This window comes from Cyclopterus lumpus, chromosome 18, assembly GCF_009769545.1.
Source record: "Cyclopterus lumpus isolate fCycLum1 chromosome 18, fCycLum1.pri, whole genome shotgun sequence".
NCBI classification, from domain to species: domain Eukaryota; kingdom Metazoa; phylum Chordata; class Actinopteri; order Perciformes; family Cyclopteridae; genus Cyclopterus; species Cyclopterus lumpus.
In genome coordinates, this window is record NC_046983.1 from 11,677,666 (window position 1) to 11,966,023 (window position 288,358).

The window sequence follows — 288,358 nt, forward strand, 5'->3', positions numbered from 1 at the left end:
CCACTGAAAAGATTAATTCAATATCCTGGTAAATAAATTAAAAAAAACAAAGTATAGTTGTGGCTTAAGGGGGTTTGCAGTAGCTAGTTGTAGCTAGCTGTTTCCCCATGGTTCCAGTATGTATGCTAAGCTATAAGCTATCCATCACATATAAGCGAATAAGCACATTTCCCAAAAAAAGACGTATTTTTTTACTTAACTAATATCTTGAGATACCCAAGGGGCAAGACATTTCACATGAGCCCAGCTCTTTCAAAGAAGAACTTTAGTCTTTGTGAAGGAACACTCAAGACATCAGACAACAGCCTGCGTCTGTTTGCAAAGTTGTAGTAGAAGAGAGCTCTGGGAATAAAAGAGGCCTGTCTAAAAAATGCACTAGTTCTAAATAGTACTCTCAGCTCTGTGTATTCCCACACAAATTTGCATAAATTTCATAGTCTAAGTCATGGACTGTGGCTGGAGCGTGTTATTAGTCTATCTTTACGTGGTAGTACAGCCCGATCACACTGAGGGTTGTTGTTATCTCATTGAAAGCACCCCGGTATTACACCCAGCGGATTGAGAGTGGGTCTTAAGATCGTGGGATTTGTTCACATATTAAAGCATGTCTGTTTGGATGCGCGGAAAAGAAACAGGTGTTCAGTGCTTGTGTGTGTGTGAGAGAGAGAGAGAGGAAGCGAACTCATGTGTGCGTCTTTGTGTTGCCCCCCCCCCCCCCCCCCCCCCCCCCCCCCCCCCCCCCCCCCCCCCCCCAACCCCCCATCCCCCCACCCCCCTGCGATGTTTGTTCGTGAGCATACACGCACATAGGATGAGAACGTGCCGTTCATGTGTGTGTGTGTGTGTGTGTGTGTGTGTGTGTGTGTGTGTGTGTGTGTGTGTGTGTGTGTGTGTGTGTGTGTGTATGACTTGACAGAGGGGTGGGGGTGCTTTATTGAAAAGTGCTCCTCTCCTCCCCTGTTCAACATGCTGGATTAGCACCAGCAGTTTCCCATGGAGCCGTCCCTCCCAGCCCCCTGGCCATTTGCATAAGGCGCAGACAGGCGGAGATGTGACAAACAAACCTGGCACACACAGCGCCGGCTGCCTCCTTTACATGAACTCTTCCCCTCGCGGCGAGAAAAGAGACACAAGATAGAGCTCAAGCAAACACACCTGCGTACACTTTGCACCACACATGTCCTGGTTCTTGAGTTCAGACTGTACGGCTGCGGTAAATGCAATCAAACTGGGGTTTGAGGCCTGTGTTCCTGCCGGTGATCAAAGTGATTCACACATGAAGTAAAGCAAAGGGTAAAAGGAGGTGAGAAAGGGGCTTTCATTGCTCTGTCGTTTGGACAAAAACTCCCCTGAATCAAAGTATCCTCCCCCCTCTTCCTCCTAGATGGTAATGTTCACCTTAAAACATCTTTACAGTACTGTAGCTACATAACACAGCTCTCTGCACTGCTGTCCGGCCGCCAAGTTCCCATCAAGCCCCTGATTTATGGCGCTTGATGCATTCCTTGGCCCTGGCGAGGAGGCAGTTTAGCTGAAATATGAGAAGAGATGCAGAGAGCACACTCAAAGTGTGTTTCAGTTTAGCCTGCCTGTGCACTACGAATTTTTGTCCATGCGAAACCTGAGAGAGAGAGCTTGGGAGATATATATATATATATATATATATATATATATATCTGTAGATGGTAAAATATTTCAGCAATGTGGCACGGTCTGTCCGCCTCATCAGCATGTCGTGTTGTGTGATAACAACAACAAGAAGAACTGTAACCCAGCTGTCATGAAGCCCACAAGAGCCATTTTGTCGGTTGTGACGCGCAGCATTTAGCCTCCGAAAATTACTTTGGGATTAAAAATGTTGACTGCAACTCTGTGCCTTTTCCTGCCCACTTACGAGGGAGAAAATCACATGCAGGTGTATGGAAGATCAACGTTAATGTCGTAAATGGCTTTCTTGCTTGCTTAAAGACCTGCAATCAATCATAAAGGCTTCAAGTAGCTGTTTGTCTCCATTTGGGTTCGCAATGTAGAATCGCTGATCAATCTGATAAACAGAGGCAGACATTTCTGAAAAAACTGAAAAGTCAGTATATGAAGCGTTCACTGAGCATTGCATTGTCCACTCCTACGTTACAACAGTTTGATTACATGCTTTATTAAGTGCTGAAGTGCTCTCCCTGAGTAAAAGCAGATGTCACCGCGAGGTCTGTCACTGAGTCTGGATGGAGCTGCCTGTGGTCAGTGTCTCAGCCCGCTCGGCGCTCCCTGTGGTTTCCCCATCAATTGAGCACACAAAATCATCACCAAGCAGTGTTTTCTAAAACACTCCGCGTTCATACTACCCTGAACATATACAACATCAGCATGCGGTGTGCTAGAAATGTTTGAATAAAAACAGACACCGCCTTGCACCATACAAGAAGTGTCATAAGGGGAGGAGGCTAACTGTAGAACTACCGCTCTATGACACGCACACACACTACATCCCTACAAGCGACCACGGCTGCTGTTCTGGAGATCAGTGTGACCTTTGACCTCTATGTTAAGGAGAGCAAATGAATGGTTTCCATATTATTACACCACATTGTACATCTTTGTGCGATCAGCCCTCTTCGGGATAAGAACAGTCACCTGACTGGCATTTATACCAACCAGACATTTATATAAATGTTCAGACTTTGTCTATTTTGACTTGCGCCCTGCTTCTTTCTGGTTTCTGGCTCTGTCCTCGTTAGTGTAGATGTCAGGTGACTGTTGTTCTCATCCGGATTAAAGCAGTTTGCTGTACCGTTTGTGTCTCCGTGATTTATTGCATGTGGGACTTTCCGCTCTCTCTTTTTCAATGTCAGCCAGCGAGCCAGCGCCTCACTAGAATAGGCAAGTTCTTTCCCCCTCGGTTTTCTATGACATCACTTCACACTGTACCCTATTAGCATACATCACATTAAACCACATCGCATCGGTCAGTAGTGTGCACCAACACCCCCGTGATCAACAGAGGCAAGGAGCGGAGCCTTTTTTTAAATGCTTTGTCTAAATGTTACGGTATTCCTTCTTAGGACAACATGCGAGTACAAAAAGCTTCATTTGCTTTTGGAAAAGCCCCTTTGCACCAAAAAAACAACAACTAATATGCATATGAAAACAACATGGGAACCGTACATTTTATATAGCACACTAGAGCATCATGTCAGAGAAAGAAATCTAGGAAGTTTGGTATCAGAATAATTTATAATTTATTTCTGATATGTAAATTGGTGAGCTCCCTGTGTTTCCCAACACTGGGAGAGAACAATGGTTAGGATGTACCTAGCATATCATAGTATTAATTAATCACTGCACATCTGCAAGTGTGTATGCCCATTTTGGTGCCTGTTAATGTTTGTTGACTATGTGTGTGTGTGTGTGTGTGTGTGTGTGTGTGTGTGTGTGTGTGTGTGTGCGTGTTACAATGGTGCCGTGGCACTTTAGCACCTGTGCTACATTACAAACCTAAAGGCTTGGATAATAAGCTGCAGGTGCACTCCTGGCAAAGAGAGTGGAGATACAGGGGGTGGCAATGTGTGTGTGTGTGTGTGTGTGTGTGTGTGTGTGTGTGTACGTATGTTGGATGGGGGTGGTCACCTGCTGTTGCTAGTGGCACTCTACATTAGCAAGTATATGACATCACTCTGGCTCCGATACCTCGCTCTAAACAGCGCGTTGACGGACTTTTTAGCAGCGGAAACAACACTTCTTCCAGGAAATTGGCTTCAAAGCACTCAACAAAGAAACCGACTCTTTTGTCCACCGTTCCCTACGGTCTGTGGCACTGTCAATAATTATTGATGTTAATTACCGTGATGATTAGGGTAATTTCTTCATGTTGGCAGGTATGCAAAGTAAAGATGGGCTGACGGGACGGACCGCAGAAGGGGCTTCTCTCATTGACAGCATAGAGTTGAAGTGACAACCAATAAGGAGGCAATCTACTTCACGAAAATCTAATTATGTGATGAATGGTGCAATGTATAGAGTGTGGCAGATTAATATTGCACTCCCACCTGTGAAAACACTGGAAGGAATAATTGTTTATGTTGCGGGGGAAGAAGCTACTTTATGTATATAATGCAGGCAGCTCAGGATTGTGTTGGTATCTTAAGCATGTCATCTATAAACATCCGCCTCATGTGACCCTGCTATATGTATTCCAGAAAGATGTGGTCTCCGGCAGCACATTTCCGTTTGCATTTTTAAAAAGCGACATTAAGAGAATTTCCAGAGTGAGAGATAAAAGAAAAGCTTGAAAAATAACGGCCTTGGAAAAAAACGGCCTTTCTTTTCTGTGGAAGATTGATGAGTAAAATTCACATCATTATAGCATTAAAATCCTTCACCTGCTTAACATTTACTGTACTTTCTGCTGAAGCACTGCTATACTCTCTGTTAATAGCTTCCAGACTTCATCTTGGCTGAAGCACATCGATGTGATTGAGTGAGAATTCTCCTCTGAAGCTGGAAACTGTGACGGACTTCGACCAAGATGTTTGAATTGGGAGACCGATACAAAACGAGCGTTCTTTGTTTCAACCTTTTCGTTTGGCTTTTACCTCCATGGTTAAGGTTGTAACTCCAAAGGGTTTAAATACATACATGAAGGGGGTTTGCAGCTTAACATTGACAAAAGACCACCAGTCCACCTGAAACACGCTGTGTGGTTGTGAAGCGTATCAAAATGACATTTAAAATCCTTGGTTTAGAAGCAAGGTAGCGCCGCAGCGTACGACATATGGCGCCGTATGTTCAAACCTTGGCAACGGGCAACGGATGAACAATGAAGATTTCCCTTTAAATGAAACAAAACCCATCAAAAAAAAAGGACCGTCATTAAAAGGGCCGCGAGTGTAACCTTCACTTTCATGTGCCGATGGGAGTGAGCGCGACAAGAGTGGGAGACGTTTTGATTCTTTCAGCGGCGTTTTGGAGGGAGACCGAACATGAACTGAGCTCTTGGATCTTCTCATCCACACTTTCCCATATGGCATATGGATCTGGGTGTAGATGGAAGGATAAGACATGAAAAACAAGGGTGGGGGGGGGAAAGAGACCCATATGTGTGTCTGTTTCTCTTCATTAGCTCCCAGCCAAACAGAAGTACCTCCTCAGCAGCTTGATTGAAATAAACGTTGTTAAAAAATGTCAAGACGGACGCAGTTCATTAACACAAGGACTTGACATCACAAACACAAATGTTCCCGGAGATTTTAACATTGCCACTCAAAAAGGCTTCAATTTATGAAATATATTTATGTTCAAGTTGCGCGCACAACGTTCACCTTTGATGTCCCCCCCTCCGTCTGATTCTGGCTGTCGGAAAACGAAGGAGGAAGGACGGAGTGTTGAGACCAGTCAAACAAACATGGCTTCCACTTGGAAGTTCCAGTTATAGTGGAGGTGAGCAACACCCTGCCATGATTTATACTGCAAGTTAGAACTTAGTATCGATTGTTCCCGGACTCTATTTCCATTTTGAACAGTTTGAATTGAGACATTCCATTTTCTTTTAATGCAATCTTAAACCTGGAAAGATTTGTTGTTTTTTTTACATTTTTTGGGGGAAGGGCAATAAACTCTAAACCCAAAATAGTGAGCTGAAAGAGGCTAACATGCTCTTTGGAACTGTGTGAGTGGTACTTAGGAAACATTAGGGGCAGCTATTTTGATAATCAAATAAATCCTATCCTTTTTCAAGAATAGTGAAACAATTGTAATATACTAAATGCTAAATATTATTAAGTATTTGGACTTCTGGTCAAACAAATCAACACATCTGAACATCTCTAGTTTGGCTCTGGGGAGTTGTGATTGCCTTTTTTAAAGTTTCATAGGCTAAACAATTATCGATTAATTAAAAAAGTATTGTCAGTTTAATAAATAATCAAATGTAATAAGCTTCAGCTGATTATGTTCCACATAATTACTGATCTATTGTTTATATAAAAGTATTGATGAGAGCCGCTTCGAGGCACAATTCTATCATACAAGAGCCATTCGCTGTGTTACAAGGAATAAATAGCCCGCTGTGGTTTGGACGGCAGAATCCCCAAAACTTGAACATTCCAGACAACTACTTCAGTTCAATCCATTAATGCCGCAGCTCCATTCCCACCGCGGATACCCCTCCCTCCCTCCTTCCCTCCCTCCCTCCCTCCGCTAGCTACCAAGTCTAGACAAAGTACCCATTGTGACACTGTCCTCATTCTTCCTGCAACACCATCAACACCCTTTTAAGAATTTCACTATCCCCACCTCTGTAAACCTAAACCAAAATTGTATAATAAAAGGCAGACATCTACATTTTGAGAATGTAGATTGTTGTATTTATTATACATTATGACTGGCAAAAAAAAAACAACACTTATCTGAGTCATAACTTGGGGCCGACTATTTTATTTGGAATAATCACTTATAAGTTACCTGTGATGTTGATGCACCGTGCTTTTCCAATAGATGTTCAGTCCTGTGACTTCTTTCTCCTTGAAATGATGCCTTTTTTTTTTCTTTGACCAGTTTCATCTTACTCGATGGTTAGACTGGGTCGCTGTCTGTCAAGTGGGCATCTTTCTTCCCGGGTGATTCACTGAATTCGACCCACGGCACCTTCAGGGGCTCAACCGTAAATTCCGGCATCCTAAATCCTTCCAGAGACCTTTTCTCTGTGGGGGAAAAGCACTATTTCTTGTCGCACAGACGCAATCGATTTGCACGTGGCCTCCCCGTGACACTTTTTGCCCATGTCCCTGATAGGATGGGCATATATCCGCTGTTACCTTGAAGAAGGTGTTGACACTGGGCCCTGCACCAATGAATTGCACCGTCGCCTCAATTAGCTGCTCAGGATTATGTGTCAGTGCCACGAGGACAAGAGGGTGATACGATACTCTGCGCTCGAGGCTCTGTCGCTTACCTGGTGGCCCCATAGTGTGTTTTAGCATATCATATGCCTGCGCACGCATACCATATCCCAGCTCTTTTTACATAGATTCGGCAGAAAGGCAGCCACGGGGGCCTCTGCAGGTCCATGACTCCTCCCCGGGCCAGGAATGCACCTCTCTAACCAGGGCCAGGCCTGACGGGGAATAAGTTACACCTGATCTGATGTAAGATATTCTCTGGACACTGGTTGTTGCCAACAGGATTAAGGTTAAGAAGCATTCCGGTGCTAGATCAGCGCTTCGGGGGCATCTTGTAGCTCGGCGGAAGTTGCGCCAGTGGAAGGGGGCAAGTGTACCTCCCTGTTACCCCCTAGCCACCCTCCTCCAACTGCCATCTGATGTGAGGTAACATGTGAGGGCGAGCTTCCATCTGTCCACGGTATACGCTAGCAGAAGGTGCAGCTAATGAGGCTTGATTTGCTGCTGCACCTGCCGCCAATCTGGGGGGGGGGGGGGAGGGGGGGGGATTGTGTGTATGTGTGTGAGTGTACTGGGGATGGTCTCTCACCAGTCTCTCTTCCTCCTCCTCATCCACCCGCCCCCTCTCCCCCTCAAGGTGTAATCATTGGTTAGCTTGTATGGGAGCGCCTGCAGGTTGATGGACCCTGGGAATTCATTAGGAAGTAGGTGAGGACTCTGGTTGAAAGGGCCCTTTTGACCTGCCTCCAAACACCCTCACATTACAAAGCAGAGGACGATTCAAAGGGAGAGAGGAGTCAGCCAACTTGTCGATGCATCGGTAGTCTGCCTGTTGTTTAAAAAAAGAACATTTCAATGCTTATATTCGAGGTCCGGCACCTTACTGTGCAACAATTCCTTAAGGAATGGATTTTATTCAGAATCAGTGGTTGCATCCGAATCTGTGACTGGTTCAAGTTTATGAAATGCAACCGAAACGAGATATTTTTGGTTGAAGATGAGGTTGTTTTCCTCCAGATGGTGTGAGGGGGAGGTGTTATGTCCACATGTTAAATGCAGCATGTTTATCCCCCTTCTCTGTTCCCTGTCACAGATACCATTTGACACAAGAGCTCTTCAGGGGCCAGTTATTCCAGGCCATTGAATCCAGATCAAAACCAGCCCTGTGTATTTGTGACTCAGTGTTCGGTACTGCTTCTGGATCTGAGAGTGGAGGCATATTCCTCACCGCAACTTATGGACTACAAACCACAAATATGACCAGCTCTCTGGAGGGAGACATCCCAACAGTGTGCGTTCAGGGTCTTTTGTCGCACACGGTCTTGGAAAAATGTTGCATTTGAGAGCTTAAAGAAAAAACCCCGCACAATGTGTTTTTCGGCGTAAGAATTTGGGTGAAAAAAAAGGCCCGAAAAGAAAACAAAAGAGGAAGGACTGCCCCGGGGCAGCTCTTATAACTAGTAGTGGACCTATCGATGGGAACCCTCTTTGCGAGCTGCGTAAATAATGCACAGGGTGATGTCATTGTCGACAAAAGCTGTGTGCCACTCTAGATTATTTTCAAATTAGCTGCTCCATTCAGAAAAGACTCTGAAATGTTTAGGCCTAAATTAGAGCTTAAATATTAATGAGTGACCTAGGCGGACTGGTATTAATTAACATTCACTTTGGATTTGGAGAATATAGTTCAAACTGAGCTGGACGTCTTTCCATCAACGGGTATAATCACCGAACTCGGTGGACGTCGACTTGATGACAAATAGCGTCTTGAGTTTAATCTCACATCAGATTGCTACAGAGTCACTGAACATACTGTACGCTTGACCATGTTATTCATCAGCATCTGGAAGGAAAACCATATCCTTCATGAATACGTTATGGCTCACATTTCAAACGAGTTGATCTTACTACAGTATCTGACATAAAAGTAAAGAGATATCGCTGAGCATCTATATATAATGTGAGCCATTGTGGCTCCTCAGCCTCGCAGAACCTCCCAACATTGCATTTAACTCTCATCCTGTTTCCCCTTGGATTGTCTTTCATTTGTATTTTATTTTTTTTTTTTATAAGGTCTTGTAAATCAGAGCTTCGTCACCAATTGAATCAACTGCTGAGAGATAAATACAAGGCCTGTGTTGTAATTATGAGCCCGCTCCATGGGAAAAGAGTTTATGCTGCAAATCTGGGAATGCTGATCATCTCATCGGGCTCATTTGTTTACTTTCAAATTCCCTCTTTTGTGTGGTTTGGAGCTGGAGCAATATTTGTGCTTGCTTTGGCAAAGAGGGGACTCACTTGAGATGTTGATTAAGAAAATGGATACTGCCCTCTTCTGGCAGAAACAATAATCGCTTCTCGTTGAATCTTTACCAATTACAAAATGACCACAGCAATCAGAGCAATGCGAAACCACAATTGTACACATTTGAGCATGTTTCAGATTTTCCATAGGACTACACTTTACGGAGAACAGCCCTTTCCTACTATTCTATCTGTAATATTTCCCCTTAGATCCATAGTTCTAATTATGCATACGTGTGCACGTGTGACAACGGAGCTGATCAGCGGATGCCACGTTCCTCCTTCCAGCATGTGAGAGAAGGGAAATGCTTCAATTGCAGATCCTGAAATAAAATGCAGAATTCACAATTTTCAGACAATTTACCAGGCACGCCATCGTGCTCTAACCTGGTAATTGTCCACAGCTTTTAATGACCACTGCAAATCATTCTTTAAAGCGATGTATAAATCCCATATGCTTTCCCGCGCCTCTCTCTTGTGTATAATGGTGCTCCATCCTCGCGGCTGACGTGGGTCAGATCTTCAGGCAGGTGGCTGGGAAATGAAGGCAGATGGGCCGAGCACGCCGCCACTGAATCTGTGAAGTTCTCTCTTCAGTTTCAAGCTGCACCGATGGGCCCTTAAATTATTACCGGGCCCCCCATTCATAATTAGCCCAGGCCTGGTGGGGACCAAAGCCCCACTAATGATGCCTTTGTTGACGCTGATCCACGCTGCACAATCAACAAGAGGGGACGTATGACTGGGAGAAGCAGTCCCACATTGAGCGATAACGTGCCTTTAGGGCAGCCTCTCTAAAACAATCACGCACGGTTGCAGCTCTCCCCTCGTTAAAGATGAGTGTTCACATGGGGCGTGAGACTGAGTGTGTGCGCGCGTGTGTGTGTGTGTGTGTGTGTGTGCGCGTGTGCATGTGTGAGAAAGAGAAGCTTGTAGGTCTTCAGATATGCCAGTTCCCATAGGCAGTATTTGATTTCATAAGCTCTCCAACCGCAGTCATTCTGAAGATGTCTCCATCCATCCATTAATATTATGTCTAGTGTGATGCATATTATATATTTGTATTTATTTAATGGAATTAATTCAATTTAAATCTACATTTCTAACATGCCTTATCCATGTTCTTCCAATATTGATTGATTTGTTATAACTTTTTTGATAACAATGATAATCCCCGTGATACAGGTTTGAGTTGTTTTTATTGGTAATCAAATGTCTTTTTACTTTGCCATTTGACCATTAAAACTGGAAATTAGATTTAATTTCAGCATTGTCCCTAATCTTGCAATAGTACACGATAAGGAAATACTTTTATATGACAGTCTGAGGGTATTTAAAAACAACTAATAATTATGGAAAAATTGCCAAAGGTAACCTCTATGTGTCCCCTGCCTGAAATACCTGCATACTTTTTGAGTTTCTCATCAGCAGTGTTGGAAGAAATATTGAAATATTGTCCTATTAATAAAAGTATCAATATCAAAATGTAAAAATACAAAATTAAAACTTAAAGCCCAGCAAAAGTATTTGACTTAAATACAGAGTTAAATGTGCCACTATCATAAATGTACTCATTAGACAAATCATGCATTACAATATTGGATACATCAACATGTAAGGAGCACATATGTCAAATAAATGTGGTGGGTTCAAAAGTTCGACATTTCCCTTTGAACACAGCAGCGTATATGTATCATGTAACATAAAATGGAAATACATGTAGTCATAAGGTTATTTTACTCCCACATATGGTTTGCATGAATGTATGAGAGACAATAAGTGATTTTGGACACTATAGTGGAGTTAAATGTGCCGGGGTCTCAAAGTACCAAAAACATGCACATTTTTAGACCCTTCTGACTGATTTCATAATACCTATCAGAAATCAATTTTGTACATTTCAAGAGAACAAAAAAAAAAGTCATCCCACTGCCTCCCTCTGCCAGCTCTCCTTCACTGGACCATTTCACCTTTCCAGTTCAGAAACACTCCTACGTACAAGTAGGCCTACAGATGGGAGAAAAGGTCTCGTGGCTCACGAACTGCGTGAATGTTCTTCCTCTTCTGACATTAAGTTGAAGTAAAGTGAGAATGGAAACAGGACAGGAAATGAATCACATGCACATTTTATATATATCATGTAATATTTCAGGTATTTCACCTCTTAAATATCTAATTGTTTCCTTGAGAGCATGCACTTGGACCTCCATTGCTGAAGGAGACTTGACTTTTTTTGGCAGCCCCTGTCATCTTCTCTGCCATCGGGAGGGCTGGCAGCATGGTGGCACCAGCATCTGGTAGGAGCTGGAGGAGGGAAAGGATTTATTTTTGCACTTTTGGGATAAACCAACAAAATATGAGTCAAATATGCAGCTTCTATTGGACCCCGATGTACTTTGGAGATGACGTAAAGATAGCTGTTTGGTACCACAATGCAAATCCAGGGTGAGATTTATGTACGTTGTGTTATTTGTAGCAGATGATGCGTGTCAGAAGAGTGGGGGGAGGGTCCACAAAGTCCAGAAACTTGGCCCTTTTTCAAATGAAAGTGTATTTGTGCATTTATTAGTGTGCATTGACAGAGTGCACTCCACCCACCAGTTAAGTCCAGCTTTGAAGTTACGCGTGAAAAGGACTACCAGAAGGAAAAAAAATAGGAAATGCACTTTGAACGATTGCATTCACTTTCATTCTTTCTTTGAGTCAAACTTGAGTGATGTTGGCTTCTACAAGGAATTAGTTTTAGATATGTATACAGAGTACATTTGGCAGTTCAAACTTCTTGAATTTAGATGAACGTCTGGCGGTATCTATCATCAACATTCTATTTTGATGATAAAAATTAAAAAAAAAACATTTTATTACCTTAGCATATTGACTTTCCTGCTGAGAGTTAGGCGAGAAGATCAATATCACTTTTATGTCCATTAAATACATATGAAGTTACCTGCAGCAGCAGGATAACTTAGCTGAGCATAAAGACTGTAGAGTGGAAACGGACTCTGTGTGTACGGAGGAAACTAAATTGCCCATAAGCAGTAGTTTTGTTGTTTGAATCATCCAGTCAAAAAACGGAAGTGTAATTTCCTTCAAGAAAGCTTCAAGAAATGTCAAACTATTGATTTAAGTATTATAAAAAAGTGTGCGAACAGCAGGGAATTGTCTTGGGGCACATATTATTTAAAGGATGCATCCCATAATGCTAATGGTCTTTTCCAGCCTTAATACTCCCCAGGGTTCACTGTACTGTGAGTTAAGCCCAGAAATGTAAGATGGTTTATTAACCGCTTTCTCTCAACCGAGGCCGGTTTCACAAGAGTCTTGTTAATGTCAGCCTGGCATGTTTTCCAAGATCTAATAATTCAGCCCTTTGGCACACGACTCTTTGGAAATATGATTGTTAAGATGTTGTTGTGTGAACCCTGTGATTAACAATGTCTGAGCAGCGCGACTCACTGATTCCATTGAAACGAAGATGTAGGAAGTCGGCTGTGGAGAAGCCCGTTATGGTTTTTTGGCGTGTTGGAGAGACTGTTTGCAGCCAATGGTTGAAAAACCCAGTTGTTTCTCAGATCTGAGCGAAGAGCATTTAGTTATGCAATGAACTGATGAAAAGAGGACTCGATCATAGTTGCGGTGTAAAGTAAGATAAGTGAAAGCTTAAAAAGCAGCCGCATTATGACTCCGTGGAGAAAACCGGACTGCTGTAGATTTGTGTTATCACAAGGTTCCTCCAAGTTCCTCTGGACCGCATATGTTTCTGTTTATCACATGGCTCAGTTAAAACACCTCGTGGGCACCATTTTAGAAAAGTGCTTGCAATCAGACCAGAAGCTAACAGTTTCCAGATAAAACCCCATTTCCCCCCAATCCAATACTTTCGGTACCCCGCTGACCTTGACAAAAACCCGACATTTACTTGGTCAATCGTGCACGGCTTCTTATAAAACAAATATGAAAATCTATAATGTGAAATGTCATTTCCATCCTATTTCTGGACATATTTTCGGGACATACGCAGGGCAGACAGCCACAACTGTACCTCGCAGATTAGACGTCTCCACTTCTTCCTGTTTCATTCCATCCAGGTGCATACTGGGAACGCTGCCACGTACATCCCTCGGTGCACAACAGTACAGCGCAGCTGTGGAAGCCACCTAAATTTGATTCCTCTTGTTGTAGCCTAGCAACGGCGGGTATTAGCGCATGCAAGCTGGATGGATGCAGTTCTGGTGCCAGAGGCAGGATGGGCGCCTGGTTGCAGCTCATTGGCAGATGACATTGAGTGAAAGCTGGCATTCTGAGATTAGGGGATCAGATGCTCACAGTGCTCCATGCAGGAAGTAGTATGAAATGTAAAATCAATACTGGGGGGGGGGGGGGGCTTGACAGGTTCTTTACACGCCACGTACAGATGTACATAGATACACCATGCATTATGTTGTTATCCACACATAAACCCGCATTACATCAATTCTGATTTTAACTTGTTGGGATACTGTGGCTTTTTTCGAAAAATATTTGCAGAGGACCATTTAAAAATCTGCTATCAGATCTTGGCTCCCGCTGCAGATAAGAGAAGTGGCCCAGGATTGGAGCAGATGCACTGGCGTCTTTCCAGCAAGCGCAAATTCCTAATGTCACCTTTGCTATTAATTTACTTTGAATAAATAAGCTACTGTTTATAGACTTGTGGTGTTAGGAACTTAGCACAGGGCGGCGTCCTGGCAGCCCGGTGGCCTGCGTGTACAACGTAAACATGAATTCCAGGTTTTAAAACCGGCCCAGGATTTTTTGTCACAAGCCTGTCTTGTGTCTCCACTACCAGCAACCCTTTCCACTCCCCCCCCCCCCCCCCCCCCCAAAAAAACCTGAGGACAACACAGCCAAACAATACACCTCTTGTGGATTTAAAACACAAGCCAGTAGCATTTGCACTGGCTTGAGGCCGCTGAGCGGGGCAGGCTCCTCTCCCCCGAAAGCGTTGGCAGCGACGCTGGTTTCTGTTTGCTGGAATACCAGATGCCTCACGCCACATGCTTCAACCACTTTGATTTCATCTCTGTGCAGTTGTTGATCAGATCTGTCTCTGTTTGACGCAACCTGCCTCCCGTCTTCCTCATAACTTTCATCTTTTTTTCAAGCCGGGCCGGCGGGCGGCTGCGGCTGTCTTGAGATGTCACCCGGTGACGTGGCGTGTCCATCTGGTATATGTTGTAATGGGGCTGGATGAATGAATGGCCAGCCACTCCACTGCTTCCTTTATGAATCTCAGCAGTGGCGCTGTCCAACTTTGATTCCCCAGTTATTAGGGAATCGAAGTCCCCACTGAGGCGACGCCCGGAGGAGAGGAAGAGAGAGACAAACAAAAAGAGTGTGAAATCTGTGGCAGTGCCAAAGAACATATTGTACAGCCCACCAACACTCTCTTCCTGCAGCCTCTTCTTTCTTAGTTTCTCTGTAAACATGTTAACACCACAATCAGCACATCAACACGGGAAGGATGGCAAAAAGATGTCGCAGCAAACCAATTGTGTAGCGTGGGATTCTTAAACCGAGGCGTTTATACATTTTGGCTTTGTGGCTGAGAGAGTGACATTTTTAGGGTTGTTTAAAGAGCAGCAGGTCAGGAGAAGAAAAAAAAGCAGTCTGAAGGTCATGTGATGAACCAAGCACCCTACGTCAGAGACAGACTACATTTTGTGGAGAACCCACCGGGGATTTTCCTTCATCTTAAAAAATATCGACCGTTTTCCCTCTGAATTTAAAGGGCTCCTACTGGATCCCATCACAAGGGGATTAAAGAGGAAAAGGGCAACTGGGATCACTTGGAGAGCAGACCCCTTCCACTTGAGCCAACACTCAAGCAGGGATGAAGTGGAGGCGCAGAGACAACCCAGAGGGAGAGAGCGCAGAGGGTAGGGAGAGACGGGGAGGTGGCATAGTTTGGATTCCCAATATGTGTCCGGGGAATCCGAAGTGAGGCCAGATGGCACAGGCCTGCCGGTCTTTGGGAATCACAGCATACGGCGGCGGGACGCATGGCAGAAGGTAGCGGGAAACAGTGCCGGGGTCATCTCTTGATGTTGGACGCTCCCCGGAGCGGTTCCTTTCCATCCCTTTGAACAAGAGAGCATCTCCACACAACTGTGCCGCTCCTCTGCTTAATGCGGCAGTTGACTTCAAACGCCGCGCTATTCCCCTCCTGCCCCAAAAGCCTCCTGAGTTCTAAACATATGTTGTCAGACCTGATGAAAACTCTGTGCCAATAACATGCCACTGAGCGCCACACATGGACATATGTGTTCTGTTTTTTTTTTTTACGCCTCAACTTTCATCCCGTACGATTTTTCATCTGACTCACTCCGACCGATACACGCCGGAGGCCCCGCGTCACCGAGTGGCGGCGTCGCTTTCCGAACGCCTGTCATGCCCGGCGTGCTTCGCCATTGGAATGAAGCGCGATGTGATGGCGTCAGTCAGCTCTCCGAGACAGATGTCCAATATAACCTGGTTAGCGCTAATCGTCCGTTTTTTAAACAAGAGTAATTATTCGTCTCTCGCAGACCAGTAAAAGAGACGGATGCTAATATCTGATGCTGAATGTGTGTGACAGGTGTTACCAACAATTTCCCTCAGTCTCCTGTGGCAGCGGCTTCTATGAAAACATCCTAAAACATGTCTACATCTCACACATTTTTAACACATACTCTTTGACTTTGGGAAAGAAGCTACTCTGCATATGCATACTGATTATCTTCTTCTATTTCTGTCTAAATAACAGTTTTTTGGAAGCCAAGTGTGGTGTTATGATTGTTGTTGCATCTCCATATCCGTGTATAGACTAAGATCCTCTCGTTATTCTCATTAATGGTCCATCTGTCATCTTGGCAGAAACCCACTGCTATAGAGTTAGCTATGATTAACATTTAATCTATATGATTTTCTAATGAGAGCTGGGTGCCACACTCAGTAATGATTGATTTGTTCGCCTTTTTAATAATGGCTCTGGTTGTTGAGGGAGATGTTTAACTGTGTGCTGATTATGATGCCATTGTTTTCTCAATTTCACACAGTGCTACTTCTTAGTATTAATTTCTGTTGTTGAGCGTCGTGGCTATTATTGTAGTCGTCGGGAGGATAAAAACACTGTCACTCAACCGTAAGCGATGCAACCTTTTGTAATTTGGCTTTTGATAATCCATATTTCAACCATGAAGTTTGCTGGTTTGGTGTGCGTAGGATTCCTTCAGGTGGTGCGGACAGTCAAAGCTTGTTTGGATGAATATATATATATATATATTCTGTGCATTGCAATAGATTGGTGAACTGTGTTTTCTCTTCCTGGCACGCTATGCATGCTGGGATGCATTCAAACTCATGTCACCCTGAACAGGGATAAGCAAAGATTCAAAGATTCACACTTTTCCTTTTTTTCTAACATAAAAAAAAGCTTTAAAAAAAGAAAACATTTCATTAAGTTTGCAGCGAATTAGTATTTACGATATTAGTTAAGTTTTTTGTGATTAGTTAATTACCTTTTTAGCCAAAAAAAGTACAGATAATATTGAAACATAGGCAAGTTAAAGCAATTACATTGTTCAAACTTGCCTCGATCTGTGGAGCGCATGATGACCTCTATTCTTACACCTGATTCTTTGACGGGGCGGAGGAGGAAACCTCGGGAGGGCAAAAGAGGAGGAATCTCTTTTCCAGGATGCAACAGATGTTGTATGTGCTGCATTGAGTAGACAGAAATTACAATAATTACAGCACGGAAAAACAGACTGACAATATTGAGGTAAGAAAACATGTGAAGAACCTCGTAAACTAGGTGTTGCCAAAACAGACAGGACCTCGGTCAAATAACTTCCTCTCTGCCACCCACCCAAAAATCCCCATCCCAATTTGTTGGAGACCATAATGACAAATTATATGTTATGTCTGGCCAACTATTCAAAATCGAAAGATATTACATTTAAAGCAATATAAAAATATTTGAGTAGCTGTAGCCAGCAAATATGTGGTCTTATAATCTATCTTTGACCACAGAGTGACCAGATAAAGTGCTCAGTAAGTCAATGGGATGTTTTAAAAAAAAGGATAATTAATGATGAGTGTAGGCTACCGGTTCGCAGGTGTTTATTGTCTTTAACTCGCTTTTCTTACCCCAAACTCAACAACTATATTTGTTGATGAAATGGTCAAAACACTGCCACATCGATACGACAAAATAAAATACCTCCACTTCTCATTATACTGCAGATGCCTAAAGACGGCAACTTGCGTTGCAGTTGTCCGTCTGTATGAGCAACATAGATCTGAAACCTTCCATAGGGCTCACCGAGACATCTGCCATACATGGCAACATGAATGGAGCTGTTGGCTTGAGTTCAAGCTTTTGAGAGTGCCTTTTGTCTGCGAACGGCCCATTGTGGAAGGATAGGAGGATGGTGTTTATGGTCGCCGCTGCCACCGTGGCCCCCACAAGGCGGATAATGAGACACAGTCGTTATCAGTGACAGCCGAGGGCCGAGACGAGTTGTATCGGCCCGGTCTCTCTGCTCTGATCCTCCCAGGGCGAGAGAGGAGATTGGGATGACACTGATGTGAAACCACACCACGTCAAATGTTTCTGAGCTGGAGATATGACATGAATTTCAGATTGTTAATTGATCAGTTGGTCCAGGAAGAAGTGATGAGGTGCTTTGCAAATTTGAAGGGGCCTCGAGTAATACTCATAGGATCTGTGAAAAGTAAATAAAAAAGTAATTGCACCACTTACTTACCAATTATTTAATTGCAAAAGTAATTAGTTTATTACTTTCATTATTTGGACAGCTCCGTCAAACGTGCCTTTAAACAACCTCAAATCCATTTAACAAGTGTGGAGATAGAATTAGAACCATTAAAATCTACCGTTAGCTTGGCACTGGTGAACAAAAGCAGGTGACTGCAGGCTCACTCACCAAATGTACAGCCTGGTCTCGCTCCCAGGCCATCATATCCCAATGCTTAGGTAGTGGCCATTGGCGTCTTGACACTAAAGCACAATTCCCCCTAAAGCGTCTACGAGATACACTGTGATCTCAAATAACTCATTTAAACCCATCCACGTCATTACTAGACACCCAGCACAATGTAGCTTAAGTTACGTAACACGTGTACTTATTTTAACCCAACCCATGATGTTTTTTCTAAACCTACCAGGTAGTTTTGTTGTCTTATTTGTAAAAAAGACAACTTGTGAGTAATCGGGAGGTGTATTTACCTTCTCTTTGGCTTCCTCAGACCTCCAGTCCTGGTGCCCAGCTAACGCGTCAACTCTCCTTCAAACTCCTGGCTAGACAACAAACAATGCAAGCCAGAAAATGTTAAGAGTATGGAAGCTTTATTAAGGTAAGTACCTGTAGTTTCTAAATGTTATCCCTTTCATTACGCTCATACAACACTGAGAGGTTTTGATCTGAAATATAGCCAACGTTTGTTTGAACTTTGACATTTCTGTTCCCAAACCAACCTCCCCCTACACCCCTACGCCATTCATTCTTATCTCGCAGCTCAGGCCAAACATAAAAGTGAATCAGTGGTGACGCACTTCGTCCTATATCCATGCTGGATGTGGCACAGCATCTTAATCGATTTGTTCCAAAACCAGATGAAGTGACTCACAAAAATCTGCGCTATATGCCCCTAGATAAGTGCAAAGAAACATGATTTTGGCTTTGAAGAGCATCCAGCAATTATTTGTGGTATTTGCGGACAAACACCATTGTTCATGGAATTTAGGGTCGAAGCTGAGGCCCTTACAGATGATTTATGTATTCAGCTGGGGATGGGGGTGGATAAAATGGGCAAATTTCATCCGGCTGTAGAAAGCTCCAGCCCAGCGGGCCCGGAGAAGGCTTAAACATAAGCAGGACGGGTGCCAGGTCCTCTCCTCGGCCATTGTGCTTTAATTAACCTACATAGGAGCTGACTGCTTAAATGTGCAGTGATAGATAAGGCCCCTTGGATGATTGATTTATTTACTGCACATGCAAGTGATTTCCATAACATTACTACACCAATTACTAGCCATATGAGGCACAAACACCATTAACAGCCAGCCTCAATGTATGTATGGGCATGAATGAACCAAAACGCAGTAAAACATCCATTTTCGTGGATATTAGCTCCCGAAAACATTACAACGCTTCATGAAACTGGAATCAGGAAGAAACATCTCTGTGCATTAAGATCAGCCAAGGTCAGGGATGTCTCAGTGAGGGACGGTGAGGAGCAATTACACTAAATGAATAAGAGATGCACTGTGCATCAAGTCTCTAGACTCTTGGAGACTTTTGTTTTATAAAAAGCACACCAGCTCTGGCTTTGTCAAGTGAAAGTCTGGCATGGGCCCAGCAGCAGTCTGAGGCTGTGATTGCAGCAGAACGTCTCCATCAGAGAGCACTAGAAGGTAACGGTGGGATTAAAATGGGCACTGCTGGCACATACAGGCGGGCAGAGTGTTTCATTTTTTTTTTTTCTTCTTCTTTTTTTTTTTCTTTCCGCTAGGCCATTGTTCCATATGTGCTCCACCTGCGCCTCTCAGAGCCTCGCGCCAAACACACGGCCGGCAGGCTCCACCATCCTTGCTGATTGGAAGTTGCCATGGTGACGCTGGAAGCCGGCGCTGAAAATGGGGGGTTGCGCTGTAAATCACAACATGGTATTTTTTTAATTTAGGAAATTGGCAAAGGAAGTGTAGTAAATGAATCGTCGTTAATAATAATTCACATATGGGACAAAACACAATTAGGCTGTTTTTGGCTACAGGCAGAGAGCAGGCAGCTCCCTCTAAAATGTGATCTCATCTCATCAAAGGCACTTCAGCTCTCCCAGTAGTCCTGAGTGAGGACATAGTACGTCTCAATCTGATAATGATGTTTATGGAAATAATATCAGTGAAGATTATCATTGGACACAGTGAGCAGCGAGATGTAGACATCAATCATGTACTGATGACCCGTAAATTGATTCCTTATAAGTGCATGCAAATGGATGGCAAGAGTGATTCAGTGCATTGGCTTATTGGACACAAAACTCACATTTCATATTTTGTTCCCCTCTGGGAAGCTTACCCACTACTCAACGCTGTTTTGTTTCATACGTTTTTTTTTTTTCATAAAGTGTTTGGAGTGCAGAGGAGAGGCGAGCAGCAAAGCTCACCCGTAGTTTTTAATAACACCATGGCCACCATCCAGCCTCAGACGAGTGCTGGGATTGGCTGATCCCTTCACACCCTGGCACCTGGAGAAGCCAGAAGTGTGTGTTTGTGTGTGTGCGTGCGTGCGTGTGTGGGATGAAGGCGAGGGAGACTGTTATTGGTGGCTGCGCTATTGGAGGCGTGACAAGGCCCTCACCTGCAACCAAGTGAGAAGAAAAATCATTAAAATGGTTTCAGGCCAAAAGCCTTTGCATAAAATCCAGAAAACTTTTAGCTTAAAAAAGAAATCTCCTTAAATTCAAAGTTCAAAGTACATTGAAGGAAATTCTTGGCTTTGGTTTTGGTATTTGCACCAGGTGTGTGAGGTAATATGTGAGAAGGAAAACCTCCCCGTCTAAAATTCGCAGGGCTTGAGTTTGTATGAGACCCACAAAGCTGCTCATCCCTCGCCATGGTGACCCACGTATTTGCCTCTGATTAGCAGCCTCTGCTGAAAACGGCTGTGCAAATATGATATGTACCTTTGCATGTTTGTTGTCATTCATTTGACCATTAATCCATAATCCAAATTAAACTGCTGGTAAACAGCATTGTGTGGACGTGCGCTTGATTGTTCAGCTGTGGTCTTCAGGATCATCCAGTGCGGTTGAAATGTGCAAAAAGGAGCATCGATAAAGCAGCGATCGATGGGGACAAATCCAAGAAGTCCGACCATTTCCTGGCACGAGCGCCCGATGGGGAGAGAGAGAGAGAGAGAGAGAGAGAGAGAGAAAGTTAAAAAAACGTGAACCGTTTCCGATCTCAAGATGTCCGTTTAAGTCGGTGCTGTCCAGCGGGGGGCTCTTGCACTAGCTTATGCAGTGCGGATGTGACCTTTCTGAGTCATTGAAAAGCCAGAGTAGTTACAGACAAACTGACCTGCAGAGGAATTAGCCGCTGCTCCTTTCGTCTCCTGCAAACCCAACAGCTTGAACACGCCTGGGCGCTGCCTCACAAAGGCGCTCCACAGAGGAGGCCTATTAATCTTCCCAAAGCCTCAAAAAGCAGAGAGGAGCCAGCGTGGGCCCCTGAGTCGGGTGCCACAGAAAGGGGCCCTTGGCAGGCTCGGCGGGGTCACTCTTGGCCCTCGATCAAATAGGCGGGGGGCGGGGCAAGGGCACAGGACGGTGTACCTGTGCCCTTTGGCAGATGCCAGGCTGAGGCGTGCTCCGGGGGAGAGGTGAGAGGATCAGGCCTGGTGCTGCTGGCCTTCACCAACATCAATCAGGACGTGGCTGCTGTTTCTCCGTCATTAAAGAGGAGATAGATGGAATATAATCTGAAAGCGATGCAGCTTCTCTCTCTGGCGTTCAAGGAGCCGGCGTTGAATAAGCACTCGAGTGAATAAGCAACACCTGTGGCACCACTTTCGCCTCGACTGTTTTCTTTGTTGTTCAAATTATCATCTGGAGACATCATTTTGACGACCAGTTTGATCTCTTGATACATGAAGTGGCAACACCTGACAGCACAACAAATACACTGTGGGTGTTTCCTCGTTAATGAGAAAAATATTGAAGCACAATAGGTTTGTATAGTATTTTTCAGTCTTTTGTCGGATCTCAATAGGACAAAATGATCTTTTCCCAACAGGGAAGAGTGTGTATCACATACTTTAATTAAAAAAACAACCCAAGTGCCTTATAGAGTAGCAGTGGTACTATTAGGTGTATATCACCATTTTAAGGATAATTGTGATTTATATAATGGGATAGTATGTCTGCTTATCTGCTACACATTGGCAGACTTTCATTGAAATGTGTTTATGTATTGAAAAGCTAATATCTTATTTCTCTGAAACATAGCGCTCTATTCATGAGTGTAAATTGTCCCTTAGTGGCGTAGTGGTTGGTCAGACAAAAAAAAAATGTCTCCACCGCTGTGTGTTCCAAAAACTATTAAAAACACATCAATGAGCCACACTGTTGCACTGAGTGACACACTCCTTCACTATAATGAACGAGGGCACTGCTTTTTATTTGTCAAACCAACATACGCCAGCCTGCTGCTGGAGATACCCACACGTGTATTCATCCACAGCGGAAAATAGTCCCCAAACAAATGTCTTTTACTTTCTGTTTGTGTGAGGTTTGCTAAACACTTTAGTGCCCAGCTGTCTTAAGATAGGAGTCTAGGATAGGAGTCTTTAATAAATGAAACTGTACATTTGTGAGCTTTAAATATAGATATATAAATACAATAAAAATAAAAAGGAATTACTTAATTAATCGGAAAATATATATGTCGATATATTTAAAATATATAGAATGGCACCAACCTTATTCATTACACATGCATATATTATGAATACCATTTTAAGCCTTTATGGAACTCATATTTAATAAAAACACAAACAGGAGCAGGTAGAATGAGACTAGAGCTGTCGCGTGGACACAATAGACTTTGTGTTAACATTAGTCAGCAATAAATGACACTGTCAATATATATATGACGAAGAAAAAAAATTCAGCGACACCACCCGGACGCAATTCACACAGAATCTCAAAAACCTTGGAGGCTCCAGGAAAACGAGGCTCTAATACAGCTTAATAATTCATTTAAATAATGCAATGATAATAAGGCATATGCATGGTTCAAAAGGTTTATTTTGAAATGTAATTCATCCCATAAACATATCACACACTCTTTAATACACGCCACTACCATACTAACATAATAGTAATGTAATCTGATTATTTCAAAGCCCTCTATACTGACACGCATTCTTTTATGGAGAAATACCAGTGTTCTACCAGTCCCAAGGGTGCAGCTCTACACAGACCTTTGACCTTTGTGGAGGAGGTTACTGGAAACCAGGGTTTCACCTCGGGAGCTCAAAAAAAGAATCACATTGTCAATTTGACCATTTCAAAGCGTTTGCGTGTACATAAAGGAGTCACTCTCGGAAATATAGGCAAGGTGCTGCCCTCTTTGAAAAAGATTTCCAAACCCTCTGAATAAATCTGAATTTAAGAAGCGAGGAGACGGCAACTCCGTGCACTCAAGTCGTTTATCAACGGAAAACAACTGAGATTTTAAAAAAATAATCTTGTGTTTTAACATTTCACTCTCAGGACATGAAAAGAGGTTTGCTCCTATAGCTCTCCAGTTTACTCGAGAGCTCATTCACATCTGATAAATGAAGTTTGTTCCAGTCGTATCGTCTTGAAAAAAAAAGTTTGTTTTTCGCATGTTTCGCACGTTTTCTTTCTTTGACACGAGCCAATGTTTTTTTTTTAATTCAAAAACAATAATTACGTTTCCTGAACTGGTAACGCTCAAGCAGCAGCAGCAGCAAACTCGGTTACCTTCACACCGTCCAAAAGCCAAACCATAAAAAATGATCCTGTTATGGTGTTAAAGCTTCAGCATCCTTCCGCTGGGTCTATTTTCCCTTAAACAAATAGACCTCGCTCTGGCTTTTGGCTGTGCGTAAGGATATGGATGGATACACCCTGCTGAGGCTGCTGCTCTTTTCACCCCCGCAGCCTGCGAGGACCGAACAGAGCTCCACTGTGCCTCAGCGGACATTGCAATTCCCCCGACAATTTGTACATTGAATTCCATTTCCGAGCCTTTTGATTCATACTTCTTTTTTTTCTTCTTCCCCCTTCATTTCTTTTTTTTTTTTTTTTTTGCTGTTGAAGTACCTTTTTTTTTGTCCCCGGTTTGAACTTTCGGTGAATGGCAAATGGAGGTTTGGGGTCAGACCAGATGGGTGAAGGGAATGACTTGAGAGGGGAGGGGGGGGGGGAGGGGGGATGAAGAATAATGGCCTCCAATGATTAAGGAAACACATTAAAGAAGGTCTCTACCAGCGAGAGGCAGGTTTTACGAGGAGTGGGCTGTTTGCACGAGTGCAAATAGATAGTCACACTTCTGGTTTACGTTGATTAGAATCCATTTTTTTTTTTAAATCCAGCCTATCAGTATTAATCGAGTCTCAGAAACCCTCATTCGCTCAACCCTTATTTTTGCTTTATTTTACGTCTGCATTAGCAGTAATCCTCGCTTGTTGTCGGTCCACGCATAATGAATCTAATTAGTGGCACAACAAAAAAAAGGAAGTGAAGGTCAAGATGCCGCATTGGACCGGACTCTTCGTTCTCGCTCCAGCTCCCTTACAGCCTGGCCGCTCAGTGTCTCGATAGCCAATCGAAGGTGTCCACATTGACCGAGGTGGGGGGGGGGGGGGGGGGGAGCAGCTCAGAACAGCTTGTTCTCATCGCAGTGAGGCTCATCTGTACTGTATGCGGGTTGTGGATTAGTGGATGAAAGAATGCCACTGACTGTGAAATTGCCTGATTTTTATCGGGGATGTTGGGGAGCAGCTGTGCACAATCCTCTGCCCTAATCCTGGGGTCGGAGAAAGGGCCGAGCAGGAAGGGGAGGTGTGTGTGTGTGTGTGTGTGTGTGTGTGTGTGTGTGTGTGTGTGTTGCATGCATGCTAAGGTGTAGAATGGAGAAGTTCTGAATGGTTGTGTTAATGCATGCTCCTTCAGTACACTAGTTATCCCCGATAGGTTATCCCAGTGTTTGCACCCTCATGAGTGTTTTTTTTCCAGCAGCGATGCAGGAAGGATTCAGGGGCTTCAAGGCTTTTCATGTTTCAACTGGTAGAGGCCATCCGTAGTTAAGAACTGTGTCATAACAGCATTATTGATGCGTTGACTGTATAATCCGGTCTCTCCACTATCTGACCGAGCCTGCTGCTGGAATAGAGAGCAGGAAGAAATCCAACGGGAGACGTTTGTAAAGGGTTTTAAACTGAATTTGCAAATTCTTCCATTCAGAATTGAAGGGAAACTAAAAGCTGCAGTTCTTTTTAAATTGTTTGTATATGGTTCAAATGTGTGATATGAAAGGGTGACCAACCCACAGACAATTACCACCCTACTCTGCACTTCCCCTCAGGTTTTAGCATCTCTCAGCTAATTGTTTTGGGTATCGTGGACTTCACTGTTTGGGTTGAGGCTCACCAGCTCTCATCAGCACCGTTTCCAGACGCAGCAGGCGACGAACGAGGTGAGCGACCAGCTCGTTGACATCGGTGAGCGTTTAACTGCGAGAGAGACAGATATTTGTCTCAGGAGTTAGTGGAGGCCGAGAAACTGAAGCTAAATGGAGAGTGAAGATTGGATTTACTTAAAATGACTCGACACCACTTCAAATGAAAGCTAATGCAGGCTATTTCCGGATGTGTAAATAGGAAACTCCTTTCTAAAATGTACATTATAAGGTGATTTGATGTGTCAATATTTCGCTCTACAGCTTGGTCTTCTGCCTTTCAAGTGGCAAAAACTCTGTTAATGTGTTTTATGCTGAGCTTCGAACAAAAGTTGAATTAATTCAGCACTAAACTGAGTCAACACTGATTCGCACTGAAGACTTTGGAAGGTCTTCAAATGTCTCGCTTAATTATCAACTCATTAAAAGTAAAAGTCCAGCATTCAACATCATTTTTTTAAATTATTTTTTTAAATACATCCTTCACATTGCTTATTACCATAACCATTAAGATGCATCTGTTGCAGAATGTTACTAAATATATATATATATATATATATATATTTTTCTCAGTCTGGTCAACCAAATGATATCTCAATTATAGTTTGGATGTGGATATCTATACACCGTGCGGCGTTTTGAAGAACAGTGAATCTTTGATCCCTCGTCTTTGATGTGGTCGCTGCCCACATATATAGAAGCATGTTCTGTGTGGGGCGACACATGCCCGTGAAAGAGCTCCATCTATCTGCTCGTCTCTCTGCGACTGGGGGGGGGGGAAATCATTCCTCGTGGCGGACGCTCAGATGTTCGCGTGCAGGATGAATCGAGGCCTATCTCGGTGGCCACGCCTGACGCACGGGCTGAAATGTACTCAGCAGGTGACAGGCAAACATATGCCTCAAATGCCATGGGGTCCTGAAGCCGGATCATCTCCAAAGGCTAACTGGCAGGTCTAAGTAGGGACGGCATTAATACATATTATTCACAAAGAGCATGATTGAACAGAAAAATGTGCCCGGCGTGTACCCAGCTGCTTTGTTGGCACATCCTATGCCCTGGCTTCAAGACTGAGCTTGGATTTAGCCATGCATTCACTGAATTCCCCATGCAGCTCTTATTCATTCATTCAGGCACAGGCACAGGCTGGGCTGCACCAACACACTGGTGTGTGTGAGTGAGAGACAGACTGTGTGCATGTGTGCCAATGGCTGAATACTTTGGTAAATCACACCAAATACAGACTTTTGACAAGTATATACAGGAAGTGGTTATTATTCAGTAATTCAATGAATGCGATTAAAAAAAAAAAGGCCTCTTTATTATTTATTAGATTATTCTAAAGCCGCTTGTCACACACAGATGCCTGCGCTATGGCAGCTGAGCAGAATGAGTTCTCCCAGGAAAATTAAGCCTTTGACCTTTAGTTTGACAGTCACTTGCCGTCACAGCACCCCTCTGTGGATATTTCTATTCATCCCAGCGAGCTGCGTTAGAACAGTTTTACAGTTTATTTTTATTTCAATTATACGTGATGAGCAGATTAGATTCGACACGTCTTGGCTGATGCAAACCAACATTAAACATGAGTTACCTGTTTGCAACCAGGCTCAGCGAGAAGCACCGATTGGTGTTCTCACCTGCTACATGAGTATCTTTATGATCCGTTTACATTCATATACATGTATGGATTTTTTTTAAACATTTTTTCTTTTTTTTTAACCATAGCTTGTCTCGAAGCCATCAGGAGGTCAGCAGGTGCTTCTGGACTTGACAGATGTCTTTGCTTCACACGGTGAGCGTGATGGATATATGTAGAGGTACAGCGCCCTCTAGAGGCAAAGGTGCGAAGGCCATGTCAGGCCAACGCTTGCTGGTGATATTGATCCACAGACCCATGAAAACATATCACACCTTACGGTATTTTTTTAACCTTTTTTTATTTATTTGTTCACTGTGTGACGAAGGCATTAACAAAATGTACTACAATTTTAGCCGCTGCATCATTGCGAATATGGTGACATCGAGTTCAATGAGTCAGAAATAGTCTTCAATTGAGAAGCGTGACTTTCAAAGTTAACAACATTTTTGTGGACATTCTACAAAAAGAGTGACACCGAAGACGTACATTTGCTTACAAAGGTAATGTCACACATATTGTACATTGCTCTATGTATGTGAGTTTGTAATTTTCTTAACTCAGGCCAGAATTTGTCAACTTTGTGAGATACAATAAAAGCTGGAATATAGTAGGAATATATATACCTACTATATATATATATATATATATATATATATATATATATATGTAAACCTTATGAGATAATAAACCTTGTGAGACAATAAACCTTGTGAGAGACAATACAACTGAAATATAGTAAGAATATATATATACAAATAATTGTCATTAGTCTTATTACTTTGAAATACAGTTAAAAGATAGATCATGTATTCAAACAGATTAAAATGGTGACACAACCGGTGGGAGAATAGAGTCACTGTAGAGTGATGGAACCTGCAATTATAGAAAAAGTGACACAATTCATAAGCTCGAATAAATCTGAAGATGACGTTTAGTGGAAACTAGACAACTAGATTCATTGATTTCAGTCTTACCTTCACCGTTTGTCACCTTTTGAGAAGAAACCCGACTGCGAAACAATTCAGATAGACACTTGTTAGACATTAATGTTAATTTACAGTAACTTCATTTTTCAACTCCAACGGCGTACAGTGACGTACGCTTAGTTCTGCCAAGCTAAAGCAAACTCACATGCTGTCCTTTAAGTGGCTTGCTGTAAAAGCCAGACTCCTCCTCTTGGCTTCCCCTTCGACTTTCACTCCCTGCAACACCAGGAGGGAAATTATCCAGCATGCACAGCTGAACAGACAAGTGTTCAGTAAAAGAAAAATAAGAGACTCCCATTTAGTGAAAGTGAAAATCACTCCATCAAAACTAGGGCGCTGGAGACTCGATTAAATATAACTTCCCCGAGGATTAATTCCCCACCACTGCAACTGGGACTGGAGAGACTACAAAAGGCCTGCGAGCACATGCACACCGTGCACACCGAGATACGTATTCAAAAAGGACTCACTTGGCGTGTGATGAACGATGTTGATTTTATCTGGTGGAGAGAGAAGAGATTCTGAGCCATTTACAGTATACAGTTTAATACTGTAAGGGGGGGGGGGGTGGGGGGTGGGGGGGGGTTACTTGTCCCGGCTTTTTAACGGCACTGCGTATTATTTATTTTGAAGGTGAAGTTCCTGGAGAGCTGCGGCCCGGTGGAGCCTCACTGTGATGACAGCGCAGCTTAAGCCTCACATCCAGGATGGAGAGGCATATTTACCGTAGACGCCGTCGTTTCTGCTTTTGACGATTCTGTCTCTCAGATGACTAAACTTCTCCTGCGGAGACAAAGCTCGGGGCTTTAGTTTTAGACCAACACACCGAAGACATGCACTTATTTAAAAAGATTTCCATATATATATATATATATATATATATATATATATATATATATATATATATATATATATATATATATATATATATATATATATGTGTGTTGTCATGTTTCCACGGGCTGAGCAGAGGAATGAATCAAAGTTTTAGTTTGCGCATAAATCTTGTGGTACCTTCATGGAGGTCTGCTGGAAAACTGTAATTAATATCTAAAATATGCACCAACCACAGAAGCATGAGTGCACAAATATTTACATATTATTCATATACAGTTGACCAATAGATCTGGTGACTTATCAGACTCGGATTTTACATCATTTCAATACCAAAGAGACATTTACCCTTGAAACTTCCCACATTCGTTTTCTTTATCATAAAAAGAGGTACAATTATCAATATTGCACAAAGCATGCAATGACAAAAGTTACAAGTCCTAAATATCAATAACAATTCTGGTGGAAAAATTATGTATTTTTCTTTCCTCTCCCGTTAACCATCTTGTGACTCTTAGGAAGGGTTCCATCCCTAGATTTGGGAACCACTGCTCTCTCAACTGTTACAGTACATAAAGTAGAGAACATTATTTTTGGATGAGTATAATAATAATAAGTAAAACTCAAGAAATAGATATGAATACTTATCCACCACTAATCTCACATTACATGTGTGCCAATAATGCAATCATTCATATCGTAGGGGAAAAAAAACACATTAGACGTCATTGTTTCACAACCTTTAACCATTAACGATATTTCTAATAAGTCATTTTGACTTAAATATCGAAACGAATGATGGCTACATTTCCCACTGCTTTTTCCTACAGTGATGTTGCAAGATGTGTTCCATGAAGAACGGTCTGTCACGACAGCTGGAGGTCGAGGACTTCACTGTAATTTAACATTAATTTCAGTCTGTTGTCATGGCGACAATTATTTTTTGGGGTGTACTTTTTGTACCTTCTGTCCACTTGCCATGACTAACAACTCCTGTCGTTCCTTGTCCACCCAGCAGGTGTCCTCAGCTCATTCCCCAACCACCTGATCACCTGCCTGCACACCTGACTCTCATTCCCCCAATCAGCCACTTGGTGTACGTACTGGCCCGCCTCCAGTTTTCTTTTAACTTGAGTCATTGTCTGACAGACAGATACGTTGACCAATCACTGGTCAGTTGAGTTTTTTTTGGCCTTCAAACAGAAGCTTAAAACAAAACAAAAAACAACCATCTCTTCACCACCATCTCTCCTCTCTGTGGAGCCATCGCTGTGGTTTCATGAGCAGCCATTTTCTTTCCTCTGAGGTACATTTGCACGCTCTCCTGTGAGTGGAGTGCTTTGCAGCTTGGCATGGCACGAGCAACAGATGCTTCTAGATTCATTTGGTTTCGGCATGCTCACTCCACTCCCCAAGTCCAGTGTGAGTGCGATCGCAGTGTGCGACGGTCCCCATACCTGCTGGACGGCGTCCATGCCCTTCTGAGCCCGCTGCCATGCGCTGAAGCGCTCCAGGGCCCCGTCCACAGTGAGTGAACCCGCCTTCACCCTCTGCTGGAGCTCAATGAGCTGCAGCATGCCATTTGTCTGGTTTGGCACAAAGGTATCATAGGCGGAGGGGACGCTGTCCTCCCGCCCGCATGCTGCAATGAGCAACAACAACAACTCAATGAAAACATCAAAAAGAAATATGACAAAAAGACAAAGAAAAAATCTAACCAAAAAGGTGTAAAACACAGAGTGATCACCACACGACTGAGGACGAGTTGTAAAGCAGGATCTCATTATGTAACATCATAAATGTGACGGTTGATGTGACAGAAATAAGACAAGGGGCATAGAGCCTCTCCAGATGGCATTCGTAGCCGGGGACATGGCTGATAATGTGATCGTGCTCTCCACATCTGGAATGTCAGGGAGCCGTGACGATGGAAGGTAATGTTCTGGGTGACTGTGGTGACCTTTGGACCCGTCGCTCAGTGCCACCGACATTACAGCACAGCAGAACAATGGCTTTGTATCTCTGTGGGCGCTCAATAGCAGAAGCAGCTCTTTTTACATTTAGAGACCCACATGTATTGGATAATATGTCGTGCTTTGCTAGTTGAATTATTCAAAGAACCCAGCAGGTAATTCCACCAGGTTGTCAATCACAAGAGAGAAGTCAGCTAGACTCATTGGCACGGTAGAAGTCCTGCTGTTGGGAGTCCGACATTCACAAAGTCGCCACACAAATTCTGCCCAGAAAAGGAGAAATCAAGATTCATCACATTTTGGAGACGGTGCAAACAGAAATACATGGCAACTGCCTACTGTGCTGCCAGTACTTGTGCTCCAAAATCATGGTTAAAACTGTCTTTTTGGGTGTGAATGACAAAGCCAGACACCCCCGAGTGGTGATTGAAGCGTCTGTGCATTAATATGCAGATTAAAACCCCTCGTGGTTAAATCGCATACTGTAATGTCCACCATTGTTGCCGTAAGTTGAGAGGTTGCTCTATTTCCAGCAACCTCTCAACTTACCCTGTCGTATAAAAAAGGTATTATATATATAAAAAGTCAGAACTTCAAAATACAGATTATATTGTTTGTTTTTTAAGGCTTTCGTCTTTTTAGAGACTAAAAGTGTCTCTGCTGCTGTGATATTGACGATTGATGTCGTAATCTGTCTCTTGTGAGGTGCATAGCAAGAGTGACTTTTTAATTGATCCGTTCCCCGTACCACCTGAATCTCACCTTTAGTGGGAAATTAATACGGATCAGCATAGCCCTGTGGGCTCGTCTTCTTCTGGAACACTGTAAAACACAGAGAAGCTTGCAATAACATATTGAATAGCATTTACTGTATTTAGTAAGCATGTGACTTGTTTTTAACTTTAAAACAATACATTTTCTCGCTGAAAACATTGCAAGGCTCAAGCCAAAGCAGATTTTTTTTTACAAATTTCTACAAAAGATTGATGCTCCTGCATTTCAACAATTTTTCCACAAGATGGAGCCATAAACCTACAAACAACCCATTGAGTGGCCTGCCAACTGTGAACAGCCGGCAGAAAAACAAACATCCTGTCAATCTCAATGTTTGAGAGAAATAGCAATTTAAACGAATCCAAACGCCTGTGAAATGACATTAATCCGGGGTTTTCATTCCTGGAGCTTCAATTGGTTTCTCTCGGAGAAAGACGCACACATCGGGCTCTGGATTGAATTAGACGCCCTGAACGATGCTTTCGGTTTGCTTGTGAGCTCTCAGAATGAAAGGCTACACTGTTTAGCTGTCAGGGGGCGGAGGATCTGCGGCTGTGTGACCGACACTGGATTAAAATTCAACATCCACACCCTGAAAGATAATCCCACCTCTGACCATTTCCTCCATGACTGCGTCTCTCCTTTCCACTTCATGTTCAAACACAGCTTGCTCACAACACAGGCCGGGCTTTGTGGCTCAATTCAAAATGAAACCGCGAGTGGAGCACAGCTCGAGGGGCACGTCGACATGACTGTAGCGTGTGCCCGACTCTCTGTAGCGTACATGTCACATTTCAGCATTTTAGTCTCATTGAGCTCAAACCTCATTATTTCCACTTGTGCAGTGGTCTCCAATAACTGGCTCCTCCCCTAATCCTCCACCGAGCCTCATCTCGACTCTCACATCTTTCACCAGCGGGCGTGAGGAGCAAGATGTGATCCTTGTGCAGTGAGTTTTAATTTATTTTTTTAAGCTCCACTGTCTCAAGAGATGGAAACCTCAAAATCCCTCTCCTCTCTCGCGTGCACTCTGGGGACAAGGACGATGGAAAACATGTGTAATGACTTATTCTGGCGGCCTTGGCCTTGGTCTGGCTCAGATTGGTTGCAGATGGCAGTACGGTAGTTCCCTCTCGGTTACTGAGGGGATGCTGGGAGTTCAGGGGCGCACGCCGCCGCGTCTTCTCCGCTTTGTAGGCCCCCAATCGGGAAGAATAAGCTGCATTATGGAGATAGGGCGCCTGTTGCGTCATTAAAAAAAACAAAAACACGTTTGTGCGTTTTGAATATGCAAGTGATGGCTATGGGGGACAAGTTTAATACTATCTGTTGGAATAACAATTAATTGTGGAAGCATGCGTGCACGTTTGTATTTGCAAGATGCAAAAGGTGGGAAGTCGCAGCTGTTTTAATGATTCATAAGCCTTCTTAATACCAGTCTCTTTTGGATGTTTCATCTTCATGAAATATTCACGCAGCTGAAATTGAACAGTTAGAGACTGTGGGATTTGTTTGTTTGTTTGGGGGTGGGTAGGGGGAGAGGGGGGTGCATGTTCTTGTGTTTTATGGGATAATAAAAAAAAGCATCTCTACTGACTGGCAATGCACAGTCTAGGCACTTCCCCTCTCCCACATGCTCTCCCAAACTCCCCCCTTCATATACTGTGCATGACTCAGGTTGTTTTTTTTACTCCAAATCAGCTCCACCGCGTCTGTGATCTGGAAGAAAACAGGGGGCAAGGGATGCAACAGAAGACTCCCGAGTTACCTTTGGTGATGTAAGGGGTGCTGTCCTCCTTCACGTGGGTGATCTCAGGCCGCGGCGTGGGCGCCGGTGGGCGACTGGCTATGTCCACGGCTTTTGTGGAGTTCAGGACGGTGTCATATTCATCATTCTCCTCCAGCGGCACGTAGAGATCCTCATCCTCCCCCTCCTCGTGCCCTCCTCGCTGCTCCTGTTGTAGGCTTGTGGCGGACGGAGTCCCTAACGCACAAAGTGTTTACTGCACTGTTGCACCGAGCGTGATGATGGAGTGCTGCATGCTGCTTTCGCTACTGTTCACAGCTAATCGGAAGCAAGGCTCCACGCTGTGCCCATCAGCAAGAAGGGAACATATTCAGTGCTCGGAAATGACCGGCAACCCAGCATACAGAAAGAAATAATAACGCCATTACCGGCTTTCCTTTGTCCTCCTTCCACTTCCCATCAGTCCTTCACTCACCTGCGGCGCACATCATTTCGTACACACCGGCATCCCCATCGTCTCCGCCCGAGCTGAACATATTCTGAAATAACAGGGCATGAAGAGATGCGTGTTATGCCTCATTCCAAAATCACAAAAGAAGCAGCTCAATGGAGGCAATTCAGAATTCAAGGAAAGACACATCTCATCTGTTATGCTGAAGCTGGGCATTTGCTGCGTACGGTTGGATGTATTTTTGTTTTTCGTTTGTGCATGTTTGACCAATCTTGATACAAGGACAGGTTGATTTTGTGTGTAAATCTCACTAAATCCAGCTCATTCTCTCCCCGTGTCCTCCTCCACGACGTACGATAATAAAACAATTAAGCTCCGTCACACCATAGGCCGATATCCGTCTCCATGCCACGCTTTATTTAATACGCAGCGTTTTTTGATGTCAGATGTGACAAACGTCGGAGACTACTAATTGAGGTTTCTCGCCCTCATCTGTTCGGACATGACTCGCGCAAAAAAGCAATTTCAGGGCTGTATCAGGAATTGGAGAGCTTGCTGTAAGTTAGCCCTGCCTGCTGCTGGATGACAGAGCGTTTTTTCCCCCTCTGACAGCGAAGTCGGCCTATTTGCTAATAGCATGCTGAGGGACAGACAGAGCTATGATCAGGGTAATTATGAAATCAGACAATCTTCCCCTTTTCAGTCCAAACATATCATTTAGTGTGCAATTCAAGACCCGTGGCTCCATATTTAGACTGCTTCCGTAATTAGATTGAGATAGGGCTATCAATTAACTGCTGCATTTCAACTTCTGATGTGAGTTGCATCATTTGTTTTGAAATGACTCATATAGTGAACGCTGCCTTTAACCATTAAGGAAATGCAATAACACAAAAAAAAGCTATTTTACAATGAAGACAACACTTTCTGCACTAATCGCTAAAGGGTACGATGTATGTATTTTAAATCAAGTTAACTATAATTACAATGTAATGGGGACGTATTGTGAAAAACTCATTTTTTCACTCATACATATACAGTACATTTGGGTATATGGAGTTCCGATACCAACCCACAAACCGAAATAAGACAACGCATTACATTACATGTCATTTTAATGCATTCAATTTTTTAGGGACTGCCTTCATCAGACACATGATTCAACAAGCCATTCAGATTTGGCTCTCCTTCCTGTCACATGCAGAATATGCCACTGTGATATATATTCAATTAAATGCAGTTTATTTTGTATAGCCCAATATCACAAATTACAAATTTGCCTCAGAGGGCTTTACAATCTGTACACATACGACATCCCTGTCCCAGGACCTCAATAAATAAATATATATATATATATATATATATATATATATATATATATATATATATATATATATATGGTTGTCATTTTTTAATAACAATCTCAGTCAGTAATATAAATAACATACAGTATGAGATACAGCTCACTTTGATCAAGACATCCTCCATATAAGCCGCCACCTCTGTGTGCAGTTTCCAAGCAACACAGCCACTCATGACTCAATTACAATGTTACACCATTCCTACTACTGCAAACTACTGATGGGTTGCCATGAATGCATTACTTAACAGTGGAGGTTCATATCAAGCCCAACAGATAGAAAAGGACGGGTTTATTACCACCGCAGCTTGAACATTGAATTATAATAGTTGGATGCTGTGAGCACAATGTGCTATTTTCAGAAGTAATTTCTGGACAGGGGAGAGAGGAATTTATTTACTAACCACGAACGCTGAATCATTTTACAGATGTCTGAAACTGCAGGAGCCCCCGGGCATTCCAGACAAAATTCACTTGCACCGCCGCAATCCAAGCAACAGCGTCTCAGACTAAACAGCCAGGCAGGGGTTTTTTTTGTTCGAGAGGGAGCACATCTCAAGTGAATCTAGTGCAAGATAAGGAGCGTAAATGTGTTTGCAGCAGCTGAAACGGTCAATTCAGAAGCCGGGCGAGTCTCGGCTGGTTGTCTTTTGACATCGTGGTTGCAGGATAGGAAATGTTGTCTTCGTGGCAGATTGCAGAGTATTGACACCTAGCTTCAGTGACGTGCAGACAAAATGTGTGCAATTTATGCTTTTGGCAAGGAAAAAAACCACAAGTTGTCTGCTCGGGGACACTTTAATCTAGGTTTACTTTGTAAAGTGTTATCTTTCATAGTCTTCTTCCGTGTCTCTTAGTGGGCTATTATAACACGCCATGCTAGCAGCTCCTTGAGGCTGTACGAGTGATGCTATGAGCAAAATGCTAATGCGAATATGCTCACAATGCTAATGCTAACATGCTAACTATTTAGCATAACATTTGCCAATTAGCACTGAGCACAAAGAAACGGCCGAACCACAAATGTAACGTCAACCTCGTGGTTGCACTAAAGGGAAAAATTCAGAGGGCCGACAAACTTTTGTAGGATTCCATCCTCTAAGGGAACCCTGGAGAATATGTCGAGGCAATGCATTGACGAGATATTTAAGGACCCAAAGCCATGGGCCGACGTGGCCATTCGTAAAGCAACTCTGCTGTCAAAGCTTAAGACTGACTCAAAGTGGTTAGATAAATGTCCTGTGATTAATTTGCAACACATAGCTTTTTTTGAGGGATGAAAACTGTCTCTTTTTTTAGAAGGAGGGTGACTGTATAATTCAAATGATAAACAAATCTGCAAAGTTTGCCTGTAATGACGCGTCGTCGCTGACAGAACAAACATACACATGCAAAATTGGTTCAGTGGACTCAAGACAATCCCGGGATTAGCGTGTGCAGTCACCTCATCCGTGTGCCTGCAGAGGACCATACAGTTGCAAGCTCGTTTGTGTTCATCGAGCCCCGAGCCGCTACGCGTGAGCGCACACAGTGGAATCTTGGTAGGGATCGCGGCAGTCCATCTAAATGCCAAGTGACCCAGTATTAAAAATATTAAATGAGGACAATGTGTGTTTGTGTTAGTAATTACGATGAGCAGGCACATTGCAATCTGCGGACATAAACATTGAAGAGAATAGCGTTTTCTATATTTATAGTCTAGTTATGCTCCTGAATAATTCAGCTTTCCCCTCTGGAGCGGTTCACAGCTAATTAACAAAGAAGCGTGGTGCCAGGGCAACTCGGGGATCGGAGGCCCGGCCTGTGAGTGATTCAGCCCGTGTGTGAGGCAGGGGACCGATCCGTCTCGGATTTATTGACAGAGTTCTGCTGCACTGACGCACAAATCACTGATGCATCGTGTCTTGATTAATTGGAGGTGGGGGAAACACTGCAGATGAGTTCATGAAACTGCCGTGCAAAAAATGAAAAAAAAAAACCACGCCACATACCTCTCGTACTTCCTCCAACATACCACACAAGCGCGGTATGATTGTAGTTTTTGCCGTTAAGATGCATTTTAATTACTCTCCAAGGAGATCCGCAAATGTCAGTTGCTTGTGCATGTCTAATCTGTCTGTTGTGTTACATCGATGGGCTTGTTGAAGTCCCCGTGGGGAGACCTCTGTTTGACTCCCACCACTCCCTTGTCAGCTCAGCCGACTCACAGCGAGCACTTTGACTCGCTGGAGCAATCTGATCAAACCTCGCACCATCTGCAGTCACTCTCAATTAGCAGCGTTGCAAAAGGGGATAAATACATTTGCAACAGCTGTTGGAGTGTCTAAATGTCCCTCGAGGGGCTGTACTCTAGGTGGATCCAAGCCGTGAGAGAAAGTTAAAAGTTGTCAGTATTATTAGGGAAGACGGTAGCAGAGATTTCCATATGAATGAGCATAGTGTCTGTTCCCAGTTGACAAGGAGCAGATGCAACGTACTGCTGATTCACGCTTTCAAGGCAAGCATTTTTTTTTCTCAGAGGACTGCAGTTTGAGTTATTTGTTCTTGAAATATTTGAAGTGGAGTATTTAAAATCCACTACGTTCTTTATGACCGGTGCAGTATAGCTACTGAGAGGAATATGATTGCATGTACAACACGTGAGGCGGCGCTTTAGATGAAAACTAAGCAAACAGCATGTGAAGTAGTCCAAAATAGCTGCACATTGACCTTTCATGTTAGTAAGCTTGCACCTGCAGCCACTTAGCTTAGCTTTGCAAAAAGAATGGAAACGGGTGGGATGGTGGGGGTGGGGGACAGCCTGTTTCTGTACAAAGATAACAAAAATCGTATTTTTCAAGATTTGCATTTGTTTCACATCAAGGGGGGGGGGGGGCAGCCTATTTGGCCTATTTGCTGGCCAGGAACATTGACTTCATTGAGTCTACCCTGATTGCCTGGCAACCTCACGACAATAACGACACTCAAGGAAGTTACTGCGCCTGCATGGCGAAGAAATAGTCCGGCACATAACCTCCCCATAACAAATGACGTCATCAAGTCGTTTACATTTCAGTTTTTGTGCGGATTTAAAAAAATGAGATGTGAACAAATGTAAGTTTAATGGGGATCAATCGAGGTGACCTTCGGACAGTTCCAGGCTAGCTGTTTTAGCTATATTCAAATACATACAGGCAGTATTTTCTTCCCCATAAAAAGGGATCATGCACATTTCCATCGAGTGTTGTATTTGCACACCCGAATCGATGTGCTGTTTTCAGACTGCCATCTTTGCTCACGTTACGCCACTGGGCACATCATGTCTTTCCTTTAATGATAATGTCCTCACTGCCTAATGAAATTAGCATTGGCAAAAAAAAAAACATGATTCTAGTGTCCTTCAGATTGATCAAACAAAACAATGTGTGTGCATGCATGCATGCAAAGGATCTATTACATTTGGATTGCTGCTTTTATGTTTCTCCCCACACAATGAAATGGGAGGTTGAAAAGGATTAGGCTCATCATATTAACATGGGAAAATGGCAGCCATTACGCAAGAAAATCAACATTAGTGGCTGCAATAATTGTCTGAATGTATGCAGACGACCTGCGCTCTGAACCACTGGTGCATGCATAACCAAACGCAGCCTTTCGATTATCTGTGTGTGGGGGGGGGGGCGTTCCATTAGCCAAACATATTCAGGATGAGATGGAGGGGGGTTACCATCAATCCACCAACTGTGCCATGAGCTGGATGTAAACACACAAGCTAGGGAGCGACGCGCCTACCCTGCTTTCCACCTCTCTATCCTCTCCATTCTGTGTAATTATTGATAACCACTCACTCATAGTCCCAACGCTGTGTGTTTGTGTTCGTAAGAGCGTTCCTGGGCCCTTGCTTTCAGATCTCAAGGTGCATCTGATGTTTTCCTCGGCTGTCAGCAGGTATCTGAAAACTATGGAATTCCACTTAGGCAACATTACATCCAGCCAGCTCCGGATGAGGAAGAATGTCATCGGGTGGATTTCATCAGCTCACAAAGCACTGAACATGTGAAGCCGTCATCGGGTATTGGCATTTTGAGAAATGCGTTCATTGTATGGGGGGTGGGGGGGGGTCAATAAAGCTAATATATTTACCAGCATGCTGCAAGGATGCATTACATTACTGGAGCAATGTGAAAATGAAAGAATAATACCCTATTTAACAGTAAATATGGAAGTAGTTACCAGTGTTTCCTTCAGTAAGACGTGAAGCTCTGTGTGGCCTCGACTCTTGGCGATCTCCGTGGGCGTCTGTCCATGGCGGTTGGCCGTGTGCAGCGCTCGCTCAGCACCTGGACACTGCAGGAGCAGGCTGGAGACACCCTTGAATCCATACTGGGCAGCAAAGTGGAGGAGCGATGGTGCGTCTGCATGGTGGAGCTCTGATATGGATATGTGCCAGTTTTGATGATTAATAAGGAAATCCTCACCACTGACTTCTAGAACTTGAAGTTGTCCCGATGTGTGCAATCTAACACGATCAGGAGAGTCGAAGAAAGGCCGCTCGGAGGCACGTATTGACTTGTTTGTCACGGGGAACATTTCACTGTGCCTTTTTTTAGGGATCAATCTTAGAAGCTGATGAAGCCATCAATCTGCCACATAATGAGCCGAGAAATAATGGAAGGCTTCCTTTTCATGGTGGATAATGTGCATCTTGCAACAGGAACACTTTCTTACTGTGAAACTTATGCTCAGCCCACATTTGTTGCATAAACAGATGGTGGGAAAGGAGCGAATCCAATTGACATTGTGATTTTCATAAACGCTGCGAATGTCTTCTATCGCGCGGTTGAACATCTCTTGTTAAAAAATAGACATGTGGGGAAAAAGGGTTTTCCACACAATTATGGAATGCGTAGGGTTTTGGGGGTAGATCTTGCATCACTGCAACAAAATATTTTACAGAATACAAAGAGTACAAATAATGTGTGATAAACTATGCCGTCAGCAGATGGATTGAGATCGTTGCATCCCTGAACATCGAAATACAACTTAATGAATATTATCCCTTGTTGTTTTTATTCCCTCAGTGATGCTGAGCAGCAGATGTTATTCAATATAAAGTTCTGACTAAGCAATCCCACAGTGTCGTACCTCTTCCAGGTGTGTTTTCACACTGCAGTCCCTGAAATCCTCTGCTAGGCATGCCCACCACCAACATGGAGGACAACCTCTGGTCCAGCTTCTCCACAGAGGACTCCTGAAGAGCCTAAAATCCAGAGAGACAGATGGTTCACAAGCTGGACACATCTTGAAATCATTTATTGTGGCCAAGGAAAGTCGGCACAAGCTAATTACTTACCAAAAGTCCAACAAAAGAAGCATTTAAAACAATGGATTTTCATGTACAGTCAATAGAGGCACAATAAAGATGCCAAGTTGAACATAACTAAATGCATCGGAGTCCATTTGTGTCACTCCAGATTTTGTTTGAAAATTCTTTTGGCAAATTCTTCCATTGGCACTGCTCAAGTTTGCCTCTTCAGCAAAAGAGACCTAAACGAATCAAGTTTTCATGGCAGTGGGACGGCTGAAACCTGCTGTCGCTTCATTTTTTTCAGAGCGGAGACGGGAAACAGTGGCACACACACACACACACACACACAAGCAGAAATATGGAGATTCAATTTATCTTCTGTTTTTCTGCGTCTTTCTAATGAAGTGGATCAATTATCAGCAGTGTTTTGGGGCGGCGATTGACTGATTTTCTATTACTGTGTTGCATAACGATGAGTCACTAGGTAGCATTCATAGTGCCTTGGAAGAGTCCCTTTTATTGAGGGGGGAGAGAACAGAACAGCATTCAAATGCACTTCCTAAATCAATGATTGATGGAGTTATTTTAATATATTTGCAAGTGTTGGAGTTTTAAAGTTTGAGGTATGCCCACTGCGTGCAGCAGCAACTGAATAGTGTACTATTAAGTTGACTTTCTTTTTAGAGAAAGTAACTTGATAAACAAGGTTTGGGAATAGTAATGTGCATCTTTATTACAGCGTTGCCATTGAACGGTTTGTGTTGCCAACTGCAGTCGGCTGTTCTCCAGACTATGATTTCATACACAGAAAAAAAATGTATTAATAAACCCCTTCTACCATCTATTAAAGTGCTACTCCATTTAGTATTGCACATAAAGTAGTGGGACTGACAATAGCACTAAAGAATGGTCACAACCAAAAGAGCTGATGCCCGGATTTTTTTTGTCCTACATCCTACATTTCCTATAATGCAACACCATGCCTGGGAAGTACCCGCATTGGAAAACAGCCCTTTATTGACTTTACCTGACACATGAAATCTACGGGGTCTGCTGCCCTCGCTAGCAGGGAGGCTATTTCCTCCATGTTGCTGTAGTACTGCAGCTGTGCCTTGCTCAGTGGCACCCCTCCGCTGTACACGGTCACTCGTACATTTCCTGCTGGAAAATCTGCAATAGAAAATACAGAAACTCTACACGTGCCGGACAGAATAACTCAATATGTCATTGAATGGCATTCTAATCAGTTCTTTTGTTCACCTGGCGCGTCGACGCAGAGGATCCGCTCATTCCAGCACGCGGGCCTCACTCTCAGCATCCGATTCTCGCCGGTGAACTCCACCTCGGCGTCGCTGCCAGCCGACTCATTTCTCAACAGGATGAACACTTCCGTAGAGCTCTGCCAAAGAGACACTACAGTGAACTGCAATGCAGTAAACGTTAGGCACTCTATGAAAAAAAGAAAGAAAGAAAAGAAACCCTGCTCCTACCCCGCATGGAACTCTGGCCGGAACGACCACAATGCTGGAGTTGACACGTGTCGGCTTTTGTCGCGCTGATCCCCACAGTTGACGTGTCAAGGGCTTGACATTTGCTGCTGCTAACACACCTACAAAAAGACGGGACATTTACTGTAACATCATACTGAATTGTTAAATGGGTTCCCAGATATCCAGGAGGGGTTTTAGCCGTGATAGTGACGCGGCTATTGATGTTGGCCAGGCTCAGCTTTGGGCCTAAGTGAACCATCTCGCCAACTAAAAGACGTGCTGCAAAAGAAATTTGGCATTTAGGATCCTCAGAGGATGAATCCTATACCAACTTTAATGATCCTCCGACGTTCCTTTTAGCACCACCGTGAGGTTAACGATTTAGAGTGCTACTACAAAATTGCTATGAAATTTGAATGCGCGCATTCAAGTCCCTCAGTATGTTATCAAGTCAAAATTGTAATCGTTTGTGACCAAAATAGCTGCAAAACCAATGACATTCCCATCAGCCTCCATTGTGCTTTGTTAGCAGCAACAGAGCCACCAACATGGCTGTGTAGAATATGTGTCTTGTTATTTACAACAGAATTAGGTTAAATAACAATAAATCAAAAACTCTGCTATATAACTGACATTTTAAGTCATGCAAATAGAAAAGGTCCCCATCCCTGTTGATTTCGCTTTTTTCGGGCTGTGATCAGAGAAACCAGTCATGAAGTGCCCTTTATTTACCAGTTTACACTGGAACTTGTCAAAACACCCACACGTCTGTTGCATGTGCCAACACACAAACAGCATCATCCCGTACGAGTAGGGAAGGTACTTTTGGGTTAAAATATAAACGTTTGTGGGATCCTGGACCTGAAGCACTTCGCTGTATCAGTGCAATGAAGTGATGCAGAGTGCACTTGAATTTGCAGGGCTCACGAAGAGTGGTAGGAAAAGACTGGCCATTTGCATCAGATGTTCCTCCTGCACACACACACACACACACACACACACACACACACACACACACACACACACACACACACACACACACACACACACACACACACACACACACACACACACACACACACACTAATACAAATACAAGCCCCCTACTCTGCTTCATGATTTTATACAAATAGTGCAATTAGGAAAAACAGGGAAGGAGGCAAAGGATAATGGACAAGGCAGATGAGGATACACAGAGTGTCACAAAAGAAGTCTCTGCTGCTGGTGCCTAAAAAAATATTGGATGTTATTCAGCACACACAATTCACAGGAAGAAAAAACAAAAACAGTCCGTAAACTGGTTTTCGAGCTGCTGCTCAGCCAGTCTCACAAATAATGAGCATTCTTTTCACCTCGCATTCACGGGATGGGGGACGGCGAGGCTGTGTGAATTTCATGCTAAAGAGGGCGTTCGTGTTCTGGGTACGTGGACTGGGATGCACACTGACCCTCACGCATTTGGATATGTTCGGCTCACTCTTCTCATTATTCTAATGATCATTGTATTAGAGTTTCAGTGGGTAAAATAATTATGTTGGAAACTGCAGCGTTCAAATTGGAGTGACACATGGAGCTCAAGAGAAAATGTTAACAGGTGGTCAGTGATATTTTATGTTATACACCACAATAAAAATCTAAAATCACAATCTTTTTGGTGCCAATTCCCTACCTTTTCCCACAATATCGTTCACAGTGGCCAGGTACTCATGAACGTCTTGTTCACTGGAGACCTGCAGGCACTCGTCGGCGTTCAGGGGCACCAGCTCCAGCAGTGGGGTCAGACTCTCCACCCCACACAGCAGCACCACCACATGGGCTGCCGGACGCAATACGCGGGCCAGGAAGAAGCGCCGCTTATGGCACAGACCCTCCAGCATGCCTTTGGAAAGGATCAGGAGCTTGCAGGTATACTGGACCAGCCTGAGGAAGTCTTCCTGCCGACTAGACACTGCGGCGATGTCATAGCAGCAGATCCCGGCCTCTGAGATTGGACCAGTGAAGACTGAACGCAGATAGGTTGCCCATTGTTCGGCCTCCCTCTCATAGATGATTAACAGCTCAGCTACAAGAGAAAGTATTTAAGTATTCTATGAGGAAGAAAAAACATAATATACCCCCGCATGAGATATAACTACAATAAGTGTCTCCAAAACTTTGTGCAAGAATACAATTTATTTTACAATATAAAAAAAATACCCCATCTGTGCCGTTGCTCTCAGTGGAGCATTTTTCATATGTAACGTACACATTTGTAGAGGAAGCTGTGAAATAAACTGTACGGTCATCACAAAATCGTGCTTCTTTTTTTAAATTAGTTTTTTTACATTGTCATACACTAATCAACACTTTTTAATATTGTTTCAGGAATATTTTGCGCCAATGTGAATTGCTCTGAGCATGGCAAATAATCACGAATGGTCAGGACTCGTAGATTAAAGCGACGAATTGTTTTCGTTACCCCAGTAAAAAAATTTAACAAAATTTAACGACTGAATAAAATAATCGACGCAAAAGGGGACAGCTTACCTGTCTGGCTCATGGCTACAGGTCTGTTTGTCAGCAGGTCTCACTTCACAGTGACATGGAAAACAGCCCTGCTATTGTCAGGAGGAGCTCAGATAAGAGTTTCCGGCTACACAACAGACAAAGAAATGAGACCGTTTTTTTTTTTTCCAGTGAACATGGAGGCTGTTCTCTGGTCTGGTGACAAGGAGTTTGCTCCATGTGATTTACTACAGCACTAAGTAACGGTTAAGTCTCGGTGGGGCAAATAGAAGAACAGGGGATGGACCACAAATGTAGAGAGACAGTGTGAATGTCAATCAAAAAAATGATGTCCAACACAAAACTAACAGCAGGGGAGTCCAAAAATGAGTAATTGAAAATAAATCCAAATACCATGAATAGGCAAAATGACACATAGCAGAGAACAAAGCAGAAAGCATATCAGACAAACCAACACCGAGAAAGGGGGAACACGGGGTTCAAATGTGGAGGTGCAGGTGATTAGACACAAGAGGATTCAATCACACAGGCAGGAAGTGAATTAAACGTGGGACACAAGAGGAAGGCAAATTCAAAATCTAACAGGATGCAAATTAAATCAAAACCAATATCTTGACAGTAATTTAATTAGTGGAATTAAATGTACGTCATCCACGTGATAGAAAAATCCCCAAACTGATTATGTGGTTTGGACATCAAAGGTCTGTTTTGCTGTCAACATGTAACTGACACCGGCACAACCAAACCCCATCATATACACACAGTGGGATGCCAAAAGAAGTCACGGTTTAGATAATGTTTATTCCCTGAAGTAACATTAAGAAGGTCACTGTTTGTACAATCAGCATGTTTTTCACTTTGAAAAATGGAATTTCCTCATTATATAACTTTATATATATCGTCCTGGAATAAAAACTACCCAAACACAAACAGGAAGTGATCGAAGCTGAAACTGAAATACAAAAAAAAAAAAAATCTAAAACACCACAAACTAAAGAAAACCATAACTTTCTATTCTATGACACGCCATTAAAACCACAGAGCACGACTATGAGCCGAAAAGAGCAAATAATAAACACAAAGGTCGCTGTCAAGCAGACAACAGGTAATCAGTAAGAGAAAAGAGTATCCGACCTGACCAGCATTTAATTAAGTCTACAGAGCCACGAGGTGCAAAGCAGAGCACGAGAGCCACGAGGCATCTTAAAACTAATGATCTGCTGTGAATGTCTCCACTACTGGCAGACAGGAAAAAAGGCAGTGTGCACACACACACACACACACACACACACACACACACACACACACACGCACACACACACACACACACACACACATACACACACTCCATCCTAGAGAGAAATGTTAAACTCGGGGCTTCATTAACTGCCTCCACCTGTCAAACAACTGACTCATACCACACCGGTGTCTCACTAATAGCAGTTTGCCACCATTTATTCTCTCCGGGCAGCGGTGGGGTGACCGAAATTCACAACTGCAGAGGGAATGAGCAGGTGAGCTCTGAGGTCTCCTTCAGGCAGGTCGCCGGTGCCGTGTTGCTGATGACTCACCGATGAAAGATCCTTCTGCTCCATGCACATCCACACAGTAATAACTCACTCACATTGCATGTGTTCCTACTATGGTGTAACCACAAAGACAGCATCCGCAGTGAGTTGAACTGATCAGATCACGTCCATTATAGCGGACATTAAATACAGCTACTTTTTCTATACACACATGTAGACAAATACAATGTCCACAAAGAGATATGTTGTTATCACTGTCAACAAACAAGACTGAAGCTGCAACTCTTATCCTGAGGGGGGCACTGGAGGAAAAGTATTCAAGCATCCAATATAGAAAGATCAGCATTTCAGTAAAACTATCAGGGTTCATCCTCAGGGAACTATGACAGTCCAGAGTACATTTAAATCGAATTGAGTGTTTCCGGATGTCTTTATATCTTTATTATTTTTGAGTGGCCCTGAGCTACGGAAGCCCATTTCGGATAGTATACAAAAAGAAGAAAAAAAAGATAAAATGTTAGTTGTGACGGAAATAAATACAACTTTTCTTACAATGTCATAATTTGGACCGTTTATCTCAAAACCTTTACTTACCAACTCATAATGTTTGACAAACCTCATCATTTTAACTTTTTGTCTTACTATCTTAATTAATAAGATAGTAATAATAATGGTGTCTTTATAACATATTAACTTGACTTAGCAAGTCAAGACTATCAAACTTCAAAGAACCGCAGTAGAAAAGTAGCCAGTGGGTTAACACCAGCACATTTACAGACATGTTGATTTGATTAATCTATGTTACCTTTACACATAAATAAATAAAATAAAGAAACATGCACAGTTTTACCTTTTTTTATTATTTTTTTCAGGTGGAAATAAGCTTCTGTACCGAGAATGTATTTCTACGGTCCAAATATGTATTTGTAACTTTTTTAAAAATCTGTTCATTCAAGCATTTATTGTGCACAACCCGGCCACAAATGTATCATAAGTTATTCATACGACTTATCCATACCAGTTACTCATACCAGACCAGATTGACACAGAAACAGTCCTTTAATAAAAGTGAATGGACGCGAAGAGTGGCAGCCTGCCGCTCTCCGCCAATAGGCGCAGTCGGTGTGAGTCGGGGGGGCGGGTCCTGTGGGTGAGCACTTTAGACTGCGCACTGCGCTCAGACAACTTGATACAGAGTAACAGTAAATCACACGGAGCAGCTCCTACGGCACCAGCAGTGAAATTGTAACCCTGTTGCGAGTATTTTTGGCCGCCGATAGCGCCGAGTGAGATCACCGCGGATCTCTTTCCTCGGCTAGACTCAAGAGTTGTTCGGCCGGGAGCAACGCAGGGACCTCTCGTCTCTCATTTCTGCTCTAATCTCAATTATTATTATCACACTGGAAATGTCCGAAAACAAGCCGAGTGATGAGCCGAAGTTATCTACGACGGACAGGGTGGTGAAATGTAAGTGTGTTTTGATTATTTGTGTCTTTACTCTGTTGTTGTCACGCCACGCTGAAACGAGAACGGCTTCCCACAGCTCTCTCTCTTGCCTCGGACCTTGGAAGAATTCACGGCAACGGCAACAGCAACAACAGCAACAGCAGCAGCAGCAGCAACAGCAACGTTGCTGGCTGTGGGGGAAGAAGGGTGTTAGCCGAGCAATGACAGCAGCAGTAAACTAGGAAGTGAGGGCAACTCCACTTTGCAGACCCAAGAGCGTGGATCTTTCTAGAGAACGTGTCACATCTGTCCGTATACGTGCACTGTTTTCATTAGCAACGACGACAGCCAGATGCATGATCCTTTGGCTCGCGCACACAGTGCACAGCTTTACAGTATATGCATGCACATATTGCACAACCAGTGCATTCTACCCCGAGGGCGATTTCCTCTCATTCTGCATGCTTCACCAAGCATAGTTTCACCATTGCATAATACCCACTTGATGTCGCCTGTGTTTTTTGTTGTTGTTGTTGTTGTTGTTGTTGTAATCTCCCATTTGAGGGTGTGCATCGCGTGTGCCTTTAGTGTTCCTGACATATGGGGAGGTGCTTTCCTGCCTTCTGTGCATTTTTTTTTTTTTTTTAACAGGTCTGACATTCCACCATTGCAGTCTAGCATGAGAATGCAATAAAGATCACTATCAAGTCGACCTACACCCCCCCCCCCCCCCACACACACACACACACACACACATTTGGAACAAGCAGCAGGAGCAATGCAGCCTTCCCAGTTTCATGTCAGTTGGCATTGTGTGTCGCCTCACAGGCGTGTGCACTCCACCTAAGTTGCAGTTTTAAAAGCCAATTTTTCTGTGAGACTGTGAGCGCCCCTAAAGTCGTTGGAAGTGAAATCCCTCTTGCTTGGAGGACACACACACAAACACACACACACACACACGTGCGCACAAAGCCTTTTTTCCTCAGAAGCGATGATGACAGAATGTGTTTATTTGTGCTGGCTGGTTGGTGCTCCAGCACTAGTTGCAACCATTATCCTCTCCAGCTCTCCCCGTCCATCACAAACAGGCGTGTGCACAAGCACAGGAGGGGGACGCGTTGAGTCATTTATATTCATTTCAAGGGTTCAACCGCTTGAAATGATTGGATCATCGGTGAGCATTAATAAACGCTAATATATTTTTCTTTGCTGAGGATGGAGGGAAAGGCAATGCAATGCTACAGTGTTCAAAAGACCATGACTGGAGTCATTGACTATATTAAAGACAAGCCCGAGCTCTGGCTCGCTGAGCTCTCCGGCAAATATAGTTCCACTTGATTGCTTTCTTCGGCTTAGCCTTGTGCCATTTTGAAAAGGGCCAGGAAAAAAAAAGAAAAAGAGAAAAGTTGAACAAAATGATAACAGCTGCAACAAGGTCTTTTCGGTAAAGCGCTAACCCGTTGTGGTTTGGGCTACATTCCGCTCAGAAAACGGGGTTCAACGTTAAAAGCGTGTCACACCGCTTTGGGGATGAATATTTCAAGAGATCGTTCCCCTTCAGTCTCCACCAATTTGAAGGGTGATGAAAAATAGATACAAGTATGGCTTTTTGAAGAGATATGACATGATCGGTGGGATACTTGGTCGGTCGCGTTACACAGACGTGAATGCCAATGCATTTATACTTGGCTGAGGTCGGTTTTGGTCCAAAATGCATCGCTTGGTCTTTTTGGAGAGGCCCAGTTCCTCGGGCTCCCTCTTCAACCAGATGATCGGCAAAGTAATATACCTCATCATTCATCCACGTTTGGAGAAGTCAGTGTTTTGGTAATGCATCAGTATTATGACAACACTGATGCTGGCTGTGTACAAAGCACCTCTCCAACATAACTGCAGGCTATAGGTGTGAAGCAATTTGTTTTCAGCTGCCTAGTTTGCCCTGCTACAAGGTGTCAGTCCAACTTATCATAAGTGCTCTGCATCCACCTGTTTCCAAAAGGTATTACCATAATGCTCCTGAAAGCCACTGCCGCATGCACAGCAATTACTCATAAGAGTTTAATCAGCTGAGGCAGAAGAAGTTGCATAATTTCCCAGACCCGGACCGAAAGTACCGGAATTATATGAGCAATCATCCCACCATTACATTAGATGAGCTCCATTACTTCCACGTTTGTCGGATGTAGTGTAGAATTCGTGCTCGTCGGTCGAATCAACCTTTTCCCACAACCCAAGTTTAAATACTCAAATCATAGGTCCGTGCAATATATGACACTTATATCAATTTGGTCATATTAGGCTAAATGTCATTTTGGATATTGCATAAGACATGGCATTCAAGTGTTGGTTATTTTCCTGCTTTTTAAAGGCTGCATTACAGTGTAATTATTTAATCTTCTGATCTTACCAGACTGTTCTTTCTTCACCCACTTAGTCATTATACCCTCGCTCCTGATGATTAGTTATCGAAAATCTCAGTGCAAACATTTTGTGAACACACCAATGGTCAACCCCACAATATCGGCGCAATATCAATATATGAGCTTTCCTCCATATTGCCCGGCTTTATCAAATTGCTTGTTTTTGTCTGACCTGCAACATTCCCAAATCCAAAGATGCTTAGTTTAATATCATAGAGTAGAAAATTAAATATTCACATTAGCGAACCTGAAACCAGTGAATTTCTAGCACTTTTACTTAAAAAATGAAATAAACATTTGAACCAAAAATAAACGTGCACCATTCATTTGACTTTTTTAATCAGCATTTGCAGCTACTCCTGTTGAATGTATAGTGTGACAATAGTTATTACCAATGAACTATGACTGAATGCGGAGACAAAATTGTGCTCTACGTTCGTGTGCTGAATGAAAGTTTGTACCAGAGCTACCCTCGGTTAGATCTAAAATACATAAACTGTTTGCGATCGCGACAACCACCACGCGCTCCAAAAGCGAAACGAGCTCGGTCATGGTGTTTTTCCGTCACCAGCTCAGGAGCAGGGTCCTCCGAGCCCCCGATGGTGGGTCCTTCTCTGAGTGGGGATGGATAACATCTGACATTTGACTTTTGAGGAGAGGCCCCCATGCTCAGACATGCGTGGGTTGGAGAAATGGCGGTGGTGACAGCGGCGCAATGCCAGTTACTGATCCCAGCTGGATGGCCGAGTCATTTATAGAACAGAACATTAAGTAATGCCACATACTTGATCCTTGCCTTACATGTGAACACCTGCACACGATTCTGCTTCATTAATCGTAATCTGGCGTGTGCGCCATCATTCTGTATTGTTTGTTTGTTTCCACACGGGTACAAACGCAGTGTTATACAGAGAAAGTCATTCATCATTTGTCTGGATTCTCCCTCTGGGTGTCGCCATTCTCAGTAATATGTCCTCATTAGCATTCATGAACCTCGTCATTAGCTTTATTTGCATGGCAATACGTTCGCTGTGGGAAAGCTAAGCGATATGTCATCACTTCCTGTGCCAGTCTGCTCGGTCTGTAATTTGAAAAGTAAATGTTTCAGTAGAAAAGGTTGGCAATGTTTTGGTGGAGTCCGAAGTTCTTTGGCGTTACCGATGGAATACAATTGTCAGTCACCACATCCTTTTTTTAAAAAGTTTTTTCTGAAGAGTTAATAATGATGTTCGTGTGCTGCGCTGTTATTGGACTGGCTGCCCAAAAATGTAGCGTTTATTGCACTGATTCCAAGACGGTAACGCTATATATTAATTATCTTAGTCTGCGGTTCCTCTAATGAATTAAATTGATCTCCTCTGCGAGAGTTTCCTCAGAATTTGATTCATTCATGGTCGTTGCTCAGCATTTCTTGCCTCACTAGAAAGTGTGAATGGGGGAAGAAAGAAGCACAGATCAAGCCTCATGTGTTTAATGTGATTATGGAACACATATACATATAGGGAGGATGATTATTTTAGTCACCATTTATATTCCAATTATTAATCCAACTTTGGGAGCAAAAGTGTGAACCAGATTGTGAAAAAAATATGAATATTATTATACTACCATAGCATGCGGCTAAATCCTTTGTAGTTAGTCCTCCACACAGCACACACAGGTGAAACAATCTGTCTGGCAGCCACTTCTGTGTGTAAGAAGCAGAGTGGTTAATTGGAGCCTGTGATTGGACAGTTGACCTGTGAACAGGGAGCGCTTTACCTGCTGCACGAGAGCTGGAGCTCAAAGAGCAAACCGTCAATATCACACGGTTTTCAATATTTGGACACAAATCCTGATCACAATTATTATTATTATTATTTATGCTACATAGTTTGCCAATTGTTCCAGCTTTCAGCTGCTGGCCTCGACTGAGTTTTTGTGTTTTCTCTCTCGGGGCGTGAACCTTGTCGCGAACAATAGGCCGGGCAAAAAAGTTAGTCAGAGTAAGTCGGTATCATAGTCTTCAGGGGCCCCTCCCCCCGTGCTTGCTGTCATGTGTCCTCGGCATGTGAAGAAGCCTGGGTCCTGGTGGCTCCTCCTCCTCCTCCTCCTCCTCCTCCTCCTCCTCAGCATCTTTTCACGGCAAACAGCTCGACCTGGAAATGTTTCATACAGCAAAAACTGTGTGACAAGAAGATAACCAAACCTGTCATGTATCTGCTTGCCTCGTTTGCTGTGAATTACAAGATAATAATCATAACTATTGTTATTTATTAATTTGTCGGTAACAGTGTGTTGCGTCACGGCTGAGTTGGGAAGACTTGAACTACCTCTGTTGTGATGGGATGCTCAGATACGCAGTCTGTGGCATCCTGAACCTGAGTAAGTGCACCTTTACCGCTCAGATTAAAGAGGAATTAGGCTCTGTTGTGGATTTAGGGCACAGCAAAGCGGAGGATTTGGACAGATTAAGCTCCATATAGGGGGATAAAGGCGGCTCCGCTCAGAGGTTGTAATCTGACTCCGTGCATTAAAGCTGCTGCTCTTGCTAATTCATGTGAACAAATGGATGTTGGGTCTCAATAAAGCAATAAGGGGAGAAAAATTGTTTACCTACCGTGGCATTTTCAGATTGTTGCTAAGCCTGTGAGTACAGTTCGGGGCATCTGCAACTCTTTGAACTCCCCCTGTTGATGCCTTTTTGAAGCGGTACCGGTTCTAATAAGCGGTTTTCTAGCTTATGTGGAGGAGGGCCGTGTTTTTCTGCAGCATTCTACCATCGCAGCTCATCACACGGTGCCTTACACGTGCCGCATTCTCCTCCTCGACCACCAGAGTGCCAATTTCGCGCAGAGGAGCAAACAAAACAAATATTCCACTCTTGATTGCTCGTCACCACATTGGCGTCCGTGAGCCATGCATCACATCATTTAAAAAAAAAAAAAAAAAAACAACAACAAAAAACACGGCCTCCGGATAAACAAACACTCAGCATTTCCCATCTCATGGCTGGCAGACACGAGCACGCGGCCCTTTTGTCGGCTGCAGCGGCTCACAAAAGCCATTTGGAACGGGGACAGGAGTCGTGTGTCATGAAATCCCTCCCCGGAGCAGTCACAAATCAAATCAACGTTTGGGCGTTCAGTACAGTGAGTATTGGGAAGGATGGGCCAAATCGGTGAACTGGGAGCAACTGGGTTGCTGGGTGTTATTAGAGGCTGGTAGAGTAGTAAATCGGCTTTCTCACCTCAAGTCCAAAAGCTATTAGATTTTTGAGGGAGGGGGGGAGTGGAGTGTACACACTCATGTATACATGCTTGCATGCACATGAGCCACAAGACGGGTCACTTTTAGTTGATTTGGGATTCAGATATTGAAAAGCCATCTGTCACGGGACTGTTGCCAAATGCTGTTAAAAAAATTGAGAGCAAATGCTTTGTCAAGGGGCTGTGACTCATTAGCTTCACAGAGACTCAGTCAATTAACAACTCAGTGGTTGTTTATTTTGGTTCAGGAGCAATTTTATGTGCGTGTGTTTTTTGTGTGTGTGTGTGTGCCTAATTTCATTTGGTTAATTACGGTCGGATTTGGTAACTGTCGGCCAAAAATGAAACGTGTGGTAAAACCAGTGAGGCTGTTATATTGTTTTTTGCATGGTGGATCGGAACAAGGCAGCGGGATCACATTTAACAACGCTGTTAAATGGAACGATAAATGATTTGAGCTGAAACTTTTAAACTATCCAATATCTAAAGGCTTGCTCTTTATTTACTTAAAGTAGACGAACAAAGTTTCCAGGGTTTAAAAAAAAGAAGAAGAAAAAAAAAGCTTTGTGAAATGAGCATTTGACAGTATTTTGTGGAGGGATCTCTAATTTTAAGGATGTCTTGTTTGTCTGCGGCGCTTGTTTGTGAATCAGTTCTTAACAATCTCGGTCATGCAGTGGTAGCAGCGGATCCAAAGAGACAGTAAAGGTATTGTTGCTGAAGCCACGTTGATTTATAATATTTTCTTCTGTTCCCATATTGATGCTGTTACATCGGCGGTAAATCAATGCATCAGTGTAATGAATCAACCCTTACACCCCCGAGCTGCATCATTAGCAGAGAACTACAGCCTGTCTACACGTTGAAAATGCCTGAATATTTATTTAACTCCAGCCCACAGGTATGCAAACACACACAGCCACCGCATGTCAAATGTGAAACCCTTTTTTTTTTTCGCACCTCCAGAATAAAACACGGTTATGTGCTCCTTTTTTAAATTTATTTAATTTGAGGACAAACCTCTTCAGTTTGAACACGCAGACACGCATTTTTGGCCTCGTTTCCCCTGCTGCACTTGTCTCCATTAGCAGGAGGAGGTGCCTCGTGGTGAATGCATACCTGCGTGCTAAATGCGGAGTCTTGTCGTCTTGGATCGGGACGAGCCCTGGCATGCTGCTGTGTGACAGATGCACAACATGGACGCACACTTCCTGTCTTGTGGCAGCCGCTGGTTTGAAGTTAAATACGGGTAAAAAAAAAAAGAAGGAGTTAAGACATCTTACTAGATTAGTAAGCAGAGAGTGCAGAGGATTGTTTTAACTCTTGTGTTGGCTCATCGACTCAGATGCAAGTATTGAGGGGGCGGGGAGGGTTGAGGACATGGGAAGGGTGTGCAGTATCTCATGGTAACTGTCGATGCGAGATTGCCCCCCACACACACACACACACACACACACACACACACATTGAAGCTGATATAAGTGCGACGTGTTCCTTTGAAGAACTGATGAATATGCAAGATGTCTTTCATTTTCAGTACGTGGGCATGTGCGTGAGGTGACATACAAGACACGCAGCAGGCGATATACATAACACCTTTGTCCGGTGTTATGGCTGGACAGGTGAAGCTTGGCTATGAGGGACTTTGTTTATGATGACCTGACTGTGTTTTTAAAATTAAAAAAAAAAAGAAAGTAAAACATGTTCCCTGACAGTGACGCACATCAGCACATCCCGATCTCTTCTCCTTTCATGTCGGAGCTGCTGCAGTCGAGTGCTGCTTTATTTGTTTGTTTCGGCGCTATCACGTGCAGTTTGACATTTTTAAAGGCATTTTCAAGCACCGGCGGCTTTTGACTATTAACCTTGGGGGGGGGGGGGGGGGGAGTGCATGTGAGGATTTCGAGGGTCATGTGTGCCGGCTCTTTTGCTGGCACTGTGTAAATGCAGCGCCAGGGGTTAATTAATCCCCCTTCCTCACCACTTCATTTCCCACACTTTTCATCATCATCATTTTAACTGCGGCTCGAGAAATTAATCCTTTGCCGGGCAGATTGTATCAGGCAAGGAGATCATGTTGGGTGTACACCTTTTTTAATTATCAGACCAATCAATACTTTCAATCACGTATTATGGATACATTTTCTTAAAGCCTCGATTTAACAGTGGTTACAAGATTTGAGAGCAATATAACCACTTTTACTTTGAAAGGATTTTATTCTTTTTGTTTTTATTTCCTAGCTCCATTGAAGCAAATTAACAACAATTAGCTTAATTGAGGAAAATCATCATTACATTATATGTTTTTTTTTTCTCTTCATTTACGGTTGATCTGTGGAAAGATGTTCCTTTCTTTCAGGTGTTGTTAGCCAACCGGCTAAAGCACCCAGTGTGTGAACGAGAGAGAAACTCCAGCTATACAAATACAGCTGGAGGTGAGTCGAGGACCCAAGGTTTATTTACACTCATTGACACGCGTTAATTATAGGACCACCTGGCTGAAAATGAACCCCCTATTCCGTGTGCTGGTGAATTTGGTTGATGTCTGCTTGCCTCAGTCACCGTAGGAAAAGGAAAATCTTTTCATTGGATGTGGGTTTTGTGGAACTAGATCAACAAACGTATCATCTACATATTTATGGTCACACCGTGCCACCTTTTCTGTATGTTGAATCAGGCCCAAGGGTCAATTAAAAAAAGGACCACCAGCGTGACATTTCATTACTGGAAGTTGTCACCCCCCCCCCCCCCCCCCCTCCCCCCCCCCCCCCCCCCCCACCCCCCCCCCCCCCCCCCCCCCCCCCCCCCCCCCCCCCCCAGCAATCCCTCTTCTTCTGGAATAGTCTGCCAGTAATTGCAGGGTAAATGTATCTTGGTTAAAGTTAGATTTAACTTATGTTGGTTTGTCCTCGACGGACTGTATCTCAGCAACAAAAGGCCGGTCGCAGATGACCCCCCCCCCCCTCCAAACCTGACTCTGAGTTGGATAGTGCAAACTGATATCTCATCAGTCTGAGCTCACAGTGGGCCTCTGCTAGCCTGATTGCAGAGAGGTTAGTGTGTCCCAGGGCTCTGATTGATTTTGTGCCTGTCCAAACCGCGCCGGGGAGCCATGCATTACAATGACCAATCATTTGAGCCTTAATGCCGTCCCGCTCCCCATCGGACCATTAGGGTGTGGAGGGAGGGCCTCGTGGACTCGCACTCGTGGATCTCATAGCGTGGCCTGCCGCTTATGAGCTGCAGCATTGTTTTGCTTTATTGACTGCACGCAGAGAGTTCCTGCTCATGATGGGATGCACTCGTAAGCTGTCACTGTCGAATCATGTCCAAACATGCACCCGTGTGTTTTCATATGTGTGCCGGTGACTCTGAAGCATGTCAAAATCAAGGTAGTAGGATTCCACAGTTTAACTTTTTCACTTGTGAAAATCGTATCGCGGAACCGTGGAAGACATGTTGTTTCAACAAGCTAATCTTGACTCTGCATTAACTCCCGAGCCCTGAGATGTGGGTCTACTGTTGGTAATTAATGTAATTGTCACACACACATGCACTCACACGCGAACGCTAACTGTATTTTTTTTCCCCCTTTTTTTTCTTTTGGCAGCTTGTTTGTTGCTTCGCCATATCATGCAGGCCTTTTTAATAGTGGCCCAGCCCCCACAGAAACTGTTGAGGTTGAGGAGTGACACATAAGCTCACTGGCGGTCGCACAAGTACGGGTATGTCAGTGACACACAGTCTCAAGAAGACTAAAGAGTACAACGTCTTTGACAGCTTTTCTACCGGGGCCTCGGCAGTTACTTACAGTCAGCACTGTCTTCTTTTTTTTTTCTTCTTCTTTCTATCCTGTAAACATTTTGAGACATACTGTACGGCGGCAGATTGTAATATTTTTTTTCACAGGCTCAACTGTTTCCTGTCTCTCTTGTCATATATCCCAGCTACCCTCCAACCGCGTGTATTTCTTGTCTTTTCCTTCCATTTAGTTGTCGCTGCGGTTACGCCATCCCCGCCGCTTTCATCCACGACTACAATGCTTCCTCTCCATGCCGCCGTCGTGCCATTCATTCGGCGTTTTCCCTTCGTTCCTTTTATTTTCCTCCTTTTCTTTTTTGTTGTTGTTGCATACTCTGCCAGACCCATGTTGTACGACCAAAACGCCCAGAATGCTTCAGGCCCGTCTCCCTGTATAGAATGTAATCCGATCCCCCTGGAGGAATGTGGCGAGCCTCGGGGACGGCCAAATCGAGCCGGCAGATAGGGTATCTCCGAGTGATTTCTAGGCCAGCTCTTCGGCAGCAATTGGCAATAAGGCGATTTGGCATTCGCCCTTCAACCAGCAAAAAAAATCACGTGTTTAAAAAAACATTGTTTTTTTTTCATCAATCTCAAACACTTCACGAGAATAACAATTAGCAGTCAGTAGTTGAAAGCAGCATTAAACGGTTGTTGAGTGCGGTCTGTTTTGTAGACGGCAGAGACTTCTTTTCAGTCCAACAGATGGTGTACAGAGCTATGCACTCGAGCAGTATCAACCTGCAGCCCTGCACGGGATGTCTTTATGACGTCTATTTGCTTCTGATAAAAGTGAATCTAGTGTGTCTTAAGCACCTGCTAACTGTCAGGATGCATGGCAGCATATGCTTTTGTGTCTGAAAGTGGTTAGAAAACCGCAAACGCCAGGGATAGCTGTTGTTCCAGGGGGAGTCAGTGGTAGTTGATAATAATGTGAATCCCCCTTCATATGAAAAAGGTTCATCTGCAATTTTGTTCTGGTCCCAGTAATATTGTATCCTGGAGTGTACTGAAGTAGCATATCGCATGACATGGTTTAGCAAATACTGATACACCACATGTGGTAAAACCATTTGATTCCACTGGCAACCTATTAATTCCACGAAGGTAGATCACCTCCTTGATTTGGAACATTTGTAAATGAGTTGTATTTGAAGTCATCCCCTCTGACATAGTTTTACAAGACACTTATAAGACAGCCTTACTCTGATGATTTGCTTTTATCCGTGGTACTTGTAGCAGTCATGCTCTCAAATGCATTGTAATTGACTAATACCATGCTCTACAGATGTCTAGTTTGAACTCGCTAAAGTGAGAACAACGTGATTCTTAAACATATCATAATTCTACTTAATGTCCTTACATTTCACCTGTGTGACAGCATTTCTTGACAGTTGTGTGTTATGAATAGCTTTGCTCAATCAACACACCTGCACATATTCCAGCTTGTTCCAGGCTTTATTATGCACTTGACCACATTTTGATGCCGAGTTTCCAGGTTGACGATTTCTTCTATTTCTATTCAACTGTTGCTCAGTGGGATCTTTGTCTCTTTTTGCCCTTTCAATTATCCGTCTGGTTGAACCTCTGTACAAAACATAATTTACCTTTTCTTTTTGTCCCCTGCATTATACAAAATACCATCTATTTGTAAAGACTTTCTTCAACCTAAAAGCACGAAAGACAATTCAGAAATATTGAGTAGTCCTCTGACTGTAACGAATCAAGCTTTTGTGGCAGGCGATCCCAAATGTAATGGTGACTCTGATGTCGTGTTCATAAATGAGAAGCACCTGAGAAGCAACTGAACCTAAGCATAGCCCTGGAGATACCAACTAGGAATGTCTTTGAAAGTTTACAGAAGTGAAAAAGAAATAAAAAATCATCTGTGTCTGTAAATGTGAAAAGATGTACAAGCGAAGGCAATGCAGCAGCTTTGACCACAGCAGAGAAGAGTCTGGGAGTCGAGACTCCCTTCAGGCAGTCAAGCTGTCAAGTGTCTCTTCTTAAGTCCTGAACTTACTCGCTGACCGGATCCTCAAGGTCACATGACCCTCGCAGCAGGCCCCGCTTGCCCCGAAGGGATCGGGGCCATGACCTCGGCAGCCCACTACTGCTTGACCCGCGCCACCCGGCAGCACCTAGAGTTTTATAGAGGCCCCGTCCCTCACTTACACATCTTTTCTTCGGTTGGACGCTGACTGTAGAGATGGATTTTGAATGTGTTGCTTTAACTGCCTTTTAATCTCGCGGCTCCTAGTAAAGCCTGCACAGATGGTGCCTTCAGCGTAATACTCTGCTAGTGAATTTTGAAAGTGCTTTCCCTGCAGTATAGAGGTCAGACGGACGGCAGAGAAGGATGATTTACTTCACAGTCACTTTAAGCCCAGAAGGGTTGCATAATAGTGGCTACTTCAGGGGCTCCGTCACAGCTTTGTGTGTGTGTGTGTGTTTATATCCCATTTGCTGACTCAGAATTCCTTTTATAGGGAAGTCATTCTTTTGTTTCCCTCCCTATATGTCGTTTTTGGATATTCTTTCTTGGCAGTCAGGTGGAGAACCACACCCGCACAGTCATGGCCTAGATTCAGAGATGGGCTTGAGAGGTGGGTGTGGGCTTTGGGGAGGGGGGGTGGGGCAGGAGAAAAGGGGCTCTTAGAGGCCTTGTTGTCTTGGCAAGAGGTGGGAGGAGGTGGCTGGCGCCATCCCATTGCCTCGCCACCTGTTCATCAGAAAAACCCACAGTCAGTCTGCCAGAGAATAAAAACTCAACCGTGGATCTCTTGGACACAAACGTTTCATGCCACAAAGATGCTCGTTACAATATTAGATGTGTGTCAAATTAAAATGTGGTATTATAGCTTTTATTTATGTCCATTTATTAGATCTGTGCTTGCCATTTCTGACCCTCCCTTGTCCCCTTGGACACATCATGGAGGAATGCCGTTTCACATGCGTGACGGGGCTATTCTCGTACGGTTGGGAGGGTTTGCCCCAGTTCACAGATCATTGCGATAGGGTCAGGGAGGTATTACATTTCAAGTCGAGCAGGTAACCTCCCCAGCTGAGAGGAGTACCGCAAGGTGAGTTAATTAATGATGAGGAACGTTATCTACAGTTCAGGCTGTGTTTTTTTCATTTGGGCCTCAAGGTTCATATGCTCCTTTTACCAAGTGTGGGTGCAAATATAGACTGGCCTCATCCCCTCTGTATGCGTCTAGTAATTGCATTCTGGAAATGCCAACATCTCGGCTGCCAACGAGCCCTCCTTGGGAGGTGCGATCGCGCCTGTTGAGGCATATTATCTCAGAGGCAAGCTGCGAATGAGTGCAGAAAACACTGAACTCAGTTGGAGTTTCTGCAACGTAGCCACATTTTTCCATTCATTTGCACGCCATATTGTTGTATTCGATAACATAGGGTAGAATCCGATTGTGTCGTTATCGCCAGTCTCGCATTTCTCATTTGCGAGTTGAGGTAGCACAACTTGGGTCAGTGTTTGACCTTCCACAGGCAGGTGCCGGACAGATATTCAAAATGTTCAAAGCATCGTGTGTGTGTGTGTGTGTGTGTGTGTGTGGATGCCGGCTTGATTTCATTTAATGTTCTTCTACTCCAAAAAACAAGATGTGATATGCCGTGATGCTTGCGGCAAATGTCTTCTGCCAGCTGCAATTCCTTTTCTGTGTTCTCTCCAGAGGGTTTACATGTGTGATTGAAATATTTAAAAGGGGCTTGAAAAGAAGGAGCTTTATGGCTCCTGACAATTGACTGCAGCAGGCAGTGAAAAGGATAAAACAAATAATACATATATCCCTAACAACATTTAATAAGGAATCTGCAGGTGTGAAATGTTGAACTAATTCACTTACTGTGCTAACAATTTTATGATCGAGCAACGCTCCGAAACTGTCTGATTTAAATATGTTAGCATACTGCAATATATCTTGACATCTCTGTCATGGTATCATTATAATAGATGTTTAACGTAGCGATGAAGCTTTTTTTTTTTTTTGGGGATAACCCCTGGCTGAGCGGATGGATCCGTATCGTGTCCAGCCACTCGTCTGCATGTCACCACACACTCCTGGAACCAACGAGGACGCTTTGTAAAGCGGCCGCCTGTGCTCTGGGGTTAGTAGGGGACGCTCGATTGACCTGTGTCATCAGTCCTTCCCAATACAAGCGCCAGTCGGCAGCATGATGGAGAGCGGCGAAGGACTCGCACAAACGTGGTTCTGTGCACGTGTGGGGCCAGGTTTTTTTTTTTGGTCCAGACTGGAGTCCAAACACGCCAACCGATCCCTCCTTCACTGCCTGACCTTTCTGTTTACCATCTGAAGAAAAGCTTGAAATTGTAGCCTCGAAGCCATGCAGCAACCTGCCGTCAGTTGAGACCAAGACCAGACACATGATAGCACAGACCGCATGAGAGCCGGATTGACTTTCGTTTGATCTGCGAATGGCAATTTGGAGTTGTGATCAGTTGGCAGAGATCTCACTTTTGTGCAATTTCAACGGGACAAAAACTAAAGCCGACAGCCATTTGATCCAGTGAGCACGAGTTGTGCACATTGCTTCGCTTTTGCGTCGGTGTTGGCTCATGGTCTTGCTTGAACGATAGCAAATTAAAGATAAACCAGACTAAATGGGTCTTTCTCTCAATGTCTGCCGTAAGATAATATTCATGCTAATACAGCATGGCTGCAAAAACTTTGTGTAGCTTATAGCCGAATGTCTGCTTGTTGTTTCAGCGGACCTGAAATGACAAATGAAGCATGTTGCATTCATGCCGTGTTTGTCACGATGGCAGTCTTTTAAGCGCAGTACATAACACTGAGGAATATGCAGATAAGTGTGGCAAACCGTCTGGTTTTTATGTGCCACAGGTTCCATTTGTGGGAATAGCGTGCACACAGCCGAGCATGCACCCAAAGCACCCCGTCTTCCACATCCTTTCAGCCTCCTCCATTGTTCCGTCTCTGCTATGCTCCAAAGCTGATTACAGCGCCTTCTCTAATGAAAGCTAATCCTGTGTCACGGCATTGTGGAGGAAGTGGTGGTGGTGGTTGGGGGGGGGGGAGCAGGCCTCAGCACAGCAAAGCAAGCAGGGAATGTCTTCTTCAGGGCCTGTCAGAGTGGCTTTTAGAGGAAATGCCAGAGAGCGTTAACGTCTCCGCAAACCTGCAAATCTGCCGTGTTTTACATTGAGATTGAGCTGCTTCTTTTTTCTTCTTCATTTTTTGCTGGTCTTTTGGACCTGCAACAATTCACACACAGCACTGACCAAAGTCAGAGCTTTTTAGTCGTTGGAATTGACACGTCTGATACTTCAATGGTGGTACTGAGAGTTTTTCTCCGCGTAGTTCGTCATCCAGAGCTCAAGTTTTGTTTCAATGCATGTGGCAGTTTAGTAGCTTTTAAGGATACATTAATCCAACTTTCTCTCCCAACATCAATGCAATACCTCAACTCGGGTTATCTGAAAAATACCAGGTACTTAGCTGACACCAGTACTCTCTTTTCCCTCAAATATGACATTTGTGCAACAGAAATGAATTTGAATGTTTGGTAAGAATGCCAGTATCAACATCAACACATATCTGAACATGGCTTTTGATTATGTCAATTGAAAAAGCACTGAGGCAGAAAGAATCACTGAGGCAACATGATAAAATGCTCCAATATTTCAATAGTTTTCCTACATTTTGCCGTATTTACCCGTTGAAACTTGCATCGCTGAATACAAACAAAAGCCACCCATGTTGCAGAGTGCCATGGTCGGTTGAAAGGTAGACCAAACAGATTGCATCCAAGGAGTGTAAAAGCTGTTGTACCTTTGAATTGCCCCCCTTTCTTTTGGGTTTAGAGAATAGATGATAGGTCCTTACTGGTTTTGATGTTTAAAATGGATTCCTGGAAAGTGGACTGACTTGACTATCTGTCATCATGACACGGCTAATAATTTGCTGGAGACTGTAAGTTGTGTGTAAATAATAAATCGGTCGAGACATCCCATCGGTGGACTGTGAGTAAGAGCGCTTTTTGAGAGATTGACGGGTGCTCTCGCCCCCTGTACACTCTTGTGTTTTTTTTGCACGTTTTCATCTTGACCCCTGATGCACTTTTATTTCACCGGCCGATCTTTTCGCTCTCCCTGACTCATGCACCACCCCCACTCCAGCTCCAAATAACCGTAGTCCTTTGCCAGGTCCCGGCCGACCTTTCACTGTGTCATTGATCGGCTGCTACATTCATGGCTCGCCACGTGCCCCCACCACCCCCAGAAAAAAAACAGTGCAGGGACATCCCTTAGAAAAAAAATCCCCCCCTCCCCTCACCACAGCACTCACCGCCTACTCTCATCCCTCCATACATTTACCCATCCCTCCGTTCACCCACGCCTGCCTCCCACGCTTCAGCCCTAACCTCACTAATTAATCAGGGACTTAGTCAGAGTGCTGTCTGAGCAGCGGTGCATTTTGATCACCTGCCGCTGCTAACGCTTTCTACATCTCTCATCTAAAGTCTGTTGAGCCAGCAGCAGGATTAACGTTTACCGGTCTCTAAAACTCTATTTTTCCGTCAGAGCTTGATGGTCTTTGATAACCCCTGACAGCCGTGGCAGGATGGACGCCGGTCTTGGCCGCGTTGTTGGTTCGTTTTGCGTACGACCCGTCGATCTTAATAATGAGGCTCCCTTGTTAAATGTCATTCATGGCTACCACTGTGGAGAACGGACACACATGTCAAATGCACCGTTGCATTCTGCTAATATCTCCATATCTATTAAGCATGTAACAGTGGAATCTTGCTGATATGGCTCCAGCTCAGATTTTGGATCACGTTGGTGCAGTATCTAACATGCTGCCGGCGATTTTTTTATTTTTTTCAGCCAATATTTTGATGGATGAAAGATTAAGACTGAGACTGTACGGCGCTGTTTCCCTGGCAACCCCTTTTACTCACTTGTATCTAATACCTCTCCTGTTTGTTGATGCGATGTAAAAGCTTTCACCGCTGCAGCAGATGATGGCCAGCAACTCTTTCAAGTACAGTTCACTGGTAGCGTTAAATGAAAGCCATGGTCTTTAGAGCTGCAATTAGTTGTACTGACCACAGGCATTGCCTAAAGTCGGGAAAATGAGCAGTTAGAGAAACTTAATATACCTTTTTCAAAGCTTGCAATGTGTACATGCCTGTACAAACAAATATTTGTAGTGTTTCTTATTTGTGAAATCATTTCGGTTAATGTGAATTGAAAATGTATATAATATCGTTATAATTGTTTTTTGGCGATAACATTTGGATGATTTGCACTTTACAAGTAGCTTCAAATGGAGAATTTACAGATCGGAAATAAATAGAGGCGTGACGAATGTCACTGTGTTGTGCCAAAATCGGAATAATACTATTCAACCCGATTGGCCTATTTAGGTTGTTTATGTATGTATCTGACAACAGTTTATTTTTGATGCAGTACTCGGCAGCTCCGTGTAACCGAAGCTGACCAGCACGCAGTGCTGAAACAACATCCAGAGTAGCTCCACGGTCGTAGAAGTAGAATTGTTGAATTGAAGCAAATACATTGAGTAATTTGAAGGCTCGATTTTGTAATTTTAGGGCATGAATTAATAATTACAGGAGGCAAATGAAATAGTGCAAGATTACATTATTAATTCAAGGGAATGATTGATAATTTGTGTGCACAAATGATTACTACCTGCTGGTTTCTGTAGCATTACATCTCTGAGACAAGCCCCCGGAGTCTTTGCTGGCTGCTCAGTCCCTTTTTTTTTTTGCATTTTTATTTCCTCTGAGGCAGCCATGGGGTTCTTTTCAGTGCCTTTTCCCTTTTCTCGCTTTCCGTCTGTCTGTCCTTGGGAGGGTGAGTGCCACTGGCTCGGCTCTCCTTCCTGCCTCAACCACAGAGGTAACAACTCCAATCCCACACTGCACAGATACATTCGGCAGACTCAAAAGCACTGAGCTTCAAAGCTGCGCTCCGTTAAGCGTTTCGTTCAGGGCCGGCTTCTATCCCTACTAATGCATGGTAAAGAGGTTTGCGCCAATTCATAGGTGACCTTTTCTCCGTTAGGCCTAATTCCTCCGGGTCTTTTTTTTTTTTTTAAATCTCTGGACTGTCATCGGTGGCCAGATGGGAGGCTTATATGTTTTATAGGTTGACTTCTATTTGAATACATCTTCATATAACATAATATGTCTTTGCTGTACTGGGTCACATTGCGAACACTAGTTGTTTGGATTCAGCTCTGCTGCATCAGCGCGGTGATGGAATCCAGTCCGTTTCCTCCAGACAACTGCTCACCCAGTTTAGGATAAACATTAAAGGGGCACCTGGAACACCAACATGCATTGTCGTCTTAAAGTGGAATTCTTTTTTCATCCATTAGGGCGCTCAATATTGCTTTAATGAATTCTACTATATGTGTAGAATGATGTAGTTTATGCTAACTAGGAGCAGTTTTGTTCATGGTAGACTAGTAGAAGCAGGTTGTTTCTGTTGCATGATTTATTTGCTCCACCATTTCTACTGTGGACTGTGGGTGTCATTCTGCAACTGGAATGTATACTGTGTTAATTTCATTGAAGGAATGCATTCATTCTATGGGCTTGTGAATTATTGATTGGCCGTGCGTTCTCAATGGGTTGTTAGAGGGAGGGCGGAGTTATATACAAACCGAGGTGCCAATTTCAGACCTGACGTAGAGACGCTGGTCCATCCGGTTTGTGAGGTAGACTATATTGCAAATAATTTATCATCTTGTGTTCTGTAGTTCAGCTCCTGCAGGTCTTTGTCATCGGCAATGATATCGCTATCTTTTGCATCATGCATGTCAGATAATCAGCTTCTGAATGGACTCTGTGGGGGTGTAATAATGAAGCAGTACAACTGCTGCCAGATGACATTTGAAGTTGAAGTGCTTCCTGATGTACAGCATGTCCTTTTGTTTCCTACCGCCTACAGAAGCTCGTGCATTCTTTGCATCCTGGACTCCTAAACATATCTCGCTCTAATTGAATGCTGTTGTGTAATTTAATGAACAAACCCCGGCTATGGGTGGAGAGTGACTTGCACACTCTCGGTGCCCCATTCAACACTTGGCAGTCGTCCTCTGTTCTTCCACCGCGAGCAGTGAAGGTTTCGTCACTAAACGGCTTCCAACTTGCAAAGTCTGAGATCTGAGATTTTCATTACTGCTCTGGCAATAACAAATTCATCTCATCCATGTAGTAGAGACCCTTTATACTCTTATTCTGAAGCATAATCTCCCATTTATCCATGTGCTGCTGGGTGTGTTGCCTATTGTAAACAAATACTACCGCATGCCACTGCCTTGTGGTTGTGCTGTCTCGCCTATGGTTGAAATACTGAAAGAGCCTACCAGACATGGGCTCGGGGGCCCCTAGTCGTCACCTGAAAACATCCCACAAAGAGACACAAAACGACCACAAAGAGACACCGAATGACCAAATGGATGCGCAGAACGACCCCATGGAGGTGCAGAACGACCACATGGAGGTGCAGAACGACCACATGGAGACACAGAGCGACCACAAACAACACACCCATGTGGTTTCATCGTTGCTTTGTGACTCTCCCGCTGGGTGTCATGTGTGAAATGCGGGGCAGCCTTTGACGTGTCTGTGCCACGGGGCCCGTTGTGGCAGGATCCGTCTTACCCGGCACCGGTATTTGCGTACTGTTTGAGTTTCCACCTGATTTATTGCACATAGATCCCGCCTGAAGAGCAGAGCACCATCGTTCAAAAAGGCAAATGGATCAGTTGAACAGTGACTTTGTGCAAGTAAGGAAGTTAGGTTCTAGATCAGTATCACAATTTAGATCTGACATCTGATCTGCACTGCCTTTGCATAATAACATTTGTTCATGCAGTCAAATTACTTCTGGTATTCTATGCTTTGTGTGAACTGACCTTTGTTGCACTCGCACATAGTTCTGGAGTCTTTGTTCTGCCTCAGCTCCCTGTTGGTCCTGCTGAGATTTCCACTGGTCATGCTGAGTCTTAGGGGAGGAAAATTGCTGGTGTGGTGGCTTGTCTGGTGGAAGGGGGCGGCTGGCTTGACGTGGGCAGTGACAACCCGGGTCTCACCCAGGCTACGCGAGGGCTACCGCTGCATCACGCACCGTCAGCAATTACTTGGGTTCAGGGGGTAATTCGGCATCTGACGGAAAGATGCTGCACATCGGAGTATTTAGGTTTCTGGCCCTGGAATTGTAAGAATGTATCATAAGTTGTTAGCTTTCTCACCTAGCAGTCTGCTCTATCTGTACGATGTTTAAAAATAATAATACAGCGGCAGATAGCTTGCTCTTCATGACCGTCTGGGGCACAGTCAATGTTTGCTAAAGGTATTGCGGTGCAGTCGATGAAAATAAACTGGCATATGGCTGCCGGTAGTGGCACTAGTTAGATATTGATCAGCAGACTATATTGTGTCAGCGGTACTGTATTATATCAATAATAGGCACTTCTTAAACGATTTTGGATGCCATATAGCACAAAGTACAGGCATGTTGCATTGTTAGGAAGTCATTTTTTTGCTCGGTAGTTCTCTTGAAATCTCCTGTCAAGTTCTGTACAGTTTATTCTGTACTCGTAATGCAAGGTGTAGTAGCACGCTGACAAGGCCGAGGAGGAAGATGAGGTCCAGGTATTGTAGACATCTGGGCTGCCAGCTCAGGCAATCACGGTTGCACTCCATGTTCTTCACTAAATGAAGCCAGGCGCTGCTTGGTGAGCTCTGCAACATTCTGTCTCACTTTCTCCAATTAAGCTGATCTGTCCAGCACCATACGACTGCTCACCTCCCGCCGTTTCATTCCTCTGAGGGATCGCATCAGCTCTGAACTACACCAACCTGAACATTTCAAGCTGCCGTCTCCCCACTGCTTCACAGCGGTCTCGAGGCGATTCAGATTGCTCAAGAATCACACCCGAATGTCTGCCATGCTCGGGGATGATTATTCTACTCACCGATGTCGCATGAACAAGGTGATGATCTGAAGCTTTTGTTAGTTCAAGACCTCACCCTCGGAACTAAACCGCTGTAAAAGAAAAGCATTAGATGTTGCTGTGAAACGTTGCTGGCCAACACAAGATGGTATACTTTTATTAGATCAACTTTCATGTTGGTTTATCACACCCTCAAGCCATTCAGAGGTTTAGTGGTCTTGTAGTCTTTACACCTGATGGCTGATGGATGGTTTTCATTTTCATCTTGGCAAATTACAATGCTAATCCGAGACAAATCACCAGAAAAAGTTAAGTCAGACTGCAGATTTGTTTTTTTAGATTTTTTCTCCTTCCTCGCTGACCCTCGCTCACTCAATCGCTTTCACTCTCTTTTTTTCTTTTTTTTCTTTTAGCTTGAAGGCTGCAGTACAATTTCCCCGGTTACATAACAGAAAGGAACTGGGAAATGGCAAAATTAATGAAGGCAAAAGGGACCGGCTAATGGAGACCATTTTTGAGTCATCCCCTACTTCATAGCGACTTCAGTCAGTTTATGCTCTCTCAGCTATTAAGCTCTGTCTGACAAGATTAATGCAACAATTGCTGTGTTCGGAGACTGTTGTTTGGGACAGACCATTTGTTTCGATTTTGACGCGTCATTAGCTCATATTTGAATGGTTAACGACTGCAATGAGAAGTTTTTGGCTCACCATTTGCTGATTATTATTTTGTGCCTTGCTTGAATGGTTTTGTTAATCCACATAGTGCCTCTTTAGCTCTGTGCTTTTGACTTTTGCCATGAGGGTAACGCCTTTTACTTTGGAGCGTAGAACCCACCATTTCAATGTCGCATGCAATGCTTTGGCAGAGGTATTGCTCCTTGTAATAAGAGGGCTGTTAGAAATTCCACAGGGGGAAAGTTCACAGTGTTTCCATTGTCACGAGGGTGGGAAATGGAAGGGTGATGTGTTGAAAGGACGCCAGTGCGCCAACAACCACAGCTTTCAGGTGGGTTATTTTTATTAGAGAATTATGTTATGTTTGAATTTTCAGGACGTGTTATGTTTTGCCACTTCAATCAGTGGGAGCAGGTGTGGTCGATATCCACAGCTACGCTGACCGTCTCGACTCAAAGGCTGACATTGTCTCGCATCGCCTACGAATGTGCATTTCCAGCATAGCGGTTTTGAGTGATGGTGATTGTTTATTTCTTCGGAAACCAAATCAAATAACCGCTACAACCATTGGATATGTGGCGTAAAACTCAATGTTGTGTTTGCAGAGAGAGTTGAAAATAACTTGGTTTCATCTCATAAAGTTTGGGTTTCGTCTCATAAAGTTCAGGTTCAAGAACAGAGTGGTTGCGGTACACTGCCTCGGGAGTTTACCTGTCACGCAGTAATTCCTAATTGGCTAACAATGTGGGCTCAGGAAAATACAGTAAAATCCGTACCCTCTGCCCCTATCTGACAGTTATCCCGTTCATACGAGATCTCTTAATCATCCAAGGGATATCTGTGCCACATAACGTTGCAGATTCTTGAACTTACTTGTCATGTAATTCTCTTCAGGAAAGAAAATACCTCCAAACAGGTCCAATACAGTTCACACCAATGTTCACGCTGTACGTCCCCAACATCTCAGGGACCGATCTGGTGTTGTCTTTTAAGTCAAAAGCCCCAAGGCCCTGGCCTCGGAGTCGAGACTAGAGTTGCACAGCTGTCACTCAATAGAGGCCAACCTGGGGTTTTTGGGTAATTAGATCTCTCTATTTCTGAATGCTCCAGATAAACTACTGGAGACAACAAGATTGTTTTATTTTAGTATTTATTTGGCTCGATTAACGTTTGTGTTTAGAACATTTTGGTCTTAAGTATGCAGATGGTGGTAGCTGGAAAGAAGAACAATAGCATCCCACCATTTTAATGTAGACTCTCAGATTTCTGAAATAGATTCTCACTTGGCTTTAGGCAATGTTAGTTTTAACAAGTTGATCCAGTTTTATATCGGCAGAGAAATGTACAAGTGATCTTCAGCGAGATAGTCTGCCTCTTGTACTTTGGTGATTTAGACTGTTTAAGGCATAGTAAGGCTGAAACTATTCACAGTACCCATTTCAACACACACCTGTTAGCCCACTTTAAATACTGTAGTCTAGAGACCAAGTATGGTTTGTTACTAAGCACAGAGTGACACGGATACAATGCAGGTCTGATTACCACTGATGTCACCTTTGGGAAGGATGAACGTTAACACAGGAACTCACGCACACACACACAACCACCAACTCCACAGCATTTGCCACTGGCTTAGTGCATTCGTCCTGCCTGTAAGCTATGTGCAAAGTCGGCAAGTGGACGTTAATTAAGAGCATTATTGTGTCGCTGCTGAGTTTGAAAGTCCACAGGATGCGGTCTTTCATTTTGCCCTTTTTGTACCTGTCAGTGAGTAATATGCTCATTATCGGGGGGGTTGTAATAAAGAGAATATTAACAGACTGGGCTTTTGTGTTGGCGGAGGCCACTTAAAGCATGTTTAAATAATAGTTTTGTTAAAGAGACCGTAAGTTCCTTTTTACCTGTTTTGAATCAACGACTGAAATGGCACTGACATGAGGTCCATTTTAAGGAATTGTGGGCTTTCCGTTGAAAGTCTGTCTTAAAGACTCATTGGGCTGTTTGCATAGAAATTGTGCATTTGTTTATTTTTTTTGTGCTGTGATAAGATTGGAAGGTTCACTTTTAAATTAAAATGCATGCAAACAGGACTCTGGCTTTTGAATCAGTCTGGTATATGCAAAATAGCTAGAGCAAATTGAAATGGTGTGAAAAGCTATCCTTTTATGAGCCACTAATTAAAGGAAGGATCAGGAGGATTTGTCTGTGGTGTGTTGTAAACACAGCATTCAAAGTTGGCCCCTCCTCCCCTGGCTCATCACTCTAGCCAATAGGGATGCACCAATACCGATAATGGTATTGGGGCCAATACTGACTATTGAGTATCAAGGACTATGGGGCCTATTAAATTCAATCATGTGTGTATATATATATATATATATATATATATATATATATATATATATATATATATATATTCCGTACACTAATAGATCGTGAGGCATATAGCTTATGAATTAAACACTGATAATCCCATTGGGTTCTCTGCATTGGCCAATACGAGAAGCTCCGGTATTGCTTTCGGCATCGGCACTGAAAAGATGGGATCTGTGCATCCTTAGCAGCAGGTTTAGCGATATTCCGTCTGGCAAGCTAAAGGGCATAGTATTTGGACTCAGTCGACACCGGTTACGGTGTCAGCCGGGGCAGAACAGAGCCCACGGGGGAGAAGAGGCCGAGGATTGACAGCTGGAAAGGCAGCAAAATGGAAAGAAAGGAGAAAATGCAGGCACAGAACAGGACCTCTGCAGAGATGCAGACACCGCCACACACTTCTAGCGGGTCATACACGATGACTGAAAGGGATTTTTATGTCTCTACATTGTTGTTTAGTTTTTTTTCAAAACCCTATTCATCTTGCCTCTACATTGACAGGAGATGCGTTGTGGATTTGGTTAGTCTAAATGTTCAGGATGCTTTCAAGACTCATAATTAAGCAGAACTTTACTCTTTTAAATAATTTGTGACTGACAAATGAGTAAAATGCACATCAGCCAGAAGATCATATCTCTCCTCACATACAACTGAGCATGTTAAAATATAGAAATGCAACGCTTATAAGATAATACTCGCACGGAAGGCTAAAAACATTTTTATTCTATGCTTCCTCTTCAAAGTGTCATTTCTTCTGCTGTGAATATTGCCAAGCGAATGACAAACTGTCTAGGTCTGTTACAAATATTGGAAATTGAATGACTCGCAGATCATAGCAGTGATCTGGTAAATTGTCTCAGAGGGTGGGCTGGGAGCATGGGAGTGAACACTAACTCCCTCTCCTGTAGGGACAAGATCCCCTGGAAGGTACAAAGCACCTGCTAATCAAACAGCTAAAATGCCTTGTGCTCGGTGATGTGGAATTAACTGCATATCCTCATAAGCCTTTAGTCAATGAAAAATATATTAAAGCACTGTAAATATGTTATGAAAGCAGCCGTAGTGATGCTTTTTCTTTTTCTTTCTTTTTTTTTTTTTTTGAACCCTCGCAGCTGTCCCGTTCCCCCCCAGTCACCGGCTGACGGCTAAAGAGGTGTTTGACAGCGATGGGAAGCCCAAAGTGGACGTGCTGAAAGCCCACCTAACCAAGGAAGGCCGCGTGGAGGAATCGGTGGCCCTGAGACTCATCGCAGAGGGTGCCTCAATCTTGCGTGCGGAGCATAACCTGCTGGACATCGAAGCCCCTGTGACAGGTCAGTGGTCAGATTCAGCACATCGTGTCCAGGAGTGAGCTTAAATATTTAATGGATTTTTGACAATCGGCAGAAAATGTGTAATATTTTTGATGGTCAATTATTAATTTTAGTCATTATTTTGAGTCAAATAATAATAATAATAATAATCCATTTAATTTATATAGTGCTTTTCAAGATACTCAAAGACACTTTACATTATACACCGTAGGACAGCTACGGGGAGCAATGCAGGATTAAGTGTCTTGCTCAAGGACACATCGACTAGGGCGGGGATTGAACTGCCAACCCCTTGATTGAAAGACGGGCATGCTAACCACTGACCCATAGTCGCCCCACAAATGACTGATTATATACTGAATCCACCCTCCACATTGAGAGTATTCACTGTTTTTTTGCAACTGAACTGCATATGATCTGGTTGTATACTCTTTTTATAGTTGGACATTTGAAGACGTCGCCTTGTGTTTGCCAAAACATTAGAATGAACAGATAATGAAAATAATTGTCAAATTTCAGGACCGCTTCGCAGCTCCAAGGGAAACAACTTGACCTGCATTTGTGCTCGTTTTTTTTTCCTGAGATGAAAGATGAAAATAGTGTTTGCAAGCAGACGTGGCAGAATTATTATTTTTCCAACTACGCTGCCGTTTCCTTCCTTGTCTGTCACTGTGTTTTTGTCACCGTCATCATTAGGTTCTGCCATGACGACAATGCATGACTCCAAATCCCATTCAAAATTACCCAATATATTAACCTGAAGTAACTCGTGCAGCCAGAACGAGACACGTGTGTTTTCGATTTGAAACGCACACTCTGGTATATTTAAAGAGAGCACTGTGTGCTTCCAGTCGTATGAAAACTTCATTTAGTTAATTAAGTGAGTCATTGGGCCTCCGGGCCACACGTGGGCCATGTGGCCAGCCGTAGCAGTGTGTTTTATTTTAGGAAACGGTTTGGGTCATCCGATTTTTCCAAAACTAACATGCTTGGTAACGCTCACTCAGTCGACTGCTTCATGCAATGAAACACAGCTTCCACACAGAAAAGCTAAACATCCTGTTTTAGATGCTCAACGTGGCAAAAATATGGAAACGGCACGAGATGCTGAATGTTTTCTGCCGTTTGTGGCTACTAATTTCTCCATAATATTCATTTATTTTTCCAGTTGAGCTCTTATTCAGTCTGAAAAGCGCCCTGGAGCTGAAGTCCAACTCATTTGTGCTGAAAGAACATACTGGAGAAGGAGGCTCGCTGATGCATATGCACAGAATCAGTGCATCTATTGTTGTCTTTCTTCCTGGTCAAGTGCCCTGTTCCTCCATTAGACTTTCTGATGAGGCGTCTTTGATGTTGTTGTAATCAGAGGCACAGACCTACTCAAAGGATCTATGGCAACCCATCATCATTTCCAAATACAAGATTGTTCTCAAAATACGGTCCAGAGTGGCCTATGCTCATATTTGGCAGGCATCTTACTTACTTAAATTCATGAATGCACAGCCCTTTATGAACAAAAGTGTGGCTCTCATATGCTTACTGATCCCATTATAATAATAGAATATTTTATCCGGCCTTTTAAAGAGAATGAAGCTTAACAAAAAAGAAACAAACAGGTTGGACAAAAGCCTTATTTGCTGCCGCGGTCGTCGTATTTGCAGGCACACAAGCAAGGGATTAGGAGAAATCCTGTTAAACATAACTAGAGTTCCGATTTTTTTTATTTTTTTTTTTGCCATGTATTAGGTGGCTTTCATTAAAAAAAAACATTTGCGTGATTTATGTGCATGACAAAGCAACACTGTGGACCGATTGTGTGGCTGGGTGAAAGTAAAAAAAAACAAAAAACTGCTCTTATAGCCGCACAGGAGTGTCTCCAAATGAATTATAATCTAACTCGGACTGAACCAAATTGCATTGACCTTCCAGTTTAAAGTAAACACTACGAAGTAAGTCCATTCCCACAGTGAAACTGTGCTATTTATCGAGCTTAAACACATGTGCACAATAAGCCGAAGCTGTGATCTTTCTTAGAGCCTGTCCTCTCACTGGGCTCGGAGCAAATAGAGACGTCCCTTAAAGTGACAGTGTTTATTACATAAGACGTTAATTTGAATACACGTCAAATGTGTTCGCACTGGATACGGGTACGAAATACGGCGGTCAGTACGACGTACGCGAGGGCAGCTCATCCGACTTTTCTGCCTCGGCCTGATTACAATCTGGTTCCTTATGTGTGTAAACAGAAACTCTCACTCTGACCTTCCAAGTGCGGTGAGGTCGTCGTTTGAATTCTCAGAAGCTCGGTCACAAGCCTAACGTGTTGATTTTAGATTCCAGAACTGTTCAAACGATGTTTGTTTTTTTTTCAGGCCAGCAAACCTCCTTTTCTTTTTGTTGTGTTACATAGAAACGGTGGACAGCTCCTGTTCAGTGTGCGAGCCGTGGAGCCTGAGGAGCTCGCTGAGTGTGTGTGTGTGTGTGTGTGTGTGTGTGTGTGTGTGCACGCACTTGTGTACGCGAGAGCGGCAGTGAAGCACTTCTTTCCCTCCCACTCAACACCCCTGTCTCAACCCTTCTCCCACGCATGAGTCCTTTTCAACAAGGATTTTCTCTGCTGCGCGTGCTCGTGATCCTGCTGTGTTTCCCCCTCATGCCCCCCCCCCCCCCCCCCCCCCCCCCCCCCCCCCCCCCCCCCCCCCCCCCCCCCCCCCCCTGAACTCTCACATCGCTCTATAAACATGTCTTTGTTGCTCTCCTGTTCTCTCTTGTCTGCCATGTTTTCATCCCTCTGAGTATTCTCCCCCCCCACCCCCCACCCCCCACCCCCCCGATCACACCTGCAATTCCAACGTGACAGCAAATTAGCGAGTCAATATTTATCATCGATGTGAAGCCCCGTGACAATATCGGCTCTCTCTTCCCCCTCGCCGCTTCTCACATTCACACAGTCACTTCCTGGTCGGGCCAGATGGCAGGTGGGGTTTTTCGTGGAGGGGGGGGGGGGGCGGGGGCGGGTGCGTGTGTGACGACTGAGCTGGCTTAGGCCACCGAGTACAAGCTGCTCCCATGGCCTTCGCACAGCCCTCGATCGACTCGACCTCCCCCCCCCCCCCCCACATCACCGGGCAACAGCGAGCTTTTACACTGTTCATACACCTGTTTGCAGTGCGGACGCTCGAGTCTGTTCGAGTCTCTCACGTACTTAAACACTGTGAAACATGTTTTACTCAAGCTAAAAGGGATTATTTTTTAACCAGTAGCTGTTTGCATTTAGGATATTTCTTATGAAATTGTGATTAATTCGAAGTGAAGAAATGTTCAGCACTTGGTTGTGGAATTCCCCTAAGCCCTTGATTAGCATGGACATTGTGTGAGTTTAATGTGAATAGTTCTCGCTGTGTGCAGCATTTCAAGGCCATTAGACCTTTTCCTTTGGTTTTGTATCAACAGCTTTTCAATGAGAAGTACCCTAATGTGTAATGTGGATATTAGAGCGAGATGGATGAATCGACTGGGGTGATGTAAGCTTATTGCACATTTTATATAAAAAAAAAATGTACACTCAAATATCGAATGAATATTCCCAACATGGTTTACACCACTAGTTTTCGAACCTGATGGTCAAAACCCCTTTGGAGAGCTCGCGGGATAAATCGCTATCGTTTGCAAAAAGATAGATGAGAATAAACATATCTGTTCTGTCTGTTCTCAAACTGTTTGACATACTGGAATACTGGAAGTGTTGCCTCTTCACGCCTCTCAGAATGAAATAACCAGTGGCTCACACCAACACAGTAATTTGAAGTCCGTGGAGCTCTTCAAAGTCCGACTCTAAATCAGACATCGTTACATCTGTTGCCGCCGTGCCGGAGATGGCGGCTTGTTAAAAACCGCGTACAGTTTGATGTTCCTAACGGATCGCAAGCCTCCCTCCTTTTGCATACATGCATGCTCTGAATGATGTAAGCTCTCAGAGAGTGCCATCATAAAACCGGTGGGGTATTGTTTTCGCCCAGTCTCAATCAAAACATGATCTGGCACAGTCTGCCTCGCCGTGGATTTCTCTCGCTCAATGAGCCCGGCCTTGCGGAGTGGCCTGTGTAGGTTCTGAAGCCAGGTTGTGTAATACCTACCGCCCCCTCAATAGCTGCTGCCCGCTGATATGCTGCTACTCGGGGAGATCACTTCAGTGCACAAGCAGGAGATGGCCAGAACAAATTGTTTTTCACTCCAGATAATGTACTCCCACCTGCTCTTCTTATGTGGGCTCTGGTTCCCACCTCGCTTTTGTGCGTTTGTGTGACAAGGCGGGAGGGAGGCAAAGCACGTCTGTAGGTGTGCTGGAGCACAGCGATGGACGGATGGATTGTGTGCGCTCTTCCTGTGATAAAGCCGGGCCCTGAGCTGGAGGAGTGAGCTTTTGTGGCGTTTTTTTGTTGTTTTTGTTTCAACAACATCTGTCCACGCGCACACACACACAGACACAGACACACACACACACAGACACACACACGCGCGCGGGCGTGCTCGCGCACAGATGAGGTGACCGCAATTCCCGGTGGCCGTCGCGTTCGGTCTTTTTTGGCCAGTGATTACACTCTCGCCAATCGCCGCGTCTCCTCGCGGTTTATGCAAGTGACGGCTCTCCAAAAGGTCAGCTGGAGGTGCAGTCCTCCCACACACAGTGTGTGTTTGCCGTGTGCTTCAGGTGAAATTGAACCTCACCAACCCTCCCGCAGAGCTGACTTCTGAAAACATGGATATGTTGTTAATTTCCATGCGAGCACCTACATTTTCACAATAATTGCTCTCTCGGTGGTCATCCCTTTAGACAGAATTGTACTCTCGAGCGCAGTTTTTTTTTTAGAAAAAGTGAATTTGCAGAGGGGGTGGCTCATGGCTGCCTGTTGCATCCATCTCTGTGTTTCTATGCAGTGGACGCGTTGCATTGTTTCCATCGGCGGTCCTTTTTATCAGGTCAGCAGCAGCTTAGGGTTGTTTGAGGATTCGTTTCCATAGCGATAACTAGCCATAGCATCACACACTTTCTGGATGAAACCGGATGAATCAAGTCGATGGCTTAGTTTTATTTCATCTTGACGTTAAGTAGTACATTAGCCCTTAAAGTGAAGCCTTAATGGTGGCCAGGATGCAAACAAATTATTTTGAATTTGTTCAGGAATTAAGAAAATGTCTCTCTTGCTTTAATTGCTGTTTGCTTTTATAGTTATGCAGGTTTTGATGTCCTTCCAGTGTCAGACAAATACATGGTTGACCCCAATTAAAACAAAAGTGTTGCTCATAACTTAATACATGGCCACATTAAAGTAATAAGATGATGCGTAATACTTGTGCACAAATTGAAGTCTTTTCTGAATAAAGATAAATGGAAGACTTGTACCACTAAAAAACAAATATAAAAAGAGCTCCACAGATCTTTTGAGTTAAATCTTACTGATTTTAATTGAATAATATGAACTGCATTTGCAGTCTGTTCACTTCCACCTACTGCATTGTTGACCAAAGAGTAGGGGGATGGTTAATTAAAAACTAATATGGTAGCCTATGGGATGAATGGAAAAATGGAAAGCAGGTTAACAAACCTTAACAAACCTCAAACACATGAAGGTATGCTGTATTTATTAAATTGTGTTGTACATTCTGGCCTAGTCCACCGACCAGTATTTTCATATTCTTTTTTTTCTTTCTTAAAATCAATATAAGCCCCAAAACACTCGAAAAAGCCAGACGTAAATGCCTGTATGCGTGTGGACAAGTTAATGAAATGATTAATAAAAAAAAAGAAGCTACAACTGAAGTTCCTTTCATTCAAGCATCGTTTCGGCCATTGAATCAATCTTCCAGGTACCGAGCAACCGATCTAAAAACAAACTGCAACAAGGCTCCCTTTTTTTCTTTTTTTTTGAAGGCGGTCCCCACCGTGGATTTAAACCGTTACACAGTGTGGGTTTAATAAAAGACGAATGGTTAAGCAGAGGTTTACGATACAGTCAAGGAGAGCTGATCCTGAGAGCCGTCTCGCGAGGCTCGTAACTTGAGATAATTGTTCTCCAACGTTGTCCTCCAGCGCCCACTAATTGGGTATCTCTCTGAAAGACTGTTTCACCGACTCTTATTGTAATTCTCCCTGCGAGATGCAGTTCATAAAGCGATAAACAGCCCGCACGAAAAAAAGAAAAGAGAAGAGGGCCAGAGTCCTTTTTTTCGAGGTTAGATCTAAGTCTATTCACCCTCTCGTTAATAACTTGACGAGCTGGAAGAATGGACGGATTGCGGCACTTTGGCATCGGCCGCGGATGCCGAACTGACATCGCCGTGTCATTCGTCTTATCGCCGCGCTCAGGTGACTTTTCCCAACTGAAGTGGAACGGCTTTAGGGTTGTGTTATTACGATGGTTTAGTCTGTGATTTTAAATGTCATGGCACCCGCTGCCCACAGTGCCAGTGGATATGACATCACCGAGGTCATAGGTGAGCCGGCATTAGACACCACTTGATAGCCGTTATATTACATGCAAAGCACCGCATCGAGGAAATAACAACGCAATAAAAGCATCTTCAAGTTCCAACTAATTTGGTAAATTGGCCCGATGAACAGAGCGGGCAATAAAAGAGCCGTAGAGCTGAAAATGATTAAAGAGAATACAAGTTGTTTTAAACTGGGCTAGTACTTCACAGAATACTACTTTTTTTTTTTTTTCTTGTTCAGTGTCGGTAAAAATCGATTTGACAATATCCCGTGTCAATTGTGTTCTCGGGGGAACGACCTCTCGACAGTACGGTCGAATGACAGAAAATTTACCTCACATCTGCTGCCGTTTCCCGGGAAAAATACCTGCGCATATAATGGCCGTGAATCCTAGCATGCGTGTTCTTGTACCGGAGACGATGTACTGAAACAAAGACGCCTTCTACAAGCCTCATTAAAGCTACCACGTATTTATGGAGAGTTTAACTGGATCTACTTTCCAGCTGCAGGTTTCAGCTGGCAGCTTACGGACCTTAAATACTGTTCAGGATCCACGGCTGAGCTTTCAGGTACTGTTTCGTGTTTGCCAAACAAAGCGCAATGCCAAATAAGAGAAAGCCACTTGAGGAAAACGAGTGCAGGTTTTAATACGCTCGGCTAGAGCTCCGTCAAAGTTCATCAGCCTTTCTCTTGTAGCAGAACATCTGACAACCAGATAGAGTAAATGTTATTATAATGCTCATTTTATAGTATTTATCATTTTTCACATCCTGTGGTTAAATACTCAAATTGTATTTGTGTATTTATTACCAGCGGTCCAAAAGTGGACGGTGGACCACATGGGAACCAACGGAAGAAATGTATCAATAATAAATAATAAGTTCCGGTCTAACGACCCTTTTTGAAATCAACCTTTTTAGAGTGGCTCAGAAATTGACCCACGGCCCTTTTTAAATCAGATGACCTCACATGCACCCTTGTCAGTCAATGGCTGGCTCAGCAGCACATCTTGTGTGGCCTCCGCTGCCCTCTTCTCCCTGGAGAGTAATGGAGTATAGGGCCACACATACCAATCCAGGTTGAGTGATTTGATGTCCCCGAGTTGTGACGCGGATGGGCATGTCCCAGAACACTCCCCTGGCGCTGTTTAGCAACTGCTGCTCGTAGCTGTGCAGAAAGGGACGTGACACTAGCGATGCTGAATATACCGGCGTTCCTGGTAATACCGCTGACTGTCGGCGCTGTTCGGATGAAGCGAAGGTTATCCGTTTTGTAACGTCTGAGACGAGCCAGATTTTGTAATCGCGGTCAACGATACGCGTTAAGAAATGGAGACCACCTGAAAGCTTTTCCACAGCAGTTTCAGCCAGTGGACTTTCAGTGCATTTGGCAAAGGATGCGTTCAAATTGCGATTTTCAGTTTGAAATACCTCAAGGTTTACGAAGAGGCCGAAAGAGGATGTGGTGGGAAAAGCGGGCCGCAGCCAGTTCGTGTGATTCCGTTCCATATTGTGCACACTATTTTATTGTATAAAATAGTGTGCACTGAAGTATTGACTCCTTTGTGAGAGCGGAGCTTGTAGGACGATGGCAATAACACTGTAATAACAAGTTTTATGGCTCTTGTTTGTGATGGGAATCGAACCGTACAGAAATTCTAACGCGTATCTACCCGACCGTAGATGGTCGAGTCTAAAATTCCTGGTCCAGACTGTGATTTTTGCAATTATGCTCGTGTTTTTTTTTCCTTCTTCGGATGACACGCCTCATTTTAGTGAACGTTGAGTTTGGAAACGCTCCCGTTATTTGTGGTACTTGGTGCCGGCCCAGTATTGTTTTCATGTCGTTTTCTTCTTCTGCATAATTTCCCGCAGTAAAAGCGTGGGCCGCGGAGCTCGTTATGCATGTCCATGCATAACGAGCTCTTTTTCCGTTACAAATGAGCGGTTTATGTTAATAAAAAAATGTCACATTGTTTAACGAAACAAACTGATTAAAAAAAAAGAAGAGAATAAAAGAAAAAAAAAAGGATATAGTGAACTCCCAGATAGGATGTTCCAACGTCGCTATAATTATGAAAAGACACGGAAGAAGAATCATACATCGCCTTAGTGCTTCACAGCTGTCAGAGAATATGGAAATAAGCAAATAGCCTCGCGCGGTGTTATCGAAGCTTTCATCTGTTGTTCCTCAGCTGTAAAAATAGCAGTTATCCTGATGTGCCTTTGTTCCTCTTTCTGCCTTATTCCAGTGTGTGGAGACATCCATGGGCAGTTCTTTGACCTGATGAAGCTGTTTGAAGTGGGAGGATCTCCAGCATCCACGCGCTACCTTTTCCTGGGGGACTACGTTGACAGAGGGTATTTCAGTATTGAAGTAAGTCTGTGGATTTGTTTGTGTCCTCGCGGGGGCCTAATCAACTGTGACACGCTGTGTTTATTAATAGCTTTCTTTGAGCGTAGATCAAATCAGGCTGCAGATATTGGAGCGGTGATAGGCCTTTTGTAATAACTTCAAATATGTAGCCTGGATAGCAAATGCCACTGTGTATCTCAGGGTTATGTAGAGCGAGAGTTTTAATATGAAGCAAAATACACACATTTAATCTGCGACTGCGGATTGGAATTAACTTGCGTCTGTATTTCCGTCCATCTCATCGCCTGAAACATTGTACTTTTATTAATAAAATATATTGTAATGCCTGTCCTCTGATGGTTCCTCTGAAGGATTGTCATCTCCTCAAGCGAGCCTGAACTATGCCACAACATGGACTGCATGAATGTTTCATTATAAATGGAATTGCTTATATTATGCCTCTCTGTGATAATGACAAAGTCTGACTTGACGGTTCATGTTTCATGTTATTTAAAGATGGCAATCTAACCGATCCCCAAACCTTTTTTTGTGCTTCTTTGTTTCAGTGTGTGCTGTACTTGTGGGCCTTAAAGATCCTTTACCCAAAAACACTGTTTTTGCTGCGTGGGAATCATGAATGTAGACATTTAACAGAGTATTTCACATTTAAGCAGGAATGTAAGTAATCACTTCATTTTTATTTATTTTTTTCTACCTTTTTGATGTAGATTGAGTCCAAGCAGTCTGGTCTGTGACTCTCTGTACAGAGTGGAAGGAGGACAGAGTTAGTCTTTCTAATAAGCTGTTTATTATGCATCCAGTTCAGCCATCGACCTCAAACGCTCACTTAAAAAGTGCCTTCTAGCCTGGAGCAGGACTCACTCCAAATGGGTTGCCCTTCTTGATATTTACACAAGTCCGAACTGTTTCTGTTGGACTGTTAAGAGAGAAGAAAAATAAAAAAAAAAGTCCAAAAATACAAAAGAGCTGTGAAACTGTGCTGTTTTTAAAAACGTGTTTGGGAAGTTTTATGGCACTTTGGAGAGCCTTTCCGCCTCAGTCTAGCACACTGTGAGCCCCAGTGTATGAGAGCTGTGTTTTGTTTGACTTGGCATGCTTACCTTTCCCTGCCCTCTCTCCCCCTCCCCCCCACCCCCCCCATGACAGGTAGAATTAAGTATTCAGAGAGGGTGTATGACGCATGTATGGACGCCTTCGACTGCCTTCCCCTGGCTGCACTTATGAACCAGCAGTTCCTGTGTGTACACGGAGGACTGTCTCCAGAAATCACAAATCTTGACGACATCAGGAAAGTATGTGTCTGATTCGAGACCATTTTTCTCGATCATTTCATAAAGCTACAGTTTGTGCGTGTGTGTGTGTGTTTTAACAGCATGTGGCTGTTAATGGCTTACAAAAATACAATTGAAGCTTCCTTGTACGCCTCATGTGCTTTCTGCATTCATTCAAAGTTAATGAGGAGATAAGTGTATTTGTTTTAGATGGGTGAAAATAACAAGCATAGTAGCAATGCATGAAGTGATTCTGATTCCCCCAGATGTGTCTCAGGACTTGAACACGAGGGAATGTAAGCGTCACGTCTCGTCCTTAGTCTGATTTAACAAATGTTGAAGAGTCGGATCCTGCTTTCAAACTAATTCAATAATTCCAAATGGATTTTATGGCTGCAATCAGAGGACATGCATAATAATAATTTCCACTATTGAAGTGTCCATCATGCTACCCATCCAGTAATCCACAAGCTTTTTGTTCGAGAAAAAGAGAAATCCTTGGCTGAAAGCAAAGTCCTTTTATGTTAGTTCCTACAAAAGAATGCCTGCCATTGAGTTTGTTCACGTCTTTTTTTGAAATAAATGAAAAGGCGTGAAAGGTGAGCGCCGTCTTTGAATATGTCGTCCACGCCGTGTATTCCAAAATATTCCACTCCTTTCTACCCCAGAGTGTAATTGTGATCACGGCAGCAGCAGCCACCCCTCCCAGAGACGGCAACAGTGTTTTTCCTCTGCAGCAGAGTGCACACACCGTGTGCGTTTGTCCAGTCAAACACGGCTGACACAAGTCCCATTTTTTTTCTTTCTTCCACAGTTAGACAGATTCAAAGAGCCCCCAGCATACGGACCAATGTGCGATCTGCTGTGGTCCGACCCCCTGGAGGACTTTGGGAATGAGAAGAGCCAAGAGCATTTCACACACAACACAGTGCGAGGCTGTTCCTACTTCTACAGGTGAGCGTTCTGTCTCTTACACAACGGGAGGAATTTGATTTGTTTTATTACATTTCTGTTGTTGGTGGGAGTTTTTTTTCTTTCCTTTTCTTTACTACTTTGGAACATTTCAGAAAGGATTCCAGCCAACAGCCAGATAGAAAGCAGCTTTGATTCTCTACTAGCATTAAATAGCGTCTGCATTGTTCAGTCTATAAGACTCATAATGAGCCAACACTTTGTTTTATAGTGGATTGTGGAATTAAAAACATGATCTGAGGAACCGTAATCAAAAGCATCAAAATTGGTCTTCTGACTACTTTTTGGCAAAAAAATAAATAATCTACTGATTAGTTGGCTGTGCCATCTGTGGCCAAAGACAATACAATGAACATGTTCCAAGACCGACTACTTGAACTTTAGTAATCATCAACAAATGTTTTACATCAAAAATGGAAAATAAACATTGATGAATCAAGAAAGCCCGGCTTCCAGATTTCCATTTCTCATCCGTTCATTTTCTTCGCCCTACAATTCCTCAACCGCGAGTAGGAGGCCAACATTTGTGAGAACACAGCGTGCATCAGAGTGGCCCCAAAGTCTCCTCAGACAGTCGCCAGTGTTTATGTAACTCGCATAACCTTCAATTGAGCAGAGTGACTGAACAAACAGAGGAAATGCACAGAGCGGTCCGCTCTCGCTGTCACAAAATGTAATGAACTGGCACATTACCACGAGGCACAGGGCTGTTTCTAAATGCGTGCGGCGCTCCCTCCACTCATTATGGCCTCGGCAATGCTTACTTGGCCCCGGCGCGCCTGGGGCACGCTGGCAGAAGTACTCAGAAATGTCCCGAGGCTCCTGATTTTGAAATTTTCTTTTTTCTTAATAACAGGTGTTTCATAACCAGGGACTTAATAGTATTTTAATGTCCACGCTCAGAAATGAACTCCCGGTGCTGCTCTTGTTGTGGATTAGTGAGGACATATTTATCCGGATGGTCTTAACGTCTTTATGTGAGCCGTTACCGCTGCAGATCCACTGCAGGTGCTTTGACCACTAATGTCATCCCTTTTACTGAAGAGAGACCCGACAGAAAAGGTTATACAAGATTTACGCGGGGTGTTGCACCACTACCATGGTTAGGTATTTGGTCAAAATTCCTCTGCAGTCTTTGTTTTCATCAGTGTCGCGCTCACGTTATCGGCCGAGGGGCACGGTCGCTAATTGGCATCACGCCGGCATGCAGGATTTATGAGCCACACGGAGAGAGAGCCATTCCTCGGCACCCCTTCCCAAAAAACATTCAGCTTCTGTTGCAAGTCGGGCATGAAATTTGCACATGTTTTTGAATGCGGTCGCTTTTTAAAAATTTTCGACACCACTCGGAAGCACAACTGTATCAGCCTGATGTGCTAAAAAAAAAAAGATTGGTGTTAATCCAAGCTATTGATATTAAAACAAAATTAAAACGGAGAGAACCTGCCGAGCGATACTAATGTCGCACGCTTTGAAGACGGGGTCCAAGGAGCTCCTTAACATCTGTGCCCTGTTGTTGGACAGATGGGAGACGCTCGAATAAAAAAAAAGAAAAAAAGAAGCAAACTGGAGGAGAAGAAGAACAAAAAAAAAGTAGGCCAAAATGTATCTTGTCTGGTGAACGGCGCCGTATGGCATGTATCTACATCTGTTGCAGGAAATCAAGTGAGAAATAAAACATTTATTCCTAATCCCCCTCCCCCCGCCACCAAAACTCATTACGTTTTTGAATTCCCTCTCGGCAACTGCTCCATTCTTTTCCCATCCCTCCCGGCAGATGTGTGTCTGTGACTGTGAGGAATGCACGTGTTCTCATGTCGACATGAACCAAGATTAGTAATGAACTCCTTCAATTTCAGTCTCCCATAATGGGTTTTTTTCCACACAATTTGAATTTAGAATATTTTTTTACCGAGCATGGTATCTGAGCATGCAATAAAAAATAAAAAAACCCAAGCCAGTCAAATTTAAAGTTAATTTACTTACATAACACGTTTTACAGCCCTGCCTCAAAGGACTTTACATTAAGAGATGCAATAAAGCTGCCATCATAGCCCGTCAGTCAAACTGGACTAAAACTCCACACTGGATCTGTTGCTAAAAATACAATCTCCCGAAAGGTCGGAAGCTAAAATGTATAGTTTGGTTTTAATTACTTTGTGTGGGCCTTGTTCTTTGCCGTGCTCTGCTTTATTACTTTATTACAGAACTTAATACAAAGTCATCCCCTAGTTTTTAACAAACACAATATTCTTCATTGACAAAACACAAGTTTGCATATCTTGGAGATTGTTCTGTTTATTTCTGGGCTTCATTTAGCGATGTAATTACTACCGCACCAAGTAATCGCAATGGTAGTTTCGAAGGGACGTTTGTGTTAATCAGCCACAAAGGTATCGAGATGAAACCGTGAAAAAACAAGTTTTAATTTAGCCCGTATTATTTTATAGTGGTTCGGATCACTCACTTGGTTCAAATCCCGGTCGTCCAATGTTGTTTTTGATCATGTTTGTTAGAAGCAACGCTCCAAAGGTATTGTAGTAGTGCGGTTTTACTTAACTTACCTTTTTTAACTTATTTTCACTTCAAGAGGTTTGACATATGAAATGCCGACCTGCCAGTGACTTGTCTTCTGCCTTTCTCGTTGCGAGTGTAGGACATTTCCAGTGGAAGCTGGTGCGGAGAAATGAAAGGTTGTGGCATGGAAAGCCCTGAAACCACACTGTAGTTTGATAGTTGGCAGTCAGCTTTTTGGTCTCCCTGCTTACGGACTGAATCGATCAGCATGAGCATAAAACAGGCTTAAACATAAACATGCTTAAACATAAAACATGCCTAAACATAAAACATGCTTAAACATAAAAAATGCTTAAACATAAAACATGCTTAAACATAAAACATGCCTAAACATAAAACATGCTTAAACATAAAACATGCTTAAACATAAAACATGCCTAAACATAAAACATGCTTAAACTAAAACATGCTTAAACATAAAAAATGCTTAAACATAAAACATGCCTAAACATAAAACATGCCTAAACATAAAACATGCTTAAACATAAAACATGCTTAAACATAAAACATGCCTAAACATAAAACATGCTTAAACATAAAACATGCCTACACATAAAACATGCTTAAACATAAAACATGCCTAAACATAAAACATGCTTAAACATAAAACATGCTTAAACATAAAACATGCCTAAACATAAAACATGCTTAAACATAAAACATGCTTAAACATAAAACATGCTTAAACATAAAACATGCCTAAACATAAAACATGCTTAAACATAAACATGCCTAAACATAAAACATGCCTAAACATAAAACATGCTTAAACATAAAACATGCTTAAACATAAAACATGCCTAAACATAAAACATGCTTAAACATAAAACATGCCTAAGAATAAAACATGCTTAAACATAAAACATGCTTAAACATAAACATGCTTAAACATAAAACATGCTTAAACATAAAACATGCCTAAACATAAAACATGCCTAAACATAAAACATGCCTAAACATAAAACATGCTCAAACATAAAACATGCTTAAACATAAAACATGCTTAAACATAAAACATGCTTAAACATAAACATGCTTAAACATAAAACATGCCTAAACATAAAACATGCTTAAACATAAAACATGCTTAAACATAAAACATGCTTAAACATAAACATGCTTAAACATAAACATGCTTAAACATAAAACATGCCTAAACATAAAACATGCCTAAACATAAAACATGCTTAAACATAAAACATGCTTAAACATAAACATGCTTAAACATAAAACATGCCTAAACATAAAACATGCTTAAACATAAACATGCGCAAACATGCTTAAACATAAAACATGCTTAAACATAAACATGCTCAAACATAAAACATGCTTAAACATAAAACATGCCTAAACATAAAACATGCCTAAACATAAACATGCTTAAACCATAAAACATGCTTAAACATAAAACATGCTTAAACATAAAACATGCTTAAACATAAAACATGCTCAAACATAAACATGCTCAAACATAAACATGCTCAAACATAAAACATGCTTAAACATAAAACATGCCTAAACATAAAACATGCCTAAACATAAACATGCTTAAACCATAAAACATGCTTAAACATAAACATGCTCAAACATAAAACATGCTTAAACATAAAACATGCTTAAACATAAAACATGCTTAAACATAAACATGCTTAAACATAAAACATGCTCAAACATAAACATGCTCAAACATAAACATGCTCAAACATAAAACATGCTTAAACATAAAACATGCTTAAACATAAACATGCTTAAACATAAAACATGCTCAAACATAAAACATGCTCAAACATAAAACATGCTTAAACATAAACATGCTCAAACATAAAACATGCTTAAACATAAAACATGCTCAAACATAAAACATGCTTAAACATAAACATGCTCAAACATAAACATGCTCAAACATAAAACATGCCTAAACATAAAACATGCTTAAACATAAACATGCTTAAACATAAACATGCTTAAACATAAAACATGCTCAAACACCCCAGCGATCGCCTTTTTTCTTGAATAAACGGTCTGCTATGAATCACGTGTCACACATTTTCATTCATTTCATTCGAAAACAAAATCCACACAAGATCACACCTACTCCGCTTACGCTATGAAAGCTTGTTTAGTTGTTCAGCATATTATGGGGTTATTATGTAGATTATGATACCTTTGCCAGCAAACGGGTTTTCAGACATATTAAAAGGGCCTGCTTTGAATTCAAGGCACTTTAAAAAAAAAAATTGGATATGAAAGCAATATACCGCTTTCTAATCCACATGGTTTGAGAACAAATTCCGCTTAAACCCAGTGTTGCATTTCCACAGTTTCTCCGAGCACAATCAATAACACCTGGGACTTATGTCATTATTTCTATTGATTTGTTTTTCTTGATCTTACTGAGATTTTTTCTTGAGTGAACCAAATGTGTGTCTCTTTTATTCAACAGCTACCCTGCAGTCTGTGACTTTCTACAACACAATAACTTATTATCTGTCATCCGGGCCCATGAAGCGCAGGATGCTGGGTGAGTGCATTTTGTCGTCTCCCTTCACACTGTCACACAGCAGAGTGAGTCAGACCAGGGTATTCAATGAAAAGCTTCCCGGGTGCTCTGTTTTTTTTTTGTTTTTTTTTTTTACTCCAGCCCGTCTGGAGAGCCGGTTTTCGGTGCAGTCTGAACTTTGAGAGAAGTCGCGTTAATCCAAGAAAATGAAAATGAAGCCAAGGGGAGGAAGTACGTCGGCCAGATGTGATGGGACATGTGGTTTAAAAAAAAAAAGAAGAAAAAGTTGCGTTTTGTTTGTGGGCTTATGTCCCCGCGTGTTGTTTACTTCACTTACAGACACACAGAGATTTCATTTCTAACGACGCACTGGAAACACCTCTTTGAAAAGGAGGGTTTTTATTATTATTCTTTTAAACGGGTGGGTGCGTCTAGCTGATCTCAAGCTGATCTCCCTTTTAGGCGAGGTTAAGCCGGTGGGATGCGCAGCACACAGTTGTTTACCATTCCCTTCCCGCGGCGTGACCACGTGGGAACGCCTGGACACTTCTCAGATGAGGTTGCGTCCCCCCTTCCCCCCAGGCCAATTTAGACCACACATGTAAATACCGTTATTGAGTTTGTTGTTATTTTTAATCTCCGTAAATAGTTGCTGCAAGGTGTGGAGCAGCAAACACATCCTCTGAGTTAGTGCTCTGTTTACCTAAAGCTCGCTTCCAATGCCAAGTATCCAAACCACCAAACACAGCACAGACGTTCCTGGGAGGTCAGAGTAGGTGGGTTTGAATGCCGAGTCGGTTCAGTGTGATGATGACTACTTAAGGGCATGTTTAACCTGTAACGCAGGGCTTTACTCTCCTAAGGCTACCCCGGGTTGCCCCCTGATGCATCAGCTTACAGGACAAACACACGGCCGCGGTGAAAACAAGAGGCCGTGAAAACTGTCGCCGCTAATCATATCCCGAGGGGTTGAACACCAGCGATTTAATCCATGAGTACGAGGTTGCAATGTTTACTAATGCTTTACCTCTCCTTTCGGATGCTTCACCAGATACCGCATGTACAGAAAGAGTCAGACCACTGGCTTCCCATCCCTTATCACCATCTTCTCTGCACCCAACTACCTAGATGTCTACAACAACAAAGGTAAGGAGTATGTCAATATCAATGTCCAGTGGCTCACAGCATTAAGAGTGGTGCATTTAATGGCAGCATTGGGAGCTTTCTAAATGCTTTTTATCATGCCATTTGAACATCACAACATGAACTAATTACAAATATTATGAGTGTTTTTGTTGTTGTTTTTTTTCATCTAAGAGTATCAGAGTAGTACATGCTGGCTGACATTGCTTACTGGGGACTCCCAAGCCCACCTGTTTGTACCTCTGGTTTAGGCGTCTGACGCCTGAGAAAAAAAAATGTGTTTAGCATCGGCCCATTTACAGTAATGTTGATAAATGCATTCCACCCTAGAACATAAATAAATAATGTGTCTTGCTGTCCTTTTGAGAAATGTTAATTAACGCCATACCTTTGAGGATTTCCTTTTTCTTTCCAGTATCAAAAGGGTCTTGATGAGTCTGAAGTTCCACCTCTACATGTGTGTGCGGTTGTGCACAACATTTTGGTTACGACATTGCACTTGTTCAGTGACAACACAAATCTCTGCGACCGTTGATTTTGATCGCGTCGGTTCAGGGACGAAGCCGGTGAGAAATGAAGTGGCCTGGTGCCGGTTGACTCGGCGCCCGGTGGCACCCTACGCTGTGCTACGGTGCCGACGCAGCAAGATAGGCTTGCCTCTGTGCTGTGAGTCAGCACTCCCCCCCCCCCCCCCCCCCCCCTAGAACAGACAGTATATTGCTTTGGCTGTGGGGGCATGTTTGGATGGGGGCAGTGATGGGCGAACCACAGGAAATGGAAATGGGAAGGAAGGAGTGATGGTGCACGCTGTTTTGCAATTGCTCTCGTGATGAAATGCCATAACAGAGCTTTATAGGGCAATGCTTTTGGTTTTGAATAAATCACACGGGGGGGGAGTGAGGGCTGCCCTTTTTCTATTTTTGTCTTTCTCCCCATTCGCAGGTGTATATGGTTAGGTTTTGAGATTTTAGGTCACATTTTTGCCCATCTGTTTTGTTGTTTATTATCGGGATCCCATTTGTGTGCCAACTAATCTTCGAGGGCTCGTGATCAACACGCAACACAATATGAACAAACGTGTGTTTTCCCCCCCCCGGTTTGGCAGCCAATTGCACGGCAAATCATTTACACCTCTCGAGCTCAATATGGAAAATGATTTGGTCTGCTGTCCTTTTCTAAGCTGCAGCTGGCTGACCTTCAGTTGATAAAAGGTCTGCCAGAGCAAGAGTGCTTATCAGAAAGAAAAAGATTACTCTGTGTTTGATTTTAGAACTGACTTCAATCCGGCACACGGATACATCCCTCCCGGCAGGACGACATGTTCTTTATTTCTCTGCTTAAGTGTGAGACACACTTCTCCCCTTTGGCTGAATCTGTCATAAAGCTGCAATACCTCTGGCTTAATAGTCAAATACAGGAGCAAGAGCAAATAAACATCCCTTAAGCCAAATGTCTAGCCAGAGATGTCATGTCACATCTCTTAAAACTTCAACAAGTTGTGGTTATGTAATTACTTGGTTTCAAATCCCCTTTATCAACCGTCTGCTTGATGCATTTCCCCCCCCCACACAGCTGCACAACTAGCACAACTAGCACATCTAGCCGATACAGTCCTATCAGTCCTGTTGATGCTCTTCTAATCAGTCATGTGGGCGGGGTTCACTGGTGGAGCCTCTGTAATGAATCGGTCTACTCTTAGTGTCTTGGCAGAGCTGGAAGCCCACTGAGCATGTACCGTGATTGATGGCCAATCGAGTGGGCACATAAATCTTAAAGGGGAGGGAGGGGGCATCAGCAGGCACCATCAATATAGTGCAGGGAGATGGCCAGATTAACCAATGAGACGTCTCCACGAAGTGCGGGGCGCCTCCTCCAAGGTAGGGGGGGGGGGGGGGTTATCTATGAGGCACCACAACAACTCTTCCACAAGAGGTAAAGTGGACTTGTGGCTGAGTCGGGTCGATCGACACATGAAGGATGCTCAGGATGTGATTCTATAAAGATAAAGTCCAGCTTCGGGGATGCCACCCATCAATCCGTCGTCATTTAAGTCAAACTGTTGGCTTTGCAGTAAGTGTCAGGCGGTGACCGGCTGTCCATCGCTGACCCCTGCACACGGCACCCCTGCACTCCAGCGCTGGCCGGGGAGCCGTGTTAAATGAAAACACAGCAGCAGTGATTTAGCAGTTTTCACTGTTTGAGCTTCGAGTTCTGAAGGGACTGCAGTGGAGAGCGGTGGGGGGGAGGGTGGTGGTGGTGGTGGTGGTGGTGGTGGGGGGGGGGGGGGGGGGGGGGGAGGGAGGGGAGGAGGAGGGGGTGTCGTTGGCAGTTGCACAATTTGAAGATTGCTTGCGGTTTTGTATTAATGGAATGTTTTGTGCTGCATCATTATTGACTGGCCCCCGAAAGCCAACAACTGAATCCTAATGGACGTGGTGCTTTGATGGAATAAAAGCTAAATGACAGTGGTGTTGGCAACGCTGTTGACGCTCATTTAGTATTTTTCTTTCACCGCTGAGACACTAAAGGATTGATTGGGTTAGAGTCATCCCACACCTGTTAAACCTTGTATAACCAAATAAATGTCTCGCTCCTCTCTCGTGTTGTTGTTTAACGAGGAGGTGGAAACCGGAATGGACCGATGATTTTATTTGATCTTTTAAAGAGGATTGAGCGGTCTCCAAGAGAAGGGGGTCAGGACATCCCTCTGGTTCACTCGCGGGTCAAACAGAGTTGGCCTCTTTGCGCCGCTTCCTTCCTGCGGTCACGTGCTGATTGGGATTTAAAGAGAAAGGAAATGGAGTGACGTGATTGGCTCTTGGCCCCTGCCGCTGGAATAAATCGCAGGATGGAAGCAGTGATGACGCCAGCGCAGCGGGGAATTCACTCCCCCCCCACACACACACACACACACACACACACACACACACACACACACACACACACACACACACACACACACTTGTCACGGGTGACAGCGAGAAGAGTATCGTTGGCACAGATGCCCACCCATCTGTTATCGCTCTGGTCATTACTGGGCTTCCCTTCAGTTTCCTGTAAACATGCAGCATCAAACAAGAAATAATAACAACTTAATGCAGGACAGGCTCGACTTGGTCCTTAAAGTAATTACAGTCTAATATATGCCCAGTTGTGGGTCATTGGTGAGCGCCGTGTGTCGGATTGGGTGTTGTCGAGGTTCCCTCAATTCTGTTACTACACTCATTTTTCTCAACGTATTTATGAGTCGGAAGACTTTCTTTATCTGGAACTATGGTATATTCCAAATGGACTCTTCATTCTTCACTTCAGATGCTATTTTCACACCGTCATCATCTTGAAATCGTCATCCACGTGTTGTCGGCCAGTCATTTGTCAGACACGACGAGGTGTTTTGTCCCGACGCCGTGCGGCTACAACTGGTCCCATTGATTTATTAACTGAGAATGAATTGGAAACCATGCATGCATCGTTCAACTGTACACAGACTACAGTCAGTCCCCACCATCCATGTGTGGAGAGCGCTGAATGTAATGCACCGAGAAGGTCTAAAACGGTCGGCCTGGAATACTAATCCAGTGGAACTTGATCCAAGAGGCCTCAGAGACAGATATGCAGTCAGCATTAAGCGTCAGGACAGTGGGAATCTCCCCCTCTCCTCAAAGCAGACTTAACAGTCCTCGTTACCGGGGAAACCGGCTCAAGGCACTCCCTTTTGAATAATTTATGAGCGGGCGGCGCCTCGCAATATCTGTGTTACCGTGGCAGCAGGCTTGGCCTCGGCTACCCCGCCAGCCGCCACCGGAGCAGCAGAGACATCTAGTGGCGGAGGCGCAGTGCTGAACACGCAGCTCACAGCTGGTCACCGCTAAGGCAGAGCCCTCCTGCTGGATGAGCGTATCATCTTTATGAAATGGGTTGTATGGCATGTATGGATAGTGGGGAGGCAGCGACGTGTTGTTCTTGTCCCCATTATATCCGCATGTTAAATGGAATATATATATATAATAATAAAAAATGTTACAAAAAACATGGGCCTTGACCTCCTCTCACCCAGAGCTCGACGACCATGTTTGTGTTGCACGTGGGAGGTTGTCGGGTGTGTCTGTTCCTTTTTTTTCATTTTTTATAAAGGGAATCCGATTTGACGGAGCGACGGCGGGGGAGCTGACCTTCTCCCCCACGCGGGCTTTTTCCCTCCGGGCTTTTGTGGCTGCATTCAATCAAGTGCTTCGACCATGTTTATGCAGTATGTGATGTTTATTCAAGGCCTGCCCACGCGGGCAACTGCTTGCCTCCACGCACGCGCATAAATACCCTGTGTGTGTGTGTGTGTGTGTGTGTGTGTGTGTGTGTCTCAGGGTAATGCGATGCTTTTTTGAGTGGATTGAGTCATTGTGTTTTGCTGCTGTCGATAATAACGGCACAGTGATTATACAGTACGTGGATGTTCCCCTACAGGAGATTTTTTTTTCTTCTGTATGGTGTGTGTTCATCTGTGCAGCCTGCGATAAAGAGGTGACGGCAGGGGAATGTAATGCTTTGGAATACTTAAGGGACCACTTTGATTGCATAGTTACTGCACTATATGCATTACCATGCCTCATCGATTCCACACATACACACGCACACACACACACACACACACACACACACACACACACACACACACACACTGGGGCAAACTCCGGCCTAGCAGGATGTTTCCTGACCCCATTTGTGTTTTAGCTGCTTGGGATGCCAGGTTTGATGAGCTATTCCCGACCGGAGAGGGAGAGAGAGGCCGAGGCAGGAAAGTCCCCCACGGTGACCCAGCCGTGGTGTCCGCTTTCCCCATATCTGGGCCACCAGACTGGCCTTGCGTATGCAAGAGGCTGGGCCTTCTATATACAGCATGGGTATATTTATGACTGGTGGCTCTCATGTTTTGCTCGGCACCCGCGTTCGCACCGTGCCTTAATCATGCGTGAGGTCACACGGGGCATTCTGTGGTCAGTATTTGGGAGGTGGTTTCTATGTCAGCGGGGCACAGCGACCATGTGATTATGAGAGGGCAGTCTCGAAATATATGCTGAATATGGCACACGGAGAAACACTCAATATGCACCCTGTCTCATTTAAAGGCAGCAGGCGAACAGCTTAATTTTGTTTTTGCTGCTTTATATTCTGCAAACCCTTCCTTCCCGCACCCTTACTGTGGACACCAACCTAACCCACATCCACTGGAGTTTTTTTTACATTAGTATTTTTAATTGTTCCAAAGAGATACATTTGAGTATATTTTTTTAAAACATAATTTCAGGAGAATAAATCCATTTGTTGGACTTCCTTCAAGCAAACTTAGTCATGTACATTCTAGAAGTGATGTAGCACATATATTTGTACATGTTTTAGCATTTGAAGCAATGTCCAAAGGAACACTTTCATGATGGCAAAAGCAGGCCGGTGGAAGTGAGCAGTAGCAGCTCATGGTTCCATATCAATCGTCCGACGGCCATACAAGTGTGCATAACTAATATCCCTGCTGTCTCTGGCCATTCTCTCCTTCCCCCCTCCTCCTCCTCGCCAGGAATTGATGGTTTTCTGTTAACTAATGAAAAGTGCTACAGAGCCTAAATGCTGAGCTGTGGGTTTCCGTGATGTTATTCACGAATCCAATCCTGGGAATGACAGACACGCTTCACCGACTGGGGGCGGTAATCAATACACAGAGGAAATGTTCCAAAGCAGAGAAAAACGGGGATTGATTCTCCTCCCCCCCGCCCCCACACCCAACCCTGGTTACCTTCATTTTGATGCATGTGCAATTTGAGAGCCTCAATTTACACATCTCTCAGTTTGCAATTATGCAGATGCGTTAGTTCTTCTCTCAGTGAGGCTATTCACCTTAAAATGTTTGTTTTTATGTGTTGGTAGTTCTACGCCGGATCCTTTTATTCACCGTCATCACCCAGAGGTTGACTGACGTTTTGGCCGCTTTACACTATTTCTCATTTGTTATTTTGCCAATTGGATCTCTGTAGCGAGTGTTGATTTTCTTCAGTCACAGAACATGCAGCTAATGACTCCTTAACCAGGAGAGGTAAACAACAAAAACAGCCAAGATCCTTTCACATTAACACTCAACGTAAAGTAGCAATGTGGAATTTTGTAATAAATAAAGAAGAAATGCTTCAGTGTCCTCTGGCAATAGCTCAACAAACCACATAAATCAACAAAATGACCATGTGTGACATGTCAATTAACAAATAAGTGAGGAATATTTTTGCTCCAAAATTGTGTCCAAAACAATCCGTCTAACCATTCTTTGGATATGTTTAGCGCGCGTCCCGTTAGCTCCTCAGATGCTGGTATTTACCGTCTTGTTTCTCGGCAGAGTGCTTTGTGGGTAACTCTCTCCGGGCTAATGACATGTTGGACGGTCCGTCGGTGGGATATGCACCTTGATATGTGAAGCTGCCGAGACCACGCAGTGTTTTTAAGTGGTGGTTGGGAGCAGGATGGCGGCTGGTAATGGACCTGGACCATAATCGGATCTGATGCTTTCTCTTGGTCTGTTGAAATGTGGACTGCAGTATGGATTTAAACTACAGAAGACGAAAGGGGAGATGAGCTCCAACATCTATACGCACATGTTAAAATAACCAGACCATGGGACATGTTGACGAACACATCATAGCTCTCGTGGTTATTATTAATCTTGTGTGTCCACGAAATGTTTTCATACTTGCCCGTACACATTTGGACATTATGTTAACAAGCACCTTTCACCGTCTTTTCTTGCCCTCCCACAGCGGCAGTGCTGAAGTACGAGAACAACGTAATGAACATCCGACAGTTCAACTGCTCACCTCACCCTTACTGGCTGCCCAACTTCATGGACGTTTTCACCTGGTCCCTGCCCTTCGTCGGGGAGAAGGGTGAGCACACACACACACACACACATTCTCGGTGCGCTTTTGATGTAATATACATCCAATGAGAACATTGAGTACAAGCCGTGTTTAACCAAATGCACCGTCGAAGTTGTAAATCACATTTAGTTTCCTCAGTCGGTAATGAAAATGGCCCGGGAATGTCACACTCTATGGTTCATGAATACAATATTTACTACACAAGATGTATGAACCAGAGACACACAAAGCCAAATCCTGCAAATCAGCAATAAGTGCGAGTCAGTGAAAATCAAAAAAAATTAAAAAATGTCTATAAACATGAGCAGAGTGTTGCGTTCCCTCGCGGCCTTGAAGATTGTTCCAGGCTTATTTAATTTCATTTGACCACCCCACTGTCAAGCCGGTGACACATCTGTGTCAGTGAATCACACATAACTATGGCTGACACACTTCACTCCAGGAAGCCTATTTTGGGTGTGACCCTTCCACACAGGGCCACTCCTAGCCATGTTTGCAAAGTCACAGATGGACACTGCTCACCGGGGGGGGGGGGGGGGCTAACTAGCGCCGCTTGACCCGTCGTGGCTAGACACCTCCCCCCCAGACACACTTTACCGGGTGGAAAGCATGCACAGATTTGACGATTACTCATGTGTATAAGACATTTTTTTTTAAAAACATGGGTCATGTTGTAAAATATCTGTTTTCCTGATTTCTTGACAGTGACTGAGATGCTTGTGAACGTATTGAGCATCTGCTCCAATGATGAGCTGACGACTGACGAGGAGATGGACGGTAAGCGCGGCAGACAAATGGCATCCGCGACAGTTCCCTGCTGCAGTTTGCCTTCTTTCCACTAGAGGGAGTTCTCTGCTAGCGGGAGCGCCGGACACACACTCATTCAAAACGTCCTAGGGTTGGTTTTTTTCTTTCCGACCTACCACGGCTGCTCTGCCCAGTTTTCAGAGCATTCGGTTTCAACATATTACATTTGTCTCAACGTTCTTCACCATCTCACCAACAGAGAGACCATCCAGAAACAGTTTGACACGTGACGCTCAGTCGAATCAACAAACCGTTCTTGCAAAAATACTTCTTTTTAAATACCCAGCGACTCCTTAGAAAGTCTGGGTCGAAGAATCCAAATGTAAGGCCTTGAAAGTGTGGACATGCCTGAAATACGATTTGTTGGAGGGGTTTAGTTCTACTGGATCCGTCTGTGGTGCAAGTGGTGTTGGGTTCAAACAGCTCAGTTAGTCAGACAGTAATCGTGCTTCTTATCATCACATAATGGAGGCAGGTTTGGGAAATCTGTTTGGTCACAGCTTATCTACAGTGACATGAGCAGTTTCCCTCTGCCTGCCACACCCCTTACTGCCAAACAGGAAATGATCTCACCAGTCCTTCCACCTCCTCCCTCTCTCTCTCTCTCTCTCTCTCTCTCTCTCTCTTTGTGTTTACTGATGTAAACAGCACCCAGGGGTGCAGCGTACTCACGTTTGGAAAACGCAAATGCTTCCTGTTCCTTCAGCTGATTTGAAATCAAGCTCATATGATTGAATAATCAGGGAATATAAATAGGTTCCATATGAAAAGGTATAATTAATCAATTAATATTTGTACGTCTGCGAATGCCGGATCAGCGTCACGTTGCAACATGAAAAAAGTTCAATTTCCTCACATTATGAGGAGATACTGATCCATTTCTCTTTTCCTGGCATGGCAGCGATACGCTTCCGTAGATTTTTTTTTTTTTTGGACTGCGTCACAATTCCTTCCAATAATTAGCTGTCCCTGAACGTCTCATCATATTCGTCCGACTCGTTCGTTGAGTTTCCTCACCCTCACTTTCACCTTTCTGTTCCGTCTTGAGCTCATTTCTTTTTTTTCAGATCTCTCATGTATTTCCACTGCGTTGCCATTTGGATCTTTCTTTCCTTTGTCTTTTCACTCATGATCTTGTTTTCTGTGCCAGTATAATCCCTTTGTTGCACTGCTATGTATCGACTATTGTTTCCATGGTTTCCAATTGCCATTTATGTTGATATTTTTCACACATTTCCTTTGCATTCTCCTCCTGTCTCTCTCTCTCTCTCTCTCTCTCTCTCATGCTGTGATGTGGTCACTACCTTGGTTTGCCTCATCTAATCTCTCTTTTCTATGTTTTCCAGAGTTTTTATGTTCACGGCATCGCTTTACTTTACACTTGTTGTGCTTTCTTGCCTCTTATTTCGCCGCCTGCGCCCTCTCCACCACCTCATCTTTCATTCTACGGCCATCCACTGATCTCTCTGTCCTTTCTCTTGTCTTCTCTTCTGGGGGTGTTTCATGAGAAGGACAGCTAATATATCCGCCCAAAAAAGGTACAAACGTTAGCCGCGGTGGTGTGTGCAGAGGTACATAGATAGACAACTAACAGCACTGTTTAAAACACCTATTAACACGACTACTGAGGCTTTCTGTTGATCTCTAATTGTTTACCACAAAGACGTGTCGGTAAGAAAAAAGATTCACAGGAAGATTAGCTTCACTAATAGATGTGCTGAACTACGCGGTGTTACTGCAGGTCATCGATCCTGTGGAGAAACATATTTCGACGTAATAATGGTTTGATGGTTTATATAACAGTGGAAGAGAGGTTTCAACTAGGCATCCGACGGCCAGCTCTTTCCTTTACGCAGCCTTTCAACCACACATCAGCTTCATTTCCATCCTTCATACTTCATGCATTTTCCAAGCTGGCTCCCTGAGGCCTTGAAACTTGTTATTCTTCAACAAAAGAAAAAGGTCTCTTTAAACAACGTTTTGTTTTCCAATTCAGGAGAATTCCTGTTAGAGTCTCCGAAACCAAAACACAACACAGGAAAATATATATATATATATATATATATATATATATATATATATATATATATATATATATACATATATATCATCTGACATGGACCCGGCCATTTACAGACGAGTTAAGGTTTGGTGGTGCTCAGTACTATTTGGCGAAAAAATAGTGTGTAGGAGTTGAAGGGACTTCAACTGACCACCAATGGTACAATACAGACAGGCAGCATGAGTGCACTGTAATGCTGAGAATTACTCAGTTGTTGTGATGTGTGGACGGATCCATGCGACTTCACATGAGCTGAACTTCAGTAACCTCACTATGTTTGCATCGCGTTCATCTGACACACTTCCAGGTCAAATTAATCGTCCAAAATACTCCATCCTACCACATTTACTAAACGTTATGGGACACACGGAACAGCAGACAATGAAGTCTGTGTTGCACTTCCACAGGACGTGTTTTAGTATGCGCGAGTCACGGCTTGTATGACGGTGTCTGACCTCTGACCCCTCCAGGTGCCACAGCTTCTGCCCGTAAGGAGGTCATCCGCAACAAGATTCGCGCCATTGGCAAGATGGCCAGGGTGTTTTCTGTGCTCAGGTATGCAAACATGACCACACTCCCTTGCGTCCTGTTGATTCTGCCACCACTTACCCTGTGTCATCTGAAAGGTGTCCTTTTGTTGGGACGAACCCACAGAGATGTATCAACCGGCTCTGCAGTTCGCCTTCAGCTCGACGGATTGTTTTGGCGTCTTTCAGCTCGTTGTTTTGGTGTTTCCCAGCCCTGACTTTACTGAATTGGTTCAGTCTCAATGCTCTCAGGCTCTGACGAACCCCCTTCACACCAAACAACACACAGACTAAGTTAGCAACTAGCCAGGGAACATAGTGGAGCCCTGTAGCGGCTAACAGAGCCACGTTGGTGGGCTTGCTTCGGTGGCTGAAAACACGACTTTAAATGAACGTTAATGTATTCAATTCAATTTAAATTCAGATTATTTTGTATAGCCCAATATCACAAATTACAAATTTGCCTCAGAGGGCTTTACAATCTGTACACATACGACATCCCTGTCCCAGGACCTCACATCCGATCAGGAAAAACTCCCCAAAAAATAACCTTTGACAGGGAAAAAAGGGAAGAAACCTTCAGGAGAGCAACAGAGGAGGATCCCTCTCCCCGGATGGACAGAAGCAATAGATGTCATGTGTACAGAATGAACAGCGTTACAAAGTTACATAAACACATTACATGAATATGACAATGTATGCAACATCTCTGCTTGATGTGTCCAAAAAAAGGCACATTTTGCTAATAAGTTAATCAACTTCATGTCATTGTTGTGGTTTCAGCTGATTCCTCTGCCCCCAAGTGGCAAAAAAATATATATGTATATATCTTTTTTTATTTATTGATTAACCAAAACACAATAAACATTTTCTTTCTTTAAAAAATATCCTCCAAGGAAGTCGTACGTACTGGAGTAAATAACGTGTGCACATGCGTCTCGATATTTCAGAGAGGAGAGTGAGAGCGTGCTGACGCTGAAGGGACTGACCCCAACAGGCATGCTACCAAGCGGAGTGTTGTCCGGTGGCAAAGAAAAGCTGCAGAATGGTAAGTCTGTCACCGAGTACCCCGAGACCCCCAGCTTTGGCCCCCACAACGGATTCCCTCTCGCACATGAATTCCCCTTACGCAGCGATACCCTGAATAAAGTGCTAGCTCAGTGTTTAGGGGACAGTGTGTGTGTATATATATATATATATATAGAGACTCCTTCCCCTCTTCCCCTCAGTGATCGTCCAGGAATGTCAAATTGCTGCCTGTAAGAGAAGTTAAATGTTTCTGGAAGCTTCCTAGTATCCTTTTTATACCGCATGTTTTAGTTGAATACATCTAAGCAATAACAGCTGCTCTATGAAGCTTTCTTTGACGTATTTGTTCCCCCCTGGATAAACAACGATAGCATATCAAGTTATATTTCCTCTTCCCAAGCAACGCCACATACATTCAGCAGATATTGTTTGTCCCTTTGTCTTCTCTAGTGTGTCTCCCCCTCCTGATGTCTCGCATTAATCTCCCCGCCCCCGTCTCTTTCTATATTCCACTGTTTTTTATCTCAAATATTACCTGTATCTTTTTCTTTCTCCTTTCTTTCTAGAAACCGCAGGTATAATCGGTTGTGCAAGTATTCTGTTGTGTTGTTATATTTTTCTTTCTTTTTTCTGTGAGACAAGCTTTAGAGTTCAGTCCACCCTCTTATGTTGAATTCCAAACACTCCCGCGGCAAGGAAGTAAAAGCCTTCTGGAAACGCCTTTTTTTTCTCCTTCTTTTTTTTTTTTTTTTACAAACACTTCAAATTTACCGGTAACTCCTGAGAGAAATGGTCCACTTTATTGTCCAAATTGTGAGCGCTATAGTTGTGGATCTCAGCGGTGCTCCGTCCGGATAGACGCGGGACTCTCTGCGATCCAAAAGGATGAATTGGAATTGACACAAGCAACTGTGAACGAAAGGGGGATAACTGCCGTCTGCCTTTCCTTTACAAAACGAAGCAGAAATCCAGACAACGTCCCTCTCCTCTCACAGGTTCTCACGCATCAGCTAGCGCTTTTTGTGTTGAATGCAATATCTCTTATCTTCATAAGAATAGGTTCCTCTTTACTTTAAAGCCAGTGGAAACCAGTAGCGATCATGGGATAATGATCAAATCTAAAATGAGAGTGTAAGTGTGGTAGACTTTAGAAAACTTTAGAGTTTTCCATCATTAGCCACTAGAAGCTTCTGGTCGGGTGAGTCTGCCCTTTAATGTAACTGAGCAAGAGTTAAATTTGTTTGATCACTTTTCATGAAAGGATAAGTCTTTATTACGTTCTAAAGTTCCATAGTTTCGTTTTAAAGCACATTAGCACTCAGTTTAAGCTTTAAAACATTGGGAGATAGATAGAATGATTGGAGAAGTCTTTGCTGCAAACAGCAGAAGAAGGTCCCGCGGTTTCCGTGGTTTCCATAAACCGTGTAATGGAAACTACACACGGAGCGCAGGTTCTGAGCTGGGCCCAGCTTCAAATTGCATTGTGACCTCCTCTTGGAGGAGAAGTGACCAAATTGGAAATAACATCCGGACAAAGTTGGCAATTCTGCGTATCTCGATTTAGGGAGTACGGGATGCTCTCCTGTACGGATGTAGATTTAAGTAATAAACAAAGCTATAAATTCATAGACTGGATCATATCCATACACAAACAGCGTCATTAATAGATGGCTTTTACCCCACATTAACTGTATATTTAGAGTTTCATGAGGACTTTGAAGCCACTGTGTTTCTGCCGATGGCCTGTATACAAATGGTGGTCCCGAGGATTAACACATGATTATGTGAGTTTAAGAGCATTTGTAATCGAAGCCAAATGTGAAGCAGCTGACACTCAAGAGAACCCTGGCGAAGGTAGAGTGATGTTCACAGATTCCTGTTTCAACATTGGTAGAATCACATTGCTCCCCTCCTTTTTTTTTAAGCAGACGCCAGTGTGCTTCTACTGTAATGTTGACTCCATCAGCCATTCCGTTCACACTGTGCGGCTCTCGTGCCTTATTTGTGATCTCATCCTCATGGTAGTGTGTCCTGTAGGCTTCAGTACTGTACAGCCGTTACTTTACTTTCACCTTCTGCCTCATCCCCGTCTTTATGTAAAGCTGATTTACAACGTTGTACTGTGTGTGTGTGTGTGTGTGTGTGTGTATATATGTATATATATATATATATATATATATATATATATATATATATATATATATATATGTATGTATATATATATATATATATATATATATATATATATATACATCTCAAGGACGACTGTAAAAGATTGGTAAGTGGTTAAAATGCCAAAAGGTGTTCTCTCCCCTGCTCCTCCTCCTCCCACCTCCTCCCCACACCCCACCCTCACAAAAGTAAGCATCTTTTGATATTTCATATCAAAAGATGCTAGTCCCGCAGTTCCAGATGCTGCTTCATGTTGCACACAACACGACGGTAACGCCTCGGCTTCACATCCACGACTAAGCCACAGCCACCAAACCCACCACCACCACCACCTGTTTCCCCATTCGTCCTCTTTCGCCACTCCTTTCTCCATGTCTGGCCTGGTTTGCGCTAACGGTTAAGAACTAATCGATTTCCAGCTTTAACCTGTGGTATTTGCTCTCAGTGTTCGTCCTCGCCGTATCCATTTGTGTTCTCTCACCGCATCGATTCGTTTGTCAGACCTCGTCAGACTTTTCAAAGTACCTCACAGACGCCATCCTCTCCATGAGGCCGTTCGCGGCCACAAACATGTGTCACCTTCCCTTTTACAGATCTGGAACTTATCTTACAGCTAAGGCTCATCCCTTTCCTCTCCTCTCCTCTCCCTCCTCCTCCCCTCTCCTCCTCTCTGCTAACATCCATGTGTCCTTTGTCATAAAAATGTGGAGATGACGCTAACCTTTGTTGTCGGCATTGGCTGCCTTTGCTGCTCATTGACTTGTACCTAGGACAAAATGAACTCCTGTGCTCACTTCTCTCATTCGTTTTTTGCAACCCCCCTCTTCTTCTCTTCAGCTACTATTGAAGCTATTGAGGCTGACGAAGGTAAATGGGTCTGGCTGCCCTCTCCCGTTGCTTTCCATGGCAATGGACAGGGGGCTCCGCTGGGTTTTCATTCATCTCGCTGGTGCTTGGTTAGAGTGTGTTGGGTGTTTGGGCTAACAAAATGTGGCTTAGTGTTAACAGAGAAAAGGAAGTAAGTAATTCTGAAAAGCCTGTGGTCACACAATGTTTTAAAGGGGAATGGATTTCATAGCACAGATGTCAAAGTCACGCTGATTTTGAGTGAGTGCAAAGCAAGTGCTTTTAATTTTTCACAAGTCGACGCACACACAAAATGTATGCGAGCTTTCGACGATGTACTTTTGCATTTCCTAGACAAGTTCCCGAGTCTATATGTCCAGGCGACATGCTATAATACCGTTATAGCAAGACTAAAATATCACCGTTTAGGCATCTTCCATTGAAGACTATCAGAGCATCCGTTCAGGACGGAGGTTGCGTTCTTGAGGAAATGCACATTCACACTCCCGTAATGTGGGAGGTGTAAATAATTGGGCATCATCGGGTCATCTGGCGACTACAGAGAGCTTCTTTTTTTTCCTTTTTTTTTTTTAACCAGATACCAGAGGCCCCGCTAGAGCACTACCGTACCGACAGCTCATCCAGTGCAGACTGCAGACACAGAAGGAATCGTCAGATTTGTGTGAACAGTCTCGCGCTTGTTTTCTCACCTCAAGCTGTTGAAGTTCTGGAGACCCGTAAACAAACGCGCCTTCCATTTCAGAGCGCGTACCGCCTGCTCTGCCCTCACACAATACAGTTGAGTCTTGCTATGAAAGCACCTCATGGCATTTCCCCTTTGAAACGACTGAAGCAGTTGTGCATCGTTGTTGCTGTTGTATTAATGTAATAATACCGCAGTTATCTTTTAAAGCTGAATCTGATTCAAATAGACTTAAAACGCTCCACAGGAGGCTGTGAAATCCAAATTGGATTTCCCCCCCCTAAATAATTTGTATTTACATCGCCGCTGGCGCTAGAACGACCTCAACTGCGGGCTAAATAGTAGTTATTCAGCTGCTATTTATGTTGGAATTGTCCAGTACTTCCTCTTTAGCCCAATAGAGGAGCGTCCATTGTTGTGTCGAGACTCTGCTGCTCTCTCCATGTGGCTCCTCTGTGGCCCCGCTGTGTTGTGTTCTTTAGTGTGAGCTGCTAATAACCTGTGTCTGACCTGTGCTATGCAGCAACACAACTACGCTACCCACAATGCCCCGCTCCAAGCTCCCCAATTTGTCTTCTGAAATTATGCCCACCCCTTCCTTATTCTAGTAAAGAGTCTTTTATACCTGTTGTCACCATTAAGACCCCCACCAGCCCTTATGAGAGGTGGAAGTAACTCAATTTCAATTTTTTATTTTGTATTAAATGGGCTGAAATGAAACTTGATTACGCTGAATAGTGGAGTGATAAGACAATACTACGATCCCATTTGAATAAAACAATTTGGGGTTGACACATACGTTACGCCGTTGTTGTCATCATGTATCTGTATCGGACTGGGTTTACTCAACGCAGTGGTGCTCTTATAAACCAGCTGTTATTTATTTTTTCCGTTATTCACTTGAATTTGATCTTGTTTTTATTCAACCCCAGTCTAAATGGCATTGTGGCCTCCACCCCCGTAAACCTCCAGTGAACCCGTAAATTGCTGCATGCTCCAAGCAGACTCAACAAGTCGTTAGCACCCCGAGTACCTCTGTAGTGTCTTTGTACGTGAGCTCCGTCTCAACGTGGTTCTCGTCTGTGGAAGTGAATGTCTCAGTGGGCTCCACTCTCGTGTCTTTTGTTGTTTTTTTTATTTTTATTCCTCCCCTCGTTTTTTTTCTCTTCTTTTTCTTCTTCTTCTTCTCTGTTTGATCATTCTTCGTTTTTTATTTATTTATCTGTAACGTGGCAGGGCCATCTGGATGTGTGGGGTCCTCAGGTGTTCTGAAATGTGCCCAAGTCGAGATATTATTTAATATTTTCCATACTTAAGTTTGCATACAATGTTTAAAGATTGACAAAATGGCAGTACAAGATGGTCATTAGATGGCCCAGTTCTGTCCAGTAAGCCGTTTCACAGATACTCAGTCCAGCATGGCACAGTGAAAACCTGTTGACCCTGATTCCAGGAGTGCCCTCTATAGATTTAGAAGGATTGTTTAAACCCTTTTGTCTGTGCAGTTATGTCATTTTCAAACTCTGATAAATGGTGTTCATGTGTTGTCGTTTCATATAAATGAGTTATACCCTTCTTATAGTAATTGTTCTTCTGTTATTAAACTACTAAACACTCTAAATGATGAATGTGTAAATGTGCTGTACAATATATGCTGTGGGTCATAAACAACATAAGGCAACAACTACATCACCAGTTGGAGATTTAGTTCAGCCTTATGAATAGTACAGATTTGTGAATATATATATATATATACATATATATATATATATATATATATATATATATATATATATATATATATATATATATATATATATATATATATATATAACACGTAGGAATAGGTGTACATTTTGGAGAAATGTGCTTATTCACTTCTTTGCATAGAGTTTGAATGTTTGTGCTTTTAATTTAATGCTACAGTAAGCAGCCGGTTAGCTTAGCGCCACTAACTACCAGCAAAGTGGTATAATTACTTTTGACTGCATTCTGCCTTATGTATTTTACCACAAGTCACATTTTTTTGTTTTTACGCTTAGTCCTTCTTAGGTATTAAAAAAACCTTAATATAACATGAGAGCTTTAGAGGTGCTAAAAAGGCAGCATGCGTTACCTTCAGACAGAGCCAGGTAAGCCGTGTTCCCGTTTTTAAATATGTATGCAGATAGAAAGAAAGCAAATAAGCATATTTTCCAGAATGACAGTCTCTATATTCCTTTTAAATGGGATTGTGGATCAACATGATGCAGGTATCGTTAGTGTTAACAGGCCCTTCAGTTACTCATTCTTCACGGGTGACTTGCGGTTATTAGCCAACGAGCTCCTCAGAGTTCTTTGTTACAACAATTCCAAGACCAACACGTGTGTGTGAGTGAGTGTGAGCGAGTGAGACCCCATTCTCCTGACCATTGAACCCGTCCCCTCTCAAATCGCTCCTGATCTCGCCCCTATTTCCCTTTTTCTTGCGTCCCAACAGCCATCAAAGGCTTCTCGCCCCAGCACAAGATCACCAGCTTCGCGGAGGCGAAGGGTCTGGATCGCATCAACGAGAGGATGCCGCCGCGGCGGGACGCCTCGCGGGACGCCTCGCCCTCCGACGCCAGCCTCAACTCCCTCAACAAGGCGCTGTCCTCGGAGGCCAACGGCACGGACGCCAAAGGGAGCACCAGCAGCGGAGACAACATCCAGTGAAGGCCAGCGGCAGGCGCCATCTTGGCCGTCATCACGGCCCGCCGCCGCAGGAAAGGGGGCAAAGTGTGAAGGTGTGAGAAGGAGGGGAGGCATATATGACTCAAACTGGGGGGGGGGGGGGGCATCTCACTTTCTAGTCCTTGGATATGCCTTCAGAATATTAGTTCATAGTCAAATCTGCTAAGTTATTGCCGAATCACATGTCTGAACGGCCGGGCCTCTGTTGTGCTTGATTCTTCACCATGTCAGAGAGGGGAGGGGGGAGGGGGGGAGGGGATAAAGAGATCTTAAAGGTGATTTTATTTTATTTTATTTCTTGAAAGACCCTTGCTCATTTACACCGAAATGGAAAGTCGTGTAACTTCTTACTAACTATTGTACGTTTACAAAAATACAGCACTAAAAAGGACAGAACATGAGATAATGTTTTTAACATATATGGGTGTACAAACTAAATAAGGACTATTTATTGATAACTTTTTTTTGCTACTCTTATAAAATAGCTCTGAAATTAATTAGGCAGTCTTAAAAAGAATGTTGCAATGTTGTCGAAATGCCAAATAATGGAACGTTTTATGGTTGTACATATTATGCTTACCTCAGGTTCTTTTGGTGTGTGCTCTGACCTGATTTTTTTCTGTATAATGGCTAAACAACTCTGTAATGAATACCTATTTTCTTGAGTTTCATAACTGGAATTTACATTTATCTATCTATTATTTGCAAATATGTTTATTTTTTTGTCATTTTTGGAAGGGGTTGGGGGGTAAATTTTATTGTGGCTTGCTGGAATTGAGTGTTCATTTTTCTCTTTTTAAATATTGCGAACAAAGTACAAATAGAGAACCTATATTGTGTAAAAAAAAAGAATACAATAAACTTAAAGTGTCTGCCTATGCATGTTTTATAAAAATCAAACAAAGGAAATAGAAAATCTGAATACCTTGGCTGTGGAGGCCTGTTTTGAAATATACTGCGCTTTCGTGAACACATACTGGAAACGTATACCTGCATACTTTCAATTAACACCATGATGCTCTATGCCTTCAACTTCTTTTGTAATTGAAGCATTTAATTATCTAAGATGGATGAGAAATCATATTTTTAACCTGCGCTTGTAAGTGCACACAGTCCAATTCAGCATGTTTGACAATTCTTGTGAGGTGTGTGGTTACATGTGTAACTCAAAAATGCATGATTAGCTGTTTGTGTTATATAACAGGTAAATCAGTTTTGTTCTGTTTTGTAAATGTGCCACAGAAAGTGTAATTTGATTATTATTATTATTACTATTATTATTATTATTATTATTTGGAACTCTGCTTTGTATATCAGTTACAGGTTTGATACTGCTCAATACTTTAAGATGAAACAAAAAAACAACAACTTTGATCTTTTTTAAGAACTGCTTAAGTGCCCAAGTAATTCACTACACGACATGAAGCCTTGCTTTTGTAATTTAACTTCAAAACAGTTGGCAGATGAGGCATGCACTTGCAACTATGAAAAGTATTTTATATAACTGTTCAATAAAAATGTGCATGAATTTCAACTTGAAACCAACCTGCTTCTTCTGTGTGTGTGTGTGTGTGTGTGTGTGTGTGTGTGTGTGTGTGTGTGTGTGTACGCGTGACTCCGGCTGTCCGTTCTCCGCCAATGAATATGCAACCGTGTCCAATAAAAATCAAATACATAAGACACATAGTCCTACGGGCGTTTTTTACACCACAAGTGAATGAAGCCGTGCGTGACGGTTTGTGGTTTCCCAACAAAGAAAACGGGAAAACACAAACTCACATCACCCGTTTGTTTCCCGAGCTGCAATGAAAACCATTTTTCCTCTTCCTCAACCTTTGGTGACTTCTTTGATTAAAACTCCGAAGACGAAGCCAAGATTTTTTTATTTTTTTTTTTTTAACGCAGGAGATGGAGATCTGCAGGCCTCCTCCTCCACACAGAGATAGAATGTGGCATATTCATATGTTGCAAGACTTTTGATTTGATTGGTTTTTATTACTTCAGGGCAGCTCTTCCTCGTAGAAATGGTGTGTTAGAAATGAAACCTCCAAAATCGCCAGGCACACCATGTGTACTTAAAGATCAAGCTGACGGTAAAATCCAACCTTCCTGACGCAGTTGTCTAAATATGTAAAATACACGCAACATAAACTAACATACAGTTTAGCCGAGCAGCGTACACATACCAAAGTGTCTCCTTGGTCTCTTTAGCTGAAATCAAACACAATGCTCAAATGAAAGGAAGTAAACTCTGGCTTCCTGTTTTTTTCGTGAGGGCCCAAACACAGGAGCTGGACGAACAATCTGAAAACCAACAAGACGTAGAAGTAGTCAAAAGGGAAATGAGTGGTAACGTAAGAATTGTTGAGTACGGCTCATGTTCAGTAGAAGAAAACCATCGTTTTTGTTCATTTATCAAAAACAACGTTTTATGGGTTTGGGTCTGTATGTGAAATGTTGGACAGTGTGTGTACAAGTGGTCCCACAGTATGTTGTTTTTCATATAATTACTCGCACACAGTTCCCTGGATACCACGTTGTTTATTTCCCGCTTGGTTGACACCCTTAACATGAGGGATCACGAATGAAATAGTTGTTGCACCAGTAAGTACCAGTCTCCTCCCAACTGGTCAAGTGGTGTCAGGGAAAGAAAGAAAAAAAAGAAAAGGGAACAAGCGATGGAAGTTTTTGAACATTCAAAACACATTAAATGGTTAAATGGACGTAGGTCTGCGCTCGCTCACTGCCTTGTGCTGGTCTCCACGGCCACCCACTTGTTTTACGTCAGGAAGGGAAGCCAGTCTATTTCCTCCCCTTTCTTTATCCAAAGGAAGTGCCAAAATAAGCATCAGCAGCGCAGCGCCCGAGCACCTTTCCCACTGGCCACTGAGTTGGTGATCGAGGAAGAAGTCGGAGGGGTTTACGGCCGCAGAATCACCATGAAGACCGTCAGTGTTCTCGTCCTCTTCCTGCTAGCATCTGTCCATGTCTTCACACCGGGTAGGGGGACAACCAATCAAACTGCTTCTTTTTTTTGTTGTTGCTTGCGATACATGTTGTTAGATCTCTCAGAATCAGTTTGGAGGGCCGTCTGTCTGAGTTATTTCCCTTGTTTCTGTGCATTGTCAGTGTGGGGGATGATGAATAAAATAGCCGTCTTTACTGATGTGTGAAACACTTTTAAATGTGTGCCAAAACATTTCCACAGTTTGGGTTTCCCATCAAGTTGATCGGCCCCCATTGTGAGAAATTAAGAACGCGTATTTTGTTGTGTCGTGCGGCGGTAGTTGTTCCGAAGGATGACGTTTCACTCATGTTCTATCCTGATTTTGGTACGTGCAAAGATAAAGATCACAGTGTTGTTCAAAAGGCACTCACACTTTGAACTGTAACTCAGAGACGTCCACTCAAAGGGGTGTATTTCCGTTAATTGAGGCAGAGATAAGCTCTGTGTGTGTGTGTGTTTGTGTGTGTGTGTGCGTGCCTTTTGGTTGTCCTTTGTACTAACAAGAAAGAGAAAAAAGTAGTGTGTTATTTGGTATATTTAGTCAAAGTGAAGGTTGAATATATTTTCTATATGAGCATAAGAGACAAAGCACAAATCAAAACCTTTAGGAATGAAAAAACCTTCCAAATGTGTGTCTCTTGGTCCAAGGGAAAGGGGAAGAAAAGAAAAAGGGTGGCTCTCGATTTGTTGGTTTTCCCTTGTAAAAGGACTTGTATCTGCTTTCCGCGTGGTGCAGATAGGTGATCTCACAGCAGATAGCCAGTGGGAACCAAACTGCCCCCTTCTCTCACAGACACAACACATGAGACCAAAATGTCCCAACTGGCACCCAATCGACTTCCAGCGTGTAGCAGTGAGCATCTGGAGGAAACACCCTCGGCCTGGCTGCTGCTCACACGCCAGATTTCGGGAGCCGTTCTTTTGTTGCACAGCACATAAAGAAAAGCGATGAAGAGGAAATGAACAACGGTTTCTGACCTTTCAACACTGACTTGAAATAGTACTTGTTGACTTTGCCCAAAGGACAGTAGACATGACTTGAGGCTTCACTATCACATTTACTAGGACTTGCCATGTGACTTGCCCCGAAATACTTGAGGCTTGACTTGAAGACTTGTCTCGAATGACTTATGGGACTTCACTCAGGATACGCACCAAAATACCGGAGACGTGACGTATTTAGGACTTGGTTTGAATTTCTTTGCGATGACTTAGAACTCCAGATTAAAAAAGGTAGGCTTTGTTTACTTAACACCTGACTACGTGAACCCATCCTTGATTTGGATGACTTAAACAACTTTAAATTCACTTGGAGTGAAAAAACTGAAATGACTGGAAGATCTAGGGGCTTTAGACTTGCCCACGAAAGTCTGAGGAAACAGCTCTGGCAAGAAGAGCTGTTCTTCATGATGGGACTCGGGAAACCACACAGAGCTGCATGCCGTCGGTGCTTCAGGGACGGGTCCGGTGAGAAAAGATGTTGAATGGGATGCGAACTGAAAGCAATGAAGACAGGATGCTTGGTTGCTTAGGTCAGGGGACAACAATAGTGAGTCTGTGACAGGATGCAGCTTCACACTGCTGAAGCGCTTCAAGCAGAGGAAATCCACCTCAACACGCCGCCGCGACCTCCACCACTATCTTGACTCCTCATCCCTAGTCTGACACTTGGAGCAGGGGGCAGGCCTTTGTCTCGCACGCCGGGCTCTTAAAGCCGTGCCAAAAAGGAACCATGTAAATATGCAACTGTGAACCTAAAATAGAGAATCTGTCTGGGAAAAATTGTTTTGCACGGACAAAACTGTGTCTGGTGTTTTTGTACTGGAGGCATTCTGAATTAGAGCACATTAGTTTATAATACTGCGCTCGGGCCTCAGGTGATATGAAGCAGAAGAGCCAGCATGGTGGTTTACTGATTACTGGACAATAACTTCTGGCTCGGGATTTCACCTCTCGCACAGAAAATAAAGAAAGAAAACGCTCAAATGTTTGTGTTTCTGCTTTACAGTTTCATCAGAGGCTGAGACAGCAGCACCCCCAGACAAAAAGATAGCCACAAGTAAGTATAGCATTAATGCAATAGTTACATTTGGGAAATACATTTATTTGCTCTCTGGTGGATAAGATTTTTATATATATGTATATTATAAGAACCATTTATTTGTCAATTTCTCTTGTTTTTGCATATCTCCAGCAAAAGCCCCAACCGCAGCCCCAAATGCAGAACCAACCGCAGCAGCCCCAAATGCAGCACCAACCGCAGACCCAAATGCAGCACCAACCGCAGCGGCCCCAAATGCAGCACCAACCGCAGCGGCCCCAAATGCGGCCCCAAATGCAGCACCAACCGCAGCGGCCCCAAATGCGGCCCCAAATGCAGCACCAACCGCAGCGGCCCCAAATGCAGCACCAACCGCAGCTCCAAATGCAGCACCAACTGCAGCCCCAAATGCAGCACCAACTGCAGCCCCAAATGCAGCACCAACCGCAGCCCCAATAGCAACCACAAAGGCAACACCCCCAAAACCACAACCTGCATCTCCCACTGCTCCTCGAGTTGCCACCAGCAAAACTCCTGAGAACAGTGAGACTGAAGATGGATAGATACGATACACCTTGTAGACCTGTTTGGCCATGTTCCTGAAAAAGATTCTTTAATGTCCCTTTTATTTCTAGGAGAAACTGGGGCGTCAACCCTAGCGCCTAAGGGGGCTTCACCGACCGCAGCATCTGCAGACACGGGGACCTCTGCAGCTCACCGTGTGACCCAGACAGACCGTAAAAGTGAGACTTTCTTTGAATTCATGGGTTTGGGGGTGATGTACAGCCTCCACCTACAACATGTCAATCAGAAGCATACCACCAACCAAAATGACCACAAAGAAACATACAATGAATAACGACTACAAAAAGATGCAAAACAGCTGCAAAGAAATAGAATAAGAGATAGAATAAGATAGAGATAGAATAATACATATAGTAATGTCCAACATTTTAAAGAAGAGATTTGTTGTATTTACATGACTTTTTTTTTCTTTTTCTTTTCATCTTAGCTTTGATAAATGTCAGCTTGCAACCAAGATCTGGAAACCACCCTGTGGTCGAGACAGCTGGGACTCGAGGTGAGAAGAGATTTGGTGAAGGTGTGGTTTTCTCATAATCATCCAAATGATTACATTCTGGAGTTTGAGCAAGGCGTGTCCATGCTGGATGTACTCGTTTACATCCAGCATGCCAACTGTATTCAAAGCCACATTTAAACCAATTAGAATTGTGATGACGTATGTCCCAAAGGTAATAACTCGACCGTCTCAAAAACATGTCGAGTGATTGAGAAATGAAATGTGAAAAGTATTCCAAGTTTGACTCAAATGATCTTTATTTTTTTGCAGGTCCAACTACTCCTGCCCCAGGTACTGTATATTATTGTGTACATGCATTGCCCTATATAAAACAAGCACTTCTCTTTCTTCTTCTTTTATACTTAATGCCAATATAATATTACAAATATAACAGGTTAACACTTCCATGAAAATGTACATTTAAAGAATGAATGTATCTTTCTGTGTGGATAGTTGATTGATAGTCAAGCAGATGTACAATCATTGTAGATGATTTCATGGCTTTACTCTAGCAAGTAATTCCTTAACTTCAATATCGCAGCAGCACGACAAACCACTAGACATGCAGGGACGCCACAACATCCGGATAAAAAGGAGACAGGTGCAGGTATGTCATACTGTACCATAATGCATTTGGGTATTCCACACATGAAGTCATGAATAAATGAAATCAGGCCCATTCATAAACCATTTTTAATCATAAAACACTTTGTTTTGAAAGGTTCTCCGTCTGGCATTGATGAAAAAGTACCCCCCAAATCAGGTAATGTACACAACTGTACTCTGCTTAACTTATGAGTCATGCCCCACAAACACTTTTAACCTTTTAAGCCACAAGCTATTTTCTAGGTTTCTGCTCGAAATATCATACCCAAACTAAAAAGGGTGTCTCTCTGCAACCACAAAGACTATTTGAATATTGTTGGTGTTATAATAAAGGCAACACATGTGGGCTTCTGTTCAGATGTGTAAATATTAGTATATATGTTACAGGTTAAGAGTCAATAAAGATGAAAGACAGCAAAAGTTGAATTTCGCCTAGAAAGAAAAGCACTTTCAGGATGATTATCTCTTGGAAGGATGCACAGAAACAGCAGAGAACAGCAGAGAACATAACACACTATGTGAACAGTCTCTCTACAAAGTGTGACTTTGAAAAAGTAAAGCAGAACAAAGTTAGAGAGGTTTTTGTACAGATAAATTAGGCGAAATGGGCATTTGGGCAATTTTAATTTTCTCATATATTTCACTTTTATATTACTTATGGTGTTCAGTACATCCAAATATAGCAGTCTTTGTTGATTAGAAGAAGAACAAAATATTTTTTCAAAAAAAAAAGCCAAAGAAAAGCAACATTTGTGACTAAGCGCTAAAGCGATTCATGTTGCTGTGTTCTTTGGCTCATATCTCAGTGATGCTTTGGTGCAGAATGATTTTGAAAAGATATTTAGAATATGTGTGGAGTCCTCTTGCTATCCGGATTTTTCTGATAGCACCGAGCTACGGGTTGCTAGTTCCGGAAACGTGCTGAGTGGTCTGACTCCTGACAAAATGATGATTATGATATTTTCATAATTCTTTCAGTTGGTGTTTGAGTTGTGTGGAAATGGCTTACTGATTATTGTAGCCCAAGTTCTCTTGTTTAATTTGATCTATAACATTAATATATTTGCTCATGTTTATTGTAAGGTTTTACATGTGTAAATGGGCCCCCAATTGGGGACCATGGGGCTGACCGTTTGGGCTCACAAAGCAAACTGTTGACAACATGTCACGGAAGGATGGTTCGGGCACGACGGTGTGGAAGCTTTAAGGTCATTGAAGGTTAACTTTGAGGTGCTGTCGCTGCTACATCACCCGTCTGCCATCATTTGGTTGGACATTAATCTTCCAGAGGCAAGTCAGACTAGATTCATGGAGATGGCAGGTCTACCTGCTAATGTCATTCAACCTCTACAGCTCATCCAGAATGCAGCTGCTCGACTGGTCTTCAACCTCCCGAAATTTACCCACACTACTCCGCTCCTCCGCGACCTTCACTGGTTACCGGTGGCCGCCCGCATCCGCTTCAAAACATTGGTACTTGCGTACCGTGCTGCGAACAGATCGGGTCCGGTCTACATCCAGGACATGGTCAAACCGTACACCCCAGCCCGTTCACTTCGCTCGGCTTCTGCCAATCGGCTCGTAGTTCCGTCACTACGAGCTAAACACTCTTTGCTGTGCTGGCTCCTCATTGGTGGAATGAGCTCCCCATTGACATCAGGACAGCAGAAAGTCTCTACACCTTCCGTCGCAAACTAAAAACATATCTTTTTTCGACTATACCTTGAATAGGGAAGGTAGCGCCGTAGTAGCACTTTGGTAGCACTTAAATGATTCTCACTGATAGCACTTTGTAGTTTAACTTTATTGAAGTTTATTGACATGTAATGTAAAGATGCTCGTCTGTCAAACCTCCCCCCTCAGACAAAAGGCTGTGGTGGATTCTGTTGCCCGTCCTCCTGGTGGGAGCTGCCGCTGTCATCGTCCTCAGATTCAAATGCAAGAAGATCCACGATCACTCGGGTACGTGCGAAAGCCGGGCCGCACAATGTCCTCACGTGTGCGCGTGCCGGCTCGGAAGTTTGATTTTGAAATGGCAAAAAAGATGTTGTATTGTTGACATTGAGTGAGTCGCCTCTTGTGCTCTCTTCAACAGAAACCATTGACACCGGAACGGAGAAGTGAGTTTGAACTTTTGTCGTGGTGGACCGTGTTTGAAAAGCGTGCACACCACTTAACCATCCCTTTTGTCTCTCTCTCTCTGTCTCTCTCGCTCTCTCTCTGCAGCGCATCTTTCCAGAGCAGACCCGAAAGCACCAAAGACGGTGTCATGCTCCTCGGCGTGAAGTCGTCGGCGGGAGAAGAAAACGGTGAGCTGCCTTCTGTCTACTTCCCGAGCGTTGCTTCCAAGTCCTTTCTGTGTGTCCATTCTCTCCAGACTCAGACTCGCATGGGATTCCAGGGAAGTTACAGGCTTTTAATATCTCATTGTACTGTACGGGCTTTTGGGGCTTTGCTGGGCAACAGAAGGTGTTTCCTGTGATTTTGCGCCCCCCCCCCCTCTTTCCACCCCTCACCCCACCCTCGATCAAGCAGCCGGGCTAGAAAGATAGTGACTTCCTAACATAAACACAGATTATTTTGGACAGCAGCTATTGTGAGGTCAGTAAATGTCAGTGTGGCCCAGATGCTGACAGGCGAGGGGGGGGGGCATTTGCCCATCCACGGGGCCGCATGTGTCATATGTGGCTTGTATACAAGCTCGATGCGCCTTCCCCCCCACCCAAGAAAAAAGTAAGTATTATGGGCACTGAATGTCCGACCTTCCTTCCCTCATACAATCCGCCCTACAGGACTTGGCCGCGAGCTGCAGAGGGAAACGGACTCATGCTTTAGGAATTTATCTGAGGAAGAACTTGTTTATGTTTTTACGTCTTTGGATTGTAGCTTTATGAATTCTTATCTGACTCATACATGCCACACTCGGCACACACACAGGGAGTGTTCACTAACTTAGAAAGAGCTTTTTATACCTACATACGGAGAGAGTCCTCCTCGCGGAGCCGGCGGCCATGTTTCTACAGTAGCCCAGAACGGACAAACCAAGCGCTGGCTCTAGATGGGGCCACCGTAGTCCTAGGAGAAGATTCAGTTGGTTGCAACCTCACCGTGAGATTCTGCCAAATCCTACACATTAGATCTTTAATGCAGCAGTTTAATGGGATCTGTTACAGAAGGTATCTTTGAGAAGAATCTTCTAAATATCTTCATCACAAAACCAATTAAGCAGACTGCTTGCCCCCATTTAAAATCTTAAATGCTATTGAAATTATTTTTATCCTTCTTGGAAACTTTTCAACCCAAATACTTTTGGCAGAGTGCCCTTGAGAATCACTACTTTAAGGATTTATTTCCGAACAATGTCTGACTGGCTCCAGACGAACTGTTGGATCAGAGAGCAAGAGGGAAAGAGTCGGCATCACTTCCTAACCCCGGTGACCTAATGTCCTGTACTGGCGTCTTGTGTTGACTTGTGTTCTCAAAACACATATCAGAGCTTTATTTGTTTGCGTTTTTCGGGTTGGATTAAGGTCTCCTTTTTTTTTTTTTTTTTATCACACAGATGTGGTTTTATTCTTGTGTGATTTCATCACTTGCCTTTGTTGTTATGTATGTTTCAGCTGCTGCGAGATAATACCAAAAAAAGAAAAAAGAAGGGCAGCAACATCGAGATCGGCCGGTGGATGAGTCCCCGATGGTCTCGAGGAACCGTTACGATGTTTAAATTGTTGTGAAACGTTTTGTAAAGCAGAAATGTATGCAGGATTCTGTGTGTTGAAAGCAGTTCTGTGATAATAAATCTCAGAGTAAGTGAACTCATAGTTTCAACCACAAAGTATGGGCTAAACACTTTAAGTAGATTAATCATTACCTGTGGAATTGAAACAATTAAGTTAATCTGCACCCTTTAATTCAGTATTCTGTTGACAAAGACACACCTAAATACTACTTATATCTGTCCACAAAACACGTCTTCTGTACAGTGCACTGACCTCAGATCCATCACGTTTGATGTAATGAATCACTGTCCGTTTCATAGTTGTATATTGTCTTTTGGTTGTGTTGTTTCATCGTGTATGTGCCTTGAACTGTCTTGCAGATTGTGATGTTTTTAGTTTTTCTTTTCGTATGTCATTTCATTTCCCCCAAAGGAAGGCATTGGAACCGGCTCTTTTGAGGTGTGCACATTTTTTTTTTCATGACTGAAGTATTTCTTAATAAGTTGTTCAATGCTCCACCATGCTTCTCTACTGCAAACGTGTTTTAAGCCAACCACCTTCTCCTTGCAAGTCAGTGCTGTACATTCACCATCAATGTTGTGTGCAAGCGAAGGATTTGCAGTAATGGTGGTTTTAAGATTCCCCCCCCCCCCCCCCCCCCCTTCAAGCACAATAAATAAGTGAAGCAGATGCAGGGGGGTTGTATTCAAAAGACACTGTAACCGCTTTATGCCTGAATTTTGTTGCTCTCAACCTCAATTTATCATCCTCAATAAATCACTCGGAAACATATGGGTTGTGCAGCTTACTTTGAGTTATATGTTCATTAGTGTGGTTTAAAATCACGTATGTTAAAATGACTTGATACAGTCGTTTGAGTTTGACAAAATCATCAAAAAGTCATTTCCAGCCACATATTTCTCAAATCATTAGTAGCTTTTCTTACAGGAACTCGTTGAATTCAGTGACTCTGCCGGATTAGACTGAGACAAGTCTGACATGCTGGTCTGCTCTAAACGAGGTTTAACGTACTGTAGTCAACCAGCAACAGTGTCAGTTCAGGGATTTGCCACTAGAGGGAGCAAACGGTCAACACAAAACAAAGGAAGAGCATCTGTGGTTCTGCCCCCAGTTTGTGAGCTGGTGTTTATTGCAGAGAGATTTCATGAGGCTGTTGACACAGAAGTGAGATATAGGTGTAAAAATTACACTCTGCTTGATCTTCTTAACACAGCGTTCATGCAGTGCAGCACAGATACGCTCATAACCACGCTCTTTACATTGAGATTTTCATGGAACTAATTAAATTAGTCCTTGCAGCCTATAAATTCAAACGACTTTTTGTAGTCATGACCTCCATTTTTTTTATTGGATTCACACCGGGGTTATAAGCGCCGGCTCTATCTGTGGCCTTTGTAAGATGAGACTGGGCAACGGCTCGGACTGTGGGCACATTTCCCCCAAAGAGACAGCGAGCTGATGGGCAGAAGGCCCACCACACACAACGATAATGCCAGCTGTGACGAGGATGCCGTGCCAGCCCATTCTCCTTCGGTTTCTATCCACAACTGATGTGTGCAGTCTCCCTCTTTAGGCCAGATAACATCTTCCTTTTCCCTTTCAATCTTAAAGTGTCTGACAGTGAATAGTCAATGTTTGAAATCATTTCAATCGATCGCCATCATTGCTGAATATTGCCTTTGTGAGGCCTTATTGATTTCAAACGATACGCTCGACGATATGGAGAACTAGTTTCCACATATTTAAATCTCTTTATCTGTAATACTTGCAGCACAGCAAACATTACAGATAAGAAAGAGAAGAGTGTTTTTCTGGATTATCCTCAGGTTTATCTTTAGTTCGCAAGTGGAAAAACAATAGGACCAAATGAAGGCTTAAAATGTACATGTCAGTGTTGCTGATGCATATTCCTGGTTGTGAAAAGCAGAGAAAATGTCCTTTGGCTTCAGGTGGCCTTCTATTGCCTCATGCTGCTCATCTGTGCCAAAACTGCAGCTTTCTCAGCTACCATGGTGACATGTAGACTGAGGAATGTCTCAGTCAAATTATTCCAACTGTAACCATTAAAACAGCTGTTTTAATGGTTACAGTTGTCAACTTGTTTTTCTCAAATGAACTGTTAAGGCCAATTGTTAACACGAGTAGAGCGTTTGTTGATGGCGACGAGGACATCGATGCCCAATCAAGTAACAGGAGATGCTCCTTTCCACATATGAACTTCCATTATGAATAAATGTGCGCGTAAGTGAATATTCTGTGCACCGGCTCTAACGAAAACAAAAACAAAATCATATTACATGTTCTCGACTACTTTTACTTGCGTGGGACCTACTTCTTTACTGTGTGCAAGGCTCTGCTATGCACAGAGAGCACTCGTGCACACGCAACCTGCTTTCTAACTCCTGCGGTACAGAAGTGCAACTCAGCAAAAAGGCTCCTGTTGTTAAACTTCATGGGGGAGGGAAGGCGGGCGCAGCGAGGAGCACGTTCCACTGTCAGCCTGGCATACCGGGCGTCTTGATGGGGGATAACAGAAGGTTCGTGGATGGATTAGTAACCTGAAATACAACACGTTTTATCTTTTGCCTCGATAAGGGAAACAGGAGTTGGCACGTGGAGGAAATTCACCAGCGGGTTTTGGTTGACTCGACTTTCCAATACGAGAGTGTGAAGGTCAAAGGCAGAGGGGCTTCACATTACCTGGCCTGGTCTTTTACCCTGTGTAAGAAAAAACAAAAGTTTTTAATAGACAAAAAGTTAAAATAGAAGCAGAATGGGAAACATTTTAACCATTGGAAAACAACAAATGGATTGATCTTCCAGAGAGCTGACAGTTGCTGTTAGCACCGTATAGGTCTCCTGAGCTTTTAGGTGCAGAGTTCAGAGGTCATCGGGACTCTCTTTCAGTCAGAAATCTGGGGCCTCAGTCTATACTGAGCGGCGTTCTATCTGAACTATATCTGTCTCCTTCTGCACACTTATGTATACGTATTCTCAAGATATCATCGGCTCCCAAATGATTTTCCCGTTGCATGAATCTGCTGCAGTCTTACGCTTCTTAACATTGGGAGTAAAGTTGCTCTCACAGCTAAAAGTGATCATTTAACAGCCCTGAATGTACTGCTTTGCGTATAATTGATGTGCATCTGCTGCAGACATTGCTGTAATCGGCGCAGGACTATATTTTCATTCAGTTAACCCACATTGTTGCAGGTTATGGGAACAACTGCAAGTAAGAGTTCAATTTAGAGACAGGTTTCAGACATTGAGTCTGTAGTATTTTTTCCTCTTCTTAAACTGAAGATCACTCTCAAGATTCTACAGGATATAAAAAATATTGAATCTGACATTTCACTGACCTGAATAGATCTTAGATAACCAGCAGTTAACACGTTTCTGCTTGTTATGTTTTTATGATACAGTGCAACATGTGGGCTATTGGCTCCATATGATAGCTTTCTCAGAACTGTAGGGACCTTATCAATACGAAATGTAGGTCAAAATATCGTTAAAACCGCGTGTTAATGAGAGCTGGCGCTGTGCATTTTTGAACTTTGGTCTCAACACCTGATTCAGAAGTCATCCTTGCAGCGGATGGATGATCAAGTAGCCAATATTGTTTTATTGATATCAGTATTTTAATATTAACATGTGTTTCAACACCGTTTAATAGCAACATTTCTCAGTATCCCTCACTAAACGTTTTAATGTTTCATATTTCAGCCTTTGTCCCAATTAAACTGTTAAGATAACAAAAAAATACATTCGCATTAAAACTGCTCAGATTCACGCTCCAATAAGAAAGGTGTCAAACTAATGTCAAAGCCTTTTGCACATAGATTAAACAAACCTTGCGTATCTAGCCCTTTACACATAGATGCCTGCATCCACAAAGGCAGTAACACTAGCTAAAGCATGTGACTTTTTTTTCTGAGGCATATCTAGTTCTCCCCATGTGACTGGAGGAAAGCACTCTCTCTCTCGCTCCCTCGTCCACACTGGATTCCATTACCCTTCAGCCAGCAGAGCCTCTGGGGGGGGGGGGGGGGGGGGGGGGGGGGGGGGGGGGGGGGGGGGGGGGGGGGGGGGGGGGCAGATCCAGTTACTGGTGTATGATGGGGGATAACCTACTGATGAGCTGAACAACTGTGCTCAGTGTTTACCTGCCAGCTGCTTCCTCCATCCATATGTACAATAGGCCACTAATGTCTGTCTTCATTTGCTTTAGACATCCATTTGGGAAAAATGTTTCGCTTACTTTGCATATACATGTCTGGTTGATGTGAAAGGCAGCGAGTATGGATTTCATTCTCTGGGCTTCTATTTTTTGGGGTAGTTTTTCGCACAGCAACCACTAATAATGCTTCAGCTTGCTGCCCTCTTGGATTGGAGTGTGGGGGTTCCTAAACTTGAGGTCAGACTCCATGTTTATGCTTCGGTCTCTTATTTCTACACCAGAATACGTATTTGAATGTGTTACTGAAAATTCCATAATGCTAAAAATGCTGTTGATTGTTGTTTTGTCTATGATAAAACCTAATGAGTATCTACTACAATACTATAAAGAAATCATCTTTTTAACAAAGATTAAAAGGAAACATTACCATTTCCTCAGGATTTGACAACAATAGCATAATGTCAAAGCCTCATGGGATTTATATATATATATAGTTTTGTCTTTGCAGAGGGACTTTTTTTTATTAATCTTGTGTTCTAAAATATGAACTCCTGTTTATACATCTATATTGTTACTGCACTTCTAAACTTTACTAAAAACCAAGACGACTCCTATGTGATTGACATAAGATTCAAATATGTCTTTGGCCATCATTCCACAAAATCCCAAAATATGTAGGTTAATTGTGGCTGAAATAAAGTACCTACGGAATGTGATGTCAATTGTGTCTGAATACTAATACTGGCACTAAGACTTTTCATAAAAACCCATTTGACCATTGTATTTCAGTATGAAATACAAACTGTTTGTCATTCTTGCTCTAGTTCCGGTCACTGTCACCGTGTCAGTGTTGTAAATCCTTCCCAACAGGTGGATGAAGACCTGTTTGAAAATAAAAAGCAGGGTCGAGGCGGATTAATCACAGAAAATCCGGATTTCAAAGCAAACACAAAACTTCACCTCTAACGAACTTTATATAGCAGGCTTCCTCGTCCACGTAGCAACACAAACATTCTCCCCAAGTATTGGCCATTTATTTATTTCAAGGGGCCTTTCGCAGCCAATCGGGGAAGGGCTGCGTTTTTTCACGTCGAAATGCGCGCTCTGATTGGTCAAACCCCTCGGGTCAGCTGAGTTGCGGAAGGTATAAATACTCCTCAGAACTTCTCCGGTAGCAGCAGTGTGTGTGTGTGTGTCAGTGTGTATGTGTCAGTGTGGGAGAAGAGCGGCTTATTCATTTGTTTGCGAGAAAACCGTCTAAACGAATTATTTTTGCACAAAATAATATTTAAGGTAAGTCGTTTAGTATTCGGGACAAATGGCTGCTAGCTTGAAATGAACAGCTAAAGTAGTTTTATCTTTGTTTAGTGGGGGGCGGGGTTAAGTTGTCTTCTTAATGGCTAACGTTGCCCTATTTTAACAGTTTGAAGTGGTCACGTGAGAATAGCCACCTGAATGAGCCACCTGTCTGTCCATGAACAGAAAACGACCCGTTTCTGACTCTGCTACACTCTACGTCGCTTTGCAGGCTGCTTTGATAACAAAGAAATAAAAAGAACCACCACAGAGACGACAGCCCGCTCCTGGAGACGTCAAGACGGTCAGCATGGTCGCCACGAGCACGTTAAAGACCAAGAGCAGCGAATGCATTTCAGAATTGGTTGACAGAAGATATGACCAGGCTTGCATTGAGAAAGGTAGGCGCTCTAGCTTTTTCTGTGTTGTTGTTTTGTGTGTGTGTGACTGACTGTACAGATGAGTTGCTGGATACTTCCAGTTGTGTGCTTGTTTATCCCAGTGTGGTGCATGGCTGCAGCAGTGGAGGGGATGGGTGCGGGGAGGGGGAGAGTGATGTCAACAAGAGGATGAAGTCATCCCTTCAGCCCCTCTTCACAACAGCAGCCTGTGTATAACAGCCAGACTGCACGCCTTTTCTCTTTGTCCAAAGCTGAATTTATTGTACTGTAAAACTCCATTGTGATTGGTTTGATTCACATCTGCAGGTTTTAGATGGTTCAGCAGCAATACTTTTTTTTCGTATGTGCAACCACAGGGGATGTAAAAGCAGATCAAGTCCCCTCATCCTCCATCACTTATTCATTTGTAGGTTAGGAGGGGTCAGAATTGATTAAAAAACATATGTGGTTTATGCATGTGGTTGTCGTCAGGCTCTTAGCATATGTTTAAATAATACATTGGGCATCGGTCACCTAAATGTGATCCTTTCATTCTCTTCCTCAGAACTGGATTTCTGGGACCACTGCTTGGCTGAACCCCAGAGGACCGTGGATGTCACTGAAGACCGAAGCTGTCAACAGCTGGCCAAGATGTTCGAGAACTGCCTGTCTCGAGCCAAGAAGACGACGCTCCACTGCTCCTCCGTGCTGGTACCAGAGAAGCTCACGCGGAGAATAGCTCGCGAGGTCCTGCGGCTGGCGTCGTGCGAGCCCTGCGGCCTGCGCGGCTGCGTCCTCTACGTCGACCTGGAGCTGGACAAGGGCTGCAAGCGGCTGGAGCGCATCGTATACGATGCCACCGTGGTGCCCACCTTCGAGCTGACTCTTGTGTTCAAGCAGGACGGCACCGCCTGGCCCAGCCTACGGGACTTCCTATTCATGGGAACCTGCTTTGCCCCGACTTTTCGCCACGTACTTAAACTGAGTCCAGGTTTCCGGCTGGTCAAGAAGAAACTGTACTCCTCCTCGGCTGGTACCGTGGTAGAGGAGTGCTGAACTATAGGAGGGATTGGATTGGAAGATCCGGTTTCCTGTGGGTATACGCACCTCTGCCCAAATGTAAATGACACTTTGGTGGTGATGTATTTTCTACAGTTTTTTTGTACAATTGTGTCAGAATAACTAGTAGTTAAGTAGTCAGTTCAGTTTGGAACTTGGGATGTAAAGTTATAAACTTGTATGCATACTGTCTGACAGTTCTGGGTCTGGCTCATGGTGTTTTTTTAAATTTGCACAATTGTAATGATCTGGATGGTTATTGGTTTTTCTAACCAGAGCACAAACTCAATTTTAAATTGTACATTTTGTAAATGAATGTAAAACTATGTTCATGTCAAGACGTTTGAGAGGGACATACTGTGGGTACACTTTAGTTCAAGACACTAGCGACTTTGTTGACCCATCTGTGTTTCCAGATGCGTTGAATGTGTTCGGCAGCAGTAAACGCACCTGAAGAGACTGAAATCTAGTCTTTTGGGGGCCATATGTAGCATGTTGTGTAATGCTGTGTTTAAGGGCTGCGGGTGATTTAAAGACTGACTGTCTTGTGGAGATGCTGCTGTCACGGTGTTTGCTACTTGCACTTGGGGAATGTGGATGCCTTAAATGTCATAGAAATGTACATTTTCTTTTCACTCTGAGCTGTGGGTGTGTAAATAAACGGTTTTATTCCAATTTTATTTTTATACCCCCCCAGAGTTGCTTTCAATGGCCTTTCTAGACTATTAAAAAGATGGTTCACAAAAATGTAAATGCTTACTTGATTTTGTGGAATTTGTTGACACGATGGGCAAAGAAATTACCGAAGGCCCAGCTTATGCTTTGGGGTTTCTGGTGAACTTCTTTGTTTTAATACAACTTGAACTTCCTGTTGAAGGAAACTTAAGTGTTGTCTATTGGACAATAAACAACCTTAACATTTTTATTATACATTTGAAAACTTGATTTGAGTGCAATTTGTTCAAAGTTGGACTAGATTTGTTTGTTCACATTACTGTTTATTCTGCAGCCATGACCAAGCCAGAAGTGGGCGGGGCCACAGTGGTACAATACAGGCTTTCTCAACTGGGCAACAAGGTCTCTAAAAGAATGTGATGCGTTTGTCATGCTTCCTGCTGGCTCTTATGACAAAAGAATTTTCAGCTTGACATCTTGGAAGCCACCAGCATTCACTGTAGAACAACGCCGTGTGTGTGTTTATCTAATTCAAATTCATAGAAACTAACTCACTTTAACATTTCCAGCTATAGTCACTATTTCAAAGAAAAAATGAAAGTAAGTATTTTTTATTCTGTTCTGTGTTTATCTGTTCCTACGCTGTTGAGAAACATTCGGGTAAGATGTACAATATACTAAAGCACTTAATCTGCTTGTGGTGTGAACCTGCAGAGTTTGCTGCACAAATGAGATTCTGATGAACTGAAGATTGTAGAACTTGTGTGGGACATTTGTGCATGATTTGAGTCTAAAATAATTAGTGGTGCACTACCCGTCGACTGCGTAAAGTTTGACCAGTTACACGGTCACGTGGTTCATGCACAAACAATTGCGCTGGGGGCCCCGTGGTCGCAGTAGTTTAATGGCAGACGCACATGATCTTGTGCAAGATGCATCACCGTCATTGTGAAGGGACACAAAGCACCAGTGATCATTTACTCAGTGTCACATGTACCCAACCTCGCTTGACCCCTTTCTCTTGCTGTGCCAATGTGGGTCAGCAATACAGTACAAGTTGACATTGGGTGCCCATAGTATGAGTATCTGGTCTGTCTGTGGCGAATCAATGGTAAATACACAACTATACTATACGACTGAATATCAAAAAACTAACTTGTGCAGAATGGGTAACCACCATATATAGTTTAGAATATTTGTCAGACAATACTTTTTAAAAGTACTCGAAATGTTTCACCAGATAATCTGCAGCCAGATCAGATATGTGTGGATTCTTTGACACCCACACTAGGCCTTCTGTCAGTTGCTGAAATAGATCAGCCTCCTAAGCCATATGAGAATATTTATTCAGAACATTTTCATCAAATGTGACATTTACAGTAGGCCTATATTACATTCTTGGTTTATGCTGTGTACAAAGAATGGCAGCAAATGCTCCTACCGAGACACACACACATACACACACGCACACACACACACACACACCAACATGAATAATCTACCCTCTAGCCCCCCCTCCCATGGAAAACTACTGAAGGACCATTGCAAGCTGCTGCAACCAAAAGATTCGGAGACACTGTACTGGCTGGGCAGCTCATTCACTGAAGCGCATGAATCCATGTGTGGTACTTGAGATTCTCAGTGTCGAACATGATGTATGTTTCAGCTGCAGAGCCAATCGCACTGATCTGAGTGGTTGCACCTGCCCACTGCCATACCCGACACAGTCTGGAGCCGTGACAACCTCCAGACGTTTGTTTACCAGCTTTGAGTCCCTCTCCATCCACAGGGGGTTGTCCAAGTCCCCCCCCCCCCCCCCCCCCCCCCCCCCCCCCCCCCCCCCCCCCCCCCCCCGACCATCTGGGCGAGATTTCCTTGTGACCCACCAGTGTGATCCAGATATGTGTATCCGTCTTCTTCGTGTTTGTATTCAATGCTTTTGGGCTTTGCATTATCACGTTTTCTTTTTGTTAATGCAGAAGGATATTTCCAGCCAGTCTCATCAGACCTTGCTGTTTTTTACATACAGTATGCACCTTTTTAGATATCTGTTGACTATATAGATAGATAGATATATACTTTATTAATCCCCAAGGGGAAATTTGTTGTCATAGTAGCGCCCAACACTTTACAGACACCAAATGGAATAGACTAAATAAACTAAACACACAAAATAAAATAAAATATAAGAACAGGGATGACAGATATATACAAAATAAAAAATAAAATAAAAATATATATATAAAATATATATACACAATAGAATACAAATAACAGTGCAGTGTGTATTAAGGAAATGCAATTCAATTAAATGTAAACAGAGTGTGCAAAATGTGCAACATATGTAAAATATATATACACAATAGAATACGAATAACTGCAGTGTGTATTTAAGGACATTCATTTAAGTTTAAGCAGTGTGCAAAATGCAAAGTATGTGTAGTGTATATGAAGTGTAAATCAACATACTGTAAATGTAAATGTGAATGTGTACAGTGAAACATATGTGTACAGTATCTAATATAGTATAGAAATAGAATGTTGTTTACTCATTCACTATTTCCATTTGGCTTCAGGTGGCGAATAGGAACTTATTTTGAACAGTTTGTTTCTGTTTCTGTTACGCTGTAGGCAAAATGTTCACGTCACACCAGAAAAGAAAGGACTTCGGCATTTTTTATATAATTACAATAAAAATTCAAATGTAATTTTCCCATCAGGTATGATCACTTTACACTGGTCTTGAGGCACTCTGACAAATACCCGTCCAAAGAAGGCTGGACTCCCAAAAAGGTGGGGCTGGTAAACATGACCTTGCTCTTTGCTCTTTGCTCTTTACTGACGTTAAGTCCCATGATTTCTCGGAATTGAAATTCAAATCTTTCTGATTCTAACACTGCTGCAGTTTGAGCTGGCACCACGCAATGTTGGTTAGTGGGAGAATTTAAAATCCCCTTTGCATTGCCAAGCAGCAAGCAGTAGCCGTAAACACCTGCACAGGGCAGTCTGATACAGTGGGAGTGGCCCATTTGTCATCATTGTAGGCATCAAGTATTACTTTAACAAGAACACTCGCAAAAGTAAAGTTCAGATATCTTTTTGGTCATTTTGCAAACGTTACCATGCTTACACACTAAAGTAAGATTGTGAACATACTAAATACACTTACTGAATGTCATGTGATAATAGCGTTGCATAGCATGTTAGCATGCTTACATTAGCATGGGGTCTAAGGCAGCTAGCATGATGCAATTCCACACTAAAGTAAGATTGTGAACATACTAAATACACTTACTTAATGTCATGTGATAATAGCGTCGCATAGCATGTTAGCATGCTTACATTAGCATGGGGTCTAAGGCAGCTAGCATGATGCAATTCCATGAGCCTCGCCATGCCATTGGTTTATTGAACAAATGTCTGAGGGGAAATGTTCATACTGTGCTAGCAAAGCACAACACTGTAGCCTGCCACTAATAACCACAAATAAATAGGCTACAATTGCAATAAAATCTTGAGTTATTTACACTTTTGTTTTCGAGATGAATACAGTTTGCATGTTGACTTGGTTCTATGGCGTTAAATTGGACTAGTAAATATTTTGCAACTTACATGTGTCTCATGTAACGCACAGAGAACTCGTCCGGTCATTCAATGTGTTTCATCTTGCCCTTTACAGTTATTTCAGCATTTCATGTTTTATGGACTGTTGATCAACTTGATATTTGAAAGAAGTCTGACACCCCATCATCTAAATTCAGCATGGAAGTGTTTGCGAGCACATGAGCCTTGGTCCATGCCATGAATTGATTGCTGCAAGTGGTCATAGATACCTTGAGGTCCCGAGTATAACACTGTGTAAGGACAGGCAGTGCCTTCCAGAGAATTTGGTGTCTCATTTAGTCTTTTAGTTCAGTGGCTCAAGTATGTTTTGGTTTTACATGTGATGTTGAGCACCTGGATTGATCATCATTCAGCCTTTCCCCTCAGGATAAATAGGTCAAAACTTTTGCATATCTTATAACAACTTATTATTGTGAGTAACTACGTAGAAAGGGGATGAAGTTCTAAAATAAACCATTATAACAGAAATGAAACAGAATAGCCCCAAAAGACACATGTTTAACAGCCTGAGCATATTTTGAGTTGAGTTGCTGTGCTATTCGCAGCAGTGAGCATAGAATGTTATTTAAGTGTCACAACAGTTTTTATCTGGCTTATAGTGTGACCTTTGAAGGACGCTGCCTCTGAACGGATTGCAGCTGATAACTTGCTAATACTGTGCTGGCTTCAGACGTGGATCTCTCTGGCATCTTACAAGTGGGTGTTGTCTCACTTTTTACCTTTCATGGGGAGCTGCTGGAAGAAAGTTGCTGCCTTGGTGAAATCACCATCATGAAAATGGCCCCTTGTATTGATAACAAAAAGACTTGAATGGGATTGATTGGAAATCAAATCATCATGACATGCAGAGATTTTGTGGATGGGATTCTTTATAATGAGCGCCGATGAATAGAGCAAGAAGCATTCCGCTAATTCAGTGCCAATGAGTCTTTGTTAACAGAGGCCCAGTGTATGTACTGTATTGAGTCATTCATTTTTAAATGGAGCATCTAATCTTCCTCAAATAGACCTCATTGAGATAGCTCTGCAGAGTCCAAAATATCTTCTATCATGCAAATGAGATACAAAGCGTAACTGTAGTTAATGTATGTGACAAGACGAACCACTCTGGAAAACATCAAATAAGCAGCCTGTTTAATTGACTCTTGATGTTAAAGTGCATCACTGGTGTCAATCTTTCAGCTGAGTTGCACAGACACAGGAAGTAAAAGTGTTTTTGGTGGACTGACCAGGTTTTATTTTTTTTACTCATTGCTTTTCCAGTAAAATTTACAAAAACAGTCTTTCGCAAACACAGTCTTTTTTTCCATTTCAATAGCGCAATTATAATTGCAAACCTCAAAAAGAGCATACAAATGATCATTATTACGTGGTAACTCATTTATGTGTTGCCTGAGAAAGTGTAGTGCTGAAGTGGCCCTGACCCCTTTCACACTTCTCTCTTCATTATCAGTAATTTAATACAGAAGTATTAAAGTATCACCCAATTAGCATTCAAAATGTCCATGTATTTGAATAAAACATGACCAAGGTTAAATTTCTTTTCATAATGCATAACATTGATTTATATTCAAATCAAGATTCATATATCAAAGTAGAATTAGAGGCTCTTCTTCTTGGTGTTGATATAACTTAACCTCTTTCTTGTTGCTTGACTCATTTGCTGGAACAGCACTTTTGCCATTTATTATGCAGATAAAATGGCACTGAAGTGTCAGCCTTAGTTTTGCAAAATGCAATTCTTAGGATGTTTTGAGTCTGAGACTGAAACTACCTTTCATAATGTCATTCACAATTGTGTGGCTCAAGTTCTCCATTCAATGACTGTACCAAGCAGAAAAGGTCCATTTTTTTATTCCAAATTGTTGCAATTTATTAATTACTCCCTTATGGAATGGTGGATAGACAATAATTACAATGTATGTGAACTAGTGAAATGATGTGCAAACTGGGGGATAAATATTTTGCACCAGAATAATTTCAGTGCAGAGATCCCACTGCCATCTAGGGGAGAAAATAAATGTTAGTATGACAAAGTTGTATTTATATTTGACCTAAATGATTTAATTGTTGATAAGGGATATTCCTAACCCAAATAAAAATAATATATATTTTTTATTAAAGATCATTTAAATGTTATTTTGTTTCTATTTAAAGCGAAATGCTTTTGTTTTGAAGGTTTACAGGAAATCATTTTGTGAAAATTGACACTGTCGATGCTGTTGCCAGGGGCAACACAAGCACCAGGCAGCGCTGGCCGACCTTGTAGTTTTAACTAGCTTAATTTGTTTTTTGCCGGGATAACTTCAAGACTATATGAAATATTCGATGGTTTCTTTTTATGTAGGTAATCGGTACGGAGTGTAAATGGCACCAAAAGCTAAAAAGGGCTCAGCCAAGAAGCCCAGTGCTCCAGGAGCCGCATGTCACAACAAGAACTGGGAGGCCGGTCTCACCAGAGCTCCGTTTGAAGAGGTTTGGTTGACTTCTTTCTTCGGTGTCAACATATTTGCTTTCATCACACAACGTGTAACTTGTTCCCTGGCTGCGCGTGGTCACGTTAATTAGACAATGTATAAAAGCTTCTATAGCTACAATGCTTAATGCATGTGCTGTTGTCACGTGCACGCGCGCGAGATGTTTCCTCTTCATTTCAGTTTACGTTTAGCGAGAGAAAAAATGATTTAAAATGGGCAGTTGACCTACAAAAAGCTTCGTTAACGTTAGACAATTGTATTACCGTCTACAATATCACTAGCGTTAAGCTGTGCGGTGTGAAGCTGCTGCCAAACTTCTTCCTGCGTTATTACCGTGTGAAAATGGTCAATTATTGAGCTTTTATTGTGAAGGTCCTAACCGGAAGTGGTTATTGGTGCGATTATCTTCATGCATTTCTCTCCAGTAAAACTTGCTGGATTGTACTGTGGCGTCGCTGCTTCCGAAAAGAAGAGCACAGGCTGCGTATCAGTGGACGGGGTCACCGTGAGGTCACCCTCTGGTTTATGGACTGCCGTTTTGAAGTCTTGGCCAAATCCCAATGTCCCCCTGAAGGCCTTCAGCAATTTATTTGAAGTCACCTGGTAAATGGTTGAGTTTAAGAGACTGCAAGGTTATTTTTGTATTGAGAAAAGAACAAGTACAAACACACAAGGCCTCTTTACATGTCTGTCAACACCAACAATACTGTTGCCTCAAGTTGAGCAAGATGAGGTTGCAAGGGTTTGATATGGTATAAATACAAATGGGACAGCACAAATACATACATGTACATACATGTCACGTTTGATAGCACCAACACATACACACGTTACGTACCATTGTGGGGTTTATTTGTTTGTACGTCTTTTACTGCCTGATTCGAACGTCTATCAGGCTCTTGCCTTACGAGGTGAGAGGTTATTGTTAAAATAAAATAAAAAAATGTGTTCAACGTTACAACGCTATGAGTTGTGGGGGATTCCCAAAGGTAAAGAAATGCAGACGGGATGTGTTTCTAAAGCCACCTTTATTATTGATTGCAGTATGTTGACAGACCCGGGGAGACCCAAGCCTAACTTTGCGGGAACCTGGCTCAAAGTATGTGGGTGTGGACATTGGGATTGGCCCTTGAGTTTGGCATTTGGGCCGTCGCCATCTTGGTTTTTGCAACCAGAAGTGACAGCTGAATAAGACATTTTTAGGCAACTAAAAGGTTGCAATTAACTTTCATGAACTGAAACACAATGTGAAAGCGTTAAAGATGTAAAAAGAAAAAACTCTGGTCAACTCCCAGACTGAACAATCGCCTCGGTAGCAAGGTAACCGCGGCCTAAAGCACACCCTCCTGTGTTGAAGAAGACTTGACACTTGGGATTGAGATCTTACGCTTGCGTTTACCATGTTGAGGTAATACATTGTGTGAGTAGAAGGGTCATTTTCTCATAGACTTCCATACAATCAGACTTCTTTTTGTAAACAGAGGAGTCGTCCTCTATTGGCTAATAGAATGAATGCAAGTGTAAGGTCACTTCCGCATTGGCTTCACTTTTCAGACCCCGAGGTGGTGAACCTTCTTCTATACGTAGAATAGATGTGGCATGTAATAGGTGTGATGTTCGGCATTTGTTTAGTCAACGTGAATCCAATGAACTGTTATGGAATAAGGAGACGCGTCATGTGAAATCGATGTAACCTGTGGTTATTGACTTGGATTGTACACGTGTTATTATATAGCACTATTATCCTGGTTTTCTAATGCCCTTCCCAGGAGTCATGGAACGCCTGTGTGTCTTTGGTGGTTGGGGAAAGTCCAGAGGCTGAGGAACTGACCCAGGTCCTGTCTTTGGCTGTGCAGAAACCAATACGCAAACTCTTCAACCTGTTGACCTGGGACAGCACCCTTGCAAAGGTATTCCTAGTTTGGTCCAAGTGTTTTTTTTGTGTCTCCTGTATTCTTATAGAGCTCTTCATGCTGTCACTACAGTACATGTCCTGCTACTAAACCGAAAACTAATGTAGTTTACTAATTCATCTGACATACACTGAACTGTCATAAGGTAAACTGTACGTTGTTATTGCTCTAACCTCTCGTGTGTCTGGACAACTTTCACATCTTTGAGCTCTTCTATTAACAGAAACGTTACATTTCTCACATGTTCTTTTGTGATCAGTACTTACAAATTGTAACTCATTGTAGTCTATTGAGCATTCCACAGTCACCTGTGATCTTAGATGTTTTGAAATAATTTACAAATGTGGTCGATATAATGACGCCATAATGAATGGCTAATTTAATGAACACTACTATTTGTAGTCAGCGGATCTACTGAATGAGGTACCAAAAGAATGCTGTCGGTGCAACTCTAATACCTTGTTTTTTTTCGACACACAGATCAATGAACTGGGGAATCCCAAGGCGAAAAAACCCGATGACATCCCCCTGTTCTACGAGGTAGGCTTGAGAATGAGGGTTTCTAATATGTGGCGTGTCGGTCTATCGGTCTAGTTCTGATTGTCTTTGTCCGTCATGTGCATGTGTGTCATTGTGGTGGCTTTCTTCCCGGTGTTTGTGTCTCCTGTAGGTCACAGAGCCTGCTAAGGTGCTGCTGGACGCAGGAGAGGAAATACCTTGTGACTTGATGGCAAAAATACTGAAGTTCCAGCTGCTAAGGATCAAAGCCAATGATCAACAGAGGAGGGAAGCTGAGCAGGCGAGCGATTCTTCATCAATGTGATTCTTTGTGTTCATTTAGTAACGGGGTTGAACTGGAATGGATTTTTCCCTCAGGTTTTTTAATTGAAGTGAACTTTTGAATCAATGCAATACAGGTTATGATGTCACTCAGATCTAAATAGAGGAAAGGTTCAGCGGATTTCATCACGGTTGCTTTTGTGCAACTTTATTCATTTTCGTCCACTACTGTTTCAGGCTGAGGAGGAGAAGACAGAGGCCGGACCTCCCCCCGCCAGCAAGGACAAAGGAGGGGCAACGGTCTCTGACAAAAAGGGAAAGAGGGCGCATTCACCTGTGTTACCTACTAAAGAGAAGACCAAGCTCAAACACAGGAATGAATTTGAGCCACCAAAGTGGATCGGTAAAAAACTCAAATTGAAATTGTGTGTGGGCCATGGAGTTCAAAGAGCTCAAATAGCGAGGAAATACTGTAAATGCACAAAACATCTTTGGCTTCCACCTCCACATCTCCAGTATATTTCTAGAATGATGCGTTTGTGTGTGTGAGAGAGCAGTGTCTCACTCTGTGTGTTGTGTCATGTACGTCTGGGCTCAGATGACGAACCACAGGATGGGCCTCAACACTACATCTTGCTGCTGGGCTTCTACCAGCCCCACCTGATTGGGGCGCTCGATGCCATAGGTGTACATGTAGCCAATGTCATTAAACTGTGTTCTGGGCACACACAGACTTCTGAGGGCAACCAGCAGAGTCGGAGGGCCTCTCTGGCTTTGGATGCAGGTAAAGGGCCCTCGGTATGCACTTAGTACGGTACATCGCAACAATGTAATAGCTTTTACTTGTATTCAAACTCCCCAGCATACCCATCATGTGCATGTTGTTGTCCACATTACATGACGCTCTCCTTTGGTTGTGCTGGAAGCAGAGGTTCATGGCAGTGTAGAGCTGGCTGAGCCGCCCAGGAAGTTGGATCTATTCTGGTCAGGTCTGAGAGCAGTTTTGGACAGCGGGCCACCAAACTCCAAGCTCCATGATGTGGTTCAGATCAGCTACACTGTCCCAGACGGCCGGCCTCCCCTCCACACACAGGACCCTGAGGCCGAGGTGAGTCGACAGATATTTGTCCCGTGGATCTGATCTCACGACGCCGGCTCAGTGTCTTCCAACTTGTGCTCGAACAGATCTGTGTGCGTATTTTGAGTGCGGGTGTGTCATTTGTGCTCGGAACAAGATTTAGAAGGTTTCAAATTTGCCTATCATTATTGAGTTTCTTGAATCGGATATTATAATTTCTCTGCTGATTGAACATTGTGTCTCACCTTTTGCTGTATCCCTTTTTTCGATCATTCTCAAGGTTCTTCTCCGCCTGTCTTTCTCACTGTCGCTGCCCTCTTGTGTTTTGCTTATCAGTCAGTTTCACATTTCCTTTGTGATTTTGATTTTGAATATGAATCCTAATCTGTGTGTGGCTGCACCGTGTGTGCAGCTAGAGATGGGAAGCTGCATCTTTGAGGGTGTGGCCAAGCTCATCTATGACTGTCTGGACTGGCGCAGGCAACATCAGCACTACCTGCACAGCATACAACTCCTCAGTGTACCTACTGTTGCTTGGTTGGATCCACAGCCTGCAGAGGTACACATACACATACACACATATACACACTCATGCACACAGCTCAGTCAGTAGAACGTATATAGCAGGGCTGCAAATAAGGCATGTTTTCATTATTGATTAATCTGCTGGTTATTTTCTCAATTAATCAACTAAATGTTTGGTTCATAAAAATGTCTGTGGTGATTTCAAATGTATATGTGTTTTGCCATTTTATTATTGTATTGAATCGCCTGTTGCTCATTGTTACTATCATGCAAATCTCTAACTTATCAGTAGTCAAAGTTTTACTTATCTTAGCTAATGTTTTCCGATATGTCTGACTATTCACAGACCAGAAACACACACACACACACACACACACACACACACACACACACACACACACACACTGACACAAATGAGCAAACCAATTAAAACAGTATGCCCTCTTTGGAGCCTGATTCTTTATCTTGAATAATGTATTTATTGTCTCAACCAGCGGAATTTAAAGTGGACCTCCGCAGTACCCGGTGAACAGTAATTAAGTAGCTGGATATTGATGGAAAAAGTCTTACTTTGTTGTGGGTTTGTGCCAGGTTGTGGCAACCCCTCACCCCCTGACTCCACGCTCCAAAAAGAAATCAGTGCGGGAGGAAAGGCAAGACCAAGGTATTACATATTTGTGGCACATGCTTGTGTGTGTGTATGTGTGTGTGTGTGTGTGTGTGTGTGTGTGTTTTGAATAAAAAACTCAAGATTAGGATGACAAACTAACCTCCTTTTCTTTCTCTCTTCCATCCTTTGTGGACAGAGACCCAGCGGCCTCCTCTCTCTACAGAAGTGGACATGCGTTACTATTGCAACCTTCTCGACCTGGTTCCACCCGAAGTCTGCTCTGTGCCTCTGATCCTGCACTGCATGCTGGAACAGGTCTGTGTATTGTGTGTGTGGATGTGTAGTGTGTGTGTGGTCGGACCAAGATTTACAATGTTTGAAAGTGGTCCATTATCCCGTGTGTGACATCAGCAATTTGTGTGATATATTTTCAGCAGGAAAGTGTTTTTGCGATCGACAACGTCGAACGCTAAACCTTCGATTTAGGCAAAAACTATATATATTTGTACTCTTTGTGCTCTGAAATTTGATAGCCAGGTTCCATTCAATGTGTTCAGTGTTGCTGCCTACTACCTTTGACGTAGGCCGAGAAGATGGGTCCATAGTTACCTTAAAACCTGTGTAGTAACACTTTTCTCCCCCCCACGTCTGTGGATTTGTGTGTTTAGGTGGTGATTTCAACAGAGGAGTCTTTGCCCACCGTGTCCTGTGTGGCTGAGGCCGAACCTCACAACGGCCTCGGGTTAGACTCTCAGCTGATCAGCTTCATGCTCCAAAGCTTCCTGCCTCTCGTACACACAAAGGTGGAGAGAAGCCACATGTTAAATAGTTTGCTGACGACAGCACAGAATGAAGAAGACAAGAAGGTACAGTGGCCATATGCAGGTAGATGACCAACATAAAACGTGTACTGAAAATGTAATATTAATGCAGCATTGGTGGTTCAGTGGTCGAATTCCCACTGCGTGGGGGGGAGGGGGGGTGGGGATACGCCCCTTCATGGGCTTGTGAGATGTAAGATGTGACATGTGAGAGGACATGGGTCAGCTCTGTCTTTGCTATTGTTATATTTCATCGTACAACACTAGAGGGCGGCAGTAGTCCTTGGAGACGTGGCCCGGTCAGCAGAAGGTCGCCGGTTCAGGTCCCCACACAGACCAAGTACGGAATGTGGACTGGTATCCGGATTAGCATCAAGATCCCTTTTCATGTTCTTTGCGTTGTTTTTAAATGAGAGTTCCCGGGATGGTTCATGGTCCAGCAGAGGTGCCACTTGTGTTGTGAAAGGTAGAAAACTTACATTTTCATTGCATTCACTTGCAAACCTACTTATGGGCGTGTGTTTCATCATCCAATATGAGTGGGGAAGTGATCAGCACCAATTAAAAATACAGAAAAGTGTCCCCTTGTGTTTAATAACAGTGATCTGACACCACAGATGTGACAGGAAAGCTAAAAAGAGACCTAAGGGAAATATTTATTTGTCCAAGACTTTTAGATAAATAATTCTAAATACATTGAAATTGGGTTTTCTTCCCCCACGTTTTGGGGGTTTGGAGAAGTACTGTGAAAATAAATCAGATTTGACATATTTCCTACAAATATTGTGGAGAATAGCTGGGCCACAAATACTTGTAAATCCAGCAGATGGTGCTCTAATCACAGTAGGTTAGCTAACATACAAACAGTAGTCAAATTGTCCAAATAGATTACTATAGATGTTGGTAAACCAGCCATCGCCTTATAGGGAGCACTGGTTCTCATGTGAATCCTTGAATGTGATTTCCTTAAAAAAAATTCAACATTTACACTACTGAAACCCTCTGACTCAGACAACTGTGGTTCCAAGTTACGTTCTACGATATATTTTCCTTTATTTCACTTGTCTGTCTTGTCTCTGGTGTGTGTAATGTGTGTGCGTGTGTGTGTGTGTGTGTGTGCGTGTGTGTGTGTGTGCGCCTATGACTCCAGAGTGTTCGGACACACTAATATCTCTCATTTTTCTTCTTTTTTTTGTTTTGTTAGAGGCTTGAGGAGAAGTTTGGAGTAGAGGAGACCCAGAAGAAGTCTGAGCACCCTCTGGTCATCAGGCACCATAATGAGATGGCAATGCGCTTGAGGGATATCAGTGCAAGTAGATTTTTGGTTGTTTCCAGTTGTGTGTAATTGATTCTTTTTTTTTCTATTGTGGAATTTGCCATTATGGTTCCAAATAGTCTGTCTATTTTATGTAATCTTGGTCCCATTCTGACTTTATTGTTAATAGAAATGTGTTTATATACTATGTGTGTGTGTGTGTGTGTCTCATAGGCGGTCCAGGGTTTTGATCCAGCAGAGGTGGAGCTGTCCATGATGAGGAGGTCTCCAGTGTGGGAGCTGATCCAGTCTGTAGCTCGGCCGAGAGACAGCAACTCTTGCTGGATGGCGATCAAACAGCAGCTTCAGCACTACTGCACAGATGGTCAGTAAGCAGCTCCTCAGTATTTTCATGGCCGATGTTAATGAACTTGTTGCGCTATCTCAAGAGTTTTTTTGAATATCATGATGTGATGAAATCCCACAGATGTTGTATCATGGCTGGTGGTGGAGCGTTTGATTCATCAGAGTGTGTTTGAGAGTATGCCACTGACCAGGCTGGGCCCAAACGGTGTACTGCAGAATGCTCCTGGACCTCTGGGACCACTGTACCCAGCACATCAACAGACACCCACAATAATCCCCTGGGACAACCCACTATCTTACGCTAAACAGCAGCGTAATATCCTACACACTAAAGGTCTGTTATTTCTGATTAATTCAATTACTCTGATGTGACTTTGGCTCGCATATAGTATTTTACACGGTGAAAGTAACTTCCTTTTCAACTGTAGGGACGACATTTCTCACCGAAGACCCGAGTAACACAGAGGTGTGTTTGTCCATAATTCTGTACCTACTCACATATCCTGATCCTCTAATAAAAAAAGTAAAGAACATTTGTTCTGATGTTTCATGTTGATTTTTCTCTTGCAGATCAGAGGGAAAGTGTGTTGCCAGCTGGACTTGCATGACATTCAGAGTAGTCGGCTGAGATCTCTGTTTGACTGGCACTATACTGAACACCACAGTGCCTCCATCTTCCCACAGGTGACCTGTCTACTCTTGTCTTTCAAGGTTAAAACACCATGGTAATGTTATTCCACCGAGGGGTTTCCATGTTGAATGGAAACCCCTCGTATATTTCATGTTCTTTTAAATGTTGCAGGTACTCCAGTCGGCATCAGAAGAATACCGCTGCTTGGACACTTTCCGAGGAAGTCATAACAACATCCTGTACATTTTTTGTCACAATCCAATGAGCCCTTATCGCCAGTGCAAAGAGTTCTGGGATGTAACCCTTCACACCGATGTCAAGTTCAGGTCAGAATGCAAGTCCACATTTTCAGGCGTTTTCTTCTCACAGGATGTGAATAGTAATCTGCAAAAGAAGACTTTTTGTATCAGTCCATAGCATATATAATTTGAGCAGTTGAAATAGTGTATATGTGGAATGTTACATAGACTTTAAATGTAATTGTTATCTTCGAATAGGAAGTACCTGGAGCACGTGGCAGATACCATTTCAGATTGGACAAAAGAGGAAGAATTAAAGAGAGAGGCAATGCAACTCCGAGATCTCAGCCCCGCTGAGCCTCCAAGAGGTAGTAGTGTAGCATGTCAACACAAATCTCTGGCAATGTAAACACACTTGGCACCGTTGAATTACAATGTTTGTTTTGTTCCTGGACTAGACAAAACGGCGACATATTCTGCAAAAGAGGAGGACACTGTGGAGCCAGTCATCAAAATAGGCTCCCTTAAAGTCAGTACCAACTAACACATGAACATTTGCTTTCACAGTTTTCTCTGTTCTCTGTTCTGGCCTTACAGCAGTAGTGCAGTAACTCTATAGTCCTTTAGAGAAATCTGCTGGGACAGCTAAATTAAACCCGAGCGCTTCTTATCTGGTGACCCAGTAGTTACAGAATATCGTACATACCCAAGCATAATTTATAGAGCTAACCAGTAAATGCATCCGACCATCTTCTAAAACTACTTATCCTTAGATGATTGCGGGGGGGGGGGGGTACACCCTGTACTGGGCAGCAATGGTTCAGTGTGTATATTAATGTGTGCATGGTGTTACAGGCCTGTAGGTTGAATCAAGAGCAGCTAAAGGTGGAGGAGATGACCAAGAAATCAAAGAAGGAGGATACAACAAAAGACAAGCAGCAAAAGGAGAAGTCTATGTTGACGGACGGCAAGAAAAGTAGAACTACGTCAAGTGCCAAGAAGAACCGAGCAGAGACAGCTGCCAGTTCAGCCAAGACTCCCACACAGTCCATTACTACCACAGCGCACCCTGTGGAGAAGAACAAAGAACTGCATCCGACAGAGGAGCCCTTCAATGTGAGGACATTCACACAAAACCATTAATAAACGTTAATTTTGTTCCGTCCGACAGTATTTAGTTTCTGTTACCACAAATTAGCCAGCGTAAAGGTAAGTGTAAGAGGTGTGACACAATTGGGTCCATTAATACACATCCGATCAAAGAGGGATGCTGAAAAGTAATTAGAGTAACACTTTGTGTGTCTGTGTGTGTGTGTGTTCTTGTGATGTGAAGGCTTTCGCAGGCTACAGCATGGATGGAAGGTTGATCCATGTGTCAGGTCGTTGCCAGTACGTTTTCCCTTCAGATGGAGGACAAATCACTGTGGAGAACGTCAGCTATGTTGAAGGTATTGCAACAACGATTGTATTCAAAATCACAACGAGTATTTGCTGTGCTGCGTAATTTGGAAAGTCAGTCTCTGTTCATGAAAACAAAGTGTGACTTAGTGTTATCCCTCACTGATAGCTAGTAGGGATTTTCCACACAAGCCCAAGCTTTCTGTATTGTCACTCCAGGTTCCAGCCTAATGAAAGTGGCGGTGAAGAAGGATGGGCATCATTTCTACACACACATCAATCAAGTTGTTGTTGATCCAGCAAATCCTCACCCCCGGGACAAAGAAACCGATGGTAGAAAAGAAGATGTTAATGTTAAATATGCTGATTAGATGTTAAGCAACACCCTATAGGGCTGGGCAATATATTTATATAATATACAGTAAATAGTGTACTATAAGACTAGATATTATCTAAGTGTCTTCTTGGTTTTAAAGACTGCATTACTATAAAGTGATGTAATTTTACCCAGACTGTTCTAGCTGCTCTATTATTTAACTTTACCCACTTAGTGATTATATCCACAGTACAGATGATTATCTATAATCTCATTGTGAAATGCTTTGTGTAAGCAACCCTACAATATTGATTTTGAGGTGTATAGTCATAAATATTGCAATATTTGATTTCCTCCCTATTGTCCAGCCCTCGTGCCCAGAGGGCTTGTTTTGTCATTTCTGGATACTTTTGTATCCATCCTTTCAAATATGTACATCATTAAATGGATAATACTGAATACTAATGAACAAACAAAGATGACCTGAGAGTAGGGTCACCAACATCTTGAGTGCATGTCACGTTTCTATCTCAGAAAAAACCTGAAAAACACCTGAGACATGAACCGAACCGTTACACCCATACCTGTGTGTGTGTGTGTGTGTGTGTGTGTGTGTGTGTGTGTGTGTGTGTGTCCTTTTCAGTGTCAAAGCCTGTGGATATAAAAAGAGTGAAGCAGGGCTCCCTCTCGGCAGAGTTGGACAATGGAATCCACCTCTCATACAGTTTCTATGGTCCTACGGGAGAATGCAGAGGTTTTGCACTTATAACACATACGATTTCAGCCTTTATGAATTTTTATTTGTATTTCAATGTTTTAATCTTTATTTTTACATCTCAGAGTTCTCCGAATATTATTTTTAATATGATCAAACAATTTAAATGTCTTCACTGGGCGGGCAGCTTTACTGTGGTTCTGTTTTGTGATGTTCTAGTGGGTGCCCAGGAAACCGCGCGAGGGCCCCCAGGGACCGCTGCCTTTGTCCCCACCCCTCCCTCCTCCTCCACCCACTGCTCCAAGGTGACAGACCGGAATTCAATTCCCTCCAAGACTGACAGCCCAGCCAGCCAGACCAGACCTCCAGAGTCCCAGGTTCCACACACGCAAATGGATGCACAAAAGAATACCGCGGGGGAAATTGATATTCAAACAAAGGTTTCTCCACCAAGTATTTCAGTTCAATACTTTTTGTGTCATTCCACTTTATTATAACTCGTTTTATAGATTGGGGATGTTACAATTGCTTTTATCTATGTAGTTTTTATTGGGTTAACGCCAATCTGTGGTCTCGATTTCATTTGAATAGCTGTGTTGGATACTTATTTCCCTTACTGTACACGTGTACATACACAACATTTTAATCATAAAAAGTATTGTTAAATTGCTCTTAAACCTCAATATGACCATATTTGGCCAAATAGTCGTTTTAGCTTATGCTTCATGTGATGATTATATCACTGTTATTAGTGCATTGCTCATACAGTATGCACAAGTTCATGTTTGTGTATGATTGTGTGTAGTCTAAGGTGTGTGAAGGCCAGGAGGCATTGATATCAAGTCCATTCAACAGTCTCAACCTGTCGGTTCCTAATGGCATGATGCTGCAATTTCTGCGAGAAGATGCACAAGGTCAGTGATTCACTTTCTCAGGAATGTATATAGACAGTCATCCACAGGTGTGTGTGTGTGTGTATGTGTGTGCGTGTAGCTACACAAGTGTAGTTTGACAAAGCTGTGTGTGTTGCTATGAGGAGAGAATAAGAATCAACTGAAACGGCCCTACATCTGGATATTTCCCACACTCAGAGTCACCTACTCACAGAAGATGACCTTGCCTCTTTAGTTTATAATCTAGACATGAACAAATGAATGGGACCTCTTTGATATTTGAGCATGATATTCCATAACTGCTGTATTCCCACGTTTGACTCATTCTCAAACATACAGTATAGCATATGTTTTTTTTCGTGTTTGTGTGTCCAGGAGTGTCCTCAGAAGAGCAGGGTATGTTGGTGAAACAGGGCTTTCCTCTTCATGGTAGGGGAGCTGTTGGGCAGCTTCAGGACCCTTCCCTCTCCAAAGAACTGTCACGCATTGTTAATTACCAAGGAGCCGTGATCCGATACATGAGAGATGGGTCCACAGAGGTAAACAATCTGTACACGCATGTTCATATATATATATATATATATATATATATATAAATATAAAGGCACATATTCCAGCAAGATTCCTAACTCTTATGGCACACACAAGCACACACATCCCATGTGTACTGCAGGTTCTGTTTGCAGATGGGTCAGTCAGTTTCAGCCAGGATTCTGGTCCCGTGTGGGTTCCTGACTCTGAGGTGGAGGAGGAAAACACCTCTCAAGAAACTGAGGACAACGAGAAAGGTTAGAGTGCAGCACCTGTGAATACAAATCACCATGTCATAAACATGATGAGCCCCCTGCTGTGAGGAAAATGAAGTAGCACTTTCAATGACACACAGTGCCAAACTGTCTCTGTATGTTGTGTGTGTGTGTGTGTGTGTGTGTGTGTGTGTGTGTGTGTGTGTGTGTGTGTGTGTGTGTGTGTGTCTATACAGAGCAGAGCTTAGAGAAGGAGCCTGATAATCAGAGAGGGTGCTGGCTAACTACGACTCCATCTGGAGCTCGCATCCACACGGTGGGGACCACACACAAACACATAGCCACCACTCCTCTTCTCGCCTTCAAGGCTTCAGACCCCATCACCCATGAGGTAAGAGTGCAGGATTACTCCTGTCAGTAAACGGGTTACCAGTTGTCTCCACTGTATTGTTATTCAAGTTGTTTTCGGGGTTTCACAAGGAATTTGACATTGTTTTATTGTCCGAGCATCTCAGTTTGTGGCAGCGTCTCAAAAATGGGGGAATTGGTACCATTCTGAAAATCCTTGTTATCGCTGTGTCAGGTGATGCTGAGCCGGGAGGATCTGGTGGTTTCTGTCCAGAACCCAGACGGATCTCTAAGTGTAGAACATGCAGACGGAACCAGGATCACCCGTCTTTACCGAGACAGACCACCAAGCACGCCGCAACATATACTGCTCCACACAGGTGACCAGCAACTAGTGCATACACATACAGCAATCATATCCAAACATGTAGTGATGTAGCACAAACATGCACTTAATGTTTGCATTCATTATTTAATCTGACCTGTGTGTCTTTCCAGGGGAGCAGCCTGAGAGCGTGACCCTTAAATCACCTTCTGAATGTGTGTGCGGCTGCATTGAGTGCGTGTGCGTCACCCGCTGTGCGGACAGCCGTCGTGAGAACGTCCCCTTCCAGGATACTTGTGACAGTGGAGAGGAGATTAGCGGGGACAGTGCAGGGAAAGCGTGTGACGACGAGGATGCTGGACATGCTTCTTCAGAACGTGAGCGTGTGTGCGATGGAAGAGAACGTGGTGCGGATGGGACTGGTGAGGAGAGCGTGTTTGCAGAAGAAACTGTGGCTGAGAATGCAAAGAGGAGTGCGCGTGAGAGCGATAAGGGGAGTGTGTCTACCAAGGAGCGGGTGGTGTTGGTGGAGAAGGAGGGCTACCCCACAGTGGTGATGTACCCAGAGCGACACACGGCTCACGTCTTTTTGGCTGATGGAACTGTCGTCACTGGGAACAACCAAGGAGCCTATCAGGTGGGTGGTTTACAGGAAAAGTCACATCTGTGTTTTAAGTTCCAAGTACATAAATACAAATGTGTGTGTGTGTGTGTGTGTGTGTGTGTGTGTGTGTGTGTGTGTGTGTGTGTTTCCCTGTGCATCTAAGATGTTCCCATCCAGTACGGGGCTCATACAGATCCAAAGTGATGGGAAGTGTGTGTACTCATCTGACCCACTTGTAACCCCCAGTCCAAAGGGTTGCACTCCCACAAACCAACCAGGAAGCTACACCATGAGTCATACAGACATAGTGGCCTGTGACATTACAGACCCTGATGGGAACCACTTTCAGGTTCGGTTAACAGGAAGGGTTGGTGTTGTGAGTGTGTTTGTGTGGCGAGCACTGAGAGATGGCGAGAATTTAAAGAGACAGTCCTTCATGGTCTCAGAGAAGCAAGGGCACATGGAGTTTTTGATATAGCCTGTTACTATTAGTCACTATGAATGATCTAAACCTGTCGGTGTCAGATGCTCTGTTGATGAATAGATCATGTGAGCCATTAAATATTCTGTGTGTGTATGTCACAGGTGATGGAAGATGGACAGTTATTAGTCTTGAATTGTAGCCCGGCTCCGAGCACACTTAAACAGAATGAGGCGCAACCAGAGGGGGAGGATGAGGAGGAGGACAGAGAAATGGCCAAGATTAATGGAAAACACAGAGAACATTGTCCCAGGTGGGCGTTTATTTATTATTCCTCTATTTATTTGTTATTGATGGATTAGGAAACTGAACATGTTCATGAGCTGTATTTTTCTCTCTCTTATAGTATTTACAAAATAGTATGATGTAATACAAACTATACAAAGTCAGTAGTAAGGAGACAACATTTTAACATTAATGTTGTACGGCTGCTGTTGATGGCAACAAGGCAGAATCACTGTAAACATCATCTTGTGTTCCAGGCTGTTCCTGGTGCATGAGGACGGCTCAGGTACTGAACTACTGAGCTCTCAAACTGCAGAGGAGCTGCTTTACCAGGCATATGCTGACCCGAACATAGCACTGCTGAAGGAACCACTGGCAGACACACAAGGTGCCCTGTTAAATATCTCCAAAATCAAGAAACATAATACTATATTAATAATAATAATAATAAAATTTTCATTCAGTTTCATTATTTCAAGTCATATTTCAATTAAAAGCATAATAGTGTCCCATCATATGCAGTTTATTAAATTTCTCTTGAGCGCATTTTTCTCTTTTCATATTATATCAAAGGAGGAACAAAAACAGGGAAAGATATCTGAATCTCCATGTGACTTTTTGGACTATTTCAGATGAGTTTAGCATTACCATCTTGAAGCCCAGCCACGAGAGCGTCTGGTCCCAGTGGTTGCTAGGGAAACAAAACCCTGACATCACCCCGGCCAACCTCCGAAACCGCAGCTGGCATGACTTCCCTAGAATAGAGGTGAACAAATACACGTGTTGTACAAGTACACTCGGGGCCCAACGCTGACATTTTCTACCCTCTGCCTCTCTCACTATTCCAGAAGAAGAGCCCAGGTCCTCCGTTTGGTGTTGACATGGGACGAGGTTTGACTCTGATTGACAGGTCCGGTGCTTCTGCAGCACAGCGGCAACCTCTCAGAAGCTGCCCTAAAGTCCTGGAGATGAGGGAACTGTACCAGCGCCGACCATTCACCACACCACTCAAAAATACTATCGACACACGACTGACGGTAAAAACAAACCCATGTCTGTGGTCCTATGGCTCACTGTCATGCATACGTCAAATATTTGCTTAAATAAGCACAAATTATGTAGTGGCCTCATTTTATCTCATACTAGAGAGTAATGGAGAAACAACACTTTCAGAAGCACTACATCACTATGAAGCAATGGTGATGAAAATAGGTTGATACAGGGCCAAACACTTGGTATTGACCCAATACTATGATGAAACGGTTAGTCAGAATACAAGTGGTTTTACTGCTTTCATTATCGCTATTTCATTTTTTCTAACGCATGTATTACAGCTTTGTTTTTTAATACTGAAGCAGATTGACGCCCCTATTTAAAACCAGCGCGACATGTAACAAGGCCTCAATTGTGGCGGTAATGTGATGGTTGGCATTGCTGTGATACTTCTGCTCTGAAAGGTCGATTTACTGTGTTGTGTAGTCTGCTTTGAGCGTTAACACCCACTTTTGTCTTTGACTGCAGGAATACATCGAGAGTTTGATGGTGAGGGAGCTGCGATCAGAGGAGGTGGACCTCAAAGACCCTCGCACTGAGGAGGAGAGTGCTCATGCCAGTGATCTGCTCAATCTGGTCCTGGTCAGCACACAAACACACACACACACGCACACGCACGCACACACATACAGTATAATGCACAATTGGTATATTACCATATGCCTTTACTTTGACCGGTATTAGTACAACAGACAAGAATATGGTATCAGAAGGGGTTTCCCCCACTGCATACTGAAATAACAAATACAATAATGTTGTAGAATATTAATGGTAACTATCGATTTTTGTATTTCAAAAGTCTTTTGCAGAAGAAGAGGATGCAGGTCACATCTTTGAAAAGAGGACTTCAGGTTGGTTTTGTTTTATTTGCAGTTCCCTTGTTCCCTTTTTCCTTTCTATTTATTTGTGATTATGTTTAATTTGTGAAATTAAAATGTAATCAGTTTGTGGGAATGTTTCCAGTAACTTTTTGTTGAAAAAAAATAGGCTCTATTAATGAGTTAAAACTAAGCAATATCAATAAATAACAGTGTGTGTAACTTACTTTCTGCCTTACTGAATGAAGATAATCGTGGTGGTTTCAAGCTAAGTATTTAGTAGTTAGAGCATAGCAGTACAGGTCATTTAGTTTGGGTTTGGTGTTACGGCCTCAGAACACTTCCCTCTGTGTGTATCCACAGTGGACATAGCCAATCTGTACAGCCAAGGAGTTGGAGACCCAATTGAGCCGTCAGATGTTTCAGAAGACACAGCCACAGGAGCGAGTGACAGGTTTGGAGATTAGAATGGAACGCGTGAATAGATAATGTAACGCTCTCTAAAGTTATTAATGTATCAATATCCTCTTAAATTATTCTCTTACCCAGTTTCACAGATATAAAGGAGTCAAAATGGACTGAAAGGCTTACACACAACAGGTAAATATACGTAGGTTCTTGCACTGTTTTGAAGGTACTTAACATCTCCTCTTGACATTAAGTACCTTCATCAGTAGCGACAATTCATTTGACTGATGCTCTTTATAGTGCCAAGATAACATTTGATGAGTTGTGCTCACTAGTAAGGGTGTAGGATTTGTTGTTACCGGCCATGAGGACACATATTAAAGGGTGGGGTCCGGGGGTCCTCCCTTTTGAGTGTCAAACACTTAATTTCCTGCCATCTGGTGAATTTGTATTCACTGATTTATGGTGGAAGGGTCTTAAGTCATGTCAAGGAAAACATAAATAAGGCAGCACATGATAAGTCATGATGTAATGGAATATAATACACTAGCGCTCTCAGGCATTCTGTATTGCTTTCATATAATTGCTCTCATGTAGATCAACTTCTCTCATTTCATGTCCTCCCTGCTGAGTCAGCACACGCGTCTGCATGATTTACTCTTCTGTTCTCTTTTGTGTCTTTTGTTGAAGTTTATTCAGGGGGGCGCAAATGCATGTGCGCTAAATATTGAGGGGGACGTTTTCCCTGCATCCTGGCCGAAAACCTTCGCCTGTGCTCACCTGTCACACCACACATTTGCTAGTCACATCGGTGTGAGTTAATTGTGTAAATGGCTTTTATCTGGCTTTATCTACATGGCGGCTGCAGGGATTCTCGTTGGAATTATTTGGAGTGAAAATATAGCAGCTTTAGCTTTTTTTAACGACAAAAAAGTGCGTTGGTAGATAAAGGACAATGGTGGGAAATGGTGGTACTACCATGGCTACCAGTGCGTTTGAACTAGAAGCCATCGACCTAACATGTATGTGTGTGCTCGTGTGCCTCAGACAGGAGATGTGTGAAGAACAGGCTCATAGAGAGGCTTTGAGGAAGAAGAACATTATTCCTTTTTTCCACCCAGAAAACATTCCAGTATACCAGGTACTGTATGTGTTCACTCCAATGTATTTAGATGTATTTTCTTGAATTATTGAGTCAGCATCATTATGAAGAAAAAAATATAACCCACATTGATTCAGCATTTCTGACGTTACATAATAAACACAATGTAAAGAAAGAGACACAGCTGCTTGTTTTCCAGACTCTGCTCCAGCACCAAATGCCAGACATGAGGAGTTTATCTATGGACCTCCCTCCGCTCCCCAAGTCAGGCAGCCCCGAGGCTTTCCTGAAAGATGCCCCACAAGAGAAGAGTAAGTTATTATACAACATTTTTAAAGGCGCCCTGTACAGAGAAACCTGGGGATGAATAGAACAGCATTTTATTTTATATTAAAGAAACTGTAGAGGTGCATACAAAACGTTAGCTGTTGATTCAATAGCATGCACACTATATAATATACCATATTTGTGTTTGCAACTGCAGCCCCACGACCCATAAACCCAACACCGTCTCAATCGGCAAGGTAATAAAGAGGATGTTGTGTGTTTGATTGTGCTCTGAATCAAACCTCATCTGTTCACATCATTCGCTTGTCTAAATTATGTTTACATTTGCTCAGACAACCTATCTTGACATTTCCAGGTGTTTTGCTCTCAGTCCTGCAGGAAGAAGTGACAGGATGCTTGAAAAAAGGCCCACCAACCCCACGCCTCAGACTGCCGGTGTGTTCGCCACCTTCCTCTGTTGTTTTATATTAAAATTAATTCCCTAGTCAGGAACTACATTTGAGTATTGCAGAGACATTTTCAGGGCATAGTCTGGATTCTATTTACTGGCATGGTGGAAAGACGATACTAACAAAACCTATATGTGTTGTTTGTTCCAGAATGTATATGATTCATTGAGTCGTTGATTTGTCTTGAGCACCTAAACTGCATTTACATGGCATTAATAGGTTTGTGTGTGTGTGTCTCCATGCCAGGTGGAAGCAGTCTGAGGGGTTCATCTGGACAATGTAAGTCAGTCCAGGTGGACGTGACTGGAAGGCCCAGGAGGACTAAAGTCAGACTACCAACCTCGATCCTCGGCTCTAAACCTTACAGCGTACCAAATGAAAAGGTAGCCAAGCAGTCGCATAATACAATTGTTATCATTGCATTTAAAAACTCCGCTAACAATAAAGATTGCTCATGAAAATAGAATTCATGTATTTTTTACTTTTTTTTTTAATGTCAACTTGTGTGCTGTTTCCCGTTAAAAGATATATCTCTATATTTGGTTCAACATGTTCTCTATGATTATTAAATAGTGTCCTGAAGTGACATCTAGAGGGGGTGATACACCACTGTAGAACATCCTGTAATTCCCAATTCAAAAAATGTTCCTTTCCCATATGGAATACCTACCCGTACACATGCTCCTCTCTCGACCGCTCTATCACACACACACACACACACACACTGTTCACACATCACATCACTTTGTCTGTGTCGCCTATTCCAGTTCCTGGCAGTGGATGAGCCAGTGAGGAGGAAGTGTCGAACTATTTCTCTGACTGATCCAAGTGTCATAACGAGGGGATTCCTGCTGCTCCCGTCCAGTGTTGACTTTGGCACACAGCAGGAGGTCACCTCCTCTGCCATTACCGTGGTGATGAAGAATGTGGGCGTTGACACCTGCAGGTAGGACACCAGATTATGGATGGATGAAAGTGTGGATAACATGCATGCACAGGCAAAATGTAGGCTTTGAAACCAGGGAACAAGGAAACTATTCTTTTAGGTTTAGTTGCAGCCTTTCAACTAGTTCAAATGTCCTTTATTTTTGTCGGAAAGAAACCAGTTTTTTGTATAGGTGCAGGTGATTTGTGGGTCACCTTCAAGTCTAAAGGAGCAATATGACCTCTGTAACTAATTGTGGTTTGTTTTCGATCTTTCACTCTGCCAGGTTCTATGTGAAACAGCCTCCTCCTGCTACAGGCCTCCGGGTCATCTACAATCCTGGGCCTGTAAGTTCCCCCGCCAGAAGTGATGGTCAAATGCATATTTTGATTCAGTTAGGAAACGTTATCATCTCCCCATGAGTGTTGAAAAACCACATAATATGCAGTGTGCTGTATGTCTGTCTAGGTGGCTGCAGGTCTGCATGTTCAACTGCAGGTCCAGCTGTTCGCCATGTGTACAGTCCAAGCAGGAGAGGTAGAGTTAAAGAAGTACATCTCCCAGGACATCATCATCCACACTGAGACAGACATCCTCTACCTGCCTGTCACTGCAAATATCCTTTGAGCACATCAAGAAGTGTATTACCCTTGAAGAAACATTTTGATATGTAGTCTTAGTTCAGAGAAGCAAGGAATGTTAATAATACGTTATTTGGATATGACCTAGATCAGCTTAGTATTAGGCTGGTTTGCATTGTCCTTACAAAATAGTGAGGTGAAAATACTTTATAAAATCAGATTTTAGCACACCTCAGTGTGGTCTGGCTCGTTTTCAGATTTCCTTTAATAAATCCTCCACTATTCATGAATCACCTGTGGGTAAAGACTACGGCACGTTAACAACATGGTGACATAATAGAGATAATCAAATTTCCTCAGAGGAAGGAAACAGTGAATTCATTAAATTAAATGTGTAATTGAAGACAAAGTGCAGTTGTTGTGAGGCTCATCAAGCCCGAGTGGCTCAGCCAGGTCTGTAAATGGGAACACACTGTGAGGTTGGTCTTTAATAATATCACCCATCCTTCCTGAGAGGTTATATGGCATTTGGCTCCAGGACAACATGGGTACACACAAGAAGAAAGGCTCCAGGGTCCGTCAACTTTCTCCCAGCGGACCAGTTGGACGTTGGGGCCGCACATCCCCACAGACGACCCGTTACCCTTCTGACAAGTCCTTCGGCAAATGAGGGTCAGTAGCCTGTACCGTAGAAATATATCAAATATGTCACAATATCTGAATACGTTTTTATTTGTACATTTCAGGACATCTTAATTGGACCACTCCTCTGCAAGCGAACGGACTACACATCACCGGTCTCCCATCAGATGTTGCACCATTTTTTGATTAATTGGATTTTGTCATCCCATCATCATAACTACCACACTCTGTTTTTGCAAACACATTTTGATATGTTTATGGATATCTATCTGTTTCAAATAAAAATGTTACAACACCGAAATAATTGTAGCAAGTGCATTCTCGGATGTGGTGAAAACATGTCTGGAGTGTGTGCCCTGAAGACATCAAACCAGACTCAATAAATACGAGTTGTGCGCGCGCATCTATAAGCACAGGGGAGACCCGCGCCTGGTGCGTGCGCTCAGGTGTATAGATGGAGGTGGGGATGTTGGGATATGACGTCAACGGAGACCCGACTCAAGGCGGAAAGCAACGCCAAAGAAAGTTGAATAATAACCAGTCACCCTCGCCGTCGTGTGTTTTAACCTCGACGATTCTGAAACGGCACGCGCGTCAGGTCCGCGCTCATTAGCCTCTACCTCCGCTCGTGGAGCTGCAGCCTGGTCCGGGTTGGTTTTTCTGCGCTGTCGGTCACGCGCGGCACACGTGCGCATACGCACACTCGTAGCCGAGCATCACGAGAGAGGCAGAAGCAGCGGCAGCGAAAGACGGTTGTTGTTGTTTTTTTTTGGGGGGGGGGGGGGGGGACGGGGAGAGGGCGACGGGCTTCGACTTCGGCTGCTTAGTCACATTTGGCCGCGACCGGAGAGACGAAGTATGGCGCGACGGGTCGGGGAGAAACGCTGAGCGGGTCGGCGCGAGAAGACACTGCGAGGGAGGGAGGGGTGTACCGTTAAATCTGGAGTATATGATGCTCATTTGCTGCAGGCCCCGCCATCGTGAAACTGGATACCGACTTGCGGCGGATGGGGTGACCGAGCTCGCTGCTCCGCCGGGGAGGTCCCTGCCTTCGGACGTTACCGGGGTGGGAGCTGCCTGTGCCCGGTTCTAAAGGGAGGAAGGAGTGGCAAGAGGGAAAATGCAGACGGAGGAGGAGACGGCCACCGCAGAAGAGCCCATTTTGGAGGAAGGGTCAGGACGAGAGCAGGTAAGGACATTTGCTATGTGTGTGTGTGTGTGTGTGTGTGTGTGTGTGTGTGTGTGTGTGTGTGTGTGTGGTGTGTTTCTCTCCCTGGCTCCTCGTTTGCACGGTTGTCAATGCGCGGCTACAAAGAGTCCAGTTAGCTTAAAGTTGCGCATATTCTGCCCCTGCAAGAGCCACCTGCAGTGTTCCAGTGCTGGTCCCCCCCCCCCCCCCCCCCCCCCCCCCCCCCCCTTCCCAAACAACCCGTGACTTATCCATAATGTATGACACCCTGTGCAGACTATGCCCTGCTCCATGCTCTTTCATTGACAAACGTATCAAACGTAAGAAGTCACGCGCTATTCTCCGAAGCCCTTCAGGCTTTGCACAAGAGCAAGGGCACGGGACGGGACCTTGGCTCGTGAGGTGCACGAGAGGAGGCGGAGGTTTAGGTAAACAGTAGGGGAGGGCTTTCTAATACAACCACAGCATAAGATGTGATGCATCTCCCGGAAGAGATGGTTTAGTCGGTTTTGTTAGTATTGTAGAGCATGTTCATTTACCAGCTGACACTGAAGGGGTGACATCACAGTTTAGCCACACACACACACACACACACACACACACACACACACTCACACACACACACACACACACACACACACACACACACACACACACACACACACACACACCTTTCAGCCAAAATAACACTGACACAATGTGAATGGTGAGAACACAGAATGACAGGGATTTACTATTTATAATAGTGGGACATACCCACTCAAAAGTATGTTTCCCTCGATATCATCCACCTAAGCAGATATCTCTGTCTTTACACACACTTCCCCAACGATGCATCGACTACACCATCTCCTACCTCCTTCCTTACACATGCAGGGAAATGGCATCTTGTTGAAATATTCATGTTTACACATACAGTGTGACGCCATGTATCTGTCTCCCTGTTTGAAGGACACGTTTTTTTCTTCTTCTTCAGCACACCACCTTTGCTTCCCCGCCACCCCACCTCGCACACACTTTAGTACGTGACCCCCCTCCTACCACCTCCTCTACTACTACTCCATTACGCAGCATCATTCAGTCAAACGCGTCATCTTTTGTCATGAAAAACCAAGAGAAATGGAGAAGGCGCTGCGTGACAAAACCGTACGCAAAAGAGGCGGATAACTCAGGATGTATATTCTGACCACCATTCCCAGTTGCACTACTCAACATGATGACAATCTATACCATTAGAGGAAGAGCAGAGTTGTGTATGCATGTGGTCTAATTGTATAATAATGGGGCTAGACTGTAAAGAGGGAAGTGGCCAATATCTTCATCAGTGGAGTTTATTTTTTATTTATTTTTGCAGAGCAGTGTGTGTTGCAACGTAGGTACAAGTGGCGATGGGTCATGTGTCACACCAGGTACCGTCTTCTAAATGTGAGCTTCAGGGCTGCATCTGTTGTTTTTCGTTGCTATCTTTTCAGACTATTTATTATTCCATTGTTATTTAATGAAGTTCTTGTCTGAAATGTCAGAAAATGGCTCGAAATGTCCATCACAACTGCCGCAAGAAGCAGCAAACCCTCACATTGGAAACATAAGACTGGCCTAACTATGGCTAATACAACTTACATAATTAAGCGTCTGGCAGTAGGTTACTGGTCATTTATAGGTATAGAGTTTGTAAGCCTGTTAACTGATACCTTTCACTTTATCCCACCACTCTTGTCACACTACCATGTGCAGTGTAATGCAATGAATTCAGTCATCTATTCTCTGCCTCCATTAATCTCTCTCATCCTGCCCCCTTGGTCTCCTTCCTGTTTTAGCTTTGCCTGTCATGGAGAATACAGCTTCATCCCCCCCCCCACCTCTCTCTTTGACTTTCCCTCTCTAACATTTGCACACCCATGAGCAGAGAGGTCTGTTGCATCAAACCAAGTGATCCTAATTTCTTGGCACGTTTCGTCAGCAAAGAGTAACGAGAATAACAAGATCAGAATTAAGAAAAACATCCGTTGATGGAAAAGAAAAGAAGTGTATCTAACTCTCATTCTGACAGGAAACAATCTGCTTTATAGCATTTGAACTAAATGTGATATCACAAATGTTATAAGTGCCTCAACACACTGGACAAAAAAATGGTTTTCCACAAGAACCATAGACTGAGCAATCCTTATTGTCAATTTCTATAGAATCGTGCACACCTTAAATGAAGGTGTGCATACAAAAGTGAACACATCGGCACTTTTAATGGAAAAAAAGGCTATCACATCTAGTGTGGAGGCAGGCTGCAATAAAAAACAAATGATAACGGCACATAAAACCCGCCTGGCGTCGTCCATCATGAAGCCGGCCGACAATGTGAAGACCAGCCATTAGGCTTCGGTTTACTAACAGAGAATTTATGTTCCAAAGGCGATGAATAAGAATTACATTACAAAACAGGAGAGCAGCCGTTACGTAAATAACTGGTCTCCTAAGGAAAATATGTTTTAATGACATTCAAAGCTAAAACACACACAATTAACACTAATCTAGTTCACGCCTGTTGTACATCCCTGCTGACTAGTACACAAAGAGAAATAATGTCTCTATAAATAAGTAATTTGTGTACTTTAATTACACAACAGCTTTTTTCACAAGTGCTGATATTCAGTATAGCAACACTGGCTATAAATGTACCACTCTGCTTTACAGATGTTCTGAATTTATTGCTAATTTGTTCCTGAGACAGGTTCATAGAAAAGTCTAAGTCAGATTCATGATGTGTTCTTGAAGTTCCAGTTAAAAAGAAGATGGAGCATTTTTAGCCTCCGTTTTGTTGTATTCCCCACTGATATGGAATATTATGTACTGTATATATTAATGATACTGTAGTGTTTATTAATTTGTTTAAACATAATGCTTTCTAAAATACATCTTATGAAAATAATTATTAAAACGAATATTATAAATAAGATACAAATAATTATTTAAATTGAAATCCTTTATTTTGTGACCGTAGAACCGAAGAAAAAAACGCAATAATTAATGTGCACAGACATGTCAACAATCACAAAGACGAAAACATTGGCGAATGTCAGAATCTAAGAGAAAACTGCCAACGCGCTATTTAAGAAGACATTTCTTAAACATTTTAGGCCCAAAGACAGTTTGAAAAATACTGATCATATGAATAGTAGAATAGTCGTCACTTCTGTGGTTTCTGAGGACATTTTGATATTTCATTCCACTTTGGCATCTACAGCAATGTAACTGGCATGAATTCAAACTGGCGCATATGGCTGACTGCTGGTTCCAATGATATTTCATTTAGGTGACCCACATCTTACATGCGGATAATTGATGTTGGTGGATAATTAGTCTCAATTGAACACACTCTAAAACAAATCATTTGTAATAGAGCAGTAACGTTTTCAGCCTAGTGAGAGTATAATGACACACCAAATGATAACAGATGTAAGTGTTAGCATAGGTAGTAAAATCCAGACTTTGTAAATTGCTCTCCAATCGTGTTGAAGTGACACACCGTTTTTTAACAGTGATCTGCAGGCATCAGCAGCACATTTTCCTGCCCTCACTTCCTTACTTCATTTGCCACCCACATGCGAGGGTTGCTAATTATAGCTGCTCCAGTCACACCTAACCAACTGAATCAGTATGAGCAGAGGCACGGAGAGAGGGAGGAGCACACACATTTTCGACCGGACACATTAAAGGAAACATTTCTACACAGTGCGCAAGTGTAATATTCAGGTTATTAGAAAGTAGTGGTGCAACGGATCATAAAACTCACGGATCGGATCGGCACAAAAGAAAAAAAGGGAGCAAATATAACTTTTAAAGATCCCTGATCACGTTTCCTTTGCCGCTAATTCTGTTTTCCAATCATTGATGATGCATATTGGCAGATCCAGATGCCTTTGTTGTTTGAATATAGCAGCCGGTTGACAAGGCTCTGTATTTTTATTTATTTTTTGCCAGCGTACCAAGAATCATTTCAACCGCATTGAAGTCGGTGTGAACAATCACAAATTATATTCTACTTTGTTCAAGTAATGTTTAATTTTTAATTTTTTTTATAAAAGATTGTAATTTTTATGGATGAAAACAAATCTTCACATGAGAGCTAGTCTATTCTAGATGTGTTGTAAATAGGGCATACTGCCCTTTCTAATATCTATTCATTATGTTGTGAAAAGATTTCCTTCATATAAATGTATTTATTCAAATTTCTCACCAACGCTACATTTTACGAGATTACATGTGAACACATCATAATGTGTTATAATAGACAGATAAAAGCTTTCCGTGAACAGAGCCTGAACGCATCATAATGTAACTGAACAGAACCTTCATTGGTTGACTGCTAGCGACGCTGCCACCGTCCTGTCAAGTTGTTTACAACCTAACATTATCAAAGATCATCCATCCATCCATCCATTTTCAATACCGCTTATCCTCATTAGGGTCGCGGGGGCGCTGGAGCCTATCCCAGCTGACATAGGGCGAAGGCAGGGGACACCCTGGACAGGCCGCCAGTCCATCGAGGGCACATGTAGGGACATACAACCATTCACTCTCACATTCACACCTATGGGACATTTAGAGATCAATTAACCTGCAGCATGTCTTTGGACTGTGGGAGGAAGCCGGAGAGCCCGGAGAGAACCCACGCCGCCACGGGGAGAACATGCAAACTCCACACAGAAGGACCGCTCCGACCGGGAATTGAACCCGCGGCCCTCTTGCTGTGAGGCGACAGTGCTAGCCACTACACCACCGTGCAGCCCTATCAAAGATCAGTGACGAGAAAACCATGATTACATATTTTACTGGATATAGGCGGATAACTTACTTTATTCACACTTTATTTCACCCTACTTAGGATCGTGAATTGACAATGGTCTGTTATTGGTCAAATGGGTGGGAAGATTATCTTCACGTCGGTCGTAGTGAAGACAAAACATAGCCTGAGCTATTTCTACCATTTAAGCATAGTGTGAAATAGAACGAGTTATAAGAGATTTAGGTTTGACGTGTTCAAACATAAATACAAAGAGCCAGTAACCAAATATGTGGCGGAGTTGTTCAGTTACAGCACCACATTACAGCGAATGCTACGAGACCAGATTATAAAACAATGATTGAATTCAAAGACATTTACTGGCTGAAGCAAATCCTATTAATGACCAAGCTCTGTCAATTGCAGTTTGGGTAGAGGCAGCAAATGACTACAGCATGCCCAGGAGCTTCAGAGTCCAAGCGATGCTTCTTTGGAAACAAAGGTTTGCATGATACATGTCCAAAAACTAAACCTGTGGTCAAGGAGCCATGCCAGCTATGTGGCCTTTTCTTCAGATGGCTGGCTCTAGTGACTGTGGATGCTAAGGAATAGCATCCAGTCAAATCCTTGCCAAATGATGATGTGTTTTATGCAAATGCAAGTTATTAATGAAATACTAATGAAGAATTTGTCATGTAAATACCACCCTGCATTTGCAAGAAGGGCAGTGCAAACTTCAAGTATGACAAAAATGAAAGCCGACACCCTCCAGACTAGGCTATATAGATTTCTTTTCATAATGATTTCAGGGAGAGTAAGCTTTCCCTTTGATCTGTTACAGCCTGACACAAGAGCTGAAGCTTAACAGAGGCGGCTGAAATAGAAATTCATCATGACATGACCAAAAAGCTGCAGTATGTTGCACCAGGAGGTGTTGAATTCATTATAAAGTACCTGCTCGGCCCAAAGTGCATCCACCATTGGTCACTATTACACGAGTCAAGAGCCAGGAACCGACACTAGTGGGTAACCTTGACAGGAGAGAGTTTCTAATGGGACACTACCACAAACATTAGTCGTGCCCCCGTGTTGATGCTTCAAAACACACTTCAAATGTGTCAAGACGGAGGCATTTTAGCAAATTTGCCTCTGTACACATACGACATCCCTGTCCCAGGACCAGAAAAAACTCCCCAAAAAAACAGAAAATAACCTTTCACAGAGAAAAAAGGTAAGAAACCTTCAGGAGAGCAACAGAGGAGGATCCCTCTCCCCAGATGGACAGATGCAATAGATGTCATTCAATTCAATTTTTCAATTCAGTTTATTTTGTATAGCCCAATATCACAAATTACAAATTTGCCTCAGAGGGCTTTACAATCTGTACACATACGACATCCCTGTCCCAGGACCTCACATCGAATCAGGAAAAACTGCCCAAAAAAAATAAAGTACAGAATGAACAGCGTTACATAAACACATTACATGAATATAACAGAAATGTATGAATAATGAGTAGTAGGCATTGACCAGACCTCCACAATCCATGAAACAGAAGGAGGAAGAGAGGAGGGGGGGGGGCATCAGCAGGCAGGGGGCAGGAGGCAGGAGGCAGGGCACAAACCTCCACATGGACTCGAGGACAAACTGGTTGGATATCGGTGGTCAAAGGTCACTTTGACCTCACGAAACACATTTGTGGCCATACCTCAAGAATTATGCCAATGTCACACACATGTGTTATAATGGGATAATGATGAAGGGATGACGTATGGGACCGACATGGCTACAAGCTGCTACTTGACTGAATACCATGTATTGGCCACAGCATGACCGATCCACAGTAAATACATTTTCTTTGTCAATTCCTTCATTGAAATCCTGTGCTCTCGTCATTATTAACATTCGTTCAGTCGGAGTTGTTGCACTCAAAAACTTAAATTAGTGCTCACATTCAAATGATCCCAGTGAGTCCCACATAGTGACGTATACAGATTTAAAAGGTAAGGGTATGAATTGGTATCGGGATGAAAGAAGTTGGATATGCGCATCCCTAAAAATACTTATTACATGGGCAAAGGGAGTTTTAGTTATTTATGGGCTGCCTCTGCTCTATGATAGAGATTCAGTCTGCTGTTTACTATACCGTTTGATTACGCTGTATGTGTGCATTGTTATTGGATGTGGAACTTGACCTTCTATTAGCTACTGTGCAATAATTAAAATGGCCCCTCTGGTCTCTCTCATCGAGCAAAGTCCTATCACTGTATACTGCCTGCATTATTTCATAGTATACACATCATAAAAACAGTTTACCCTTGACTTCATTGTACTTTACTCTACTTTGTGCGGGGTCACTGTAGGCCCACTAGTTTATGAGCATCTGCAGGCGCTCCGTGTCCGTGACGGGACATTTCCGTAGGTCTGCTCGTTACCCGTAGGAGAGAGAGAACTGCCCGTATTGACAAATAGTGATTGGCATAAGTGCATAGAGGAATAATTTGACTCCTGCCTTTCCTCTCGCTGTAGGCACACAACAGCTGCAGAGACTTGAGATAGAAATGTCAGCCGAGGCCATGCAGGTTCTTTTTTTTCCTTTTATTATTTCGGTTGAAAATCCTCTCTCTTTTGGCAACATTCATTTTCACAAGGTAACAAGAAAATGACAGGAGAGAAAAGGAGCTAGCAAGACAAAATGAGACCGACAGAGCAGGAAATAGAAGGAGGAATTTTGATATCCCTCTCTCTCTTTCTCCCTCTCTTTTTCTGTCAATTTGCCCCCTTTTCATATGTGGATTCAGGAAAGGTTCATGACCGTTTCCGTGTCTCTCTCACGCTCCTCGTACACCCTCTCCCTCTCTCTACACTCCTCTTTTATCCCAATCAATCCACTTAGAGACAGACTTTCAGAGAGGATGTAACAGAGGAGACGTGTCGGTGAGGACGAAAGACGAGGAGACAGCGGGGTCGGGATTGGAGAGTTAATGCTTAGGAGGTGGGAGGGAAGGATTCGGGGAAGGAGAAAGAAGGTTACGTAAGGAAAGGAAGGAGGATGTGGAGATAAAAGGCAAACAGAAGGCAATGTTTTGGCTGTTGTGTGCAGTTGGATGTTTTGGGGGGCTTTCACAGATGGATGATGGACTGGTGGAGTGTAGGCTCCCTTCACGCTTCCTTGCACGACTTGCCCTTGACGTACAGTGAAAAAAAAAAAAAAGACAGTGTGTCGCAGCCAGCCGTATATGCTAGTGGATAGCAAATTACGGCTGTATTGAAGGAGTGAGAGATAAGGGAGGGGGCATAGCTATGTGCTGACAGGACAGGCATACTTGGCTGAGAGGAGGAGAGGACACTGGTGTCATCCCATCTTTCTTTTCTTTTCTTTTTTCATCATCTGCTTTGTTGCTCTTTTTCCTTGTCGCATTCAGTGCGAAGCAGAGTATAGTAGCATGGAGAGGACGCGTATGGTCACCAATAAACAGTACAAATATATATCTCACCTGTGTTTCCCCCATCTCTTTTTATCTTCGTATGACATACAACATACGTAATACGCAAGCTTATGTCTTTTGGCACAACTCCTCAATCGCTCCCTGCCCTCCATTCCTCCCTCAACCACGCACACACACACACACACACACACACACACACTAACAGACACATTTTAAGCAGCAGTGGTACGTGGCTGGAGTGGAGTCAGTTTAGCTGGAGAACAGTCTAGAAGTATCGTTCTCATTTAAATTATTCACATAGTCGCCGCCGGCCCGCATTACAATGCTGAGAACGTGCATGATTCCGTGTGTGCGTGGTTGGAGAGAAGAAGAGGGCCATCTAATGCACACGTGTATGTTTGAGTGCACTGTAATATGATGTCTTCACAGTGCAAATGAGGCTGTGTGCACTTAGAGAGAGGCCTACACTGTGTGTGTGCGTGTGTGTGTCTAATATGCAGCACTTATCCTTTGATGGGTGAGGGGTAGTTTAATGCACTCCATAGTTCAAGACCTCAGCTTACACACTTGCTCTGAAATACATCACTGTTTACCAAACGGGAAGATTACGAGTATTGAAAACTCACTTGGGGGGGGGGGGGGGGGTCACCAGGTATACCGAATCTGTGTTTCCTCTATGGCAAACATTTACTGTTACCACCTGTCAGACATTATGAAATGTTAACACTGTGAAGCGTACTGCATTATTTATTGTTATCTTGTCTTTGAACATGAGATCGTAGAAATGTGCCAAATGTAGTGGCACATTTCAGACTGGTTTCACCACATTTGGGGCTTATTTTAGTGTTGGAACAGCTTGCCATACATGTTACACATACCTCACAGCCTTAGGAAGAGATAGAATTAGTAAGAAGTGACTGTAATTGGAAGTCAAATTTTAAAGTAATAATAATAACTTCATTGTGTAACATCTCAAGTAAGTATCATTCACATTGAGGCTAACTGGTTAGTGCTCAAAATGCACAGCCATGTCTTTGTGAATATGGGGTTGTACTTAATGTTAACGTCCACATACAAATGTGTTCACAGTGACAATGTTACCATTATGATGTTAAGCAGGTGTAATGTTTACAATCGTAGCGCGTGTTAGCATGCTGACATTTGCTAATAGGCACTAGTAGAGTGCTAAGAAAGTAGTAGGACGATGGGAATGTCATTAGCTTTGCAGGTATTTCATACTAAACATTTATTAAAAAGTTACTGGACAAATTCATATTTTGACTTGGTGATGGCGCTAGACCAAAGTCCTCAGGATTCCTCCTGTGAGGCATGTGATTGTCTGTACCAAACGTCATGGCAATCCATCCAATATTTGTAAAGACATTTCACCTAAACCCAAAGGCTTGAGGGAAAGTCAGAGGATCAACTCAGTCATTAGGAACTTGAATGTTGGTGAAAACAGCAAATCCATCCAATGGTGTATATTGATGAATGGCTTGTGGAGTGTGCAGCCAGTAGCATCTTAACATCTATTCTCTCCTGTCCGTCTGTTTCCACAGCAACGGCCAGTGCAACAGTCTCTGGCCTTCTCCCTGTGTCGGGAGTCCCACTGGAAGTGCCTCCTCCTGACCCTCCTCATGTACGGCTGCTTTGCCACGCTTGCCTGGTGCGCTCTCTGTCGCGTACCCGTCCTCGGCTCCTCCTCCTCCGTACCTCTCGGTGCTGACGACGATGCCACCTCTGCAGCCTACTACAGCGACATCCTGCACCTGGAGAGTCCGTGCTCCAGCGGCTACGTCTACATCCCCCTGGCCTTTCTGGCAATGCTGTATGTGGTTTACTTGGTGGAGTGCTGGCACTGCTTCTCCAAGACGGCAATGTTGGCTCACGCTGAATTCCAGGTCCGTGTGGAAACCCGGTTTAGCATTGAACACCAACACCCAACATACTGTGGAGTCTAATGCTGCAATAGGAGTCTAGAAATAGGTCTACGACCTTGAGCTAAACAGGAGAATCTGTTTACTCATTGAAACTTGTTCAGCGTGTCAGGAATTGTGTCAGCAGAATTGTGTCAGCAAAATGCTTTTAAAAGGTTAAATAAATATAATGATTCTGATGTATTAAATGGCTGCACAGACAGAAATACGCTAAATATTTCATGCAGTTTAATCCGAAAGTTTAGCACTTCACAAAGAGAGAAAAGTATTTTGATAAACTCTGTTTCCTACTTTCCTAAAATAACACTTGCCCACTCATATAATGAGCTGACCTGGGGGCATCAGTCTGTTCTAGCCTGCTGTGTCTGTTATCAGTAATTCTAGGAGCACATTGCTCCAAATGAAGAGTGGTTACTCTTTGTCTTTGCTACGTGCCACTGCCAAAAAACTCAATATTGGTTGTACATTCGTCCAGACGGTCAGGGGCACATATGTGAAACAAACCTTGGCAGGGACTTACTTACACCAGATTGCACAGACTTAACAATGCTGTTTGCAAAGAATAGGAACTTAATTGTTCTGCTGGTATCACCATTGTAAGAACTGCTCTGGCAAGGTTGCATCTTTATATTTTATATTTTACATTTTTAACCGGTTTGTTTTTAACCGGTTTGTTTAGAAAGAAGAATATGAATTTTACTAGATGTATTATTCCTTCATTCTTTGACACAGGAAGTGTACGAGCGTGTGCAGAGACTTCAGCAGGCCACACCCTGCATTTGGTGGAAGGCCATCAGCTATCACTACGTGAGGAGGACCAGACAGGTGACGAGGTACCGCAACGGAGATGCATATACGACCACACAGGTGAGGGGAACGCTCCTTGACAGACGTACTTCCACTTGCTGTCACGCTTACCCGTTTCCTTTTCATGCTGTTCCTCGTTACACATCAAAACACCAGTTATCATTTTGTAAACTTTTAAAAATAACTGCTATGCAAATCTTGATTTCTCCTAGTGAAATATTGCGGGGCTGTGTGCAAACAGCTGTGTGCAGTAAGACAGATATAATTATATTAAGTAACCATGCTTTATTGATGATGAACAATATCTGACTTGTCCTAAGATGTTTAAACGTCTCCCCAATGACTCGATTCTTTCTTTCTCTCACATCCCATCTGTTCTCCTTCTTCCCTCCTCAGGTCTACCATGAGCGGGTGAACACTCATGCCTCCAGTTCAGAGTTTGACTACGGCCGCTATGGAGTCAAAGACGTATCAAAGGAGCTGCTGGACCTGCAGCGGCACCCTGCTGTCCGCCTCCGTTTCACCAAGTGTTTCAGGTTAGACACCCACCACTAACCACCACTGGTCAGATTTGTGGTTGTAAACATGCTCATAGTATTTATTTGTGTGCTCTTTAGCTTCTCAAGTGCACGTGCAGAGGCTGCCTACCTCACCCAGGTAAGATATGATACAATAAAACAATATATGTCATAGTTAATTCTGTTCTTTTTATCTCTAAAATGGGGAAAAATAAAGACCAGATTACAAGCTGTTATCTTGTAATTAATTGTTTCCCCCCCTTTTTTGAAACAATCGGGCCTTTGATTGTAGGCAGAGACCAAAGCAGGCTTCTTATTTCGAGCCAGCAACCAATCATTTTGATTTCTATCTGGAATTACAAGTTTCGCTGGCAGATTTAGCTGTAGCTAGCCCGGTAATTAAAAAAACATTAGTTTGTAGAAATCAATGTCTCCAGCAGGTGACTTTTTAAAGAACTGGTTATGAAACAGTCTCAATTTAATACTGAATTATGACCTAAATAATGTTTACAGACATTTTTTGAGAACTCTGTAAAATAGTCGATGGCATGGTCAGTTCTCACTGACCAGGCCCGGCAAATCGGGTAATAAAAACACCCTGGATTTGCTAGCTGTGATGGAGATTTTTTTTCCATAAACTGTAACCCCACAAACTAATTAAGTAAGTTAAAGACATGCTCCTTGGCTTTGAAAGTCCCGCTCTGTCAATGGTTTTGTTTCTAATTTATTTCTTTCTGTTATTTACAAGCGAGCGCGCTTCTTCGGGGAGAACGAGGGTCTTGACGACTACATGGAGGCCAGGGAGGGAATGCACCTGAAGAACGTGGATTTCCGTGAACATATCCTGGCGTTCCCGGATCCGGCTCACCAGCCCTGGTTTTCTCGGCACAGGGTGTTCTGGCTGGCTTCTGCTTTCCTCCTGTCGTGGCCGCTCCGGGTCGTGTCAGAATTTCGCACGGCATATGTCCACTACCATGTGGAGAAGCTGTTCGGGGAGGATGAGGATGGTGGCGGAGGAGGCGGTGTTGGAGGGCCTGGTGGAGGGGGAAGAGGTGATGGGGTTGAAGGAGGGACCGAGAATGGAGTCCGCCCTGGAACTGGTCTAAATGGGGCGAGTTACAGAGCCATCTCTCGGGTCAACACGGTGGACATGACAGAATTGGAGTGGCACATTCGCTGTAACCAACAGATGGTCCCGAGCTACTCCGAAGCCCTCCTTATGGACTTGGACATGGGCGGGGGGACAAACCCTACCGCCTCTACACCCATCTCTGGGCCAACAAGCTCCACCCCCAGCCAGGGGTCCAATCCACCTTCTCTTGCTCTGCCCGTTGTGTTCAACTCGGCTTACCTCCTCCAGAGCTGCCCCCGATGCCGGAGGACCACATCGAGTTCCAGTCTTCCCTCCAGGCTAAGGGCCCCCATGGGAACCACCGCCCTACTGAACGCTACCGTGGCAGGAATCAGGGCAGCAGGGCAGGGAGGTGGGGCTATCGGGGGAAGGTTGGTGCTCAGTCGGAGTGGATTCTCCCTCGGGAGACTTGCAGGAGGGCGCCAGAACAACCTGTTTCATTCAAGAAGCATGGGAGGGGGGCTGGGAGGAAGTAGGGAAGATGGAGCAGGAAGTGGAGGGGGAGGTGGTGGAGTAGGAGGAGGAGGAGGAGGAGGAGGAGGAGGTGGAGGAGGTGGAGGATTTCTTGGTTTAGGTTCAAGACAAGACAACGAGGAGACAAGAGGAGTGCTTGAGGGAGAAGGAGATGACGAAGAGGAGCAGGAGGAGGAGGAGGCGGTGAGGAGAAGAGAACAGGGAAGAGGTGGCAGAGAGAGGGATGAAGAAGCAGAGCAAGACAGTGGAGGGGGTGGCGAGGTCAGGGAGGGTGATGGGGGAGGAGGGAGGGACCGTCCTCCATCCTACCAGGACGCATTCTTCTTTCCCGTCCTCATTATACACGGAGAGGAGAGCTGCCATGCCGGAGATGACATGTGACGATCATAAACGCAAACATCAAGAGCAAGAACACATGGGCAGAGGCCGAGGGAGATGAAAGAAGGCACCGGACACAAAGGAAAGAGTGGATCACAGAAGAAGCGGATGAGAGGAAAATGAGATGCAATGAATGCGATGAGAACAGAATGAGGTTGAAAGGAAATAGTTTGTTGACGGCAGAGCAGGAAGAAGACAGGATTTAGTCAGAAAAAAAGCAAAGGAGGTAAGAACAGACAGGATTACCAAGGAAACGGAGGGAAAGGGCAGTGGTGGTGATGGAAGGAAAACGGGGGCAGGAGCGCATACTGTAAAAAAAAAAGAACACACACTGATTCAGAAGGACATGAGAGCAGATAGGGAGAGCAACAGCGAGATAATACGCCTTTGAAAATATGAGCGCAGTCAAGACGATCCTTGAAATTATAGACTTTGGTACGCAGAGACTGTGAGAGGGAGAGGGGACCGATCGGATGCTTAGGAGGAACGGAAAGACAGAAAACATGGGAATGTCTATTTCCAGATATATCTATGCAAGACCAGGAGTGGGAGGAGTAACAAGTCTGAAGATAGCAGCTTGGAGAGCAGTGGAGAGACTCCAAACCAGCTGAGTGGTAGTGGGTATTTTTTTCAAAAGAAACAGAGGTGGAGGGATGACAAAAAAAACAATGTTAGTTTGAATGCTTGAAGCTTTGGTTTTGATCAAATCAAAATACATGGAAGAAGAAAAACAAATGGATTATTAAAAAAGACAAAAGATTGATATTTCAGATGAGGGAAGGAAGAAACAGATCAGACCACAAAGGGTTACAAAAATGCAATGTAGAGAAGTAGAGCGAGAGAAACAAAGACATGCTTCTGTCAAGGTAAATGTAAAAAAAGAAGGAACGTCCAAGAATATTGTAGCACAGCACAGAAACAGTAGACAAAGAGAAGAAGTAGAATACCAAACTGAGTATGACGGCTCAGATTACACTAAATCTTGTTTTCCATCTGACGGAGTTCTCCAAAAAAAAGATCAACTCAAGAGGAGGAGAAAGAAATAAGACAACATATAAAAACTCTTAGCAGCAATCCTGACCGCCACTTTAATCAGGGAATAAAAAAAACGCCCAAATAGTTTCCCAAAGTAACTTTTAAATCAGACGTGTCCCAACGAGGTGTTCCCTTACAACTTCTCACAGCGTTTGGCCAGCAACCGTAACGGTAAAGCAAGAACGGATATTCATCGATTTCCTTCCTCCTCTTCACCCCTTACTCCGCCATTAGCTTCCGCACCACTCTCCACCCATTACCGATATGGACTTGATAGAAAAAACTGTAAGATGACGGGCGATTGCTTCCTCTTCTACTCCTCTTTTCCCCTTGCTCCAATCTGCTCTCCTCCCCTCCATTTTGCCACCTCTTCTGTTCCCCTCCTCCCTTTTCTCACTTCTCTCTGCACTGAAAACCACAAGGCGCAAGTGCAGAGGTGTAATTCTGAGCAACACATTTGTTTTTATTTTAATTTTTAAAGCGCTACTAGTTAGATGCAACGTCTTCTTTTTTGTTGATGCAATCATCACAATTCACTGCATTCGTCATTACCTTCTCCTTCTTTTCCTCTGCCATCCTCTCTCCTCTTCTGCTCCTCCCTTTCCTCTTTTTAAAGTGGTGGTGATCCGTTTCTTCATCTCAGCTCACTCCCACATAGCTCATCTCCTCTAGACGGAGCTTTCTCCTCCCGGATCACATTTTATGAATCAGAGAGTTTCCACCTTTTTATAACGTTTATTTGTATTTTCTTGACCTCTCGCCATGTCTGTATATTGTCAAAGAAACAATGCGTAAGAAATGCGTAAGGAAGACCAAAAGATGTAGACAAGACTGCCCACACAAAGTAAGAGTCAAACGTTTCGCTAATTTCCTCCAGTTATGCCTGTGTAGTGTGCTCTAGTTGTAAACAGTTGTACCCAAAGATAGGCTTGCACAATACAAAGGAAAACAAGTTACAATAACCAGTAAACCTCCTTCCTCCAATATCAGTATACTATATATCACAATACTGTATGTGTTTAGGCATGAAGAAAACACTCTTATCTCATTTATGTCCATCGTGTTGGACTGCATGGGACGTAAAAGAGCTGTCAAGCTAGGCTGGCATCCTCCAAATAAACAAAAAAAAAGAAGAAGAAAAAAAAAAACATACGCACGTGAAGAAATCCGACTTTTGATTGCTTTGTGCAGACAACGAAATTTGCTGATGAGAACTTAGGACGTTAAAACGCAGCCAACCACGTGATCACAGTGGTCGTCAGCCCCGTGGTGGAATAAGTGGCCCGATTGTGCCGCGCTGCTACCTCCTCCTCTTGAAGAAGCACAGAGTTAGTAACGGTGCTCTCGGAAGCATCGCCTCCCTGTGAAATGTGTAAAAGTTAGCCGGCATAGAGAAGCATGTAACTTATTATCAGCCACTGTGCAGGAGCCACTAATTAAAGGCTGTCTAGCTAATGTGTTTTGCCATTGCTCAAAAAGCAGTGATCCAGTCCCCATGAATTTAGATCATTTAGACAAAGAGTCCATAAGGATGATCTTTATCCTATGTAGTGAGGTAGTTTTTCATGGAGGTTCAGTCCAGGGAGAGACAATTGGCATAGACAAGCCAACCATCAGTGCATATATTTGACAAAGCACACTTTAGCTCCAGTAGCACGAAGCAGTGACGGTAGTTAGCTGAATCTTTTTCCTGCATAGTGCCCTTCACATGTTGGATGTTGGAGGGGTCTCCCTCGGTCTCCATCTGCTGTACTTCGGGCACGGTACTGAAAAGCACACTTACTGACTGAGGTTGGAAGGAGAAATCTCTCACGCGAGGACTTTCCCTGACTACTATAGAGCAAAAAAAAAAGAAAGAGAAATGGCGAGGAGATCCACATGTCGACGAAACGTTCACAGAACTATGGATGTTGTAACGGCAACGTCCATCCCTGGATTCAGCAGAGACAGCAGGATAGAAGTAGAGCACGAGTGCTGACCTGGTTCAGTGTACGGGACACGCGCGCACACACTCTGACACACACACACACACACACATATACTGATTCTGGCTCACAGATCTTCGCTATCTTTGAGGGACAAGCTGAAATGGGCACAAGCTAACTCATGGACGGAACAATTCCATGGAAGAAAGTGGACAGAGAAAATGAACAGCAACAAGGACAAGTGAGTCTACTTGACAACTGGAAGCAGTTTTGCTTAAACAGCCGACGACAGGAAGAAAATGTGAGATTAAGAGACACTTATTTTTACAGCTACTTATTATCATCTCAGACTTGTGCATACAGTTGTCTCCATTAATGTCCCTTCACAAAAAGAAGCACTAAAATGCACTGACCACACTTCTGGGTTAATTTGATTGTGTTGCTTTCACACATTTTGCAAGCACTGTTTGTTATTTGTATATTATTTTAATTTGTCGGCCACTTGAATTTGAACTCGCATGTAGTGAGCTCCAATTTAAAATCTGATTGCTTTTACATTTCTGTCTAAATAGAAATAGAAACTACAATTTTGTCTGTTATTTGCTACTTTTATATCATCTGCATACTTGAGTAGACATTATTGCAGGTTGTTTGAGTAATGTCTAAAATCCAAATGGCTTTGTAAGCTTTCTAATTTTCTCATTCTCGTCGCTGTCTGTATTTTAATATTTTAATTTGTGTAAAATTACTGTGTTTTGTTAATCTCAGAGTGTGTCAAAAGTGTGTCCTCAGCCGCTTCAGGTGTGCCAAGAGAACTCTGTGCCCATGAAGTCTTACACAAACACACACTCATGTGCGCTTGCATGCTTATTCACAGCATAAAGCAGCCATTATAACAGCTTGATTTAGACTAGACATTACTCCAATACCTATAGTAGCCCCTAACTTACAGTCTTAACAAAAACACACACACACACACACACACACACATTAAAAGCATGGAGCTGTCCTGCTATGTTGCCTTTGTGTCCGACGTTGCCAACCTTTCTGCTCAGGATTTCAGTTTATGCTGCATTTCCTCTGTCAACACAAGCTGTCTTTCACACATAACATCCATCATGCCAAAGCAAAAAAATATAAAAAATGCCTAAGCTTACACACACACACACGCACATAGACAATAGCAGCTGGGACAGGTGGTCCGCACAATATACAATCATCTGATCTGTGCTGGAGGGGGGCGCCAAACATTTACACAAGGTGACAAAATGGTGGGTTTACCAAGGAGCAAAATTACAAGGTTGGCAAAATGCACAGGTGCAGCTTGTGTAAATCCACCCAGAATGTGTCTTCTTCATTGTGGCATGTTTGGCTAAACCTCGCAGGTTGGGTTTTGGTCCACTAGGTGGCGACAAAGCCTTATGCATAAGAGTAAACTAACAGTGAATCGAACAGGGTAGAAAGCAGCTGCAGTCCTCCTCGCTGTGGGTTTAGCCCGTTCCACATCAGCACACAACCCGGGCAGTGACGTGTAGGGCAAGTTGTCCTCGGCCTCTGATTAAAAGGGTGTAAGTGTGCCCAAAAAAACTAGAAGTGCGAACCCACGGCGAGCAGTGCAGTTCTATGTGATTGTGCATTTATCTTCACTGATCAAGATTATTTTCCTTTAAATGTGACTGAATGTTTTTGCAAAGCAATATTGCCCATATTCCCTGCTTCGTGGCCGGACTTGTAGATGTTGCTCAGCAGCTTTCTCTGAACTTATAACCACAAGCAACGGGAGCTTCAGACGTTAAAAAGGACAGCACTGCATTTTGTGACTGAGCCTCCATTTTCACTGCATAACTCATCATCTGGCCCAATATGACACTGACCACAAGTTGATAGGGAGGACGGTGTTTGGTTTGTGATCAACGTTTGCCCATTTGGAAAAGGCCACCCCAGAAAAAAGAGGTGTATTGTAATACACCTCTTTTTTCTTGTGCCCACATCTTTGTTTTTAGTGGGCACATAGTTAGTTCTGCTCTCGTTTCCCACCTTCTCATCAACATCATCACCTGACTATCTTATAAAATGCTTATAGCAATTATGACCGATGTATTGTTGTCAATACTGTTACTGTTTCTCTTGTGGTCATGGGATGAGTCGAGGAGTCATACCGAGTTTGTCAACACTGTAAAAATCATGTTTACTGTTGGTTTAACGTGAAATCACATGAATTCCAGCTGCATTTGGCTTCGTCTAATGTGGATACTACAAACTATCAGGTAACAAATAGAAACGTGTGATCCATCGACTATGTTTAACTCACAGTTATTGTACAAATTGACCAAAAGCAGAATTCAGGGTGTTCTTTAGACTTCTGACCTCGAGACACTTTAATGTGAATTTGTGTGCGCATTAACGAGTCTTCTTCAGAACAAAAAAAACCGCAGCCAAGATTACAGTCTGGTATTAGCCGCTGCTCCACTTTTATAATAATGAAAAGTAGCAGTTTTCCACTGTGCAAAACATGTATTGTAGCTATAATGAGCCTCGCATCGTGGGAAACATACGTCACCGCCCTTTGTTTTTGCACTGGCATCATGCTGGCTGTTTATACTAACTCCAATGCTGAGAATCACATTCTACATGACTGTAATGTGTCAGTAGGAACTCTTCTGAGTTCAAGGCCATACATTAGTGTGCCTTCTGATATGCAATGTCTGGATCAGGACTCTATGACTTTAATAATCAGGGACAAGTCAAAATGTGGTCATGATTAGAGTTAAGGATGCAGTAACGCATCAAGTAACACCTTGCTTAAATATGTGCTGTGTCACCTGATTGTTGAGTATCTCCATTGGACAGTAACACTATCAAAATCTATAATCTTGGTAAAAAAAACACTTCCAGAGACATTTCCAGATGCTCATTTTCTTTCTTGCTAAATATGTAATGCCGCTGGATTACCTGTGAGCTGTCAAACAAATGAGTTGATACCACAATGTAGTTGTTATGTATACATGCAGCCTCTATGGAGTTCAAAACAATAATGTCACATGCTATGCATTGTTGTCTTACACACAGTTAACGTGTAAAGCCGGGAGTGGGCTTTCTGTTCAAGCACCGTCGAGCAAAATGTCTAAACTAATTAATATGTAACTGATAATGAGATTGTCAATATCACACCAGAGTATAGCTGTTGTCACTGGCCTATTTACGATTGTGTAATTATTTAATTTGAGCGGATGATGACAGCGAAGGTAATGGAGCTGGTGGCAATAACACTGTTAACTGATGCGGTCCTGGCGATGATGATGATGGTGACAGTTAATTAACATGGAAGATACAAATAAAGTCAATCTGCTTGGTATACCAGGGTTTGGTCTTGTGGGATTTTTTATTAATTGTTTTACCCAGCGATGTCTTATGTTGTTTATACATAATGAATAAATATCCTATTTTTAAGGGAAACAGGATATTTATTTTATTTATTTAATTATATACGTGACTCTGCCAATGACACAGCTAGTGTTGTCTCTAAATTAAAATAATCCAAGCCTATATGTTCGAAACATTGCTGAAGATTATGAAATAGATTTTTGACTTTCTGTTCATTCCGGACATTAAAAGTGCACTCCACAGATTTTACACATCAAACATAAATAAATAAATGCTTTTTTTAAATAAATGATTAACACGTACGACCAGCTGATCTGGTCCAAGAGCCCCTAAAATCCTTGATCTCTCCTTAAATAGTAAATGTCTTAACCGAAAACGTTACCAATTGAGCTTTTATGACATTAATGATCTGCCGAGGTATAAATAACACACTGAAAACACTGATGAATTACAGGGAGAACATTATTAGATTCAACAACATTGCATGAAAACAAAGCGTGTTTAATTTTCCATCCAGTTTGTCTTTCTGTGTTCAAAAGAGCGGTCCCCTTATAAAACACATGAATGTGAAAACTATTTAGTTTTACCCGAAACTCTCATTTGTCTCGTTAGCATGAGTATTGCAGATTATGTCATGTTTACAACAACACTGACATGTATGATAAAAAGTAATAGTACTAATAAAATAATATATATATGAGAAAATAATTAAAACGTCTCTCTTTGCGTCTTGCGTGACTAAGCACGTGACCAGGCCCTTCCGTAATTGCCATAGCAACGACCCGCCGAGGCTATAAAAATAGTCGAACGTTGATATTCGTCCCTTTTGCATTTTGACTTCGACACGAGCTTAAACCCTCTTGTTGACCCAAACTGTAAAGCTAACCCTTTGACCTTTTGACTGCTAGCTAAAAGCTACTCTTGAATCTCTTTGGATAACAACTACTGACTTCCCTCTATCGCGGACCCCGACAAGCCGGAGAATGGACGACAACTGGCTGCTGCAACAGCTGCTGCACAACCTTCGGGGTAAGTTTTATATTTATTTTAGCATTTTTCTTATTGATTCATCCCTTAAAACCGTTTAAAGCGTTCTCAGTTGAGAAATTGGTGAAACCTTTTGAGTTTAAAGTGCACTATGTTTGATATTACTGTTAAACGGTGAAGCCTCTGTGTTGGTGCCTTCGTGGCACTAAGCTAGCTAGCTAGTTATTACTAGTTAGCTACATTATTTGAGTGCCGGAATGTCTTAAAAGTCGCGGGATATCTGTGGTATGTGTTAACAATTACTGTAGAGGTTTAAAAACACTGTTATTGTATTTAGAGGGCATCAAATATGACATATTTGACCTTGAAATGTCTAAAAAAAGATGGCGCCCGAGCGGCTTGTCATTGAGTTCTAATTCTTAATTCTGAAATATAATCATGCGACATGTGACGTCATCGCACCAGGTGTGTTAGAATCGCACATGATTGCGACAATGAGTTGATTTGTTTTGACTGTTGAAACGTGACTTATTGAACAAACATCTGCTCCTTTTACTTCATAATATTCCATAAACTATTTCTTTAACATGTAACCTTTGCTTTTATCATTATTATTGTTGTTGTTCTGTCATGTGTTCTCTGTTCAAACTAACAGAGGCAAAGCTGCACTATGTTTGATATTACTGTTAAACGGTGAAGCCTCTTGTGTGTTGGTGCCTTCGTGACACATGTAGTCCTAGTTAGTTTATAGATATGCTGTCGTTTTTAAAATGTAACCTTTGATTATTGCTCAATGTAATCCAGAAATATTTCATGTCATGAGGAATCCTGTTTAAATGTTTCCCTGCAGCTATCGGCGACTTCCCTGGAGGTCCTCAGGACGGCCCCCCTGAACCCATCCGAATCGACTACGGAGGTAAAATTAGAGCAAGGCACAATTAAAGGTTTATATAGGGGGACAGTGAGAAGATATGAAACATTGTTTAGTCTGGAAGGTGTGGCTCACGAGTCTAAACAGTTGGTTAATTGAGCTGATAACGATTGATTAGCACCTGGAATCTGAATCCATTATTGCTCAATGTAATCCAGAAATATTTCATGTCATGAGGAATCCTGTTTAAATGTTTCCCTGCAGGTGGCGACTTCGCTGGAGTTCCTCAGCGCGGCCCCCCTGAACCCATCCGAATCGACTATGGAGGTAAAATCAGAGCAAGGCACAATTAAAGGTTTATATAGGGGGACAGTGAGAAGATATGAAACATTGTTTAGTCTGGAAGGTGTGGCTCATGAGTCTAAACAGTTGGTTAATTGAGCTGCTAACTGATTGATTAGCAGCTGGAATCTGAATCCATTATTGCTCAATGTAATCCAGAAATATTTCATGTCATGAGGAATCCTGTTTAAATGTTTCCCTGCAGGTGGCGACTTCGCTGGAGTTCCTGCACAGCTTGGCCCCCATGACGCCATCAGGTATGTCCCTGAAGGTAATGTCATGCAAGATGAGTTACACAATGCGCTTTTGGGTTTGTTTTTTTCCTTGCCTAACTTTGATTCAGATTTGGACGACCGCCTCCGACTCGCCCGACTCCGACTGGCCCGGTCCCGTGTCCGAATCGCCCGACTCCGACTCATCCGACTCCCCCGACTGAGGCTGGCCAGCTTCCAACGGGCCCGACTGCGAACGCTCCGCAGGTAAGTAATCAGGTAAGTTATCAGGTAAGTTATACACTTGTCACTTTAAACTTACACTTACATTACACTGTTTAAAGTACTGTTTTCCGTTTGTCTGTGCACTTTATTTTATATTGTATATTCTACTGTAAATGTAATGTTTTAATTCTTGCACTGTGTTGATTGTACCAGGAGGAGCAGGGAAGAGGACTCCTCGCCCGACTCCCCCGACTGCCTTCCCTTGCGTCTGGCGGGGTTGGCTGGTCGGAGTGGTTATTACTAACGTTAAGAAAAGTCTCCAAGTCTTTTATTCAGGTATCGATTGCTGTGACACAAGAAGCAACATCCAGGATCTCCTTGACGATGAAGAAGATGACGAGGAGGGAGGACCACAGGACCAGATGAGACGGATGGAGGACTACAGGACCAGATGGAGAGCGGCGGTTGCCTTTCTGTTAGTGGGCGGAGTAAGTAATCCTTCACTATGACTACAGAAGTATCATTAATACGATTCCATCATTGGAGGCCAGATTCAACACACTAATGTAAATGTTGTGTAGTTCAGTTCAAAATAATTAATCTCTTGTGTTTGTGACAGGACCCCCTTGTCCGTCCACTCAAACCCCGACACCACCCGCCCCGCCCCGCCCGCCAGCCGAGAGGACGAGGGGCGTCCCGTTCCCACCGGCACAGAGGACGTAGTTTGTCTCCGTCTGCTTCTTCTGTGCTGGTGGGTTCGGGAAGCTCCTCACACACGCAGGAAGCAGCTGTTTGCATCTGCTCACAAATCCAGAAGGAGACGGAAGCTTCAGGCTGAACAAGATTCATAATGATTCTAAAAGTATTTCATTTGTCACATAGAATACTGTATCTTCATGTAAACTGTGTACAGTATTTATAATGTTATCTCCTGAAGAGTTGAATGAATAAATGTACCACAAAATCTCAATATGTCTTTTTATTATTAAAAACTACTGGGTCAGCAAACGTTATGATCTTCATATTGGGTTATAAATCATAACTTTAATGGTTGATACTTTTATACACTACAATGTTATAGTTTTTATATATCCCTTTTGGGTAGTTGATTCATAATAATTAGTGTTAGTTTTTACGCCAGTACTCTCATTTTTCATCTTCATAACGAGTAAACAATTACACCCAAAAATATTTTTGTGTTTTGGAAAAAAGTTTGAGCTTTTTTAAATTGCCACAAAGATATTTTGTCGTACAAAACATGAAACAAATCAAAAACGGCATCAAGTCAACATGTGTCATGTCCGTTGGCCACCAGCAATAACAAATACCAACATATATCTTCACTCTAAATAATATATTTACATTATATGTGTATATATATTATATATGTATATGAAAATGATGCTTTTACTACCAAACTCCTCACTGGATGGAGAACATTGAAACCAAACCAATGAACAAACAGCATGGAGGAGGACGTGTCCACGACCTTTGGAGCTCCAGCAGCATGAAAGATGTCCTCTGGAGTCTGAGGACAGGAGACTCTGAGCCGGCATCTCGTCCACCAGCTCCTGAAGAGACGTCTGGAAGCTGCTCGTCTCCCACAGCAGGACAACGGGCTCAGCCTTCTGGACTCTGTAGATAACGTGGCATGTTGGTTCCAACCTGTAGAATGAATCAAATGGAGACTTTTAACATCCCGGATATATATACTCATCTTCATAACATGGTTTTTGCTGATAGTTTCCAGAAAATGATTCAATACTTGGAGGACTGATGTCAATCTAAATATATTTTTAGGATGCTAAATTTATAATTTAAATCATGTAACTGAAGTCGTTTTCCTGTTCATAAATTAAAATGTAAAACCACGAGACTGAAAACATAATTCTTGCACTTTCAGGCTACTCGATAGCTGAATTTAAAACTTTGAATTACATTCTGAAACTCGTGGACCACATTGTTGATAACCTGTTATCTATTTTAATCAGTGTATTTACATGTGTATACATTTAATTGTAACAATAACTAATGAAAAATTTGAATTTAAAAAGCCAGTTCTAACTTAGTGGAAAGGGTCAAAGGTCAACGGTACTTCAGACAAGCAGAGGGTCAAATGAAGCCTTCGATAAACAAATGACCTCACCAGAGAAGACAGGAGTCATGGTTTGTTGTTTTTGACTGAACTGCGTTTGAGTCGATCTCGGAGGCGTTCCTCCAGAAGAACCTGGAGCAGGACGCCCCGCGTGAACCGTGTCTCCTAGAAACAACGGCTTGTAAATAATAGTGTTATGATTACCAGATACAACATGCAATAATAATAAAAACCGGCAGCCCGACTCTACGAGGCTGTCTGCTTCATTCATGATCCAGGTCTAAAACACCAATAACTATAACTATAAATATATTGTTTTCTAAAAGGTTCTAACTCAAGTAGACGATGGAGCCAACTGCCAATCAAAAGAGTTTACAGGAAGTCACGTTCAACATGACAGATGACCCTGCAGAGAGACTCAACTGTGTCTCCTCCCTATGATCAATAATCAATTCATAACCTGGGCTGGAATATCCATATAGTGCATCGGGTTAGTGACCAACCAGAGACAGCAGATATGTTTATAAAGCACTATTGTCACTATTATCCACTTTATTCTATTTCTACTCCGTCTGTATATATAATATTCTTCTTGTTTTTTACTCTTTTATCTTAATTCTGTTATTATACTACTTGTTTTACTTATTACTGTGAGCAATGCTGCTGTAATCCTGTAATTTCCCCACTGAGGGACTAATAAAGGATTATCTTATCTTATCTTATCTTATCTTATTGAGCTCATATTTATCTTATTAATAGCAATATGAATCATGAGAACAAGAAGAGAGATCTCTTCTTATAATTCATGCTCTGTGCTCTTGATTTCAATAAGAACACTTTATCACTGACATAAAACATGTTCACCACTAATCCAATTCAGTTTTATTTTGGCCTTCACGAAGACGAAGAGGACAAGGAAGTCCTTTATGAAAGTTGTATCTGATCTCACTGAAGAACGGATTATGAATATTAGCCTCCTTGAGACTTTGATGTAACAGCTTTGTACATGTCGATCATTCGAGTGTTTAAGAAGAAGGATGTTATGTAAATGTCATTTTGAACCATATTTAGTGTCAGTACGGCGTGCGGCGTGCGCTGTCTTAACAAATATAATGGATGGGTAATGGAAATGAACCTTTTCAATCTCCTTCAGAGAAAACAAATGCAACGTGAAACACTTACATGTCTCGAAGCATTTATTAACAGAAACTTAGAATAATTCAATTAAATAGACAGAGCTCTTCACCATGGTAGATAAATAGATTAACAGAGTTATTCATGAAATGTTTCCCCTTTAACCCCTTCTCTCCTGCTCCTCCCCCCAGTGTCCTCCTTCCATCTTGCAGACAGGCCTTGGTGAATGCCTGTAAGATGTCGCTTGGCTGCGGCCCTGAGAGGCAAAAGTGAGAGACAGAAAGGCAAAATAGAGACGACGCCTAAACAATAATATTTCTGTTATGGTCTCTTTTTGCTAACGCCTATCAGACTAGGCCAAGATGAGCTGAACTAACTCTGAAGGCCGAGTTCAGTAACACAGTTACATTTAAAAGAACACTCAGATACATTTCCACCACACTCTCTTATGGACGATTGCTGGTAAAAGATAATACAAATAAACCCTAATTATGTGGACTCGGCATGTGCTTTAAAGGTACAGATGTTTTTTACGGAAAGCCTGCGTTAAAATGTGCCCATTAAAAGGCTTATTTAGCAGTGCCATTTTTTGTGTGCATAACAAAAATATAATGGGAGATATGGGTCATGGCTGCATGAATAATACAAGTAAGGTGGGAAATGGTATCAACAAGTACTGATTCATTAAATATTTCATGATCACTAGTTCACTCGGAACCAGTTCAGCCCTATGAAATATGACCACAACATCCGTTGTGGGAATAAAAAAAATATCTTGTCGAGTTTAGTAACTTCCAGTGACCTTTTTCATTTCTCATTTAACTTAAAAATATTCCCATTTTTATATTATTATATCATATTATATATATATATATATATACATAAGATAATATATAATAATAACAACAATAGAATAGATCACTATATTTACTTTGTTCTTATTTGTCATATCACATTGCAACAACAAACAACACTTTACAGTTGCCGTCTGGGAAATGTAGGATCAGGATTTTCAGCTCCTTGACTTGATAGTTTTGATCATAACTGATTATTGGGTGCTAAAGCTAAAGCTCCATGTGCTGCATAATGGATCATCTCCAGGGTGCATGGCCCAGCAGTGTGTCCTTGTGTTTGTAGTTTGTGTGTGTCTCATATATTACCAGGCATCAATCTCAGATTCTGCTACCGCACAAACAATATTCATGAAGCTTATAATATCTTCTCCAAACAAATGTGATATATGTTGTTCATGTTTTCTCCTCTCTCTTGTTGTTTACGAAGCACTCTGGATTATGTTAAACTGATCTGAGTGTCTTCCCACACTAAGCGTGTACATTTGTGTGCTCCCTTTCTCGTCTTCATAGAACTGTGCACACATCAAAGCACCATCTATTCTCCACAAGGGATTATTGTTATGCATTTGTCATCTGATCTGAATTGACAACAAATTATAGTTCCAAACAAAAGCTTCTGATTCAGTTATTTGCAGAGTCAGAAGGTAGAAGATTTGACTCATCCCATGGGAATATATTATAGAAATAATCAAACAATAAACACTGCTCTGCGTCGAGTGTATTGAAGTCAGGAGGTGAGCCCCAGAGCAATGACTGTGTACAGAGGACTGATCCAGGGTCTGCGCTCACAGTGCAGGCTCGTGCGTCCGCCGCCAGAGGGCAGCAGAGCCGTTGCATCGCTGCTTGTTTCTACACGAGGGAATTTAAATTCCCCTCCCCTGCTTTTTGTTGACTTGGATGTTGGACAGTGACTCTGCAGCATAATGTAATGAACCCTACGAGTGTTTGTGACGTCACCAACGTCATGCAACTTGACCACTTGATACCTGCACAACACATCCACTGAGATGGAGCTCTTCACTTCAAAACAGCTCCAATGAAACACATTGGCATATTCAGCGATTCTGGAGCTTTTCAATTAGGCATAAAGGATTAGATGTGCTTTTAAGAATGTTGTGTATTGGCACATATCGGGTTCAGCAAATACTGGAATGGTAGTTTTGGAAATGGTAGTGGTATACTAAAAAGCCCTTAATTATGTTGTCGTATGATATTTCCTGCTACAGGTAGATCCTAAATACGTTGATGTGTTTTCGGGCCTCAGTTGGACCAGCAGCTTAAATAAGTTCATGTATGTATGCCTTTCGGCTGCTGTTAGTACTAGTCGACTATGCGTGTGACTTATCTGCAGATTAATCACATTTTATACAGTTTGTGTGAATTTAGCTGATATCCACCTTGGGTTACCTGTCCGCTTCAAAGTAAAAACAGTATGGTGAAACTCTTTTAAATCAAGCTCCTCGCCGTGACGTTCACAGACGTTCTGTGAACTTCACACAGACTTTGAAGTGAGGGAGTCATTGGAAACACCTCCTACGGTGCCGCTGGGAAGCTACTGACCCAGAACAAATGGAGGCAAGTGTATGTATCCGATTAGAATAATACCACAGCAGTCTCCCTGCATGACTGGCTACAACAGAGGCCGATCTATCTCCCTGCCATCCGGCATGGCACGCAGCACAAACAGCCTTCCACACCCTCTCTATCTGTGCGGGCTCTGATATCAGAGTCTGCTTTCAGACAACTTTCCCCCCTCCTTTCACCACTATCAGCTGCCGGTGTTGACAGTCTCCCCGGCGCTTGATGTTCCTCCACGGATCCGGCTTTGTTGTCTCTGTCTCGCTGAGCTCCTGGCAACACATGCGGTCGTTTGCCCTGCTTCCTTCTCCTGGACCGGGGGAAACAGTGGGGGGGGGGGGAGGCACACCTGCCTCCAACCTGTTCACTGTTGGAGGCAGGTGGAGGTAAAGCATCCTGAAGGGGATGGGGGATGTGAATACACAGATTTTCAGACACAGTTCTACTGATTAATCGTAATTGTCCGTCATTCACAGTGTAATAAACATTAAGGTCTAGTGTGCATCTAGAGACGGTGTTTGGTTTGTCTGTTCTGGGCTACCGTAGAAACATGGCTGCCGGCTCGGTGAAATGTGTAGATATAACATGTCATATCTTTAGATTGTGCAGTTCCTATAGCGGGCAGTTTCTTGGTCTCAAAATAAGACGACTGTGCTCACAGAATACACTTTATGCATTACACTCGAATGTTTGTACCAGCTTGGACTCCTTGGACCACTTGGTGGCACAGTTGTTCCACAGCTCTAACCAAAACCATTCATCCTCAGCTCAAATCAAACCTTAGATGAAAAGCAGAAAATCCCTGGAGGCTACGGCTCTTGATTTCTCAGAAACACCCAAAAGACGAAACGGATTAGCGGACATTTGGAAAAGTTGATTTGAGTAAAGCTCACTTATAATTGGTAAAATTACAGGCCTGGATCCATAACAGTACTCAGTAAAGTAGTGTGCGTGTGTGTGTGTGTGTGTGTGTGTGTGTGTGTGTGTGTGTGTGTGCGTGTGTGTGTGTGTGGGTCAAAATCTCACCCACAGTATCCTCTGTGAATAATGTAATTTATAGAATTTGGCAGCTAGGGGTGGGGGGTGAGGGGATCAGAATATATGTCTGAAATTCATAGCGCAGAGCCTGGGAATTAATTGCATTAAATATCTTGGTGGTGAATGTTAAGCAGAGCATTTGGAGTTTGGAGAATGTTCTTCAATTTCCAGAACCGGACTTTCAACAAAAAGTAATTGACACGATTGGGTCCTGAATTTAATGCCACGTTGAAGAGACAGTCGATGTGATTTTTAGGCACATTCAGCTTTGTTGCATGGAAACGTTTCTCCTGCTCCTTCCCTCTGAAAGCTGGGGAATTAGTCCGGAGTCAAAGACCAGCAGTCAGTTCCTGAAGGAGCGAAACGAGGGGAGGCGATGGAGAGGAAAAACAGGGTTGATGTAGAATTGTACTTTTAATACACACACACACACACACACACACACACACACACACACACACACACACTGGCAGCAGCAGCAGCAGCCGGCTGTGGAGTCTCTTGCTGAGTGGGGCTGAAGTCAGTGGAGCGAAGGATGAGGTAGAGGGAAGGAGGGAAGGACTGAGCACGGAGGGAGTGACAACAGTGAGAAATACATAACAAATCTGAAATGGCATAACTGGATGTCGCCACAAAATAACACACTGATTATACCTCCTTTTTTTATCACATCTGTCTGTTACTATATTTTACTCCTCTAGTTGTTGATGTTTTATTTCTTGAACCCCAAAGTTAATTCAACTCTTTTTCCTTTCCTGCTTTTTTTCTTTCTTCCTTTATCAGATCTCCATCAAATAGAAGTTTGCATGCAGCCACCCTCAAGCCTGGTACCCCCCCCCCCCCCCCACTCCCCTCCAAGTCTCTCCTCTCCCCCTCCCTCCTCCTCTTTCAATTCCTCCCACAAGCCCTCATTGGTCCACCTCTCCTCTCTAATAATAGCCATAATGTGTTATGAGTATGCGGTCTGTCTGGCTTGCAGCAGCTCTGCACTCCCCTCCATCCCTCCCTCCCTCTCTCCCCCCCCCCCCCACAGACTTTTACTCCCTCCCACAGCTGGTCTGCTGTCTTTCTCGCCTCCCCTCCATCTCTCGCCTCTCACATTTCTCATTCCCTTCCCCACTGTTGGTGTCATCGCACCCCCTTTTCCCTTTAGTTCCCCCCATTCCTTCACTCGCTCGCCCGCCTCTTCCTCCCCTTCCGTTGGTAGCATCAACACGGTGTGAACATATGTCTTCTTCCTCGCCCCCCTCCCACTCTTTGGCTTCTTTTACATCTTTCACTCTTTCATCCGGATTCTTGTCCTCTTCTCCTGCTTGCGTGGGCATTCTCTTTTAGCCGTGCGAGTATGGTCCTCAACTCCCCACCGAACCTCCATCCCTCTATTTTCTCTCTGTTCAGTCTCTATCGCACACACCATCCCTCCCTGAGCACCCCTCCCCCCTTTCTTTTGTGGTGTTCTGCAGTGTGTACTATGCAGGCTGTCTATCTTTCCTCCCTCGTTCTTGCCGTCTCTCTTTCTCGCTCTCGCAGCTTTGCCAGCCTGTCTCATTATAATTCTGCATGTGTTGTATTTGTGTCCGTGCATGTATCTGCTGATGTGTGCAATCTTTTTTGGAAGTGTGTGTGTGCACATTCACCTTGCCTTAACTTGCCTGTGTCTGGCTTTTATGTTTCTGAAATGTTAATGGCATTGCACCACTCAACACTGAGAAGTACACACATACACACTGCCACACACACACGCGCCACACACACACATATATATATATATATATATAGGTGTTAAACCAAAAGCCAGGGATGGAAATGTCTTCTTTCAGTCCCTTTTACCTGTAATTAGCTACACACACACACACGTACACACGCACGCACGCACGCGCACACACACACGCACACACACATACACACTCACACTCACCACACAAACACACACATATGCATATAAATAGAAGAAACCTTCAGGAGAGCAACAGAGGAGGATCCCTCTCCCCGGATGGACAGAAGCAATAGATGTTATGTGTACAGAATGAACAGCGTTACAGAGTTACATAAACACATGAATATGACAATGTATGAATGGACCTCCACAATCCATGAAACAGAAGGAGGAAGAGAGGGGCAGGGAGCATCAGCAGGGTCGAGGCAGGAGGCCGGCTCACCAGGCATCAGACACCTCCAGGTCCAATGGACCCTATGAGACGTGAAGTCACAAAGACTCCGGGGAGGAAGCAGAGTTAGTAATGTGCGATGGAGAGATGTTAATTCATCCATAAATAGAGAGAGAAGAGGAGAGAGGTGCTCAGGGTATCCTAAAACACCCCCCAGCAGCCTATAAGCCTATAGCAGCATATCTCGGGGCTGGACCAGGGCAAACCTGATTCAGCCCTAACTATAAGCACTATCAAACAGGAACGTCTTAAGTCTATTCTTAAATGAGGTGACTGTGTCTGCCTCCCGGACTGAAAGTAGAAGCTGGTTCCATAAAAGAGGAGCTTGATAACTGAAGGCTCTGGCTCCCATCCTAAATCAGCTACACATACACACACACACACACACACACACACACACACACACAGGCAGGCAGACACACAGATGAAAGCAAAGACATTTCCTGGTTAAACTCTCAGTGTTACTGTGTGAACCTCATTACTGCACCCAGATAGAATATGAAAGAACAGAGCAGACCTACAACGGGAAGGAAGGCGGGATGTCTTCCTTTTCACACAATTAGACAGGCATGCAGACGGACAAATGGGCTCTCAGACAGACACAGGCGTGCTGTGACAAACATGAACGTCTGGAACCCCCCAAAAAAAGAAAAGCGAAGCCACTGAATCAGTTTCAGATCTTTAAGACTTTGCCTTTTGTTCACGTTGTTTTTGTAGGCTACTTGTTCGGTAAACTGTGAGGTCTGCCACTCATCAAAGGCTGATGAAATTCATGCATTAAATGCATTTCTTTTCACATCTCATCATCTTCTCACACTTTGGAGATGCAGACCAAACACCACATATCAGAGAATGTATTCAAATGAACACAACTGAGCTCCAAATAACCTTTGCAATGAGATAAATTAGGAGTTTGCCAAATTTGCACAATAAACCATGGAGGCTGTTCAAATTGTTTGACAGACAAAGTCATCTTTCATTAACACCCAACACGACCTTGTCTTACAATTTATGGTGATTATGGAAAAGCACAATTGAGCTGACCGTGTAATATTTAATCTCACTTCCATGAATAAATACACTTTTAGTTCAGGATCTATTATCCCATTCCCAAATTATGAAACTGCATATTGGAAATGAACTGTGACTTTCAGCACACTTTCTAGTACGGAGTATTTTGAGATCCCTTCCCCTCTGCAACTTATATCGAACCTTTCGAAATCCTTTGAAATGAGGGCGGTTTATTTAAATCCTCACAGTGTCGAACCACATTACCGTGGCTGTGTTTGTGTCGCTGTCCCAAATGTGATGTTTTAAATGTGATGGGTTTTTCTTCCTCCGATGAGGAACCATTGCTTCACCCCAGCAGGTAAGAACTGCTTATGCTAACATGCATATATATATATATATATATATATATATATATATATATATATATATATATATATATATATATATATATATATATATATGCATATATATATATATATATATTTACTTATTACTGTGAGCAATGCTGCTGTAATCCTGTAATTTCCCCACTGAGGGACTAATAAAGGATTATCTTATCTTATCTTATCTTATCTTATATATCATAACTGGATGTTTGGGCTCTGTTTCGAGGGTGACGTCTGTTTCATTGGTGTCTTCCTCTTGCAAATGTGCAAACCTTTTTGCCTCCAAGTGTCTTTTCATAGCCATGGGTCCTTGCGGTGTCGAGGCTATATTTCTTTTACTTTTATTGATATAGCACCTTTAAAAAACAGAGGTTACAAAGTATGAAGGATAAGGCAGCAAAAACAAGGTAATACAACCACAGAAGGCTCAATAGTGAGACCCAACAAAGCAAGACAAACTAATGTAAGAGTTAAACCTTGATAAAACAGCTCAATAGATGAAACGATAAAACCAATCGATAGGATGCGAATTATTATAAAACCAATAGGAAGAGAAGCCAGGATTGGGGTGACGTGTCTGGTAAAACCAGCGAGAAGCCGAGCTGCTGCGTTCTGAACTAGTCGGAGGCGAGAGAGTGACTGCTGGTGGATGTCCGAGAGGAGGGAGTTACGGTAGTCAAGTCTTGAAAAGTGGATGACTTTTTACAGGTCAGGGTGAGAAAGGATTTTGGATTTTTTTTTTGGAGGAAACGGGACAGGACAACCTCTGTGATTTGTGGTTTGAAGCATAGAGTCAAATTGTACTTCTAAGTTTCTGACAGTTATGTTGACAGACAGGGGCCAAGGGCACGCACAATGGGACTAATAGGGTTTGGGGGACTAAATAATATGATTTCTGATTTATTCTGAGTTATTGAGTTGAAGAAAATGTTGTGCACATCCAACAGTTGATACCTACTGTCTAAATTAGCAGCTTGGCTTTTTGGGTCATTCACATTTCTCCATATTTAGCAAAACATTGCAGTTTAAGTGGCTGCTTAGCTCTGGTTGTATGCTTCATGCTGACCTCAGCGTATATGTTTAGCCACACTAGATCACTAGGTTCGAGATCATATCCATGTGTTGATGGCCGTCTGTTTTTATTGTGTGTGTTATGAAGGCGTCTTCTGCTGCATGATTTGAATTCATCCCTTTGAGCGTGTCGAAGCCAAACGTGTCTCATCTTTGCCTGTTGCTATATCAAGTGGATTATTCTCACTCATCCAAGCAATGCTGTGCTAACCTTGGTGTGTCCTTGAGAGGCGCGATGAGTCTAGAGTGCGCATGAGTGCCTAAATTAGTTATAAATTCGGAGTGTTTTCTGCATGAGCTACATTGACCCGGTTAAGGCAGTCAACTTGTGCGCTACATGCATTTATGATGTAGACCCGCTGTAGCAATGTACTTTAAAACATTCTTTTTTTTAATCTGTCATGCCTTTTGAGGGGCGGGGGTGGGAGGAGGAGGAGGAGGAGGAGGAGGAGGGGGGGTATTATCATCAGTGTCCAATCTTTGCTGTGCTGTACTGAGTATAGACGACTGGAAGAATCCACAAACCCCCCCCCCCCCCTCCCCCCTCCCTCCTCCCCGTCCCACCTTTCAGTCTTCGTGCATGAATGAACATGTTGTACGTTGTTTGCAGTTATGATCGCTGTGTTTACTTGATCCTTGTTCTGCGTGACTGTTGTTGTTAATTGGTTGTTGTTACATGTGGTCGTCGCTGTGCTCTCTCTGTCTCTCTCTCTCTCTCTCTCTCTCTGGCTCCACCCCCAGGATCCATGTAGGTGACGCCCCCTGCCTGCAGATGAGCCTCCAGCTGAGGGCAATTGGCTGATTAGAGCTGCAGGTATTGATGCTGCCTTATTAATTGATACTGTGAGTATCGTAAGTTATGTTTTCCATGAAGTCAAAGTCGTTCAGCACTGAAGACATGGCTGCTAAAAAAGGGAAGGCCCTTTCTTGTTTTGGTCGCATTTGCATATAAATTAATACTCTGAAAAGCTTTTCAGATGAAAAGATATCTGGACAGATTTCAGATATCATCATTTCAGATAGATTTTTCATTGTATTATAGAAGTCAGCAAGTTTGAATACTTCTGTTCGACCATCTAAAGATACAGAAATCTCAGGCAAGCTGGAGGCTTGTCTCCCCTTTGTTGGACAAATAAAGCATCTTTGAGCTCGACAGCATGAGGTGCTGCAAAGTATTGATTTTATTCAGAGTTAATTCCCAATTGGATATTGGGCAGATTAAACACTCCTTGGTCTTTGCAGTGTTTGCAGCGCTGGTAAATATCTAATTATGTATGGGTTCATTCACTTTCTTATGGAAATTTCCAACAATCGGCTGACAATACTAAGCACATAAAACAGCTCTGGTATGGCCAAACTTTTAATTTTCTCTAAAGAGTTTACTTTCCATATGGTCTTTCTAACGAAGTAAATGTGATGTCAAGGTAATGCCGTGCCATGTGTTTAACTCAATATAAAGACAACCCGATTGGGCTCAGATCAGAAAGAAGGGATTCAAACAAATGGTCTGAAGTGTGTTTAAGGGGATAAGGAGGGTGCTGTTGCTGTGCTTTCTTGGCAAGGCCAGAGATTGTTTACAAAGCATTTTATTTAGGATAATGCTGGGGTTGAAATGCCCCCCCCCCCTCCCCCCCCCCCTAGTTGCATGTATTACACTGTTTTGTATTGCAACCTTTCTGCAAAAAGGTCACAGATATTAGTCAAAATCAGAGGTTTGCACCCATCTAATGTCGTGATGTCGGCATCTAATCTATTGCAATTTCTATGCATCGGTTCGGGAAATATATAGAGCAAGTCAGCACTGATACACATTCGTCTGTCCTTCTAGTAGCTCATAGGTTACACAGGCTTTACCAAGCAGTGGTCTTCCGTTTCCCCTGGGGTTTCTACAGGTAATGCTGTTCTTGGACCCTTGTGGTATCTGAGTAAATGCAGGAAGTCAACAACCCACTAATCATTTGTTAGGGCATTTATGCTTACAGTTTTTTTGTAATTACCATGTGCACTCTTTTTCTGGGGTTTGCTTCTGTTTGCGCGATGGGTTTCGAAACTTTGCAATCCACGCTGAATGCATCAGTATTCATGCATAGCAAATATACCCGAGTCTCATCAAGTAGAAGAGGATGCACCGGCCTAACCAAGTAGACGGTAGAGACAGAAGCACCATATTCTTTACTTTTTCTTACAATGTAATGTGCAGCAAGGATGATCTTTAAAGTAGGAGGTATGAATTTAATTAAAAAGAAGATGTCACATTTTTATTATTCATATTTCTTGTATGTTTTTGTGTTTCTTGGATCTCTTGTGCTCTTTGTATGCGAATCTTCAGTTTGTTAATCTTTCAAGACATAGATTTGATTACAACACTTTAGGTCTATTCTCTGTTTATTTAATGCTGCTGTCAAATCATATTAAAGCAACCAAAGTAAACACTAACAAGGTTGCCTCGTAAAATTGGAGAAACATTGCAAATCCCAAACTTTATACTAACGGGAAAATTAAGAAACTAAATGAAATTGTCACATAAGAAATGGTATAATTGCTAAAAAACAGCGTATTCTTCATCAAGGTGTTGCTTCCAGTCTGGTAGTTGTTAGAATCCAACAGATATGCCTGCTCTATTCATTGATTTGATTATATATTCAGGTGGCTGATGGTAATGATAGCTAATAAATATGAGATCATAGCCTGAGAGAGTATTTGATCCAGTCTGATTAAAATCTGTGAATTTCTTGGAAGGTTTTAAAACTCCTCTGCACCAGGGGTTCAATATCAATCTCCGTCTGCTTGATCCCCAGAGCAAACCAGTACAAACACAGCAACAGCAAACAGCATCAATGCATCCTTGGAGTCCAGCATCTGTGGATTATGTCACATGAAGGTACTTTTCAGAGCAGATGAATGATTATAAATGTCTTCCCCGCTCAACACAATTGCATCATGCTCGGTTCTGCCGAGCAGACGTCAAGGAGAAAACAACGTTGAACGGGTTTTGGAGCACATTTCCATAACGCACTTGCAATCTGCAAACGCTTCATATTTACTTTCGCTAATGTGGCCCAATCGGGTGCTGTTCGGATACATCTTCACATGGCGTCATCTGAAGTGTACGCATTTGTTCAATGTTTTAAGAAGTCTGATCCTGGTTCAATTGATATTACTTTGTTGCTTAATGTTAAAGAGCTCCATGTCTCCTTCCTCAATATTTGAATCATTGAACACACACACACACACACACACACACACGCACACACACTGTTTCCACAACTGACACATGACCTCGACACCTCGAGGTGCTCGTTGTGTTCCTTTTGTAAAAGGAGCACTTTGCTGCAGCAGCGTGTCTTCAAGCACCGCCCTGCGGGAAGGAAAGACGAATGGAAAGTGATTAAAGAAAACAGCAGCAGAGAGACAAGGAGATAGATAACAAAGGAGGGGACAGGATGACAAACGGAAAGCCCGAGTGTGTGAGAGCGAGAGTGACCGTGTGTCACCGGAGCTATTCAGAGGATTACACCACAGCCGCAGGGGAAACTAATGCCATGTGTGTGTAACCCTTGCAACCCGACTTTCTGTGAACGTTATATTTGTACAGTGGCCGAGAGACGGATTTGGACCCATGAATCTGTGTATAAATGACTCCCATCCCCTGGCCAAATGGAGCAGGGCACTCCCCCGTGTGTCCTCTTTCCTGCGCCTCCTCTACCTCTTATTGTCCTGTCTTATTTACTGCCGTGGAGTTTGCTGCAGCTCCACCTCTTTGTCTCCCCGTTTTCATTCCTCAACAGTGCCGGCCCTCCCACGCACTCTGTATTTGCGATTGAAAACACCTTCCGTGTGCCCTTTTGGTGAACGGCACACATTGTATGCAAGACAGCGTGGACGTGCAGTGTCTTTTTTAGACTGTTTAAATACCAAAATCTGTTAACGGTAAAATGTAGCATCCCGTATTGTTTGTGCAGGTTAGGATTTTTTTTTTTTGTCTCTCGCTGTATCCTACAAGGAGTGTTTACATGACTTATTTAAAACAGTTTCCACATCATTGAACATGCACAATGTCGGAAACAAACTGGTACATTTGAACTATTCATATTTTAGAAAGCTTACAAACCCTGTCTTCAGAGTGTTGGAAGATCATGGTCCCTTTTTAAAAAAATGTTTTAGGGGTACGATAGCGAGAAGGATAGAGAGTATTTACTGCTTATGCAATCCGATTACATCTGTAATGTTAAACTGAAGATATTGTGTTGGTGTAATACTGTTAGGACACACTTTCACTGTTTGATACATCTTCCCCCGTGTTAGCAGATGTTTTTTTTAACATAATTTCCTCATCCACGGGTGCAAAAATGTCAAATTTCATCCAACCCAAGCTTCTCCTGCTAACATGTGCTTTATCACTGCTGCAGTCCTTTTTATATTTGTTCTTATATTTTTCTTTTACGCTCACTGCTCCCTTCATCCCCAAGATGAAAAATAGTAAATACAGATAAGATTTCATCATTCTCAACACAATATAGAGTACAGATACTTTTGTGTGTGTGTGTGTGTGTGTGTGTGTGTGTGTGCGTGTAAAATATACCAAGGAGCATTAATATAATTATTTGTTATGGCTTTGGATGAATGAAACACAACTATAAGTCACTGTGTATAAATGTGAGCTTTATATGTGATTACAGTGTTTGTGTAGGTGGTTCATGTATGTTCAGATGGACGTGTGCGTGTGTGTGTGTGTGTGTGTGTGTGTGTGTGTGTGTGTGCGCTCGTGCACATCTGTTATGGCGTGAATGCATGAGCTCTGTGAGCACTAACCAAGTGGAAATGACAGTAATTAACTAAACGAGCTACATCTGCACCTGAGGGGGGGAAGTAGATGGAGAGAGAGAGATGTACAAAATCTGAAGCTGCTTCTGTAAGAGGAAGAAAAAAGAAAGAAAGTGAACGTGTGTACAAAGAGAAGAGGGATGAAGGTGGAGAGACACAAACATGAGACGCTGCAGAAATATATGCTGGTTTACTTCCATTTACAAAGTATCCTCCTTCTATCCTTTCCTCTGTCCTTGCCCTCATAAACAACAAGTGAGGTGAGGAGAGGGCCATATAACACTATAACAAGGAAAGTAAACAGAACTCCAGGAGCCCCGAGCCCAAGGCCTCACTGATTCAGGAAAGCATAACCCCATCATCGCCTTAAGTGACCTAGAAACAAACGTGTCACATGGAAATAATTCCTCCCACAGTGCTGCAGTGTTGTGTTACCTGACATGGCCGTCTATGGCTTCCACGTCAGTAATGGGGTCCTTTCAATGTGAGATCCAGCTCTGTTTGTAGTTCACTTGTGTGTTTCTTTCCTTTTGATGAGCCGCACTGCTGATGCAGAGAAGAATAAACTCCTTTTATTATACACACATATGATCATTAAAAGCTGCAGCTTTTTTTTAAATTTTATTTTGTACACACACACCGTTAAAAACCAACATGCTGTTTGTTACCTTGTGTACCGGAAGTTATCATCTGGATATCTCGCAACATAATAAAATGCACAGAAAAGAGGACTACAGTACTTCTGCAGCTTCCCCCCCCCCCCCCCCCCCCCCCCGACCCCCGACCCCTCTTTTGTTTTTTTTTACTCTTAGTAATCGTTGCGGCCGATACATTTCAGATTATGCTTACTTTGTGAAACTGAAGTGCAGCACAAGACGGAAAAAATAACAAGAGCCTTTAATGAATAATTGACCGCACAATTTCAGTCACGATGGTGCAACGTAGTGTAACAATGGAAGGTGAGGAAATGACTTCACCTCTCTCTTACACGCCTGTCTACACAGGAGGCGCCTTGTGTGAGGTGGTTTTCATCAATACCCTTGTTAGGTTGAAAATGTCTACGTCTGACTTATCCTCTGTTTTAGTGTCTGGATCCACTACGACGCCAAGGGAAGCGCTGAATCGCTACGATCATTTGGGATTTTGAGCATAGAAACTGTCTACATTAAGGATGACTATTGGCACAAATCATTATCTCTTCTCCTATTTCTAAACCCCATCAGTATAATGCTTGTAGAGCCAGTGAGGGCTAGAAAAGCAGATTAATGGTGAGGCATGAATAACGCGTTCCAGAAAAGAGACAGCCTTTCTTTTTCTGTGTAGAGGTAGGCAATAATCAAGCTCATTATTCTTAAACAAGCTCCCACGCATGCTGTCTTACATATTTAAACATGAACTTCTCAAAGTGGAGCTCTAGAATTGTTAAAATGGTATGAAATAAGCAATAAGTGCTGATAGTTGTATAATGACCTGTCAGATTGTGTGTGTGTGTGTGTGTCTAATGATGAATATCATGTCTGCATGGAACATGGGTGGAGATTGATTCTTCTAAAGGGGCTTTAACTGATACTTCACTACACTTGCACTCGCCACGTTTCAAATGACAAACCCTTCAGTTATTGCAGGTTTTAGATATAGCAAATTCTTGCAGATGCTCGTTGTCGGTTGATGGACCGGGAGTTTGCGGATGCTAATGTGATGCGTGTCAGGATGGTGTCGGATTCAGACAATTACATCCACCTGTTCCCTCCGGTTGTCTCTTTGTGCGTGTGTGTGTGTGTTTGTTGGTGTGAGTCAGTTGCAGCTACTGTTTGGACTGCCATGAGATATATTTGTGAAGTCGTATGATTAACTGCGGCCGTGATTAGTTAGACTATCCAGGAACAAATCCCAAACGAGGTTTACACAAGCTTGTTTTTCTTTTGATTATAGTAATTCATTGTGTGAATGCTTTTATACAGTCAATCAATCCCAATGTATGAATGCATGCCCTAATATACCCTATATGTAAGTTATTTTTGAAATACTTTGATGCAAATGGCCCAAAAAAACCCGAAAGGTACTGTGGTGAAGCTGACGGTCCAAAGCAAAGCATTCCTTTTCTGTTTCACTTTACTTTCCGTTTCGTCTGCTTCGAGTGGTTTTGTCGTCATTCTTCAACCGTGTGATCCATTTGGGTCGCTGAATACTTGAGTCCAGCATCCAGTTGTCAGCAGTCAGTAAGGCGTGAACTTTTAGTGATTTAAAAAAAAAGAAGAAAAAGTTAACCATTGATTCATGTTATCTTTTGCTTGTCATGCCCAAAAAGGTGAAGAGATGTGTGTCAAGGCAGAGTGGGATACGTCTGGCACCTGTGTGTGTGTGTGTGTGTGTGTGGTGTGTGTGTGTGTGTGTGTGTGTGTGTGTGTGTTTACAGTGCTGGATGAGGCCTGTTTGAAGATTTTCTTTAAATAAATAGTGCAGTGCGAGTAATATTAACACACACACGGTCCCTTGGGAAAACTATTCGAGAGGATACATGCAATATGCACACAGACATGAACACATGATACACACTTAAGACTAGACTACACAGAGAACACAGTTACAACACACACTACAAAGACACACACACACACACACACACACACCCTTTTCATGGTGCGATGAATAGATGCAGTTACAGCCGAATGAGCGAGAGCAAACATGCTACACTTCAAGCAAGACACGGCTGATACAAATGCACATAAACAGAAAACATGTAAACACGGTCCCATTATGGCGTCGCTGACTGACATCATTAAGCTGAGTCAACACAGACCTACGATATCAGAGAGATGCAACAGACGCTGCAGACGTGCACATGAATGAACATGCGCACACACACAACAACTCTATATCTGTGAGATATGCACACGCATTCCCTCGCAGCACCACAGACGTTGTGCTCACACTCGCTAACACACACTGACACACACTGACACACACTGACACACACACCCTGCAGCTCACTGCACAGCAATACACGTGCAAGCTGATGGTACTGGAATGGCCTCACTCCATGTTTTATGTTGGACTTTGGCCCGCTCACTTTGATTTGACCCCAGCAGCTTAAAAACATTGAGAATTTATTCGTACAAATGTAATAAATTCATCTGTAAACTTTATTCCTCAGCATATGCCTTGGAGTCTGCCTGATCAATGCCATGTTGGCTTTATGCTGCACAGCCAGATACATGTTAAATATTTCATGGAGTAGCTGTTTATTTTGTTTCAAGTCGTCCACAGATACACTTGTATTCAGGTTAACGGTCTTAGGAGATGTGCAATGTGTACACAGTCGAGATTTAATCACCTACAGGGGGCAGAGGCAAGAATAATTGGTAGCCTTATAATTCTCAGAAATAAAACCTTATTTTCCGTAAACCAGATTGTTGTCTGTAACGGTGAGAATTGCATTCACCTTGGCTGTTAAAGCAAAAGTACTTTAACTTGTAACTTTTCTGGCCAATTGATTTTCATGCCATGAAAACGTAATGAGCTTCAGCCAGGAACACCTGTTTGAATATGTCAACGTTTGGTTCATGGCCATGGTCTTTTTTTTTTTTTTAGGGCTGCCACTAACAATTATTTCCATTCCATTTATCATTCGTCAATTTTTGGGGGGGGTCCATTGATTAATATAGCCTGTAAAATGCCAATCACTTCAAATTCTTCAAAGATATGAAACAGAGAAAGGTAGCAAATTTTAACTGTTGAAAAGCTGGAAAATTAATATGTTAGGCATTTTCCTTTTTTTTTACCTAGCCTAATCCATTAATTGAATTGTTCCATCACCAGATTATACATCCATCTCAGAATAAACATGGCAATGTGTTGTTGATGCAATATGCACTTTTGATAAAGGTAATGGGTTGTAAAGGATACACATGTGTGTGTCTCAATCTGTCCCTTTCGTATGAATATTTACCCCTAAAAGATCTCTCCCTTCTTGAAGTGCAAACACATCTGAACCCTGAACCCCTTTCCAGCGTTGGACATCACATGCTCGAGAACAGACTCCCTAAATTGTTGCTGTCTTACGGGGAGACTCACTCCTACATTTGACCCACAGTGCTGAAGGCCCTGTTAAAATCATTTCTACACTGTCTCGCAAAAAAGCATACGCGCTGAAAAACCAAAGGAGCTCTGGGTATATCTCTCTTCATCATACCCAGCCCAACCTCTCCTCACATATTATTTCGACATCTACCTCTGTATTAATCTTGCTGTCTTTCCCATCACTCCTTATCGTCTCACTCTATCCGTCTGTCGCCTCTCTGCATTCCCCTCTCTTGATCTATCTGTCTGTCAAGGCGGCCCTTCCTTTTGCTACATCTCTGTTTCTATCCATCTATCTGAATCCCTCCCTCTTCAGGGGACACAGGCCCAGTCAAATCAATCACATCACCCCATCCCTGTTCCCCTTGCAACACACCTCTCTCTCTCTCTCTCTCTCTCTCTCTCTCTTTGTCTCTACCCTCCCCCCCCCCCACACACACACACACTCCTCCTTGTACACCTCTGGCTGTATAGACAAGACCATCCATCTCTCTCTCTCTTTGTCTCTCACACACATACACAACCACCTCTTATTTTGACATACAAAGGTGTTCTGCACTGCTTCTGTCCACTCGTCTTGTGTATCTCTCTTTTGCATCACTTACTTCTTTTCTTTCGCTCCATCCATCTATCTGTCCATCCATCGGTCTCCGTCTGCCTCAATCCAAACACATCCCTGTGTGCTGATTGTGTTTCCAAGACGATGCCCTAATACAGTTATGTTCCATCTCTGTTGTCGTGCATGGCAACGCTCCGCTGCTTCATTACCACGGCAACAGAAAACTGTCCCCCTTTTCATCCCAGAGCTTAGTAATGCACATATGAGCGTGACTCTCACTCCGGGTTGAAATGGCAGGAACGACATACATTAGGCGCACACACAAACACACAGCCAGGGTTACTTGGAGAGGGAGTGAATAGATCGTTGGATTCACACACACACACACACACACACACACACACACACACACACATGGAGATACACTGAAAAACAGACAAAATAGTGAGGCTTAGACTCAAGCCTGAATATTAACTTGCTCTATAATTACCTGGCCATAATAAACTTGGGGGCACTTCACTGCCTGGCTAGGGCTTCAACAAACACACTACACACTGCAAGCACTGCTGGGTCCAAACTAAAGACACACTCCGGTGCCTAAGCACAAGCTAATCACACAGCAGGCAACACACACCAGAGCACAAGACACCTTTTGTTCTTTTTGTTGGGTTCAAGTAGAGTCAGAAAACTAAACCCACACTGTTTGTCACCGACAATGATCTGAAAACAGGGGATGCAATATGTGGAAATGTAATTTGTCAATCGGTTGTAATTCTGAGCAATCTTTTATAGCGTTTGTGTGAAATATCTTGTAAATACATTTCTTCAAGTTGATGTGACACAATTTTAACTGTACGTATGCAGATGAACGAGCTAATACAAACTCACAAAAAGTCACTAACGATGATGATGATGATGATGATGATGATGATGATGATGATGCATGTAGATTTGTCTTGAACTGACAGACGTGTTTTCTTCTGGAGGAGGTGAAACTCCTTCAGGGCGTGTATTAAGTTGATGATACCACTTTTATACAACTCAGTGGTCAAGTCAGCTGTCACTTTTTAACGTCTTGCTTGGCTGGGTAGTATGAGCCCTGCCAGCTGAAATTGGCTGAAAACCGTAGCAACGGAGATTACAGGTGTCAAACTACGTCAGCTGACTGACAACTGTAACAAGCAGGCTGTCTGCCTTAAATCACCCCTCTGCATCTCATTTATGAAGAGCGCAGATGGAAAAATACCCAGTCCAACAGGACAAACACGAGGCCGTACCAAGTGGGGACAAATGTAAGCAGCTACCCGAATATATGAATGGAGATATTTCCATGCATCCACACAGGGCTCAAGGTTACAACCTCCGTTCTATAGTGTTAAGGTCCAATAGCAAGTTCCATTTTGGATCCTGTTTTTTTAAATATCGGGATGTCCTAAATTACCAGAAATCTCTTATCTCTCCTCCCTTTCTTGAAAATCCAAAACCTTATTAGGTAGCTGGCTTTTTATCTGTTCCAGGCTTCGGGTTAAATTGACAAACGTCATCAGCTGACTTTGACAAACATTGATTGTTGAACGCCTGTCTGGTTGGTTTCTGTGCTCTCTGCGTCTGTGTCTGTATTATTCCAAAGATAATTTGTAAGGGAAAAAAAGAAACATTAATCCACAACTGCAGGTGGCCAGCAAGACCAGCAGGGTGGTGACTCTCATCATCATTCTGTAGATTGAAGTAGATATTGAAAAACAAGATATAAGTGAGTCAGCTGCACTTCTCATTTTCATTCCTGTAAACATGAATGTGACTGTTTTAGATTCTTATATATATATATATATATATATATATATATATATATATATATATATATATATATATATGTAAGAATCTACAAAGCCCAAATTCACAGTTTTAATAATCCTCCTGGAGTTTAGATCTCTTAAAAAAAGAAAATGTTCTTTCCTTTGCATTTTAATCCTTAAAGTGGCTTGCTAATGTTTAGTTTTATGCATCAATGCAGCTGCCTGCCAATAGACCTGCACATCAGGGACGAGCTGTTCAAACAGGCTCTGATACAAAGATAACAGCATGTGGTGAAAGGTGCGCTCATTTCTTTTCAAAAAGGGTGACAGCCTGAAATAAATGTTTCTATGGTATAATCCGTTACTTGATCCATAGTACAACCTTGAGCTAGAGAATGGTGTTTGAGACTGTCGGGATAAGACATATTCCTTCCCGAAATAAATTGTAATCGATACTGATCTTACAGACTGATGGAACCTGCCTGCAAGAAATGTATTTATTTACCCCACTTCTCTTACTCTTTTCTTTTTTTTTAAACAGTGATTAATAACACTCGGGAAGGGGGGGGGGAACCGCTAACTGGCCACTAGCAGCAGTACGGTTTAATGAATCTGAGACCCACTGCAGGGCAGGAGACTTTCCAGGTCGCCGGTTGAAGAATCTGGGTCATGGGCTTAAAACATTTAAGTATCCATGTCAAGTCAAAAAAAACCCGACTGAGGCTTTAATAGTAGCTTTTGTATCTCTTCCACCCCAGTGGCCGACCGGGGCTTCATGCCTGCTTCCATTCTAACTGGATGTATTCTGCATCAGTGGATTGCCTCCTTTGACAAACATCTAATGTGGCTGTTGCACGGCTCCCGTCTGGATTTTAGGAGGTTTATCTCACATCCTCTCTGCTGTTTCCCCCCCCCCCCCCCCCCCCCCCCCTCCGTGGTTGAAAAGGGACTTGTGTTGTGTTTGTTTTCCAGCTGGGTGTAATTCAACATCGATAGCACCTTATCTGTGCTCTGCTGTTATTCCCTGGCACGGGTGAAGCCAACGGGATAACCCTTCTCGCGTGGCCCTTCTGGCAGCCAAACTTCTGAGCTGATCTCAGAAAGAAGTTTCTCAAAGTTTGAGTACAGACCAGGAAAAAGTGCCAGGGGGAAGGTCTGGCCGAGTCCCCAAGTCAATCCAGTGAAATGAAGACTTTTCTTTGTAGTTATTGTTTAAGTGTTGCCAAGACAATGCACCACAAGGCACACTGAGAAATGATGACAGTCTACAGTACCGTTCCTTCTTATTTGTAATTTCTGTCAAATAAAGATTTTCTGCTGAGAAGTTGACATTCACAGCTGCACTCCTTTATGCTGTTGTTAATATTACATGGCAGTTCATGCTAGCCATGAGTTAAAATGAAAATAAAACAATATATTGTGATTGTGTAATTATGTCTAAAGCATAGCGCTACTAACTTTAATATAACCATGATTGATGTTTATTATCCTGTTCAAATTGATTTTTGCAGTGCTTTCTCTCTCTCAAACACACACGCACATATTTTCTTTTCCTTAGCCTTTGCTGCCCTTGGTGATTGTGTGATATGCAAACGGACATCTGGCTACGGGAAGGCGTTTTAGGGCAGCGGAGAGAGGAAGTGTGTGTTTGTGTCTGAGACCGGGTACTGGTAGGTGACGGTGCAATGTGCAACAGAGGCCTTGCTAGTTACCAAGGAACAGCTGGCCACGCAAAGGCATTTGAGGGAAGATATCAAGTTGTACCTGTGTGTGTGTGTGTGTGTGTGTGTGTGTGTGTACGTTTTAATAAACAATGAGAGAGAACATTTTTGGCCGTGCATTATTAAGCAAGAAGGTGCATGTGTGTGTTTTGTGTGAGAGAGAGATGGTAACATCTGAGACAGTTCAGAAAGGAGACAGCAGTTCCGGTATCCGTGACATCTGGTGTTTCGCCACCGCCCCTTTAGCAGACTACAGGGCAGGTCCCGAGTTCATTCTGAAGTGAACGTGAGCACAGATTATAAATAAGTAGAGATATTGGACCCGTTTTTCACAAGCCACATTCGTAAATAGTCAGACACTAAAAAGGCATTTATTTTTACACGGACAAATCAGGCGGCCACACCCACTTCGGAGACAGGAAATGCAAAGTATTTCACAACATCTTTTGTTATAGAGCATCTTCGGTATGCAGGACAGCCTCAAAATGGCCTCATCAAGTCTCCTCTTATCAATCACACGCTTCATTTCTCACTCCCAACTCTTCACATCTCTTCCCCCCCCCCCCCCCCACACACACTTCCCTTCATCCAGCCCCGGCTCTCTTCTCCACCTTCATGAAACACCTGGCTCTCACTCTAATGTCTCTGGAGAGCATTGTATCCGATACACACATGAGCTGCAGATAGCACAGACAATGAGAGGGAAACTAGTCGGTGGGTAGAGAGATGAACAGAGGTTTTTACACAACCAGATTTCAGTACGCAGGGATAATTAAAAACCAAGATCTGATCTCTGTTTTCATTAATTCAATTGTTTCCCTTATTCGGGAATCTGTCATGTAGAAAGATGTTCAGAAAGTTAACGAACTCTACGCCATTCGAGGTCACTGTTTGTGGCAGCGATGACACACTTTAGTCAATTCTGGAGGAAAAAGAGAAGATGCTCGTGAAACAGTTAGAACACTTCAATAATTCGTCAGACATTAGCGCCGCATGTTTTGTTTTGGGTAAGTGCCAGACTCCCCGAGGTACACGAGCAATCAAAAATGAGCATAGCAATGCAACACTGCTTCATTATTGACGCTGTTTGCTACAAGGCTTCTTAATTCAACAGAACAATAAATTCAGCACGAAATTAAAATGCAATCCTCTAAAATGTACAAGGGTTATGTGTAAATATTGAGGAGAATTGAGATATGGCGTTTGGTTTCCAAGCAGCACGGAAGGCCTTCTCAGTGAAATACTGAAAAGCCAGGACCATGTAACACCGCCACCTTAATTGTCTGAGTGTGCGATATAGTGCTTGAGAAAACTTTGTTCTCCGTTCACTTTAAGAGCAGTCATTTCCCTGAAGTATGAGAATAAAACGGTTATCTCGAGTGCCCCTGTAAAGGCTTTTGAATTCAGCCTTTACTCTTCTGTGTCCTCAATAGTAATGCATGTCAGGTTTTTAAGACTCAGTTTGGATTCTCTTATTCTGTAGTTCATGAGCTATTAAGAGGAGTCTCTGGTTTAAGAGGAGTCCATGAACCCAGAGACATAGAATAATGTTTTTTGGTCGGTCGATCCTTTCCTTTAAACAATACCAGTCACTCTTCCCACGGCCGCAGGTCAGAAAGCTCAATAATTCAGTCAACGCTTTGTATATCTTATTGAATAAATGTCTTATAAAGAGTTGAAATTAGAGTGTGCATCATTTTCTAGGAGATCCTTTTAAATGATGCTGATTTTAATCCAAATAGTGAGCTCTAAAATGTCTTTCATGCGCATTGGAAAACGCCGACGTCGGCACAGAGCATCGTGCTGTCCTCTTGGCTTTTGTGCCCTCATGTGTCCGCCATTTAATAAGTGACCTTCAAATGATTGGGATGTGTAAGTCCTACATTTAGCTACAGTAGCAACTTCCTGGTCTAGTCTATTACTTCAGTAATACACCATGGAGAAAATAACCCTGTGTCTGTCATAGTCATGCCATCAGAACATGAACATGAACATGAACATGAACATGAACATGAACATGAACATGAACACTAACATGTATACAGGAGCCCTGTGTTACGAACTGGGATGATAGATAATAGGAATCCATATCGTTGACATGTTTAACCTTATTTCCTTATTACTATACATGATCCTGGTGGAAAGAAACATTATTTTGTGCTGGGATATTTGCTCGATGTGTCATTGTTGGGTGCATTCAGAGAGGTTTCTGATTATCTGTGGGAAGGAAAGGTCAGACACAGTGAAAGGAATTGAACACACAGTTCATGACGTACAGTAAAAGTGACTTCCTCCTCTGTCATTCTGACACCAGGCTTTAAATGCGCCAGCTACCATCATTCAATCACACAGTGAAACAGAAAAGCGGAGCAGAGGACTGTTTGCTCTCACCTTGTCAACATAAAAAGACAAATAAAGCAGCTTTTTACTCCTTGAAAGTGGTTCTAGGGTTTCCCGGCACAGCAGCAGGTTGATGCTTCTTACCGTGAGGCACAGTGACTTCTGGTCATCCAACCAGAAGAGGACTGTTTCTGCGCCAGTCATCAAAAACCTATGAGTCACAGTCATTTACCTTTTAGGTCTGTCCTGCCAAGAAAATGACAGCATCAGTTGGAACAACATATGTTTACGTTCAAGTGAACATATGGCTCCTCAGGAGCAGAGGAGGGAATAGTGTGAGGTCGCTTACAGATCAGGAAATGCTTCTGTGTCATCTGAATGGAAGTTATGAAGTATGCACACGTTTACAGTGTCATTGGATAAATGACAATCGAAGAGACTGTCAAACTTAAATAATTTGCTTCTGGCTGCGCGAAACAAACGGCTTCAAAGACACACAGTCCTCAAATTCTGTCACGTCGTCATCACATCTGATGCTGGAAATGTCTACTGATGTTTGGGCTGGTGAGACCATATGGTCTATGTGCCAGACAAAAATATGCAACAAAGGGATGCATGTTAAAAGCTGCGTACAGTTACGGTTTAGTAGAAAGTCAATTCTCAGTGAGTTCAACACAAGTGAACCTTTCACATAACACAGAGACATTTTATTCATTAATAATGCATCAGCTACTCATTTTAGTTTTAGTTGTACCAGACTGCCTCACAGCCTCTAATGACCTGCACCCTACACCTTTATTTGCGTGGTCATGTGGTTATATTATTGAGGGTGTTTAATACGAGTCTGCAACCACCCATTTCCAAGTGTGAGCCCGCAACAGGCGTGTGCGGGCAGGAGTGTGACATTCAGAGTTAAGTGCAAGCAGAAGGGATTGTCACGTGTTGGCATTCAAGCCCTGACAAGTTATCTTGAGCTATTGCTGTAAAGCAGTGATGGAAAAACTGATTTTCAACACTGACCCTCAGCGGGCGAATAAAAATAATCTGGCTTTCCACATAGAAAGCCTGAAGCCAGCCTGTTAAAGACTGATCGAGCTGAATTATGCCACGGTTTTCACATTAAATATTTCACCACCACGGTTGCAGGTTTTGAACATTTTACCTTCTCGAGGAATTCGAGAAGGTAAAGGCGCAACAGAAGAAAAAATATTCAGTTTCTTCTGTTCAAAAGAGCACAAGGGTCAAAAAGGTCTGCATGATGTTTGCAGGAAGATGGTGACAAATAAACAATAGAAGATGGGGATTTGGAGAAACAGGAGGGACACTGCTGGAGGTACACTAGTAGTCATTTCTTTAATTTCATCTTTCAATCATTTCATTATTCAATATGCTTCTTCTTCCTCAAAGCACTGTACTCTCAAACTTAATGTGGGAGTAACTTTTCCTTTACTCCCTCGGGTGATGATCAACGAAATACAGAGGAATTGGTTCAAGTAATCTTGGTATTACGGCATCCTACAAAAACGAAACAGAAAGATGAATCTAAACCATCATTTTCTTAAGCATTATGGAAAACCAACACAAAAACTCGAGTTTGTTAAATATACCGACATTGCCTAATGTCTTGGTTTAATCTTTGGTATTGAGTGTGCAGCCAAACTATCTAAAACTGTTTTTTTTTTCTCCACACTGTGGCCTGGAGCATTTGGTGTTGCTCCAAAACTTCGGGAAGTTTTGACTTTCAGGTTTAAATGGTTGTGAAGAAAAGATTTGAACTCTTTCGTATGTTCGGTTGTGTCAGATTTGGCCCCCAGTGGTTGTTTGTGTTAGAACTGGTTTTACAGCCTCTTCTGAGGGGACCACATGGTTTGGCTACATTCTAACCCTCCAACCCCCTCCAAGCCAAACAGCACCCCGATGTCTTTGATCCATAGTCATGACTGAAGACCGTTCCTGTCAGATGGATTTCTTATTCAGTCCTCCCGAAAGTGATCCTCTCTGCGTCGTTGGAGGGCTGCATCTTGGTCAGCTAATGCATGATCAAAACCACAAATCATTTTACATCCTGGTAAAACGGTCCGTGGTCCTGGCGTATAGCCGACAATTAGGAATCAAGTCGACTCTGTGAGCCGCAGACCTCCGATCTATCGCGCTAAACATCCGGATAGCCGTGCAGCTCTATTGGCAGCACGTTGTCTAATTGTGTTTTATTTAGTGCTGGGCAAAGATGAACAAATGTAATCAATTAATCGCATGATTTTTCTGTGATTAACAGCGATTAATTGCAATATGCGCTCAATTCAACAATGAATTAAAAACTAGTGTATTACGCACTTTTATTGTAAAGTAATGTTATAAGAACAATATAACAGGCACTCTCGGAGCAACAGCAAGTATTAAAATCTGTTTTATTTTTTTTCTGAACATGTACCAGAAGACACATGTGTCTTTTATCAGAGAACAGCATTAACAGTGTATGTTCAGTAGTTAGGGTCCCTGTTAGAGTGACGTTAAGTGGTCTAGAACAAAAAGAAAGTTCACAGCTGTAATTTACTGTGCAGGGGACCTTTTAGTCTGTAAAGCCTCTGGATTTTCTTTTGACAATCTCAGTCAAAGAAAGAAAAACTTTCGGTGATGCAGGTTGAGCACTTATACAATGACACAATTAACTTTTTCTATCCATTCCTTTGTCCATGTTCAATTACAGCACTTGCTGGACTGTGTTTGAAGTGGCCCACAACTGTTCTGCAGACACTGTGACAGAGCGCTGGACCAGAGAACTGTCAGCCTCCTGCAGGAGGTGTGCGCGACGCAGGGCACGAGTCTCGCAGCAGCATCATATTTTGGAAATGTTCCACTGCTGTGCAACATCAATACAATGTTCCGTGCACTTTTCTGCTACATGTCTGTCTTCTGTTTTCATGACAGTCAAAGCACGTGAATGCAGCACCCAGTTCATCACTATGGTAACGTTTCGGTACGTTTCACTCACGGCGCGGAGACGGATTGACGTCCTTCAGGAATACTTTATTGATTGACGTCCTTCAGGAATACTTTATTGATTGACATCCTTCAGGAATACTTTATTGATTGACGTCCTTCAGGAATACTTTATTTATTGACGTCCTTCAGGAATACTTTATTGATTGACGTCCTTCAGGAATACTTTATTTATTGACGTCCTTCAGGAATACTTTATTGATTGACATCCTTCAGGAATACTTTATTGATTGACGTCCTTCAGGAATACTTTATTGATTGACATCCTTCAGGAATACTTTATTGATTGACGTCCTTCAGGAATACTTTATTTATTGACGTCCTTCAGGAATACTTTATTGATTGACGTCCTTCAGGAATACTTTATTGATTGACGTCCTTCAGGAATACTTTATTTATTGACGTCCTTCAGGAATACTTTATTGATTGACGTCCTTCAGGAATACTTTATTGATTGACGTCCTTCAGGAATACTTTATTTATTGACGTCCTTCAGGAATACTTTATTGATTGACGTCCTTCAGGAATACTTTATTGATTGACGTCCTTCAGGAATACTTTATTTTTATTGACGTCCTTCAGGAATACTTTATTGATTGACGTCCTTCAGGAATACTTTATTGATTGACGTCCTTCAGGAATACTTTATTTATTGACGTCCTTCAGGAATACTTTATTGATTGACGTCCTTCAGGAATACTTTATTTTTATTGACGTCCTTCAGGAATACTTTATTGATTGACGTCCTTCAGGAATACTTTATTGATTGACGTCCTTCAGGAATACTTTATTTATTGACGTCCTTCAGGAATACTTTATTGATTGACGTCCTTCAGGAATACTTTATTTATTGACGTCCTTCAGGAATACTTTATTGATTGACGTCCTTCAGGAATACTTTATTGATTGACGTCCTTCAGGAATACTTTATTTATTGACGTCCTTCAGGAATACTTTATTGATTGACGTCCTTCAGGAATACTTTATTGATTGACATCCTTCAGGAATACTTTATTTATTGACGTCCTTCAGGAATACTTTATTGATTGACGTCCTTCAGGAATACTTTATTGATTGACGTCCTTCAGGAATACTTTATTGATTGACGTCCTTCAGGAATACTTTATTGATTGACGTCCTTCAGGAATACTTTATTGATTGACGTCCTTCAGGAATACTTTATTGATTGATTCAACAACAACATTGACGAGGCACTCTTACGCTATCAGCATGGTGTGCGCTTGGTTTCATCAACTCGTCCAACTAGCTTAACTCACTCCCGTCCCCAGAACAGGTCAAACCCGCCTCCCCTCTGTTCCACCAATCACAGGCACGCAGCTCCACCAGCCTGCACACTGCCTCCACATGATTGGCTAGAGAGAGGGGGGTTGACAACCCACCCCTCCAAATCCAAAGTAGTCTGCCGAAGTTTCGCTCCACTGGTTGTTTGGGTAGCTATTGGCTGGCATCAACGCTGTGTGACGCCTTTAAGTGGTACTTCATGCTCGTGGATAAGATCATTCCAGTTTACAGTGGTAACAAATAACTTTGCTTTTATCAACTTTTATTAACGTCTGGTAGAGATTTTAAATGAAAATGTCCATTTAAAAGTATTCATGTTCTCGGTCAATGTATGCAGCAGTGTTAAGCCCCTCCCAAAAGGAAAAAAAGAAAGCTGTTAGCACATGAAAAAATCATTGTCGGCATTAATGGATTGCTACGTTAACGTATTTATAACATGTTAACGTGCCCAGCCCTAGTTTTATTCAAATGTGGCATTTGGTTATCATGTGTTGAAGTGCTTCATAATATGAAGTTTAACGGGGAGTGTATCACACTTTAAACAAGCACGCTAATGCCATGCTATTAGCGTGCACTTTGAGCGTTAGCATGTTATTTCTGCTAATAGCAGTTGGTGTTGTGGCAGTGATACCTGACATTGAACCTGCTAATCAGAGCTGTCATAGATTTCTCCTAAAATGAGTGTAACCTTGAGCTATCCCCGTGATATTATTTATCACCTTGCTCACGGCAAGTAGTCACACTATTATTCTACAGTGCACACCCATTGTGAGGGAAACAGTAACAACATTATTCACAACGAGAACTCTTTAATTAGATTGCCATGGGAGAGGTTGCGGTATCAGTTTCTACAGTGTCAGAATTTAATTAAAAATCTAAAATCATTTACCGTCCGTTGTTTGATATATGTCACAGTTCTCAAACTGAATGAGGTGAGGTTACATCATTAAATATTGAGAGCGTGCAGACAGAAGCTTGAAGTATACTGTTGCTATTACGAATAAACGCAGCAGACACCAGTGGCCATGCTGCGCGGATAACTGATGAAATGCACTACGGTGTGCGCCGTGTGAGTCACTGTACCTGAAAGACTCAATTTCTCCCTTATCAGGTTAAATGATTAGAACTGTACCAATCGCTTCTGTTAGATTTGACTAAAATCCCATAATCCAATCAAACACAAAGGAACTGTCACACATTAAGTCACAAAATCAGTCTAGTCTTATAATGCAAAAGACAAATACAAAATAAATTAAATATGCTTCTTGTTTCCCTAGGATCCTGCCGCAAAGTATTACATTACATTAATTTAGCAGACGCATTGAATTCACTCTCCAGTTTGGAATAAAATAAATCAAGTGATGTGCTGATGTATCGTCATCATGCAAAGATTCATCATGACAGATTTGAGATGATACCACACTTCACATACTTGCCACAGGAAAAGCAAGCAGCAATGTTTTATGCCACACTTTGGCTCTGACCCCGAGTCAACAGTGACGTAGGGTAGTGTGATCACAATTAAAATGCCCCGCCCTCTTTTAAACGCAGACGACTGCGATCATAAAACAAACACGTGTGTAAAGGGCACACAGGTTAATAGTGACCGCACTGCCCCATAAAGGGGAATGTGTTGCCGTCGACGACGGCGGCCATTAAAATGACATTTCCAGTTAAATGAAGGTAATCTTGATAAAGTAGGCTAATAGTGTGTCTCCAGTCCTCTGTGAGGAGAGATACGGCTGCAACCAAGACATCGCATGTAATAGCAATAACCAACCACTGACCAACCATTCATGCTCTCTTTTGAAGACATGCGTGATTTTCATTTCCTTCTCAATCTGGGAGGATGATGATGATGATGATGATGATGATGATGCCTTCCTGGGAGTCATTTTGTGATGAAGTGTTGTAATTCACAGTTATTTCTGGATCCACCTGCTTCTACTTAAGTTGTTGCTTTCCCGGGATGACTTCTGACAGCTTTCAGAACAGTTGTGATCTTCTCTCTCCAGCTGTGGATGAATGGTACAGTGATAGCTCAAGAGTTCTTCCAGTCTAACCAAAGAGTTTCAGCACTAATAAGTGGTACTGATGCTCTTGATTGCTGAACATCTGTAGCAAAATACCTTGTGCTGTGAGGTACTGACACCAGAACCAGACATTTACTTCAGATGTTTTTCACAGATGACAAATATTCTGAGGAGAAAACATAACCTTCGCTGCCGTGGTTTAGACAAAATCGTGTTTTCAAAGGTCGCACGTTTTTCATCATTACTATATTCTCCAGCCTCTACCTCCTCCTGGGTTGTGACATTATTACCAGAAAATATTGAGCGTTAGTCCTCAAATGCACAGCCAGAATGGAGGCACCATTGTTTGTACCTGTTTGATTGAGCTCATTGAATGAGGCTGTAAAAACCTAAAGATATTCAGTACTACCATAATCACAAAAATCTGTAAATTGTCTCTAACATTTCTGCTAGAATAAATGTACGGAAAATTAATGAGTATTTTATCATTTAATTAATTAATTTAGCGTAAGTGCAAGATGACTATAACAGTTTCAAGTGAAAGTGAATTAATAAATGAAGGTCTAGGGACCATAACAATGTAGAGTAATATGAATCCGATGGATGCATTTTACAGGGCAGACATTAAGGCCCATAATAATCTATACATGCACAAACTTGGTCTGAATCAACTGCATGTAAGGTGTAAGCCTCCATAAGCTGTTGTGAAAATTAGTTAAGTTAATATAATTTTGACAATCGCTTTATACTCTGTTCTACCACCACCTTCCCTCCATACGATGATACTCCATAAGACTATCACAGCTAAACTCACAATTCCTCATTATAGTTTGGTCCGATAATAACACGTGTAAAACTGTAATTTTATAGCGGCTAAATAATCCTTGAATATGTATTTCAAGATATAATCGCATACACCTAATTGCTAGCACTGGCCCAGGCTGGTAGGTAGAGGGAGCTAAACTGGTGAAAGCAGGTAGAGTATAGTGAGGATGTATAGCTCATCATTTTCTATGCAGACAGAGTGAACTCCAATGGTCGGCGGATAGATTGTTTGACTAGGCAGCGTTCCCCGGGTTCCCCTGAGGAGGCACCGTTCCGTGAGACAGACGGAGAGTGTTTCCAGGTGCAGCTTCCAGGCCTTCAAGGCTCATCTTGTGGCGCTGGGATTGTAGAAGCTGATATCTGCACCAGTGTGACATCTCACGGGCTCAACCTAGATGACCGGGTGTGACAACAGCTACCGTGCATCGCTGGTCCTGACGCTGATAAGGACGACGTCTACGGAAGGGCCTTTCAACACCGGACCCATGGCCCTGTCACTCGGGGAGAGAAGAGTTATACAGACTGTTTGTCCAATTGAACCCACATACTCTGTTGTCCCGAACACGCCTGTTGCCACGGTAACAATGCGATATTCTGACAGCAAGGTGAAGAATGCCTATGCACAACAAAAACACACACTGATGATTGGCACCACGTCTCTGACGCACATGAATATAACAATCTGTGATTTCGCTCTCCTCCTCCTTTGATCCTCTCCCTCCGTTTGCTTTCTAATTCCTTAATTCCTGTTTTGGCTGTGTGTCGCAGCCTGAGCCCCTCTCCTCTCTGTTAGCTCGCTCTGCCTCTGTCGCATTGAATCCTCCCTGCTTGACTGTGCGTGTGTGTGTGTGTGTGTGTGTGTGTGTGTCTCGGTTTCTGCTCTTCAGCTTCACTCTTATATTTGCTGCAGTGCTTTGATTCGAGCTGAAACGCTTTAAGCTCACAGTGGCAAGGAGAGGGCACACTTTCAGACACACACACACACACACACACACACACACACACACACACAAACACATGCTTTAAGAAAAAAAAGAAAAGAAGCCACGGCTGTATACGTGTGTTTGCCCTTTCTGACACTCGGGGCTAAACCCTTTCTGTGGAGCAGTTTCAGTACGTAATGAGATGTCTCATCACACACACACACACACACACACACACACACATGCAGTAGAAGCACTCTTTATTTCTCTTTTCCCTCCCAGTCCTTCTCTCACACACCGACACACACACACATCAACAAGGAGTCAGTGGCTGAAGCATCAAAAGGGCTTGAGATTGACTCCGGAGGGGGGGGGGAATGATCCATGTCCCTGCTGGCCATCATTGTGACGCATCCATTAGAAATGGAATGTGTCAGCATTGATCTGGCTGGTTAATTGATGTGTGAATTGTTAAGTCATCTCTCGTAAGGTGGCTGCTGCCTTTGTGATGTGCTGCTGTTCTATTTATAGTGTTTAATGATGATGTGGAATCTGAGGGAGGGGGCGGGGGGGGGGGGGGGGGGTTCCATTTCCTCGCTTCTCGTCATTTAACACCCGGCCTCCCGAACGCTGGGTGGCATGCCAAGTTACGAGGTCATCACATGGAGAAAGCCAGATGCTGGCATCACACGAGATGCGCCGTCAGGGACGTTTCCGTGTGGAGATACAGGGTGGAGGGTTTTACTGCCCTGCGAGCTCCTGGTCTCTGACTCTCAGACAGGTGGAAAATTGTTGCCAGAAGCAATTCTTTGAACTGAGAGCAATGGAAAAGAGATGCAGACGGCAGTGGACCGCACCTGCCGAGCAAGTGCTCAAAGTCCCTCATTTGAAAGTGATGTGTTTGATGCCCTGCTGGTGTTTCTGACATCATAGCACTTCATTTAATTCCTGCTTTTACACCTCAGTTTCTATACGTCTGATTATTGCATTTGCGCAGCATTATTTAGCATCCATTTCATTTTGTCTTTTTTTCTGAGCATTGTTCCCGGAGAGTCCAGAAAAGCAGCGAAATCGGGATCAGATGCCGGTTGTGCTGATTGAGGGGAAGCTTAGGGAGTGACGGCCGCCGTCCATCCCCTCCGTCTGAGAAACTATGTCGACCATCCCCATCCTCCTCGTTTATTCTCTTTATTCAGGCAGGATTACAGCAAAGAAAGCAGCAAAGCAAGCACTGAAGGGATTATCGTACCGCAGCAGAGGGATTAGAGGGGAAAGTTGCACCTCAACAGAGCAGAGGACCCCTGTGGCCCACGGAAGTGACTCAGTCACATGTTAGAAAACGTTGGCTCGTCGGCCAGCTGCTCCCGCACGGCTTTGCCAGGATTCCAGAGCTTCTTCAGAAGGTGTTTGACACGCAGAGTCGCCAAGACGGCTCGTCTGTCCCCGGTGGGTGTTTGCTGTTCACTTGGACGCTGGAGAAGCGGACAAAGAGATGAGCGAAGAGAAAAGCCACAAAGGGGATCTGCACTCTGGCACTCATATGGATTAGAGGCAGGAGTTATTAGACAGCTACAGTCTGGGATCCAAATGAGAAATTTGTTCTGTGACCTCGGGACCCAGGGAAATGAACATGTTTGCTTCCGTTGTGACGTTGAGACTCCATCAAAGTGCGTTCTTGATCTATTTTAAGGCAAACAGCTACAGAGAGGTCATGGTTTTATCTGGCAGGGGCCAAATGTCGACACAAAACACTGCACGCTTTCCACCTGAGTAGCTGACTGGATGTTGACTTTTAATGCGACTCAATAATCTGTGCGTCACCACGTTGAGAGGCAATCGAAATGCTCCGACTCTCGGCTCTCGCATCTTTAATTGACGTCTACTATTCAGCCACCTGCAGACAGTAATGTAATGTAATTAAAGGTAATGTTTAATGTGTAAAAGAGGATAAAAAGCCCATTAAAAAATGCCTCCGCAAATGATTCAAATCACTTAGTCATCAGTTAAATATTTAAACGATTATCAATATTGCTGATTATTTAGAAAAAAGGTGCAAGATCTGAGGTCGGGAGCTTTTTTCGATTGCTTTCTAACTGCTCGCAACACGACCAGCGTCTCACAGCTAACTGTGCTTTACGCTTACAGTGCAAATCACGACGACAGCGCGAGGGCCACCGGGGGCACGCTCACGTGCACTAAAAGCCGTCTATTTCAACGCTTGGAGAACATCATATGTTCACATAGCAAATGGTTGTTTGTTGCTATATCAATGTTAAAAACAGCTCCTATGAGTCATTGCCAACTTAAAATGGGATAAAGATTAAACAATTATTAAGTCACTATCTCGATTAGTTAATTGACAAACAAAATAGTTGCGGATTTTGTTTCTGTCAATTGTTTCAGTCATTTTACAAGCTAGACAGCCTCTAGTTTCAGTTTGTCCATTTTTGAAATGTGCTACTTTTCTCTGCCTTACGTGATAGTGGACTCAAAATATTTAAGTTTTGGACTGTTTGTTCGACAAAAATCAACCTGGTCTCTAGGAAATATATAGATAAAAGAGGTGGAGAAAATAATCTCCACAACAATTGATAATTAAAAAATGAATTAGTTGCAAGCCTGATTTGAGCACTTTGGGTTCTGAACGGTTGATCTGTAGGACATTGTGGTGAAATTCTGAAACCATTAATCCACGATAATAAAAAATAAAAAGAAAGGTGAATCAATAGTGGAAATAACTGTGTTAAGGCTTGTGTTAAATGCATTAAACCTGCCTGTAATATTGTAATGATATTGTATTACAGTGAGCACTCCACAGGGCACCCTTTAACAAGAGCAGGCGCCCTCATTAAGCCGCTAAGCACCCGATTAGGTTCACCAAAATAACGGATGCCTATAGTGGACCAGACAGGCTCCAGAACCGTATGCTACAGCTGGGCCTGGTTTTGAAAGCCAATTCCAGTTTGTATCTTCTTCCATTTTTAAGTGAACGTCCCTTACTTACGTCCTAAGTGATGTCCCACACATCCAGTGAGGGAATTAAACGTTAACAACAATCGTATTTTCTCCCAATATGACATACTTTCTATCTCCATTACTATGGAAACAGACACATTTGTTTTTGTAGATTAATAGGCCTTCCATGTGACCATTACTACAGCATGAATATTCAACTAAAACACAAAGTATTGCTTTGACCACGAGGAGGCCACCTGAGGCCTCATTAAGAGAACTGAGGACTCTCTTATCGTTGGAAGTACGTGTTTATTGCTCACCGCATGAGAGCCACAGCTATCCATTGCTTAATGTTTCACTTGACTTTTAAGTAATAATTGAAGCGAGGGCACAGCGAAAAGTACAGATTATTTGTTATAAAACCGTTTAGTTGAGGCACTTGAAAACATCGTGTGATATTTGTATGGAGTCAAATTAGTCTCAAAATGGTCTGAAATGTGGGACTACAAATGACCAATTATATTTAAAATGGTCTTTTGTATTTATTTACAGATTGTGATACATTGATTAAACCTGTGTGCATTGAAACACGTGAATGCTGCATTTAAGTGCAAGTGGAAACCTGGGACATCGGGTCTTTCAATTGAATCGGGTGAAATTTCAAAGTGAGAAAGATGAATTGAATTTGATTTTTCATCAGCTCTCAATTAGAATATGAATATCTAGCAACTATTATCTCTAAAAAGTCGCATATAAATGGAATAAATAGTTTAAATAAGCTACTACAAATCACCAGAACCTCCTTCTTCCACCTAAAAAACATTGCCCGTCTCCGCTCATCACTTTCCTCATCTGCTGCTGAAACTTTAATCCACGCCTTCATCACCTCCAGAATTGACTATTGCAATAGTATTCTTTATGGCACATCTTCCAAAATCCTAAACAAACTCCAATACATCCAGAACTCTGCTGCTCATCACATCACCCCTGTTCTCCAGAGCCTTCACTGGCTCCCCGTCCCACAACGGATCCAATACAAAATCCTTCTCCTCACTCACAAAGCCCTCCATAATCAGGCCCCCTCCTACCTCACCGACCTGCTCCACCACCACACTCCATCAGGCCCCCTCCTACCTCACCGACCTGCTCCACCACCACACTCCATCAGGCCCCCTCCTACCTCACCGACCTACTCCACCACCACACTCCATCAGGCCCCCTCCTACCTCACCGACCTGCTCCACCACCACACTCCATCAGGCCCCCTCCTACCTCACCGACCTGCTCCACCACCACACTCCATCAGGCCCCCTCCTACCTCACCGACCTGCTCCACCACCACACTCCATCAGGCCCCCTCCTACCTCACCGACCTGCTCCACCACCACACTCCATCAGGCCCCCTCCTACCTCACCGACCTGCTCCACCACCACACTCCATCAGGCCCCCTCCTACCTCACCGACCTGCTCCACCACCACACTCCATCAGGCCCCCTCCTACCTCACCGACCTGCTCCACCACCACACTCCATCAGGCCCCCTCCTACCTCACCGACCTGCTCCACCACCACACTCCATCAGGCCCCCTCCTACCTCACCGACCTGCTCCACCACCACACTCCATCAGGCCCCTCCTACCTCACCGACCTGCTCCACCACCACACTCCATCAGGCCCCCTCCTACCTCACCGACCTGCTCCACCACCACACTCCATCAGGCCCCCTCCTACCTCACCGACCTGCTCCACCACCACACTCCATCAGGCCCCCTCCTACCTCACCGACCTGCTCCACCACCACACTCCATCCCGTCAGCTCCGCTCCTCTGATGATCTCCTGTCCATCCCACATAGGACCAAGCACCGGACGTGGGGTGACAGAGCCTTCTCCATATCTGCCCCCTCCCTCTGGAACTCTCTCCCCAAACTCATCCGAGACTGCACTGATCTTTCCTCATTCAAATCCCAAATCAAAACCCACCTGTTCAGAACTGCTTTTAATGTGTGATTGTTTGTTTTTGTTTTTGTTTTCTTATCAGGGTCCGAGCGACTCAAAGTCCCTATTTATTTGTTTTACCTGTATTTTAGCTATACTTATTTATTTATTTTGAGCTTTTAGGATGTTTTAATTATGTGAAGTGTCTTTGAGTATTATGAAAAGCGCTATATAAATTAAATGCATTATTATTATTATTATTATTATTACTGTGAGGGCAACACATTGAACTTTTAATATGTTTTTTGCAGATATCCCTAATTCTATTATAAAAATTAAAAATAAACACATTGTATGGTTTACAATAGCATTCTTCCTAATTTCAAATATGTACATTTGCATAATTGATATCTAGAATCAACGTGTATGTCTGCAGTATAACCTTTACCAGGAAAAAGTCAATTTTTTACAAATATCATGATTTAAATTTCGTATTCCAGATATCTAAAATGTAATTGTGAATATTAAATACATTGTGACTAGTAAACATATCAGAACAGATTTCCACAATTGTCATTTTGACTATAAAAAAAAAAAATGCTATTTCCCATATCCACAAAGGTATTGTGGATATCTGTTCCATAAAGATAATTATATGCCAAAATTGCTTACTTCGGTGACTAGTAACGATCGAATTATAGATAGAAATGTGAGTTTTTCTCCAGAAGAATTCAATTGCAATCAAAAATGCAATGCAAGAATGAAATGTTGACTAGGAAGATTTTGAATACAGATATCTGCCAAACATATCTTGTTAAAACAGCTTGAAATAGCTGAAATGTGTTTAAATGTTTCCCGCATCGTAAGTATTTACATTTATATTCATAGGAGTTTGTACTGTAGTTGCTAAATGTATGTTCTGTATTGTATTGTCTATTAGAAACATGTATTTCCCACTTTGAAACAGGTTTCGACCTGCACTTGAACGCAGCATGCATTTGTGCCCGATTCCTACGTCTCAGGTGATCTGTGCACACACACATTTATCAATCTATAAATAAATACAAAATAATGTGTCGATTTATGATGTTATTGAATAATCTGCACATAACTTCTCAAAATGTATTCAGGGTGTGTGCTTTTGTGAAAATATAATTTCTTGGTATTTCATAAATCACACAAATCCTATATTTCAGTTGTGGTATCACGTAATACCACAGTTGTGACCATTTTGAGACAAATTTCACCCCCAAACAATAGCTGTCCTCATTTGATAAATCTGATTTTCAGTATTCTGATTTATAAGCACATGAACGGAAGAAAGTGTCAAGTGGGTGATTTAAGGAAATAGCCTTGATAATATCCACAAATTTCCACTGAACTAAAAAAAATAATCTTTTGCTTACAAAAAATGATGAATTTAGTGACATATGCCACCATGCGTTTTATTTTTTAGTAAGATTAACAAAGCAATCAAGGTCATAGCAGGCAGACTGTTATCTTCCACTCCTCAATTCACATATGCAAATTTGATTATGTTGTTATTAATCAAAGCTGTCACTCAAGAGAGATGACAAGTGGGTCACAATATCCATCGTGCCACTTTGCCCCTGTGACTTAATCTGATGACAATTAATGATCAAGCTATTCTTTCATCTTGGCACCATAGCAGCATAAATAAATTATACAGCATATTACGTCCTAGCTATCTTTTTAAATCTAAAATCGCCCGAATACAACTGGCCACAAAGGAATGACAAGGACGACAATTTATCATTGCAAAATCAACTTTGTATTTCAATGGGTGCAACATGGTCAACTTTTAAAATTCTTTTAAGAGCCTTCCTGAATTCAATCGTTCAGTTTATTTAATAGTTAACATGAGCACCAAAGATTGACCAGAATGGTAAAGAGGGTTTTTTACTTTTTTTTTTACTTTTACTTGAGTTTTTCGAATGAAGCCTTGAATGAATGTCTGTTCACATCTTTTATGATGTTATCTTATGCTTTCCTGTTATCATGGATATATACATGTAGTTTATGGGTCTGTTACCTTTTTTCTCAGATTTTTTGACATATTATATTATCACATTCTATACCATGACAGTTTTCTTACATTTTTAGACATGCTTTACAATTACTTTTTTCAATGTGCTGACTTTTTTATATTTCTTTTAGACATACTAGAGTATCAATTAATTCAGACTCTTTTTTGACATACACTCAGATTTTTTTACGACTGTTTATTTACATAAACACACTACTTCATTCTGACTTTTTTAGACTCAATGAAATATCAACGAGGTCCAGTTGGAGAGAATGTCCTCATGCAAATATCTTGAACATCACAATAATGTCTAACTATGATTTAGTGCCATATATCTTGAAGTAGCATAACAGTTTTTATTAACGTCTGTATGTAATCAACAACTGAAGTATAAAGTGCAATTAAACAATATCTTAACAATTTGTATTGTCAGATTTCCAATAATATTTTTAATAATAAATACATGATATTCTGTTATTTCAAGTAAAATAAGGACTGGATTAAGAAATAAAATGCACAAAAGAAAGTTTTTATCAAAGTAGTAGAACTGACATACTATATTTGGGCATTATATTACATCTTTTATGACATTTTGACTTTTGAATTACACTTTAACGGGATAATATACTACGCTATTTTTACAAGACACTGTACTTACTAAATTGTGATTTCTTTTGTCAAGACGTTTTATGGCATATACACCAGGATTGTTATTATGCACGTTGCTATGACATACTATGTTACGACTTTATGGTAATGTAAAGTATACTATATCAATTTTGTATGACATTTGTTAAAACGTTTTTTGTTCAAATCTAATTACTAGTTGGACATAATATTGTGAAAGAGCTGTGATTTAAAAAGGCTGATATGAAATGCATTCAGAGATGAAATACACATTTTAGTCTGTTCAGTTCTCTGCTGATTAGCCTGCTGGGCAGTGAGACCTTCACAGAGCGGATCATTGGTACGTCACATGAATATTTAATAAACACAACACAATGCAGATTCATCTATAGTTAACTTTATTTGTAAGTACAGATAAAACAAGAACAATTATCGCTTTTATAATATTGGTTTCCCTTTTTGTGCGCTCCAGCTCATTGTCTTTCCTTGGACCTAAACATACATACTTAGATTGTACATGTAAATGACCGTAGTCAATTAAAATGATTACACTAAAATGTGGATTTCACAAACAGATTTAGAAATAAGAAAATGAAAGACAACTTTACCACTAGTGACAATTTAAGATTTCCGGGGAGACATTCTGAGTCACGCCTGCTGTACTGAGAGAGTAAACAAACAGTTTGTTTGGTTTCAGAACAACACACAAAGGAAAGCAATTGAACGCATAAAGAAATGTCTCACGTCTTATTGCAATAGTTCCATCTCTTGATAGCGTGAGCTCAAGAATAGGTCAATGTGTTCTCCCCCTTTCTGATACAAATCACATTTCACTGCTATGTTGTATTATGTATTCTCTTAAATCCGTTACTTTCCCTCCCCAGATACTAAACAGTCGTACATTGTCATAAACAGGGTAGTTATAATCACCGCTGGTTTAGTCTACATTATTGCGTCATGGTACATGTGAACATTTACACTGCTGAGAGAAGGGAGAGGGGGATGGAGTGGAACGCATGGCGAAAGCTGGTTGGATGGGAGGATGAGGCAGGAAAAGAGAGGAAGAGGGCATTTCACATTATTGTGCAACAGCTTGTCGAAAAACACTCATTCGTACAATCTGCCCAGTTCATCTCCATCAAAAGATTTAAAATACAGATTGATAAGAGACATAAAGTATGTTAAGGTAAAGTACTTTTAGGTAAAGTACGTTAAGGTAAAGTACTTTAAGGTAAAGTACTTTTAGGTAAAGTACGTTTAGGTAAAGTACGTTAAGGTAAAGTACTTTTAGGTAAAGTACTTTTAGGTAAAGTACGTTAAGGTAAAGTACGTTAAGGTAAAGTACGTTAAGGTAAAGTACTTTGATGTCGTATGTGTACAGATTGTAAAGCCCTCTGAGGCAAATTTGTAATTTGTGATATTGGGCTATACAAAATAAACTGAATTGAATTGAATTACTTTTAGGTAAAGTACGTTAAGGTAAAGTACGTTTAGGTAAAGTACATTAAGTTAAAGTACGTTAAGGTAAAGTACGTTAAGGTAAAGTACGTTTAGGTAAAGTACGTTAAGGTAAAGTACGTTTAGGTAAAGTACGTTTAGGTAAAGTAAACATTTAATTCCGCAGAGATCAATTTCAGGTTCTAGACCTTTAAATAATTAAAAGGCCAGACATTAGTAGAACATTGAGTTAAAGTTGAATTCACCGTCATCACCTGGCAGTCGAAGAAGGCCGTTGCTGCATCGGCGTTACACTTTTAGGATACAGTGTTACTATGGAGACGGAGCCACACCACTGTGCGGTGTGCTTGGTTTTCTTTTTATCGAGGCAGCACTCGGCGAGTGGGAGTGTTAACGTGAATATTTTCAATGCGTGTGTATGCATATTTTATTTCTTTTAGAATGTGCTTTCAGCTCTGGAGGTGTGCAACATTGTGGGTGCTGGTTAAAATGTAGTACACACACACACACACACACACACACACACACACACACACAGAGAGAGAGAGAGAGAGAGAGAGAGAGAGAGCGCCGAGTGCTGCTACTGGGAGTCCCCAGAGTCTCTTATTAGTCCGGCTAATTTCACATCATTTGACAGAGAATTAATTCATAAAATAATCAGCAGAGACCTAGAAAATAACACCACATGACTTTATGTAATCCCATTTACACCTAGCATTAAAATCCCCATTCAGTAAAAGACCAGTCACCATAATATCGGCCTGGTTTAGAAAAGGCAGGGTGGAGCTGCTCCTCTAACTTTTCCATTACGTTATAATATTAAACCAGAGAGTAAAAAAAAGGCCTCAAATATCACCATAAGTCTCTATTGACTTTAAACCTATACAATGATCAATTAGTTTTAGTGGGCATCTGGTTTTGGATTAAAATAGCCACATTTTCAACCCACAATAACTTTATGAAAACCCCATCCCTAATCTTACGGCATTATGTCTCTATAGCATGCTTATGGCTTTGGGGTTTTAAAGACAGGTGTGAATGGGGAAACATTTTCAACACCAGTACAGATCTTTAAAAAAAATAAACCATCTGCTATTACTGATACAGTAACAGAAGACCTTTTTTCACTTTGGTGCAACATTGGACGTCTGTAGAGTGAATATCTGTCAACCCTCAAACGCTTTGCTGTGCTTTATTAAATACATATCTAAAACCGGTTGGGGAAAGTGTGGTGATTTCTGTCCTTCAGCCCCAGTGTGCTTTGTTGTCTTTCCACAGGACAATATTGTGTTAGGTTTATCGGAGTCCACCACTCCACTGTGACTGATGTCTTGCAAATGCGAAGCATTCTGAAAATGAAGAAGAACTAATTTCCTGTATGAAAGAATGATTTTGGAAATACATCCTCTAGTGGGTCTATCCTTCTTTGTCTGAGCCCCCGCTGAGTACGAAGAAAAATTACTCGTCGTAATTAATACAGAGTCTCACCTACTCACTTTGAATATATTAAGCAACGTCAACAGCATTGAAATAGAAATTGTGGCATTTAATTGCAAGTAGATGTTACAACCCCGTTAGTTACACATTGTTATTTTGCAGTACATCACATTTAAGACTAGCATTTAAGTAAAGGAATGTATCACAATTCATATGTATAATGTCTGATTTTCCACAAGTTGACAGACAGGACATTAAGAGATGCATTGAGATATACTGGTGTTAGACCTAATAACCACACCTATAGGAATAACTTTGCTTTTTGGAGTTAACTAATGGGATTAGTGGTACAATTCAATAAGGAATTTCCATCAAATTAATATATTATTTAGGATTATCACATGGTTTACTATTTACACCCATCCTGTGTCTGGATATGTGTGGAGCTGTGCTTCATTTTGTTTTCCCAGTATAACCATCATAGTATGTACAAATCGGGGTTAACAATGTCCTGCCAGTTGTCTATAATGGAAAGGATTCCCGTTTTCTCCTCTTCCTCTTATTTCAGTAACCTTCCCTACTCCTCCACTTCCAGAATCAGATGATGTAACGCCCTCCTCCTCCTCCTCCTCCTCCTACTGCTGCTACTACTGCTACTACTACTACTATTACTCCCCCATGCCTCCCTCTGCTCTCTCACTCTACTCTTCGATTTCCAGTATCAGGTCATCTCCCTCCAGGGAGGAGTCGGTCGTGACATGAACCGCCTTAATGGTGCCGGCCACCGGGGAGTTGACCACCGTCTCCATCTTCATGGCCGAGAGGACGCACAGCGGCTGACCTTTCACCACCTTTCATGATTGTGGAGAGAGTTCACGGAGCATTAAAAACACGAGTCAAATGCGCAGATCACTGAAGCAGCACGGCAGTCAGAGGGTAACAAAACAAACTACAGTCAAAGCACAGGACATACCAGATCAACTTATTAACACAGCCAATCACACTTATTGAATCGACTGTTACCAAATTACCAAACACATAACTACTGTATGCAGGTAGTTGAGGTGGTGTATGTCCAGGTTGGACATGTCCTTCTGAGATTTCTGCTTTTCTAATAATAATAATACTTTGAATTCATATAGCGCCTTTTTTAGACTCTCAAAGACGATTAATAGCCAGCACACACCTCTATTGCATTGGCGTAGAAGTCTTTCTATTTTAGTGCCGATACAAAACACGACTGCGTTTCGGTACTGATGACCTTTCAGATATATAAACAGGTTTCCCTAAACAGAAACAGATTTTATTCGTAGAATGGCGACTTGATTTAAATGAGGAACTTTGCTCAAAGAATAGCAAAGCTATGTGCAGTGTAAGGTAATCAAATGGCATTACAAATAAAAAAGGGTAACAGTAAATTAACCTTGGATCCCACTTCCACTTTGACCTCCAGGACTTTTCCAGGCATGGGTGCTCCCACCTGACCCTTGATGGACTTCAGGGCCTTAGGATGGAACTTCATTTCCTGTGGGGGGACAAAGACAAATGTCACGCCTTCATCGGTCCAGTCGATCACCCATCAAAGTAATCTGCACACGCCCGCCTCCATTGAAACATTCCTCTCTGCTCAGCCTCCATCGACTCCTCACGGCCATTTCTTCACGGTTTGATCAAACATCCGTTGTTTTAAGGAACTTTCCCTTTACCCATCCATTCATCGTCTAACCTGCAGACATGTATCCTTCTCTCAAACCATCCCACCTGCCCCTCATCCGTCATTCATCTCCCTCCCTCCATCCCTTCTGTGTACCTTCATGGCCACTGTGTCTTTAACCAGCACAGATCTCAGCTGTCCGTTGAGCTCAAAGAAGACCTCTCTCTGGCCGGCCTTGTTCAGGTCCCCCAGTGCCAGCGCCTTGATGTGGAGGATCTTCCCTCTCTCCAGCTCCACCTGAGAGAAGCAAACAAGTGGGGAGGACAGAAGAGAAGGAATGAATGGAGGGAGTGGGAAGGAGGATGGGACCGACATTTAGATTCAGCTAGAAACTTGAAATGAATACACGAGGGCCTGCAGCTCACAAGTCCAGCTAAAGCGTAACATTAATTTGCAGAGCCTGGTGAAATGTGAAACAAGTGAAAGTGAGTGGAGCGATGAAATGCACAACGCTTCCTTTTCTTCCTCGTTTCCTTTTCGCCTCACGCTGGGCTGGGATGTTTCCAAGCATGCACTCGGTGGAGGGCAGCGACACATGGACCGATTCATCCTCATTGTAATCAAACCGCATAATAAATAAATCAAATCATGTGGCGCTCCTATGAATCTTTGTAATTTACACTAATGCACAACTTTTTTCATTACACTTATCAGCTGCACATCTGGGTTTAACGCCGTTTGCACATATATTATATTTTATGGTAATGAAAGGTGGAGGTTCTCAATAAGCCCTTTTCCCAGAGTAGTGAAAGCACTGGCGTTATTAATAAAATTAGTAAGACGTGACTGTGATGCTGCTTTCATATGAGATGGGTGGCAGAGATGGAGAAGATTAACGGTGCATTGACAATATAACACCATATACATTCAATTTGGGTTACAAACATACAAACAGTATTTTTGTCTGACGATATTTGGCTATGGCTTCTATACAAGTGCTCCGTCTGATATATATCGGTGTTTCCCACTTGGAATTACGACTTGGATAGATTGATATGAACACTATATACAAGTCTTTTGAATTGTAATTACAATAAATCTGATATGCCATGAACTCAGAATGAACCCGCATCCTGAAACTGAAGTATTATTTACAAATGCTCCTTTTCTTGACGGCTTCCGTGAAAAAGTGTACGTATTCATGTAATTAATTTACAACAAAATAATCTATTTGTATTGTTTAATTAGTCATGTAATCCTAATAACTAATTAAACATGTCGTTCTGTCTCACTTTACTCTTCGACAGCAGGACACAAAGAAAACACCTCTTGGTATTAAGTCCTTTTTACTTTCGGATGTTTCTGGAAAAAGATCCCGCAGTTTGTTTGAGACACACCCGCCAGGTCGGGGGATGAGAGCAGCCGAATAGTTTTACCAAACACGAGCACCGAGTCTGCTAAAGGTCAGCTAAAAAGGGCATTTGACGTTTATTTGGACTAGTTATTGACCTGTTGAGTGTCATTTTAAGACAAAGACGCGAGCCGCTCTCTCTCTCTTTATCTCCAGACTCTTTCCTCCTCATATACATTCTGGTCACTGCGTTCTGTCTCGATAGTTTTCCCCTCGACACCAGCCACTGTACCTCTTTATTTATCTCACGCCTCTTCTCACATATCTCATGCCGCCGGTTGGGATTTTTTTATTTATTTATTCCGTCTTTCCATTCGTCCAACTTCCTCTGTCTGGCTTTCAATCTCTCTCTTTGTCAGTGCCCCTCATGTGTCGCAGCTTTCAATTTTCGTATTGTTTATTTTTGCGACCCCGTATCTGTGGCTCTCATGCCGTTGTTAATCTGCCTCCTTTGGCTTCTCTTTAATACGTCTGTGGCTCTCCGTCTTTCCTCTGCCGTGTCTATCCTCCGCTTTGACTCGACCCTTCCCCTCTCATCCTTTTTGTTTCTCTCATCACCACCTCGGCCGCTGAGTCTCAATTCATATTCCAAACTAAGTAAGTAGGAAGATGAAAATATGCGCTGCTGCCGCAGGTATGTATTGATCTCATTTCCTTCTGCCTCGGTCTTCCTCCGGCTGCCCTGACTCTTCATCTATTTCCCTCCCTCTCTTTCTTCGCAGGCCTCTGCTTGTCCCTGGCACTCAATCTTCACCTCTCCGCTTCTCTCTCTCTCTCTCTCCACCCTCCTTCACGCCGAACCTCTCCGGCTCGCGCTGTTTCGTCAGGCTCTCGGCAGCACTTTGCCTCCCCCCTTTCCACCGTGTGGCTTCGACGCTGCATCTCCTCGCAACCGTTCCCGTGAGAGCTACAGTATGGCCCTCCTTTGAAGAGCTGCACACGGTTTATAGGATTTTGTCTACGCTGTAACCGTGTGTGTATGCCAGTTCTGTACAGAGTTCGACTTCATTGAAACAGCAGAGCAGCATTAAGACGTTCACAGATTAATCAGACAAAGGCTCACTCCTCCCCTACAGGTGGCTTCTATTATCTGCTTTCATTTTGTTAATCCATTTCCAGGCTTATTATCTTTGTGTCCAACGCATGTGTCCCAATTCAACCCAACCACCCCTATTTTTAGACAGTACGGTATGAACTATATATTCTCATTGCATATTGTTACATTTAGTGCATAACAACTTGTACTTTACTGTCTTTTACTTATGCAATGCATGCACTGTGACACATTGATCAACTTGTGACTTGTGCATTGCCTCATGCCAATTAAACTCCGACAAATAGAGAGCGCGTCAAGCTTTTTTTTTGTACTTGTGTTTTTCTTCTCGGAGATCTTTCTCAAGAGCGCTCCGCATCCAGTTGCCAGCGCAGTCGGATCATCACCGGGTAGGAAGCACCAAACGAATACCTACGTTTGAACTCGGAATGTGTGCCCCCCGACAAACCCTCAAACACACGACATAAAATAGTTTTCAAAGTCGATAACATCGTATCAAACCCAACTCAAACCACCCAGCCTTCCCCTTTGTTTCTTATTACCATACTTGTGATGTGCATTATGAAGGTTCTATACCTCAGTGATGCGTCTGCTGTGTTCTCATCTATATAGCCCTCGCATTTATTCACAGAGCACCCTCGAGCACAGCGCTTTGTCTGTCAAATTGACAGTGACTCAAGTTTCACAGTACGTGTTCCCAAAGTCTCAGATTGATTTTATTAATGTGGTGACATTACAGCAGCGCACACAGCTCCATGTGTGTATCGGTGCACATTAACGACCGGCTCCATGTTTGTGTAAATCTGTGTTTAGATTGCCATCAAACATGATTAATACCACGCCGAGTCATCAGCGCATGCAGATACGTCTATGTGTCTTTCTGCCTCTTGTTTGTGATGCTCAGTGATACATAAAGCGTGTGTGGGCGAAGGAGATGGGCACATGCACTGGAAATGCTCTTCAGATGCCATTTCTAAAAGTGGTCATTTGATTTTAAATAGGCTCAAAATATAGGACTCAAAATATTGACAATGGATCAAGAAATTACGCTAAATTAAAAAAAGTGTGTGTGTGTGTGTGTGTGTGTGTGTGTGTGTGTGTGTGTGTGTGTGTGTGTGGGGGGGGGGGGGGTAAAGGCGAAGTGTGTGTCGTCCCACCACATTCACAGCACAAAAGGGAAATCTTCCAGGCTCGCCGTTTACTTTTTGGCTGATACGGCACTCCAACTGGATTTTCAACAGGCTTGAAATGAAGTGCTTAACAATACCAAATGACTGCCGTGAAAGACTGAATATCAACTTCCCACAACGTCAACAACTCGGGGCTTTGGGCCTAAGACGGCACTCCAAAACAAAGATTTGGTGCTTAAATGGGTTTTGATGAAGATTCACGTTGAGCTGCCAAGAGCTCAGAAACAGACTTGGTTCCAAATGTACAGCTAATAGTGGGGTTAATTCCAGTCATCTGGAATGGACACGGTCCTACGATTGCTGCTGTCACTGTGGATTCACCACAACCACAAGGCTTTTATTCTGCCCCATCTTCTGATGGCTGAATATTTATATATTGCAGATAATTTAACATAATACATAACTATGGTGTCCCACTGTATTTGTTGCATCAATCTTGTACAAAACCCGCTTAACCTACAATATGTTTGCTGTTGATGTTCAACACGCACATGTCTATTTAGTGGCTGCTTGTATAACTCTATACACATGCATTCTGCATACAGAGGTGTACCAGGGCTCTCTAGCTGGAGGACTGGGGCTCATCTCTGCCTGAACAGTGGCGACTATAATTCTACAAAGCAATCAGCATGGACACAAAGATAAATACGCTTATTATGAGCACCATACTAATTCACGTGTGTGATGGTCCTGAGACAGGCTGACGCTCTACAACACGTGCACATTGGACAACAGCAGTTTCCTTCAGAGCTTCACTCACCTGGCGTACGGTGTTGAGGCTCATTTCTTTCTTCTGGATCGACGATGACTAATCTTTCAAAAACCTGATGCTGTATGAACCTGTATCTACCTCCTATCTGACTGCTCGGTGGAGACGCCACAGGAAACTCACGCACGGGACCTCAGGAATCAAACATCCACTGAACACAGAGACTTTGGATCAGAGTTCAACTCAGTTTCACAAATAACTCGAGTTGGGTCCGGTATCCAAGACAACAACCTCCTTCCACATCTGTCTTTTCCCAACTGGCGAACAGACAAAATAGACATATTATTTATAACATAACCTCTGTCCACTCCCTCATCACATATGTCTTGTTTACCCACGTACACCAGTTCAATCCGGTTACTTTAAGGAATGCGGCTCCTCTTCTTGACCTCCCCAACCCGGTCCTTCCCTTATCCTTATTTTGTCTGCGCCTCCTCGTCCTTGGTCTACAGCCCTCTTTCTACCGGTTAATACTGGAACAGCACAAGGTCACTGGGACTATCTACGCCCGGAGTCCTTTAAACCCGGGTCATGTCCGGGACACAGATATGTGCTGTTTTTGTTGCAGTTGTACTTTAAGCCTAATATAAAACACTTTATATGTTGTGGAAGCATAAGATGTAATACATTTTCCTTCCACAACAGTCAACCTGCCTCTTTCATGTTGAACACTGGCATCAAACTGGCATACACACACCTCATATCACCAACAACTTGTCAGGAACTGAGGCAACTCAATTCCCCCCAGTGATGTCTATTTATGTTTTAATAACCCAGATATCAAACACAAAGGAAATGTAAGTCCCGAGGACAATGATGCAACATGCAATGGTGTGTTCTTGTTGTGGGCAGAAAACTTGTTAGATTCAAGACGGCAACATTTCTGAACCCCGTCTACACAATAACGCACCAGAGACAAACATTTAAGGCCTCAGAGATGAACAGTTGTGAGTGTTTATGCTGTGATTCTGTGTGGGAGTGTCCTCATCGCTCTGATTGTACAAAGGAAGTAATTACAGTATCATAAAAGGATTCTTTGTTAAGAAAGATAAATACTGCTCTTGAATCACCCAAACTGCAATGAAATAAATGTATTTGACGAAGCCTACTTTCATGAACATCTCTTAATAATAACAAGATTGGAATAGAAACGACAACAGTGAAATCAATTGTCCCGTCAGTAATACTGTAGGCCCCATCCTGTTCCTCTGTGTATGACGCTGCCACTGGGACAACATTCAGCACTATTATTATTATTATTATTATGTGGACACACATAATGTATGTCCTTTTAAGAAAACAGTGAAGGAGGCAATCAGTTAGTATCTTGTATGTCAGAAATAAAGTGCTGGATGTCCCAAAAACTCCTCTATCAAAATGAAAACAAATATTTGTGGTCATCCAAAGTCCATCAAAACTTTACAAAAAAAATCCACAAATGTGAAAAAAAAATAAAAAAACTTGAACAAATGTCATATCTTCTCCCAGAAACCTGCGTGTAATATTTGACCTTTCATATGAAAAACAAGTAAAAAAAACAAACAAATGCAATCATGTTTTAATCAATTGAGTAGCATCTTTTCTCTCTCAGCCTCAAGAAGGTCATTCATGCTTTTATATCATCTCGGTTGGACTATTTTCATTCAATGTATTCAGGGTTAAGCCACGAAACGCAGCTGCTCAGCTTTTAACAAACACTAGAAGACAAGATACCAGGCCTGCTTCAGCCTCTCTTCACTGGTTACCTACAGATATTATTGATCACCTTTAAAACCCACTGCTCCACGATGAGCCAGCGCACCGCCTCAGATCCCAGAGGAGGCCTCTGCTGGCTGTTCCTCGGTCCCAAAGACGGAGACCCCTCGGCTGTGGAACAATGCCTTAAGATCTGAGCCCACAGAATCCGCAGCATCACTTCTCAAAACGTATCTTTGGAAAAAAACAAAGGCTTCGTACTATAGTGCTGGAACACTATCTTATCTGTTTTTTTGTTGATCTCATTTGGTATTTTATTCCTTTTTAGCATTGCATTATTATCATTTTTTTCAGCTTTCATTTTCTTCATTGAAGTCTGGACAAAAGTGCAGCATAAATATAGTATAATATTATATGTATTTTTTATATTAATACAGGGAGCTTCCATATGCCCTTGAGAAATTCTGCTCAGTAAAAGAAGAAGAAAAAGACATCATGCTGCTCGTGACAGGACTTTTTTTTTTTTGGACGTGTTTCCATTCCATCTCTCGCTAATCGGACCGGATCTGGTGGGAGTACCCATCGTCATGACAACAGGGAGGGGGGGGGGGGAGGAACGATGTTGAGCAGAAATCTGAGCGTCTAAAAGTTCTAAAGATGACAGTTCTGATGGAGTGTAGATTAGATAAACAGCAGCCAGGGAAGGTGAGTAGTGAAGGTGGAAGAACAAAACAACACTTCAGCATTTGGGAAATGGTTGAATGTCGAGTTTTCCAATAAACAGAGTCACTGAAAGCTAAGACGGGTTAGATAAAAGGTTAAACATTTTGTGACGTTTGTAAAATCTATTTCCCTGCAAGGAAAGCTACAACTGCCATATTAGAAGATGGATATTAAATCTTTCCCTGCAACTGTAGCCTTCAGCGTTTTGTTGGTTACTTAGAAATTTAAAAAAACAAATTTCGGAGCTTGTTGTAGTTTGTTGTACTGTAGGAATTATAGAAGCTTCTAAACAAATAAACACGCTAACACAAAGTGCTGAAGCTGCCAAGAGTCTTAATCAAGGGCTTATTCTAATCAGTGGCTCACGGTCTGACTGAAGACACATTTCTGACTATTGCATCACATGGTACCCACCCTCGGGTGATTAACGAGAACCGAGGGTGGGGGAGGGGCCTGCCTGTCTTGGGGTCAATACTAGATCAGCACAAACAATGCAGCTCCGGATTCTTTGCTAATAGTACAACAGCAGAGTGCTCCCCATGTCCCTCGTAAAATGAAAATCAATTAACAACAGCCTAGAACCATTTTGCTGCAGCGAAATGAAGCAGTAATTAAACGTGTTTGTCTTTGGTCGCTCTGAATCACTGTCATTTAAATCTGTGTGTTGCTCATAATGAGAGAATCAAGAGAAAGTATTGAAAGAAGAGGGATGGAGAAGGAAAAGGCCGATTCACAATAGATGAAGTGCATTAGGGTTTTACTGGGATTAGAATGGGAACTGGTGGAAGGAGGAGAGAATGACTCAGGGGAGGGGTGTCGTTCAATATACTGACATTAACAATAATTGTGATATTTAAAAATCAAATATCGATACCATGTTAATAATACACATGTGATAAAAGCTCGGAAATAATCCAGCGTCGTGAAATCATTTAAATTTATAGTGTTCATAAATTATAGAATCGTATTGTGAATTTCAAAAAAGAGAGACAAAACACAGAATAAATAAACAAAGTAGAAGATGAATTTGACTGTTGGCATTATTATTGTTAATATTGTTATGAGTTCTTTTGGCCACCATAACTGTGTCGTAAAAGAATTATTTTGCGTCTCGCTTTAGTGAGAATGGTGAAAGGTAAACAGGTGGCTGGAGGGAATTGCGATTCCCTTTCATGTAGTCATACAAGTGTTTTATTTTATTAACGCACAAATAGGCTCTGGGGAATTATTTAATTGAAGCTATGGAGGAAAAAAAAATAATAAGGATTGAAGATAAATGAAAGCTGAGGGGACACGAAGGCGATGAATCAGCCGTCCCTGCAGCAGCGCCACACTGCTTTCTTTCAGTAAATGTCTTTGTGGAAGAGGATTTCAAAACACCTTCTGAAATCCTGACCATGAACGGTTTTGTCACCCTTTGGAAAGTTTCAGGCACACAGTTTCAATTTGAATTCACTTTTCATTGAAAGGTCCAGTATTCACTGTGGATGGGTACTGTAGGTAGGCGGCTAGTCGGCACAGAGGTAGCTTCGTTAGCGGTCTCCCCGGACAAACGATTACGACGCAGTTCGCTACGACAACTCATTCGTTCATGTGAAAGCTTCAGGAGGATTTCCCAGCATGCCCTATTTTCCTTCACGCCAACTATATTTTATCCTCAGCTTTAATTCACCAGTTACAATACAGCATGTCAACCCCATTACCATCACCTCGCATTACACCAAGAACACAAGCTTATGCCAAACACACAGACACAGATTCTACCAAAGGTCACCAAAGGTCACAACTATCATCTCTGACCTGTCTCACTGTCTTCATACTGCTGTCACGGGTACTTTGTAAATGTGTTGGGGTAAAAAAAAACAACCTCATAACAGCCCATTAGAACCATAACAGCTTTTCTCACACCAAACCATGCGATGTCGCTCCGTATGCATTTCCCCTGTCAAGTATAATGAGATGGGTAAGTTGCAGCGTCCAGGTTTACAATTCAGGTACAAATAATGCTCAAATCTAATAAAAGTTGGGAAGAGCCTTTTAGAAAACTTCTTTCCGAGTTTTGAATATCTTAGAAACATGTCTTTACCGGATCACATAGAGAGTGACAGACTCTGCCAACATCTCCTTCAGTAGAAAAGCAAAAAGTCCTCTTTGATCCGACGTTGGATTCTGACATCCGTCGCAAAGGTTACCGTCAGTAGTCTCAACAATCTCTTTGGACTTCAATCTGGGCTTCAACAAATGCTGAAGCCTTCTGTTCATCAAAGTGAACCCCCGGCCGTCATTCTCCTGAAACTTTCTGAATAGAAACAGGGTTTTCCCAAACCTGCTGTCTCATGTTCCGAGAGAAGTTTCTAATCAGCACAGCAGACATCTTGAAGGATTTCTGAAAACTGTATCTTCACGTTTGTTACGGTTGACGGCTAACGGTTTGCCACTTTGATGCCAATAGGAACATTTCACTCTCAGATTCTGTGAGAGCCAATTATCACATCCTCTCACCAGCAGAGTGACATTCCCGTGCCCCACTAATTTGATGGCGTGCAAAGCGAATCCATTCGTTTTGTTTCATTTCTTCAAATCGGACTGCATGTTCACTTGCCTCCCTTTTGGAAAATAAACAGTTGGTACAAGCTTTAGAAGTGTGTAACGGTTATTTTTATTTGGGTCTGAGACACGGGCGCTCGGTGCCTTTCACTGGCCCGCTCTCAAACATCACACGACCAAATGAATCTGTTATTTCTGTGCTGGAAGGCCAATATGGTGGCCGGAGGGATTAGAAATGGAGTTTGTTGTTCCCTTGATACCGTGTTAATATCTCTGTCTTCCCCACTTCACTGTGAGTCTGCACCAAACTGCATCAAACCTCATCCACCTGCAGTGACGGAAACATCATTTACTTCTGATAATGTCGGTTCTTTATGGAACCGTTGTTGGATCACAACCAATGAAGTAGCTCAATGGATACTGTGATACCTTATTATAGTATGAAATGTGTTTTCATAGTATCGGTGACTGATGTGCACATGATATCACACTGTTGATTGTGATTTTTAAGTATTCTTGCTGTGATTTTTCTTTTGCATTACTCTTTCATCTTAATTTTCATAGTTACAAATGCACTATGAAAGCGAGAGATTGTGCAATAGATGTCTGAACTGTTGGACGCGGCGGCTCAATCAGTTCTTTTTGTCTTTCTCAAGCAAAAAAATTAAATACATTTATTTAGTATTGCACTTTCATAAAAAAGTTGACTTTTAGTCCACAGTATACTGTAACCATAATGCAACAGCTTTTCAAGTGACCCTTCCTGCGCGGTAGATGCACACGTTATGGTCTAATGATCTTAAATGGCACGTAATATTTAGATGTGTACCTCAAACTCCTCGGCGATCTTGGGTCCATCTAGAAACAGTCTGGTGCTGAGGCAGTCCACTGGACCAAAGTTAGCTGGTGGAAGAGAAACAGAGATGGCCTTAATACCAGCAAACATTACTTTATGATTATGACACTGGGCACTGTATATGAAATTGCATGCAAACCCAACTCGGAGACATAAGGGTACACCAGCTGTAAAAGGGGGATAGTTTTGGACCAATATTAATGACCATAAATAGAATTAAATAAGACTGAAGGAAAAGTGGGGTCAGGGGTCTGTTCACTCTTTAGCAGAAGTAGTGAAGGAACAGCTGGACAACAAAAAACAAGCATCTCATAAAAAGGGTCCCGCCACTTTAATGCTAACATTTCTTCACTCCTCAAAGCAGCAATTGCGGCTGGTGTAAATCCAGGCTGCTGAATGTCACTGGAGCTCCTTTAAACAACTTCCAGTCAAGTTTTTAAATGAGACTCCTCCTCGAGAAAGATTTCCTATCAAACTTCCAACATCACAGCCTCATGCTGCCGCTGACTGCATTCACTTCAAACTTGCAAATAAAAATGCTGTTACTGCTTATGCTGATTTCTCCCCCTGGCACCAGCTCTCGTTTGTTCTGGTTTCTTATATGTGCATTATGTAAATTCACTTTTCCCCACCCGAGATAGGTGAGTGTGTTGCCCCCTGAACTGCCAAACACAGCAACTGGAAACTCTCCTGCCTGATGGTTGAACCTGAATGTTCCCGAGTTAAGATTGGCTGCTAATTTCAAGCCCCAGTAATAATACAAATGAGAATGGGAGTGTGTGTGTGTGAGTGAGTGTGTGTGTGTGTGTGTGTGTGTGTGTGTGTGTGTGTGTGTGTGTGTGTGTGTGTGTGTGAGAGAGAACGAGACCAAATGCCATTCGGTACAACAGATCCAATTTGATCAAACGCACAATAACAAAGAGTTACAATAAACAATTTGCTGATGCCTCTTCGTAATCCAAGTATCTGAGTACATCCGATCCATTATGGTCGCCTGCCCACTCACCAGTGAAATCCTTGAACTCCTGGAACACCTTGGGGTACATGGCGGCGGACATCACGTCCTCAGGGGTGATATCCTCACCGTGTGCAGCTTGGAGACCCCGCTCCAGGGCCTTGAAGTCCATGGGAGGCAGAGAGGCGCCGGGACGACCCTCGATACGAGTGAGCGACTTCAGCACCTTGGATAGGGAAAGAAAAAAAAAGAAGAAGAAAATAAAGTGAGGAAGTTGGAGGAGAGTAAACAAGCGCAGAGAAGGTAGAAAGTTATGAGGGTGTGAGAGGAAGGGGAAACAAACGGATGACTACAAGTTTTTTTATTTAAAGTCAGATGGTCGTTATGAATGTTTCCCCACTCACAGTTCCCCCGTGGGACTCTGAACCATGTGGGATGTATAAAGTGCGGGTAAAACCGTCACAACTCTAGGTCTGGATGAAAGCGTCACCCTGTCAGAGAGACATGGGGGGGAGGAATATAGAAACACATGTGGAGGTAGGAGAACGGGAGGGAGAGAAACACTCGAATGGGAGAGAATATCAAACTTAATGCAAGTTGTATTTATTTCAACATTCGCATACAAGTGACACCGCTCTCCTATTATGTCTGCAGCGATATCCACTTGAATGCAACTCGTCTGTTTCTCTCCGTTTATGTGACACCGCATTACTCCCTCCGAGCATTCTTCTCAGAAACAGCAGAGGAGAAAAGACGAGCGGAAAGACGGAAAGAAAAAGGGATACACGCGCGGAAAGTGGAGGCTGCTGTGGCGCCAATGAGATGAAATTGCATCTGCCCACACGGTCGTTGGTCTCCGACACAACTTGTAGAGACATCGATTGAGTCGAGGACGTGATGGTGTCAAGACGGGCATTTCACCTCCGGCCTGCAGGCTCTGTTTGTATTTTCACAGATTTCTTCCGCTTTTGATGACACAGTCTAAAGAGGCGCGGAGGGAGGAGACCCTCCATCCACACAATTAGCCTATGTAGTCTGCTTCAGCAAATATTTCCTGGAAGTATAAAAAATTTTTTTTTTAAAAAGAATAGCAAAGTCTCTTGTGCTACCTACCTCTGAGTGTGTTTATTTCCGCTTAATACCGATCCAAATAATCATGGCCTCAGCTAACATGCTAAGTGCTGCATTGGTAACCCTCATGTGGGGTTTCACTCCTCCCACTGTGCGCACCAAATACATTTACAATTATTCATACTTCGACTGTTTGCATGCATACCGTGCATAATGTTATGTTTGCAAATATGTGCGCGCCCTTCCGTATTCTAGTCTTTGTGTACGCGTAACATCTCGGCACATTCACAAGTGCATGTGTGTGTACCTCGCAGGAATCTCCAGACAAAGGGCCGGGTGCAATGCTATTAGTCACAGAGCTAACAGTTCAAAGATAGCTGACTCACTTGTGTGTGTGAGAGAGAGAGACACTTCAAAGATGGCAGGCTCATTTGACTCCCCCGCTCATTAACATGGCATCCTCTGAGGATGTCCTACACTTAAACTGGTTGATTGTTTAAGTGGGAGACCCAGACAAAGAGTGACTGTGTGTGAGTTTGAGTGAGAGGGAGTGTGTGTGTGTGTGTCTGCATTAGGATATAAAAAGAAAGACAAAACGCTTCCTTCAAGGTTATTTGCTTTTTCTCCACATTTCTCTTAAAACCACTCAAAAACACACTCCCACTCTCTTCTTCTTTTTTTTTTTATTGTCACATATTTATATCTTTTTTTCCTTTTCTTTTTTTACCGAGTGCGATGCCTCTGAGGGATGTGCTGGATTTCTTTTTGGGACTATAATCGTATTTCTTGAATTCACTTTGTGTCTGATGGCCTCCTTATTATCCCCCCCCCCCCCCCCCCCCCCCCCTCCCCCTTTGCTTCCTGCCTCTCTTGTTTTCCTCTCTTGACCACTCTCTCTCTCTCTCTCTCTCTCTCTCTCTCTCTCTCTCTCTCTCTCTCTCTCTCTCTCTCTCTCTCTCTCTCTCTCTCTCTCTCTCTCTCTCTCTCTCTCTCTCTCTGTCCAGCAAATGAACCGAGCGTGACGGATCTAAGGCGACGAAACGCCTCAATTACCACTTTGTGCCCTGGGACGTTTTCCCCATGCATACAAATGTGCATTTAAGACAGTATGGGAGTGCATATGGGAGCATGTGATATAATGCATTCTCACTAATTAATGCCACCAAAAGCTCCATCAAAGATACATGACTTCTTCCATGCTGCTAGCAGGCAAAACATAAGCTTCAGCTACAATACACAGATATCTCAGGGGTCTTGCATGCAGCACTGGAATATGGTGCATATGTCTATGCTTGCATGCAAGAACGTGTACAGCAGCTAAGTAATAAGCTAATTACTCAGGAACTCTCACTTATAGCCGCATACAGGCACAAACAAAAGATGAACTGATTCAGTGAAGTAGCAGCAAATGATGGCCGATGCCTGCCACAAGGCAAACTACTCCCACAAACACAGCTCTGTTTTGGGAAAATAATTCAATACATAATGCAATGTTTTACTTTCTTCCCTTTAAAACCAAATGATCTTCCTCCAACTCGCATGAGCTTGACACCAATTACTTTGATTTATACTCTCAAAAGTACTCTTAGATATTCAGTGGGTGAAAGTCAAATGTAACAGATTCATCTCAAGCCTGCGGCTTGCATGTAAACACAGGCGCACACAATGAGCGAGAATAAAAGCACTGTGAAAAGAAAAGCAAAAAATAATTTGGACCAAAGCCGAGCTCTGAATTGAACTGAATTAGAGTGATGGAGAGAATGAGTTCTTGGGAACGCGGTGTGTGGAAAAACAGCCTCCTGGTGTTTGGGCATTAACTATCGAGGCTGGGTTGCAGAAGAAACGAGCCTCGCTCGGCATTAAGTATTCCAGTGCTGACTGAAAATAAAAGAAGATCGTTTGAATGAATAGAGAAGTTATCCGCAGTATTGTTGTTGGTTTAATAGGAATGCCTCCCGTGCCACGCGGTTAGGAGGAACAGAGACACGGATAGAGAGGCGGCGGTCAAAACTGGGAAGCTAAATGACAAATATTTGATCAGATAATCACCCGACTGTACACCAGTTTACAGAGAAAGGGACAACCTGATGACACAGGGAAAGAGGACATCAGGAGTTTGTTTTACAGAGAGGCAAACAAAGAGGAGGAAAGATGTTTGGGAGAAACCGTAACCTTAAGAGACCGAACGGAAGGACCGCTACAGGAATCGACAACCAAGTTATGAAAGGAGCAAAACGCTAAAGAGGAAGATGAACTTGACAGAGCAGGAGAAAATGACCATTAGCTAAATTGAATAAGTTGATCAAAAATAATAGGGCAGAAAAATAGGTACCTTATTACGTTTGATCCCTCCTTAAATAATATTTCTGCAAAAATGTTAACGAACACTCTGCACACTGTAGAGTTGCAGTGGATTTTTTATATATACTTGCACATGTAAATAAGAAAGTTTATGTTTTAAATTAATACATAAAGAAAGATCTGATCATTAATAAGGGCTATTATGAAGAATATTCTGGAGGAATGTATTATAAAGCATACGAGATGATCACTGTTTTATTATTGTAACTGTTTGTTGATGACAAATGTAACAATGACCTGTATGATGCATGAGAATGAATGATGTTTTATTGTTTAGAGAATAGTTCAAATGGATGCCGATTGAAACCTGAGATGTTACTTTTATTCTGAAGGCAGGATAATACGTTTTATTCTGGAGGGAACTTCCTGTCTTGGACCGGAAGTGTGACGTTTGACCCCGCCTTCTTAGAAATGAATTAGCCGAGCGAACAGAACGGCGGCATTCTTTAAACTAGCCAATCAAACGAACCTTTACGTGTGAACTCATTTGCATAACGATACTAACTGCCGCTACTTTGTTCTAAAGTTCAGAGTTCTGTGGTTTGGGCTTCTCGAGACAGCCCCTGGCCCACGCTGCTCCTGGATAAAGAGAGATGCTTTGGAGCAGCTGAGTCCGTCTGTGGCGAGCGCTCCCATTCCAGCTCCACGATCGGGAACGCTATATGACATCATCTTTGCCATTAAATGTTGTTCAACTTTAATTTGAATTCTGAATTTCCTGCGGCCACGGGACCCGAGGCGTTGAATATTTTTTCAACACACACACACACACACACACACACACACGCACACACACAGTTATACATTCTCAGGCACACATGGTGGCATAATGAGTCTCCTGTGTAAAAGTGCAAACGGAGTCTCACACCGAACATTTCGCATAATAAACACTTTATGAAAAATCTGTGGTTGAGACAAATGTTCTCTAGTTTTTTTTTTATCCTTTTCTAAAAGCAGAAAAAAACAACAACTTTTGGTCGGAAATGTCACGTATGCCAATATGCCAGCTGGTTTTAGGGGAGAATGTGACACAAGTGCCTTTATCCGAGCGTGTGTGTTTGTGCGCCTCTCTCGAGGAGACTTGAAGCTGCTGGCCCATGATGCACGTGGGCATCTCTCCCTGCAGTCGTGAAGGCAGGAGACAAGAGATGCAGACGGAGGTAAAGAAACAAGAGAGGACATGAGAGGACAGAGCAATATCACGCTTTTCTTCACCGTTTGCACCTGCCAGCTGTAAACAAGCACGGGATTTGGATTGCTCCAACACCAGCTCCTATAATAAGTCCAGAATAAACTGGACAGAATGTTGTGTTGTATCAAAGCTGTTGCTAATTGTTGACATATCCGAGACTGCGAGAAAAAGAAATATCCCCCCTACCATTTAGTATAAAGAAAATACATTTTTGTTGTTGCCTCTTTATAATCACAGTGTTATGTTGGTTGTAAATAAATGTGGTGCTTGTAATTACGTTTTGTAGATGTAGATGCTAAACGAATTTAGGGGTCCTATACTACCCTTAAAATAAAAATGTATGCAAATGAAACCCAGGATGGAAATCATCAGAAATACCATGTGAGCGAATGAACCGCATGGAAGAAAATAATGGCATGTATCTACTGTACCTTAGATCTGAACGGCTCTGGGAATCCTCCATGTGGTATCCCAATGTATCCCTGCAGGAACTCCACCACAGACAGGGGGAAGGACAACTCATCCGCCCGCTCCTCCACTTCCGCCCTGGTCAGGTTGTTCTGCACCATGAACTGAGCCAAGTCACCCACAATCTTTGAGGATGGAGTCACCTGAGGGAGAAAGAGATAGAAGTGTGAGTACCAAAACGTGTGTGTTACTTTGTTAAATCCCTATTTCTTGTTTGGGAAAAGAAAGGAAGTGGAGGATAAAGAAAAGAGCTCAGTTTAGCCCTCAGTGAAGTATTTCTATGCAGCGTGTGCACGCAGATGATATCTCAGTTTGCTTGGGCGGAGGAGAGGGCGCCACTATTTCTTTCTGGAACGTGACCACCGGCCTCTTAATCTGACCAAAATCTTAAGAACAAATCGCACAAAGAATATATTCAAGATGATATTACACTTTTCCACGGTGTGATCTTGCATTTAGTTTTATTCCCGAAATCAGGAGTGCCATCAGCTGTCTGTCAGGCTGATGCTGTGTCCTGCTGTGTGGCTTCCTGTCTGCAAGCGTGCACATCCTCAACGCTTTCGCCAACAGAGACAAGTGGTGATGGAGCCTCTGAAGATTAAGTACTGACCCAGAGGTTGGGACAGCAGAATGAGAAATTAATTATTTAATCATTTGATTTGGCAGCCATGAACTGAAGCACACAGGCAAACAGAGTGAAACGGAAGAAGCAACAACAACAAAAAGCGCGTAACACATTCAGTTAAGTCACATTCCCATTATTTCATTATTTATAATAGCATATCATTATGGTAATAGCGACCCCTATTAGCATGATAGTGAGTCTTTTTTTTGGACTGCCACCAGGACACTGATGCAAATATTAAATTGCACACATTACTCTTCTATTGTAATGAATGGAGGCACATATTTCAAGTTTCCTGTTCAACTCCATTTGGTATTCAGACCATTAAAGAAAGAGAGAGAGGGGTCAAGTCATATGATCCATTGATAAATATATATATATATATATATATATATATATATATATATATATATATATATATATAAAACAACAACAACAACAACACGGTGAAGACCACCTTTGGGTAACTTTCTGTCTCTCACAGACATTTCTGTACTTAATTCTGAAATTAAACATTGAGATAAAGGTGTGACTAAAGGGAGGAGAAAACAGAAACTCTGTCTTATCTCGGGGCCCAAACTCTTCAAATATAAAGCTGGAGCCACCAGCAGAGTCCCATGGTCCGTATATTAGCCTGACTCATAGTTAGAAGGAGCTGTAAACTTCAGCATTGACAGCTGGAGCACTGGAGGAAACAAAGAGTGGGCTCGCACTCACTACAAGATGCATATTTATGTGGCAATTAGTGCACTCTGTTGTCAGATGGCAGAGAAAGAAAACAAAATTGAGATAAAATTTACATTCCCCAAAGAATTTCCCAACACCAAAGTATTTCTAAGAGAAATGGTGTCAAATTGAAGCACACACACACACACACACGCACGCACGCACGCACGCACGCACGCACGCACGCACGCACGCACGCACACACACACACACACTACTCTGGGATTACCAAAAACCCTCGGGGCTTGGATGTTTGTGAGGCAGATCCCCTGAGATCACTTCAGTCTTTGAACAAGCACAGTCCAACTTCTGTGTGTGTCTGTGTGTGTGTGTGTGTGTGTGTGTGTGCGCGTGTGTTTTCTGTAAATGCCTATGGTCTCTAAAGAGAACAGGACTACAAACCACCGTATTTTAACTACGCTGTACATAGTGAATGCCATGAGTGCCTACACACCAGTGTTAATGAATAGAACGCCAGGCTGTAAGATGAAGTGTGAACCAAGTATTTTTATATATATATATTATTGTCATTTGTCAGTAAAAGTGTGGCATACTTCTCCTACTCTAAGCCTGGAAGAGAACACAAGCAATTAGTGTCTTTTTCTTTCTTTTACAATGTAACACTGAAGCAGCAGAGGCTGTAATATCCTGACCGTTTGTCACTATAATGGATCAAGCTCCAAAAAAAACAATCAATCACATACTTCCAATAATGCCCCTTGCTAGTGTCCATGAACTTTCAAGCTCCACGCCCTCATCTTGTCACATATGTTTGTGTTCAATTCAATTGGTTTTACTTAATTTCACCAAAATAATTCCCTTAGTATCAACAGATTTTTTAATTTAACAGGAAGTCCTCGGCACATGTGATGTAATTCTATTTGATGAAGGCTTCTATTCCAGTTTGAAGAATAAATGATCTTGTCATAACATTGAGACGCATGCGACATTAGTTCACCTTGTTTATTTAGCAGCCAACTAGGTGCACAGTTAGGAATTGTTATGCTTTCTCGTGGGATAGATTATTGGGAGAGTAAAACATATCGCGGAGGAAAACAGAATAGTGAATACTAGCGTGATTTAAGAATGAATCAATTACATTTCCCATGAAATGGCTCAACACAACTGGTGTCTCGTAAGCTTCCAGTATGTAAGCTGGACACAGTTATCTAAATGCCACAGTCATTTTTTTTTAAAAGTATTCAGAAATGTCTGTATAGACAAGGACGGTAGAGGAACATTAAACCCATGTCACACAAGAACACTTGAATCTGATAGGTAATATCTTATCGGTTTGTTATGGCCTCCAGTTATGAATTATTTTGTCACATTTTTACGGGGAGAACGGACCTGGTTCCCTTCCCCAGCTGTATAGTTCAGAGAATATTATTGATCCAAGAAAGAAGTGAGAGAAAAAGTGTAAATTACAAATCTGTCTACTACTTCAGCACCACAGACAGCGCCACGGATTTTTTGATAGCCTTCAACCCTTGTGCAAAGCACTCTCTGCTACTCGGGGATCAGGTGATGGCAGGTTTATAAAAAGGAGGGGGGGACGGCACCCCGCCTCAAAAAGCTCATGGACCTTGGCATGAGCCTTGCTAGGGAGCCAGTGCGAGGTGTGAATCAGAGCGATAGCGAGCACAAAACAGGCTGCCATAGTTACTGCATTCATCCGACATTGAACCGGGAGTCAACACTGAATTGTTTAAGCTGCAGATTGTTTGTTTTTTTTCAATGTCAGAATCATCACGTTCCACCAGCCGAAAAAGGTTTTTTTTCAGTTTGAAGATTGGTCTCGCCGTCCACTTAAAAACAAAAAGTCTGATATTAGCACTGATGACTTAACAGGGAGGATTTCAGACCCATTCAAGCAGGCTTTTAAAAACGGCCCGGGGTGCATGTTAAAGTCCACAACCACCATATTTCAAAAGCAGCCTCGCAAGCAAATGAGCATTTTGCCAGCACGATTTAAGAAAGAGATGCTTCCTGCTGATTGAAACAAGTGTGCACTTCCCTTCAGCATGTCCCCCCCACAGCACCTACAGCTCAGTCGGATTGGGTTTGTGGATAGAGGCGATAATGATCCATTGACTGTTTACAGAAAAGCTTAAGGGATTTGAACGGGCTGTTGGAATCCCCGGAGAGAGAGGCCATTAACTCGGTATAGAGGTGGAACAAAAGCTCACCGTTGAGTTACTCAAAATCCATCTTAAACACAAGAAAGCAGCATGACTGTGCATTCCTTTAGAGCCTTCTCCCAATCTCCATTGTTCCCTCCGTCTCCAGAGTACATTTTTCAATTGTTCTGCTGCAAAGTTAAGGATCGTTACTCTCCTCTTTATTACCTTTCTCCAAGAACCATCTTTCTTACTCCATCCCACTCCAACTTGTACTGCCATCTTCTGTCTTCATACTAACAGCCAATATGCTGAGTCCCCCCTTGGTCCCCATGCATCACCTCCATCTTGTGACCATCTCTCTTATCCTCTGGCCCGCTGACAAATATTTACTTTTTCCTTGATCCACAGTAACATCAAGAGTGCTACTCTGAATCCCCCCTCTCCCCCCCGCCCAAAAAAAAAAAAAAACCAACAACAACTTTCTCTGCTTGCCTGGCACACAAGAAAAGGAAATCTCATTTCCCAGAATGAGCTGTACATGATGAGTGAGCTTTTCTGTATTTTCAGACGAGGAGTGAGGTAAATCACCTCCTGGTTGTGCGGGGTTACAACATCTATTTCCCCTGTTCCTGCGTGAGCTCAGACTCTTGACTGCTGATCCCTCTCAGTCTAACTGCACGATAGTGTCATTATGCCTTTTATATACAGAACACACTGTTAACCATGTAAATACACTTTGAAGTTGAGCCCATAAGGTGCGATGGGGATGCTTTTTCTATGCTTGTACATTTTTGGTGTAGCACAAAAACTAAAAAGCTTAAAAGTGGTGTTTTCATCAGTTGGATTAAGTGAGCTGCTTCTTGAGCAAAACCAAATCTGTCTGATCTTTAGCAGTCACAGCGAAGACAAATAATTGGCTAGAGGTTGGTGTCAGAATAAAGGTCTCTGGCAACCCATTTCCTTCTGGGTTGAGTTCAGCCTGCTCTCACCGAATGGCACATGATTAATGTCATTCTGCGTGCAATAACAAATGCCATTCTTGCCTTTTGTCAACTTGTTAGATTTCATTCGGAGCGTTGGGTGAGCAAAGATGTGAAAAATGAGAGATGTAAGAAATACAATACGCACAATACTAAAACTAGTTATAATAGGGATTGGACGGCCTGTCATATATGTACAGATCCAATATCATTAATGTCATAAATTTAAAGTAACACAGAGTAAAGTTAAGGCAAGGAATGTGATTTTGCAGATATTTGGGTCATAAACCAACGTATTGTACCATGTGACATTTTGAACTGATGACGGCACTAGAGGAAGTCGAGGAATTGACTTCCTGGTGGGAGGAGATTAAAAAGGCAGGGGATCATCAAAGTCATTAGGCCTCGTGTTCAAGGCACCCTGGATATTATGACCAAAGGTCATGGGTATGTTTTGACGCCAACAACTGCTGTATCGCTAGTGTAAAATCATCTCTCATCATATTTACTGGACAGATATTTCTCAACCTTTTGGAATATCCAAGGCTACTTGATTTTGTTAATAAGAGTGTCAGTATCTGTTCCTCAAATGTCATCCTTGAAGAAGGCTAAAATACTGAGTACATTATAAAAAAAACTCTCATTTAAACTCAGCTTTCCTGATGTGATATGACATAATTCACGTATGAATACCGAATGGAAGCATCTAATACCTTTTTATATTCAGTGATGTTGCTTGTTCCCCTCAGCATGCAGCAGCACTCAGCACTCTGATCCTTCTGTGTCTCCCTCTCACGTCACTTAAACTCATCTGTAACTTTATGTAGTTCCTCACACAGGCTCATATTATCACACAAGACCTGTTCCACCCTCGTCCAGCTCCTTGTCCCCACTTGGACCGGCTCTTTCTATTCTTACTACCTCCATGTTCCTTAGCGCTCTCTCAATGCTCTTATTTTACCTTCTGTCCATCTTTCTCACTTTCACTAATGTACAGCTTTAGCTAAGTGGTCCTGCATGACACCACACTCCTGAATCTGGTGGAGTGGAGAGTGAGTGTGAGTGTGTGTGTGTGTGTGTGTATGTGTGTGTGCGTGTGTTTGTGTGTGTGCGCGCGTGCGTGTGTGTGAAAGCATGCCAGTGTTTCAGTGTGTGCTCGTATGTGACATTTGTCTTTGTACTTAATTTGTTTTGAAATGCTCTATCCACACCTGAACTCCCCGAACGGGCAAAGGACTATATCATCTGGAACAGTGTGCGTGTGTGAATACAATAAATACAATAAACACACTCTATAATGGTGGCCAGCAAAGCCAGGAGCAGAGTGAAGAATGGTACCTGTCAGGAGGGGAGGAGACAGGAGAGAGGAGTGATAACAAGAGGCTCAGAGAAGGGGAGGAGGAGTGGAGAAACGATAAAAGATTAGGGATACATGAAGGAAGTCTAATCCAAATGAGGCATCGGATGGTGTGAGGGAGCGATTCAGTAGGAGGTGAGGCGGAATGAAAGTGGAGAGGGAGAGCGGGGAGAGAAAGCAGACAGGGTGATTAGGAGAAAGACGGGAAGAGTAAGAGATAGTGAGGAAGAAAGGAGTAGACAGATGAACCGAAGGGGAGGACTGAAAGAGGCGAACAGGCAAGAGGAATGAACATCTGCAGCCCCACAGGCGATACAAGGAGGTGCACCACCTCCAAGTAAGAGACACTGAGTTAGTGTGTTTGAGGACTGTGGAGGTGAGTGAATACGTGTCTGTAATTGCAAAAGGAAAGTGAGCGAGTGAGTTAGGTAATGGAGAAAGACAGACTATGCTCACAAATACAACTCGCCCTTCGTATATATTGAAGAGCATTTTGCGACGGGTGTAACCGGGCGAGAGAGAGAGAAGGGGAGGAAAACAGAAAAAAAGAGGCACTGGAGAGTCAGCATGTCAAGTCTTTCTAACTAAATAGACTGCCTCCGTAAGATTACACTGGTTTCTTTATTAAGTCCAAGTAAATAGAGATGAATCCAATTGGTCAATTGGTAGAACATTTGACTTTTTGATTTAAGATTTCTTTTTTTTGGCAACATTTTATTTCCAGCTCCTCAAATGTGAATATGTTCTTGTTTTCTCAGTCTTCAATGAAGGTGGACAGACAATCTTTGGATTTTAAGCTGCTGGTGAGACAAAAGACAAATAGTGCTCCATTTTGGGAAAATACGCTTCAACGCTCATATCTATCCGTGCAACAGGAATCTGCAGCCAGCAGCCGGTTAGCTTAGCTTAGCATAAAGACTGACTGTAGGGGGAAGCAGCGAGCTGCTAGCTAGCTTGGCTCTGTCCAAGGAAAACAAAATCCCCCGACCTCTAAAACTATATAATAATTTGCACTTTATATTTAGTTAGTTTAATTCATAAAGGTGTCTTCTCTGGTTGCCTGGCAATCTCATGGCAAAGGCTACACTTCAGACACATAAGAGAGTGGCATCAATCTTCTCATCTTACTCACAGCACGGTAGCGAATAAGCGCATATTCCAAAATGTCGAACTATTCCTTTCAAGATATCATCACGAGGCTTGTGATAGATATTTTTGATATATTTTGCTGACATTTTATAGACCTAACGACGATGCGAAAAATAATCTGTAGACTACCTGACAATGAAACCGATAATAGAACGGGGGAAAATAATCTTTGCTTGCAGCACAACAAAATTATATATATATTTCTATGCAATTGACTGCACTGGGAGATGCCTCCGAATGGAAGTGGATCAGGAGAGGAGGTCCGTGGGGAGGAGCGAATGGCCCCTGAACACATCACGTCGTGGTCTGATCAAACATGGCCGCGTCGCCTGGGCGAGGGCGTCTGATGTTGAAAGACCCGAAACACTCAAAGACCTCCGGTCACATCGCTGATGAAGGAGCTTCGAAGGAGCTTCGAAGAGACACGTTCCATCGAAACAATGTTCTGCATGTATTTTCTCATTGTTATGTTGCTTCAGCTAATAAGCCATCCAGCTAAAAACAATTACGAGTCACTTCAGATTTAGAAGAGATGAATTATTAGGATTATCACCTGGAAAAGAGTTTGTCAGATTGGAGGTCATACTGGTCGCGCGGTATTACAACAGAGTGTTCTGTGCAACAGCACCGCTACGTGACCAGGAGGACGATGAAGGGGAAGAAAGGACTGGCAGGTGTGCCGATTAGCCGATGGGTGCAGGATACGTGACGCGGTGTCCCTGTCTGTAGCTCACCGCTCGGATGTAGTTCTTCTCTTCTAATTTATTAAAAGGTCCTTTTACCAGAGAGACGTTTCAATATTTATTTTTTCATTTAGCATTCCACCATGCACCATCCAGTGAACAGTACAACATCCCCCCCCCCCGCTCTCCCCCCCCACACACACAAATCAATTTTAAATAGAGATCTGGGCTGGGAAAGAATACAGAATAAGCCTAATAACACATTGACATGTTTCAGATTAAAATATTGATTACAATGATTCTTTATACTATATTATCATAAAATAGCGCTATAATATGATCAAAGATAATATAGGCGCATCCTTTCTCTGCTAGCTGCACACAGTCAGTCTGAACCTTATTTACTGTAGCAAGCTGTGTGGCAAACTTCCACAGTCACTAATCAAACTGTCTTTCTTAGCATCATTGCATCAACGCTGAGGAGAACTCAACAGGCTATGGGGTCGTTTTTGTAGCCCTTTGTTTTGCTGAACAATTGGGATTCATGTCCATGGATTCTGGCAGATTGGGTGGGTTTGCAGTGGCTGCTCAGCAATACAATGTCCCTCACCCACAGCCCTGAGCTTCAAAGATACAGCCGTTGCAGGGCTGTGGATGCGTGGGAGAGCATGGTCAATGTACATACCTTGGCTGCTCTGCTTAGCGCCTGGTGTCTACTTGATATCTCTATCTGACAAGCACACCCCCTCTTCCTTATCGACAAGCCAACCTGCCATTGTCGAGCTAAAAGGATACAACGGAGAGCATAGCAGGACCCGTAGGCACATCAAGCCAACATCGGCTTGTGCAGCGAAGCCCACCGAGTGAGTGTTAATTGAATTGATAGAGTTCGGGGACAGGAATTGATGGAGGGAAAACTGAGAGGGGGCAAAGAAAATAAGGAAAATCGAGAAAGAGACACAGAAAGAGAGAGAAGGAGGAGGTCGAGTAATAGACAATCCCAATCCAGAGAGAGCAAAATAAGGAGAAATGGCTGGGGACCAGATGTGTGCAAAGTAACAATGGAATGAGAAACAGAAAGGTGGAAAAGAGAAATGATAAAGCTTGATAAAGAAAGAGAATGCAAACTAGATACACCAAATAATTACAGAGTGTGAACACGCTGAAAGAGGGATGAATCTATTACTAAACTGTGATGGTAAATAATGAAGGGAGAAAAACATAGGAATTGATTAATGAAAGCTAATGAAAAACAGAGAGGCAGGATGGAGGTGAATTTGGGCTGAGAATGAAATTGTTGACTGCAAAATTGGCAATAGAGCTCCGTCTCCACGACTAGGATTAAAGTGCCCTTCAGAAAATGAACCCAGAACTAGTCCACTGGAGCTTCTACACACATGTACGTAGAGTAGGGCAATACAAAGAATACAACTGGGTATCAGTGCTGAATGAAACCATCCTTCTGAAATAAAAGTAAATCCATGATAAATAACTAGGAGAAATAGCCTCATAGAAAATATGTACAAATTGCCGGCGTAGCGTAAAAATATCTAATTAAGGGAAACAACTATGAAACGATGGGTAGATGAGAAATCCCCCCAAACCTTCAACTGGCATTGTTTGACTTTGAGAGAGGGCCAGCTGGGCAGAAACATTCAGTGTGAGAGATGTTAATGGAGCAATATCAAAATATATATGCCAGATACATCTTTGTACTATAATCCGTGGTACCCATCGGCAGTGAAGATGGGTAAAACGGACTTGTGAAAGCAGCCAATTGGCAGACTGGGACACACTTTGTGAAAAGGAACAAAAGGCGCTTTTATCTTCACGTCTCACCTTAATGAGGTCCCCGAGTAGTTTGTTGGCTTCGACATAGGCCTTCTTCACCTCCTTGAACTTGTTTCCGAGTCCCATGCTGTGAGCCTGCAATGAACCACAGGGACGGAAATAACAGTGTAAATTTGAAAAAAACGTCCAAGAATTTTGAGTTATTGAGTTTGAACCTGAGATTTAAGGTTATAAATGTGGCCGAGATGCTCATCTAGAGCATCTAGAGAACTGGGCCAGTATGAACTGTAATGTAGTACATAGTGCATGTGTTCAACACTCGTTCATATGAACGGGGCACAACTGGGCTACGGGATGATCACTCACACTTTTTCTTCCGGTGGGTAAACAGCGCTGTGAATTCAGTCACTTTCAAATAGTCTGTGACACATTTCAGAGTGCGACACTGTAGACTCTATGTGTACTTGATGTGCGATACGGCATTAACAAACACCAAAATAAGTTGTTCAAGCAACATTTTTTTTGGTACGAGTTTCTGAAACAGTGCCTCTGATGACTGCACTTTCTCGGTTATTAGTCATATTTCTTCTGCAGTGGCTTTGAACACACAAACATGCAAACAAATGTTTTTTTAAACTTGCTCTTGTCAGAAGTAAAGGGAAAATAACTCTATTTTTCTCCAGGATATTACTTAAAATAGCGGGTGCGCAGACATTTTAAAGGTGCATTGAGGCGGAGTTTCATATAGTATTCAACAGTACATCTAAATGTAATGTTGCATTGAGCTCATCTGTTGTTTACATCCTTTCCAAAAGAGCTCAAAGGTGGCGAAGAGCTTTGTGAAATGCATTTAGGTTGATTTAGGTTTTTTTTAAATCAATCACTCACACAAAATACAATAGAATATGCCCAGAATAGGTCACTGTACCTGGAAGTGAAGGTTGGTGTACTGTCCTCCGGGTATCTCGTTCTCGTAGACGTCGGCGTTGCCCGATTTCATGGTGGCGGTGCAGTCGAATGGAGCGTACAGGCCTCTGGCCACCTCCCAATATTCACTGTAGTCGAATACCTTCTCCAGAGCGATGCCTGAAGCAAAGCGGATCAATATGACATCAAATCAATTTTCTCTTAATGGGAATTGACAACGCTGATTTACTGAGCTTTTTATTTCGCCAGAAGACAGCAATTTAGCAAGGGACAAAAAAAAAAAACAATACATTTTAGTAATATTAATGTGTCTTCACAAGAGAAATGTAAAGCATGGGATATGGGGAGATAGATCATGTGGAGGGAATTCAACGATATGCCAAATCTGGTTTAAAGCCAAAGTCTGTAATTCTCTGATAATGTGCCCCCCCCCTTCTATTGAAAAGAGGGAATTGATGTGATATTCCCCCCCCCCAAAAAAAAAAGTTTGCGGAATTTTTTGGGCCGCTCATGTGGCAACTTGCCATTTATCCGAATTAGTGGTCTCAAAACTTGTGCCAGCTAACAAATTATGACAGCGGGTTTTATGCTGTGGAAATATAAACATGATGTGAAACTTGTCATAGTCTTGACATTGTGCCGAGTTCTTTATTTATTTGAACATACCGTACTTTGTCCTTACCAGGGTCAAAATGAGACATTTATAATCTACCACAAGTCCACTTTTTGACAACTCCTAAAAATTGCAGTAAAGGATTTAAAATGGGTTACAGGCTGAAAGAAAAGCTTGAACAAGTATAAAGCTCACTTATTAGCCTGTAAGAGCGCATTTACATCTTAAAGCCCTGTGATATTTTGTGATCCTAACAAAACGAACACAAAAAAAACAACAACATCTGTTGCTCATATATTTATGACTTTCTGCTGCAGCCAGTTAAGGTGTGCGCATTACCGTGATAGGACAAATCAGTTTGAATGCCATGACAGAAATGACTGCGCTTTTGGCTAATGATGACAACAAAATCAGCCGCGCTAATGCGACCAACTTAGCTCCTTACATCCACAACAACAGCGTGACAAGGCTTGGATTTCCATGATTCAAAGAAACGACGCACTCTAAAAAGAAAAAAAAATGTTTGTCTGCTTCCACTGTGATCTTGGCGGGGAAATGGAGCTACTGTGATATTAATGTACAATTAATGTGCATGTTGTTGCTCCTCGAATTCAGCTGCCTGCCAAGCAAGTCAGTAACTAGGTCCATTCCCTTCTCTGTTTGAGAACCAATTTCGTAGCTTTCATTTATGTGTCCATTTATTGTGAAAAATGACATCCTCAATTTACAAAAGGGAAGTGGCTGGCGCGTTCAACGTGATCAAAGTGTCCTTGAGCGGGACACTGAACCCCCAGTTGCTCCCCGGGCGCTTCACAGCAGCCCATTGCATCCTTAATAATTAAGGATGGGTTAAATGCAGAGAAGAATTTGATGTATATAATATGACAATAAAACAAGGTTTTCATTCATACGGTTTGGGGTTTTCTAAAGTAACCGGCTCCAGCTTCATTCTGAACGGACAGATATGAGACTGGTATTGATCTGCTCATGTAATGTAGACAACGAGGCACACATTCAAAACTCAACTATTCCTTCAACGCACTTTTCCAAATATTAACGGCAACATTTTTTTCCCCAGAACGCTTGAAAGTGCGACGCTAGAAGACGGTAACCTTCATCAGTGGTGGAGAGTTACTCAAGTACTCTACAGGTGTGAGATACTTCTATTTTAGTCAAGTATAACTTCGTTACCTTACAATTGATAATCCTATAAAATACAATACATCGCTGAAGATTAAACCCATTTGGCTCGTGCCCTCTAACGAAACATCCACGTCTAGTTGAGCCATGTCTCGTCATATTTCAGATATCCACAAGTTGTTAGCCGCTTCACCAAAGAGACATTTCACCACCACATATCTCTGCGATGTATCGCTCCACAGCTATAATTACCGCGACTGCATCTAGACTAGGAGATGTTACTTTAAAAACAAATTCGAAATGATATTAAATTATAATGCCATATATCAGTCCCAGGGGCCGTTGTTCTGCAGTATTTGTACCTTTACTTTCAGCGCATGCTGAATGTTGAATGCAGGAATTTTTCTTGTCGGTATATTTAGATTCTTGTCGTGACACTTTTACCGATGTGAAGGAAATAAAAATAAGCACCTGCCAACTAGAGGGTGAATGTTGTCCTTGGCAGGCAAAGCTTTCAGCTCACCATGGCAGATGTTTTTTTTTTCCCTTATACAAATAATCATTTTCTTTTTTTTTAAAGTAATTACGAAATGAAAATGATTCAGGTATTAAGCTTACATGATATTCCATTTTTTTTTTTTTTTACCGTCTGTGACCACAGTCTTTACAATTCTGAAGCGGGAGTGGGTGGCAGAAATGTTCAGTGAACTGCTACAGGGGCAGGTAAGGAAGAACACTTGTTCGAAACCCTTTTTGGCGCGGAGGCAGCTGATCTGCAGATCTGCATGAAGAATCTTCCACAAGCAAAAAGGCAAAAAAGCAGAAAAGAATCAAATGCACTTCAATGATCCGGAAAGGACTTTGGCGAGGACCGATGGCAAGAGCATCTTTCCCACCTAACCTGGAAAGATCAACATAATTAAGCGATTGCGCCAATATATACACGTTTCGTCGACATCATTTTCTGCTATTTCGACGACATAACTTGCCCTTTGGGATCAAAAGGTTTATTCCACCCTGTATTCTCTAAATATAAACAACAGCTACAAAACGCTGTGGACTTTGACATTTGCTAAATCACGGCGGTGGTAAATACAGCATTGTTTTTTCTGGACTGCCGGTTCCGCTCCCAAAAACATAAATCACTGCACCACTATACCATGTGTACAGTATATACACACCACAGACACGCGGGTACACAAGCACATGCAGACACACATATGCCATTTAGATGGCTGCTTGGCAGTGACAAAGTACCCTCAATATACAACCCATTAGCAGCACAAACCCACTACAGACACACACACACACACACACACACACACACACACACACAGAGATGATGAGAGCAAGAGGAACCGATGAAGACGGATGAGCGATGAGAGGATTCAGGGAGAGAAAAAAAAAAAAGACGGGAAAATTGAACGCTGACAGATGAAGAAAGGGAATAGACGAGGGAGGTGAACAAGCAGCTTAATGCGTTGGCGCACCTGCCCCGCCGTCTGGGGTCAGTGCTCGGCGCCTACGTACAGCAATATCAATGCGTGCAGCCTTCTGTGTGTCTGACGACCGCTGCACCTTCAGACTGCTACACTGAAAACTCATCCATTAAATCCACTGCACGATGCAGTCAATGCCGTCTCAAATGAACTCAAGGACCAATTAAACATGCGTCATCATTCAACAGTGTTTTTTTTTTTTTTTTTGTTAATAGGTAGGGCTTTTAAAATGCACAATTCTTTTCTGACTGAATGATTAAAATGACAGCTGAAAGACAAACGACTTAACGGGACAAAGACGCTGAGGGAGTGGAAGGGAAAAGCGCAAAGAGTGAGGGCGTTTGAGGGAGTGAAATAGGCATGTAAAGTGCTGTTAGTTACTTTGTCAACGAGTGAGAGGGAGGGAAGAGGAGGAGGATGGAGAGACAACGTGAGAGAAGCGGGGGGTGGTGGTGGTGGGGGGGGGGAGGCAGAGCGAACGGCACTGATTACTGCTTTGAAACAGAGATGGGAGAAAGAGGGGAGGGAGCGAGGGGAAGCAGTAAACAGACTCGGGTCAGGAAGGTATGGAAGTATGCAAGTGCTTCGCTTGATTGCAAAAGTAGTGCGATAGGCAGATGGAGATGGGGGAGAGGTGGGTGGGTGGGGGGGTGGGGGGGGGAGGGGGAAGCAAAAAGAGAGGCAGAGATGAAAAGAACAGACGACAAGCACAAAGTTACAGGTAGAAGAGAATCTGGAACAGAGAAGGAGTTTGTCTGCATAATTCATGTGCTAAGGTCACATCAGGACACACTATAAGTATGTGCACATGTGTGTGTGTGTGTGTGAGTGTGTGTGTGTGAGTGACATCCTGCATCCCAACCGCAGTCTCAAGTGAGTTAAAAAGAAATGCCATGAATAAACTGACAGACTTGAAAACCTCTTGCTCTTGAGTAACGACCTTGTCTTTCTCCCCCTCTCTACTGTTTTTTACCCTGGGAACTCTATGCTCACACATTGATATTCTGTCACTAACTTGGACAGAGCTTAAAGGATGGGGGAGTTCCTCTCTCTCTAATACTTTGATGCGTCCTAGTTATTTCATACATGGCCCCAGAACAAGAGTGGACGTGATTCCTGCTGCAGTCACCTGTGGGTTAAATGTGTCGACGTGAGGAGAGCAGCACTGGCGTAGTTTTGCATTATAGATGCAGAAAAACTGGTTCACGCGTTTGTTACTTCTGGATTAGATTACTGCAACTCCTTATTATCAGGCTGCTCTAATAAGTCTCTTAAATCCCTCCAGTTGATCCAGAATGCTGCAGCTCGTGTTCTCACAACAACTAAGAAAAGAGATCACATTACTCCTGTATTAGCTGCTCTGCACTGGCTCCCTGTAAAATCAAGAATCACATTCACCATTTTTCTCCTCACCTACAAAGCCTTGATTGGTGATGCACCATCATATCTTAAGGAGCTTGTAGTACCATATTGCCCCACTAGAGAGCTGCGCTCACTAAATGCGGGGCTACTTGTGGTTCCTAGAGTCCTAACAAGTAGGATGGGAGCCAGAGCCTTCAGTTATCAAGCTCCTCTTTTATGGAACCAGCTTCCACTTTCAGTCCGGGAGGCAGACACAGTCACCTCATTTAAGAATAGACTTAAGACGTTCCTGTTTGATAGTGCTTATAGTTAGGGCTGAATCAGGTTTGCCCTAGTCGAGCCCCTTGATATGCTGCTATAGGCTTATAGGCTGCTGGGGGATGTTTTAGGATACACTGAGCACCTATCTCCTCTTCTCTCTCTATTTATGGATGAATTTACATCGCACATTATTAACTCCCCGGGGTGACTTCACGTCTCATAGGGTCCATTGGACCTGGAGGTGTCTGATGCCTGGTGAGCCGGCCTCCCGCGTTGGCCCTGCTGATGCTCCCCGCCCCCCCTCCTCTCTACCTCCTTCTGTTTCATGGATTGGAGTTCCATTCATACATTGTCATATTCATGTAATGTGTTTATGTAACTTTGTAAATGCTGTTCATTCTGTACACATGACATCTATTGCTTCTGTCCATCCGGGGAGAGGGATCCTCCTCTGTTGCTCTCCTGAAGGTTTCTTCCCTTTTTTCCCTGTCAAAGGTTATTTTTGGGGCGTTTTTCCTGATTCGATGTGAGGTCAAAAGTCAGGGATGTCGTATGTGTACAGATTGTAAAACCCTCTGAGGCAAATTTGTAATTTGTGATATTGGGCTATATAAAATAAACTGAATTGAAATGTAATTGAATTCCAAAGCACAACTCACACATCAGACTCAAAACACAACATGTCCTTGTGGCTGTTATTATTGTGCTGCTTGTCAACCGTTACAGAATTGTCTTGCTCTTCCTTGACACATTCCCCCCTGTATGATGGTTTCTGCAGCAGTATTTAGCAGTGAGCCTCGAATGGAAACCAATTCACTTCGAAGGGATGCCCTGAGAGACTCTGATCAACACTGATGGAAACTGTCATCCTCTGCTTTTACAACACCACAGTGGAATGCACTGCACATATGAATGTGACGTCTTCTAGTCATTCTGGCCACTGATCCATAGATAGTAGGAGCTCACAACTAAACTGACCCAGAAATACGGACTTGTTTTTTTTAAATAGATGTTTTTCTGACTGAGGTATGTGCACCTGTGTGAACTGGAATGTGATGACTTGAATCTTAGTTTTGGTTTTACTAAAGTTTTTATTGTCTGTCACTGTTTTATGTTGTATGTCTGAAACTTTGTTAAATGTGCTTTTGCTGTCTTGGCCAGGACACTCTTGTAAAGGAGATTTTTAATCTCAATGTGGCTTTTTCCTGGTTAAATACATTTTAAATACAAATAAATGAATAAAAAAAGAGAAACAACTGCTGAAAATCTTGTTTTTGGTTGACCATTGGATTAATAACCCTTTGGTGTCTGGATGAAATGCTGAATTGATTTATTTGACCTTACTTCTGTTACGTGACCTATGTACAAAACCACAATCTTTTCCTCAGCCTTTAGCTTTTACAAATGAAGTACGCCTACATTGGAAGTTTATTTTAAAAAGGAGACTATGTACATGTACCGAGGGGAAACTGACATATCCAAAAGTGACACTAGAGGGGTACATAGTGCGTCATAGGTGGAACTGTAGGGACCAGCAGAAACCCCTCCAGACTGGGTGACGTCTGAGATGAGAATGCATGAATACACACGGGGAGGCTGTAAAGAGAGTGTGGGCACAGGTTTCCCTACAGAGAGCTCTTTCTGTGCCACAGCACATTAGCATCAGGGCTAATCATTTTACCATGGGACACAACCAATCATTAATAGGCATTACTGAGTGTTTTCTCTAAAGACCACATGGTAATCAAAAACCAAGCTGATGGAAAATAATGTCTCTCTGATGCCCAGAGGCGGGGAACTGTCTGTACATACATCATTAGATCAGAACACGAGGAGGACTTGGCATACAGCGCCTTTTCCATGAATAAAGAAGAAGAAGAATCTGCATGTAGATGGTAATACAAATAGTGTCCTGCACCACAGCATTAGACTGTGCATTGCAGGTTTTCTATTCTTGAGTAATGGGAATTAACTCTCAGATCTAGTTAGTCGAGCGGAGTCGGTTTTCCCCAAAAGCATTACTCTACATAACTATGCAAACCACACATCACTTTTAATTCCTTTCGCCTGTTTCATGTTCCTTTAATTACCAACAGCAGTTTTTCATCACGCCGATTCAATATATTTGCACCCATTGCTGTGGGAGGCAGAGGTCGCTAAACCCGGTCGGCTATCAGAGCTGGGAGAGGCAGTTCTCAAATTACATGTGCAGAACACACTGGGCAACAGCAAACCCAAAAGGGGGATAAGCATATTATAAACCCATCTCCCACGTATCCGTCGACCTCTTAAGGAGATAGAATCGCGCTGTGGAGGTCCGGAGTGTGAACGAAAGATCTCTGATAGAAGCCGGCAGGACGTGGTTTGAGGAAGCAATTGAATAACCAACAACCATGTGAAGGATGCCTTGGGAAAAGCCCCTAAATGCTCCAGGAAGAACTGCTCATTAGTTTTTGAGCTTGCAATGAGGAATTTAAGACCACATTATTCATGGCCACAACCAATATTTGTATGGGCTTGTAAGCATCAAATTAATGGATGAAGAATGTTTTGTTTAACAGAGCAGATAACAGATTTTATTGACTACGACGGACACTCTTTTTTGGGTCCATCTCCGTTTAGTTTCCATCTTTCTCTCATAATTGGCTGTGTACATTATCACTGAGCAGAATACCCCGGCCTTTCTGACTGAGCGCCATAATTAGTGCGCTCTGTCATTTATTGATTTGTTGATTGATTGTTTTTCTCTCTCTCATTTAAAGCAGGAGAGTCTTAGAAAAGACACGAGGAAATCAGCTCTTAGCGAAACCTGTGATCCAAGAGACATTCTGTCTCGTTAACAGTTAGACAAGTGTGGTGTTGTGCTAATTGATACACTCACATATTTAATCTTACTTTACTTTCATTGAGGATATATGAAGGTGTTTATTCCAACGCGTCTTTCCAATCAGCTCTTTCCGATTGCTTTTACTAAATTAAACCGATGAGACTAATGAAATAACATTACAGGGTGTTCCTATGCCCCTTAAGTACCAACAATGCATCAAATGAATGGGACCTGGTAATACTTTTCAAACAAAAAAGGTCTGTTGTCACTGTTGATGCTGACAGGTTGGGCAACACGTTGCTTACCGGTGTCCAGCTCGGTCCCCTTGGTGCAGGCCACCATGGCTCCCATGCTGGGCTGAGAGGTCATCCCGGCCATCGAGTCGACCTAGAGAGGGATATTCAATATGAATACTGCTCGACTAAGAGCCTTGATCGGTGTGAAAGTGTGGGTCAATGTTATATACACGGTCGATGATGATTAATGGGACGAACGCATGGAAACATACATTTCCCATCAAAAGAGACATGATTTTACTGCCAAGTCTTGGATATCTTCTCTGTTGTGTTGAATAGATGTTTCATTACTTGAGTAAAAAGACAACAAATGGGGCTGATAGGCAAATATGTTTTTAAGTGTCTGATCCATGCTGGACAATAAGTTGTTCCTTTCATTAAATGTTCTAAAAAAAAAAAAAAAAAAAGCCTTTAAAATAATGTTTTATACACACATATATGATCAAAACCTTTTATCATCAATGCATCTAAACCTCCGCCTGGTAGTATCGCGGAGGCCTCGGTGGAACCAACACCACGGGTACTCACCGCCACATCCACTACGTCCGCTCCAGCCTCAGCACAAGCCAGCATGGCGGCTACACCGGCTCCAGCTGTGTCGTGCGTGTGCACATGGATGGGCATATCGGGGAAACGGTCCCTCAGAGAGCCGATCAGAAGCTTGCTGGACTGTGGCTTCAGCAGGCCGGCCATATCCTGGTAATACAGGGAGATTTAGCAGGGGGGGGGGGGGGGGGGGGGGAGACGGACGACGACGACAACATAACAGGGTAGGGGGGAAAAGGGATTGAAGAAAAAATGAAGTTTGACATTATTTGTAGTACACATATGCCAGTGGTTCCTATTGAGATTATTATCCCAAAATATGACACCATTTTATACCAAGTGTTCACATCATTTGAACACGTCGGCCTGGAATTCCGGAAAGGGTATAAAGTAACCCCGGAGTAGACCTTCATCCAGATGCCTTAATCGTGTTTTAAGTGGCTTTCTTTAACAAATCTCAATTTTGGATATGGAGTCCTGGATTTAGTTGAACAAGATTGATTTCAACCACCTGTCTTAGTCTGCATTAGTGAGAGAGGGCACACACAGCACTAGCCTGAGGCTTCTCCTGAAAGCTGGGACAGAACGCACAGTGCCCATCATTTGGTGGAATCGGATGAGTAAAAACAGCCAAAAAAAGATGGAGGCAGAAAGGAACACGTTCACAAACACAACACCGACTTCATTTGAGTGGTGGGTACTTCAAAAGGACTACTTGCTGTTGAAACTCTCCAAATAATCATTGCGTCTTTGCTGATCAAAAGCATAACTCTGAAGATAAAACCACCACCTTTTGGTTTTAATTGAAGCCGTTAAGTATGTTGAAACATCTACAAATTATTTTTTACAGAAAACAACCCAATTTGTACTGGGAAATGATAACTTAGAAGAACAAATAATGACACAAGTGAGGTTTTATATAGACACGCGTACTTGTGTGAGGATAATTATAAAAAATAAGGCTTAAATGATATTAACAGAAATTCACAGAGAGCGCTTAGATGTTTAGTTGCGCTCCCTCTGGTGATCATTGCACTCCATGAAGTTATAATTCATGCTCATTTCCTCTTTTAAATGTTAACCTCATTAGCTGTGCAGGCCTTTTATGATATTTCCAGTGCTGTGCGCGACGGTTCACACTGCACTAGAGCAGGAGTTTATCATTTCACGTCTGTGAAATGTTAAAATATTCTGCCATGCTTGAATAAAGAAATTAATTCAATGTGAGCATTATCAGTCTATTCATTTAGATAAGAGACTCAAGTATACAAGTCCATTCAGTGGGAGAAAGTTGAAAAACTTTAGCGGTGTTCACAGCCAGGTCTAAACTTATTCAATTTAAAATACTGTGAGAATGAATAGGGCACGACTGAGTCACTCAAGCCGGTGCTGGCCAATGCCAAATGGAACAAGGTGATATTGTCTATGTTCCTCCTTTGTTCTGGCGCAGCCAGCTATCGGCAGGGTGTCATGGAATAAAGCTGGGGTATTGGTGTTAGTCTTACTCCTGCTCTATGCTTCTTGAATAGCCTAAAAAGAAATGAGAATGTAGGTGGGAAGAAGGCTTAAAGGTTGCTCTCGCCTCAGCTAAGAGGGTCATACTGAGGCACTCGACATGGGGAAACAACCAGACCTGCTCTGAGTGGGTCACAGCCCTCTCAGTAACAGCCTCTTATGAAGGACGACACACAGAATGAATGGGAAAAATGGATGTACAGAAATCTGAGACCTATTTTCTAACGCAGATCAGGGAAAGAATATATATATATATATATATATATATATATATATATATATATATATATATATATATATATATATATATATATATATATATATAAATAAAACCCCTAATACAAATAACCTTTCCTTTCCTGTAAAAACCTGAGGGTATTTTTATTTATAAATGCTCATCAAAATGCATGTATGTGCTTTGCCTTAAAGGGATTTTCTTCATGGTAAAGAACATTGGTAAAGTTGATTAACCGTTATTGCATCCCAGGAATTGCATTAATGCATTCATATGGCATTTACCTACCCATGCCGTTTCACGTTGGATCAAACCCACCCCAAACCAGACCGTTTGCTTCCGTATGCCACATAAGGGTGTACACAGCCACAGACAGCCAGTCTGTTAGTGCAGGGCCTGATCGTGATCACATACATGTGTAGAAAGACTGTGTATGAAACCCTTGCAAAGATCGCGTCCAGCTGGTTCTATGTTATTCTGGTGGCAGATGGGCAGGGATTTCAGGAGCAAACAATAAGTGCCAGACTCTTTAGATTTTTACAGTGATGGAAAAAAAAAAAAAGAAGGGTTTATGTAGAACTCGCAGTAAACAACTCTCAGAGCACACAGTCAAATCATCTTTATTTCCCCACCTTGATACAGAGGATGTGGGTTCCGGCTTTGACGAGCTCGTCCGCCAGGTTCATGTAGTAGTCCAGAGAGTACTTCTGCCTCATCGGGTCGGAGACGTCGCCGGTGTACGAGATGGCAGCCTCCACTACGCCACCTGCTGCCCCGGCGGCCTCCATGCCCAGCAGCATGTTTGGCAGGTAGTTCAGGGAATCGAACACGCGGAAGACGTCCATGCCGTTCTCCTTGGCCACCTCGCAGAACCTGGAGAAGGGGGTGGCAAAATGATGTCAACCGAAAAGCCCAATACAGGCGAGCAGATAAAATCCACAGTCAAATCAGAGTGAGACACATAATAGGTTATTGAGACTGCTGAGACTTATTGTACACTGCAAGATGCTCACACAATCTCTCATACATAATGAGTTTGTCTCCATGCACAGTGTATTCCAGATAATGGTGTATATCCGGGGTTGGGATAAGCTGTTTATATCCATCTCCATATCGCCACTCATGAATATCGCTGTACCTGCGTTAATACAACATCCTCGCTATTTCCATGGAAAGTGAGCCAACACAGCCTGCAGGAGCCCACAATGACTGGAGATAAATGTATACCCGCCTCATCATCCGCGCCGAAAGTGGTAAATCCCTCCTATTATTGCCTTGGCCTCGGTATCTTAATCAGGTTTTTCAGAACTGGGTCGGGTGCTTACGGTAGCTGTGTTACTGTGAATACAATATTTACCCACACACAGAGCTTTTGTTTTGGCAAATAAACAGACACACTTAATGTTGTGCCACGAGAGGATTACCAGTCCAACGTCTGCGTGTCCGGTATTTATTTAGCACTACAAAGCGAGTGCTCTCTAGTGGACGCTGTTTGGCACCAAATCACAAACACTGTCCTACATGTCTGAGTCAGAGCTGATGGAATCGTTATGTGAATCCGCGAGCATCAGATATATGGTTTTTCTGTCAAATTAACAAGATCTAGTTAGCGATCGACAAATTATACCCTTGCTGCAGAGAAGACGGTACCGTGACCCTGTGACATGCACTTTAAAATCAATAAAAAGAAGTGAAAGTACACTTTGATTTGATTTAGTTAATGAAGACACTTGAGCCACTTGGCAGCGGGCTGCTGCACTGAAAACGACGCGGGGGAGAGAGTGACGGGGAAATAAAAGGGAGGAGGGGGAGAGAGCCGGGCCGGCAGTTTACAGCCATTCATCACAATCATGTGCACATTTTCGATGGCGCTCCCCCCTACGGGACACAGGGTGAGGATGGGGATGAGGAGGGGTATATAGAGCAGTCGGGTTAGAGAGAGAGAGAGTTAAAAAGAGGGGAGGAAGTGTGTAATGTGGAGAGATGAATGGAGGCATGAAAGGGGAGTTATAAGAGTGGGGATAAATAATAACTATATGATAGGAGAGGGGGAGCAACACAACAGGGAGGACCGGGGAGGTCTGTGTGCATGTGTGTGATTCAATGGGAAGGAGGGAGAAGGGGGCAGCTGCATTAGTCATGAAGCCACTCCTAATTTATTTGAGGTGAGGGGGAATATCACTGTGCATGTGTGTGTGTGTGTGTGTGTGTGTGTGTGTGTGGAACGGCATGCAGGTGCGTGTGCTTTGGTACACGCGAGTCATCCACGTCATCGAGCTAACTTGTGAATCCATTCGGAAAAGTGTTAGAGGCGTGTGTATGCATGTGTGTAGGCACACGAGTATTTATGGCCCTAAAGACCTTTCTGGCGTACATCTGTATGAATGACGTGTGTGAAATGTGTGGAAACTCACCGAGCGTGGTAAGAGGCAACAAGAAACTCGTCAACCAAACTGACCTGACTAAAGCTGCCGTTCAGAAACATCCATTCAGAGACATGCAAAGACAAAGCAGCCGCGTGAGCCTCACGCTTCGTATGAATAGAGACCGATTGTTAGAACATCGGTGGAATGGAAGGCGAAGGGGAAATAAGTATTTCATTTCCAAGAGTGAATATCAGGATGGATTGATTTAAGTATCCTACGCACACATGGTGTCCAGCGCTTACGTCACGTCACGACTACAGCAATCCCTTTTATGATCATGTAACCCATAATGATGTACACATCCAGCTTGTTAAATGCATTTTCCCCTCGTCAAAACAACAACTGCACACATAGTGAGGAGCCAATATGTACATTATTCAAATGGGGGCTTCATCAAATGTTTTTCTATTGCGGTTTTTTTTTCTAATGCAGCTTTGAATGTCTGCCGTCATATTTCATGACATTATCACCCTAAAACAATGGAGGAAAATGTGATTGTGTGTTATTGCGCATATGTAAATGTAATATTTATGGCGCTGTGAGACTGCCGCGGTATTACAGGTGCGTGCCGGAGACAAACAATTTGCAGCAGTTGCTTTCAAGAAATTGTTATTCAAATTGATGTTTTGCAAAAGGTGAAAACATTTTTGAAAAATTGGAAAATTACAAACATTTGCGGGGTTGTTTTTAAGTTTCTTGTCTGTTCTTTGAAAAATAGGTTTAGACTCTAAATGGTAAATATCCTAATAAATTAAGGTTAAATAATAATAATGAAAAATGATGAGGTTGACTGTATTGTACATACTAAGCACTACACTCACCACACATAGTATTCAATGCATACATAGACAATGCAGATTAAGCTATTGTGTGCGTCGACCTACATTCACAGCCCTGCTTTGTGTGCGTCAGCGTGTTCATTCCCCAGCTTTATGGGAGATAATGTGTGGATTTGGAGCCAAACGAATGCATACATATTCATGATGAAGACTCTGGGTGTTATGCCTGTTAGCCCCTTAAACATTTGAATGTTTAATAACTGAATTAAGATTATGTGTGACGTGTGTGTGTGTATGCGTGACTTACTTAAAGACAGCGTTGTCAGGGTAGTTGGTGTAGCCCACAGCGTTGGCCCCTCGCAGCAGCATCTGGAAAGGGACGTTCGGGACCAAAGCCCTCAGCTCCTGGAGTCTCTTCCATGGACACTCTGACAGGAAGCGCATGGCCACATCAAAGGTAGCACCTACACACACACACACACACGGGTGGCAGATTATTATCAGCTGTCATCTGAAGTCTAACCTGTCTTCCCAACTTTTATCTAAAGTTTAGACTCAAAAAACGAATGTTTCAAACTCATCGCGATACCGATACCAACACACACACACACACACACACACACACACACACACACACACACACACACACACACACACACACACACACACACACACACACACACACACACACACACACACACACACACACACACACACACACACACACACACACACACACACACACTAATGGCTGCTCAGATGAAATGTCTGATGATACTTGCACATTCATTGTTCATTCACACACTTTCATCATTTCATTCTAAAGTCACTTTAAAACCGAAGAAATCTATCGGTGAGAGAGGCAAAAAAAACAGAGATAGCAATCTCTCATTTCCCTTTCTTGGGGGAGTAGATTAGTGAATCTCATACCCGTTTATCACATCAGCCAGAAATATTGAAGCCTCCAGTGGTTTTCTGCTGATCCAACACTGTCATCATTAAATTTCACTTTCTGTGCACTCATACATTTGGACACAGAGAAAATATTAAGCGCAATTGCTTGTTCCCCTTTCGAAGAGGAGCAGGACTGCCCTGGTCTGGATACCCTTCCCTTAATCAATTATCCCCCCCCCCCCGATTTAGATTTTAGCCTGCGTCAGCGCCTCTTAAACCACTGATTTGGAGCAGAAATGACTCCGAGCTATCCTATCTGATGTTAAACATATTAGTATTAATGTATTATAGCATGTGGGATATCAAAACGCGACGCTGAACAAGGAATTCATCGGGGGACGGCAGAAGTTTGTCTAATAATTTGATAACAGGAATAAGGCCCGACAGCTGGCTCCAAATACCAGAACATTAGGCACGGCGCGCCGGGCAGATAGGCAGCCGACAATCTGCCATGAAGATGAGCTGGAATTAAATCAGGGAGAACGATGGAAACAAGCCTGTTAAGCAACGCATTGCAATGTATTCAACAGCCCATGGCATGTTTACAGAAAGAACAGAGAAAATTGACTTATTTTTGGGACTTCTCACCTGGAAAAGGTGCTGTGGGAATATATGGGCCTGTACCATCTTCTGTAGGTCGAGTAGCTTTATCCAGACCTCAACAATAATAAACACTAAATGCTCTCATATTGACAAACTCTTTACTTCATCCAAATCTCCCCAGGCGGTAAAATAAAAAGTTATATACAACTTTTATCTCTCGAGTCAATAAAGGTAAGCCCATGATAAATAATAATGATTAATATCTGTTATTTGCACACGCACACACACCAGCATTTTTGCTTAAGTGTGCAAGTATGGTCGTGATGCATCAGACGGTTTATCTTTTCAGATCAATTTTTATGTCTCTGTGATTGCAGTTAATCACTCTGGATTAGTTGATTTGTTGATGCTGCCTATGCTGGTCAGGCTTCATATGTGTGTGTGTGTGTGTGTGTGTGTGTGTGTGTGTCCACTGCCTGGTCTGTACCAGGAAACAGCCCATATTTCTTGAAACATGCAACGGTTCTCTGAAACACTGATTATACTGATTGGGCGACTGTGGGTCAGTGGTTAGCAGCTCCATCTTTCAATCAGGGGGTTGGTGGTTCAATCCCCGCCTGGGCCGAATGTCATAATTAAATAATATTACATTACGTAATAACATTAAGATATCCCTCAAAGTTGTCTCTCATATAAAGCTACACAATAAAAAAAAGTATTTTAAACTGGCTTTATAAGTTTTAAATAATATCAACTATCAAGTGTGCCTGATGTAGCCACGGCCATCAAATTATTTCTGACAATACCCGTGACTGTCGCAAGCGCTGAAAGGTCATTTTCCAAGCTAAAACTGATCAAAACATATCTCAGAAGCTCCATGTCACAAGAGAGGCTGTGAGGTCTGGCCATCCTTAGCATAGAGAATAAACGTGCGTGCGGTTTAGATGTAAAGAGCGTGGTTAAAGACTTGTAGAAACCTGTAGAAAGTAGCCTACCGGTGTATCGACTATATGTAGGCATATTTGTTATGTTGTTGTAACATATGTTCTGTTTGAGCTGTTTGATAGGCCCTAGCATATGTTTTGTTTCTGTTGGAATACATTTGTTCTCTGTTTGAGCTGTGTTTTCTGATTCAATAAATTTCCCTCAAAAGAAAAGCTTGGGTCCTGTTCGTTTATCTTTGGATAATGACCGCCGGACAATACATTATCCCTTACATATGGGGAGGGGGGGGCCCTCTCAGGGTTATTCTGCAGGGGGGCCTCATGTGTTTCCGTTACGGCACTGCGCATTACCATCAGATACATTTACTGTGAAATCGATGGTAGGAACCATATAGACAAATTATGTGACCAAGTTCATTTGACTGCATCTTCCACGGTGTAGGGAGCAACATTATATCAGGAGGGGACGTAATCCTAAAAGGGCTTTCACAGGCTTAATATCTCCAATGATTCATTCTGCCTCTAAGCGGCTGAAACATGTGAAAGCAATCCTGTATCCCATATCAAACTTTCTTTTTTTTTTTTTTTATTACATTTTTGTCAGGTTAACTGTGTCCAATACTCACACGGTCATCTCGCTGAGAGATTGAAGTGATTCAAGCTTCAGCCGAGTGTAATATTCTCTACATCTCTGATGACTTTGTAATAAACGTGTATTGTACAGGGACTTCCTATCAAGAAGGGGCTTGGTAGTTATTCCTTCTATGGCCATTGGGTGATTTATGAGGAGCTGTTTAAAAAGGTACAATTACACTCTGTCCTTGTGGGACAGAGTGTGCTAGAGCTGAACTTTTTCATTGCAGCATCATGGTCGTCTGATTTGTGTTTCACAACCTAAATCAATATCAGGCGAGAGCGCGGCCGGCTAACCGTGTACCTGGGAACGTTGGCCACCGAAAGCTGGGTGAATGAAGGACGTTTAACAGTGGGGAAGGTGGGTGGGTGGGTGGGTGGGGGGGGGGACACGACTGTCTGATATTATCCTGACACACTGTAAAAGATTACAACATTGTCTTATCAAAGGGGCCCTCACATAGTATACACTCCTCGAGGGGAGTACTAAGTATTAAGTATTATAACGCCGTGTGATGATGCGTCCGATGTGACCGGACACTTGAAAAAAGAAAGAAGGGGAAGAAGTAGATCCAGAGCCAGAAAAGGCAACATATGAAAACAAGGAAAGAAAAAGTATAGCGTATTTAGTAAAAAAAAAAAAAAATGAACTGCTATTAAACAAAAAAAAAGGTGATAATATGGATGATGCTTGAGTGTGAACTTTGTGTTAAAAGGCTTGGTGGCAGGTCTGCTTTGCTAAATGCTTTGCTGTTGTTCGCTTAACACGTCAAATGAAGACCAACACATTAATGTTATTATATGTTAAGTTGCAGGAGGGATTCAGGGGGTTTGATATCTAGCTCAAGAATTTATTCCGCCTTTAAGTGTTTAAATAATTATGAATGTACTATTCTGTGCCGCCAGACTCATAATCATATCATGCCGGAACTACCGACATCTCGAGAGGATCCACACCAGCATATTACATTTCTCGGCGCCGATTCACTCGCTCGCTCTCACGGCAACGTCCCTTAAACGGGAGAGACGATCTCCTCGGCTCATAACGTCAGCCCCATTACAGAACCATCATGTCAGGAGGCGTTTAAACCGTCTGGCTCCTGTTCTTCATTGGATTCCAATGATGTACTATTGGCTGTCGTGGTGTAAATGGGAGAGAGAGAGAGACGCGCACGCGTTCACTCGCTGCGACTCGTTTATGAAGACGGAACGCCGTTTGAACTTCCGAGAGCTTTTTTTCTTCTTTCGAGATTTCAAAACTCGACTCCCACTGCGATTTATGCATCCGCGCGTTGAGACGGAGGACGCAAAGGAAGACGTATCCGCCTTTCTCTTGTCGGTTCATCTCGACCGAGGCCAGACTGAGCTTCTTAGAATGAGCATCAGTTTGACAGAATAGTCCGTTGGAGTGAGTGATGACATTATGGCATACCGCTATACATTGTTCAAAAGGAAAGGTTCACTGTTTTTGGGCGAACCTTATTAAATGCATCTTTATAATCCCTTTATATTAAAGTATAATAGAACCCCAGCAATCATTTTAGTTTAGAAAATCTTACCCTACTGCTTCTTTCTGGCTTTTGAACTTCATGCTTTCAAAATCCATGATTCAATTCAATTTATTTTGTACAGCCCAATATCACAAATGACTAATTAGCCTCAGAGGGCTTTACAATCTGTACACATATACGACATCCCTGTCCCAGGACCTCGGGTGATAAGGCTTGAACGCTCAACCATAAAACGGTCTCAAAAGCATGCTTTCCATCAGGTTTTTTTGTTGTTGTTGCAGTTTCACATTTCTCACACAGATGAAAAACCTGATCGAAAAGCTCAGTCTGTGCCCTTTCATTAGTCAAAACATATAGACATGTCTGACTGTGCCACGAGCTTCAAAAAGGAGCTTCACCACTACCATTGTGAGGCCTTAACTATCTACAGTTGGACTGTGTAACCACCCAGCGAGGCGCTGTAGGAGAGTAACGCCGTCAGACAGGTCCTGTTATTGCTGCATGACTATAAATGAAGTCTGTTTTAAAGTCTTCACATATAAGATAACGAACTGTTTAAAAGGAATGCATGTCCCTTAATGAAAGCCCTTTCCCCTTTCAGAACTGGCTCCCACAGCATAATGAGACATACGGAGAGGAGCGTGGCACCTTTTTAACAATATCCTGCAGAGTGAGGCACTGAGTTCACAGAGAGGTTTCACGGTCTCTCTTCAAAGATTTACTTTTAATGTGACTACTCAAACACGGCTAAGCTGAACCCGAGTCATCTTTCTCTGGTCAGTCTCGTAATAACATCCCGATACACTGCAGTCAGTTAAGCCCCGTCTATCCAAATATCCCCTCGGTTTTACTTTTGCAATAACCTTTTTATCTGTCCAAACATGAGATGAGTAGACAGTGACTGGGTGTCCCACAGTAATGAAAGAGTCTCCTGCACCATGATCGGCTACCAGGAGGAATTTAATCTTAGAAAGGGTTTCCTGCTCTTCCTCACGTTGCTTCACCATCTCACGATGAGCACAGTCACTGAAACAGAAGCCCTTTTTTACTGCAGGCCTTTGTTGTTTGGTTCTTATGTTTGTTCGTGTGATCTACTGAAAGCACTCCAAGTAGAATAAGCATAATCGCTCCGAGTGGTTTTCTATAATTGAGCATTAAATTAAATGTTTCAACCTCAAGAGGCTCACTGGGCATATCTCTTCCGCAAACGTGAGTATCCTCAGTGTTCAAACAGGAAGAGTGAATTTACTCTTTGAAACCAGTTCGTAACAATTGCACTTCACATCGGACCATTATCACGAAGTGTTGATAATTGGTCTCGTTGTTGACTTTTCAAACCCGAGGCACGCCGTTTTTTTTGTTTTTGTTCTCTGGCCAATTTCAAGTAAGTGCATATTATCACGGCACGCTAGTGGGCCGTTCATGCCTCGAGAAGTTTCAATAACGGATGATTTTCTCTATTCTTTTAAGAGCAGGGGCAAAAAAGCACATTCAAAGTCTATTGAGGGAGCTCGCGGAAGACTGACTTGTGGGAGAGGAGATGGAGGCATGAGATATGCTTTCAATGGCACATGATTTTCATAGCTCAAACCAGAAAGACAAAGAGGTACAATCACTGTCATGAGCGAAACACGGAACGGATCCACGGAAAGAGGGGGAAGAGAATGGAGAAAACAGGCACGGCTGTTACGGCACATTACAATGTGGGAGCACATACAGAAAGAGTTTAATTAAAATGATAACCATCAGAAAAGGGAAATGCAGGCCTTTCTTACATGACTGCTTACATGACAAATGCAAACAAATTATGGGTATTTCCTCGTTACTATGAATCTTCCGAGTGCCACATCGCTGGAACAAGAAGACAGTTGGCTTAGCCTAAAGACTGGAAGCAGTGGGAAACTGCTTCCAGTCTGCCCACCAGCAGCGTACTAATTTGCATCCGTTTAATCCGTACCGAAAGAATAATTGGCGGTTACGTGTAGACCTATTCCCCAGTGATGAAAAGATTCCATACACTGCCCTTCAGCACAAAGACACTCACCTCCCCAGTTCTCCAGGCTGTAAAGGTTGCTGAAGTTGTGGCTGACGAAAGGCGAGATCTTCTTCAGGTCGTGGGTCCGAACCCGAGTCGCCAGGAGCGATTGGTGGGCATCCCTGAAGGTGGTATCCATTAGCAACAGGCCTTGGTGGGCACGGACAGCCTTGGCGAATCCCTCGGGACCGTCACGCAGCAACACGTCCCGGAAACCTATTGGAGGATCGCCTATTAGGGAAGGGGGGAGAGAAAGACATTAAAGTTGAGAATAATAACACAAGGGGCTAATGAATAATCAAAGGGGAAATGGTCCATACGATATTCGAGTGGGCCAGACGAGCACAGAAGCTGCCGTTATTTACACAGTGTTCTCTTTTTAAGTTGTGCTTTTAACATGTCTGGCACTTCACTCGGCCTCCTCTCATTTCTGCTTCAATCGCCCTCAGCTCAGGGAGATCGACGAGAAATGAAATCAAGAACTTGAGCCCGGCAGCCATCTTATTAGACACACCACCCACCGATTTGTAAAAATGGATCTCTCCTGGTGACAGTGACTCATTCGGCCACGATTTTCTATATAAAGTAAGCAGCTACTGTTTACTGGAACAAGAGATCCCAGTGACTAAGCTCGGTACTGTATGGCTGCCACCCAAAGGCAAACTGGATCCAGAATGGCTGCTTTGGCACTTTCCTTGCATCTCTGAATTCTCTGCCTTATCAGGCCAGAGACCGTGTTTTTACGTGCCAGATTTACACCAGCGATCAGAGAGCTGTCTTGATGACCATATTTGAGCATGACATATGTTTGTTTATTTTCTATTTTCAAGTGTGGAGGCCGCTTCTATATTTTCTACTCTTTTTGAATCCATGTTCTTTGACTTATTGATGTGTTTCACATATCCCTATATATAAAACATTTGTCTCAAAACTCTCCAACAATTATACCCAGACCAAAGTCTACAGCCATACTAGCGGCTCTGTGAGTCTGTACTTTGAGCTAAATGTTAACACCAGGATGCTAACATGGCCAGTATAATGTTTTCTATGCTCACCATCTTAGTGAATGCACGCTAACAGCTTCTAATTAGCACTTAACACAAAGTATACATGGGGAGGTCATTAGTTTTGAAGGTACTTGGTATGGCACTAGAGGAAAAGTCCTGAGGATTCGTCCTCTGGGGCACGCTTGTCCGTACCAAATCACTCACAAAAGCACAAAAAGGACATGTCAGGTAAACACAAAGGGTATTGTAATCAATCTTCTGGAGACCATGAATGTCTTCCAATCCATCCTGTTTATAATGAGACATTTTAAGGAAGAAGTGAACATTTTGACCTGCTAGTGGCCGCTATATAAAATGTCAGGTTTATCCCCTGGAGACCGTGAAGGTCTTCTAAATAATTTCATGGCAATCCATCCTGTAAATAAGTCAGCCATGGAGCCGTGCTGCTCAAGAGCTATGCAAGCTTGCATATGATTTAGGTACATCGCATAAAGCAATATCTAATTAGAGGTCTTCAGAAACCTTGTAGGATCCACTCCCCGAGAAACCCCGGATTGAGACTGCCAGACATGTTGGCATTAGAGTGTTCCTCATCTAACCTCTCTCTATCAGCCGCTAAAGGCTTTCGCGAGGAGGAATATAATCTATCCGCGTGGAATCCGCAAGAGAAATGCCGTAATTTCCAGTTCATAAAAACTAAATAGTTCTCAAAACAAACAAGTTATAAACAGTGCAGAAACCTTGCCCTACGGGCCCTGCCTCAGCCAGCCCTCTTATTTTAATCCAGCTCTTTCCTCATCGCCCTCTCCTCTCCGTGCCTTGCAATTTAACACAAGCACAACCAGAGGCAATCAAATATTGGGAGGTGGAATTGGGATCTATTTTCACTGCAGTGTGTACAATAATCAATCAATTAAATTAGTTAATGAGGTCTGCCTGCCTAGTTGTCCTCCAACCCGCCGTCCCGCTCTCTCTAGCCCATCTCACTTTCCCTCCATCTCGGCGTCGCTTAATATTCTCCAGGCTAGACGAGCTCTGTGAAATCACACTGCCGTAGCAAATAGATACCGACACTTTGAACTTATCAAGATCTGCGTATAATACGGCTGAGTGGAGAACACCCCGCACACCTACACACACACACACACACACACACACACAGAAGAAATTGATTCATACTCAAAGTCCTCTCATTTCTCAAATAAACTTGCTTTCGAAGTTATTGTTTTACCACTCTTTGAGGAAATTAGGGGCTTGTGTACTGGGACTACTGGGACCAAAACAATGGCCTCTGCATGCGTTATGTCTCCAACAGAGAGAGGACACAGTGTTCAGGTGGATTTGCGCGTGTGTGCGTGCGTGCGTGTCGTATCATTACGCTGCAGAAACAAAAAGCAATAAGGAGATATAAGTCCCAAGTGGATGCTGTGCTCGACAATTGACCCACTTTTACACACACACACACACACACACACACACACACACACACACACGGCTCCCGCTATCTAGCTTCTTAGCTCTCACTTCTCTCCTCTTTCTCCCGGGCTGGTGTCATTTCATTCCTATTCGCTCGTTCGGCCTTCTCTACACACTCGACTCAAAGTGGCCCAGCGAGCTACGATGCTCAGAGGTACTCCTTTATTTGCAATTCGTGTGGAAGATAATCTCAGAGAAATAACAGCTTGAGTCGTCGCCGTCCTGGGCTGGTATCGGCCTCCTGAGCACACTGTTAAATGTCTCGTATCTTTGTGTTTAGGAAACTTTTAATAATCAGTGCTTTATTGCAGCCAGGTGTGCTGGAGAAGCCAATCACTTAAGCCGGAACATGTTAATGAGTCGTTAGGACTGAGACACTACAGAGAAGTTTAATCGTTTGTAATTCATAACATATATCCCCTTCTTTAGACTGTAACCAACCATTTACGTTACATTTGTATTTAGTTATTGCTTGCTATTTGCCATAACTTCTAAAAAATACCGCCTGATGGAAAATACCTTTGACTGGCACTAGCTTCAAGAACAGAGTTTATTTTTTAATATTTTATTTGTATGGGAGGTGTGAAACAAACAAACTGAAAGAAATGTTTTAAGAACAAAGAAGAAGAATAAAGGTTACCTTGCAGTACACGCACACGCACGCACACACACACACACACACACACACACACACACACACACACACACACACACACACACACACACACACACACACACACACACACACACACACACACACACACACACACACACACACACACACACACACACACACACACACACACACACACACACACACACACACACACACACAGCGTATCTTGAGGTTTCAGAAAGCCACATTTAAGACTCTATGACTCCTTTTAAGCCACCTGAAAATGAGTTTTGGAGCTAAACAAAAGCAAAAAATAAATAAATACAGCCGCTTGAAGATGACTAATGAAAGCATCAAAACCTAGAAACAGTGGACAATAAGTCCATTTGTGCACAGATTTCGCATATTGTGCTCCCAACTACCGTTCTACTGTAATCCTAAGAGTGGAAATGCAGCGCACTAATGGGAGGAGGGAAGTTGTCTGTCATTTTTATTAGTCAGACTTCCTCAAGCTAGCTCACAGGCATCTGGTGATTAACCTCTGCACGTCCTCCATTAAATAAATCCAGACAATAATTGGAACAAGGTGTACTTCACCATCGATGAAGCACCAGCAATCAGCCTTCACAGGGAACGTTTTAGAGTACAAATCTTAATTAGAAAATAATGGCCTTTCCTTACTTAACATGTTGTGTCAGGACACCCTCGGCCTGTCTTTCAGGAACACTTTCACTCCCCTCCTCCTCGGAGTGGAGGGAGCTCCCACGATAATAGATATTCTTGGCACCCTTCCTCTTTCTCCTTATCAGCAGGTGTGATGCTTTTTTTTGTGATATGACAATCTGATCTTTGCTCCTCTCTTTTCTGTGGGTGGTCCACTCCTCACTTCTTTCATCCTCCCCTCTTTCCCCATGTATCCATCTCCGTCCACATCCCTCCGCCTGCCACAATGGCGATTTTATCTACATATAGGGGGATTATACACTGCCCAAACCCCCTCGTCTCCTTTCATAACCCCTTTCTCCTTCCCTGCCCCGTCCTTCCCTCCATCCACAGAGTGTGATAATACAGGCCTAATCCCTCTCTTCTCCCAATCCCTCCGCCGAATGAAAGAAAGGATATAAGCACATTACAAATCTCATTACTAGGCTTTAGGTATGCCTCTGTGCGTGCCTGTGCTGCATACACTACTTCATCAGCTGCTTACAGTAGGTGTGTGTGTGTGTGTGTGTCTAGAGTACCTGCTCACAATATTTCCACGAGTAGACAAGTGGCAGGAAGGCACGGAGACACGCGCTCGCTCACTCACAGGCAGACGCACACAAACAAGGCAGATTATATTGTCCTATTCTACTCCATCCTGTTCCACCGTGCATGGCTTTTAGATGTCAGATATGATTAGTTATGCCTGATTAGGATTCATATTATTATTTTGTTACGAATCTGTGTTTACCGGGCACGCTGGGATATGTGCCGAGGCAGAACAGGCTGCTGATAAACAAGTCAGATTGATACAGATCACTGTTTTCTGGCTGTCAAAAAGGAGCAGCTGCAGAAAGTTTGCACCTCTCACAAAAATAAAAACCTGGGAGCGCAGTGGAAAAGGAGACATTTTCTACTTTTTAATGCCATAAAAAAAAAAAGAAAAAAAGGACCTCTCATCGATATTTCAAGATAAGTATTTTTACATTTCAGCCTTAGTTTAACCTTTCAAAAATCAGGAAGAGGCTCTATTCGAAAGGAGCAAAAAAAAAACCTGGAGCTCGACTCCGGAGACTCTAATACTCAACAAGCTCTCCAAAGAGCCCAGCTTGGCCTTCGGCCTTTCCTGAGAGACTCCAGGGGTGCTGGTGCAGAGCAGGGTGAGAAGCATCGAACTTCTGCCTTCACGAACAATGCACTGCACCCTCTCGCCGCCGTACTCACCGCTCAGCAGAGCACTCTGGGCCAAAACCCTTTTCCTCCCGGAGTGCCAAACGGAGCCATTTAGGAAGGCCTTTCCGCCTGCAGCTACGGCCTCTTCCGACAGCCCATTTGTCATTCGGCGGGGGCTTTTATCCAAAGTGTTTACGTTTTTATCATTGGGTGTCCCAGAAGAAATGAAACCCCCTCACCCTTACAGTGGCAACGCCTTGCTTAAATTAGTCCAAATGTAAGACACGCAACACGGGTGATGATGCATTGTGGCATTTTTATGGTAACAGTGTCCAGTGACGGTTTCAAAAGAAATGGTGTAAAGACAGAATCCAATGATCAGTTGCTGATCTTGTTGACACATTGCCCAACAAACAGAGCTACACTGTGGAAGCTGAAGGTCCTAAACTGCTTGTAATGCTTCGGCCGGGTATACTAATCGGAAAAAAGGTGTCTTTGGAGTTGGAACTGTGCGATAGAGTGGGAATTTTGCATTGCCATTGGCTGAACTGCACGCGATCGACATACCCATGGTGCCAGGAGGGATGACTGGATCTATGGAGGAAGGCTTGGCCTTGACTGGGATGGGTGTGGTTGGTCCATTTACCATCACATGACCTGAAACACACACAAAGACGACACCAGTCAGATGCAGTTCTGGAACGTATCGAACATCCAGTGAAGACAATAAAGAAAAGAAGAAAATCAATGAGGGTTATAAAACAGCAGTCCTGAGGCGAGTAAGGATCATGGTCACGTGTCCTGTTTTTGTGATTTAGAGATATTTAGTACACGTGCCATAACAAATAAATCCTTCAGACCAACCCTCAAGGTCAACTGAAGTGCATCCTTATTGTAATACGTCTTTTAGCTTTCCTTCATCCACGATTTGAACCGGTTCCAGTTAGGTCTTTTTGCATTGACCTTCCCCTCCTTTCCCCAATGGCTTGGTAGAAGGCGGAGATGAACCAAAGTCCATTCCTTTTAATTGCATTATCCATATCAATTAAAAGAAAATCTGTATTTTACGGACCACGTTTTTACTTTGAGGTCTTAAAAACGAATACAGCATAAATCGTAGAGCATGACACAGATTGTTTGAACCTTAGGGTTAAATACCACTGGTTCAAAGTTGGAGTCATATACAAACCAGCTCGGCACTTCTTCCCCCTCTGGTTTTTATCTCCTAACTGTAATCTTAGATTTCAAGTTTAAATGTCGTAATTGGATCAATTACAATCATTATAGCCCTCTCTTTTTATTTTATTGTTCCTCTTAGCCAGAATGTCATAATTCTGCACTGACAATTTGATTTATTTTTGCTCACTGAAATTATCACAATCAGCTCAGCTAATACAAACAGTTGTTTGATCAATGCTTGATAAACTACGGTGGAAGTCACAGAAACAATCACTATTTTAGTGCTATTAACCTTATAACCACATGAAGGCCTCGTTGAATGAACCGTTTGGAACGGACTGAGCTCCAGGCAGAAACTCACCCAGGTAGTGCAGGAGCTTCTGGGCTCGGTTCTGGGTGGGTTTGAGGTTGAAGAGCTCCTGGTTCTCGTCGATGAACTGGGTGTCCACGGTGGAGTGGAGGAACTGGTGGTTGTTGAAAACGTTCTGGAGGAACGGGATGTTGGTCTAGAGATGGAGAGACAAGATGGAGAGGGGGGAGTTTTTGTTATTTTTTTGCCCTCTTTATTGAGCGTAACCACAAAACAACAAAACACACACACACACACACACACACACACACACACAGAATATAGAGAGGCAAGACGGTCACGAAAGCAATCAATCAGCTCGAGTCCTGCTCCGCAAATGAATCACATGAAAGAAACAAAAAAAGAAAAAAGAGAGAGCAGCTCTTTTGAAGACAAGACTCTGCTAAAGAGCCACATTCAAATAACAGAGAACACTAAACGCTGCGCAATCTCAGCTCCGACAGACAAAAGCACAAACACACACAATCGGAGCAAAGGGAGAAAGTCAACTGTTGAAAGTAATTACATTCCGTTTCTATTATGTTGTTGTTTGCTCGCCTCCAAAGTATTATCAGGCCAATTAAGCGCTGTAAATTAGGTGGGGGAGGGGGGGTGAGTGGATAAGTTAATTTCATTAGTACATTTGTTGCTTTTTTTCCTCCAACTTTTGTAAGCACGTCTTAATAATACGAGTAGTGAAAGAAAAAGGGGAGAGAGATTTGCAAAAAAGAAGAAAAAAAGCAGAAAGCAGAAGGATTCAGTGAAAACAGGATATGGTAATCTGGTCTTGGAGCAGATTTAGATGTGTTTATTGCTGTTTAATGTCCCCCAGGGGAAGGTGGAGGGGGACTGAATGTAAGTGAGGAAAGATTATTTCCCTTTTACTTGCTAAGAGTGTCTTTGCACATGACCCGGAATGTCGGAGTCTTAAGCGGCATTAAAACAAGAAAGAAAGAAAAGTAAATCGTTGAAACTCATGACCCTGCATCCAGGTACCCTCTTTATATTCATAAATGCACATACGTACACACAAGCAGAGATCAGAGAGAAGCAGAGTCCCAGAGGGACCTCCTGCGTCCAGAGTGCCTTCTGAGCTGCCTCTACGCAAACATCCGCCTCATATCTGCATACATGGCGTCCATAAACAACCCAGTGGCTCGAAATAATTGTTCCTGCACAGTCACTCAGGAATCCCATATGTGTGGGAAGAGCATTGAACAAACCACTCGTACACACACCTCATTACTAGCACTGAGCGCGAGGGAGAGATCAATGCGCCCGGGTGAATATAGCGCAGCGGCATAGCCCAAATGAGATATATAGCAACACAGGGCCATGAGTTCTTCACATCTATATCTGATATCAGGAGTGGAGAGAACAAAGAGACAACAGCAATATCTTTATTGCAGCTGACAAAGAAATGTCTAATTCCAGAAAGAGGGAGATGCAGCAGAAGAAAGAGAAGTCTTCCACTTTGTCAATGCATAGAACCCATAAAGTACCATTCATATTTAACAACTAAGAGGAACAACACTGTGGACGTCTTTACAGGCTCTCATGTTCCCAGTCAAGAAGAGAGGGTTTCATTTTCTGAAGTACACAGGCAAACACACAGACACACACACACACACACACACACACACACACAGGCACACACACACACACACACACGCACACTGACACTGCATCCCCCGCCTCCTGCTGCAGGGAGGAGAGCTGGACAGCAGCAACAGAGAGCTGAGGGATGTGTACAGCTGTACTGCACTATAGTGGGCCTTGGGCTGTGGACCAAAACACTAACTGCAATATGCCTTCAGAGACCTGTGGTCATCATATTTTCATCCATTTATAGTGTCTGACAGGATAACTGTATTACATTATATGCTGCTGCCATACATGTACTTGGGGGGAACATAAGCAGCCATATGAAATCTGGAAATTCTTTCTTTCTACATTTCTATATAATTAACATTGAAGCATTCAAACGTACACATCTCCGCCTACCAGCAGCAGATCCAAGCCTAGGAATTAGCACTTCATATCTTGCTTAATGAATCCATACTTTAGTGAAAAGTGCCAGTATGAATGTTGCGCAACCCTTTTTTCAAGACTTTGTGCTAAGCTAAGCTAAATAGCTACTTGCAGTGGCATCATATTTACTGTACAGGCTTGAGAGATATCAACCTTCTCATCTCACCCTCGGCCAGAAAGGAAAAAAAAAAAATGTTGAACTACGTCTCTGTATCTCGTAAGTCTTTACTGGTGGACGATATTTTCCCAATTTAAATTTAAACAAAAAAAAAAGGAATATTTTTCTTATTTGCTTATTAAAAATGTTTTAATTGGCCTTGGGACATTTTGACATTTCACCTGTTCGTAATTTTCCCTCATGTTTCTACGTTTGATCTATTCTTCATCTATTATTTATACATGTAAACAAACCTAATAAGTGGGCATTAGGTGTGTGTGTGTGTGTGTGTGTGTGTTTTGGTTGTGGGGGGGTGGAGCGGTAGGACTAAAATAAAACTACACGGACAGGAAGAGACAGAGAACGAGAGATAAATAACACAAGCAGGCGCTGTTAATGAGAACGACTCGGAAAGAAAATAATGGAGAGGGACGACAGCCCCGCGTTAACACGCCGAGGTTTGTCCTCTCCCTCTCTGCTGTAGCAGATCAATGTGTTCATTATCAGGCTGCTCTGTGAGCCTGTGGCGAGCACGCACACCAACACACAGTGCGCCTTTAGTTCCATCTCCATGTTCCCCCTAATGATGAGAAACAGTGTCCCGAAAAAACACACACACACACACCTCTCTCTCTTTCCACCGCTCAGTATCTATGTGGCATTTATTTTTCGCTTGCCTCTCGGCGATATCAGACACTCGGATACTCGACGGAGGCCCTTCCCTGATTTAGAGGCCCCGTAACAACCGCTGGGCTGCAGCTCTCGCAGCTTTGCACGCAGCATGCAAAGCGCCCCCCGGTAATGATCCCCCGACGCATTTCAGATGGCGAACACGAGCAACTACACACACTTTTGAGAGCTGGAGTTTTACAGGGGAAGTAAACACGCCTAAATGGGAATTATCGCTCGCGCGGGCACACGTTTGCATACGCTCGCGGCTCAAGTTTCTTTTTTGGCGCAGAATAAAATCCTCCGTGCTCTTCTTTCCACCCTAAAATGACACTGGATTCGGATTGTTATCCTTTTACTCTCACGGTGTTTTCCGTTCATCAATGCTGCTCCGCTGACAGACGTTAGCGCAGCGAGGCGAGTATTGATGTCCCGGGCCGCTGGCTTGACTGCAAACACATCACGTTTTTTTTTGTGACCTTCTCACCTTTAGCGCTATTTTTACATCTGGATTGTTTTTTGGTGCGAGTTGCCAAATTTTGGAGTTCTATCAAATATGAAAAAAGAAAAGAAAAAAACTCCATAGCGACGTCTCTTCTCAATTACTCAAGGTAATCCACAGACCTTGTTGTATGAAAGCAGAGTTGATTGACAACATATTGATGAATAGAACTGTAGTTAGGAGGAACCTATGTATCTTTTGGGTTTTGGGGGTGAACTGTCCCTTTAGGTTTGACAATAAGATCAATTAAATGTACTGCAAGGGCAACATTACTTGCAAATGTTTGCTTAAGAAGGCGTGCCAAAGTTGTCAACAAACATCCACATTAATTTACACCCGACAGTAAAAAGCAGTCTGGGGATCCTGGGGAGGAAAAGATAAATAAATAACTTTCTAGTTGATTCTCGTTGTCTGCAATCTGTGTGCACTGAGATCAGGGCCCTATTTCTCGTACGTGGTTCAACTATGTCAATCAAATGTCCTATTATCCAGCTTAGATTAGCACGATGATTGACATCAGGCTATCGCGGTTTCTCAAAGGCTGATCCGCGCTCAAACCACCTCGTTAATTCAAACCAGACGTCAGTACTCAGGATAGTTGCGCGCGCACGTCCGACTTCAAAAGGGGGAAGCGTCGATCACCGAAACCATGATGTTTCTAACGGCACAAAGGCAAATAAACTCAAAGGAAGAGCCTCTATTTTTCTCCGCTGACGAGCAGGAGATGATCATGAATGTATATGAGGAACTCCAGACCATAATGATGGAACATCTAACACTGCCACCGCTGCGAGGGCTAGACAAGAAGCATGGCAACGTGTCAGACGAGTTAAATGCGTAATGATGCGTTCACGCGACTATTCACAGCGCTTTACTCGCTTGAGTTTACTCGCTGGACTATTTGTGGTTTATTCATGCGCTTCATTCACTTCACTTATGCTGGAGAGGGGGCGTGGCTTATCTCTGTGGAAACAGTTATAATTTCCGCCATCCACCATGAAAGAAATAACCACTATTTTTGCTTTATACTTGTTGTGGTAATCCCACAAACGTCGGAACATAAATATATATATACTGTATATATGATATATATATATATATAGCTGCCATTTTCTTCAGGGGGAGTGGTCAGCTTATCCAGGTAGACTGAATGAGCCTGCGCTGGAGCAGGTCCAAATTTGTGGATGTGTTGCTATGGTGATTTTGACAAACTTGCTTCGTGGAACCCGAAAAACCTGACTTATGTAATATTATCCTGAAAATTATCCCACTAACTACGTTAGCCAGGTACGAGAAATATGGCCCTGATGTCATTTTTCAATACGCAAAGCAGACAAACAACAAGCAGGTGTTACCGTCCAGGCTGCTCCTAACTTTTCTCTTACAACTTTTAAAGTAGAGTCATGTTGGAGCTGCTCTGCATGTGGTCATCGTACCATAACCTGAGGTTCAGACAGAAGGGCTGTAAACATGGCTGAAAATCATTTAGAATGGGACGTTGGCAGCTTCCTGCAAATGTTACGTAAAACAAAAACGTGTGCTGGTGGAAAAGTTGAAGCTTTTTGTGAACAACGCAGCGTGGAACGGATCGCGGTCAAGGCCTCACTGCCCCGAGGAGCGCATAGATCCAGGGTGGCATCAGAGATAATAAGTTATCAGTCACATTTGCTACTCTTATTCTTTAATGGTATGACACACCGGCAGTTTGGGAATCCCGTGTTACCTCATAGGAAACAACCTATTATTATCCAAGATGTGCCAAACATAAAATGTAAATACATGTTGTATTTCTTCATTGCTGAAATCTCTTTAAATCTCTCTAATTCCATTTGATCTGACTGCTTTACATGCAAAATGATCGTTGACCAGATTGGAACTAAATAGCTTAACCTTCATATCTTAATAGAAAAGTGACCGTGGTGGTGATCCACTAATACATTTGGATTGTTAAACAAGTTTGTGGGAACACCATATCAAATGTAACCCAAACAATCTCTAACACACCACTTTGGAAAAAAAAAACGTCGCCAACACACATGTTGATTTACAGTGAGGAATATTAATGATAGTGATATTAATTCTCTGACGTTGCGTAATTGTGGCTCCACAGCGTGCAACATCCCTCCAATTAGAGTCCCCAGAATAAAGCGTAGGATACTTACTAACTGAGGGATCACAGAACTGGTGAGATCAAATCCATTAATGTTCACTCACGCATAACATGAAAAAAGACAAAGCTGATGTGTTCATTTGCTTGTTGGAATTGGGCTCAGCACAACATGAACAAAACAACGTGAGCTCGTGAGCAACAAGGACGACTGGCAACCTGTGCTGGCGCATAGAGCTGTGGTCTTATACACCGACATATAACAGAGACCCTTTACTGGTGCAATGAAGTGAGAAACCAGAGAGTTGTGGCTACTCAGGAACACGCGCGTGGCATCAGTCGTGTCGAACTGAACCCAGAAATGGATGGTACGGCACTCCCCTGGCTATCCCTCCACTGGCTTTCGAATCCTGACGCTCGCCTGGAAAGCCACGAGCACGCCTGGTGAAATCCTGCGTTGGCAGGGTGTCTCTGATCCACAGCTCAACTGGATACACCCACACCCAAAGTGTCCTTGTAAACAACTCTGCTCTGTTCCTGCTGCTGGTGGAGATCAGTGTATTTTACCGTCTTCAAATGCAGACGATACACCCCACCTCTTCAAGCAAAAACCAGAAACCGAAAAACATCCGGACTAAATGTGTCATGTTGTCTTAGCGTTTCCTCGTCATCGATACCCGTCAACTACCTCTCTCTCCATCACATGCGGCCACTCTACTTTCTAAAGCCTTAATGAATTCCGTCAGTTTATTTTGGTGCTTTTCGTTCACTAGAGGCAAATATAGAAGTTTGTTCTATACGAGAACAGGATGCAAAGAGCATCAGAGGCGGTGCAGATTTAGAGTTTGGATTTTTTATGCAAAAAATTCAAACGGTGCTCGACATTGCGCACAAATGCACAACACCCACGCACACGCACAGACACACACACGCACACACATACACACACACCTGATCTCCAAACACTGCGTCTCTCTGTCACAGAGAACCTCCACACCACCTTATGATTAGGAGTTGAATAGGGGAGCTGTCGGGTCATTCGTCTTTTCTCTCCTCATCCGTCACGCCTTAATCACTGGGCCATGCACATAAACAAGATCAACACGCACACACACACACACACACACGCACACACGCACGGAACCACACACAAACTCAAGCAAATAAGTATAATGGAGGACTCTAAGGAACCTGAGGCCTGAAAGGCAACACGGATAGAGAAACAAGCAGACTGTGACATTTCTTTCCATGCACTTCCGTCTTTGCATCCGTCTTTTTGTCCCGGGTAAGAATGAGCAGGTGCCTTGACACCACCGATGACAGCGCACAGCGCTAATGTGACAGAGAAAAAAAGAGATGAAAACTGTGACCACTTCCTACTTCTGTGCGTCTCCTCTCTTCTAATTCTGAGGTCATGCTTTTTTTTTTTGCTCACTAGTTTGCTCTTTGTTTCTCAACTCTTCTCCGCTTCCTTGGTAGGCAACCAATGACTATTCACCATGACAACCATCTTCATCCTTTTCTTTACGACCATGAAATAAGGAACAAAGAATGTTAATGCCGAAGGGAATACGTCTCGTCTCCCTCAGAAGCTCCTCATCCCCGGTCTCACGACCTGTCCCATCACACAGATAACAGATTAAAGATGATTTCATGGCTGCGGCTACGAATCGGGTCTCAGTATTTGACATTTACCAAGGGGCTTTTTCCTCAGTGAAATCAAAAATCTGATTGGTGATCTTTCTGGTAATAACTCCCATCACCGCAGAGAAGTGTTCACCTTGGAGTTCATCAGGGGAGCTTTAGCCATATATCAATTTGAAATAAGCTCATTGGGTATGAAGAAACAAAAAGTACCCAAAAAATATTTCACAACCGCTATCTCCCTCTAGCACAGTGGCTCCACTTCGGAGGAAGAAAAATGTTCGTGCCCCACCACCCCAACAAAATTGGAACTAAATGGTCTATGCTGAATTTTTATTGAAATGTGACTCCTCCATCTGTGCTTTTTTCAAATAATAGAATAAAGAAAATTGAAATCGCTTTCAAGTAAACCAGATTGCTCCATCAGACAAAAATAAATAAAAAGTGCAATCACTTTGTTAGAACAATGCAAATAAAGTTGTGCAAAAAAAATACTCATATTTGGCAAATAGCTTATTGTGGCTGCAATTAACATGTTTGGCACTGAATACATTTTCAAGATAACAACAATAAGTGCAACCTGTGAAAAACTAAACAAAACAAGTTCAAATATTTGTTGTAAATATCTCGTCTGCCAGCCGAGGAAGGTGCTGCTCTCTGCCCTGAAGAGGAAGATTTAATTCATTCAGCTTTCCAAATATGTCACTGAGAAAGGCTAATTTCCTCACAAATTATTCATCCGCAAACTTGCCTGCAAATGAATAATTATAATTGAAGAAATAAATTTGACTCCAAAAAAGTATAATATATATATATATATATATATAAAATAAATCTTGGACCTTGTGATCGCGCATGCGCACCCGTAACCCGTTAACGCCGTAACCGTAACGTACACATTTACACGTACTTTTGTAATATGTGAAGTTCTCGGCACTATATGTGAACCCCCCCCCCCACTGTAATACCTCGGCGCCCCACAGTTTGAGAACCACTGCTCTAGCATGAGGTTTGCATCGGTGTACCCGAGGTTTAATGAGGAACAGTCCATGCTACAGTCCAGCTACGATCCCCCATCGATTTCAAAAGGACTTCAGAAATAGATGTAAAGGAACAAAAGGTTTGAGAGACATACTTTAATATCCAGTCATGGGGAGGACTTGCTTAATGTGCTTTCAGATGCCTCTCTGAGTTGAATGGGCCACTGTCCATGGTGCTGAACTAGCCAGACATCCTAGACAAAGGATGTGAACCAGCTATCTCACTGTTGTCAAGACATGTCTAGTATAACGCCGGTGTCCAATAGGAGAACTACATTTTAAGATTGAAAGCACGGTAAATGGTACCCCCCCCCCCCCCCCCCCGCTTACAGTAAAAGCACCAGTCAATGTGTCAGCGGTTTAAAAAAAAGTGAACGCTTTGCAGCAACAAAATTGTTTTGTTTTGACTGATATTTTATTTTTCCTCAAGCTCTCTGAAATATAACTATCGCTCTAAGCACCTCCATGTGCCAGCCTATTCACAGAGGTTTGCTCAGACTGTCAACGGCAATGTGTGGGGGGGGGGCTGCTAAAAGTAATGTAGAGAATCACCAGCTGAAGCAGAAGGAGAAGTGGGGTAAGGGAAAGTGGACACAACAAAGGTGCTTTTTTTTTTGCTCACACATCTAAAATATATGCCACGTGTGTGACGACACTTAATTGACTTTTAAATGCTCTTGCAACAACGACGCAGGATGATAGTTTCTTTACTACCAGGGGAGACGCATTCGCCAGGAATCAACAGCGATGTGTGATGTGTCATCTTTAAACGGCGTGACTCAGATTGTGCTGAACCAGCTAAAAGGAGGCCTGGTCTTTCAGGGACCCCGAGACACAGGCGTATTAAAACAGATAGCTACTTAGTGGTATTTTGGGATTCCTTAAGCAGTGGGCCTGTGACGCATTTAACTGCTCGTGATGAACTCCAAAACCCACAGGGTGAGTCGTCTCAGACTCTGTTAATTATACTTGTACTTGTGAATGATCATCTCGCATCTTTGTATGCCGCAAAATCATCACGATCATTTGGCATTCAGTGCTCGAGACCACATGTGCCACCGTAACCGCATTTACATCGAATGTTTTCATTTTATTAAACTATACAGACACCTTTTCTTTTCGTTTTTCTTCGATTGCCACAACAACATCCCCCCCCGTCGCCGGGTGTATATTCCTGAAAACCATGCAGCTCCCCGCCGAAAAAATATAAACTGAACCGGAGCTCCCGCAGAGAGCTTTGAGATGAGCATGAAGCAGCAGGAGATCGTCAACCTTTTACAGCCTGAAGAAAACATTGGGAATTCATAGTTTCACTGTGGGGTCCCATCTCAATAAACCCTTATTACTACCGCTACCACGAAAGTAGAAGCAGAGCTGGAGCCGATTCGGCGGATTAATGATAACATTGCTTGATATTCTACGACGAAAAAAACTGATGATCTGCGAGGCAGATTATCCTTTAACGGGGAGAAGAGCACCTCTCATGCGCCAAACTACGGATTCCATTTGGATAATCACGCCGAATGGTTTCAGTCCACTGTTTCAGGTAATGACAGCCAGTTCCAACGGAAGCTCTTCTGCTTTCGGCCGTTACTCATGTCAGTGGATACGTGGTTAACCTGTCAACAGTGAGGCGTAATTTTGCTTTTGGGTTTGACGTGTAGTTTAACATTCGCTCCACCGCCCCGCTCAGCAGCGGTGTGCTGTGAATGCGAACTCCCCCCGACTGGAGTCACTCGAGTATTTATAACGCACAAACTCACAGCATAATGAAGTTTCTGTGAGAAATGTTTTCAACTCTCATATTCTTGCTGTGAGACCCCACAGTGTGTGCAGACCCAGGGTTGAATAACACCAACGCGGAGGCTCGTTACTAATTTAAAAGGCTATAATTAACCATCGCCTATAATCACGATGTTGCGAGAGACACACGCCATGGGATGCAATGGACATTTCAGCCTTAGAGCTTCCTTGTATCTCCCTTAATCTAAACAATGGTACCATTCGTTATCAGACTGCTTTCCCTTTAAACCTCTCATTACTCCTACTTGGCATCCTCCCATTTTGTATCCAGATTCACATTTTTAAAATGTGTGGTGATGCTGTAAAGAGCAACGTGCAGTATGTTTACGTGGTCCAAATACTGTGAAATAAAAACAGAAATATATTGAGGTGTAAACCCCCCCCCCCCCCCCCAAAAAAAAAAAAAGAAACCAGCGAACCAGAAGTGTATGAAGCGCAAAGGTTGCAGTAGAGAAAAATAAACAGCCGGCATGAAGCGAAATTAAGGTTTCCATAGCGCTGGAGATGAACACTCAAGGTGTGACCTTCAATTTCTAGTCCTGTAGGAAAACCGCAGCTGCACGCTGAACAACCCCTTTGCCCGTCTAATTAGCGAGCACAGACGGCACACTCCAAAGCCATATACGGCATCACTTCCAACGCCTTTTTTGTGGCGGGTTTTGGCCTGAGAGTGTTACAAAATGTTCTCAAAGTATCAACACTCTTAGTAACAAATGCTTTCGCACACTAGACCGAGGTGTTTCTGATAATAACGTGGAACATGTTTCTGGTTTACGAAAACAAGCCATCTGCCTTCGCTAACTACCTGCGGGGGTCAACCTCAGGTGGAAAGGCCACGAGGATTCGTTGAATGAGAATCAGAAGAAGAAGGAAAAAAAAGGTGTCTCACCGCGCATCACATTCAATTCCTCCGGCCTTCCGTTTGCCGCCACCATCATCAAAGTGATGCGTCTCATCGAATGGGGCTCTCTGAATCGGTGAAAAGGTGATTCATCCACACCGCACTAATAGATATTGAGCAAAGATCACTGGACTCCTATTTAAAAAAAGAAGCTGAACCAATATAAAAATGTTGACTCGACCAACAAGACCATATTAAATCCTTCCCGTCCATCTATGGCTCAGCATGATGCCTCTAATCCAAAAACATGTCTGTTTCCAGGGACCGGAGGCCACGCGGGACAACAAATGACTAACACCCGCCACTTATTTACAGAATGTACTATAACCGTCTGGATTTTTCTCAGCACAGAACATCATGCATTATTTATTTGAATGTTTCATAGCCTTATCTTGGTTTGCCTGTGATTTTCGAGTCGAGTATTTATAGGTTCTCACATTTCCCTTCATGCTCTTTGATCGGGGCTCCTGCACACCATGGAGGTAGCGCGCACTGCGCGCGGTGGGAACACGCGTGTGCGCGCGGTGGGAACACGCGCGTGCGCGCGGTGGGAACACGCGCGTGCGCCGGCCGTTCCATCTAACGGTCGTGCCAGCGAGGCGGAAACGGCACCCATTTCTGAACGTTATTAGTCAAACCTGTTTTTAAAACAAGTCGTAGCGTTCCAGCGTGAGAAACGTCTATTAGCTGTGTTTACGCGCACGGCCAATAATCCAATAATCGTAATGCGATTACAATGTGACTGAGGTGGCGCCCATGTAAACAGCATGCTCCGATTCCGTTAATGCAATTCTTCTCATAGTCAGAAAGGAGCTTAATGACAGAGAGCGCTGGGCAATTTTAGATGCATTATTTAGGGGGCCTTTTTCAGTCAGGTAAACACCTTAATCCAACCACGACACACGGCCCTCCAACTGCCTGATGACACATGCCAAACGGTGTCAGCTGCTGAGTCACTGGATATTATATTTGTGGAATATATATATATATATATATATATATTTATACACTGCTCTCTTTGCACTGCTCTGGTCAGATGCTAACCAACATGTCGTTGCCTCAGTACCTGTACAATAAAGTTAAATCTTATTGGGTGTAAACACAAGCACTCCGATGCCGACGATAATAACTGTGGGTTGTAGCAACAGAGGCCGTGGTATCAATGGTAACGGCTCCCATCTACAAGCCATCAGAGAATCTTTGTCGGAGTTGTTCTCCACACTGAAGGCTATAATCGGATAATTATTTGCAACGAAAATTGTGTCAGCGTACTGACAGTTTTTGCACACACACACACACACACACACACACAGACGCACATTCTTCCAATCTTAACAGAACTAATGCCAAGAAACTGCCGCTTGTATTCGGCGAAACAATCAACAAACAAAATCTAATTTGCAATCTTTTCATTTGCACCTCCCAGCTTTCCATTTCAACATTAACTTTGTTCCCCCCCCCCCCCCCCCTGCTGCACAGCCCATTGCATTCCTGTATAGATTAATTTAAGCACCATCCCCCACACACAAAGAGAAAGTTTTATTATGAGCTTTCTCTTATACATCGTTTGTTATTTCCACTGTACATTGCAGCGGAACGCAACGCATTAAAGGAACTCACCCTGGG

General features: G+C 42.9%; 7 protein-coding genes across 7 annotated transcripts in view; 5 read left to right on the plus strand and 2 right to left on the minus strand.

Moving 5' to 3' along the window:
• Nucleotides 1-27,806: 27,806 nt before the first annotated feature.
• Nucleotides 27,807-44,065, minus strand: LOC117747876 (B-cell scaffold protein with ankyrin repeats-like; the record flags this gene model as incomplete). Its single annotated transcript, XM_034557376.1, is given in 15 exon segments — nucleotides 27,807-27,967; nucleotides 28,069-28,103; nucleotides 28,226-28,286; nucleotides 28,532-28,580; nucleotides 28,806-28,863; nucleotides 30,372-30,556; nucleotides 31,650-31,709; nucleotides 33,430-33,645; nucleotides 33,884-33,947; nucleotides 39,432-39,628; nucleotides 40,344-40,458; nucleotides 41,534-41,676; nucleotides 41,767-41,905; nucleotides 41,997-42,115; nucleotides 43,666-44,065. Coding segments are annotated over 14 exon segments (1,839 nt in total), but the record flags the coding sequence as incomplete, so codon positions are not given.
• Nucleotides 44,066-47,211: 3,146 nt separating this feature from the next.
• LOC117747723 (serine/threonine-protein phosphatase 2B catalytic subunit alpha isoform) lies at nucleotides 47,212-108,206 on the plus strand. Its single transcript, XM_034557148.1, has 13 exons — nucleotides 47,212-47,497; nucleotides 72,108-72,308; nucleotides 81,053-81,177; nucleotides 81,723-81,834; nucleotides 82,324-82,469; nucleotides 83,263-83,402; nucleotides 88,441-88,518; nucleotides 89,549-89,643; nucleotides 96,435-96,560; nucleotides 97,260-97,331; nucleotides 99,894-99,978; nucleotides 100,901-100,998; nucleotides 107,180-108,206. Exons 1-13 carry the CDS (start codon nucleotides 47,437-47,439, stop codon nucleotides 107,392-107,394), a joined length of 1,554 nt encoding a protein of 517 aa, XP_034413039.1. The 5' UTR covers nucleotides 47,212-47,436; the 3' UTR covers nucleotides 107,395-108,206.
• A 1,945-nt stretch (nucleotides 108,207-110,151) lies between these two features.
• Nucleotides 110,152-118,528, plus strand: LOC117747402 (translation initiation factor IF-2-like). The gene is made up of 12 exons (XM_034556570.1): nucleotides 110,152-110,412; nucleotides 112,428-112,478; nucleotides 112,614-113,003; nucleotides 113,096-113,203; nucleotides 113,473-113,541; nucleotides 113,812-113,832; nucleotides 114,083-114,148; nucleotides 114,263-114,304; nucleotides 116,011-116,109; nucleotides 116,243-116,267; nucleotides 116,374-116,456; nucleotides 117,768-118,528. The coding sequence occupies exons 1-12, from the start codon at nucleotides 110,352-110,354 to the stop codon at nucleotides 117,779-117,781; spliced, it is 1,029 nt and encodes a 342-aa protein (XP_034412461.1). The 5' UTR covers nucleotides 110,152-110,351; the 3' UTR covers nucleotides 117,782-118,528.
• A 4,710-nt stretch (nucleotides 118,529-123,238) lies between these two features.
• Nucleotides 123,239-125,735, plus strand: LOC117747812 (DNA damage-inducible transcript 4-like protein). Its single transcript, XM_034557292.1, has 3 exons — nucleotides 123,239-123,357; nucleotides 123,593-123,761; nucleotides 124,306-125,735. The coding sequence occupies exons 2-3, from the start codon at nucleotides 123,671-123,673 to the stop codon at nucleotides 124,794-124,796; spliced, it is 582 nt and encodes a 193-aa protein (XP_034413183.1). The 5' UTR covers nucleotides 123,239-123,357; nucleotides 123,593-123,670; the 3' UTR covers nucleotides 124,797-125,735.
• Nucleotides 125,736-131,465: 5,730 nt separating this feature from the next.
• spag17 (sperm associated antigen 17) lies at nucleotides 131,466-152,279 on the plus strand. The gene is given in 50 exon segments (XM_034557263.1): nucleotides 131,466-131,573; nucleotides 133,345-133,485; nucleotides 133,969-134,028; nucleotides 134,159-134,287; nucleotides 134,506-134,671; nucleotides 134,867-135,022; nucleotides 135,105-135,376; nucleotides 135,759-135,905; nucleotides 136,463-136,535; nucleotides 136,678-136,796; nucleotides 137,150-137,347; nucleotides 138,507-138,611; nucleotides 138,792-138,942; nucleotides 139,045-139,257; nucleotides 139,352-139,397; nucleotides 139,499-139,607; nucleotides 139,726-139,880; nucleotides 140,052-140,161; nucleotides 140,252-140,322; nucleotides 140,649-140,909; nucleotides 141,127-141,241; nucleotides 141,411-141,544; nucleotide 141,996; nucleotides 142,151-142,261; nucleotides 142,442-142,662; nucleotides 143,028-143,136; nucleotides 143,491-143,654; nucleotides 143,789-143,903; nucleotides 144,098-144,252; nucleotides 144,445-144,589; nucleotides 144,708-145,171; nucleotides 145,302-145,487; nucleotides 145,724-145,872; nucleotides 146,102-146,232; nucleotides 146,477-146,610; nucleotides 146,693-146,881; nucleotides 147,366-147,479; nucleotides 147,697-147,748; nucleotides 148,079-148,169; nucleotides 148,265-148,315; nucleotides 149,171-149,264; nucleotides 149,425-149,536; nucleotides 149,710-149,749; nucleotides 149,884-149,948; nucleotides 150,182-150,345; nucleotides 150,730-150,908; nucleotides 151,174-151,234; nucleotides 151,356-151,503; nucleotides 151,969-152,140; nucleotides 152,215-152,279. Coding segments are annotated over 49 exon segments (6,654 nt in total). The 3' UTR covers nucleotides 152,139-152,140; nucleotides 152,215-152,279.
• Nucleotides 152,280-152,510: 231 nt separating this feature from the next.
• Nucleotides 152,511-168,919, plus strand: LOC117747855 (transmembrane protein 151A). Its single transcript, XM_034557352.1, has 6 exons — nucleotides 152,511-153,299; nucleotides 163,085-163,426; nucleotides 164,195-164,329; nucleotides 164,666-164,805; nucleotides 164,887-164,926; nucleotides 165,536-168,919. The coding sequence occupies exons 1-6, from the start codon at nucleotides 153,231-153,233 to the stop codon at nucleotides 166,772-166,774; spliced, it is 1,965 nt and encodes a 654-aa protein (XP_034413243.1). The 5' UTR covers nucleotides 152,511-153,230; the 3' UTR covers nucleotides 166,775-168,919.
• A 52,119-nt stretch (nucleotides 168,920-221,038) lies between these two features.
• pcxb (pyruvate carboxylase b) overlaps nucleotides 221,039-288,358 on the minus strand; it is a 243,787-nt gene continuing 176,467 nt past the window's right edge. The window contains exons 13-27 of the mRNA XM_034557049.1: nucleotides 275,891-276,035; nucleotides 274,918-275,007; nucleotides 269,386-269,607; nucleotides 263,064-263,220; nucleotides 260,184-260,424; nucleotides 257,784-257,951; nucleotides 257,265-257,346; nucleotides 249,259-249,416; nucleotides 248,379-248,465; nucleotides 238,860-239,039; nucleotides 233,856-234,030; nucleotides 232,823-232,896; nucleotides 222,761-222,901; nucleotides 222,374-222,475; nucleotides 221,039-221,801 (exon numbers count right to left, since the gene is read on the minus strand). Coding sequence (XP_034412940.1) covers nucleotides 221,652-221,801; nucleotides 222,374-222,475; nucleotides 222,761-222,901; nucleotides 232,823-232,896; nucleotides 233,856-234,030; nucleotides 238,860-239,039; nucleotides 248,379-248,465; nucleotides 249,259-249,416; nucleotides 257,265-257,346; nucleotides 257,784-257,951; nucleotides 260,184-260,424; nucleotides 263,064-263,220; nucleotides 269,386-269,607; nucleotides 274,918-275,007; nucleotides 275,891-276,035 — 2,172 coding nt within the window. The 3' untranslated portion in view covers nucleotides 221,039-221,651. The remainder of the gene's footprint in view (nucleotides 221,802-222,373; nucleotides 222,476-222,760; nucleotides 222,902-232,822; nucleotides 232,897-233,855; nucleotides 234,031-238,859; nucleotides 239,040-248,378; nucleotides 248,466-249,258; nucleotides 249,417-257,264; nucleotides 257,347-257,783; nucleotides 257,952-260,183; nucleotides 260,425-263,063; nucleotides 263,221-269,385; nucleotides 269,608-274,917; nucleotides 275,008-275,890; nucleotides 276,036-288,358) is intronic.

Bases quoted from the DNA above. Each gene is read 5' to 3' on its own strand.
- LOC117747723 (XM_034557148.1), top strand. From the start codon at position 47,437: ATGTCCGAAAACAAGCCGAGTGATGAGCCGAAGTTATCTACGACGGAC. The intron at 82,470-83,262 runs GTATGTGTCTGA...TTTCTTCCACAG, and splicing joins ATCTTGACGACATCAGGAAA to TTAGACAGATTCAAAGAGCC. The intron at 96,561-97,259 runs GTGAGCACACAC...ATTTCTTGACAG, and splicing joins GCCCTTCGTCGGGGAGAAGG to TGACTGAGATGCTTGTGAAC.
- LOC117747402 (XM_034556570.1), top strand. From the start codon at position 110,352: ATGAAGACCGTCAGTGTTCTCGTCCTCTTCCTGCTAGCATCTGTCCAT. The intron at 113,542-113,811 runs GTGAGAAGAGAT...ATTTTTTTGCAG, and splicing joins CGAGACAGCTGGGACTCGAG to GTCCAACTACTCCTGCCCCA. The intron at 113,833-114,082 runs GTACTGTATATT...TCAATATCGCAG, and splicing joins TCCAACTACTCCTGCCCCAG to CAGCACGACAAACCACTAGA.
- LOC117747812 (XM_034557292.1), top strand. From the start codon at position 123,671: ATGGTCGCCACGAGCACGTTAAAGACCAAGAGCAGCGAATGCATTTCA. The intron at 123,762-124,305 runs GTAGGCGCTCTA...TCTCTTCCTCAG, and splicing joins CCAGGCTTGCATTGAGAAAG to AACTGGATTTCTGGGACCAC.
- LOC117747855 (XM_034557352.1), top strand. From the start codon at position 153,231: ATGCAGACGGAGGAGGAGACGGCCACCGCAGAAGAGCCCATTTTGGAG. The intron at 163,427-164,194 runs GTCCGTGTGGAA...TCTTTGACACAG, and splicing joins TGGCTCACGCTGAATTCCAG to GAAGTGTACGAGCGTGTGCA. The intron at 164,330-164,665 runs GTGAGGGGAACG...TTCCCTCCTCAG, and splicing joins ATGCATATACGACCACACAG to GTCTACCATGAGCGGGTGAA.